The sequence below is a fragment of the Falco cherrug genome, chromosome Z (genome assembly GCF_023634085.1).
Source record: "Falco cherrug isolate bFalChe1 chromosome Z, bFalChe1.pri, whole genome shotgun sequence".
Lineage (NCBI taxonomy): Eukaryota > Metazoa > Chordata > Aves > Falconiformes > Falconidae > Falco > Falco cherrug.
Window position 1 is genome coordinate 67,825,674 of NC_073720.1, and position 256,050 is coordinate 68,081,723.

A 256,050-nucleotide genomic window follows, 5' to 3' on the forward strand; every position below is an offset into this window, starting at 1 on the left:
TCTACCCCTTTGTTTTACAAAACAGACTATTTGCCAAATGCTGTTCTGTTTAGCAGGCTTAATTTTTGTCTCGTCATATTATTTTATTTTGGCTGTTAAGCTTAGTCCAAATAAACCTCAGGTAACCCAGATTTTTAAAAAATTAAAATTATCAATATTTGAATTGTAGAAATTCATTCTTTGCTCTTCTGCAGCTTGATACATGCTTCAGGGCTTGTGTGCGTGATTTATGTGCATGTAAACACACTCCCAGCACTGACTCGAGTGGTTCCGCACCTTTGCAACTTGAGCTGCTGCATTCATGTCACCTGCTAAGCTGTTAAAAGACCAGAGCAAAGAATCCAGAGGGAGTAATGCTATTCTGGGGACCACTCCCAACAATGAGACTACACCCTGGGGAAAGGAGACTCAGCAGGAGGAGGTTTTCTGCTCTAAATCCATCTCTTGTCCAAGGAATCTCTTTTATATCCTGTTCTGTTCTGAAATCTCTTAAGCTGCTTCTTGTCCTATGCAACCCCAGGATGTATGGCCTTGTGGGATGACTGCTTGCAGCCTGGCTGCAGCCCAGATCACCAGGTGCTTTTGATCCTCTGTAGCCTAAAGAAGAAATTCTAGTAACTGGTAAAATCCTTCTGGAGCACAAGTTCCTTTATGAAGATTTAAGAATACATTTACATGCCCCATTGACTCCCCATCTCGTTTCAAATCTCATCTGAAAACATAGAATTTCTCCTTTACCTGTACCTCTTAATTTCTCACTCACTCAGGTATTATTTATTGCTCTGCTTTACAATTGCATTATTTAACTGTACAGAAATCTGTAATTGTAGTTTGCACAGAAGATTATACATAAAATAATCCAGTATTATATATGTTACCCTAGGGAACTATATTAAAGATGAGCACATAAAATACAGCTCCAAATGTACTACACAGCCAAGTCACTTGTGGTGTTCTTAGTCCTTGTGGGCTCCTAGAGTATACACAGGTTTAGCAAGCAGCTCAGGGGGGTGCAAAAAGCTTGACGGGTAAATCCAGCTATGGCCTTTCTGCAAGTAAAAGGACCACCTTCTGGTTTTCCACCAGAAAGACACCTTTGGGACTAAATTCCTCGTCCTTCCTTACACTGAACCAATTCCAGCTAAGCATGAATAGCATGCTATACAGTTGAAGAGCAGCTGAACTTGGTCTTCAGCAAACACAAGAGAAAAAATATTAATGGGAAAAAGGGTTATTTTTAATTAAAGGATAAGGTGGAGTGGCTAACTATCCAGACACTTTTCTGTCCTTAGGGTATATATACTTAATGAATATTTGGCTCCCATAGTACTTTGGGACCTATGTGTATGAAACTTCCATAAACATTAATTATATACCAGGAGCCATATCCTTACACTTCAGGCTACAGAAGTTACAACTAATCCTCTGATACCCAGCAACAACTTCCAGTAGATTCATATCAGATAATTAAATGGTTTCTTTCCTCATGATACCCAATCACTTCATGATACTTTTAATGGACTGACTGACCCTTAACAACAGCTTTTGAGACAGGAAAATGCTACCCCATTACATGGCCAGGTGAGCAAGCCACGGAGAAAGCGAAAGGAAGGGCAGTGCTGGACACAGAGCTGGAGGCAGGACACAGCCCTAACCTGCCACTGACTTTTCCTACTACTGACAAAACCTGCTGAGCTTGCAGAGGTGTGGGGGATGTGGCAGAATCTGACCCATGTGTGCATTAGCTAATTCAGCCAGCATAACTTGGCACACCTCTGCTGGCTTCAGTGGCGCTCTGTCAGCCTACACCCACCAAGGCTCTTGGACCTATGTCTAAATAGTATATATTTCATCTACCTTTGATAGTTCTTGTAACAAAATACTGTAAAGTGCATTGCTGGAACCAAATCTGCCCCAGCAGGACACAGGAGTGGAAAACGTAAGATTTCTTTCTGCCTCTCTGATAATTACTTTCACTCACAAATGTGGTAATGTATACCAGCAAATGCTTTTTGCGTACCTATGCATTTCTCTGAAGGACAGAAATATTTTGCAATTAATGTCTATTGCTATATTCATTATGCTATTCAATTACATTAAGTGCCCTAATTACTTATTTACAAAGGGTTAGTAACTCTGTACTTTGTACCCAACATAGGTACTAAGCCAGGAGGTAACAAACACTTTCAAGCGCTCCCCTCTTGCTAGTAGCTGTTTTCAACAGCCCTTTTTTTCCCACAAGGCATCAGGTCTACAAAATCTTAGAGGGAAGGCATGACTTTCTTTTGGCTGATGGTAAGCCCAGACCTGGGCAAGCCTAGGAGGTCTAGTGCTTTCCTGCCCTAGTCTCGCTGTGGTCCGTGTCCATATGTTTCTGCTGGTGAAGGCAGGGACACCTGGACTGTGTTTCCAGCGATGGCATGTATAGACTGGGGGATGTGACCTCCTCAAGATGCCCACAGAGGATGATAGGCTGAGAGGGATATTGTGCACTGGGGCCCCTGCTGGGAGATGGCCATCTGGTGGCATCAGCCTTGAGGCTCTGAAGATCCCACCAGCTCTGTGGGCTGGTAGCCTGCCCCACAGCCTCACCTGTCCTCCTGGTTTTGTCCCCTTTAAGTTTTAGCCTTATGGCAATCAAGTTCTTCCTGCCTAAGAACATTAAGTTCAAACAGTCCCTTCACCACAACTAGTTTTGGGTTCAAGGCTATCCTATCTCCATTTGGGCTTTGCTTCTCTGGATAAAGCAGCACAGTTCCTCCAATTGTTTTCATGTTTTCTAGTCTACTGTACTAGTACCACTGCCCTCTTGGGTCTAATCAAGTAAGGTACCCTAGTTTTGAGGGTCCAAAACTGGACACAGAGGTTCAAAGAACTATTTTCTGTGTAAAGCAGAAGCTATGTACATGTACCTTGCCTTTCTTTCTTGCAAAAAAGTTCTGTTTGTTTACTGTAGGCAGGTGTGTTGTCAACACTGTGTCTGCATACTGCTGTCTATTTCAGTTGAAAGCCATATTTTCCCCTACTGTTGTTTGTGCAGCTGGTTTATTCCTTATGTGTTATACCTTAGATTCATGCCTGTTGAGTTATATTCCATTTTTTTGGGTCCATATCTCTAATTGCTCAACATTATGTGGAATGCTAATCCAGACTTTCAACCTCCTTGCAGCAGCACTGATAAGCATGATCACTACTCTAATATTCAAGTCATCCGTGAATTACTGAATAGGCCCAGTGTTCAGAGCTGCTGAACAAGTAGCTCGATAGATGTGAGGCTGCTGCTGCTCTGTGTCCCCAGACCCACCCAGCAGCAAGGCTGAGCATGTATTCCCAATAAGCACAAAACACTCATCCAAATGGGAAGTGTGCAGATGGCCTGATTGTAGTCCTTGTCTCCTTCCAGTAAGTGGCCTCGGACACACAGTCTGTAGTAGCTGGTCCTGGATGTCCAGCTTCCCTGGCTGGGAATTTTGCAAGCCACAACCCCACTCCAGCTCCGGGTATTCAGAGCCCCAGATGCTTTTCTGACTATCTTTTCATCTGTTCCAGAACAGACCACGATTTTAGCTTGCCAATGACAACTACCAGGTGACATAGCAAATACCATACATGCTGAGACACGCTTGTGAAAGGAAAATGAGCCAGACACATACCTCTGATCAGACTATGAACCCTGCTCTGCAGAAGCCAATGCATTTTTTGCCTTTACCCCATGATATACAAAATCTTCTTCTCAGCTTCCCGCATGGCAACTGGAGCCTCACATGGGACCATGCACATCCTCAGGGATAGCCAAATAAAAGGGTAGACATTCCCACAGCCAGAGCATCCTGTATGTTTCTGGCAGTCAGTGTGAGACATAGTCATGGCACGTAGCCACAAGCTGAGATTTCTGCTATGCTTGGCTGCTCTGGGGCTGCCAGACTAGGAAACTCACCGTTTCTGTCTTGGGGAGAGCCCTCACAACCAAGTGATGCTGTGGCAGGGACATGGGTGGACACACGTACACAGGGAGCCAGAGGCATGCCACAAAGCTTTCCTGGGTATCATGCTCGAGGAGGGACTTTCTTCTCCCCTGAGCCCTGCTAACACGAAGGGTACCAAGTGAAAGTCATGCAGAGGAGAGGTGGACACTTGTTACTGTGTCCCAGTGTGGATCTGGCAGCCCTTTGGTGGAAGACAGCTTGTTGTCCAGCTACTCTCAAATCCCTCTTAAACCAAGCCGTGTTAATACAGAAACATTTGATCACAACCTTCAAAACAGATGGGACAGCTTATTTTTTTGAAGACATAGGCAAAGAAAGGAAGGGAAAATGTGCTTAACATACATACAGCTAGTAAAGTGTGAAAGATCTGTCTGTTTCTTCCTCTTTTCTGGCCTCTATCCAGAGCTGGCTGGAGAGCACCCAGCCTTGGTAAAGCATGGGAGCTCCTACAGTTAATCTTGTCCAAGGGGGTCAAGCCTTCTCTTTGATACATCTGTGCCTTTTTTCTCCTCGTGCTGATGTGTTCCTGAGATAGTCCTGCCACTCTCTAAGCAAAACAATATTGTTCAGCTCCTTAGAGATGCAAACCCAGTTTTGCAATGCTAAGTATCATCTCCTGAACTTGGCCAGTTCATCAGCTACTCCTGTAGGTAAAAAAGGGATCACCACTGGCCCCCAGAACATTCACCTTTCAGCTTGAGGCATCTTTCCCCGCTTGTGGCTTAGATTTGAAACTAGTCCATATGTCCACAAATGCACTCAGACATCAATATTCATATGGGATAGACCTGTACAGCACAATGCTGGCTTGCAGCTGGCCACAGCTGTAATCAGCCACTCAGCAGTGTGAGCTTAGCCTCCCACAGCAGCTTTTTTTGGGCCAAGTCAAGGCAGCAGTATGAATGAACATTTGTGCCTTTGCAGCATAAACATGCACAAGGCTCAAGGAGCTGGAAAGCTCCCTTCTTGTTGGAGCACTGGATAAAACTTGAAGCACAGAGCAGAAAGTGCTGCAGGGAAGTTAGAAGCAGCAGAAAGCCTATCCTCATGCAGGTAGTGATAGCACTGTCTGCAGTTTTCGCATCTCTGCAAATACTGCACTAAACAGAAAGTCCATGTATTTCCACAAGCATAGGTTGTTTTGATGTTATTACCCATCATGTGGTATGTGAACCAAGAGTGCACATCCACTTGTGACACATCTGTAAAGTCCCCTAAAACAATAACACATGTTATTGGGAGGGTGGAAGTGAGAATATGGAAAATAAAGGCACGAAGTGTGACACTTAAGCACCGCAGAAATATTAAGGCATTCTAGAAATGCTAATGCAAATTTTAACATAAATTTACTGAAACTGCCTTTATTTCATTATGTGGTTTGGTGTTGTGAAGAGGATTTAATTGGTGAAAGAATTACTTTGAGATGTATTTAAACACTATATACAGAGTGAGGAAAATTAAGACCTATCCAAAGGGTAATGCATTTAAATGAAAAGACCTTCCCCACTATGCATCCATGCATACCAAAGTGAACATCACCAGCTACCCAAACCCTTTAAACTGCATAAATTTTACTTGAGGAAAATAAATTCACGCAAATGGACACAATGGCATACACCTAAATGTAATGTACAAAAATAAGTATCAATGGAATTCTAATTTGTATAAGATGCTACAGAAAATGCTAACTTGAGAGATGTCTGATACCAGATTACAACATACTTAAAAGGCCTTTGCTGCAACATGCACTGGAGAGGTGTGGAAAATTCAGAGCAAACTGACAACATGTTTGATTTATTTTTCAGAAATCTCTGGAGCTCTGTCAACTTATCACAATTAATTCCAAATGCAAAAGGAGCTTAATATGGTGTGAAAGGAAAGAATTGGATGCTGTCTCTGACTACCTTCTGACGGGGGGTGGGGGTGTGGGGTGGGGTGGGGCGTGGGGGGCGTGGGGAGAGAAAATCTATTTCATAAAACCATTTGAGGTATTCCATTTTCATCCCTCTGTTGTGACAGAGCACAGAAAAAGAGGAGCACAGAAAAAGCATCTTGGGATGGTGGGTTGACTTGTTTTATACTACCAGCAAAGTGAAAAAATAAATCAGAATTATTTTTGCCTTCTCATCATCAACTGTGGCAGCTTAAAGAAAATGGGAGCAACTCCTCCAAAAGCTCTGTGCACCGTTACTCCATCATGCTGGCAGGCTCATACACGTACAGATTCAGAGCTCACTCATGCTGCACGCAACACTCCTGAATTCTTGAATAATTTAGACAAAATACGTAGACATGCTTGGCTTTTCACTGTAATTATTCAATGCTGATGTTATCCCTTCCAGAAATCTCAGAAATGTTGGCGATGTGTACTGGATGTTCAGGTGAGGCAGAAATATCTAAATAAAGAAATTGGCCCAAAGAAGTTGCTCATACTTGCATTATACAAATTGCCTGCATCCTTTGTGGGCAGAGGACATCCTGGATGTGTACAATAAAGCAGTCAATAGATGTAGCTGGCTGGACTGGCACTCTGATAGCAAATCACTGCAGACCTTGAGAGTATAACAGAGGTCATTAAGAAACAGAAGAAACAGAAAGCTCTTTTCCAGCATGCTCACCATAAGCACACACTTTCCTCACAGCAGGTGGGTAGGTCAGGCTCTTCTGCTCTGATTTTGTATCAAGGGAAACACACGGCAAGTGCAGCAGTAAGAGCTTCTGGGTTGCTGGTGCGCTGGGATTTGTTTTAGGACAAGCAGGGCAGCAAGGAAGTTCAGGGCATTGGTCTTGCCTCTCTTGAGCCTCTGGTACCCTAATGTTACAGGCTGTGCTTCTTGTACAGTGCTGCTGACGTGGGAAGGATTGCTATTGATCATCTCCATCCTGACATGCAAAAATCCATATTATTATTTTGTTGGGTGTCTCTAGGGAGGAAAGTGGCACCAGGAGCAGATGGTAAGGGGGTAGCAGTTTTCTGAAAATCAAAGGTGGCAGTTTTGCATACCTAAAATGCTTTGAGAGATTTCTAGCCTGTACCTCTCCCACAAATGCAAATTATTCCCATTGCTGGGCTGGTGTCTCTGTGGGTAAAGTGAATCCAGAGCGCTGGGGATGACAGCACCCAGCCCCTGCACATATGGGGGCAAATAAAGCAAGCCTGTGACCTTAGCCAGCTCTCTGGACTGAAAGAATATGAGAGAAGTCCTCCCCTTGGAGCAACTGAGCACAATCAGCTCAAATCTGTTGGATTTCCTCTTGTGGAGGAGAGTACCTGCCCCAGCACTCAGCAGTGCTGGGCAGTGCAGGCAGAGGGACTCCTGAAAAGGGTGCATCCACAGGGGTCTCCCCATATGTAATCATCCCCCCGATTCCGGCTCCTGCATGCATCTTGCTAAGAACTGTGCATGTTTGGGATCAGCTCTACTGCAGATAAAGCAGTTAAAGGGCTTGAAATGTTTCCTTTCCATTGAAAGGCACTAACAAAATCAGCCAGTTGGTCAGCAGCTGCATCTGGAGAAGCCACTCAATGCTGAGCACCTCAGTAAGGATGCTCCAAAACTCCTCTAGACACCCTCCTCCCTGCACTGCCTCTGCGATCCTCTGCTCCCCCAGCCAAACTCCATCCAGCTTGGCTGTGCTGTGGGACAGTTCCTGCCCCCATGCGGGCATCACCACCTCCCATCAGCTCAGAGGGTGGAGTGTCCTCAGCACCTTCCTCCATCTCACCATCTCTGTTCCTGTTCCTGCCCTGGGCATTGAATCACCTGCAAAACCACCCTCTGCCCCTTCAGCTGGGAAGCACTGGACCCGTCATTCCTCCCACCCTGTCCCCAGCGCTGTCCCCAGTCATTATGCTCACAGATAGCTAACGCCCATATGTTTACTTCCAAAAACTGACTTTGGAAACACAGTCCTGACAACACATCCCCCAGCAGCAGCAATGTGCCTGCCTTCCCTTCGCTGCCTGCCTGTTTCTGTACCCTCCGTCTTCACAAAATATAGAACTGTGGCTGCGCCACCAATGTCTGTCAGGATTACGCGATTACACTAACCACCTTAATATGTATTTCTTTACATAACAGCTAAGCAGACACTTCACACCCCAGCAAGCATTCAGCAGAGAAGAGGATCTTAACATCAATGTAGATTAAACCCACAGCACCACAGAAAAACATCTCGTAATTGGTGCAACTCAACCAGTTTCAACAGAAATTATCTCTGGCCCATAAGATACTGAGAAGCTGTGAAGTGGATTAGATGAGACAAGGGAGGAGAGGCACAAAGAGAGGAACAAGCACCAAGCAGACTGAACTAGGCAGGAGAGCTGAGACAGAGTACAGATGTGTTTTCAAGGGCTCTGAGCACACTCCAGCAGTAGTCGTTGCCTTTTCCCACAAGGAGCTGTTATCTGCAGTGAAAAAAATCACAACAAAGCTGGCATAAATATGCAGCTCCTATTCCATGCCAAGCCAAAGCTGGTTATCAGCAAGGAGGCCCCATGTCCCACGGAGTACTTGTAAATTTACTGTCAGCTTTACCTGATGTGCAGATAGATTCATTGTGCGGTTATCTCGGTAAAGACTGCCAGTGGTTTGGGGGCTTTACAGTATTGACTAAGGTTATGAAAATAAAATAAAGGGCCTGGGACTGAAAATATTAACCCTTTATGAGCCAGAGGGACCACTATGTATTTCTGTGCAGGTTCCAGTGCAAAAGAAAAATGGCATGATCCATGAACACAAATTAATTTACATAACAGAGCTAAAGGCCTGAGCCTGGGACATGGCGGGCAGTGCGATGTATCAATGCATGCCGTTGGCGGAGGTTGTACAGCAAGCGGGATCAGTGCCATGAACACCCAGAGCCTGCTGCAGAGACGGCTTCCCCACCATCTGGGCATGGCAGTTCCCACAGCTGAAAGAGCCAGAGGTATCAAATAAGAGACAGAGGTATTAAATGCCACAATAAACACTGGAAAGACCCAGGGCTTGAGAAGAGACCCATCACCTTCTCTGCTCCTTCCCTCACTCAGGAGCCCAGAGGCAGCCAGCAGCGGGGTGAAGCCCCAGACCCCCCCATCCCGAGGCTGGGCAGTCCCTGTGCTCCTGAGCCAGCCTCCCTCCTCCAGGGCTGCCCAGCCCCAGGGTGGGTTGGCTGCTCCTGCTACCTCCACCTTGCAGCATGGGGGAGAAGCTCAAACATCAGCAGGGGTGAATTCATGGAAGGGATGGCATGCAGAGAGAGAGACTCCACACTATCTTCAAAATGAAAAATGGAGTTTACTTAGCTTCAGAAGAGCATTTGCATACAATATAGCAACAGGTAGGAGAAAACACTGAAAACCATTCTTCCAAAAAGCAAACCCCAGGTTACTGACAGCTTCTGGAAAATCAAGACATCCACAGAGGTTTTACCCTCAGAGAGTATTAATCTGAATTAAATAAATAAAACTAATCTTAAAAATAAATAAATAAATATGTATTAAAATACAATGCAGAACATCACACAGTGTGGACATCTGCAAATGGTGTGACCTCACCAACTTTCCCAGGAAGGTATGAACCAAAGCCAAGGGAAGGTTGTAAAAACAGGCTCTTTGTAGAAACATTCCTTTATCTCCATATTCTTTCCTAGGAAAAGAAGTACAATTTAAAAAAGGAAAGCTTGTAGAAGTCTACCATCAGTCACTAAGGAAGCTGTCTTTAATGTCTAGATTTGCATTTCATTTCAGTATTCTCACCGTACTACCTGCAGAACTACTTTAATAATACAAGTTTGGTTAGAGGAATGACAGCTTTCTGAAAATGTTTCCCTGAGAAGAATCTACACACCAGAAAATAAAGGCATAACAAAAAGGGAGGAGAAAAAGTAATTTTCCTATTGGTCTGAGATTACTGATCTGCCACAAGAGGCTACAACTTTGAAGATGACTAAAGACATGTATGGTATGTGACATGGCAGCTCTACCTTTGCAAGGGCCTGGATACTTTATCAGTAAGGAAAATGCTAACCACCAGCCACAGGAGATGATGGTAAAACTTCTATAGAGTGCTCCATGCTATATTACATGTCTAGTAACTAAACAAAATAAAAATGCCTAGTGGAAGAAACTGGAAAAGTCAGTGAAGTGGAAGAACAACATCTGCAGAACTTCAGAGCAATGTACAGGGAAGGTGGGGTGAGAGACGTGCTTTAGCTTACTGCTTAATGAAGCTTGTGGGAGAAGGACTGTTTGGGCAACAGGGCAGCGGCATCCACAGCTCAGTAACAGGCTTCATGGGGGACCGGCAGCAACTCTGACCTGTGCCGAGCCCTCCAGTCATCAGACAGGGAATAAACGCTTCCAGCTCTCACCAGGAAAATGTGGTGCAGTGGTCTTTTCGGTGACTGACCCCATGAAAGCGAAAAACTGTCAGTCCTGTGGTCCAGTGATAGGTTTACAACTCGTTTACAAACCTATTCTGCTCTGAGGAAGGAAAACACTGTTCACAAAGCTGACTTGCTAAAACAATCACTGTCAGTGATGCAGCCTGAGATAAATGCAAGCAAGTGGATTTTAAACACCCCTCGCTTGGGCAAGCAAGCCATTTTCCTTTTTTTTTGCTTCAATTTTCCCAAGGAGGGACATTTACCAGCAGGCCCCAGCTCCCTGTGAGGCAGCCTGCGGGGAAGGGGAGCAGCTGCGGCTGCCCAGCAGTGCCAGAGTCAGTGCAGATCCCCTGGGATTGCTTGCCAGCCTGTTAGCGGTTTGATCCCACTTAGCGCAAGCAAATATCAAAATATTTTGTTTCTAAACAGAAGACTGAAGACTGTTATGCAAATCATTCTTATCCTAATGCACAGGCAAATGATTGAATTAGAGCAATAGGATTAGATGCTAATTTGTCAATATGATAGTTCAATTTAGAATATATTAAAAAAAGAAAAAAGCTGACAGTGGAGTTTCTGGTCTACCAGTCAAACATTTCAAGGGATGACGTCTTCTTTTTCTGGAGAAAATATCCCTAGAGGAGAGTAATGGACTAATTAAGGCAATTAAAGGTGAAGGCATCAGGGGCTTCCCTCCAAATCACAGCGAGAAAGCTGCTAAGGCACTGAGTTCTTTGCTTCCCCGAGTCCACATTGCCTGCAGCATGAGGAGGGGCCATGCTCAGGACTCCTCTCCTTGCTGGGACCTGCTTTCCCCAGGAAAGCTGGGCAGAGTTGTAGTCCCCCTCACGCCCACCCATCTTGCAAGGAGATCCCAAGCCCCAGGCGCTGCACTCTGCCAGAGGACAGCCAGCACTGGGCTCACCCCCACCGCTACGCAGAGAGCATCTACCATGGTTACAGCACAAGGCCACAGTTTGTTTCTGGTGAGCAGCCCCTTGCCACTCATGCAGCCCTACAGAGGAAACAGCAACATCTTCCCGTGGTGTTACAATCCCAGCACCATAAAACCCGTGCTTCTCCCCCCGCCCCGCCCCCGCCCTTGCTATGCAGTCTTTTCCTTTTGTATTGTCTCTGACTGCACAGCAAGCCCAGGCTGCTGCTTCACCTTCAGCAAAGAAAGATCAGTGGAAGTGCCTGATTGCTTACAGTACAAGTAGCACTAGGCTCTGATATAGCAATTCCTGTCTGAGACAATTTAGCTTTTGATCTCTGGATGCACTTAATTGCTAGCTATGCAGACGTCTGTGGAGAAGAAAACAATCACAAGCCATTTCAGAAGTGAGATGCTTGATGCTTAATCTTACACCTGTCCTAAGAACTGCAATGGTCTTTTCTTAGTCTGGATCACGCTGCACAGAGCTGCAGATCAACCACAGGCAAAACATTTCAAATGTCAAATAGATGCTAATCCAGCGCTCTCTTTCATGATAAAGAGAAAATCACCAGGATAAAAACAATAAGCTGTTGCAACCAATACAGTCTCATTTACAGCATTCTTCATGTCATGAAAATAAGGAAATAAATCATATACAGAATAATTGGAAAAAGCAGCTACGTTCATTGTTCATTTTGGTCTTTCTTTTCTTCATGTGGGTAATACAAGGACAGCAGAGAACGAAGTCTCACTTCTATTTTCAGATGGGAAAGGGAGGGAGATAACATGGGACACCCTGGAGTGCACCTAATCCAGGTTCAAGTCCCAGCCTGTGAAACAAGTGCCAGCAAAAAACCCCTCTCTGTCTCGGAGGTGGTTAGGTGTGTCTCATGCTTACGCAACTGCAGCCACAGCTATAGGTGTAAGCTCTGATAGACACCCCACTACCCACCACCAATTTGTTTCTATTCTCCTGGGTGTAATAACAACGCCTCTCGTACCCTTGAAAGCATGGTAATTTGGGATTGCCTTAAGAAATGTCATGCCAAAGCCCTGGTTAGCCCACAAACCACAGCCAGCCAAGGCTGGCAATGAGGGCTTTGAAGAGGTATATGAAACGGCAAGCGCCTCTCCCTTGCTCCTGTGCTGCCCCCAGTTTAGGACCTGGCTGTGCTGGAGGAGTTAGCCACGCTGCCTGGTTTGACTTGCCCCCTGCACTCATCCTCCTTCAGTTCGCTTACCACTCCTTGCACCCATTGGTACTCTGGCATCCCCAATACACAGGAACAACAGTGCAATTCTGCACCACATGAAAAAATACTTCCCTGTCTGCTTCAGATCTGATAACCAGCTTGCCCACTGAGCAATGCTTGGATGCTTTTAGCAAACTCTCCACAATGACTCAAGCTGTCTTTCATTTTTTCAAAGGCAAAGAGATCATAATTTTGTATATGTAGTCACTTTTCCCCTGATAGCCCCAACACAGAATTTCACTTTAGTGCAATGAGCTATTTCAGCATCTTTTCAGAGTCAGCACTAGCTTTGGTTATCCCAAATAACATTTCACGGGTTGTAAATGTTGTCACTATTTGCTTGTACCACCTTCTCTAGGCCACTTATGATGATGTTGAACATCACGATCAGGACTGGTGTCTGCAAAGTTCCTCCTGATGTACGAGGTGATCATTTCTTCTAGCCCTCTCTTTTCTGGGGTTTAGCGCACAGGTAACCTTTCCTGGATTAGCCCAGAGGGTAACCTCTCCTGTTCCATAATAAATGTCACTGGTTAGGAGCCTTCCTTGCTCCCCTAAGGCTGTGTTGCAAGCTACATAGCCCACACAAGCACGATCTATATGCTCATGAAATCCTTCCAAGAGTTCTTGTGGCTGTCAGGCTGATCTTCCTCTCAAGACCTGTGTTTCTTCTCAAACCTCCAGCCAAATCTATGGCCGCTACAAATGAAAGCCTTGACTGACCGCTAGCTCCCAGTAACACTCCTGCAGCCATGTTCAAAGCCTGGCATTGCATTCCCACTTCTGTCCCCCTACACCCAGAGCTGATTGTAGTGCCAGATTACACACAGCTAGTAATTCAAAAATTTCTTATTTACGGTGTATGTTTTTTCTGGACTCCTGGATAAACACCATCTGGTGCTGAGAATTTTTTAATGTTTAGTTTATCAATTTGTTCTAACATGTCTTTTCCCAACACCTCCATTTCAGGTGGTTCCTCAGACTCCCTCCCCATTCACAGCATCTCTATCATAGTGAATGCCAATGCAAAGAATGTGCTCAGCTTTTCTGCAATGCCCTCGCTGTCTGCCAGCAGAAGTTTTCACATGGGGGTCATTTTTTGACCCCACCAACTCCTGATCATCTCTGCAGACTGTAGTCTGGTGTTGCACAGCCAAACTGGTCCCATTAATATTTCTATATCAAGATTGATTTTAAACGCATTTATACTTCAAATACATGCTGTTAAGTTTACTATGAAAATTTCAGATGGAAAACACCAAATGTGATCTTGGTACACATCCAAACACAAATGTGAATTCTTTTGAGTATTTCCCAAACAGGAGCAATTTTTATCTTAGGGATCTACCAAAACTAACTGAAAACCAGCCCACAAGCACATTGTGTAGCCTCCAGTCACGTCAAACCTTTGCTATTGATGGAGATGAATGGAGCTTGGAACAGCACCTTTCTTTGTGTTAAATGTTCCATTCAATCCCTGAAAGTACTCCACAGGAGATAGAGAAACCAAATATAAGATGACCCTTGCCTAGCCAGGCATAGTGCTTTTGAAGCCCTTGTTTATGTGAAGAGTTGTTAAGAAGATTTATGTGACGTTGCTCATGAAAATTCATAACGACTGTTTCAGTAGTGGAATTTAAAAGATTTATTAAAAGCAAGTGGATTGAAGAGCAAAGCTCATCCCTGTGATCAGTTTGTCATACGTAAAATAGGCAATGAAGGTGACTGCCTAACATTTACCTACAATCCCGACTTAAGCCCTCAGAAAAAGAGAACCTGGAGATAAGGGGCAGCAGGTTCTACAGCAATGAAAGAGAAGAGAGCAGCTTCAGTGCAGATGAGAGGGAGATGAGGAGTGTGATTTATAAGTGCAGTGATTAATCTTTCACTTTATGTGGGAACAGATTTGGGCATTTGATTAAATATCCAAGGTAGGAGAACAACACCTAATAATGTAAAATCTTGTTTTGCAACTGCTTCCAAGTTCTCATTCTTTCTTACATGAAAGTGATTTGAATTTCAGATTAGTGACGTCTTGATTTGGGGTTTTTTTTCCTACAATAAAGCTGATGTCTTCAGAGTAAAGTTTAAGCACAGAGGTGTGGAAAGGACAGTAAAAGTTTTATTTGCTAACTAGCATAGTTTCTTTGTCTTCTCCTCCTCTTCTCCTGGTCTGGGAGGTAAGGAAAGCAATCATAATGATGAGGAACATGCTGTTGGTCCCGGGGCAAAAGCAGGCAATCTAATTGGGATGCTGTTTAGAGCTGAAATATTATCACCGTGTATTCATCAGCACTGGGTATGACGACACATAAGGAACATTACTCACATAGACGTGGTTAGGATAATAAACCAGCAGCTATGTCTGGGAACATAAAGCAACTCTTGCAAGTTGATCTGTCAGACTTCTCTGGTACTCGATGTGAGGGGATGGGGGGGGGGAAGAAACCCAGGAGAACCTGAAATAGCATAGATTCATGTGGGAAGATAATACTGTCACACAATTCTGAGCAGTGGAGACAGATATTTAAAATTCTTTTTCATTAAAGAACATTTTTAGATGCTCTAGCTATTGCCTTTCTCCTCTCTGTTTTCTGGGTATCATTTTAATGAATAAGTATATTCCTGAATATTTTATTTATATATGTTCTCTCCTTCATCATAATTCTACCTTGTTACTAAGTGACGAGGCTGTGCTGTTGCTATGTTTTCTTCCGCAATAATCCTGCTCATTTGGTGCTGCCATTCTTCTCGCTATACAAACAGGCCTCAGCCAACAAGCAGGAGAAACAGCTGGCTTTGTTTCAAGGTCCCAGATTTCGCTTGTGGGGGTAATTGCATGAGCTGTGTGGAGTTCACGGACGTGTGGCCCTCTGAGACTTGCTTACCACTGCTACACCACAGGCTGCAGCCTGCTGGACCTCCACCCTGCCAAAGGCAACTGAACCAAACCAAGGAACGGAGTGATCTGCCAGCTTTGGCGGGACAATTCACTCAAGCAGGAGACTTCACTCACAAGTACATCCATCTGCAGGCACACAGCTGTATCATGAGACCATGTTTGAATGCCGGCATCCCATTAGAGCCCACCTGATGTCTCACACAGACAAACACTTTAGACAAGCAAAGAGATTACTCGTTCAAAAATAACCCAACTACAGACATCTGTTGTGCTGGAAAAACAGGTTAGTGCATATTCATAGGGGTGCTTGCCCTAGGTGCAGTTGCAGCACCTGTAGGGCTGGCCGGGCGGGCGGCACTCACAGCCGCTCCCACCTCACCGCCCAGCATATGCCCAGCCAAAGATACCGTTACCGATCTGGACTACCTGAGGGGCATGTCCAGCCCGCTGGTGCTTCAGGGACATCAGGCTTATGGAGCGCACTTAAGGCAAAGGTGGAGGATACCAGTTCAGCTGCCACCCCAGACCTGGGCAGTGCTGTGCCCAAGTGTGAGCTGGCTTCATCAGGCTCACCATCCCCTCTGCCCCACGTTCCTTGCTGACAGGGTGCTGACAGGGCAAGGGAAGCCCCTGGCCCTGGGTGTTGGTCAGGGCTGGGTCTGCAGCCTCCTGATGCATCTGCTGCTGTGGAGCAGCCATCGTGGCAGGGGGAGGAGAGAGGAGCTGCTCTGCTTGACACAGCCTTGCCCGAGACACAGCCTGTCCCCTAGGGCTGCAGGGCTGTCTGCAAAGGAAGGGAAACTGCAGAGAAATATGCATTTTAAGGCCAGAGAGACCATCCATATCATCTGCTGTGATCTTCCAAATACCCTGGGAATAGCACTTCGCCCAGTAATTCCTGCTCCAGATTTGGATGTTTTCAAATGGTGTTGACTTTGACTCTACACTGCAGTCTGCATACGACAAGCAAAATTTACAAAAGCTTACCCTGTAGCATCAATCAATTTATTTTTCACTAGTACATTCACACTTTGCTTCTTTCTCACATACCTCAAATTCTACTTAATAACAACCAATGACTTATTTCAAATATAAGAAATATTCTGTGTTATGCGACTGGGGGTGGGGGGGGAAGTCCCAGAAAGCAGGCCTGTTTGTTTACTCTCCTGCTACAATTCGAAAAGCAGATGATCTGGTTTTTTACAATTGCTTTAAGAGCATAGCTTTGTCAGCCAGACTCCTGATCCTTACCAATTTTTCCAACTGATTTGCAGACCCCTTAAAATGGGTGTTCCTAATCCTGCTGTAAACATGGATGTGACAGATAGCATCCTGGTGGATACCTCTCCAGCAACAACATCCACTGCAGCTGCAAGAGGCGTGCTGGGGCAAGGCTCATCTCCCTCATCCCACAACATAATACCAGGTTTTCACACACAGTAAACTGTTTCGTATCCTCAACCACTATTCAGTCCACTAAAACACCAGACCTCATTTTCCTAAGCTCTCTTGTGTTCCTCTTTCCATCTCTGATAAAACCTGGTTCACTGCTAGTTACCCTTCTCTCTGCCCTGTCCCACTCCTGGTTCCCTCACCAAGAACCACAGCGTGGGAGCTTTCAGGCCGTAATTGCTCTAGTTTAGCAGGGATAGCAATTAATTTTAGTAGGAAAATCAGTGAGCCAGAATTCACTGATGCAGACACAGAGTTTTCCAGTGTGGAAACAATGAACTTGCCTTGTTCCCTTTGAAGCCTGATTCCTGGCATGTTTAATTTAGAACAAATATATCTCCTGCTGAGTGGATAGTTGGCTTGAAATTCGGACTGAAGTGGTGTCAAGCTGCTCGTTGGTAATAATGGCACATTTGCCTCAGCTTCCTTTCAAAAGGTACTTATTTTTGGTCTGAGAACTCTGAAGTTAATTTGGCTGCCAGTCCAACGAGATCTCACTCACGTAAAGGTTTTCTTGCTTGAAAAACATGTAGGATATAGATATTTATGAATGAAGCAGCAATGAAGCATAGTCTGCATAGTACTTTAAATTGCACAGCCTTTCACTCTCCTTTCAAGCTGAAGAATGCTTCAGGTTTTGTTAGTTCTCCTCTCAAACACTCCCTGTACTTTATTTCTTAACTAAGACATAACACGTTGAGTTCAGCTGGCATTGTTTTTGAGAAGACTACCAATTACTGTCCAGGGTAAAGTAACAATTTTACAGCATTTTTTAGCAAAGAAGAAAAAGCCTAATAAGCTATTTCTCAGCTTCAATCTTGACAAAATACATATGACCTGTTTATCACATATTTGCCAGGATTTCCCACCAGACTTATTATTGAGCTATAACAGCACCTATCAAGAATAATAACAGCAAATATAAGGAGTGGTCAATTCAGATATAATATTCAGCCCCATAGAAATGCCTCAAATAAAATGCCAGGAAAATTATGACTAAGTTTTGACAGCAGCATTTGCATGTACTAGTTAATAAAAAAAATCACTTACTAAACCTTAATATCTTTAACAATGACAAAAGGACAGTTAACATTGACCTAATGGTAGGAATAATTAATTTGGCTTAATAAAATGTACAGTCAAGAACAACACCAATATATAATTCCAGGGACTAGCTCATTTTTTGTGTGCTTTAAAACCATTTTGCTTGGTCACCAGGGAAAAAAAAAACCCAAAAAACGGAAAAAGTGTTTTACAATTTATTGCTGAAAAGAAGCTGGAGCTGGATGCCTCTTTTCAGGAAAGCCACACTGCCAGATTAGTACACAAAACATGTTTATGAGGATCTTTAATATTTTTTTTTCCTGAGGAATAGTAAAATCACCTGGATAAATATAATTACTTTCCAAGAGGCAACACTTGGAGCTACACATACAGCAAAGGAAAATGCCTGTTTTCCCAGTTGTCATTACCAGCAACCCTGCTTGATATTGCTTTGCAGCCTAACTTGAAGTTTTTCACAGAGCACCAGCCTGTGATTTCTTTTTTCCAGGAACATCTCATGGCACTACAGAAATAATACTATGCCTGTGCCGGCCCCCACAGCTGATGCCAGCTGCTGCAGGATGGATGTTAGCAGGGGAAACAAGAACTCAGTTGTGAGAGAGAGGAGGGAGCCCACACTGCCATGGCCCGGGCTGGGGTCTGGTCCCTGAGGACTGAGCAAGGTGCCCCTGGTCAATGCCGGCAGGTCAGAGGACAGCCAGAGCTAACCCAGCACTGGCATCTCCACCTCTGCCTGAAGGTCATGAGGACTTCAGAGGCACTGCTCACCCATCTCTTGTGACCTTTTCTGAGACATATTCATATGTGGTCACCTGGCAGCAGGAGCTGCCTAACCCCAATCCAACTCTGCCCAAATCACACTGAGGTTTCTTCAAATTGGGCTGATGCAAAAGTTCATAAAAAAAAAAAAAAAAAAAAAAAGATGTGCATGCTCCTGCAGCACAGTGGGCAAGTGTGTACTTCCAGGCTTCAGAGGCTGAGCAGCCTCATAGGACCCTCACCAGCAGCAAGGCACAGGGTAGGTGCAAGCAGCCTGTGCTGGCTAGTTTTTACCTGACAGGCCTAATGACTTTCTTGCCTCCCATAACTTCTGTCTTGAGCAGTTTGATTCATCATGGGCGCTGCCCAAGGGAGAGAAACAGCTGAAAGAAGCTGAAGCATTATTGGAGCAGAGCAAGTGCTGTCAGCATGTGAAGAGATGGCAGCAACTGGTGAGAAGAGCTGATTGCCTTAACACAGGGGTCCTCAAACTACGGCCCGCGGGCTGGATACGGCCCCCCAGGGTCCTCAATCCGGCCCCCGGTATTTACAGAACATACACACACACCCTCTCGGGGGTTGGGGGGGGAAACCAAGCAGCCGCAGATGACTGCCTGCCACTGCATCCGCGCCGGCCCCCTGGTTAAACAGTTTGAGGACCGCTGACTTAACAGAACACACAGTGCAAAAGATAGCAATAGAACATCCATCCAGTGCATCACAAAAGTTTCTGCAATACTGTTCATAGCAACCTGTGCTCTTCAGTGGGTGCACTGTCCAAGTGGGACTTGTCAGCTTGGCCATACTATTTAGACCAAGGGAACGAGTCCAGCTTTGTTTCAGTTTGTGATTCAGGCTGATCACAGCTGCTTTTCCACAAGAAGACCCCTTCCACTCTTTTGGGCTGCCCCAAATTCATAAGGACAGTCCTGGACTTTCCCTGTTTGATCAACTGAGAAGATCAGCCATGCAAGCAAATTCATATTTGGGACAGTGTATGCAAGGAAGATGCAGGGTCTTCTTCCTGATCAGGGACATGCAGGGATGAGTCATGATGGGGAAGACATGTGCAGTGTTCTGGTACCTCTGACTTACAGCCTTCAGGGAATGCTTGTACCAGAGACAATGCCTGCCCAGCACAGACCGTCCAGCCATGCCTGGGGATTGAGTTCCAGTTTGGGGAAGGTTAGCAACCAGCAAATGGTCCTTACCTAAAGACCACCAGAGATGATCAGTCAGATCCTTGGCAGTTATCTCCCTGTGTCTGGACAGCTGTTTTTCCTGGGAAAGAAAATGCACGCCTTTCCTCCAAACAGTCATGTGTTCCTGGAAGTGAGAAATTATGGTGAAGTTCTGCAGTGAATATGGACTGCAGACACAGCACCTTCTCACACAGCCATCCTGTGAATTGTCACATCTGCTGACTTCAGGTGACTGAAATAGATTCTTACTACCTTCTGCCTGTTAGTTGCATAAAACCAACACCACTAAGAGAGAGACAGAGAGAGAAAGGCGGACTATTTTCCCTACTCCCTTGGGTTGCACAGCATTTTCTTTAGCAGGGACAGTGCAGGACAATGAGAAGCAACAGCTTCACATACAGATCCCAGGCAATTATGAAACACAACAAATACACACTTGTACAATACAATATTTACACCATTATTTTTCAGATCACAGCCATATTCTAAGGTTCTATATAATTACTTCCCAAAGACTGCATTTTTGCAGCAGCACAGCTATTTTTAGCTATTAAATCAGACTCTGGAACCACCAGCCTAAAAAAAAAATGCCACAAGGTACACAGATATCAGCTCACCTGATACCCCAAACCTTGATTCTGCAGGTATGCTACCAAGGAGTCTTAATTTGTCTGCTCTGTCAGGCAATGTCCCAAGTCAAGAACTTCACCATTCAGAAGTCTTGCATCAGAGGTAACATAGAAGGGAAGAGAGCTATCTATTGAATAACAGACACCACAGAAGCCACATTTTACTTAGGGGATTTCACACAAAAGAAGAAATGAAGTCCTGGGGAAGAGAGGACCGATGACATCTTTGTCATCACATAGCCATGTCAAGTCACCAACTTGGTCCATGCAGATGCACGGGCTCTGTGTATGTGCCCTGGCTGCAAAAATGGTACCACTTTTCTGCTTTTCAGTGCAGGGTATTTGTAGGGTATAGACAGTTCGTCGGGCGTAACAAGGGAAAGAGCAAGCAGATGACAGATGATAATTTTGTGCTGTGCAAAGAAACATTGTGAACAAAGCCCAGTGAGCATATAAATCCCCGCCTGGTCAATTATGAAGTTACATCTTTATCTACCATTGTTACCCAGAGGAGGGAAACATCCAGATCTCTGGCAGTTTTGCTCCAGCACCAGCTGCAAGACATGCCGATAGCTCTAATTGCTAAAAATCTTGTGGTGTTGATGAAATCCCCACTTTCTCTTCAGCCTCAGGGAACAGGCAGGGATACTGATTTGAAGCCAGAGTCCTTTTTTTCTCATGGAAACATATGCCACTGCAGTAAACCAACTTGCTTAATCAGCCTTCTGATTTGCGGGGTCTTAGATCAGGTCCTCTCCAACTCTTCACCCAACTGACACTCAAATGATGCCTATTATTTAAAGGCCTAAAAACTATCACACACAACTTTACAGCTTTTTTTGCTGGACTCCCACTTGTGAGAAATTATTTCCCAATCCCCAAACTGGGGACAGTCTCTAATTTCCCTAATCCCCAAACCAGCATGGCGGCTGCTGGCACCACTGCTGAGCAGGTACAGCAGGACAAGCCAAACGGGCCCCTGCCCCCACCCATGTCACCCACCACAGCAGCTGTGCCTGAAGGGGCAGAAGGCAGCCCACCACCGGCCACCCTCCCCCGGCACACCAGGAAAGAAGGGAAAGGACAAAGAGCAAGAAACTTTCCCCTCTCACTTCGCTTTGTCCTGTCCTTGTGATGGGGTGAGCCCCGCGCCAGGCACCCCAAAGAGCTGCTCTCCCACAGCCCCTGTGCAGTGCTCCTGTCCAGGGGCTTTAGGGAGGGCTTCAAGAGCTTCACAGAGAAGGAGGGGGATCTTTCTGCCCATTTTTGGCTGGGAAGCAATCAACAGTTTCCAAAGTTGACAGTTTTTTGCTCTGGTGTTAGGTGGAACAAATCACATTTCCACAGCACAGCCTGGCTTTGCCACCAAGGGGGCAAGGCATCCTCCTGCCCGCATCCAGGCCAAAGTGACCAAAAAGTGATACATTACCTCCCAAGGGCACTTCCCAGACATGACCAGTGACCAGCTGAGCTCCTGCAGAGCAAACCCTGGTTTGGATATTGTAGGATGAACTGCAAAGCCACAAACACTCATGTCAACACCTAGTTTTCAGGATCTGGAAAGAAACTTTCCCATATTGTTTCTTGTGCTCAACACTTTGTGGTGTACTCAAGGGCATTTACAATAAAAGCAGACAGAATTTTCACTGAGAAGATTGACTCTTTTCCAAAAGTCAAATACTCTGTGATGTTATGAATTAATGTTTTTGTTTGTTTTGTCCTGTTTTAGGATAATGAAGGTCATATCCCCAGGAAAATGCTTATTCTGCTCTCCTTTTCTCTGCATGCAGAGACGGGAGGGAGAGGTAAGGTGCAGAGCTGAAGGAAAAGTGTGAAAGCTAGTGCCAAAGCAGAAATAACATGTGGTGAATGGCGTGAGGGGCTAGTTTGTCAATTTGTGCAAGTCAGCATCAGTGCAACAAACTGAGCTGTATCCACTGGGGTGCTGACCCCTTCACTGCAGAAATTTCCTGATTCTTGGCGACCAAAAGGTTGCCTGAAACAGCAGGCTGGTTACATACCCTTCTGTGTGACTGTTTCCAAATATTTCCAAACAATTTTTATGTTCCTTTCTTGCTTGTCAGGGTTAAATATCCTTGGATAGGATTTCTGTAACAGGTTTCTAACATCCTTTCACATATCTTTAAAATGGCCTGTAATGTTAGGGAAAGCTCTAGTTTTGCATAGTTGAAACCAGTCATAACTACAGAGCTGTTATATCCTGTGCATCTTGCCTCAAGGCAGAACGTAAATGAAAGTGGAGCTAAGAATAGGGCCTCGTGTCTCAGCTGAGGGGAGAAGCATGTGCCTGCCTACATAAAGAGAAGTAGGTTACGTTTGGAATAGCAAGAGACTTTTTTCTTCCCTTTTTTTTTTTTTTCCCCCTCAAGAAGAAAAAAATTAAGTGTCAAAAGTATCAACTAAGCAGAGCTGATCTATTTTCCTTGCCTCACTCCTAAGCAGGTAAACTATATATACAAGAAAAACAGACAGACAGAAAATTCCCAAAAGAGAATCTTGTCTTGCTTAAGACATAATGAATTCAGTCTTCAGAGACCATGAAGTCTGAGTGTTTTTAAGCTCTGTAATGTCAGTCGAATAATTATCTCACAAAATGTGTTTGTGTAGGTGAGGTCCCTCTGGTTTGGTTGCTTTCCTGCTATGAAATAGAAAGCTGCTAACCCCTTGAAAAAAAAAATACAGGGAAATCAGAGAACATCGAGCTTGTATAAACACTGCTTTCCATTTGTATTCTTTATTTAAGTCTTGGTGATAAAACACCTTACAAATAATGCCTCTGTGTGACACAGACTTCTCTCCCAGTTGTACGTGCAGACAACCAGAGTGAAACGTTAAAATAAAGACCAAACCCATTGCCAAACAGCTGAGTGTTAGACATGTCATTAACTGAAAATCATGCTGAAGCAAAATACAGAAATTTCAGAGAAACACCCTAATCAAACACATTTACTTTATTTTTGTTAAGTTAATTAAAAATAGAGTATTAATTCAGCTGCCAAGTGACTATGTCATTAACTTGATTAGATACTTTTGGATGTAGAATATTTCACATTTAGGAGATAAAATCTGGCAGTGTGCCCCAGTGGACATGGAACTGGATTAAGAATTAATCCATTAATTGGCTGGGCAATTGGGCAAAGCACATAATCCCTCTGCAATGCCTCGTATTTCTTCATCTTTAATACAGAGTTTTTATGCTCTCCAACTTTCACAAAGTGCTTTGATATACACAGATAAAAGGCTTATATTAATTATTATAGATGAATACTGAAATGCCATGAAAGAATTGCTTAATGAAATATTGATTTAAAAAATATCAAGTGGGACTAACGCCATGCCTCAGATATTGAGGAAACGCCTGTGAACTAGGGGTCTTAGATCAGTCTCCAAAGAGATGATTTGCCACTCTGAATGGAGGAACAGACAGAAATCAGAGGTATTGTGTTGTTCAGTGGAAAAGCCAAGCCCTGGGTCTCCTAAATGATGAGCCAGGAGTGCCAGTAACGGCCCAACCACATGCACCTAAGACACCACCACCACTCACAGGAAGACCCCTGGTGACTTCAGTGTCTTTGGGTTGCATTTGTTTAAGTGGAATTGAAACCTAGGGGAGTTGAACATACAATTTCATTGCTGGCAAAAAGCTTCCAGCTTCATGCTCTGCCTCTTTCAGTGGAAAGTGGTCTGGACCAAGGCAGGGTGGCAGCATTTAAAGGTTAGTAGCTAATTAGGCTGCACAGAATCAGAGAGACCAAGGACAGGAGGACAAGGCAGAGGTTTCTGCTAACTAAATTAGGGAATCAACAGAAAGCTGTTCAAGCTTACATTTGCAGAGACATTTAGAAGATCTCACAAACACCTACAGTTTAATACTGTGGGTATTTTAGGTGGCAGTGGTACGCTGAAGCATTTTGATAACAGCATAAGAAAGTTTCTTAACTGTAAGGGCAATCTGACAACAGCCTTGTAATTGATGCTTTATCATTAGAAGTGTTTGAAAATAGGTTGGAAAGCTATCTGGAGCATCTGGGAGGTGGAAAATCATGTGAGTAGGATGCAACAGATTAAAATAAATAATGTCATCTTTCTACCCTCACAGTTATGAAACGTGAAACCTTTCTTCATATGTTCATATTAATGTCCTTCTCTGAATACTGCCCTTTTTTAACGTTAGTACAACTTTATCCTAACATTCCACAATTTTTCCAAACATATTTTTTCCCCCTCTTTCTTTATGCCATTTTGTGAAGCAGATGGCACTGAGATAAACTGACCACAACAGTGTTTCCTGGAGCTACATGAACATTGCTGAAAAGTTTACCAATCTAACTTGGCTTTGCTTCCCTGCCAGAAAATCACTGGGAAGAGTGGCAGGGGACAAACAGAGCTGACTCAGATCTCAAGCCTGCGTCTGCCAGCGCAGCACAGGTCACTGAGCCAGTGAGCCTGGCAGTGCTGCTCATCCACCAGAAGCAGAGTCATGCAAAGCCATGCTCTCACCTCTCTTTGTTTCCCAACCTAAATTTGCAGTTTCTGAAAGGAAATCTGGCTGCTGGAAAGGCTGGTGGCACAGCACAGCCGTTAGCATTTGCACTGCACTTGGGCTGCAGATAAGCCCCTGGAAACCGAGGAGGGTTTTGGGCCGCATAAAGCCAGGTGAAGCTCTGACAATCCACTGACTAGACTCCAGTGCAGCCAGGTATTTTATCACAGGTGTAATTTTAAGTGCATCCATAATCCCACTGAAATCTGAGGGCTATTCACATCTCTCTGTTTAGGCATTTTTCTGTAAGTACTTTGCTGAATCTGTCCCTGGGAGCTTATTGATATTTTTTTTAACCATGTTTAGACTGCTTACCCCACACAACAGTTTGCCAAAGTCTAATTAACAACCACACTACCACTTACGTGACCCAGAAGCATAGTTTAATGCACAGATGGAAGTGAAGAAAGATCAAGCAAAGAAAAATAAAAGCTCCCATAGGATGGAATTCAGATAACCTTATATCAAATGCCTATGCCATGAGCAGCCCGGCTGGCTTCCACGAGACCCTTGCAGGGGTAAGGTGATATTCAGTGGGAATTGGGGCATTGGAGTTTGGCACTTAAAGAGAGCACAGTGAGATGTGAAAACACAACACAAAGAAAACAGCAAGGAAGCAGTAAATGTCTGGCAGAGCCCAGCCTGCAGAGCTCACCTGTGATACCTCTGAAGGGAGCCTGCAGAAAAAGAGGATGACTGAGCTTGTAACCTCCTGCACTGTGGGACATGTGCCCTGTGCTCAGGCTTCTGCAGCCTCTGTGCATGGACCACTAAAAGGAACAATTCAATCCAGCAGAAATAATAGAAGCCAACAAAAAGCCCCACAACATTTACTGTTTTATGGCATGGGGGCTGAGGAAATCTTTCATCCACCTAATCTGCAGCAATGCATTTCTGTTTTTTTGCAGGTGTCAGCGAGAAAACTGCGGGCACAGAGGCTCAAGGCACACTGATTCATGCCCCTCTATCCTTTTGGGACACCGCACCGACCATGAGCACCACTGTTAAAAAGAAATCAAGCCCAGCAGAGAGGAGCTTAGGGTTCAGTTCTGCCTTTTCTCCTGGGAGCAGTACAGTACTGTGTTTCCGTGACTGCCCTGTGCCAGTCATTTTCTTGGGTTAGCCTGGACTGTGATCCTGCAACAGCAGACAATACAGCAGAATAAATCAAAAATATCCCCACAGAAATAATTTAAAGGGATGACCTAGAAATAGACTGAGATCTCACCCAAGGCTTCAGTTTTGCCAGTGATGGTGGCTTTGATGTGCCTTCTTCAGACTCCACGCTAAATGCATACATCCATCTCATTTTAAAGAGTAGAAAATTAATCCTTATTTTAGCTCTGTCACTTCAGAGAAAGTACACCAAGAAGGAATCAGCCCATTAAAATAGATTTGAACTCAAGTCAGGGAGGTGAAAGTCTAATGCTTTATGAGTATCCATTAAGTATCTAGTAAAAGTGCAGAATATTCCAGATTTTATCCATCTGATTTTAGTTATCCAAATAATGGAGACAAATCTGAAAGCTGGATCTATTAAACTCTTCGCATAAAAACAAAAGCTGGGAATCAGCAAAAAACTGGAAAGTGTGAAAAGTTTCACTTCAGTTCCCTTTTTTTTCCCTACTGTAACTTCTCTCCCACTATCACTTCAGTGATTCAAATTCTACTCCACCATCTGGTCTGAAAAGAAACAAATGGAGTGCGTCTAATTTCTGGAAATTCTGAAATAACCTGGGTAATCTGATTCCAACAAAGAATCTGAGTAAGTCAGCTTTCTGATCTTTATATTATACAAGAAAATGCAGCTGAGACTGGGTCAAAAGGATGCTTACAGAACAGAATGCAACCATCACAGCAAAGTAAATGTGGATCCAAAAATATATTTACTCCCTCACTGCATTGCTCTGCCTAATGTGCCCATTGCCTCAAATGACAGGGCAGTGTCTCACTTATGCTACCAGTCTGCGTAACAAATCCAAAGGACGTTCAGAGCAAAGTTTCTTAAGTAAGTTCCCCAAAGCTCCAGATTAAAAGCGACTATCAAATCTGTAATTTAGCTTGGTAGATTTGAAACCAGGTTTTTAACCTTGTCAGCTGCCCGTGAGTTACCCAGCATGAAAAGCATCCCTTCCCCTTGATGGCCAAGGCAACTGTATATCATCTTTTCACTGCGATGTGTGAGGGAGATGACAGATGAGCCTCCTCCATGTTCCTGTTCAATGCTGAGAGATGCAATATTAATGACAACGCAAATCAGCCCCTCTCCAGCAAAAAAAGTTTTCAAAAAAATAGACTGGGGGAGGGAGGGGAAACACCTTTTAGAACTCCTGCCCTTTTTCATCTGCATTCCTAACTTAGGTTCTTTCCACGTAATCGCCTGTAGGTTTACACACAGCTACAGTCAGATAAGAGTGAGAAGAAATAGAGCTGTTATTTCTCCCATTACAGATAAGCTTAAGTAGTTACGTGAGCACCCTATAAAGATTGCTGGTTAAATGTATAGTGACTAACTAGACATCACAGCGTGGAGTCTTCGCTTCCAAAACACTACATCTGCTGAACTTCACAGACTTACCTTACAATGGTTTATAAAACAGTCAGGCTATTAAAACAGGTAACTAACTGCCTTTCAGATTCCCTCTGTAGAAGAGCTTGTTCTGTCAGCTCAGGAGGCTGGAAATGAACTTCTGATGTGGGTTTTGATCAATTCTGCTGGAGATTTCTCTTTGGTCTTATAGGCTTCAGATAGGCAGTTTTTACATTACTATCTACTGTGGGCAATATCTAGCATGCAGATATGCAGAGTCAGTGGAAGTCTGAAATATCTGAAGACTGAAAGCTTGCTTCTTTTAGTACATCTGCAGAGGTACTTAAAAGTCTTGTGATGGCCAACACACACCTTAGTTTTCCTTTGCTATGTGTGTAGGATCCAGACAGAAATGATGACAGTGCTAGTTCTGGAGATTAACGGGTACAGGACTCACCTTAAGAGTGAGCTCTGTGGCAGTTCTTAGCACATTATCCTGATGAATGGCACCCAGATGAAGTTTAGCAGTCAGAGCCCTTGCCTCTGCCACTTTCCTCTGGGAAGCCTGACAAATAAGTAAGCAATCTCAGTGCAAAACAGAATTATTTCAGCATTGTTCACAAGATAGTGGCACCCACAGGCCCCTTTCAGAATCAGGACTGCCTTGCTCTGTCATTGTACAAGCAATACCATCCCAAAAGTTAGAAAAAGCAAGTCCCATAAAAAGACTACAAGTCAGATAAAATCAAGTGCAAATAAAAACTGCTTCACGCAGCAACCTGAATCCTGTATGAGTGACAAGCTTTATAAGAAAAGAAAATGGAAATTGTTTTTACATTATTTTAAAAGTACCAGAGGGGGCTTATATATACCCCTTAGAAGATGAAGCCAGCAGTGGGAGGGAGAACAATATAAATAATTTTTGCAAAGTTCTTAATGATGAACCATTTGTCATCACTGGTAACCAAAAATCAGCAATCTTAAACCATTCATTTAGATAAAACAATGTGCTTGTTTCAACAACAAGATCTTCCAGTCTGCCAAGACTGAATGAACTCTACATCATCACAGCACAGGAAACAATCACAGAAGGGTTTTATTAAGTTGCAATTAATGGACCACACCTTCATGGCCCACTGCAGGACTATGCAGAGCTACCTTCACCTGCCTCTGTAGTGTCTGCATGCTGCTCGGTCTGTCTAATTAATTCTGTTTGAGAAGCAAAATATATTAGCCTTGGTAGTGGGCTGCCCTTCTGTGGCTACTTCAGCACCTCAACTAGCCCAGGTATCTCTACATACCACTGCTTGGACCTGCCTGCATTCCCATTTTTCACTTTCATTTGCTGTGGAACACACATCGAGTATCCTCACCTCAAGAAATCCTATGTGGCAGCACCCGAGGTTCGCTAATTAGGATAAGACTGGATGCAAATGACATAACACTAGAAAAATAGATCCTTCTCCATTAATGAGCTCTACATAACAGATCTGGACTCCACCGAGTTTAAGTGCCATGGTCTTAGGATTCATATTGTAGCAATGTAAATTCTTAGTTTTATTTATTTATTTTTAATTACCATTAGCTATATTTACAGCATTCAAGGAGAGGCATGGCTTTAAAACATAAGTCTTGGGAAGTCACAGCTATTCCTTTCAGACATCAAGTCCACCCTCCAGAAGCTGGCCTGCTTGGTCAGTTTCCCTTGAAAAGACCATCTGCATTAAAAAATATACCAAAGCAAACAAACACTTTGCTTCCCTCTCAATTTAGGCTCCATTTTATCTAGTGAGGCAGACCACTGAAGCTGTACTTTGTATATCTGGCTTTTATGGACCAAAGAATAAATAATGCCTTGCACGTGGATTTTATTACTGTCACGGAATTGCTCCTCTTGTTCTTTTCTGCTTATATTACTAGACATCGCTGTCACATACTGACTTTTAAGGTTTTTACAATGTGTTAGGACAGGTCCACAGATGAAGCTTGATGGAATTCAAAGTAGGAAGTAATTTTTCGTTTCCTTCCTTCCTCTGCTGACCATTTTACTTTCTTGATACAACAGGGGATGGGAGTATTACCTCTATTTAAGCTGATGTAATGCCTTTAGAAAGGATCTTAACAGAGGCAGTAGACAAGATCCTGTAATAGTTTAGTTCTCTGTCTAATTTATTAGCTTTCTGTCACATCTTAGAGATTGCCAGACTCCTGTGACACTACAGTGCTTTTTTCTGCACTACATATACATGATACTTGATAAATAATTTGATAGAACCTTATGGTGCACTCCCCACAAATAAAAATTCTCTACCATCCCACCCCTGACCCCACCCCCAACTCCAAATCAGCAACAGACCCTAAGGACTAAGGTTATGAGAACATATTAATTTGAAAAAAAAATAAAATAAAAGAACAATTAAAGTGAGCACAACAAGAAAGTATTTGCCCTGGCACAACAGACAGAAACTTAGATCTGTTCCAAAGCAATTTCAAACATTCTTTATGCATAGAAGTTATTCCTCTTGGACATCCCACCAGGTGGATGCTTCTTGTATATCTTCAAACTTCATCAACAAGGGCATTTTCTATAGACCTGTCTTCAAGCTGTAAGTAACTATGTGACTATAAATGCAAGATTCAGCTTCATCCTTTGATTTTGTTTCAGGTTTTTGCAAGGACCGGCAAAAATCTTTGGGACTGAAATTTGATGTGGCTTAGCTTTAGTTCAAGAAGCCTTTGGCCTCTCTTTTACGAGAAACTCCCTATCACTTTATATCCTTGTAAAAGTTTCACAGCCTGAAGATGTCTCTCAGGGAGAAGGTGAATTAAGAGATACCTTCACCTTTAGTAGGCTGTGCATTTAAAGCAATCCTTCTTTTATGGACCTCCAGTATAACAGAGAGGTACTAGAGGAATAACTACAGTCTAACATCTGATACTTGAGATCCTGCAAAAACAGAACACACTTCATAGCAATCAGATTAAAAGTTAAGAATAAAGTTTATAAATACTAACACTGAAAGCTGTTAAAAAACCCAACCAACCAAAAGCAAATAAACGAACAAACCACAACAAACGGAAGTAAAGGTAGGAAAAAACTCCAGTTATGCTACTTGGATGCTAAAAACAACAGATATGAGAAACAGCTGGATGAATAAAGGAGGACATGCTGCTTCCTTCCTCCCACTCACCTCTCTCAGCAGGGCAAGAAATCCTTGCCCAAGAGCTGAAATTAACATGGACCTCAGAAAAACCGCAATTAGCATATTGGTGCTTATTCACAACACAGAACTAGATAACCAGGAAATTTTGGAGGACTATCTGAAATTTTTATCCCCAGAAATCTATCATGCTGTGCTTTCCTGAAAAATAAAAAAAGCCAAGTCCCTGACTTGGAAAAGCCAAAAGACTGGGAAAAGCCAAGTCCCTTGCCTGCTTGCTCAGTTTCCTCTTTTCCAGGGCAGCCAAACCCCAAATCCAGCTCCTAAAGCACCAGCAACAGCTCATCTGTCACACAGAACGGGGCAGCATCAACCCCTTGAAGCCCAAGTAACCCTTCCTTGGTAACAGGTACCCATACAGTGGATATGGAAACAGGTAGCTATGGGTGAAATCTGGAAAAAAAAGATGGAAGGGAAGACGAACTGTGAAAAGTGAAGTGGGCAAAGATGGAAAGAATGATAAAAGTCAGAGCTGACCAGGTGGGGAACAAGCTCCTAAAGTACTCTTAAAAATTTGTCATTAAATGAGTCATCCATTTCCAAAAGCCAAAATGACTGTCCAAAAAGCAGTTCATTAAGTGTCAGGTAAACACTGAGGTCAATGAGCTTTTCTAATATTCCCCTAGGAATAAAGTGACCGTAAATGTGCTAAATTCTTCTGTCAGTGGTTAATCCAATACCAATGGACCTCATTGGACAAGGACAAAGCACCAGGATGCATCTGTGTGTGGATATCTGTATTCACCTGCATTTGATACTGCTGAAATGGAGGGAGATAAAGAATGAACAGACTCTACCTGGGTGACATTCAGTATCCCAAGGAAAACTCCCACTTCAGGCCTTGAGTAGTAGAATAGTAAAACATCACCTGATTTTGTGACTTCACAGGAATATAACTGTGCTCAATACATCAAAAAAGAGTTTCATATGAGCAATCCCCTGCCTTCCAGAGCAAGGAAATGCAACGTGAGTAAGCTGAGACTTGACGTCCTGATGACAGGTAGAAGAAGACAAGGTTTGAGGTAGCTCCTGCAAAACACTTCACTATACCCACAAAACAAGGCTCAGTAACACTGGGAGGAACCTCTGGGCCCAGCTGCCACCCCAGCAAGAGGCTGCTCCAACCAATGAGTTGCTGAAGATGAGGAAGGCAATAAAGAGCTGGGCTAACCCAGCACACACAGAACTGGAATCAAAGGTCTGAATGGAGGAGTTTTAGGACTAAAGTGCTGGGAATGATGGCAAAACATCCCTTTGTGGAAGTTAGGACATGTTTCCCATTAGAAACTGGAGATGAACTGCCTGAAATACAGTCCTGAGCTCTTGGATTAGCACCTTTTAAGATACATGCATCATGGGAAACTAGTGAGGGGCTAACTGTAACTTTGTCCCCTCCACAGTCACACCAGTAGATAGGTAATTAATACGTGGAGCCAGACCAGGGTTCGATATTGCTTGTCAGCGTGGTGATATAAAGTGGCAATCTAGGTGCACAGGTCTGGACTTTGCACAGTTACATTTGGCAGCTTTTCAGAGAACCTCTGTATTTTTGAACCTGTCTTTGTTGCAGCCTGTGTTACTGAGAATGTCTTGATCCTGAAAAGGAACAGTGTGAAGCCCTCTGCCTCTCGAGTGCTATGTACTACTCCCTGCACAACAAGGTACAGAGCACTTTACATCAATACTTGAAGAAACACTCGTACCACAAGCGGTATGACGGACCTTTCAGCCACACACAGCAACTTTGGAGACACAGTATGTTAGGAGAGAACCTGAGATCCACCCATCTGTGCATATAAAAGGGTGCTCATCTGGAGATGCTTTCAGCAAATTCTTCAGCAGGGCATGCGTCTGCATTGCCTCCTGAGCCAAACAAACATGGTACAGCATGGAAACTCCCAAATTAAAAGGTTATCTTATTCTGTAAACCGGTTATCTTATTTTGTAAAAAGGCCCCAGTGTAGGCAATACAGAGTCAAAAGGAGCATCCCAGCACACTGTCCAGCTGAGGTAACTGGCTGTGATACCTGAAGCACTAAAATTTGCTGGTTTCTCGGTGTTCAGATGCCCTGTATCCTGGCAGTTACTAGGTTATTTTGCATTCAGTAAAAAGCATCCAAACAATGGCAAGGTGTTCTTAGAGACTAAGACTTAAAATACTACCTACATGAAAACGGAGTACATGTGCATCTGAACTCGCTTCATACTGCATGATACTAGACATCAAAGGACTCAAAGCCCAGCCATCACACAGTGTATCACAAATTCACTCTAGAGAATTAAGCCATTCAAACTTCTGATTGCCATTCTTTGTTTAATATAAAGCAGCAAATATTTTTAGTTTTTAAATTGGGAGTACACACAGACGCTCTGGAATATGCACAGAGGCTACTTAATAGTTCGCTGTGCTGCTATCAGATTTTTTGCAGCATATTCCATGAGAATATTTCAATTAAGTTCTGCATGTTTTTGGTAATATAGAATTATTTGTATCATAAAATTGAAGATGTTCTATGTTCTTATCATTTGCTGATAAGAAAAGCATCAGTCTTGCAAGCTCAGCATCTAGTATTTATATGTATATCTCTGTTTTGATCATGAACCATATCTTTTAGCAGGAAATTAAAATCTCTTGTGGAATAGTATCAAATCCATGCTTACAAAATGCATGAGTGAAAAGTGTTGCTGATGTCTCTTCAGAGGATTTAACCTGACCATGTCACATTAATCACCTCTGAAATAAAGGAATGACTCATAATTGTTTTCCATTACCTTGTGTTTGCTTTTTCAGCATTGCAAAAATGCCTGGGCCAGGACCATGGATCATAAATCTCATCAGACTTGCAGACAAGTCTTTTGAGTGTTTTTTGCTGTGCTAAGTTACATGTTAGCCTTTTCCTTCTGATTCTAAAAATCTGTTTCAAATATAAGTACTTCTGAAGCATCATGTTTTCAACCTTCTGTTTCTTTGAACACAATGCTCCTGTCAGACCTTGTGGATGGTAAAATTAATCTACAGAGCTGTTCCATATCCTCTAGGATAAGCTCAGACCTATTTGCTTTTCAATGAAGTGTCTGAAAACCATTGTGCACTAATATCCAAATGAACAGACTGTATTTACAGCTAAAAGAAAGATCCTTTTGCTAATGCAGCAAAACCTCTTTAAAGAAAAAGTTTATGTGATCAGTTAAGGAAGCAATGAAAACATTTGTTTCTTAGCAGGACAGATCTAAAAAATGTGGACTAGAAATGTGTCTAGAGGTTTTTCTCTTTTTTCTTTTTTTCTCCCAACAGTTTTTTCTGTGTCTTACAGTTTCCTCTGTTGTTTGGTTGGTTTATTTAGTCATTTCCCCATACCAGCAGTACTGACCTTGGGTGTCATCGTGATGAACAGTGCAATTTTACACAGTATAATCCATTTGAGAATGGTGTTTTATACTGGCTTTAAGATCCATACTGAGTCCTTCAAAAGTGCACACCAACAGAGGACTGCTGACAGAAAAATGCCATCTCCCAGTCCTTCTTTTGAAAAGTGGCCAAGGTGTATATATACTACAAATAGGGAAAGAATACAGCAAAATGTTAACTACAACTTAAGAGGCTGGGGCAAATTGTGGCTAAAACAACTAGCTCAAGATTCACCATGAACCAGAGTAAAAACAGTAAAAAATAGAATCTGTCAGCAAAGAGGTCAAAGAAGAAACTAGTAAGTCTGGAGGAAGGTTTCCGTGAAATTCTAGGGAGCACCAGAACTCCAGTTCATGGTTTAGCAGGATGCATCATTCTTACTGGATCTTTAAAACTGTCCTCACAGATTATGTTCATAAAATCAGATGGCTTAAGGAGTAGAGACTAGGGAAAGATATTTGTGCTTTTCAGGCTATGTGCTGTTAGTAAGGTCCACAACAGCAGGATTTCAGCCAACTTGCACCCAGGGAGAGGCATGGACAACCGTTCCATTTCAAATCAGTTAATCTAAACCTTTGGAAATCAATTTCTAATTGTTTTTTTCTCCAAGCAGGTGCTTCCTTGAATACAAAATGTTATTAGACATTGTCACAGGTTGGCACAGGTGCATTTTCCTGTTCTTCAGCATGCTCGTGCCCACTGAATGTTTACCAGTGGATTATCACAGCACCATGATCCCAGATGGTGAAAAGGATTAGCTTTCAAATATGGGAGAAATTTAAGGAGAAAAGGGAGAAGTAAGGAAAAAAAGATTATGCAAAGAAATCTGTAGCATCTTTGCCTGGTCACCACATCATTGGAAAGATTCTGTCAAACAAAGGAAATCATCAAATGCTTTTAACCAAAGGCCAATATAAAGTATTCATTGAATGTATGTATTGACTGTTGAGAAGTAGAGCAGATCTTCATACAAATGATAGGAAGATCTCTTGGATCTCTTCATACAAGAGACATAGCTACTTTATCTAGAGGGTTACAGAGCTCTCCAGGCTGGATTTTCATGGGAACTATTACTTTTGATGCAGAAAAGGGCTAACACAGCAGCTGAAGGCACAATCTGATTTGAAACCACTGAAATCACTTGACTGAAGATAGCTATGATGGAGAAGCCACTCTGGCAAATAAAAAGTACAGTCATGTCTGCAGCCTTGGTCTGATTTAGGCAGAGCTATGAAATGCAGAATGAGGTTTCAAGTTCATGCTTTGCGACCTTGCATGCTGGAATACGGTTGATTAATAGGAAATTTCCTTTCTTCCAACATGCTGAAATCATTATACCACAGGGATATGACCTTTTGCTCAGATACTCTTACACATTCATATCCAGGCCTGCCTGGAAGGAACTCCAGGGTAGATTTTATTAATTTACCATAGTAGTTAAGCCATGAACTTTGCTCCAGGCACCAGAGTAAGCTCCACCTTTGGCTTCTCTTTTATATTGACCATTTCAACCAAATATTCATTGAAAACCTCTCTGTTCCCAGAAAGAAGGCTGATCTCAAAACTTGGATGATAAAAGAAGAGACATTCACCAATCCAAAACTGGGTCTGTCAACCGTAACAAACATAGCCTGTTCAGCCAGAAAGACATTAAAATTACTTGAGGTGCTCTGCCTTCCCAGTCGGGCACTGTTTGCAGAGGTAGGCAAGAGCAGCGCTGCTCAGCTCTTCATGGGGTCATTCGGGGGCTTGCATCCCCTGTCCTGACATACGGAAGGGCTCCAGGGAGCTCCTTCTACTGACTACAGGCATAAAGGAATCAATCGGTAGGCCACCTAACAGACTTTCAATAGCCAGATGCAGGGGTGACATCTGACAGGGTATGTGAAGCCGCAATTCAGTTGTGGAAAGACATTAAAAGGACTCCAAGTACAACTGGGTGTTGCAATGGGGAATGCACAGTCTGTTGCCCAGCAGGAACTGAGAAAACTCCACTTCACTGCAAGTGCCTCTGGTGCTTTTTTGCTTAAAGAAGACTCTACTCTGCTTATTTTTTCCTTTTTGACACTTTACAATTTTTATTTTTTTTAAATCATTTTTTTGTTTTTTCTAAGATTCTCTAAGAAACTAGGACCACTCCTACTTATCCTGGGAGAGATACGAGAGCAAGCACAGCTCTGAAGGGATCAGATCATGTTTATGGGCTTATTTTTTTCCACATTTATCTCATGTACTTCACTTCTGTTGCCCCAGATCAGGTTCTGAGGATGATTTTGATTGCTGCAATCCATAAGGATGATGTGGGGAAACAGGGATGATTTTACTCCCGTAGGGAGTTCGGCTGCAAGGCAGAAACTGGATTACTCACAGGTTGGACTAAGAGTTTGCTCCAGAAATGGCCACATAGTTAATAATTCCCCTGTCCTGAAAGGCTGGTTCTGTTTTACCTCCCTTCTCATATAGATCTTTTCCTGCCCTCTCTCAAAGTGAGTTTCATACTTGGGATGCTAGGACAACCTCCGTAACCTTTACCTGAAGCTGTGCTGAATACTGGCCTGACATAGAGAAGGGGTCTCCTTGGAAGCAGAGATGAAGCAGGGGATGAGAAAGGTCCTTTTTTGTTCTTGAGGTCTGTGGTGCCTGTCTCCAGGTGGTATATGAGCTGGAAGTGGCAGGCATGTGTTAGGAATTAGAAGATAGCAGAGACCCATCCCATCACAAGGCATAGCTCCTGACTGAGACATCAGAGATTCATCTGGGATGCAAAGTGCAGCTCCTCTGAACTTGTTTATCACATGGAGGAGATCTGGGAAAGTGTTGCTTGTCATGAAGAAAATATTCTTACTTCTTCCAGAGTGAAGACCTAAGCTATGAACATTCAGTCCAAGCTACATTTGCCCAGTGCAGTTAGTCTCGAATCTTTTCCTGACTTACTGTTGTCCAGAAAAGAGGCAGAGCTCACCTAATTGGCAGTCTGAGGTACAAAGCAAGGCTTACAGCCTAAGATGCACCCCAATGCTCAACAGGGAGCAGTGGGTGGAACAGGACACATGATCCTTTCCTCACCCCCCTGGGCTTTGCTCAGATTCATTCTCTGCTGCCTACAGGGGTATTTGCTATGGCAAACTCTTCAAAAGTAGACACAAATCCAAGAAAGCAAACATTCTTCAAAATGCTTACTGTGTATGTTAATTACATTATTTCTTAAATCAAACCACTTTTTTTTGCCTTATTTTTTTAAAAACAAAGCTGCATTTCTTAATACTCTAAAGGCAGAAAACCAAACAAGTGGGTGATAGGAAAAAGCACAGCATTCTCATGCTACCCATGAAATGCAATTTACCTAAGTTGCCCTAATATTGAACCTGTGGATTGGAATGAGAAGAAACAAACTCTGCTCACCTGCATGCAGAGCTCTTCACATTAACCCTCATGGGATGAACCTTCCAACACAGTACAGATGCGAAGAGTCTTGTTAGCACTGAGCAGGGAGTGCTGCTTCTCCTCCCTTCGCTTGTCCTGAATGACCAGAGGGTGAATTCCAAAAAAGACGATCTGGTGCTCCAGCATGTCGAGTCCCGTAACTAGCACTCTACAGAAGAGGTCAGCTGCCTGTGCATGTGAACCTACACAGCCATCTCAGAGACAGATAACCACATTCATTCAGATTTCCTTGAGTGTATGCTGTATATTACCATAATGGCACAGTTAACAGTGATGACAAGAAGTTAAAGGTGTCCCACTGGAAGAGGAATTTGCTCTAATAAGGTGAGCATCTCATTTGAACAGTCAGGCAAGCCAGTTACACTTCCAACATGTGTACAGCTCCACACTGCCTTCCTGTGTTTTCAGTAGATAGATAAAACCTTACAAAACCATGACAGATATTTTGGCCCCAGCAGAGAAGGAACTAACCTTGTCAGTGAGAGGGACAAGTGCTTCCTGGATACATAGCTCAACACAGCTGGAGAGCATCTCATTTGTAACAGACCAATATTTTCTGCTAATCTCTTCAGAAACAAAACAATGAAGGAATGAAGGGATCATCTAAACACTTTATATCAGTTAAAATTCAGCATATAATTTTGTCTGATCAACCAATTAAAAAGGCCAGGGGAAAACCCAATAAAACTGATTCATTACTATGGAAATTAGAAATTACTTTATGCAAGAGTTGTGGATAAAAGCATCTTATTAGTTTATCTTTATGAGACACCATCAACAGCATATCAGATAGCAGCACCGTAGTTCATCCATGTAGACGAAATTACTGTTATTCAGAAAGCCAGTGTGGCTGATGAAAACGTTGTCCATATTCATTAGTCAAGCTATACAAGGGTCACAAAATGATGTGATACTTACTCACTGGGCAATAGACATTATTAAGCTCTGTCATTTCTTTACTGTAATGTGAGTGAATTCATAAGCTTTGAAGATATTATGTGCCAATGTGGCCAAAAAATGAAATGTTTTTGATGCTATTTGAAATCAGAATATATGAAGTGGAACAAGTGTGAAGGGAAACTTACACCATTTTATACAATAAACACTTTCCTTCCTTTGACCAACGTAAGACTCAGCATTTCAGTAAATTCTTTATGCTTTGAAAGAACAAGACTTTGGAGTCTTTAAAAATAGACTGCAGGAAATGAACCTACAAGTCATAACTCAAAATGGATGTGTCAATAAACCCAGGAATTTACAGGGGAATTTGAAAGCCTCCTCTGAAGAGCCAAGCCAAAGCAGGTTTAGCAATTAGTCAAAATCTGAAATAGTAAAGTTATATTTGTCTATCCACCTACACATTTTATTTCAACAAAAACTGAGTGCAGAAACTTACAGACGTTCCATATTTTTCTGAGAAACAAGAACTATATGACTAAGGCTGAACTGGGCAAAGATAATCTAACTCATTTGTACTCAACAAGCATTAATGCACTGTTGGTGTCGGCTTTGCTAAGTGATGTACAAATGGTTTCTCTTCAGCAATAAGTTGGTATTTTCGAGGTAGTTCTCACAGCAAAGATGAATCAAATGTTTTTAAAATGCACCGAAAGATCTGAAAGTAAATTTAATAATTCTTACTCATTCAAATTTCCAGTTTTAGAGCTCAATAAATCTCTGCAAATATCTTCCTTCAACAGAATCAGAAACCTTTGTAATTTCAGTTCTGGATCATGCCCAAGAGACATTACAGACCAATGCTTTGCTAGGACTCTGAACTGAAGAGAGCTTGGGATGTAACCCTTTCCCTTCCTGCACTAAAATAATCCAAAACACGCACAAGACTCACTCTTCAAAACTGTGTTTTACCAGAATACAAAACTAAGGTTTGATGACCTTCAGCATGCACACCCCTGCCTGTGCTCCCACACTGACCTGGCCTATTCAGTTCTGCATAGGCTACAGGCCTTCTTCCTCAAATTGTTTTTCTTTCCACTGCCTCTGAGGTATGGCGTTGGCTCTAGTCCCTGCTACAGGCAGATCTGCCATCCTTCCCAGTCATCCCCCGGTCTGTGCTGGTGCTTGTTTTTCTCTCGTTCCCTGACACTGTTGGCACATCAGGACTTTATCCAAGCTAAGCAGGGACAGCTGCTCTCGGGGGAAGGCTAATCTTCCCCTCTCCAGGTCCACTCAGGCACAGACAGCAGCAACCAGAATAAAAGCCTTCTTTTCTGCAGGACCTAACAAAATACCCCTAAACAGTTCTGCTCTTTCAGTCAATTTTCTCTCTTATTCAGAGGCACTTAAATAAGTGACAACGCTCTTCTCTAAGATGGTACTGGTTATGCCATAGCTACCTAATAATGTACAACCCCAAAGCTTCTCATTACATACAAGGTCTTTCTAAAGTCTTTCTAAATTACTTATTTCTGAGTGCTCCTTGAAAAAAGATCTGTACTTCTTACTATGAGGTATACTATGCCTTTTATTATGGCTTCTGAAAATAAGACATTTGGTACATTTAGTAAAAACAAAAGGCAACCACTGCTCTTCATCAATCTGCAAACAAGGATAAACACTAAATAAGTTTTACACCATACTTGCAATCCTAGGCTTTGTTTTTCGTGTTTTTCCTTTTAACATTATTTCACCACTTGTAAAATATTTCCTATTAAAGCTAGATTTAAAATGCTGGGGTTTGGTGGGGTTTTTTTGTTATCCCCATACTTTTCTTTGATTTTGGCCAAATCTGCACAAAGGCTGACACTTCAGACACTTTAGTTCAAAATACTACATACAGTTAGTTACACAACTGGCCACAGTTTTCACAGTTGACTCTGGTCTACTTTGTTTCCCCAATTTTCTTCCCATTCCCCTACTACATAAGATTTTATTCCCTCTTTGCCTAATATTTTCTTTGTATACTTTTGCCATCTTTTCCAGTGTTCCTCCTCTCTTCCTTATAGTTTTCCAACACCCAAATTCCCACCTTGGGAATATTCATTACTCAACCCTCTCCTTCCTTTTTCCTATAACCAGTTTCTTCCTACTTGTCTTTGACTTCTTTTTTTTTTTTTTTTTCAGATGTGCCTGCTAATTTGTCCAATGTTTCTCGCACTCCAAACTGGTCCTGCTTTCATCCCCTCCTCCATGATTCATCAATCACTGCCCATATTCACAAAGATAACTTAACCCCTCTCTCACACTCAGATATTCACCTCGCTTCAGACACAATTTCCTAATCTTAAGCTCTGGAAACTCAGAAGAAATGCTCAAAAGCAGCGTCCTAGCACACAACATACTGTCCTGCAGGACCAGTAGAGAATCCAGGACATAAGGGTCAAGAAGAAGGGGATTTTCCCAGCTGAGCTAACTACAGATCACTGCGAATGCTGGCAGGCTGAAGGAACGGTGGGGATGTGCTCACCTGCAGACACACGTCAACCTATGCAGCCTGAGATGAGCAAGCTGGCAAGCTGCTGCTGAATAGCCAGACTGAGGACGTGATGTCTGTGGGTGGGACTGTTATACCTCCAGAAGATACGGCATGTTTGCCAGTGGCTTGAGGCAAGACTTGATTTTGGCAGCCAGCCTCACAAGGTGTAGAAGGTAAGATCATGCTGTGCAACGATGACTCATTTCTTCTTTCCAACAGGGTTGTTACCTTACCAGAGTGGTACAGTATCGTCTGGCATTTCAGTTAAGAACTATGTATGATACATGTGTTTTTTCTCTTCAGTGCACTTTTTTCACACGTAGCCTGTTAATGACTTTATCTTGCAAAACTATTATCTCATGGCTCAAGACAACTGGTACAAACCCCTTCAGTATTCTAGAGGTGACAGCACAACCCCTATTAAAACAACAAAAACAATCCTCCAAAAACAGCAGAGCAATCTGGCACAAGAGGACCTAAACACCAGCTATTTAAGACATACCTTTTGGCTATATTTATATCTGCTGTCACAAGCAAGCAAACCTCAAAAAAACCTTGGATGGTTGGCTATTAACCATCCCTGGTTTGGGCATCTAGAAGAAAAAAAGCCCTGTTCAGGGAATCCCTTAAGGAATAAGAAAGACAAGTTAATGCCAAAGATTTTTATTTCCTCTCACCTTCTGTTAGCCTAGAGTAGAGAGTTGTATATTGTGCCCATTATCAAAGCACAGCAAGGAAGTTGCCTGTCAATGAATGGCAACAAACAAGAACTAAGATGACTTTTACCTTCTCGTACTGTTCATGAACCTCCATTCATCTGGAACTAATGTGTGAAAATATGACTACTCTGGCCTTTAAGTCACTGTACTTTATTTCTGCCTGTTTGATGTAAAAACAGTGGTGGACAACATTAGGAAAGATCAACAAATAGCCTTCAGAAATCTGACTGTCAGACTGTTTCAGTGTTCTTTGTTACACATGCTGAGATTTCTCCCCCCCCCCCCCAGTTATACTTAAATTCATTGGTATGCACACTGCGCTACGAAGCCGTGTTTATTCTCAGTGTCAAAAGTAAACATTGAGATCAGTGACACTGCTGATTATTTAGAAGGAAATAAACGACCTAACTAAAAAAGAACAAAGATAATGAAATGAAGTTAAACTAGCCCAAACTAAACCTATGTGCTTTTAAATTCTGAATTTACTTCAACAATTTTGCAATAAGCATTATCAATCATGTGACTAAAAATTCAAAAGGATAGAGATTTTTTTAGCTGTATATTTACCTAGTACTTTTATGTCGAAAAAATAGATTTTATTCCCGGTCCCTCACTAGTATGTAAATTTCTACCAGAATTAAGTATAACACATAACAGGCTAAAATAAAAATAAAACATTGTAAAGCTGTGTAGCATTTATTTTTATTTTTTTTTCCTGTAAGCAAACCCACTCTTCACAATTGCTCAGAAAACAAGTGAAAGTCCATTAGAATCTTCAGATTCTTAACAATGACTCTTGGCTAATGTTACTGGTCTAAAAAGGAGATAAGACATATAATTTTACAGGAAGCAACCCACTGAATCCTTCAGCAAACACAGCTTGGCAATCTATCTTTAATTCAAAATAACAAGGTGGCAGGAGTGTGATGGAGAAGTAAGTCTTCAAAAATATCATGTAAGGGAATCCAGCTGTGCTTGTATAGTTTCCAGCTATTTAAAGGAACAAAAAAGAGAGAAAAAATACCACTCATATAAAATGTTGTATAGAAACATGCAAACAGAAGAAAACCTACATTCCAGTATCTTCAACTACGCATACTAAATCTATTCGTATAGCAATAAAAAAATCCTGTACTCATGAATATTTGTTTTTACATGAAGCTATTAGAATTCATTGCTGCAGTTTATATATTCAAATTTTAAAGAAACAGTTGCCTAAATACTGCCTTTTTTACATGCACAGATGTTTTGCTGCGCATTTCCAATGCATAATAACAAGGGAAAAAAATAATAGAGTTCACTTTGACTGGATTATGAGCCTGGCATTTCGACTGAAGACATAACACAAAGATGCTGATTTCAGAGAGCTCATCATTGTTAATCATCAGCTACTCCTCTCAATCTAAGCGCCAGGTATGCTTACAATGACCCAAGCCCTGCCTATTCCAAATCTGAATGCAGACTCTTCTTGAAAATTCTTTATGAGATCAAACAAACCTAACAGCCTTAATTAAAGTTGGATCCATTTTCATTCCAGTGTCATTAGATTTAATTCATATAGGCAGCACTTCCTGCTGAGCAGCACAAGGTGTTTACAAAGAAACTATAGTATTGTAAAATCTACAGACCTTGTTATAGAACTCAAACAGCTCCTGATGATTAAATTCTACAAATACTTTCTTCAGGTTCTGTGAAGAAAAAAGAAAAAAAAAGGAAGGAATAAGCATATTTTTAATTCTCTTTTTGGTATTAATACCAGTAATTCAAAGTATCAGACTAAGCTACAGGAAATACAATAGTTGCAACAGTTGGTTGTCCTCCCATTCACTACAATCATAGAATGGTTTGGGTTTGGAAGGGTTCTTAAAGATCATCTAGTTCCACATGCCCTGCCATGGGCAGGGACACCTTCCACAATGTCCCTCACATATACATATTCCATTTGAGTGAAAAATTCACGCCTAAAGCTACATGCATTCTCCTGCTGTGAAGAAGAATAATAAAAAATTCTATGAAAATTATTTTGTTACCTTATTTTTAAGTCAGATAAAAATGAGAGATTACATTCATCTTTCTCAGCAGTCCATCTAAGATCTGATAAATACCATTACACAATGACAAAATCGGTTGCGTATTTGATTGAACTTGCACAGCTATTAATGTACTATAGCAGCACAGAGCTAATACTTCCATTCATTAATCTAACAGTTATGATTTTAGCATGCTGACACTGCTATAGGCATCTATCCACAGATTCAGCCTAAGTTAACAATTAACACAACAGCTTCAAAGCATTGCTTAAACACTAAAAAAGCAAAATAACACAACTGATGGAAACTACTGCGGATAAAACAGATGGTGGTAATAATCTTCTGCATGCATGTGCTGATGTCTGTAGAGATGGGGGTTAAATTAAAATTTCTGTCCTGCTTAACTCACTTGCAAGAAACAGGTAGTTTAATGCCTGCTACTTTCAATTACAGTGCAGATCTATCCAGACTGTTTCCAGCCTTGTTCCTTCTACTTCGCTTTGTCATTTTTTAAAAATAAGTTACTAATTATTACTGCACATTCTCTGTATTATTGCTAGACTTTCCAAGGCTTGAAGTAATTCCTGAGGACAACAGCTGCATTTCCATGAAAAGTAACAAGGCCCTATGCAAAGTAAAATCTGTGGACACCTCTACTCACAAAATATTATCAGCTGAAATAATGCACACATGCTAATTTTGTTTAACTGGTACCAACTTCATGTACCACTTAGTCAGTAGAAAAATGCTTATTTATCAACTCAGCTTAAACGAGCAAGGGTACTTCTGCATTCACACAAGGCTGCGGGCCAGATTATGTGTATTCTCATACCAATGCAAGTCTCGATTTAAGTCAAATAATGCTGCTGAATTTGGCGCACCAAATGCACAAGAGCAGCAGAAGCCCTGGGAACTCAGGATAGGTACTGCCTGGTGCCTGCTCCTCAAAAGAAGCTGTAAGACACAGGAAAGGGATAAAATGACCGGGGCCAGCCTGTCTGGTGCAATTTCTCCTCCCCACTCTGTAGAAAGAAGGATCCTTTCCAACAATTTCAGGAAGGCTACAAAAGCCTAGAAAAGGACCAGTGATTTGCATGAGAGACCAATCTTCCCCCTCTGGGAAGGAACAATGCAATTCTGGGAATCATACAGTGAATACAAAATAAAACTACCAGGACAGCAGTTCTCTTTGCCATGACTCCAGCTGATCCTCCCTCCAAAGAGCATAATGCTCTGACAGGGAAGTAAAAGCATTTTTAAAGGCTTTCTAACAGCTAAGAAACAAAGAGAAAGCAAACAAGTCGTTTCTTCAGAAAATAAAGGGGGTAGAGGCAAGAAGAAAGATACACTAATAGCAAATGGATCTACTCTTTCAGTCTGGCTGTTTGTTTGGCATTCACTGTTCCACAAGGATTTTGGTGTTTGAATGGAAGGAAGCGAAACTGAAAAGGCAAGGTTCAGAACAAAAGCAAGAGATCATATACCTTAAAGTTTATCAGTCACAATGAATAGTCAGGGTCATCTCTTGCACGGTTACTGGCCGAAGAGTCTGCTGGATTTTGGTACGACAGTTTTTCAATGCCTCTGGAGAGGGGCAGAGTGTGTGTGACACCTCCAACCACCAGATCTCATTTCTCCAAGCTCCAAGTCTCACTCAAGATGGGCATCTTCTGGTACTACTTCAGATCAGCAAGGAAAATCAGTTTCTCACACATACAAAAAAGAAGACACTGAAAAGCTTGTCTTTCATATTTTCCTCTGACTCCATTAATTACTGTCAGTTGTAAGGTAGGGTGCGCAAATGAAAAAAAGTGTGGTCCTTTTAATTCAGGTCCTTTTTATACCAAAAAAAAAGGTCACTGTGCTTTATGAACAGGCTGAGATGTCTCCACATTATTATTTCATAATCACAGTCTGATAACTAAGACAAAATTTATGTTGCACATGGCAGCTAAATGCCTGTGGAAATCTAAAAGAAAGCATGCCATGCCAGGCTACATCTCTGATCTGGGAGTGAGGGTAGAAGTGTCAGTGGGAGAAAAGAGATAAAAATCTTTTATTAAATATGTACTTTATCTGCAGTTATTCCATTGCTAAAACAGAATTCTTTCTGTGTATAAAACCTGGTATGTCTACTACATCACTTCAGCAGAGAGCAGAGTCACAAAAAAAGGAGCAGAAGTGTGGCACCAGTTAAGAATGTTATTTACACAATATTAAATTTCTCACTAGGGTGAGTCCCTTGAGGAAGGTGCCAAACGATCATCACTATGTGATCAGGAGTTCTTATATAGACCCCAAAACCATCATATCATAAATAGGTCCCTACAAGAAAAAGCTACATCTGAGCAGGCTCATGGTCTCCCATTTTTAACCAAGATATTCCTTACTCACTTACTTGCTTTCTTCGGTGTGAACACAAACAACTGTAATTAAGCAATGTCACAGGACTAGGTTACCATCCAGTTCTTTAATTACTCAGTAAAATAGTACTTCAAAATGACAGTATAGATAAAATATTGCTAAGGCCCCCAGTGTAGGCAAATTCCTAATCTACTTCATGGAGTTTTGCTCAGATAACGGTACAAAGTTATAAACTGCGATAATTTTTTAACCATAACTAAAATGTGGGATAAAAAAATCACTTTCAACTTACTGACTTAATTAAATGTCACTGTGTGCAGTCTCAGCCTATTTATGAAAAGTGCAGCTAAAATGCCTTCTTTTATCTGCACATACAAGTTTTCAGATGTTATCTCTGACCAAGTATGAGTTTCCCTGAACATAAATAAGCAAACAGTAATTTGCTAGATGTCTATCATCTTTCTTCCTTCAATCAAGTGTATCATTCTCTCTTCCTCTCTTCTGATAAATTTCCTTCCATTCTCACCTTCACTCTATTCTTTCCCTCACTTCTGGCACCTCATTTTCTCTTTGTTGTTACCATCTTCAGGTAAAAGAAAACTAAACAGAGTAACCAGAAAACTAAACTGAATTTATTCCTATTGCCAACACTCAGTCACTCTTAATACTTTTTCTAATTATATCGCAAATTTGTCACTGTGGCAATAAAAGTCCTAGCTCCTCCTTTTAAGAGTTTTAGCTTTAAGGTGACTTCATAGCATCACAGAAACATAGCTGAAGATGGCATTCTTAGGAAGGCAAAGAAACCTCTAAAATACCAGTCACTCTTTGGGCAGCTTTGAAAACATGGAGACAGGCTTTTTGTCTGATTCAATACCTGTGAAGAGTGGCAGGGACAACACTGGAGTGATAAATGCTCATTGAGCATAGCTTGAAGAGGTGATCTGCAGCATCTTCAGCTAAATGAAGTTGCTGTTAAGGTCAATGTGCTGATCTGCTGTTAAACATGACAAAGCATTGTATTTACTACTGGAAAAGTCCATGTGACTTGCAGGTGTCACTGAAGACAAATCTTTACATCTCTCTGAATCCATTGCAAGGAATATGGTAGTAAGTTCTCTGAAATACATGGTTTAACATATTTGACCACATATCACTACTAAATGTATTTTTAAGTGTTAAAATCAAATTTTAGTGTCATTTTGCATTTACAGACCTAGATGGAATCTGATTTCATTCTACCTCTTCTCTCACCCCAGGTTTACATCAATTTACCATTTACACCCTCCTGAGAACTGTGAAATTCGCATAAGTTTAACTGATTAGGGTTGTCTTCTCCCCTTACCTATCTTCTCATTTATTGTCTATCAATTTCAGAAGCGCAACATCTTCACCAGTCTCTAAAACAGCTTTCCAAAAACAAATGTCCTTTGGAAGGGAAAGGAAAATGAAGTCATCACTAACACTTTTAAACTCAGTCAACACTAACATGCTATCCCATCCAAAACAGCCATTCTGAATTTATGGCTAATTCTACAAAATAGCCACAATCATGTAATATACACTTAGCTTACAACCACCAGCAAACAATTAGGCAAGTGTTTAACCCAACATGATCACCAGCATAACTTGATGAAGATTCAGCTACGCAGGACATAAAAGAGTCTCCATTGCCTCAGCTAACAATTTATTTTAAACATTAAGACCTTCTTTCTGCAACGTGTTTCTGTGGAAACTATGCAAAAAATATCTCCTTAAAATACCTCAGAAAGCAGAGGCAAATTCCTGGTTATAATCAGAGGATTTGGTTTTCATTTTATTTTTGTTTTTAATCCAGTGCTTTAGATACTTCTATTTTAATGTACTACTGCAAAAAGCTTTATTACTAACGAAAGAGTATTGCCTAGCTGTATTTCATATATTTAACTCCCCCACCCCATGCATAAGCATAGAGCAAGGCACTAGGAGTTATAAATAAAAGGCAAAACTTCTGGTTTTAAAGCTAACTTGAACATGAAAAATTGATACTGCTCTAACAGTTCTCAACTGCAAAGCTGTAACTACTTTTACAACATTGCAAAATAAATGCCAAGTATTCTGAAGCAAACAGATGAAGGGACAGGCTGGTTTGTGTATCTAAATGTCTACTGATAATGATAACGTTCTCTGACTGAGCACATGTAAAAAATTACGGTATATTCAGTGAAGGTTGTTAATAGTAACTAGCTGAAGCAACACATATCCCCATCTCCATATTCTAATATATCCTTTAATACTATCTTGAGCCACAACTCAATTAGGTTTAAGAGAAGAATATTTTCACATTTGCTTTCCATTCTCCAATTTATTCTGATTAGATATCCTTAAAATCTCAGATATGATGGAAGGATATGGATAATTAAAGTAATCAGTTTATGGCCAAATTGAGATGCATGGCTAATCAGACCCCAGTTGATTCTTAAAATTTCCCTCTGGGCCTATCAGTTTCTGTGCTACATCAGTTCAGACTTCCTTTCAATTTTGTTGGACTGTGGAGAACTATGCATTTGTTTAGGCACTTATAGATAGGAAGAAGGTCATAGCTGTATCTCACAGAACCTATCAGGAGGTTTAAGTTGTTTGGTCAGAAAGATTAATTGTAGCACAGTAAGAAAAGGAGATGCGTTAAAACAGACCAGCATCACTTAAAAGCACACCTGTTCCTTAAGTCTCTGCACATATGAGACAGCAATTAAGACTTCTTTGCATTCCTGCAGCAGTAGGTGGATATAATTCAACGCAGGGATTCACCAGAACACAGGGAGTTAAATACCAACATACAGTCCTAATTACACTTCTTTCACATCATCAGAAAATATGACCTTCGAACTTCATTCTTCTTCCAAGCTTATTTCCATTTGCAATACCAAATAATTACTTTTGTAGAGGAAAAAAACCACAATCATGCCTTATGACTGAATTACATGCCTTTTCAGGTCTCAGTGTGCAACTGTTATAAAACTGAACTTCTTTCATATTAACCCCCTCTCTTCCTAATCGCTATGTTAACCATTTGCTTGTACATATACTGCCTTCCACCCTTCAAATTTGCATTTCTTTTTCATGTAAGCTTAAAAATTTCAAATTCCCTGGATTATTTAGGGAGATCAGCATCAGCCACATACTAAGGACGTCCTTCCCTCCCTTTACAATATATTCATAAGCTCCCTACCCAAAGCTCTATGTTGATTCCTGAGATCTAATCAACGTGTTACTGGAATTTGATGGTTTGGAACACATATAGATAATCTTACTCCAGCAGATACAGGATCATCTTAGCATGTTTTCATGGTTAAGTGCCTAGAATAAATCCATTGCCCAGTCCAGCAGTGACCCAACAGACTCTGCAGGCATGTGGAGACCTGCAGAGAATGTGGTATACTTCCAAACAGCAACAAGAACTGTCAGTCATTTCAATTTTCACACCTCCTGCTCCCTTCCACCCTCATGGAAATATCCATTACTGGCTGGATGAACTGGTGCAAAACTACAGACAAGAAATGGGACACAGCTACTAAAAAGACCACATAGGGTAGGAAGATCACAGAGCATTAGAGGCAGGCAAGCTCCTTTCTTCACAGTAGGGGAGAAAAATGCTTTTAAAACTAAGACAATTATCTGGAAATAAAGAACTACAGTTTCACCTCAATATACCTAGTAAGACATACTATATTGCTAAAGAAAGGGGAGAGAGGAAAACATTTTTTTTCCAACAGCTGCATCCAGGCAGAGGATTATTTTGCCTTGAATGTATTAGGAATTTAAATTCCTATAGGTTGGTTGGAATTTTAATGATACTTTTGCATGGAAAACCTCTCAATAACAGAAACCTGGAGTTGTAGGGTTGTTACTTCCTATACAAAGATTATGTTAAATACACTTTTACAGAACTGTCACAGTGAACAAACATGTTTTTTGTAGAAATGTGGTAGTAAGGTGGTAAATGTGTATCAGTGTGTGCCTATCACAAGAAATACTTAAAAGCAGGTCTTTTGTACTGATGCCTCCCTGCGTGTTCTATGTACAGAAAATAGCTCACAGAAGATCTATTGAACTTTCTTCCATGCCTGTTCTGTATTTTGTATACACCTTCACATGCCCTTCCCTCCTTTGTAGACAGCTATACATAGTACAACTTCATTATTGATTCCTCACTAGTCTCCACATGGGATCAGTCACTGGCAGCATAAAGCATCCATCCACACAAATGTGTCATTGTAATTTCAGGATTCAGCAGGAAAATATGTAGGTATAATTCCCAAATATAGTATCCAGGAAAAGATGTGTTTGAAAACTGTTTGTTTCATTCACTAATAGGCTGGATATAATTACTAAGAATAGCACTGATTAATCTAAGGGACACAGGTCCTAATAATGACAAATTTCCTATTTAATCTCACCTAATCTTGCAAATTATGCTGTACTCCTAATATGTAGAAAGCTCTCTGAAGAAGTAACCTCACTAGAAGTTTAAAACAAATATACCCTTTGTTGCTATTACATTTCATTGTATCTAGTGTGGAAAAAAGAATCTCTGGGAACACATACACCCTAGTTGTTGCTTATTGCTTATACAGTGTACAGTCTGTAACGATCAGAATGCAACTTTCTTCTTTAGTCAGAACTCTACTTTGACAGCTAAATAATTTTATTCCTGAGAAGAAATTAAATTCTTTGATCTTTCATATTTTGGTACAGCTTATTTGGCACAGAAATTACGATCTAAAGAAAAATTAAGTCATGAACACTGCAAGGAAAAATAGTAAGTTACAACGCTGTGCTTCATTTATTTCCACCAGGACTATCATGTAAGTCTTCAAACACCATGAAGACCAGTGAGTTCACACTGCTATTCTAAAGATATCTCACATGAGGACGGATACAACAGTCTTACATTCACCTTGAATGATAAAAATTTGATTTTTCTTCTTATGCTTGTACTCATAGAGAACTGCTGCTGAAGAAACAGAGAGCCCAGCAGTAAGCATGCTGGCTCCAGAAATGCTTTCAAGTGTCCCTGACCTCACGTGTTCACCGAATTTGATCACAGACAAATTATTTTTTTATAAACGATGTCATGTAGGCATGGGTATGAAATATTTGCATTATTATACTCAGAAAATAAACCAGTTCTAGGAAGCTAACAGAACCCAGTGTGAATATTAAGTGCAACATTAGCCTAGCACTGGCATCTGAAAACTTCAGATTATGGACTCAAATGACAAGCATTGCAACTTGCATAAGTATCTTGAAACAGTGAAGCTTAGCTCTACAGCATCGAAGGCAGACTGCGATGGATTTGTATGTAGATATACAATGGTTAAAGTCTCCTAGAGCAAGGAGAGCAACTCAACAACATGCACGGAGTGTTTCAGAGAGCTTCTCACACAGCTTGCCTGTAGCTGACATGATTAACGTGGAGTTGCAAATCCTTTATGTTCAAATCAGACTCACATTTAGTGTTGGCTCTGAAGAAAGCTGGACTTAGACAAAGCTCAAGTTGTGATTCAAACTGCTCAGGACCATCCCTTTGGTCTCAAATAAAAGCCAGACAACACCTACCATGCCCAGGGGAAGAAACTTGGGTTATTGTCATCTGCATCCATATCTAGAGCAACTGCTCCCGCAGGATATTATACAGTGTAGTCATGCAGATGAGTAACACTTTAAAAAGGCTTTAGATGAATGGAGAAAGCTGGCATCTTTTTGCAGGGTTAGCTTCTGAGCCTACCTGCTTCCATACGATACCGCAACACTGCATGATTTTACCGTGAATGGCCTTCCTTCACCACCAGAAAACCTGAAAAAGTCTATTGTTTCTACTGAGGTGCAAGAAAAGAGTCTGGATAAAAGATGCCAGCAGTGAGAGGAAAGATTTAAAGAAGCTCAGATCCACGTGAAATCAATGTAACCGACGTGAAAATATCCTTTCAAAAAAATCTGTTTAAATATTTACAAAATGTCAAGATTAGGCAATTTGTAAATTAATTCTTTTGTTTGGGATAGGTCAGTCAGAGTACCACCAGTTTTGACTTTGTTAGGCAGACAAGCAAAGATAAAATGTTTGGGTGTTTTTCCATGCTAAAATGGTGTTAGTGGCTGTCAGCCAGCATATCTCTGATCTGCAATGGGCAAGCCGTTCCAGCAGCTAGCAACTGGGTGCTGGCACACAAGTCTCAGCTGCTGAAAGAGACTAGAAAGCCATGCGGGAGTGAGGGCTCTTAAGTAGCAGTCCAGTCCCCAGCAGGATCAAAGACAGAGCTCTTAGAGAATAAGATTGTTTGTAAAGGAATGTGTATTTCCTTTGTTGTTGTTGTTTTAAATTAGGAAGTCACCTACTATTTCTACTGTACCCTAAGAAATCGAACAGATCTACAGCTTTTGCCACAATATTCACAATCTACAAATAAATGCCAGACTCCTAGTCAGTGTCTCTTTGCCATAAGCATGCCAGCAAAGCCTTGAACCCAGGCTACCCATCTGGATCAAGGACATACCAATGTCACAGTGTGATGAAAAAGGCATTGTCACCCTGACACAAGTAAACACTAACAATTCTCAGGCAACATGGCACAGTGCAAAACTAGAAGAGGTCTTTAAAAGCAGTTTCTCAAATTAGACAAAAAAGCTTTTCCTTTTTACAAATATTGGGGAAAAAAACAACTGGGTGGTCTTTTTTGATTATGACTCTTCAAAATTAAGAGGAATATGAAAACAAACACTTATTATAAAGCAATACAACAGCAACTTTTCTTTCTCTGTTTGTTACTGAAGGTTACACATGTTCTAATGATGCAAAACCCAGATATTTTGAATTCGAGACAATGTAATTTCAGTGATCTCCTTGCTTTGTTTGTTACTTTTGCTAAAAAATTATTTAAAGTTTGATACAGTGGTGTGGTGTGAATTCTCACTGCTTACAAAGAAAACTGGACAGAGTGCTAAGGACAGGAAGTACTACAAGTGCTGTGTGTTTTCCCATACAGTGGACCTCAAACCATTCACCCACAGTTTCCTTCAAAGTCAGAATATGAATATAAGTGTATAGGCAATACCCTCTCAGGGAAGAAAAGAAACAAATTTTGGCAAACATAAGCAACTTGAAAGAGGGTATCAAATCCCTTTTTATTTTCTTCAAGTCTATGTGCTACTGAATTACAGTTCATACAGCTTGTTTTAAAAGAGAGTGAGCAATGTGAAGGAAGACGGTACCAGATCTGGATTATTCTGCAGATGGATGGAATACAATGCAGTACACAGGCTGGCTGCAATGGTTTCAGTGAGTATCAAAACCAAGACACTTTTTACGTTTTTCTGTCAAAATGAACCTGTTTATCTCCAAATTAATTACATTTTTCCTCTTTCAAGCCAGCACTGCCTGACGCAAATCTGAAGTGGTAAAGCAAGCAACAAAAAGTGATACTCTATGGTGTAAGCTTCCCATAAAGACAGGACATGAAATTAATATTTAAGTTATGCTTAATGTCTTTCAGATGTTTACCTTTTTAACATATGTGTTCTTCAACGGGAAAAATAGAAAAATAAAGTGTTACAGGTCAGTTTCAAATGCTATTTTGTCTGTATGAATGATTTTACAAACCAATGTTTAAACCTATGTTTAAGATACTAAGTAATTTCTTACAAAAAATACTGAAACCTTATGATTTGTTTAATGTCTCGTTTACATTGACTGTAACACAAGTTAGAAGTGTAATATATGGGTTAGCCATTGATATTTAGCTATGCCATCTAAGAAGTTATGAAACTGAAAATAACCTGTTTCCAGGTTTTTCTTACATCTCTCATATATGGAGAGAATGCTGTGAATATAGTTGCTGACTACCAAAGCAGTTTCTTTTAATTTAAAAGAAAAATAAATAAAGGAAATGTTTTAAAATATTTTCTCTCGAAATAGTATTTATACGCTACTACGGAAAGTAATTTTTCTCCTCTTCATCATAAGAAGGTTTTCAACATGCATACTGTTCCCCACAACATTCTTACATCGAAACTGGAGAGAGATGGATTTGATGGATGGACTGCTAGACAGGTAAGGAATTGGCTGGATGGCAGCATCCACAGAATTACGATCAATGACTCAATGTCCAAGTGGAAACCAGTAACGAGTGGTGTCCCTCAGACTGCACTAGGACCCGTACTACTTAACATCTTCATTTTTGCTTTTATAAATGACACAAATAGTGGGATTGAGTGCGCCCTCAGCAAGCTTGTGGATGACACGAAGCTGAGTGGTGCAGCTGGTAAGCTAGAGGGAAGGGATGCCACCCAGAGGGACCTTGACAGGCTTGAGGAGTGGGCCCACACAGACCTTACAAAGTTCAACAAGGCCACGTGCAGGGTCCTGCTCCTGGGTTGGGGCAGTCCCCAGTATCAATACAGACTGGGGGTGTGAATGGAGTGAGAGCAGCCCAGCCAAGGAGGACTTGGGGATACTGGTGGGTGAAAATTGGATGTGAGACGGCAATGTGCGCTTGCAGCCCGGAAAGCCAGTCGCATCCTGGGCTGTGAGCAGCAGGTCGGGGGAGGTGGTTCTGCCCCTCTGCTCTGCCCTGAGGTGGGTGAGACCCCACCTGGGGTACGGCATCGAGCTCTGGGGCCCCCAGTACAAGAAAGACATGGACCTGGACAAGCAAGTCCAGAGGAGGGCCATGAAAGTGATGTCAGGGCTGGGATACCTCTGCCATGAAGAAGGGCTGAGAGAGTCGGGGTAGTTCAGCCCGGAGAAAAGGCGGCTCCAGGGAGACGTTACTGCAGCTGGTCAGCACTTACAGGAGGTTCATAAGAAAGCTGGAGCCTCTTTGCCAGGGCCTGTAGTTGCAGGACAAGGAACAATGGTTTTAAATTGAAAGAGGGTAGATTTAGATGGGGTATAAGGAAGACTTTTTTTTGTGATGAGGGTGGTGAGGCACTGGAATAGGTTGCCCAGCGAAGCTGTGGATGCCCTGTCATTGGAAGTGTTCAAGGCCAGGCTGGATGGGGCTCTGAGCAATGCAATCTAGTGACAGATGTCCCTGCAGGGCAGGGGCAGGGTGGACTACCTGACATTCAAATGTTCCTTCCCATCCAAATCTTTTCATGATTCAAAGATACATGTCTTCTTAACATGGGACATTATTTTACAAAAGTACATTTTAATACTTGTACTACAATATTCAGACAAATTAGAATGATGTCAGTTAATAATGAGATAGCTTGGGTTTAATACTGACTTTCAACGTATTGAAATCCAAAACAGCTAGATTTTGTCTTCTTAAGACATAAATAATGAAATGATGGTAAAGGGAACAACAAAGAAGAATGGCATGCAGGTATGGTAGGTTAAAAAGTTTGATTTCTAGCCTGACATAATGACATACACAACATTACACATTTAAACGCAGTTTTTATATACACTAGGGAGTTTAGCTTGAACAGTGAAAGAATATGATGGTGAAGGGTACTGCCAGGGAACTGTTAATAGCTGCTTCCCCAGTTGCTAAATGGGGACTGTTAAGTCTCACTTTCCTTTATACAACGGAAATATTGTCCCACAATCTCAGGGCAACCTTACCCATCTTGAACTCACGTTCTCCCATATTCTGGGTTGTTACGTCTGTAGGGTATGACTATCCATGTACAGTAAATCGCTTTGTCTTTAATCTTTGTGATTCACATATTCTTCTATCTAAAGCAAGCTTCTGTGGTTTTTGCATTTTTTTCCAAAGAAAAATGAGGAAGTAAGGGGGACTGAACTATCTCATGTTCAAATTAAGCATGCAACAGAGACTTTAGACTTACTGCTTCCTCCTATTTCCTACCAAGGCAGTGCTGTAGTTGTACTCAATGTGTAAAACTGTCCACTGACCAGCAGAAAAATTAACTGGGAAAAAAAATGGTTGACAGATGAACTGATGAACCAGAAAGATATCCTGATTAACATGGTCAGGTATTCACCTGAGGCCTCAGGGTGACAGCAGTTATATGAAAAAGCTTATTAAAAGTATCTGCGCTATCTTACTAGTGACAGAATTAGCAGTTGAACACACACTAAAGGGAGATGCCATTGGATTCCAGACATGAGAAAAGTTTTGTGATTACTGAAAAGAGAGTAATTCCACAGCCCTATGCAGAGAACTGAAGTACCAAACCTGCAAACTAGTTGCTTTAATGGGAACAAATAGTCCAGTATGCTTGGGACCATTATTTTAAAAGAATGAAAGCACTACTGTTGTGTAGGATAATCAGTTCTATTTGGATTATTTTGTTTATCTTGGAGATAAACAGATTAATTTGTCTGCAACTGTAAACTAGCCGAAACTCCAACAGTCAGGTGAAGTCAGCATGGAATCAGAGGGTGTCTAAGGAACCTGCAGATCCAAAGGTTAATTTGACAGTTGGCAATCCAGCTCTCAAACTGATAAATGCAGTACTTGGTTTTTTGTGGCATTGGTTTTGCTAAAGCTGAAGCCTACAGAGATACTAAAATCTGAAATGTTAGAACACAGCCCAAGATTGCAAGAGGAAGGACCAACTGAATAAACTGCACCTCCACATCAGCAGGAACTTTGGTAAATACAGAGTGAGGTTTTGCATTTGAACTAAATGTTTCTCCAGGAATTCTTCATGTTTTCTGTGTTGAAAGCATTAAAATGTGAAAGCAAACACATGGGAGGGCCAAAAGCTGCAAGCAATTCAACAATAACTATGCTTGGTACAGCAATGAATGAAAGCTTTAGAATGCTGAAGATCCAGAAAGACTTTCCATACCTTTTTATCTTGAGAAATAAAACTTTTCCTTCTGAACTTCTGAAATACATCCTTCTATAGCTCTACATGTGAGACAAGAAACTTCCTGTTTTAAAACATATCCCACTGTATGAGGAAAAGGAGAGAGCCTTTACCTTCGTTAGCAGGAACACAGCCATCAGGCAGAGTGAAGTCATTCTCCTCTGCTCATGAGGAGGCACTCATGAGGCTTCACCCGAGACACTGCATCCAGCCCTGCACACCCGCAGTACAAGACACATGTTAAGAAACTGGGGTGAGTTTAGCATCATCTGGATGATTATCATGTGGATGCACCACATGTGACATTGGTTTGGCATACTAGGTTTGCTTAGTTTGGAACAGGGTTAAGAACAAGGAATCTAATTGCTGATCTATATGTAACAGTTTCAGCATTTAAATTGTACTTTTGTGGCAGGTGATTTTCTTTTATGTTGTTAAAGATTACAGATCTTATATGTTTAGAGAGCTCAGCTCATAAAAAAGAATGATATTTGGTAATAAATAATAACCATCCCTTAGCTGAAGTGTTGATAAGGAATAGAATTTCAATTCATTCATGAGGATTCAATTTTTCTGAGTACTTTTCACTGGGAGTCAACCCAAATGAAAACTCTTGTAAATTGGCAATCACGCCTTTTAGATGGCCACTGCTCTTCACTCTTAGAAGATGTGGAACTGGATGCACAAGTAATTTCCATAGATACTGCCTGATCAGCAGTGAAAGTAGCCAGAAAGATGATCTATATAAGTTGGTAGCAGGCCAGTGAAACTCACAAGCAACAAGGCTGTTAAATGTCAACATTGGGATCCAAAGATGTTGCTGACCTCCTGCTTGTCTATCGCGAGCAGTTTAAAAGGGCGGCAACTGGAGTCTGATTTTTGATTTTTAAACAATGCAAAAGTATTCCAGCACAATGTCCAATAACTCCGAAACTTCAAAAATAGTATAAAACATCCATACAGGGCAAGACAGGACTGAATACCCAAAGAACCGGGAGCTCCTGAATAAAAAACTGCTGCTATTGATCAGTTACACCCCTAGACACTACCATTCAGAGCATCGCCTAGCCATAGGGCTCTTGGAACAGAATCAGAATGCTATGATCAGATAATACAAAGTGTTACGATTAACTTCAACTGTTAAAACGTGCATAGCCCACTCTATCAGAATAAAGACAGCACATAAACACAAGGCTGGCACAAACTGTACCAGTTGCATATATTCTAGATAATGTGACAGAATGGCAATCATGTACTTAAAACTACAATTCTTCTGTGAGTAATCCGGTAGGGCAGACATACAGTATTAATGATTATGAAATCATGCCTTGGCTACATGGGGTAAGCTTAATTGTGAAACCATGGCATTAGACTTAATTTCTTCTCCAGGTACTGACTGGCTGTGAATTGAACTGAAAACACTATTTACAGACCAGTATGTGGCAATATTTCCAAGCAAACAAGAGACTGAAGAGGTGAAGATAAATATCAAAATGGGGCTGTAAATTACTTTGCTGAAAGCTTTTACCCAAAAGCTCCCTAGAATATTTCACTACTGTGAAGCCATACCACAAGGAATCTCATAGGGCATTATTCAGATGATAATAATAATGGTTACTAGAAAATGCTTCATTTTCTGCACTTCTGTTTAATGCAGCATGGCATCATCTCCTTAAGTAGTTCCCTTTTCCTGTATAATGCATTTTGCTTAGACTGTGTTTACAGAAACCAAGACACATTAAACACTGACAGAAATCCACAGTCAAAACCCATGCAAATTAATGAAACTGTAAGACAATTAACCTTGGTTAATTCATAAAATTCCAGCATTCCACTGCTTCTAGCTGCTGACTGAAAAAAGCTCCTAAATTCTCCCTAGTGAATGACCACCGTTGAAAGTACAAAATAATGCAAGAATTTTAAACCAAACTATAGTTTTGTCACAAATCCTGTTTTCCACCCTGATCACAGTGGTTTAAATATGTAATGGTTTCATAGCCTAGAAAATGTGTGAGATCAACTGTGACTGAGGATTACAAAGGAAGTAAGTGGTTCACACAGATCAATCCAGAAATCAATGTAGACCTTGGAAAAGACCAGCCTCAGGATCAAGAGCCTGCAACAGCAGCTGCTGTCCAGCCCCGCCACCACTCTGTTGCTCTAGGACCCAGGAGGAAAAAGATAGTTCGCTCACCATCCCCGTAATCCCCAATTAGGTGATACCTGGGCTTCCATAAGAGTCTCTCCCTGTATTTCCAAACTATTTCCAAACTGTTATGTTGGCAGCTGTGTGAAACGAGGTATGAGGTCTCAGCCCAGCAAAAAAGCAACTGAAGTTCACATTTTATCGGTCTGCACACTTAACCAGTGAGAAATAAACTACTCATTCATTATAAGAGCTAGCCAAGTCAGAGACTTAGTACAGGAAACAAACACTCTTCTTCCATATGCATGTTTGAAGAGCAGGGCATGAAGAAAAGGGTAGTCTTGTTGTGTATTACGAACAACAGAACTGCAAAATGACAATGTATAATACAGGAAAGGCAGAGCAGAGACATTTCTTATACCCAGAAAAGCTTACTGCTTTCCTTATTGCAAGGGACTGACAATGGCAGATAACTCCAGCAGATCTTTTCTACTGCTAAAAAGGAATTTTGATGGACTATGGTGACAGGCTAACATAAAAAAACAGACTAACATTGAAAAAAATATACTTACCATTCACCTAATGAATAAAGATTTCACCAAAGTAGCTTACTAGTGTCTTAATTTTTAAAAAATTATATTTTCAAAGTTGAATACAGACATTATGTTTTGCAGTGATAAAAACTTTCTGCTCTATCAGTGCAATAAATTTATTGAATGCCTTCAACTAAGTAAACACATACTACGAAACTATAGCTCTCTCATTCATTTGAAGTTACAGTCTCAAAGTATGCCAAATATTTTTGCTAGTATAACCACTTTTCAGTGAACTGTAGTGACAGCTTTATTATTTGGGCTTTTTGTAGCTGCTTTTCAGTGAATTGCAGTGAGTCTATTATTATTTGGGCTTATTAATTTCTTTCTTTTTTGGTCCCCTATCAGGGAGTCTATTCATGCTAATCAGAACTAGTTCCTTCCACACTACCATAATGTAGAAAATCTAGTATCAAAGGAAAAAACTCGTCCTAAAACCTGTGGGTAAATATTAGGTGCATATAAGCAGTATCGATCATTTTAAATCTTGTGTTCTGTCATTTTAATAAGTTTTTTTCAATTCAAGCTCTTTTGAATAACAGGGCAGAAAAAGGCACTTGAAGTAAGTAAACTGATTTTAGAGATTTTTCTTTTTAACAAAAATGAAATGTGCTCACGGGCATACAAACCTTACGTAAATGTTTAGCACAAAATAATTTTATTATGGTTAAAGATACATTTCAGTGGACAAAAGGGAGGAATGTAACAGGGGAAAAGTAGGAGCTTTTACTGTACACATTGCATTAATCCTCCATCAGTGTAGATTAAAAGAGCTACAGTGGTAAACAAAAATCTATAAAAACATATATATTTAAGATTTCCAGCATCTCTGAGAATTTACCAAATACACACTACTTTTGTTTGCAGGTTTGTGCATCATCTACAGCACAGCATGAGAGTAAATCAGCTGTACAGTCTAACGCTTTCTTGATACATTTACCTAGCCAAAGCTCAGATGTTCAGTTCTCCCTTTCACTGAAAGATGAAATGGCTTGCAAATGCTTCTGCTGACTTCATTTTCCTTTTGATCCTCAGCACTGAAAGCTGTTATTTTAAAAGTGGCACTTCTGAAAAAGCTTAGGAGACTGTAAGAGTGGTAACTTGCCTCATACATAATTTTGTAGTGGCAATTTATATTTTTTTATTAGGAGTAAAGTGCAGATTTGTTTAAATAAGTGGTAAATTCAGTTCCCTCATGTTGCAGTGAAGAGCAGTAACAGCTTGACTCTTGAGATATTTTTATTATTTTGAATCCAAGCTTAGACATGTTTTGCATGAGAGATGATCTGAATTTCTACACTACCTAGGTTGTACTTTCATGCTCTAATAGAAAATGTATAAATCACACAAAGTAATTTTTTCTTGTGGACCTCTATATAAACTTCTAAAAAAAAAAACACCCCACCAAAGAAAGACATGCCTACAATATAAAAATGTTTCTATCAAAGAATAAAAAGTTTGAAATCTCATTTGAAAATTACTCATTTTTAAAAAACTCTAATTAACAGGCAGGTTTTAGGCAAATCCATCCATCCATTCCAAAAGACAATTAGTATCTTTGCCCAGAATATTAAATCTTACATAGCCACAGAAGTACTGACACTTAATGCAATACCATACCATCTTGCTAGAGGGAAAATGTAGAGTAGCGCTTTTGTAAACCCTATTGAAAATGTATGAGATATGTTTTATTTTGGAAAAATTAATTTTTTAATCCAATACCCTTAAATGTCACACACATTAAAAACCAACATGCATTCTAAACAAAGCAGGTTAGAACCAGACAGCATATATTAATAACCATGGGGCTATTAGCATGGAATCAGAATGACAATCTTAACATGAGCAAGTCACGTGACTGTATAGCAAGCTGGCTGACAACATGAATTTTCTCAATATGGAAACCTTTTGTCCCAAACTACTTTTGTGACGATTGTGATGCACATATTTTATGCAGCCATGAGGAAACAAGCAATTGGCATTATTTTTAAAACCACACCTGTATTTGCTTCTGCCCAAGAACTGGCAGAGGAAAGAAAAACAAATTAAATGGGGGAAAAACTATGATTAAAGAAACCTAAGACAAAATGCAATTTTTTCCTGTGTTAAAAATGACTTCACCAGAGACTTTAAAGAATATAAACTCTCTTCAGACTTTCTCTTCTCCCTTCATCTGTTTTCAGGGACGTATTACAAACACCTTGGGATTGTTGTCAAAGGTCCCTGAAACTGCTCCTTGAAACAGGGTGCCTGGCCTTTAGAAGTCATAGAATCATAGAATGGTGTGGGTTGGAAGGGACCTACGCTCAAGATCACCTAGCTCCAGCCCCCCTGCCATGGGCAGTGACACCTTGCACTAGACCAGGTTGCTCAAAGGCCCATCCAGCCTGGCCTTGAGCACTGCCAGGGAGGGGGCAGTTACAACTCCTCTGGGCAACCTGTGCCAGTGCCTCACCACCCTCAGAGTGAAGAAAGTCATTAACTATTTATTTTTAACAAATCTAACTACAGTATGGAAAGAACCCTTGCACACAGGTCTGTTTAGCTGCCAAAATAAACTTAGAAACACAGTTTTTGTCACTGCTATTTTTGTTTAGTGTTAAAAGTAACAGACCCAACTGGCCCTTCAGTTGAATTCCAACACAAAACACAAAACCTGACAAATTCTCAAGCAAGGCACCCAATGGTTCAAACACTAGTAATTATGGACCAAAGACGTGGAATGAGAAAGTGAGCAGAAATTAGTAGGTAAAGCTTCCCTTAAAAAATAATTAGCGTTCCAGCTAAAAAAAACCCAAACACCTATTTTTCCTGTTCCACTGCAAATACTTTGAAACTGATGACTTTAGAGGTAGCAGTGTATGTGCACCTCCATCAGACACCCTCCCAGACTCCGACCAGATTTCTTGAGCCTCATTTGAGTTTATCTGCCTAATAACCCTCAACAGACCCCTGTTCACAAGTTTGTTCCATCTTCCCCACGTAAAATGCCTGCACCCACATTTTTGGGCAGGGCTTTCCAAAAAACTATTACTTCTTAAGTGAATGTATCAACAGTTCAGCTTCAATTAAAAAAGCACATCCTGACATATCAGCTCCCTTTAAAAAGTTAGTATGAGTCAATGACAGTTGTATTGCTAATCTCAGTAAAAGCCTTCCCTCCACTGTTAATTGTCATGCTATTGTCAAATTGAGGGAAATATATTAACATGCTACTCAAAGTTACACTACATGTTATCCACCCAGCTTTAGAAAGATGTATTTTATAATGCAGTAATAAGGGATGTGCTTATCTGTTAGTTCAGCTTTTCTCCACCTTTAGTTCAGCTTCTCTTTACTGAAAACTCCAGTTTTCTCTCCACATGTACCACTCATGATGTGGGACCCTTTTACTTCCTTTCAGAAAACTGAAGATGCTTAACGCTAGGACTAGGGAAAATACGACTTTAGAATGAAAATGAACTTTAGAAAAGGGTGATTTCCTGCCTTTTAGCTGTAATGAATATACAGTTATTAAAAGTAAGAATCACATGCTGATTCTCAAAAAGAGTATTCTTTTTAGATTATTATTATGAAATTACACTGGTAATGAAACAGAGTTACTGCTCACCATCAACTATCTTGCAAGCATCCATTCTTTTCTCAATTAGATTTTCAACACCTGGGTAATTCCTTCAATTTTGCATTCAGATTCCTAAAGCTGAAACCTCCTTTCTTTGCAAAAAAGGTTGTTGTCCCTTATAGTTAGGAATTTAAGAACATTACATGATTATTAATTAAACACAATTACAAAGAACAATAACTGGCTCAATTATAATTTCTTCAAAGTAGTACATATTATTTCTTTCACACTTACACTTTGCAAATGTAAGGACCCAGTAATTCCTTTTTCTATCAAATAATGGATAATAATCTGTTAACTATTAATAAACATTATTACTATTATATTTATAGTAAAAGTAATAAATGTAATTAGTAGCAGGAATAACTACTAAAAATAAAAGCCAGGCTGCAAACAGGATGTACTATTTTTTTTGCCATCCAAGAACCTACTCCATCTCTAACTAGTAAAATAATCTTCTTCGCTTGTGCAAAACCCCTATGCAAGTTTACCACTTCAATACATCTGCTTAGTCTCTTATTTCATAAAAATGTAGCCTGTTGCTCTCCTGTAGAAAACTCCCAGCAACATGCTACAAAAAAATATAGACTCTGCCTGAAAATGTCTAAATATGTGCATGTGTCTTTAGGTGACAGCATTAAATTAATGTAAAAAGGATTTCCATCTAGCCTAATCTGGTAGTGACTTGCCACAGTTGCCAACTGTTTATCAGTTGATGTTAACTGATTTCTATGTACATACAACTGGTTGGAGCCGCACAATTCAAAACAGTTCAACTGACATTTTTATCCATAAGAAGTAAACTGGGTAATGGAAGTAAAATTCTCAAATCCATGAAGAATGCAGACTTCTTGGTAGAATGCAGATGTTACATTCTCATGATAGCTTAGTCTCGTTTATTCATTACAAAGTTGATACACTACCATATGGTAGGATGTACTGTCACCTAGCCACCCCAAAACTAAACTTACTGCAGATTGTTGGTCTTTTTCTCTACCAAAACTTCAGAGATAAATTTTTCAATAATAAAGCAACAACTCCTCAAAATTTAGTAATTAAATTAACATTTATTGAAAGCAAAATAAAAGTGTTAAATAAAAAATATTGTTTATAGCACACAGAGCATTAGTACCCATTAAACTGCCTTATTTTTTTTAAAGCAATCAAGGACATTTTCTTACTGCTTTGAGGTTTTTTTGTTGGTTTTTTTTGTTAGTTTGTTTTAGGTGAGCACCCAAAAATTTATCTAAAGGACAAATAAGTCAAATGCTTAAATTCCCCAGTCTTACTTGGGTTTTATAGTAGGCTAAACAAGAATAACATTTAATCATTCATGTATGTCAACTTTTAAATCCAGATTTATTTACTTTTTGAGTCTGTACCTTTTCCCCCATCACAAGCAATGTGATGTGTATCACTAAGCCTATGTAAAAACTCTAATTAAGAACAAGGAAATATTTTCATTGCTTTTAACAGGATTCTGATTTTAATCCACAGTTTTAACAGTATTAACTGTATCTGCAGTATTAACATCACTCCAACACTAAACTGTTTTCAGAAAAGCATATACTTGACTTGGGTCCACTCCTTTTTTTATAGAAATAAACAACAATAAAAAAAATACTCCTAATATCAAAAAAACAAAGACAAGAACACTATGATTTTGCTCGAATGACCTGACGAATCTTGAGCCATAAAACACCCAATGTTCAAGTTTGATGTCCTGCAGGAAAACATACTGTGTGTGGCAGCAGAGAAAAGACAAAAAAAGAGGAAAAAAAGTCTACAAGATACATATTTCACATTTAGGGAAATATTTAAAGATGCTGAAAGGGATCCTCTCCCCTTGACTATCTGTCACAGCATTTTCAGAAACAGTATCTATACTTAGGCAATTGTTAATGTTAGCGTAACGGTACTCTAAATTTATTCTGGCTCATGCTTGTTACGCTTATAAAATTCAACACAACAGCAGCACAGTTCTAGTTGAAGATCGTGCTGTGTCTCCTCAGCTGCCTAAGCAACAATCTCAAACACAGGCTGCAGAGACAATCTTTGCTCTTCATTCAGCAAACTCTTCTTCGTTGACAGCTTTGTTTTTTTTCTTTTAGTCTTTGCTGTAATGAAGGAAACAAAGAACTTCCTGAATGCACATATTGCCTGAGTCCTTGTGTACAGAAGTAGTTTAGTATTTGGTAACTCTGCAAATTTACTGGCATTTGTGTAATACAAAACAGCTCAACATTTGAACGACTTATGGTTTCATAGTGCATCTGCAGAGTTCATGCATAATACATATTTTTTCTGAGATTCATCCAAGTAAAAGGAACTGAACAAACAGTAATCTGTGATGATGACATGGACGTCATCTTAGCCGGAAAATTTAGTGCTCCCTCAGAAATAAAGTAAGTAATTTTAACACTGCATTGAATATCACTTCAGAATTATATTGCAAAATAGCTAGTTTGAATATTTAGGAAGTCCAACTTTCATGGATGGTCTTTGCAAACCTAGTGCCCATATATGCAGAGGAATACTGTATTTAGTCTTCTATATTGTCAAGCATGAAGCTGTGCAGGGCATCTAGAAAGATAAAGGGAATACAGACCATAAGGAGTACTGAACAGTTTGTATTTAACACTACACTACTGGTATAATTCAAATGAAGGCTCCCAAACACTGTGACAGGGAGCCTAGAAGAGTCTTCCCATCAAAGTAATGGGGTCAAAAATTTGAACTACTTTTGTAATGAGGATCATAGAATGAGCTATATGACATAGCAATCTAATGAAAGCAAGGAAATAGTAGCACAGGGTATCAGTATTGTCAAAGCACGCTAAATATTAACCCACCTGAAAAATAAGCCAAAAATCCATTGTACACTGACAGCTAAGGTCAACTAGTGCCACAAAAAACTCCCTGGAATCTTAAAACTCATGAAGCTCAAGACCTAACAAGCAAGCAGCCTCCCACATACCACATACCTTGCTCTCTGCCCGTTGTTTGCAGTGTTGTTGATTGTGTGCCCCAAATGCCATAAAGCTTTCAGTTCTACATCCACCACATCACAAATAGCAATATGTACCTTAGCTTTATCAAACCTAAAAAATACCAGAAGCAACACTGTACTATTGTGAAGCAACAGAATAGTGTATCAGATTGTCACACAGTCCATTTGTTTATTTTGCTTTAGTATCTGTGACAGCTGGTGAGATAAAAATCCACTCTGCCCAGACACTCAGTTTAAGTGTAGCATCCCCGAGATTACTGGGAACAGCATCTCTTTTACACCTAATTTTCCATCAAACATCCCAAAACCATGTTAGACTCAGTGATGTCAGAAATAGCTTCAGGGAATATTGTATATTGTCACTGTGAAACAGGCACAGCAGGTTACTTCAGAGAATAATCTCTTTCATTTTTAAGAAGTGAAATATCATTAGATGATTCATTCCCTGCAATATGTATTGTTTCGTAAAATAACTGAAAAAAAGAGTTCATTGATCCATGTTTTACTTTTTTTCCTTTAATTCTCTTGGGTGCAGAGTAAAGAAAAAATCTTCAAAACACAATTAGTTTTATTCCTGCATTTGAGCCAAGTCCCAGTAGGGCCAATCTGTAGCTAAATGAACACAGGCAGAATATTTAATTTTGCTACCATCATAGGACTGATTTCCACACAACAGAAAGAAAACATTCTCAGGCAGCTCTTGTCCAAATTGAAAAAGTCCAATCTTTGTATATGTTTCCATAACATTTCTTCTCTTACAGCCTACTGCTTCTCTACCAAAACCCCCTGAAGCTTTCTTTATTCAAATTTTTCTTTAAATGCAGTCTTCTGATGCTCATTTCAGATACACACAACAGAAACCAATTTTAATTTTCTTCTTAGGCCTTCATTCTGCTAACGGATATATAAAAAACATTTAAACTGTATTGCTGAATTTAGAAGATTTTGTAGAAGAAGGATCCTTTCACACTTCAGTAGTAATATGTACCTAAACAATCTGTACTTGACTGAAAACAAGTTTCATTGTTTTTAATGAGTTTCCTCAAATAGTAAGAAAAGTTTCCCATTCCTCAAAAACCACTTTGCAACCTGAGGACCTGACTAAGGCACATTCTGATTTCTAAAAAGCAAACTGTTAAAAAACTGACATGTGGTAGTATCTTTGGCATCTTTAGTTTTTTGCTTTAGAAGAAAGGAGCTATAAACCACACAGTGACAAAGCTTGCTGCAAATTTCTTGTCAGGTGCATGTTTGCATGAAAAAACATGGAGGAAGTAGCAAATTCACATATCAGGGGGATGAGTGCTAAGAAAATTAAATAAAAGGCACTATGCAAATTCACGCTAGAGCTTTTTATGGAAGCCATAGCTTAGGATCAAGCCTGAATAACCTACTTTAAAGGACGAAAAGAAAAAAAGTTATGTTGTGATTTTGAAAATATTTGGGAAGGAGCAGTGTTTCTCAGCACAGGGCAAGAGCTAACATTATATGGAACTTATTTTTTATGCCTAGCTTTACACGCTACTTACAAGGAGCTCTCTATCAAGAATAAGAAATGTATAAGAAGCAGCATATGTAAAATATACATTATAGATTTGATAACAAGAAAGGAACACTACCAGCATTTGAGAACAATTCAGAGTTTCAAAAATCTGAACACATCTTGAAATGGTCAGGATGTTTAATTCTGTATTGTATACCATTTGCAGTTGGTGGTGAAAGATTTGCAAGGTTTTTTTAAATTGTTATTTTTACTTCTACATAGTTGACATTTCAATATTTTCCGTCATTCTAAATAAAAATTTACTGTACTCTTAACCCCTAGATGTGGAGTTTACATAATCACTTCAGCTCACAGGATGATGAATTATGTAGTATTAGACTCCAACATGTTCTTAATTTTTAAAAGTTACTGCATTTGCACAGAGACACACAAAAAGGATGAAGAAGAATAGGAAAGGGGGCCTCTGCTCTCTGGCCACCCTGCTCTTCCTCCTTCTCCTCAGCTATCTTTCCTTCTTTGAACAATAAATCTGATTTACTGTATTACAGCATTCACTTTTCAAAACATCCAATTCGGAATCTAGCATTTCCAAATAGAAGTATCAATTCGAGGAAGACAGCAGAGGAGAAAGGAAGTGCGATAATCTTACGAGAGTAGCAATCCACTTGGGTTTTTACTGGTTTTTTTCTGTGGATGTGCTTTGGGATATATCATCTAATTAATATTACACAAACATAACAGTTGTGTTCAAGGTAATCCTTGTAAAAATTCAGCAGGAACATGAGCAGTGATCATGCTTCAACTGCAAGTAGGTCTCATCAAGCTTTACAACATATACAGAAAACGTACAAACTATTCTCCCCTTCTCTGGTAAGCTAGTAAATAAAATGTAAATAATTAATTGAGAACAAGTTTTTATTATTAAGCTCTGTAATTTTTTAAAAACTTTAAACCAGGAGCTTAGAAGTTGAACAAATATTTAGGAACAAAACTGTAAGCATGAAAAAATGTTTCAGATTTAACTACTGGTTATCAGCAAAACATCTTGGGTGGCACACCACCTTGCAAACCACTACTGTGATCTGCCATAGGGTAAATCAGGGCTAAAATGTGAAGAGGCTAAGAATTACGCACAACCTCATACCCTTCTTCTACCTCAAATTTTCAAAAAATTCCCAAATAAACTTCAAAATCTTTCCTACTGTTTCAAGCTCTTTCGTGGGAACCAAATGCCCAAACCCTTAATTTCCTCTGGATTTTCTGGTTGTTTCAGTTTTCTGACCAGTTCTAGACTTCAGCAGAGGAGTATCGTAACCACACAGCTGCAAGGGGGTATCATCAAATTCCAATCTCCTCAATGGTTTTCCTTCTTCAGGCTGAAATAATTTAAATTTTTAACGACTGGTTAAGATTGCTCCAGTATAATAACTTTCTGCTAGAAAATGCTGAATTTGACACGCTCCTGCAAAAAAAAATCTAAGAAATGCTCAGCTAAAAACCTGTCTCCTTTTCTGGCAGCTCCTCTCTCTGCCTCCCTGGACCTCACATTTGTCACCAATCTGTCCAGAGGGCTGCTGCAGAGCAGAAGTTCCAGGACACCAACAGTTTGGGGTTTCCAAACCAGTGACATCCCTGGCTGTTCAATGATGAAGATATTGGGGTTTCTGAGCTCCAGACATAAAAGCAGCACCATCAGGGTCTGCTGGAAGCTTTGGTTTCCAAGATCTTGCCAACAGTCTGTCTGGTGGACAGCCAGGCCCTCAGGACCACCAGTGCTTCTAGGTGGCAGCTGGCCAAACATCTGCTACCGTGTCATACAGGGTAGGGTACAAAGTCATCCGGGTTATCTTGGAGTTTGATACATTCCTTGGCAAGAAACCAAGATCCGTATCTGCATGTGATTTTCCCACACCTACCTTTAGATGTGAACAAGGCTTTCAGCCTGCTTGATAGAAGACAACAGTCTTTTGTTGCAAAAGGCAAAGCATGGTATCTGTTTTTCATTTGTGTTGCTGGTGCATTTTGTAAGCATATAAAAATAACATAAAAGAGGATGTAATAAAGTAATCTTTTATCTCCCCCCACCCCGCTTCTCACCCCATTAGGACTTAATTTCCTGCTTGAAGTGCTGCCGATTGAACCACAACTGTGGCATCACCCAAGGGACCCAGTCTGTCACTTAAAATTTGGTTTTGGACACAAAATCCAGGCTGTTTTTACTTACACTGCAGTTAGAACATCTAAGCAGCAAAAGGCGTTATATATACTATGATGTTGTATCCAGAAATCCTGAGGTATTCTGTATGAAATATCCAGCAACAAAATCTGAAGGGAAAAATCTAAGAATCGATGAATAAACAACTATTCACTAAGTAACAGATTACTTTAGGCATTATGATATAAAATGGAATGTATAAGCAGGAAAAAAGCATTACAGTCAAGCATTGTATCTGTTGCAATGTGAGCAACATATAAATGGGTTTAAAACAGAGTAGTAAAATCATCATTTTCTGAGCACAGCCAGTAAACCAGGCAAAACAAAGTGATTTCTTAAGTGAAAAACACTTTGAAATGAAGTAGAAGTACACTGTGCTGAAATGGATGAGAAGCTGGTGAGGTGTCCAGTAATGATGCATTTAAATAAGTAATTTGGCTAGAATTTGCAGTCATCTGTGAATAATTTATCAAGTTGAGTAAAGCAGCTCAAAAGAGCATGCTAGCTAAAAACTGCTGAATATTTTTGCTATGTTAAAATTCGAAGTCTCCCTCAGTTTCAGATCCTAGTCTTCTAAATCCATAAAATGGAAGAGAACGTTCCTGTATGCTGCCTAGGTGACAGTTGATCAGAGAGTACATTTTTCCTAAAAATATTGCTGAATAAAGACTTTAAAAATGGGCAAATGCTTTCTTCTTTCTCTGAAGAAAAAAAAAAAAAACAAAAGAAAAATACCACTACTAAGGTATTGTGCACGTACCCATTGACACAGCATGCTCTCCACCAGTAGACTTCTATACACTCAAAAGTACAATCAGTGCCCAAGACTCAGGTACACTTGCTTATTCCAGAAGCCATACAGCCTCCCACTCTCAGCCTATGCACAGCCTGTATCACAACACAGTCTTCATATGCTAACCACCCATAATGAAAAAAACCCCAACCAACAGCCGCAGTGGTCCTTCAACTGCTTGTCCCACCCTCTACTCTTCAGACACTGAAAAGAAATATTCAGACTCCTTTTGGAAGAAATCTAGATACTGGATTCAGACTGATTTCCTTTGGGGTTCAACATTTGAGTGTTTTCAATTCTATCCTCACTGGAGAGAAGAAATGCTGTAGAAGAACAATAAATGGCAGCTAGCTATAAAAGAACACACTTCTGTTAAGACAGCTGTAAAAAACTTTTGCACCATATCACTGTTGTATTGCCCTGGTTTTGGCGGGGACAGAGATAATGCTCTTCTTGGTGGTTAGTGCAGTGCTGTGTTTTGGATTTGGTGTAGGAACAGTGCAGTCGGGGGTTCTTTGGTTTCTCAGGCCTTGCTGGTGGGAGAGCTGGAGGGGCACAGGAACTGGGATGGGGCACAGACAGCACAGTTGACCTGAACTAGGCAAAGAGATATTCCATACCATGGGACATCATGTTCGGCCTATGAACTGGAGGGGTGGGGGGCTGGTCGGGGCTGCCGATCGCTGCTGGGGGACTGGCTGGGCATTGGCCAGTGGGTGGTAAGCAGCTGTGTTGTGCATCGCTAGTTTTCCCTTCTCCCTTCCCTTCAGATTTCATTCCTCTCCCCTTCTCCCTCCTTTCCATTATAACTGCTCTCATTGTTATTATTATTGCTCTTTTGGTTTTATTCTAATTTCAATTATTAAATTGTTCTTGTCTCAAGTATCAAGTTTTACATTCCTTTCTAATTCTTCTCCCCATCTGCCAGGTGAGGGGGAATGAGCGAGTGGCTGCGTGGCACTTCATCACTGGCAGGGGTTAAACCACAACACCTACAATCAAGAACACCGTATTTATTACTATGAACTGTAGAGTCCAAGGCCACCACAAATAACCCTATGCCTCTCTGATTACAACACACTTTGATTTATACCATAAGGATTCTCCTCCTTAGCAAGAATACTTACTTCAAACACAGTGATAAAGAGCAACCAACTTAACTTAAACATTTCAGTATTGTGTCCCTTCTTTTCTATCATAGTTTAGCCTTCATGGACATGTTTTTGCCCATATAAAAAAACCCTCCACTTTCTGGAACCCTGCCTCTAATATGGTGTAACTTTTTGCTGTTCCTCAGGAATGCTGCTCACCAAAAAAAATCTTATTCCCCAAGTTCCTAAAAACATTTGGCTCCAACTTGTAAAGCTCCCATCTAACCCCTATGTTTCTCACATGTAGCTTCCAGAAAAGGAATCCTTTCATTCCTTAACTGTTTAGCCATCTCTTGTAATAGTTCATTTAAATTTTTTTTTCAATCCTTAAAAGTTCAAGCATTCCACTTTCTTGAACTAAAATCTTGATGCCCTACCCAACACGAAAAATTCCTGAAAAAAATGTCTCTGCTTTGTGAAGCTCACGGCTGCCTTAGTTGCCATGCCTTTCCTCAAAATGCTGAAAGTCAATGAGACTGAAAAGCATACTGACATGTTTGAAGCATTTAGCTTGACAAAGCCAAATGACTTCAACTAACAAATTTATAGAATATTTCATTTATCAGCAGAACAAAATGGCATTACACAGTATCTCACAGGAGAAATGTGTTGTAAGATTAAGAAAAAATTAATTTTCCTAATTAAAAAAATGCCAGCAAAACCCTTCCACTCTATAACTTTGAAGACAGAATACTGAAAAGGTCATAAAGCCTATTAATTAAAATGCTTTGGTTCATTTTGTTGAAGAAAGCATTCAGATTAGTGAATCCATGTAGAACTGATCATTATAATAATATTGAAGTTAGTGAGACAGATCTCACTTTTGCACTAGTAAAAACAGTGTCCCCTATGTATTTTGGGTGGGTTTTTTTATGACAGAAAAAATCTGTCTGCTCAAGAAGAAAATACAGCATGTATTTCTTCACTGATTCAAGAACAAGCTTGAAAAAACTTCTGCTGACCTGACAGTATAGATTACTGCAATGATTTAAAAGAATGTATAAATATTGTATGTTCTGAAATACATATATGGTACTAAAAATAATATATTCAGACATTATTTCAAATAAAGTAAGTTCTACTAATGCAATCTATACTGCAGCTTTCAGGGGATAACAGAACAGGAGCATGATGTAGCACCCCTCAACAGCTGCTCTTAAAATGTTGTATTAGAAATGCAGCAAATGGAATAAAGAAGTGGAAATTAATACAATCTTAACTCATGGGTACATAGATCATGAGTTAATTCTATTAAAATGCGAATAGAAGCGTGTCAGAATGAAGTATAATTCTGAACAAACTTCCTTCGTCATTCTGGTTAAGTGAATTTTCTTGATATATTCTCACTTGAGGCTCAAGAATCCATTACAACTGTCTAAACCAAGTCTGGATAACATATGTCTTGTGGCTTTTTCATATTATCATTTTAATTTTCAAAATATCTCAAGAGGTGAAAAAGCACTAAAGATGAAAATACTTCTATCAGTAGAAAAAAAGAAAGAAACCCCCACACAATTTAATTAGCTGAGAAACCAGAGCTTTGTTAAAAGTTGTAAATATAATAAAGAAGATTATCACTCAGCCACAGAAGAAAATCTCCCACCATGCCTCTGAAGGAGGATATTTAAATCCACCAGAAGATCAATTACTGTTTGTAAGGATAACTATGAAACTTAATAGAGAGTGTTGGCAAGTGGTGTTCTCATAATAAGCCAGCAAAGCACCATGGATAAAATAATACAAAATGCTAAAGCTTTAGAGACTATGGCTCTCCCAAAACACAGCTCAATCACATACAGAAAGGCATATTACAGACTCTGGAAAAACACAGTCCAGAAGTTAATATTCAAACCCTTGCTATGTTTTGGCATTACTGAGTACTCAACACTCAAGTTCAACAAAGGTATTCTTCCTCAGTTGGCTGCTCTTAAGATTTCCTCTTAAACCACCTCATGAGCTAACTCCTTCTTCCTAGGTGCTTCTCCATCTGCATTACAGACTGTAATGACTTGCTGAGCCAGGTACACAGAAATGAAGCAAGAGAACTTCAGCAATTTTATACCTGGACATAAAGGCCTTATTCAAAGAAATTCAGTGCCCCCTTCAAGGTTTTCCTATGAAAACTGCAGATGGCAAAAAATATGGAAAAAACCCACTCCTTAACCCTGTATGTTCTGAACATTCCAAAGCTTAGTTAGCACAGTTAAGTGTGCCAGTGGTGTCTTAGATGCTTTTAGAGTGTGCCTTAGGAAATGAAAAATAATCTACTTGCCACCCCTGCAACATGACCTCAGTCATGAAGTCAGGGAACTGCCAACAGTCCCTGGAACAGTTCAGTGACAAAGGTTCACAGATAGGAAAACCTCTGCAATTAGTAGAGGTTGTCCATCTTTTGATTTCTTTGGAGCTCGAAGACGAACTCCTGAAGAAAGCTACTGTCTGAGAAACTGATACAGGAAGGATAGCCAAGAGGCTGGACTAGATGATGGTTCTCAGGGGCCTGAAAATTGCTACAAGATACATGAATAGATATGTGAATGAACTAGAACAATGTGTTATTGTTTATGCTGTATTCACACATTTACATTCCGGCACATATTTGCAAACACTCCAGCTGCATTCACGATGTTAATGCTCAGTGTGGCAACCAGTGGAGTTGTTAGTGAGAGCAGCCTGGAAGAGCTGCATCTTGTGATTTGAAAAGAGTATATATTTATCCCAAGGAATCAAGAATGCCTCCTTTCAGAGCTGAACTGAATTGATTGTGTGGGAATGATTCAGCTACAAAGGTTCCCTAGAGATGAACAAAAATGCCTTCGTGTCATGGAATTACTAATAGCCTACTGGCATATATGACAATGAATCCTGAAAGTACAGCGAGGGGTAAAGTGAAAGGAGCATCTCAGAATGAAACCCCAGGCAAGTCTGGTGTAATTTGTGAAGAGTAAGCTCAGTGCTGGGAAAAGCCCCTATTTGCCATACCTATTTAAAAATACGAATTTTGCCAGGGGAAGAAGGAAGTATTAGGGCTTTGCTCTACTGACCCTAGGTGTTCTGTCCCCAGAGCTGTCAGGGCACCTGTAGAGGCTGTGCACAAGCATGTGAAGATACAGCAGGGCATCATTCCACAAGAGCAGAATCAAAGTCCCGCAGCCGAAACTGAACACTTTAAACCATGCACTTTCTGGTTTCTAGAGGCTCTGTACTAGCTATTCTCTACATCCTCAAAAACTAGAGAGCACCAGTGAATAAACTTAACCCCATGTTAGTGAAGCTTTTATTCTTTTATTTCCTTGATCTTCAAAGCAACAAATCTCCTGGCAGGCCCTCAATTCAGAGGCCTAATCCTTCTAGCCATTTATGTGGATTCCTTAAGCAGATACTTCTGAATATCGAATTGCTCCAATTACTCCTCTCAGTGCCCTTACATCATCCTTCCATTTCTCTGTTCAGAATGGCCTGGTTCACACTCCTAATGTATCTTCCCAGAAAGGCAGACCTTGGTAAAGGTATGGGGAACTGAAGAGCTGAAGGTGCAAGAACAGCAAAGGACAAGTCTGGAACAAAGTTGTATTTAAAAGGTTAAGAAAGAGCAGGAACCAGCAGTATGAGAGGAAGATGGATAGAGGCAGGACTTAATGCCTTGGGAAATTCACACTTCATTCTGCTGTAAGAAGTTTATTACACAGTTTGGCGCGAACTGCTTAACACTTACCCATGCCTGAAGTTATACTGAGATTTACCTGTAAAGTTACCATTAAAAATTCACAAGGAACTACAGAAGTAACCCAGTCACCTTATCAATGCTTGGACAAGGTCCAAACCATCCTGTATCATGTAGATTAATAAAGCTGTTATAATGACAAAAATAACCTTCTCACTGGTATCTTCCTTCTTTAAAGCAAAAAAAAATTTTTTTTTTAGTCTGTGGCACCTAAACTGCAAGCAGCCAGTGCCTTCAGGTGCTCATCTTCACATCTAAAAGGCCTGTCTAACCACATGTGACTCAGTGTACAAACTGTACGTGAAAAACCAGAGGCTGAGTGCACATTTGTAAAATGCTGTTATCCAAATACTGAGCACCGTGTGTGAGCTTAGCTCTCCCTCCCAGTGTGGGGACTGTGCAACCAGAAGGCAGGCTTTCTGCGCTAACAGGAGGCATGTGCATATTGACAGTACTGGCTTCAGTCTCTGACATTTGTCCCTGTCCTTCAGAGAAAGGCACAGGCATGTACGAGGGGAAGAAATTAATAAAGTCTCCTAAGAGCACAAAAATAAATCCTACTGGACGACTTCCACCAGACTAGTTAATGTCTGTGCAGGAAATCTGGCAGACTGTTGATCACTCTTAGGAAGTGACCATCAGGAGGTCTCAGAACTTGAAACCTCCAGAGGGGAACCAAACAGGTACTCCAGGGTCTTTTGCTGGAGTGTACATATTCTAATATATACAGTGGTAGCTGTATATATTAGAAGCAGAAAATACTGCTGCCACTTTTCTCAACTTACTTTAAGAGTAAAAATATTGCAGGCATCCTCACTCTAAAAAAAACACGAACGTGAACTGCCAGCAGTATTTCACAACTACAAGTCTATCCAAGTTTCATATTTTAGAACATTCAGAGTAACTGAAACGAAAAGTAGCTTAATCATAGCAAGTTGTTGTTCCAGAATATTAATTATTGTAATGAAGTAACAGATAAACAGATCAATGATAACACAGGCACAAGGAAAATTATTATTTCTTCAACAATTTGTTATTGTTAGACCTCATCTCTTCTGGCCTGCCCGAATTATATGTTCCTGCCTTTTGAGAGGACATTAAAAGAAAGTTTCTCCCTTACTCTTCTTCCACAGCGGATGAAGCTTACACTTGAACAATAACAAGAAACAATTAGAATCAGTTCAAGTAGTAGCTTGGGTTGCAAACAGAGAAAATCCTGCTTCTTATTACATTGAGCTATTCCTGTTCCAATTTTAATAATATTTAATTAGGGGGAAAAAACCAACATCTCAGCTGCTGTATAAGGCTATTACGCCCTTCCTGTTTTGTACAGTTTTATAGTATTTGGCAATCAATATGACTCAAGTAGCACACAAAGTACTGAAAATAGAAACACCCAATGGCTCAGCAGGATGCAGCATCCTTGAACTTTCAAATGAGATTTAGAAGAAAGAATAATTCCTGTAATATATGGCACTTTCATCCAAACTATAACTTCGGTAAAATTTCCAGAAAACTTTTATAATTACCATTATAAAATGCCATCAGGGAAAGCAATATGCCAATTGGTCAGCACCAGGGGCACAATTCTAGAAAAAAAATTACACGTGGTGGTGTCTACTGAACCTCATCTATCATGAAGATTACTGTTCTTTTGTAAGTCACGCAATCCACACTGACAAAAATGCAAAATTTCTCACCAATATTGAATTCATTAAAGAAATGCTGATTATTTTTATCACTCTCTTCTTCTTTCATCCAATTTGGGGAAATGTTTCTGCTCCCAGAGTACTTCTCTTTTACTTGCCTGATACCATCTTCTCAACATCTAAGTGAACTTGTCTATTTATGGACATCTCTACTATCGTGTCTAAATTTCTGTATTGCTCAACCTCCTGTGATTCTCAGGAGATTTGGTCATTCCATTCCTGCATGATAGTCAGTCTAAAATTCACCTTCATTAAAAAGCTTCCATGCAAAAGAATTTGATTCATCATTTATTACTCCATTATAGCAATGCACAGCACCATGTGGTTCAGAGAAAGGTGAAAATCCGAGTGCATGAACAGAGGCTTGGGAGTTGCTGAATGGAAAAGAAAGAGTAAGAAATTGTACAGAAGGGGACATTCAGGCTTGCTGAGGTGGAAATAACATTGTATTTATGAAATACTGCCCCTCCTGTTCCATCCCGTGAACTCAAGACACTTTCCTAGGCAGCAGGATTGCAGACAAAGGCTGCTGTCACCAGCCACGCACCTCTCCAGCTGCTCAGGAGAACCACAAAGGGGATTTCAGAGGAATTCAGGCTGAACAGAAACAAGTATTTCCACACTTGCGCAGAGGAGAATTTGAGTAGGAGTTCTTGAGTCTCCTCCATTTTCAGTTTGTCTATCACAGCACTTACAGCCCTTCTCATAGAGCATCCTTATAAAGGCAGTCAGTGTCCAGGGAAAAGTTAAATGGTAACAAACACCAATCATTCACACCATTCATTCCACACAGGTGAACTTCTTTGGATTTGCAACCCATTGTATCTTTCTCTTCAGAACCAAAGAGTTATCTTTTTCAGGAACAAGCAGCAGTAGTATTTCATCTACTCAGTCTGCTTCAGCTGCTTACAACACTACACAATAAAGTCAAATTACAGTTTTGCCTTCTAGCCTCAGTTCAGATTTAAATAAAACAAAGTATCTCATGAAAATCATGGTATGTATAACATGCTGAAGAGCAGAATGAAAGTAAATTTAAGTGTTAGAAATTAGGAAAAAAGGTATCTTGATTGGTATGGATACAAAAGAAGGGCTTTATTTCAGAATATGATATTGTATTGTCAAGACTCCAGCTTTTAATATCTTTAATATAATTTAAACCTACAAAATGCTAAGAACAAAGAATACAAATGAACGCTAAGAATAAAAAATAAAACCATTTGGAGGACATTGTATACATTTTTAAATCTAACCTAATTCAGAAACTGGGATACAGTTGCAGTCCACATTCCCCTCAGTAAGATGGTAAGGCACAGATCTTGTGGTACTATTATCACCTTGGCAAATCTAGAACACTGATTTTACATTTATGCTTAAACATTCCCTAAGTATTATGATATCCACAAAAGACATACGTGCTAACGTGTCTTAATGCTTATCTTGTAAGAACAATTCTTGTAATACTGTTCACAAACTTCACTTCTGTAGAACTACCAGCCTCATGCTCTGCTTGTTTCCCTAAGACCAAAAATAACTTCTTTTGTCTATTCTTCAAGGAAGCAGCTTCAATCACATTTCTGTAAATAGGCTGACTTCTTTAATTAGACTGCTTTTCCAATATATTTCAAGTGGACTTGACATACTGATCTGTTTATTAGAGTAAAAGATTGGGGGGGGGGGGGGGGGGGGTGAACAACAAAAAAGTCACCTGTATTCATTCATTCTGAAATTTCAAGGGGGGAAAATGGAGTCTCTGTAGGGCTGGTGAGTCAATGGAGTCTCACACGCAACTGGGAATTTGTCAAGAGAGATGTAACTCAAAAACAACTTTCCTGGAAATACAGCAAATGCTTAGTGTACTTTCAGATCACCTTGAAAAGTGCCAGAATGTGCAAGGACACAACAGACGCAGTTTCTGTTGCAGCACTACTACTGTATATTAACCACAGGTTTTAACACTCCATCACCTCTAACAGAACAGCTAGTAAACTACTTTTATCAAAGTATGTATCTGTTTAATACTGTCATTTGTTAGACTACCAATGCTGCTGACCCTAAACTGCTTTGAAGTGTATGCATTTATCATCCAAGTCTCTCTTCCTTGCAGATATAGAAGTAATATTACCATCCTAAGTACCAACAAGAGTACCAAAACCAACCAACCAACCAAAAAAAAATAAAATCCAAACCCCCCCCAAACCTACACATACCACACCCAAACCCCCAGAAATTACACATCATTATTCTCATTACTCCACTGAGGTGATCAATGGATTAATTTCTGTCCATTTAAGAAAATGTAAAATGTGAACATAAATCCCCATGCATTTTTGAGGCAGACACAATACTTCTTTTATCTTCTGATCCTGGTTGCTCTAATCCAACAGATTCAATCACTTTGAAATACCTGAGTAGTCCCATGGAAGACAAAACAAGTATTCCAGATACAGAGTTAAGCACATGTAAAAATGGTCTATTGCACTAGAGCTCCCACACAGTAACATGTAAGAAAAACACGATGAAATTTTACTGAAGAGTTCTGGACTTGAATGGCAAGACCTTAACATTTCTTTAAGACAGATCAGGAAAACCAAAATATTTGAGAACTTGTATGGCAATCAAAGGAACAGACTTTTCATGCTGTTGAGTGAATATGTAATCTTCTTGAAGAAGAAAAGAAACTGAAACTTGAAAAAATAATTAACTGATAATAATTAAGCATGGTTCTCAATGGATTGTGCACCTGTGTGCACACACTTGTGTGGCCGAGGTAAGACTGAGGCATTTATGATTTCTCTTTCTTATCTTTCTGTCAGATACTACGTGAGCTCATTCTGTAGCTTTCCATTTAGTCAAGGATTTACAGGGAGCAGTATGTCCTGCACTTGAAATAAGCAGGAAAGAAATCATCTTTGATACCTCTGCTCTTTTTTCCAAACTTAAAAGAAAACAAATAACAGGTACAAATTACTAGGGGATGAGAAGACAAATACCAGCTATACAGATGATGCATGTTTTACTGCTTCAGAGAAAATGACTCACCAGGACCCAGCAGTAACCCAGCTATTAAATTGCTGGAACACTTTGCAAGTCACAGCACTGCATACCGGTAAGACCTCATCAGAACCGCCACATGCAAATCTGGTGATCCATTTGCAAGAAATATGATTCAAGTTGGCAAAAGAACCGGAAAAGGATGCTAGGAATTTCAGGGAATGGAAAGCTTATTTATTTTAGCAACAAAACCAGCTTGGCTTATATAAGAATTGCAATACAATTACAATTAGGGAATAGGATTGCTCTTTAAATGTCAGAGGAAGCGTCATTAAAAACTTAGGATGAAAGATAACTCACACACACACACACGCGTGCACAGAAAAAGGTAGACTTTGAATAGAGACCAAATACTAAAAGGTTCATTGTCCTCAAAGTATAGACTCTGGTCAAACATGTAGGAGCAACAGCAAGGGCAAACCCCCTAACTGGAGCGAAGATGCATATAAATGTCTTCCCGTTTCATTCTACACCTAGTTGTTTTTCCCTTAGGTGAAACTTTGTTTTTAATATGTCAAAGTGTGTCATATAATTAGCATAAAAATTCAAGTATGTAGCCATAAAAGTTGCAGCAGTAAATACACTGAAGTACCATGGCCTTAATTTCTACAGTTTATTATTCTGCTATGAAAACAATTAAATGCTATGCTACTAGCCCCCAAGATGAAAAGTATTTATTTCAATGTATCATTTAGCAACTCCTAAATCTGATTACTAAACCAGAATAACAGTAACAAAAATGATTGGTATTGAATAACCTGGGGCGGGGGGAGAAATCTGACTTTGGTTATGAATTTTTAGAAGTATGAGACTTGTTTTTTAAATATAGAAAACTGGAAAAGGTTAGAGGACTCTACTAAGCAATCCTCGAAATATACATCAAAGTTTCCGGATTATTCCCTTTCAGATTCAGTTCCAGAATATACAGCTATTAGCAATGAGAAGTGTTACTCCAACATCTGAACTATTTTGGATCTAATGAATCAGCAGGAGTTAATACATATGTTGTTGATATATCAGGCAGCTCTTCTCCTCTGGTCATGGCCCAGTTCATACAAAAAAGCTGAACAACTCCTTAAATATCCACTGTTGAGTCAAACCTTGAGAACTAAAAGATAAGGTATTGTTCAAAATGGCAAGGCACCACAAAACGAAACCACAAAGTGTAGCAGCTGTCGTAACAGAAACCCATATAAAGTTTCTTCGCTGTCAAGTTTCTGTGAAGAAACACAAACTTTCAAGGCCAAGATTTGGATTGTGGACCCTCTGAGACACTCCCATCTCCCCAATTCCTGTGTATATCTCCCTCCTCTGTAACAAAGGTATTACTCCTTTTCTCACACTTATCCACACAGTAGCTGGCAATGCAAATTGCAAAAAAAAAATGCAAATGCAAAAAAACCAAAATAATTTCCATAAACCAGGAGTTCTAGTTGCCACCTGAATAATTTTAAAGGAGATTAAAAATCTTTGCAACACAATTACTAACAAAACTGAAATTCAGGCAGCTCTCTTGCTTTGTGTGCTTTTATTGCTGGCATTTAACCAACACGCTGCCACTGGAAGCAATGCAAGGAACTGTGGCAGCAACCACTGTAGACAAGAGCAAATATTCCCACTTGCCAGGAGAAGCCAACTCACTGGGCAGCGGCAGCAACCAGCAGGCTGGCCTTGGCAAGGTATGCAGCAAGGTCATGGTAACGACTATCCCAGGCAGCAGCACCAGGTGAGACAGCCTCTTCTGAAGCATGAGGCTGTGCAGTACCAATTCAGTCCAAGAACACTGTGTTTTCAGAAATAGGAATAGAAGCTCTTTTGACAGTGGAATAGTAGGTTAAGATCTGACAATGGACTCGAGTTGAAAGAGAGGAATTAAGGACAAGGCTGTTCTTCAGACAAATGGTTCTGATGACAAAGAGGAGAATGCTGAGAATAGAAAAAAGCATTGCTTTCCCCAAAAGTGAAAATTCCAGTCTGCTTCAGAATTAGCCTACCCTGCTGAACAAGACGGATCCATAAATACTTTCCAATAAATATACTTAACTAAAGGAAGACAGTATTTCTCTCCCTCTTTGTAGGGAAAGCATTTACCTCCATCCTGATGGGCTGTTCAACAGCAATGCGTCACAAAAGACAGCAAAAGACTAAAAGGTAAGTATCAGATTTTTAAAATACATACTGCTTTCGGAGAGATGAACTAGTGAGAAATTTTGAAAATCAAAAATTTACAACAGCAGCATGAGGAAGTTTGTTCACCATTGTTTTCAATATGTTCCATTTGGTCTTTCAGGCTGGAGTGTTTTCACAGCTTTTAATGAAAGAGCGTGAAGACTGAAAAGATAAAACACCTCTTATTAACCTTCGAAAAAACTGAAATGCACCTTTCACAGCACATGAAAATTCAGATCCTAGCAGCTGTTACTCATGAAGAGCCGAGAACCCTGCCAGGAGCCAGCAGCTCTCATGAGCCAGGCTGACGTGGTCTGGACGCTGCCAGGAGTAACCATGGGAGATTTAAACAGCCCTGGGGAGTGCTGTGACCAGGGTGCGTTGCAGCAGTTGGCACAGCAGTTCACGCAGGAAGGGCTCTGCACCCTGCTTGCAGGTCCATGACCCAGGGGAGTGCTCTAGGTCTCTGCCAGGATGGTGGGCACTTGCCTCAGCATAAAAGCCAGCGTTACTAGAGAGGAAGCTCCAGTGATGTCTGATGCATCCATACAGAGGGAACTGGTTAGGAATGAGGCATCAGTACAGGCAGTAGGTTGCTGTGAGTGCCCTGACCCTTCTCCTGGAGAAAAGGTAAGTACCTGCCTCAGGTGTGCACGGGCTGAAGATCTGATATGACAGGTGGCTGAGTTGCAGGTAGCAGTTAAAAGATTGCATAGTATTAGAGGGTCCAAGGTGGTGATAGCTGGTTTCAGGACCATATGCCTGGACAACACAAAGAACGAAGCACCTTGGACCGTAGTGTCCCACAAAAGTAGGACTTTGCTTCAGTCTCCACCCTCCTGCATTACAACCAGACAGATATGAAGCTTTAGCAGCTGTAGACACCCACGAGCAAGGTCTGCATGGAGATACTGTCCCAGCAGCACCTTGGTTACCACAAAAAGAAACGCTGGGTGTTTGTAGCGTGTGAATCTCTGTTAAGGGGCACTAAAGTGCCCATCTGTCAGCCTGGGAGGCTCAGGGAGGCGTAAGAGGCACACTGCCTTCCGGGAGCTAACGTCTGCGATACTGCTGAGCGAGTACCAGTACCTCTCAGGAGCACAGACTACTATCCTCTGGTACTCTTTCACGTGGACACAAACTACACTGCAAGCCAGAACCTGGGCAGAATCAAGGAAGACTACAAAGCTCTGGGGGTGCAGGTGAACAATTTTGGTGTCTAAGTCATTTTTTCTTCCATTTTACCAGTAAAGAGGAAGGGGCACAGCCAGAAATAAGCGTATAATGTACATCAACTTCTGGCTTTGTGGCTGGTGCTGTCGTGACAGGTTTGGCTTCTCTGACAACAGGACATTCTTTGACTGTAGCCTGTTAGGGATGGAAAGGATCCACCTGTCTAGAAGAGACAGGGGAATCTTCAGTAGCGGGCTAGCCAGCTTGGGGGAGTGGCTGTAAACTGAAGGACTCAGGGGGAGGGGCACCATGTGGCAGTGCTTGTGCCATCGCATCCAACTGGGGAATAAGCCAGGCTAACCAGAGCAGTGATGTAATGTTCCTTAGCTGATCCCAAGATGAGAACCAGAAAGCCAGCCACCTCGAGGATGTGTGTCACTATGGTGGAACCTCTCCCACCCCTCCTGGGAAATCTGTGTGCTCCATTAGCTCTCTGACATGCCTGTACACCAAGGCAGGCAGCATGAGGAATAAACAGGAAGAATTAGAGATCTGTGTGCTGTTGCAATGCCACAGTCTCAGTGCAGTTACAGAGACATGGTGGGATAGCTCACATGACTGGAATGCTGGCATGGATGGCTGTGTACTTTCCAGGAAAGACAGGCCAGCAAAGCGAGTTGGTGGAGTTGCTCTGTATGTGAGGGAGCAGCTGGAATGTGTCAAGCTTTGCCTAGAGGTGGATGAAGAATGAGTCAAGAGCTTATGGGTAAGGATTCAGAGGCAGGCCAACATGGGTGACACTGTTGGGGGTCCTCACTACAGGCCACCTGATCAGGAAGAGGGGGTCGATAAGGCCTCTTACAGACAGCTCGAGGTACCCTCACCATCACAGGCCCTGGTTCTCATGGAGGAGTTCAGCCACCCTGATACAACAGATGGAATGACAGCAAAGCCAGGCACACATGTTACAGGAGGTTCCTGCAGAACATTAATGACAACTTTTTGATGCAGGAGGTGCAAGAGCCAACGAGGCGAGGTGCACTGCTGGACCTTGTACTCACAAACAAAGAAGGGTTGGCTCAAGATGTGAAGACTGGGGCCAGCCTTGGCTGCACTGACCATGAGGTGGTGGAGTTCAGGATCTTGTATGGCAGAAGCAGGCCAGTAAGTAGTATTGCAATTCTGGACTTCAGGAGAGCTAACTTTGGCCTCTTCAAGGACCTGCTTTGAGGAATCCCATGGGTTGGGGCCCTACAAAGTAGGGGAGTCCAAGAGAGCTGGCTAATATTCAAGCATCAGTTCCTCCAAGTTCGAGATCAGTGCATCCCTATGATCAAGAAATCAAGCAAAGGGGGCAGGAGACCTGCATGGACGAGCAAGGAGCTTCTGACAAAGCTCAGACAAGAAGGAAGTTTATGGGATGTGGAAAAAGGGACAGGCCACCTGAGAGGAATACAGGGATGTTGTCAGAACATGCAGGAAAGCAATGAGGAAAGCTAAGGTCCATTTGGAATTAAATCTGACAAGGAGGTCAAGAACAACAAGAAGGGCTTCTTCAAGTACATCACCAGGAAAAGGATGACTAGGGAAAATGTGGGCCCACTGCTGAATGAGGTGGGTGCCCTGGTGACAAAGAAGACAGAGAAGGCAGAGTTACTGAATGCCTTCCTTGCTTCAGTCTTCATTGCCAATGCCAGCCCTCAGGAATCCCAGACCCTGGAGGCAAGACTGGAAGTCTGGAGAAAGGAAGACACTCCCTTGGTTGAGGAGGATCAGGTTAAAGATCACTTGAGCAAACCTGACACCCACAGATCCATGGGCTCTTATGGGATGCACACCCAAGTGCTGAGGGAGCTGGCAGGTGTTATTACCAAGCCACTCTCCATCATCTTGGAAAGGTCATAGAGGACAGGAGAGATGCTTGAGGACTGGACGAAAATCAATGTCACTCCAGCCTTCAAAAAGTGCAGGAGGGAGAAACCAGGAACCAACAGGCTAGTCAGCCTCACCTCCACCCTTGGAAAGGTGATAGAACAGCTCATCCTGGAGGTCACCTCCAAGCATGTGAGGGAAATGAAGGTTATCGGGAACAGTCAACATGAATTCACCCAGGGGAAATCATGCCTGACCAACCTGACAGCCTTCTGTGATGGAATGACTGGCTGGGTAAGCAAGGGGAGAGCCATGGATGTTGTCTACCTTGACCTCAGCAAGGCTTCTGACGCTGTCTCTGTAACATCCTCATAGGTGAGCTCAGGCAGTGTGGGTTACATGAGCGGACAGGGAAGTGGATTGAGAACTGGCTGAAGGGCAGAGCTCGGACGGCAGCGTCTAGCTCAGGGGTCCTCAAACTACGGCCCCCCAGGGTCCTCAGTCCGGCCCCCGGTATTTACAGAACCCCCCGTCCCCCGTCCCCGGGGGTTGGGGGGGGGGAAACCAAGCAGCCGCAGATGACTGCCTGCCACTGCATCCGCGCCGGCCCCCTGGTTAAACAGTTTGAGGACCCCTGGTCTAGCTGGAGGCCCGTAACAAGTGGTGTTCCCCAGGGGTCAGTACTGAGTGTACAAGACCGTACCAGTCTTGTTCAACTTATTCGCCAATGACCTGGATGAAGGGACAGAGCACACCCTCAGCAAGTCTGCGGACAATACAAGACTGGGAGGAGTGGCTGATACACCAGAAGGCTGCACTGCCATCCAGTGAGACCTGGACAGGCTGGAGAGTTGGGTGGAGACGAACCTCATGACGTTCAACAACGACAAGTGTAGGTTCCTGCACCTGGGGAGGAACAACCCCATGAACCAGTACAGGCTGACAGCTGACCTGCTGGAAGGCAGCTCTGCAGACAAGGACCTGGGAGTCCTGGTGGACAGCAATTTGCCCGTGGGCCAGCAGTGTGCCCTGGTGGCCAAGAAGGCCAGTGGGATCCCGGGGGCCATTAGGAGGACCACGGCCAAAAGGCCAGGCGAGGTTCTCCTCCCCTTCTGCCCTGCTCTGGTGAGGCCCCATCTGGAGTGCTGTGTCCAGTGCTGGGCTCCCCAGTTCGAGAGAGACACAGGGAACTACTGGAGTGGGTCCAGCAGAGGGCTACAAAGATGATGAGGGGACTGGAGCATCATTCTTATGAGGAAAGGATGAGACAGCTGGGCCTGTTACGCCTGGAGAAGAGAAGGCTGAGAGGGGATCTTATCAATGTCTACAAATATCTTAAGGGTGAATGTCAAGAGGATGGGGCCAGGCTCTTTTCAGTGGTGCCCAGTGACACGACAAGGGGCAATGGGCACAAACCAAAACAGGTAAGTTCCTTCTGAATATGAGAAAGAACTTCTTTACCTTGAGGGTGACAGAGCACTGGAAGTCTGCCCAGAGAAGTTGTGGAGTCTCCTCCTCTGGAGACGTTCAAAACCCACCTGGACAGGATTCTGTGCAACCTGCTTTAGAAGAGCCTGATTTAGCAGGGGTTGGACTAGATCTCCAGAGGTCCCTTCCCATTCTGTGACTCTGTGATGATAAATTACAAGTTATAAACCAGCGAAGTTACAGACTTATTGGAAAGAAGCTGCATTCAATCTGAAATTTCAGAACTCATCTGTAACGAAAAGTGTGCCAGAAGCATATGTCAGTTTGTTTGTTTGCTTTATAATTTAATTAATTAATTTACTTATTTAAAATCTGTTTTGCATGTGAGCAAAAGCTTGCAGGGGGTGGGGGGGCACAGGGCAGGGGAGGCAGGATTTCCTGCAACCACGTCGTTTATTTTTGCAATAAATACCATGTTGATTTTTAACACAATTTTACTCTCATAACAATGCCATTGTTTCCTTATCCTCCCTTGAACAGTAGTCTCTGAAGTGATTATAGCTAGATAACACCCTTTAAAGGATAAGAAATTCAAAGAGCTTCTAAGAGGGAAACAAAAATAAGGCTACTTGGCTGTTCAGTAAAAGGTCTATACTAAAAGAACTTTTACTCTTAAAAAAATGGGTATTTTACACCCTCACAGAATCCTACGCTCGTGGCCACAGAGAAGGCAACAAGCTAAATATTAGAAGGTGTACCATCTTATTGTGAGTTTAATGAAAACTCCAAACATAGTTACATTTCATTTTTATCAAGATGAAGTCAACCACAACTTAGTGTTGTGCCTTATTCATCCAGACTGGGTTCTAAAGTCATCTTTTTCATCAGAAGCTTCTGAGGAGGACCCAGGCAGAACAGTACATACACTGACATGCCTCAGCCACTTGGTTGGTACAAATGTGAGTGGCTAAAAATGACATGTGCCTTACAGCCACTGTTTCATGAATACCAGTCCGCCATGGAAAAGCATCTTAGAAAGTTAATATAATGATGCACACAAGTAAAATCAATTGCATATGGCTTTTACTGGGCTAACAAATCTGTATCACTGCTTTTACTTTAGAGTTATATTACATTCAAAGTGCAATCCAGAGAAGATATTTACACTGGTAATTTCCACCCTCCCAGCTTTTTCCCTCTCTCATGCAGTATCCATATAACACAAATATTTTATCACGTTTATTTTTCCAAGGTTCCTGCCACAGAGGATCATTTACTCACAGCAGGCAAAATCTGCACAAGATGCAGAAAACACTAGATGCTCTAGAAACTGTTGAATTTGCTCTGCTTATTATTTTTAATGACAGTTTCTTATAAGCATGGTAGATTTATATGTAGATTTATTAATTCCTTTTCATATGTTTGTTTAAGAAGTATGACCTGAAAAGAATCCCAGGAATAGATGCAAATGCTCCTCCCGGGGAGGGGGGATAAAAACAAAAAAACCCTCTGTATTGTCTTCCATAAGCTCTGACCCCAAGACTAAAGAGCTATCCTTGCTCCCATAAAATGAATGTAGAATTCTCTGATCTTCCTAAGCCAGGTTTTGTTCTTTTCAGAGATTTTTCAATAGAAGGATTTGCATTATGGCACTCTTTCCTGAAACTCTTTCTTATTTTCTCCTTGGAAAAAAAACCACCAAGTCTTCGAACTTTTTTCTCTATGGAAGAGTGACCTCTGCAGTCAGTCTCTGCAGAGCTCTTTATGCTGTTCTTTAATCTCCTTTTTCAGTGTCACAGATTTGGGGAAGTGGGGACAAAGGGGGAATGGAGACAAGAGGAAACAGAAGAAAACCAAAGAAAATCATCAACCTCTCAGACTCTGATATTGACTATTTAACATGTAGATTCCCTCTCCTTTCGTTCACTACAGGATGAAGAAAGTTTCCAGATTTTGAGGAAACAAAACCCAAAACCATCACCAACAAAGGAACCATGCGACCATGCCTTCTTCTGCAGTACTGAAAGAAACTGAATTCTGAAATGTTCCCTCGACAGATGACCCCGTTGAATCTGTAGAAAAGGATTCTGAATCTACTGCAGACCACAAGCTGAATCAACAGTAGGATGCTACTGCCCTCTCTAGTGCATTACCAGGAGTGTTATATAGAAAGACATGGCTTTTCATTTTGGGGTTTTTTTTTTGGTAGAAGTGAGGCATCAGCTATGTCCTGTTTGAGCTACTTTACTTCAAATGCAGACAATGTGAAAAGAGGTCAGGCAAAAGCAGCAGCATGAAATGAGAGAACATGATTTAAAAAAAAAATTTAAAAATAATTTGTTTAGAATAGAAGAGATGATCAAGGGCATGTACTTCACATTTTGATATATTCAGAAGACTGTTATAAAGGAGATCTGTACTCTATGGCCACTTCACATGTTAAAAGCTAGTAAACAGACCAATTTGCAGTAAGAGATTTAGTGTCAATATTTATATAGCTGGAAAGATTTCCCTTCCAGCTATACGGATAATTCAGCCCAGCAGAAAAAATATAAGAAACTTAAATAATCTCTACAACTGGGAATTTGTAAAGAATAGTTAAGAAGTATCTCCTGGGGAAGACTTAAGCAAAATGAATCTTTGCATCAAAAATGATTTTGCTCTCCAGCCTGTCACTTAACACTGTAAGTTCGAAAGGACAAACACAGGTGTTGAGACCAGAGACTCCTTCCTACTTGCCACCTTCTCCATATGCACTGAGAGCAGAATGATGGATACCAGAGCCAGCTTCCCGCACAAGCTGGGACAATTAGCATAGATTATTTTTACATCCAGCCCAAAGTCTTTACCTTGCTGTCTGTAGTCTTTGCAGAACTTTGGGCCAGCCCACTACACATTGCATCCAAAATGCCTACAGCCACCTACACCTGTATCTAAAGAAACAATCATACGAAAACTTTCTGCAGTAATGCAGAATGAACACAAATCCAGCAATACGCTGTTTTGCACCCTTATGCTTTTTCATCTAAGCAGGCAATACAACAGTCCTCCACACAGTCACAGAGTGGGTGAAGACAGAAGGGGCCTCTAGAAATCATACAGTACAACTTCCCTGCTCAAAGCTTCTCCCTTCCACCCGTTGAAAATGTGTTGATCTGAGTGTTCAGCAACTTTGGACACCCCCAGACTGTTTCAAATGAAGGTCTGGATCCACCATCAAGGAGCAGAAAACAAGAGTTTGCTGAATAAAGGAAGAATTTGGTTCAGAAATTAGAAATTATTTATTAACATGCCCTAGAAAGAATTAAGAGTCATTATGAGAAATTTCTTCCTTGTCCCCAAATTAACAGAATTTTCATATGTACCATAATTTCAGGCGACATTTAATTAAACGAATGACTAGTAGCTAAAAGAAAAAAATAAACATACTGTCACGACTACATAGTAAAAGAAAAAACCTAAACAATCCGTTCCTTTTATATTCCAACAAAATGCTGTAAAAAACATCACTATAAACAGTCCTCTTCACATCTCTTTTTCAACATTAAAATAAATCCAAAACAATAATAGCCAGCTGAGTTTATGCAGTCCATCTTGCAAATACAAAAAGATGCTATGCATGAGTTGATCGTAAAATAAGTTTTAACTATGCGTTTGTTCAAGATCATGTTTACCATACATGGTACAAAAGCCTTTCTACTTGTAACTGAGTTAAAGCATAAATGCTGCCTTGCACTTTCAAAATTTCTGGTCCAGAAAGTGTTGTATTTTTCTGATACACTTCTGTCTAGTATACAACATCAGCCAGCAGTGTGCCCAGGTGGCCAAGAAGGCCAACAGCATCCTGGCTTGTATCTGAAACAGTGTGTCCAGAAGGACTATGGAATTAATTGTCCCCCTGTACTGGGCACTAGAGAGGTTACACCTTAAATACTGTGTTCAGTTTTGGGCCCCTCACTACAAGAAAGACATTGTGGTGCTGGAGCATGTCCAAAGAATCGCAATGAAGCTGGTGAAGGGTCTGGAACACAAGTCTTATAAGGAGTGGATGAGGGAACTGGGGTTGTTTAGCCTGGAAAAGAGATGACTCAGGGGGACCCTACTGCTCTCTACAGCTACCTGCAAGGAGGTTGTAGGCACATGGGGGTTGGTCTCCCAGTTAACAAGTGACAGGACAAGAGGAAACAGCCTCAAGTTGCACCAGGGGAGGTTTAGATTGGACACTACGAAAAATTTCTTCACTGAAAGGGGTGGTCAAGTGTTGGAACAGGCTGCCCAGGGAGGTGGTGGAATCATTGCTCCTGGAGGTGTTTAAAACTGGTGTAGATGCAGTGCTTAGGGACATCGTTTGGTGATGGACTTGGCAGTGCTGGGTTAATGGCTGGACTTGATCTTAGAGGTCTTTTCCAACCTAAATGATACTATGATCTTGTACTAACCAAAGTACTCTCTGCTCCTGGAGAGAAAAAAAACCCTTGTTTTTGAAAGAACAACGGAACAATTAATATAAATTCTAAACTTGACGTTTTGTAAATCTACATGGTACAAGGATATTGCAAGTACAATGGAATGCATGAATTAGAACGCAAGAGACCAAAAACAGAGCTTGGGGTTCAATAAAAACACTGTACAAACTGTACTGTGGCCAAACTGCCTCATCACCTATTCAGCTTTTATTTTTCACTCTCCTGTAATACTCTGCTATCTATGGATGTCCCCTTATATTTTTCTCTTCCTGCTATAATGGATGTATCCTTCTATGTACCATGATCTAGCTGTTGGATGAGATTTTTAGCCTAAATTACCATCCAATTTACCCATTCTTTTGTAAGCAATTTAAATACCCAAACAGAGCCTCTAGACATGTAAGAGCTGTATGGTCACACCAATAAGATCACTGCAGTCAGGCATCACTGCAAGTTTCATTAGCTGTATAAGTAAGCCTATTTTTTGTTTGATATAAAATTTGGTTAGCCAACCTATATTCTGGGCATATATAGGTGTGTATATATATATAGGCATATAGTACAATATAATTGCAAAATTTTGCTAAGTAATATCATACAATTTAAGTCTAAGCACTGATCTCAAAATCCAGAATAAAAAAGGTGGGGCAGCTGGAAATGCCAATTTACAGATTATAAAGATATCACTAATTTTGTTCTGTTCAATATATTACCTGTAATTTATTTTCGTTTTGAATTCCATAGTGAAAGAATTTCACTATTTTTTGAATTTAATCTTTTCCTAAAACAATGAAACTAATGGTGGAGACAAAACCAGTACCACAGAAAAGGAGAGTGAAGAGGACATGAGCAAAGATTAAATTATCTCAAAATGTGCAGAGAGATAGTTTTAGAGGAAGATTTCACTTCAGTGATAAACTTATGTTATTTATTGTTCCATAAAAGTCATAAAAATGAATGATGCAATATTTATGAAATAAACAAATTAAAGCCAACTATATTTATAGGTGTGGATCTATTAAGAAGTGTTTTAATAATCAAGCAATATTTTACCACTATCAACTTCAAATCTATTCTAGACTTGTATTTAAAATGCATACCCTACAATTGACACATGAAAATTCCACATCTCACAAATCACAGTGAAACTAAAGCCTCTATCTACCAGGTCAATTTGTAAAACCTGAAACTCTATTTAGTGCTTAAAGATGTCACAATTAGTTTGGGGTTTGTTTTTTTTCTTTTTTTTTAAATCCTGGCATTCTAAAAATAAAATAAAACATGATTATAACTTAAAACTAGGAGCCTTTTGCTTGAAGTGGTAAAAAGAGGATCTAAGTATTTATGAATTTTTTTATGAAGCTGTTTAGAAGTGCTATAAATTTAGTCAGTAGCTACAAAGGACTACATCTCAGAAGAACATGATGCATTGTTCCGAACAAGTAACAGCTTCTTTTCTCTCCAAACTGCATATTTGGCCAAATTACAGTAAACCTTAGAGAAGGATCCAACAAGATCTTACAGAAAGCTTTTTTCCTTGTGATGTATACAAGGTTCAAATGAGCAACAGCTAAGGGCCGGGATGCTTGCTGGGGTTTGCACCGAGAATGGAGAATGCTGATGTAATTTTTCATATTTCCCTACCTTTCACCTCAGGTTTGGTGTTTCTAGAAATGTATTTATTGTGTAGAAAGCTGTTCACTGTTAACTTGCAGATTTTATTTTATGGGTGAATTCTGAGAAAGGTGTAAACACAAAAAAAAGTATTAAAAAGGATAGTTTCCAAAAAGACAGAGGTGTACTTAAAATTCTGAATTTATATTTTTAGAGAGAAGGAGAGAAGGTTGTTTGATTTTCAAGAGTTCTAAGTAACCAACTAATGCCATCTATAAAAAAAAAAATCTTACTGTAGATGTATTCAGACATTAACTAACACAAAAATGATCAGAGTGGCATATACTCAAGAGAAATGCACCAGTGTGTAACACAGTCTCTAAGATTTAACGTCTTACATATAACTTAAAATAAACTTTCAAGGTATTAGTAATTTATTCAAAATGGCTTTAGACCCACTGACCTTTGAAATAAATAAATCAACTTCCTGTAAGACTATCTACAACACATTCAAGCTACCTATACCTCATGTCTCTAGATAATCTGCATCACTTCATCCAATCCCAGTTTTCACAAGTATATGCATATAAATTTTTTAAATGTGTATTTTTTAAGGAGAGTTTTCACAGCAATGCCAAAAAGAACAACAATACTTGGGTTAAAATTTTCTATGGAGGTGTCTGCCTCAGACTTTGCTTTTAAATTTACTTAATTTTTGGTAAAAATTATTTAGGTTTTTCCAAGAATTCTCAAGGACCACCCCGATGTCTTTGCCATAAGACTGTTACTTCTCTTCCTGCTGCCTTCAGCCTCACTTACTATACAGCTTCTACAACAAAATGCTATGAAAAAACAATGCATTGCCCTGTAGTCAAAGAATACAGGATGATAACTGTTGTAAGCTGACACATCCTCTAACTTCCATGCTTGGAGCTGTAGCCTTAAGCTCAACAATGCCATACAAGTAATTAATTCAGGATCATTTCTTTAACATGCATTGATTCTACAGACTGCTCCCCCATCAATCTACGATTAGGTATTCATTGAAATGACAGCTGAATCTTCCTTCTTACAACAGCAGCACTTCAAATGAGTGCACTGACTCTCAAGGTTGTGCATCTATGGCAAAAAAACTGCAGTCATGGTTACCTATAGCAGTTTCTCATATATAAGTGAATCTTGCATGTGGCATTTTACCTTTTCTCCTTTGTCTTGCTGACATTTATAAAAGAGCAAATTAGCATGGTGAAAAAGTACCTTGAATTTCGTAAGTGATTTTGGCCCAGCATAATGTCTGGTTCCCACAGGTTTGCAAATAACGATGAAACTGCATTATAAAGACTAAGCTTTACTACTTCTGTATTTTTGCTGGGAGTGAGAGAAAGCTAGTAAAGAAATCTGATACCAGAAAAACAAGTATCTGTTTCTGAACCAAAAAGCAGGCAAGCCTACACATCACCAATCAGGTTATTGAAAGATTTGCTAACATAACAAATATAACAGGCTGTAATAAATACACATAATGCTGTAACAAGTGTCATAGATGAGCCCACAAAATACAGCACATATATATTTGCATTCATTCATTCATCTAAAATAACAAGTCTCTTTCACCTTCAGGCCAGTCTTCTGTAGACTGGTTATCTTCTGTAGATAACCAGTCTACTATCCTTGCTCTGTTTTGTCTGCAAAGCTACATATCCAGAGGTGCAATTAAGAACAAAAAGCTGCTGTTGCTCTCCAAAAGATAGTTTATCAGCATTTTTATACTCAGAAGTAAAAAAAATGAATAAAAATTTAAAAAATTCTCTTCTTCCAACGTCACATACAGGCAATGCATAAAAGTATTTGCCTTATTCATGAATAACACAGAGACAACTTTGAAAATTTGGAAGTAGTTTATTAAACCTTGAAGGTTTAAAGCAAAACTTTCAGGTAGGTAGTTTTTTTTAAAGGAATACTTCAATAAAAGCCAATAGCAAGGAAGCAGTAAGACTTCTGCAAATCATGGTAAGATAACATGAGCTTCTAATTGCTGCATGAGAAAACACATCAGTGTAATCTGACTCAGGATAATTCAGTCCTCAAGTAACTAAAACACTAGCTTTCAGATTCATGGATTAGAATACCTTAAAAATTAGGCACTTCCCTGCAATCAAACTAGAAGCTCTTTTCAGCTATACCATGTAATGAATTCAATTAAAATAAGTAGTTGCATCCAATTCCATGACAGAAAGACGAAATTACATCACTGCTAGCAACAGCAACTGAATGGTATAACAGTAATCATGACACGAACTTTACAGTACATTGCAGGATCAGCAAGTAACACCTAACTAGATTAATTTGAATAATTTAGTGAGCAACTTAGAAGCTAGTCTTTTTTTTCCATCTACATTTACAAGAAGGATGTTCATATAGGAATGTTTAACGCGTCTACAAGTACCAAGTGTTTAAATATCTAAAGTACTAATGAATACTTGAGCCATATGGTCAGCCCAGAATGTATACACAAACTATACCTATAACACTTATCTAAAAATTAACATATTGCTGTTAAAATGATTCTTATTAACTCTTTTGTATAAGTGCAGACTTCTTATCTGCATTTTAGATTTACAGTAAATTAAACTCAGATAAATCCAGAAAGATTCAAACAAGCAATTGTAACCTATTTGTAAGATTCCTAAGTTTAAATGCTCTGTTTCAGCAATTTCAGTAAAATATATTTCTCTTTACCAAATACTTATGTAAAGACTATACTGAATATCAACTACAAGGATGACTGGAAAATAAAACCAAGGACAATACTGATCCTGAAACCTGCCACGTGAGGAATGAAAATGTAAGTATATGCTGTACTGCTTTTTTTTGGTGGATTTAATGAATATAGTTATGATGGTCAATATTTTAAATGCTATGCTCTGCAATGTGTCTATGATTAGACAGAAACATAATTCCATCTCCCCTGGCTACATGAACACTGATAGCGCTTAAGTTTTCTAACAAATCCTTCATCTCACAGCAAAACACAACTGGCCTCCCCTTCTGAGTTACAACATATAAACTTCTCACAACAGCAGATGTAGGAAGCTAGATGTGTTTTGTAATCGCAAGCTTTCAGGGGAATTAAAATATCTCTCACATTTCTCAGATGCCCAAACTAGCCCCCTGAATTTTGAAAGCTACTCAATGAGTTAGATCCTTCCAAAGCATACAGAGTTTGTGTAGAAGTAAATCTTGCAGTTCTGCGACACTCATTTCTCCTACTCGTGAGATTGCCTTATCCTTTATGCACCCACTTCTTTTACGGCTGAGCTCTCTAATTTAATTTCCTTTCTTTTCATTAGCCATGATTCTCCAAAGTTTCATTTTATAATCTAGGTGTAACTTACCAGGATTCAAGATGCACTGTTTTGAAAAGGGATACACAGTCACTTCTATGATACTATGATTCCATGACTCTGTTTTTCACTGCAAACGGTGGTAACTACCAAAATGGGATTAAGTAACCTCTTGTTGGTCAAGCACATCTGAATAATAAAAAATAATCACCTTCAAGCATATTACAAAAAAAAAAAAAAAAAGGAAAAAAAAAAAGAAATGTCTTAAAAATAATCTTTTGGCCTTTTCAGGTGGAAAAAAAAATATGAAGAGAGACAGACATCAAGTTTCACATCTTAAAAAAAAATCCCAAACCCCCAAAATGAACAAAAACAACCAAAAAAGCCCCACACCAAAAAAGAACCCCAGTTTACATCTTTGTGCACCATGTTCTCATGCTTCTGAAATACTAAAATAGAAGTCTCTCTATGCCTATAAAAGACAGACACAACTTGCTGACAAGATGGCTTCAAGAAATTCTTTTTGTTTTCGACAACATGGGGGCTCTTCTGTAGGGCAGGACCATCCTATTAAACGCCTACGACAGTCTGAAACCTAGATATGCAAGGCTTAGATACACCACTTCAAGAGAGTTCTTAAACTGCAACATCTGCAAAAGTTTATCAAAATAAACATTTTCATCCTAAGTCATATTTAGTTCTACATTTTTTCTATTAAACGAAATTTCAGGTTGAGTAGATTTCCAAATTAATCTATTAACATTCAATTCTAGTAGCTAAAACAAACTTGCCTGAAGACACGGTTGGCCAGGTTCACTCCCAGCTACACTTGGGAGTATTTTCACAAAAGCAGGGTTACTACTGGAGATTAAACTGAGCTTCAGTGCCCCAGAACTTTGTTTGGCATCATTATAATGCCTTCCCCATTGTGCTCTAGGTCCTATCTCCCATGAGAAAATGTACAAGTTCACTTCTTTTATCTTCTCCCTCTTTAGACTGCATTTCATAATTGCTAACACAGCACTGAAGCATTATAACCTGCCCCGACGGAGTAGAACTCTCAATACCAGGGGTGCAGGGATACACAGCTATCTAAAGACTCTCTGATGGCACAAGAAAACAGTGTATTTGCTTGAGGGAGGGAAGGAACATACAAAGATCATATTTATATACATAGCTCAGAGTAATACATATGGGTTTTTTTACTGTTTCTTTCTCAGAACTGTCTGTTCTTTTAAACACTGCCCTCCATGCCCACCAAACTCCACAAAGACCTTAGGCTCACCATATTGTATTTGCTTCCTTCTGATGATATCAAGGTGAAAATATATATTTTTAAACAGCTTTAGCTTGTAAAAAACCCAAACAATATCCTGCATTATTTTTTTTGCCAATACAGAGAATTCAAAATATTAATGAAGTTTATGTGTAAGTTTATCAGCAGTTTATCTGATAGATTCTTCTCTTTGATCATAAGCTGCTGCTAGTATTATCATGTTAATTCACAGCACTCTTTCCCCACAAAAGAAATATGGACTCATAAAAACATTATTACATCAACTGAAAAAATTACAATAAAGTTGACCAGAGTCAGACAGAGAGTAATTAGAAATGTTATTTACAGTGTCAAAAAATTAAGAATGAGGAATCATGAGAAAAGGCAAAGCACGCACTTTACTTTCCTTGGATAGGATCAATACAGTATATGGACAGAAGAGGTATTTTCATGCCCCTAAGAAGTCTTATTCTTTTTCCCCTTAAATAATATTAAGTTCTAGCAAAATCTGAATCTTCTTACTTAGCACAACTACCCCACGAATTTCTGTTGAATAATCACTGAAATGGCTGCTTCATAGATCTATCTACATTCTCCAAAGCAAAGAAAGTGTTCTTCACTGCTTCTTAGTGTCACACGTTGTTGACACTGTCAGTACACTAAACACTAAAACAGAAACAGAAGAAAATCACTCACAACCACCTATACTCGGCAACTTTTGACTCCACCCTTAACTGTGGCAGAGTAAAACCATACTGTGTCACATACGCCTGACCTCCACTTTGAATTATTTAAACCATTGTGGTGAAAACCAAATGTGAGCACATTAACAAAAATCTAGTTCGCATATAATTGAGCTTAGAAAGCCTAAATGACAGGAAGGTTACAATCCATTGCTGTGGTGTAGGTTTTGCTGTGTTCCTGAGCACAACCCGAAGCATCTCCCAGTACCAGCTGCTATAAGGGTCTTTCCCCCCTCCTGCTGCTCACTGCTCTGTCACCACAAGAACTATGCTCCTTTTCACCAGCAAAACTTACAAACAACACAAAGCACTGAAACAAAGACTTTCACGTGACTTCAACAAAAGATGGCAGGGACTGCTCCTGGAAGCAGAACAATGGATCTTAACCCCATTCAGAATGGGAGCCTCAACCCTTCAATTTAGCTTTCCCTCAAGTGTCTCACACTTTCAGCTATGAACTAATCAAGCTAAAAAAGGCAGAGGGAGAGAGACTGTCATTTCTATTTTTAAATACAAAGGAGACAGTCAGGTACTATCAAGATGAAGGCTAGCAAGGCTGACACAGGAAGGATTCATGCCTAACAATCATGTTGGTTAAGGAAAACACACACCACTAAAGACCTTTTCCAGCAGATTTGCAGAGTATGGTTCTGTGCAAGAAAAACAGGCTTGAATGCTTTATTTCATTAAGATGTTCTGTAATCCCATGGCTGGCCTGTTAAGAGAAGTATTACTGGAATTTTTTGCAACATCTTTGAAATTCTTTTTCATCAAAAAGAGGAAAACTTAGTATCTCACAAAACTTTCATAAAATCCTCTGCCTCTTTCTCACAGCATGTAGCAAGCATTAAGCAGAACTCAGTGTAGTTCCGGGTCTATACATTAATTTTTAGAACCCAAAGATGAAGTATCACCATGGTTCCCAACTACTTGCCTAATGCATTTTTGGAAAGTAAGACTAGACAGTCTTACAAATAAAGACATTACAAAAAGGCCTAGATAAGCAAATTTTGCATTCAGAAAAGTTCATAAGAAATTCAGAGAGACTGCTAAGAGTCATTAATGGTTCTCTTGACACTTGAAGAACCTAATTTTCTTCATTTGGCATTTTCATCAAGTCATGTTGGGTTTAATAGACAGATACTCATGAAGCAAAAAAGGCTGGATTTAGATATGGTTACATTAAGAAGCAGATAGTCCAGGCTAACCTCCTATATTATGGAGGAAGTAAAAGTTTAGATCACAGAAATTAATGTCTTAAACATAGGTACTTCAGTAAATCATACAACACCAAACTGTATGGACAGGAGTACATAAGATAGAAAAAGACAAACTGAATGCAAAACAGCAAGGGCTTTACTAAGAAAAAGTGAGGCTACAATGTGGAAGGGAACTACTGGACTAGAATGAGATTAAGAGTGGGGTTCCTTACAAACCATTCTGAGAACTGACCTTATAGCAAAAATGGAACTAGAAGATTGGATCACAATAATGACACTTGATGAGGGTTACTAAAAAGAAATAATAATTTTGGAACTACTTTCAATACAGAGGAAGATCATAACATCACATTGCAAGAACTGAACAGCCTTCAAGGACCAAAGTGATAGTAATAACAAAATGCAATAGCACAGTCAAGGTCAAGCACTCGGGGAACAGGAAGAATTTCTACTGTAAGCTAGAGGATCATCAGCTGGAAATAACAGAGGAGGAGAATGACTTGGATGTATTAATCAATCAGGATGAATACAAGCTGTCAGAAAGATACAGTTGTGAAAAAGGCAACTGCAATCTGGCTGTATCAAGGGAGGAAATTTCTGCAGAGACAGGTTTGTATTAAAGCCATTTTAGAAGAAACTCGCAAGATCTCAACTGGAACTCTGTGAACATTTTCGGTCACCTGACTTAAAAAAAAACATGATTTAAGCTCAAGCACGTGCAGAGAAAAGCTATGAGAATTAACCAGAGAAGCAAGGAGAGGATAGTACAAAGAGCATACTAACAGAGCCTGGTTTAATTAGCCTAGTAAAAGGAAGGCTGAGAGGCAATAAGCATGCCTCTCAGTCATAAACAAATCAGGGACATAAGGGAAGGAGAAAAACTCTAAAGCTGTAGACAACACTGGCACACAAGAAGCGGATATTAAAAAGCAGAGCTGTGAACTGGAAGCCCTTGTCATCAGGTGAACAATATTCTGAACAGTTTTTAACCACCAATAATAGGGGCAAGAAACACCACAAGAGCAAGAGACATCTTTATTTGGTTATAAACAATACTACTGTTGTTGAAGGCCAGAATTCAGCTGTCCTCTTTTCTGGTGGCCTGTGTGTTACCCATATTCCAAGCTCAGACACCACTTTTTTGACTGTCATTCCTTTCACATTTTCTCTTTTCCTATGTACAGTGCAGAAGCACAAGACTATTTGCATTAAATTCCCTATAAAACCTTCTCACTCTGAGGCACTCCTCAGCTCAGGGACTCTAGCCCAAAGGCTAAAATGCCATTTTCTGACATAAGCACATGTACCTAAAGGTGTTTTTGCAGTTTTCCAAGCTCTTCCTTCAAAAAAACCTGCAGAGTATTTTTAACATCTGCAATACATCCCAATACAGCAGCACCAGACACCAACTTCATAGATCATGCTGTTCTGCATAATTAACCAGTCTGCCAATTCTAGCTTTTTCTCCCCAACCTTTATATCATAATCCCACAGAAAGCTGGTAATAAACTAACATCTGTTCCATGCTGCATTGTAACAAACTAAATCAACTAGTCAACTACTCTAACCACACTATTTATGTCAGCAAGCTCCAAGCATCCTGGGCAACTTACTCAGTTTTTAAAGAAACACATAATTTTCCCACGTAACATGTATTTAAATACAAACACAAACCCCCCGTATCATACCAATAATACATTTTAGTATTTAAAGGCTAAAAAGCTAACCCATTTTAAAAATAAGGTTCCAATTTGAAGATATGTAAATAAGGGTGTTCAAAGTAACAACACCTGAAACGAGTGAGTTCTCTCCAATTTGCTCAGTAACCTTTCACGATCAATTAGAACCAGCTAAGATCATGCACCTGAGTCATTACACAGACCAGACAATAGGTTGATACATGCTGTTGCAATCCATCTCATACCTAAATCTTTCCAATCTAGTCTGTATACTACACCTGTAATACTTAAATAAACCTACAGTTCGCAGCCTAGCAGGGCAGCTATTATTTTCCAACGTTGGGGCAGTGGACTGTCAAAACACTGCTTGTCCTACCCAGAAGTCACGTATTATCCTAAAGAAGAACATTACACTATGAAAAGCCGTATGTTAAGATAAGATCCACAGCCAAAACTCAAAAGCAGATTAGCAATGGCCTGTCTCAGCAATGACCCAGAGTATCTGGCATACTAGTTACTCACGTTAATCTGGCTAGATTAGGCACATCGCAAATCCCTTTTCTCCACACCCTCCACGATTCTTACCTAGCTAGCAGTAGGAACACACACATATATTCTTAAACTGTGGAGACACCAGTGGAAGACTACACTATTTAAACCTGGCTGCAGATTTAGAGGTCAAGCTAGCATGTATTTTTGTACTTTAGAAACAGGTGGTAATAGAACTTGGACGTATCTAAACACAGGAATTGCACGCTTAGTTACCAATGTGAACTATACAGACCACTGACACAACCACAAGCCTCTTCTTTAGGTACTGTCCATGGCAGGCAGGAAAGGTAATGCTCTTTGGATATGGAGAGGTATTTTCATTCACTATGAAAACAGAACAGGTATATTTTAATATCTAATCCAGTATTCATCCTAAACTTCACTGAAATTGGGAATTTTTTTTCCCCCAATTTCAACAACTGTTGCACTGATCATATGAACAACTAGGAAGTACTTTTCCTTCCAGTTTGCAAGAGCTTGCACTTGCAGATACTGTGCTAACACAATGATCCTAATTACTGCTGTTATTGAAAACTCAGAGCCAGTTTTTGTAGGCACTTGAAGCCAAATCTGGCTTGGCCAATTATGGCTTCTGTATGTTATTCCCTTGCTAGCAAGGTTTACTCCTCTTCAGCTAAATTCAGCCTGCATCATTTTCTAACGAACAGATCCTAAGCGATGCATATGTCATTCATTTTGTAAAAAACGTAACTGTCTCCATCTAGTATGTGGCCCAGCCTCATGCATGCATACAGTGAAAAGAAAAACGTATTAAGGAGGGTAGCATGATGACCATGGAGAGAAAATCAAGTGTAAATACTGATTTGGTATGAGAGAATATGTAACTGGGAAGAGATGGTGTACCTTGCTGCTTTGAGAGCTACATTCCTGGAGAGAAATATCAAGCTGCTGCTCTTTCAGAATCAGGTATACTTAGAAGTCTCTCTGCATGGACAATATTGATTTGGAGGCATTCCTTATGTAATGACCATCTGTAACGTTATAATTAGCCTGAGTAGCATACGTGCTGGATTCCTTTCCAATTCTGCAGACATGCAGCCCTCCACCTATAACGGGCATATGAGGTGTCTTTGGCAATGACCTTTCATTGTGTGATTTGTCCTTACAGGCTAAATATACAGGCTATATACATTCTCTGCTTAAATGTATTTAGTCTTCTTTGGAAGTATACAATAATCTCAGCTGGCACCAATATTTTCACTGGTTCTCTAAAAATCACTCATTTATCATGAATTATATGATTACTGAATTTACTTGACTCACTAATTAACATTATGAAAGATTCCATGACAAAAAATGAAGAAGATATAATGATAATCTAAGTGTTGAGGAATTTGTTTTTTCTTAAATAGCCACTTTAAAATTACCTTTATAAAACAGTAACAACACTGATTTTCTGTTTCTAACAACAATACTGACCTGGGGAAGACCTTGTTGATATAAGAGCTACAAAAAGACGGCATGTTTTTTTCCTAATGTAGGATTTGCTCGTTAGCATTGAAACAGATCAAGAGAAGTTTCTATTTTAATGGCAGTCTTTGAAAAAAGAAGATTGAGGAAAATAGCTAAAATAATACACTAAACTTCTAAATCAAATGTGACATTGAAAATCTAGTAATTCTTTTTGTGGCTTTTTCCTTAAACTCCAAAAGAATATCACGCATTTGTGGATAGAAAACATGAAGTTAATAATACAAGAGAATATATATTTTTAAATTAGTATTTACACAACAAGAAGAACCACAAGTTTAAAATCACAAGCTATAAAGGTGCTCTCCCCTTTGGAAATCCAACCAGGCATTTACAATGACATAAAGCACAGTATGGATCTTCAGAGTATCAGGAGTGAGCTCTACAAAAACATGATGGTTTTGTCCATGTGCCTCAATTTCTCAGTACGTGAGAACTGTGCAACACAACCACACAACAGCTTTATCTGATTGCAATAATTGTTAACAATGCCCAGTTTGTTAATACTCACCAACTACTGGTGACTATGTGAAGCACAATCTCAGACAAGTTCCCTAAAAATATGTATCTGCATCCCAAGGCGACAGCCTTCCAACGGATTGCCTTTTTTGTTCTCTTTTCTAGATGTGACTTGTTCTGTCCAAAACCCAGATTTGAAGCACACCAGCAAGAAGTTGTGAGAAACTGTCTACAGCATACATCTCCACCACAATTTTCAAGTTTCGGTGCCTTCTTCTAGGTCCCTCATCATGTAACACCTTACGTACATGACTTCAATACTCAGTTTAAGTAAAATACATGACTTTCAGATGAAGCTATGGCACAGGTAAAATGACAGTTTGTTAAAAGCAGTAGAAATGCACAGCAAAGTGCCATGCTCTCTTGCTATTCTACCCAAAAGAATTTTTCAATAATCTCAGCACACCATATGACCAGAAAAAAATTCATAATGTTCTTTTTCTGCAAGATGAACATGACTACCTGTGGTAAAACTTAAGTCTCAATTATTATGAAGATCATGGCTCACTATTTAGCCTGAAGTAAAACATACATTAATGCTGTTCTTCCTTTGTAACACTCCCTCTTCTCAAGATGGAACATAAAAGAAAGAAACCCCAGCCCAGAAGCAGGAAAGCTGCTGCAGACAGCATTGGCTCAAAGCACAGAAAACAGCTAGCCAGAGAAAGCCTGCAGGGCACCACCAGAGCCAGCTAGCCAGAGGAAGCACCAGTAAAGAAACCTCACTGGGATGAGGCAGTTGACTTGACAACACAATGCATCCTATAATGTCTGACTAGGACTTTCCCTCTGATGTAAAGACTTGGGGGACACTTCTGAGACAGCAGCGAGTGGAGACCAACAGTGTGTTGCAAACAGCATCCAGACCAGTAATCCTAAACCATAACCCTTGATAGAGGTGAAAGCTGTTTGATAACAAATACCTCAGCACAAAGGTGTATTGCACAGTACAAACAATACAAACCAAATACATTCAAAGCCCCCTGCTTTCTGGACACTACTAAGCATGGCTTCCCTCCTAGGATTCTTCCTTTTGAAAACATAACCACTTTCATGATCCCTGCACTTAATATGAAACTTCACTTGGAGGCCAATACATTTGACTAGGATCACCCAGCTGTTCCTTAGATGATTAAAAAAAACCTACAAAGAAACAAACAAAACAAAACAAAAAACCCCAACACCCTAAAACCAAAAGTATGTTCAAGCTGCTGATGTATTTCCTACAAAAAAAATGGTATGGAATTAAATTCCAACTAATACAACATTAATAGAAAGCTGAGCTGGAATAAGATGCACAATAAGAACAGTATAAAACTAAAATTCAAATCAGTGTTTTATTGAACAATGCATGTTCATGCTGTATTTCAGAAAAAAAAATTATTATTCAATGTAAATAAGAGTATCATGGAAGTTAAAGGTATATTCCTAAAAAGTACACATAAAAATGAAACAACCAGCAAAACCACCCTTTCTCCTGTCATTATTGAGCTTATAAAATATTTGTAATATTTTTGTTGCAAAACTTCATGAAGCACTTCCTTTCCCACTCTTCAGATACTGTGAAAACTTCAAAGCAATGTGGAAGCTTCAATGGATATGAAGTAACAGCTGTGTTCTTTTAAACAGAGTTCTGAAATTAATTAAGCTGAAATACTGCAGAAGATGCTACAATAGGAAAAAGCTGATGAACTTATAACTGCATTTCAACTGGGAACACTGTGGGAGAGTTGTGGGGGTTTTTTTCATACAGCAGCCAATGCTTATGGGCATTTAGAAGACTGTTAAAAGTAATTGGAAGAAGTAAGCAGGCCACAACTGTACACATCTGTGAAAGGTGAACACTGAGATAAGCAGCTTAGGTGTGTTGATAAACCTGCTCGAAAGTGGGTTTGCTTCACATATAGCTTTTTTTCTGAGTCGGTTTTATTTTCTGTGTGCTGAAGCCTTACACTCTGATTAGAAACCAACTTCTAATTGTGCTGAACATACTTTGAACAGGAGCATTTAATATGCACCATTCTCCCCTTACTATATTTAGCAGCTCTAGATGATAAAGTTCATTTTCTACCACTTTACCACCTGTAGGGTAGTGACAGTAATGGCGCAAACAAGGAGAACAAATGCCTGGCTGAAACAGGTATTAATGAAACAGCAGACAGTTCTCTGCTGCAGAAAGGTGCAAGTGTGAACACCAGCTCTCCAGACTAAAAACTGCCCCCTGTATCTGCAAATGATTAGCTGCACTGAAGTGAATAGGATATACATGCAGTTTTCTTTATGTGTGGTTCAGTATTTCCCACATGCAGTTCAAACTTACTGTACCTAAGAAGTCCCTTAGACCTAAACCACAGTTTCACACTTTACCAGATTAAATTTAATTAAACACAAAACACAAGTAGAAGAAACCAGAACATAGATGCTTGTTGTATTATGAAGGCTACATGCAGCATGTATGCTCACTTTGATGAGAAAATTTGCATTTTTCAAGCTTTTGTTTTCATTTTTTAAAAATCTTGAGTGATTTATTACTTATTTTTCAGTGAAGGGGGTTGGGGGCTATATTTCCAATACTTGTCTTGACAGATTAAAATAAATGTGTTTCTTTTAGAAAGATTACACTATCCCAGTGGTACAGATTTTCATGTGTCGATTATCTGCACTGTAAAATACAATCACTTCAAATTGTAAATGAAAATAAAATAGACAGTTATATCAACCTGTGCCAGACCTGCACATGAGAACATCTGTATAACTGTCCAGCTATGTTTCAGTGAGTACTTTATCCAACTTCCAGACATCACAATGCTCAAAGCATCATTTATTAACATACTATATAAACATTCTAATAACCTTTTTCCTTCTTGAAGCAAATCAGGTAACACGAGAACAGAATCTCTGATCTGAAAGCTTCAATTTTTTAAAAGCTGGAATTAATCCTGACCTGAATGTTAACATTTTTGTCCACCATCCTCTTCATACAAGAAAAGATTCACTGTTTTCCTACAAAGAATCACTCTTTATGAGTAATCCAGTAACAGCAACATGGATGTTGGTGTTCAAAAGAAACATTCCAAACAGGTACGCAAGTTCTCGTATTTCTGTCTGGTAACTACGGTGAACGCTGTCCTTTCAGACAACAAGGAGAAAAGAGCTCGCTCCCCTTTAGAAGACACAAAGCCTAAGATTCTCACACAAAACCTGGGAGAAAAAGACAAACTGAAAAATTAATGTTAAAAATACAAAGCCTGCAGCACTATGAGCACTTAATGCAAGTGTTGCATTGGTCTGCAAAAGTATGTCCACTCACATGGCGTTGCACATTGCAAGCATGGCAAGGTAAACTTGCTCCATACACAAATCTCAAATCATGGCAAAGTGTTGCAGATTCTCTGATATAACAATGTTTTTTGGAAGGCCGCAGATGCAAATGTTACCTTAGTCCTCAATGTTTGACTATTCCTTAGGGGTTTGTTGTTTTTTTTAAAAAAAAAGTACTTCCATGCTCTAATATTCCAGAAAATCATAAAAGAAAACTTACTTATAACTTGTAAAAACATGAAGTACTTTAAGCACAGCATAACAAATTCATAAGAAAGACCACATCAGTCATAGCTGAACGTGAAAATAAACTTTTTGTCTTCGTTTTTAAGGTTTGCTTCATTATTCTGTGAGTTGATAACAAAAGTAAGCTTTAGTATACTGAGTAAAATTTGGCAACGGTGAGGAACCACTTGTGTACTTGTTCCTCTTACCTTACAATTCTTTCCTCCTACAGGCTGAGTTAATTAAAGCCAAAACATTTCTAAAACATGCACAATGGATACATTTTAAGTTTATGATGAAGGAAACTGGTAGAGTGTTTATAATGTGTGATGACCTAAAAAGCTGCTGTTCAATAATGAATGAGGCTCTGTAACTTGGCCTTGGTGCTACCAGATCTGCAGACTACCACTGCAATGTTAATAAGGTATCAGCTTATACTTTTTTTTTAAACCCCTAGTGGTAATTAAAACAACCTCTGATTTAGAGTTTAATTAAGAAACAACATAATGGGATAATAAAAATACTATATGAAAAGCTTAACATTTTCAGTCTGAATATCTCAAGTCAACTAGCAGACTGTACTGCATGTCTTTTAAAGGAGCACTGCCACCCCTTATTACTGGCTTCCCACATATTTTTTTAGAAAAATCCCTTTCCTGGATGCAGAAGGGGGGAGTAACTGATTTTTTTAAAAACCTCTTGAAGCAAGGAAATGAAAATAATCCAAAAGTTTGATGGTGGGTTTGGTTCCAGTTTGTTGTTTTAAATTTTCTTAACAAATGTGACTGAATATCTGGCAGGTCTAAAAAACTAAGTTGTTGGACTAAGTCACATGGTATGTAAATGTCATCCAGTATTTTAACATGAAAACCCTCACGGGTCATCTTCTGTACAAAAATCTTGCTCCCTTTTGCTCTGCAGTGTCATTGCCCACTTCCACTGTATACACTGCAGCACTGTGGTGCTGCATGAGTACTCCAAATTATTGCTGGGTCAATCAGCACAAATATATATCTGTATGTTTTATGGAATTTGCCCCAAACAAGGAATCAACATAGTAACGTCTTTATCACAGTAACAGTAATGACATTTTTTTGCACCTACTCAACATTTTCTTCGAAATCACAACAAATAATTTCCTGGTTTTTCTTGTCACAGCAGCAGAATACAATCAGCCTCTGTGGTTTCATTAGTGCTAATGCAGAACTTGAATGTATGTCTACTTTACTAATTACATTAACCAATTGCTCACTGAAGTGATCTCTGTGGGTCCTGATACAAAATCATGCAGGGAGAATCCCAAAATAAAGCAGAGGGGAATTCCCAGTAGCTTCCTCTTAGACTAATTCAATGCAGAACTGGGGAAATTGATTACTTATTGAATCATGGCTCAGCTTGCTACACAAAGCCGAATTTCAGCATTTTCAATTCATATATTTCAGTATTTTCAACAGTTCACATCTGTGTTGGACAAGTAAGTTGAAATGGCCAGAGATTCAGGGCAAGATATATCAAGCTAGAACAAGGGAGGCAATCTCACACAAGAAAATGTCATCTTTTCAAAGTTAACGTTATTTTATAAGAAGGCCACAACCGAACCTGACAACTGAGACACCACTTAGGAAATCGTCACCTAAATTTAAACTGATAAGTAGGTTAAAAAGCAAAAACACAAATAAAGGAATACTGAAAATTCAGGACAATAATTTACAATTACTTTCTGTGAAACTCCTATCTCCAATGTTGTCTTCGTCCCGCTTTGCCTGAAGGACAGAAGTAATGAGAAGTACAGAGCTCTAATTTTCAAGTGCAAGAGTATTTCAGTGTGTTCTACCCCAAAGCAGTGCATTCCGGAGTATTTTCAGGCAATATTGTAGAAGTAATCTGTATGCTCTCCATTCCACCCTGAAAACAGCTGGCTGGAGGTCCATCAGCATATAAATTAAGAAGTAACACAGGTCTTCTTTCATTTGCAATGAGTGAAGGACCAACAAAAAAGTATAAGCACAAAGCTCCAGAACTTAATCATCTTACAGGACAAGAGAAAAAACAAGTAATTACATATTTATCCCCTGCTTTTCCAAGCTATCTGTCCTCAATGCAATGTAAAAACTGTACAAACAATGGCAAGTTATCTTTTTTTCCCCCACTAAGTGCTGCCCAGTTTGTGAGGTCACACTGTATGCCTACTGTAGTGGTAATTTTTTTCTGCAAACACATCATCACAAGAACTCACTAATTTCCAGTGAAATCTGAACTCACAAGCAAAATATTAAGTTCTCATTGAGACACAAGCTCAGCTAACACCACCAACACCACAGTCTTTAGTCATAAACTGTGGTCCCACCCACAACAGAAAAACCACACTTTTCAAACCCATATATGTAAATAAAAATTCACAGCCACTGTGGATATCAGGTTTTATTCTCACTGACGTGTAGGCTTCTTCCAAGGCCACAGAAGCATCCTCCATGGATACAATGGTTTGCACAGAGAGCACATGGTCTCTTTCCCTATCCACCTTTTACCTCCTTTTCTTTCTCTTTTTGTCTGACCTGAAGCTAGTGTAATACAAACATTGAGTCTATTTGCCTTTTAACTAATAAGATACCATGTGCCAAACCACTATTATAGGTAAATTGTTGGGGGTTTTCACTTTTTTTTGTTGTTGGACAGAAGGCAGGAAGAGAGAAGGAAATGTGCTTGGTTTTTTGTATTTACAACTGTTGAAAACCAGAAAACACAGGAGAAATCACAAACTCCATAACCACAAGAAAACAATCTATATTGCAAGTAATTTTGAAATGTGAGAAGGAGTATCAGCCTACTGCTTCCTTACCTTTAAAACATCAAAGATGCAGCCGGTCAGCCAGTTATTAAAAGACTTTTGAGACAGTAATGTTCTCTGCAAAATAGCACACAGATTATTTTAAGTGTCACTACAGTTTAACTGTTGCCACTAGGGAAAGCAGAAACATTTTGTTCCAGTTTGTTCCTCTAGTGTGGTTTTGCTGAAAAAAACATCTGTATTTTATTTCTAGTATAACCTACTACAGAAAACATAGCTTAACCTTTTCTCCCCCATCTCCCACTCATGCTTCACTTATTTAAAAAAGCTCAATTTTCTTGACTTGGGTCTTGCTGCACTTTTCCCCTCTCCTTAGACCCATCTGGAGCTGTGAAGATGTCCCTTCTTCCATTAAAGCCTTTTATTTTATAGTACTTATCTATTTTTAAGACTTAGATGTTTCAGTCAATATGAGGCATTACAGTAGAAAATAATTGTAGTGATCTGTTCTTCTGTGTTGCTTAATGAAGTAAAAAGGAAAGTTGCATGGCAGTTTGGCAGTCTTACTGGCTGTGAAGTGTCATTAAGTAAGAGATGGCAAGTTTTATCACGCACCTCTGACTACTAAATTCACAAAACAAACAGAAGGTTTACCATGGGAGGCAGAGAGAGATCAGGCAATATCCTCAAGTCACTCTTCCAGTAAAACAGCGTGTGGTTACTAAAATTGCTATGGGAACATGGGAGTTCATCAGAAACATACAGTTCTAGGTGAAAATGTTCCTTAACCTTTTACATTGCCACTACTACAAAATAAAACAAGGTGCAGAAAATCTGGTGCTTGTATACTAGGAAAAAACTAAAACACTACATTAAAAACAGTGTCATGCTAAAATGTTTTATGCAGTCTTTGCTGTTAAGCTGTAGTATTTGATTACAAAAAGAAGTCTCCACATGCATCCTCCAGTAGTGCACTTCACTTGATTTTAACACATGCTTTAATTGCAGCTGAAGAGGCCACAGTGAAGGGGTAAATAAGAGACAACTGTTTTATTTGGAGCCAGTGCTGCATGCAATTATTTTGCTCAATGGACTACTCATAGGATTTTGGAGGTAAGTTGTATTTGGGTATCTCCACTGGGCACAAAATTTCTGCTCTGAGTTCCCTCGATGTTTTATGGTCCCTCCATAATCAAAGTGTATTAAAAAAAAAAAAAAAAACAAAAAACAACAACAAAAAAAAGTCCTTCAGCCAAAAAAACCTGCTAAATTCACCAGAACTGCCACGTTATTCATAGTTTCTCTAAATCACATATCCTGTTCCCAAATATTCGCAGTTTGTGAAACAAGGGCTTACTCCCTCTAAACACCAATTAATAAGTATCTTTCAGGACACAGTGAAACAGTATTCCTCCAACACTGCTACTACAGCACCTTCACAAATACATTTGGATTTTATATTGTTGCACTAAGGAAGCTCTTCAGTGCTTTCTGCAAAAGGGCCAAAATGTGGTCTGGAAATGAATATAAATGCCAATTATTAAAAACAATATTCCAAACAAAGAATTCAGGTTACCCAGGTTATCTGAATTATCAAACCTGGCTTCTCAAAATACAAATGAAGCCTTCTAAACTAAATGTAACACCAGAAAGGAAAACAAACAAACAAACAAACAAACAAAAAACCCCAAGACTTTTAATTATCCATGTAGCATATTTCTTTCTGGTTCCTCTCATTTACCCCATTAGGACAACAGTCATTTAAAGTGACAGCAGACAGCATTTGAAATTTTTATGACTTTTCCAATGTCATGGGTATCATGGACATGATTTAATAAACCAGCCCAGTTGGGCTGATGAAGCACAAGGAATGAATTAGTCTCTTGCTCCTTAAAAAAAAAATAAATAAATTCATCAAGAAAAAATAAATAACTTGCACAAGCTTTTTGCTTACAACATGCAAGCTATCTATTGGATTATTTTCTTTTAAAAATTACTAGCAGAAATACAGAGAACTGATTACACTGGTGACTGAATGTATCTGGAATATGGTAAGTATGAAATTTGGCCACAGAGCCTTGGCAAACATGAAAATAACCAAACCAAGAATATAAGGCTAATAATAATGCAGAAAGATTCCCATTACATAGGGAATCTTTCTTCATAAGAAATATTTTCTATAACCTTGATATCCTGATGACAGTGTATATAATAAATTATTCAAACAATAATGAGTATGTTTGGCATCCAAAGACTTGAAAGACAGGATTATGTATTTGGTTAAAACTACTCTAAAAATTATGCCTTGTTGTCAGAAAGCACCAGAACTCCTACGCCACAAGTAGCTCTAAAACATCTCCTGCCTGTATGCCACACTGATGTAGGCACAAATGGCTTCTGTGAAAGCAGCTCTTGGAGAAAGCAAGGCAACACACCCCAGAAATTCTAGGACTAGTTCAGCTCCATCCTCTATCCACCTCTTCCACCTCCAGATTCTCTGCTTCTATAAAACCTTATTTTACAAAATATAGCCATACTGAGATGTATATCTTAAATTTCACTTACACTGTTTTTAATTATGCCATAAACATCGTAATTGTCAAAACCCACTCATCCACTCACCCACCAGTCTGATGTGTGTGTCATATTTGTATTGCCAAAAGTAAGACATCAAGAAGTAAGCTGCAATAATACAGTCCAGACCTGCACAATGGCTACAGAACAAAACTAAAAGACAATAAAAGAATGTGTGGATTTCTCACTTTGAAGTATTGGCTGTGTCTCAGACACACTTATTTATTATTTCAAAGTATATGACAGTGTAAGAACAGTTCAGATTGCATCAACTGTTCCAACACACACTCCAAACACCCTTGTCCCCCTCTATTCACAAGAACTAGAATTAAGAAGTCATCCTGCTTCCCAGCAGAAAGTACTTAGGTTATATGCCTGAACTTACGGTCAATGCGTGGCAAGACCTTTTGCTAATATTCTACCTCTGTGTGCATTAGTCTGTCTCAGATTAAAGAATTGAGATTTTTTTTTTTCTTGTAAAGCTTTTAACAATCTACACATAGAAATCATACTGGAAACAGTATGTCAGAATTCCAACAGACTTTATTCACAAACGCATTCTTCTCAAAATGTAATTCCTCTCCTAATCCACAACTGCCTGCTACTGTTTAAGTTGTACACCTAAAAGGTCAATTTTGTCTTTGAGAGCACAGACAGAGAGGAAAAGAAAAAAATACCCAGATCCCTACTCCACTGCAAAGACTGTTTAATTATGATAAAGAAAGGGTTAATTATGCATTCCTAATTTTTTTCAGGAGTTTAATTTAATTATTGAATTGATAAAATTGACAAGACCTGAAGGGGAGGGGGGCACATATTAGAAGCAAGAGGTAGAACATTTCTGTGCTTGGTACTTTTTCCTTTAAACAAAACATAATTTTTAGATTACATAAGTGAGAAAGGCAAAAGTGTTATTATTCCTGCTATGCTCTGTAATGAGCACAACATCACCTGCAGGTTAGGATGCAGTTTCATGTGAAATTTTAGTAGTACCTTCCACTGGCAGAATACCACTGTTAAAAGAAGATAAAAGTGTCCCAGAAAAACCCTGCCTTTGGGCTTAGCCTGACAGTAATTAATACGTTACATTTTATCTATAAACTTTTTCAATTTATTAAATATAGCGATATCACATTTTAAAACCATATTTCTGTTCCTTACACTTCATGAAACTAAATGTGAATTCAGTCTAATAACTGGCTTGTACATTTTGGTTTTACAGACCATCTTCTAATCGGTTTAAAAAACCACGCTACGTACACAAGACAGCCTCAGAAATGCAGCCATCCGCCACTCCACTTTCCCTAGCAAGCTGTCTGGCTTCTCCATCTTCATTCACCATTCTCACATTAGTGTTTGCAGTGGACTGAAAGAAGGTAAGTGCTTTGACTATACCTTGAAGGGAAAGCACATCACCACAACCCCTTACATCTGACTTGCTTGGGGAGGCACTGCAAACATACAGGCGCAGTCCCTGGTGCCACAGGACGGAGCATGTTGAAGTACTGGGGACTGTGCATCCAAACGACGGCTTAGCACACCAACCTGCTGCCTGTACATCTGTTTACAAAGCAGCACTGAGCCAGCAATGGCCCACAGGTTTATGGTCATTCCTGTGTCACACTGCAACTTGGGTGTAGGTGTAACTAGGTACACAGCCTGACCCACTGAAGGTAAGACAACACGCAGTTTTAGCAGTGTATTAAAACAAAGAATATTGCTGTTTGTTACTTCTGAACAGGAGGGGCAAAGCTACACAGAAGTCAGATCTTCCACAGCTTTTTCTACAGAGCATTAGCACTGTATTAAAATCAGCACCTAAGGAAAGAACTGCAGAATTACAAGGCATATCAGTTACCACATTAAAATACTGGTATGAGAAAATATGAAAGGGCTAGACTAAAATCAAGAACTGCATTTAGCAATAGTCTGAAGGAACATTTTCAAATTGTGGCAAAAACCTGCTATTTTGACGTACAACAAAGATGGATCCTGGTCAAAAGGAATTGATAAATGTGTAACTTATTTAGACACAAAGCAACAACACAAAAAAAACGCACTACTGATTTCAGACCTTAGGGAAATTACTCATAAAAGTTGCCTATCACAATAGTGTACTTTCCCAATGCAGAATACTGCAGATTTTAGAGACAAATCTGCAGCAAATTGAGGTTAGCATTTAAAATACTGAAGTTTTTCAGAAATGCACTATTACTTTTAACATATAATCTTCATGTCCCACTCACCGAATGTGAAATCAGATTACAGGTTCATAGAAGTAAAAGAAAACAAAGTTTCCTTGAAACGCTACTCTGCTTATTGGTCCTAAACAAACTTAAATCACCACTATAAATCTTAAAATAAACTAAGTCAATAATCACAGAGTGACAAGAGGTCAGAATCCAGGTCCCAAACTGTTTGTTTCCTGCACTACAAATTTTTCCTAAAGTAACTGCAACCACAAATATATGCCCAAATGCTATTTTTGTAGAATATTAAATGTGGAATACTACAAAACTTGCACTCCAGGCACAAAGCTACTATTGCCTCTGGTCCTTTATCCAGTATATTGGTTTCATCTCATTTCAGTGCTCCTCATTGTGCATGTTTTACCTAATTAATATAATGCCCAGGTTATGCTAATTATAGTAATACTGGTTAACACTTGACATTGATCCCAAGTCTTCCAGGTTCTGAGCAACTCATTGTTTTCCGTTATCTAGTAGAGACTGGGTGATTTTAATGAGAATCAATTTCAGTGAAGAACTCATCTGCAATGCTATAGCGCTTTCCTACATCTCTCATTAAGTAGCATTTCTAATGAAAATTCACTTGGGCATCTTAACATGATACCCAGAATGGAAAATGTGACAAACTGACTAGAATCGTATGGTTTTTAGAAAGGGCCAAAACAAATTAGGAATCTTTCACAAAAGCTAAGTGCAACTCTTACCTAGGGAAGAGACACTTTGATTTGTGGATTTAATATTTCTGTTGCTTTCCTCCTCTAAAAGGGTGGTCCCACCTTTGACCCTCTCTGGAACCTTGGTGTTCTTGCCTACTTTTCTTGTTTAAACAAAACAGAGCAGATTAAATACAAAATTAGTCATGCCTCTATTCAGCTTTTTTCAGGACTCTGCAGAAGAGTCTAGTTACATCTTTATAGCTGAAATCTCTCCGTAACTGGAGAGAGATCATCTGGCCCAGCCATCACCACTCTCCCTGTAGCTCTGAAAGGCCAAGTATTTTGCTTCACAGAGCATTTTCAACATATAGCTTCCCTAGAAATGTCCACCTCTAACATCTTACTGAAGGACAGCACTTTCACGATGTGAAAATTTAAATCTCTTTTAAACCTTCCTGCTACAGAACCACATAAACTGTTCCTTCCAAATTTAATTTAGCCATTTTCAGTGATGTTCTCAACTTTTTCCCCTCCAATACGAAAATCTTATTTAAAATACTAATTGAAAACACTGAAATCCTTTTGATAATAATCACTATCAGCTTAGACAAGAATCTGAGTTTCAGTAGTAGTTGCCTTAATCACTTTATTCCTTTTTATCTTTTCCTCATAACTTCATCATCTTTTACTTTCTGTATTACTGCACACGTTACAACATCCTGTATTTCTGTGATTTCCTTACATCAATTTCCTACAAATCAATTACTAGTTGAGAAAACAAAGTGGTAGGCTAATTCCTGCAGTTCAAAGAAGGTTTTGCTCCTCCGCCATTCACTTCCTGCCTTGGTCAATTTCATACATTCCATGTCACTCTTGATCCTTTACCCAAAACTATCTTGGCAATTGTCTCTTAGCTGTTACTAATGTGCATAATATCTACTCTAAATGTGTTCCATATTGACATTTCCGTAATTTCCATTCCTCTCCCCCTCCTATTTTCTCTTTCATAATACATGTGAATTACTATCAGGTAACTTTCTTATAATTGCTATTTAATACCTGTATCTTTTAGTTGTCTATATTTTACTTACAAATCATATTCTTCTTTTTGTATTCTTTGGCTTATGTATGGACACAAGAGAAAATTATTTTAAAACAGATACAGTAGCATGAGATAAGCTCACCATCTGTAAAACTCTGTGTGCAAACTTTATGCGTAAAGCTCTTTGCAACTTGGATCGCTTGGAGTAAAAATAATATTATTTTAAGGTTGAGCATATGAATGACACTACTAGTAACAGAAAAAAAATCTAATCAAATAGCACTTCAGACAAACATGTTCAAACACAATTACAAAAAAGAACCACTAAAACCAAAATGCTTAGTAATTTCCTGCTTTTAAAATTTGTAGGTATTCTTGAAATATTTGTCTCTCCATCTCTTGATTTCATTAACAAGAAATGCAAATGCATCAACCTTCATAAATTCCATGCAAGTCCATTTCTGCCTCTGAAAACAGTTAAGTTTTATGAGCTTACCAAAAGTCTTCCTGACCTTTGTATTGGTAGCAATAATGAAGGCACAAACATACACATGCAAGACTCTCACTTTTATCCACACCTAATAAATGGATAACATTTGTCCACAAGTAAAATGTTAGTCTGAAGACTGTCTACTAATATCTGGGAAACTACTGCTATTTTGGTAAGTATAAGTCCAACAACCTTGAAAAAGAAGTGTAATGGTTAAAAACAGGGCACAGTTTCCAATTTAATTTTCTTTGCTAAGTCACACCCCTCCTCATGCTGACAACTCATAACCACCTGCAAACCACTGCCTCTTTCCTTCTGTCAGTGCAATTTTTTTGTAGGGCCCACTGGAAACTTAAGCTCTCATGATTTCTAGAAACCTCTAGGCCATCGGTTTTGTTTCATTTTCTAATTAGTTTCAGGGATCCATTTTGCAGTGTAGCTTTACAAACATATTGGCACAACTAAGACGGCAGTGAACTGCATTTGCCAGCCTTTCTTCCACCTACTAAAGAAGAAAACACACACTTGGGGTTTCGATGGCTTTAGAGGGAGAATCAATATACTTCTCAACAGCCAGCAGGAGGAGAGCATTTTGTTTTGCTTTTATTTCCAAGGTTCATCTCTGCAATCACAGTTTGTTCCACTGCTTTTATGCTTGCCTTGAAGTACACTTGACAACTGTTGACACAGGCATCTAACCACATGCAAAACCACTTTGGTTAAGCAACTTTCAGGTTTAGAGTCTGCATCAGTAATTTCAGAATGAAAACATCTCCTACACTCTAACAAGAGCAACCAAGGAAACTCAGTCCCATACTGTGCTATTCCCTGTGATGCCTGTTTCAAAGGTAACATTTTCCTTCTTAGTCAAGGATTTTCTGCCCCTTTGCAGACTGGTTTCCAGGAGCTATGCAGCCAACAGACAAAAGTCACGGAATTTAAGCAAACAGATTTCATTGTCACTCGCACATCTGCAGACCCTCACTATATACATATATAAATATAAACTTTTATTTATTTATTTACAAGTTTGAATAGGGATTTTAATTACAATCCAAAAATCATTGGAAAAATCCTTTTTGGTCACCTCACCCATCCTTCTGCTAGTACAGGAGCATGCTTTATCTTCTACTCTCTGGAAATTTTTTTCCTGTTTTATATGAAGCATTCATCTGCCTAGGGGCAGATTATTAACCTTCAGAAAGTGGAGAGTACACAGCTGATTCCCTGTACTAGATTCAAGACTAGAAGAAAGCCCAGCCAAGCACTCTCTCCCAAGTGCATTATTTCAGCATCTGGACTGCTTGCTCTCCGCAGTGCCCAAGAGTATTATCTGCTTGGCATTTAATGACCTGACCTTAAATCTGAATGCTTATAATCGATTAGTGTTTGGGAAAAAAATCCAGGACTTCTATGAGAAACAATCAGCAAAAATGAAATGGTAACTTTTACACAGTTTAAGTCAATTAAACTTGTCAATTAAACTTGAAAAGGATTTTGTGGGACAAATTTAAAAAGACACTTTTCTAGCCCAAAGGGTTTCTTCTCAACATATTCCAAACATTTTTACACTCAGTAAAGAGTATTCTTTAACCAAATAAAAACCCCATACACACACCCCAAAAAAACGCCACTGGAAAGAGTATTTTAATGGACATGTACGAATTAGGTGCAAATGATAAGGAAACGGTGACACTATGTAACTTGATCATTACTTTTTTAAAATATTATAAATTTATTTCCACAAAGTGAAAGAATAATTTTCTTTTCGGAAGCTGTGAGGTAATAATGAAGATATTAACATATTTTGTACATGTACAATGGCAGATTAATTTTGCACCTGCTGGTAAAGCATCACATTACTGGATATTGTTTCCAGTGGCAATAATAACCTACAGTTTTCCTAAAATTCACACTCTCCCTACCCTGTAACTTCTGTGAAAGAATTAAACAGATGCCAATTCCACATAACTCTGAAAATGGGAAATGCTTATTTTTATATAAAGACACATACTAAAGTAATAGGACTTTGATTTCGAGCTGCAAAGCTCTTTTTACAGTTTTATAGGCTGACTCATGTTTGGTCCACAATTCTTATTTCTTTCTTTAGTTTAAAAAAAAAAAAAAAGCTAACGCTGAAAGCACATTACTGAAGTGCTTCAGAAAACACTGGGAAAAACAGAATGCTGATTTTTCTCCATTGTCTGAAGCCACATCATTATAAAAAGCCAGAAGTCTGTCAAATTTTCAAGTTTTGAGCATCTTTATAAATACTCACATTAACAAAAATATTCAAGTTACTTCAACAAATTCAAAGCTGGGTTATGTTGGATTTGAATGTTTTGAAAACAAACTATTTTATTGCAAAGAAGGGAAGAAAGGGTTTAGAACAATGCTTCTGTCTATCCATAAAGAACAGATATACTAGACGCCTTTTTTGAGGGTTTTGTTGTTGTTGTTATATCCTTCCTCTGTCTTACTATTTCCACACATCTTTGAAAGATCTGCTCTTGGTCTGTGGTTTACCCCTTGATCGCAGTCAAGGTCTTCCCCTCAAAAAGCAGTAAACACAAGTGTACTCTGTCCTAGGCAGGCATCGCAGGCCTCAGTCTTAGAAGTCAAAGGTGGCTCCAAGCTCTTTGTGACTCCCTCAAGGCCACAGAAGCATACAATTGCTATTTGAAATGGTAATGTGGATTTTAAAGCACCACTAAAAAATTAAATTCAAATTATGCTACACTTGAATTTTCAAGAGCTTTTCAGAATGACTTTTCAGATACCAGGTTGAGAACAAAGCACTGCATCATGTGGCATAATGCTTCTCACAGTGCATTTCTTCCATGCATGTTAAACATCCTCATCCTTACCCCAAAAAATCTCTGTAGGTTCACGTCAGCTTCAGTTAACTCTCAATGACCAACACTTCCTTGCTGCTCTATTGCTGTTAATTGCCTTTACTGCCTCCATTGGACTCTATGATCTTTAGGGGTTTTTTCCAACCTGAATGATTCTATGATTCTATGCACTTCTGCTCTTTGTTATACTGTTCTCAGACCACACTGTGCCAGCTTACCTGAGTCTGCCTGGCTACAGTACCCTTGGCAAAACAATTCACTCCAAAAGAGAAGCTCCTCGCTGCTGCAACAAGCAGTTCTCCTGAAAAGGTTTAGAATTAAACATTTCCTCCTGTATGTGTCTCAATATATCTGCATTTGGAAAGAAATCAAATAATTCCAATTTCAGTACTAAAAAAAGGCTATTCTTTATCTCATCTGTATTATCTACAAACCATTTTGTTCCTCATTAGAAAGACTTTAATTTTCACTCAACACTATACACATTTAGAAAGAGGAAACTAAAATGCTCACTCAAGAACTTGTTAAATGTTAGCCACAACAGACAGAATACACTGCCATCCAGGAACTCTAAAACTGTCTGAACACTACCTAAACATCTTTCTTGCATTTATATCATTCCATGCTGTCCCTTTAGGAGCAGACAATACCCTACAGCACAGCACACAAAGGGCTTTAAGGCCTGAATAAAACAGGAAACCAACCTAATACAGAATTATAATGAGGTATTATTCAATCAACTTGTTGTTCAAAAAGAAAAGCAACAGAAGCAACAATGAAGAAAACAAGATACCAATATGGTGGCAGCACTTGAAAGCGTGTATTAGAACTCCTTAGACACAGCATCAACACCAGGAATTCCATCTCACTTCGATGGCAACAATGCTGTTTGAGGAATTTCAAAGGTATTTTGGAATCTGTTGCATTTCTTTGATAGGAGTATAATGTACTTGTTCCTATGAAGATGGGATGATGGCAAGGAAGAAGGAACGGGAATATGAAAAGGCAAAGCGATCTAGAAATGACAACAAGAAAAAACAGCTCAGGAATTCTGCTTCTCTGCTGTCTCAAGGACTGTCCTGGATCTACAGACACCTTTCTTCCTACCTCTAAATTGCATCTTCAAATGAACATTCTCTTCCCGAGTACTCTCAAGACCTTCTAATAAAACACACTTCCTTTCCACTAATGACTTCAGGTACTCGCAGTCAGTATTTGTAATGTTTATGCACTTGTTCTTGAGCAAAGATATGTATTTGTTTTCAAGTGTGTATAGTTAGACTTTGAAATTCATTTACTTAGGATTCAAATGAGGAGAAGAGGAAAGACAACATGAATCTGAACTCTTCTGTGCAGTTAATCAGCCCTATACTCAGTTCTAGACTGCAAAACCCTCCAGGACCACTAAGTATGATGGCACTTCTAAGCAACCAGTGTGCAGCCCCCTAAGGTCCACTGCCAGTGCTTCTCCAGAGAGCCTAGGCCAGTAACTCTCCTATGCTGACACAGCGGGTAACAAATTTCTCCATCTCATAAAGAAGCCAAGTGCACCCTTCAGTGCTGAAGTACTTAAAGAAACGTACACTGAGCAGAGCTGCCTACAGATCTGGCCCTTGCCAATTCGTTTTGCTGTCAAACTCCCAATCTTGTACCATGACATTCCCAAGTATAAGCTCCTTGTTTCTGTTGATGCTGGAAAACGGGACAGAGAAGTGACCTAGCATTTTTAGCCCTCCGTAAAACTCTGCTGCATGCTTCTATGCACCAGAAGTAATCCAAAAAGCCTCAAATCAGGCATGACTGAAAAACTCAGTGCCTAATCCTGATGCTGTTGACCACGGAAGCATTTACAAACACCACTTACAAAGCAATTCTTGTAATATTTTGATTACATGCACAGCAGAAATTGTCATCCCCTTACACTGCAACAGCTATAAACTCACCAAGAAAGCACCACAGTGCAATTTTCACTTCCATTTGACCCACTGGTTTGGTTCCATCTCATGGGCTGCCTGGACCACTTAGTTACTCTGACTATCTAAATGAGAGTACATAAATGTTGCTCAAGGGGTCAGAAAAAGCAGCAGCTTCTCCTTATATAAATTTCAAGCCAGACAAGCATTTTCATTAGCTTTGGCTCTATTTTTGGTTTTGTATTGCCCTTTCATTACTACAAGGCTTCAAAATGTATCCTCAGTAACAGGATCTGTCTTGACATGGAAAAAAAATAATATTTTCCTTTCCCCCTTGAAATCTTTTCCTATTACTGCCTTGCCAGTGAGTATGCATTCCTAGAAACACGTATTTGTAATTTCATTAGTAGTGATTTTATACAATCATACCAAACAAGATTTGTTCAAGGGCTGTAGGCCACACTGTGGGTTGTGGATTTCCTGTGAAAGAGGTTGCATTTCATGTATTTTAACCAGTGGAAATGGTCACTTGTCATAGAGCTTTTAAAGTTGCTAAATATTCATACAAAGCCAAGTGCCATGAGTTTAGATGCCACACAGTTCCAGATACCAGACTCCTGTAATTTGTAAACAACAGGAAACAAGATGAGTGAAAATTGCCGCCCTTGCATATAATTGAGGTGATGACCTACCCTCTTCTACCTGAAGCAGTACTGGAAAGGGAAAGCATTGTTACAGACAGCTGTTCAATGTCAAATGCACAGCGTTGATACTGTTTGATAGCATGTACTGTGTATTTATTGCCTCAAGCAGGACAGATGTTAACAACACAGGAGACACTCACTTTGTACTCTTTCAAGAATATACATACCTTCTCCAGGAAGCCAGATCTGGCAATTTCATTAGTTTGTACATTGACAAAAAAATTAGCAAAAGTAACAGGAAAGTAAGCTTAGTGATTCTGTGAAGCGGACAGAAAATACAGAACAATCCAATTGCTTTTAAATTCAAAAACATTCTATTAACCTACAAAGCAGCTTGGTTGGAAACTCATATAATCACCAAGAGGATTACTTTTCCTTGACAGTACCATTTTGTACCAAAACTCATGAAACAATGCATTAAAGAACTGACAAAGGAAAAGCAGAGCACGGGGGAGAATCACAATAATGATGATCACAAATGTAAACTGAATGCAAATGAAGCAGCGTGGGCTCCTTCTGTACTACTCTGAGCAGACCTGGTGAGATGCTTGTCACATAAAATACCTAATTAGTTTGTAATAGTCTACTACAGAGCCGCTGGCAAGGCAGGAACCAACAGGGTAACTGGATATGGTTCTCCTCACCACAGTGTTTTCTGAAGGTACATAAGACAAAAGCACAAGCAATGTGAATGGGTCTGGCAGCTGCTTCTTGCCACCCTTTCACCCCCAAACAGCCTCTTCTGATGTGTTGACGTGGTTAGGCAGAAAAGGTATGCATGTGTGTCAGTTCAATGAGATACATGACAGGTTGTGTATAAAGACAATGAAGAGGGAGGACTGGGTGCAGGATGCACAGCCCCAAAGTGGTCATGTGGGACTTGACCCTGGCAAGATGCAAATGCTCTGACACAGATCGGCTTCTCTCCTTTGGGCTGCACGGTAAAAACAGTGTAATAGAATTTGTAATTTCCTAAGCCAAATTAAACAGTTTCACACATGATGTCCTCACTTTTTAGTATTATAAAAGAGACACTGTTCAAATGCTTCAAACAGTTCATTTTTGGTTTCTGTGGCTAGCCCTGCTCTTCAAAGGATTACAGAGAAAGTCTGAAAGGACAATACTGCCAAGTGCTCGTATTTTGAAGCAGAATCTCACAACTGTTCAACTTAATGCTGACAAGTATTCGTGGCACCGTATAGTTAAAGCCCCTGTAAATTTATCAAAACCATCCCTCTGCCCTCAGACTCTCAGCGCTGCTTCTTCTGGAAGAAAGGAAACTGCCTTATTGCATAAACGTAAGGGATATGACCAAGTCTCCCAAGTCCTGTGCAGATACTTCGACTAGAATCCTCTACCCTCACTCAACCAGTAACTACCCCTTCCATTGCAGAAGATGGGAGTTATGACTGCTGCAGTCAAGATGCTAAAGGCAAAGCAGGCAGCTGTTCCCAGACAGCTTCCTGTCTCGTTCCCTCCCAGGACCGGGACCTCGCTGTTAACCTCTCTAACAGGTCAGTGTATGTTTCAGCAGCAGGAGATGGCTCACATGGAGATCCTCACTCCAGCAGCAGGCTGCTGACCCTCAAGCTGATGTGGATGTTCCTCCATGCAAACATACTCGCTACTCAAATGCAGCTTTTGTGTGACTGTTCCAGAGTACATCCTCTGGTAAAGGAGTTGGAAAGGACAAAACAAGTTGGAAATTATTTTTTTTTAAGAACTGGATGGAGATTTGGCATGTGAGATAGTTAAGGAACAATGAAAGTTAATTTGCTAAATATTCTCTAAAATTTTAGAAGTTACTTAAATATTGTAAATTATCTGTCAGATTTTTAAGCCATTTTGTCCAACTTCCTTTTTGCATTTCAGAAACTTAAAAGGGCAAAAAGCATACTTGTTAAATTTAAGTTATCCTTAGCTCTTCTATTAAGACAGACACCTTCCAGCATCTATGGGCAGTCAAACAGATTTTAAAAGCCTGTAATTATACTCAGACTTGCAATGATATGCTTACAAATATGCAATGGAGTTCTATAATTTTAAATATCAATTCCAGCCTGTACAGACCAGACAGTATACATAATTTTATTGTCAGGCGCTGCCTTAGATATGTCCATGCCTTTACTGGATTTGATGTTGAAGCTGGCCTTATGTATGTCACAAAACATAACTACATTTTCAAGAAAAAACAATTAATATTCAGCATAAATAAGCAAAAGAAAAAACCTTACCAACATAAGAAGTGGAATAACTAGGTCAACTGCAACTGAAGATCAGGCAAGTGATTTGATACTGTAGGGATTTTAAAAAAAACCTAGAGACTGATTTAAATGACCTATTTCATACACATTAAGATATTAACACAGCAAAAGTTATTCAGACAACGTGACACTCAGCAAGAAAAAAAACACCCCAAATATTACGGTACTTCTAAAAATGTTCATTTAGATAACGCTCTTATCAAATTTGCCTACAAAAAAACTGCCCTACAGCAATAATTAAGCAAAATGGATTGAAAATACTATATTTTACGAATCGGAAATTAGCTACAGTGGACTTCTAGTCGACAAGACTTCTTATGAAGATAACAAAGACATATCACAGGAGAAGAGCAAGATCTGAGTGACTCGAGTTAAAATATGTCAGCCTGCAGCTCATCTTTTCAGAAGCTGCAGAGAGAACCAAAATAAATAAGACACTGGCTGACTGACTACTCCATGTCCATTATACATTCCTACTCATCTCCCTTCTTCTTAGAATATTTTTCATATAATTTAAACAGCAACATAATCTAATCAAACCTAACTTTCAAAGGTGAAAAATACACAACTGGGGAAAAATACACAAAATAATCAAGTACATCTTAAAAAAGAAGTTAAAGAAGTTTGTGCAGGTATGCTTTTTTATGCACTAATAAAAGAAAAGGCAGATGAAATATTGAGGAAAACGAGATAAAAACTCCTTCCAGTGTTTCTCAGCAGCTCAACAGTTAGTATCATTATTTACTCTATGAAGAAAATGGAATTAAAAGTTATAGAAATCACTAAATAACTGCTTAGGGTAGACACTAAGAACCCATTTTATTGGCATTTGTATTGCATTGTTTTTCCTGTTCCTTCACAGAATTTTGTTTCTTCTGCTTACAACACAAGAGTTTCTATCCATGCCCATCACAGAGCTTGCTAAGCAGTATTGCAGTAAACAGCACTGTTTAACACAGGAGTAGAAAGCAGAAAGTTTCCTCGATTTTCTGCCCACCTTGCCACAGCTGCAGAAGTAAAATGCAGTGCTGAGAAAAGAAAGTTTAACCAACTACCAGTAAGCCTGAAAAAAAAAAACAGGAAATCATGTAGAGAAAAGGTGGAGTGCTGCAGTCAGTCTAGGCAGCTGTGGACATCATTCTCTCTTCTACAAGTCTGCTATTTAATCATCTTTTTTGGTCTACTTATTTTTTTTACAAATAAGCTGTGTAACACTTAAAGCTTTCTTTGAACACTCCACACTGTTCTTTCTGGATACCCCAAGCAAAGTCACTGACCTACCCCTTTCTGGAGTCTCTCCAAAAAATGCATTTCTATAGTGCAGCTCTAAAGGTTAGCAGCATTTATAGGCAAGTTCACAACTTCCATTAAAACATTCTGTATGTATTTAGATCTTGCTTTTAACTTGCTCTTTTTTATATTATGCTTCTGACTAAACAAATCCTCATTTTCAGAGTGCTTCCAACACAGCATGCACTACCAGAAGACAATGCATTAAGACAGGTGTACGTCTTCTATTCCAACCCAAAAAGTGAACAGCAAAGCGCAGACTGCTCCCAAGCTACCACCACAGTAACAAGGAGCAAGGCAACGGCTTCTGTAAGTGTCAGTATAAATTAAAAACAGGCAGTAATCATGACTGTCGAAGACAATCCTATCTCTTCCAACAAGTTCTGAAGGTAGCCCTTACACAGGAACCTGCTACAGTAAAATAAAACACTGTTGGCTCAAAGATGTTAAGTATTTTGAAGCATAAGGCTACTGAAAAAAACCACATGGAAATTCCTTTTTTTAAACTCCACATCTCTCATAACTTTTCTTGTTTAGAACCCCTGAAAGGAAAAATAAGGGATTATTAGGTAACAAAACTTCCCACACACAAGTCTCTCCAAGCTGCAACTGCTGAGCAGTAACAAGTTCACCATTCTACAGATGGAAGAACTGAGAATCTGAAGATGGAAACCTGAGAAGCACTTCCAGTGGTTCTCAGAAAATGTACAGACACATATTTCTAGGTAGCTCTGCACAACTTCCCCAAAAACAAGGCCTTCATATATAAAAAGGTACCTTCTATTTCTATAAAGAACATATTCCACCTCTTCTCTGCTTGTACTAATTGTACAATGGTGCAAAAGACAACCACTTCTTCCTGATTTAAATGCCCTAAAATGCTACTCACTTGCTATACTTACCTCTAAAGAACTTATGATGCTCTGAATGATACCTTCTAACATTCAAGAGAAATATTAATTTTAATGCATCTATACATAGATTAATTACCTGGTTTTAAACATCCATGTTCAAAAGCTGCTGACTTGGAGATCACTGAATCACATACATTGGAGAAGACCTTCAAGATCATCAGGTCCAACTGTTGACCCAGCACTGCCAAGTCCATCACTAAACCATTTCCCTAAGCACTGCATCTACACCATTTTTAAACACCCCCAGGGATGGTGATTCCACCACCTCCCTGGGCAGCCTGTTCCAATGCTTCACCACACTTTCAGTGAAGAAAGTCTTCCTAATATCCAGTCTAAATCTGCCCTGGTGCAACTTGAGGCCATTTAATCTTGTCCTGTCGCTTGTTACTTGGGAGAAGAGACCAACCCCCACCTGCCTACACCTCCTGTCAGGCAGCTGTAGAAAGCGGTAAGGTCGCCCCCTCAGTCTCCTCCTCTCTAAACTAAACAGCCCCAGTTCGCTCAGCCGCTTCTCATCAGACTTGTGTTTCAGACCCTCCACCAGCTTTGTTGTCCTTCTTTCTGTTACACATTGTCTTCCTCCGTCCTTGCCTCCAATTCTCAAAGGCAGCAGTCAACTTTGTTGTAACAGATGTCACATGCAAAAGAGCTATGTTAGCAAGACAGCCTTGCTGTTAGAGAAAATTCAACTATGTTCACCTCTCCCTAATGTCACCCTTTTCTTACACTACCTTATCTCTCTATCTCAGAACCAGGAAAAAAAAGACATGGGAGAGACGCCAATTTTTAATACATTTGTGAAGGGTCCACAGAACTCACTGCCTAAGTAAAAGCAAAGGGATCAGTATAGCCAGGAAGTACTGCAAAAGGTACTGAAAAAACACCATTATTTTCCATTGCTACACACAAATGAAGACAACAGTTCATTTGCTAAAACACTGTACAGTTTCCGAGAATAGCAGGCAAGGAAGTATAAAGATGCCTGAGAATTTGCAATGAACCCCATGTATACTTTTTCCTTGTCTGAAAAGGCTAAAGGACCAAGCCTACAAAACCAGTTTGAGGCAAACAGGAAACAAATTTTGTAAGAAAAAGATGGCATGCACAACTGCACTGAACGAGAAAAACCTCACGAGATCTTTGTGTTTTTCAAATACCCTCAAGTTAAACTCAAGTTTAAATCTGTCTGGTAATGAAATGGCTCACCAAGTTTAAACTTCAAAGTTAAGTATTTCAGCTACTTTTCTGCTGCTTATTTGGTTTGACAATGGTGAAGTTACACATGGTGGACAATTCAGTTTACTCTTATATAAAACAAGAGTTTCAGTACTAACTGTAGCCAGAGGTTGTCCAAGGCTGTACACACTCAACTGGGACTGTTTTCTTCTTTAACTCCATGACACAAAGACACATGAACAAAGTCCTAAGACTCTTTTAGTGGGAACAAAGCATGTGCAGAGGCTGTAGCCAGTTACAGGTTTTGTAAGTTCATGCACTATAGACTGTACTCATAAATTGTGTGTACAGCCAGGTGAAACATAAGACTACTGCTGTAAAGAGATTCTTACTGTAAGCTGGGTAATCAAATCATGTAAGATCACAAATGAAGCCAAATAATTAACCACACTCTGCAGTACAATTGCCAGAGGTAAGTGCATACTCCTGGAGTCACACCGTCCAGTAAATGGTTTCTAAGTAAAATATCAAACTACTCACAACTCACAGATCATGGGTTACTGTGCCATCCATTTCTACTACATTTCTACTGGTAAGAAAACAAAAGCCCACTCAGCACCTTGAAAATTCTGGACTACAGCTTTACTTTTTCCTCTAATTAAATGGATTTAATCAGAGATAATGGGTATGAAAGATCAAAAAATAGTCTAATGCAAGAATTGCTCTGTATTGCAAGTCTGGAATTTCTGGCTCTCACGTTGAGCAGTGGAATTTCTGACAGCTTTCTGTAGCAATGTGACAGCCTGGAAGCAAATTGTAAATTTCAGGCTCATTTTTCTGAGCTGTTCCACACACTCAAGATTATACTGTCGTTCTTACTACATCTCCTACAAATGTGAGGACTTTTCTCAATATTCTGAAACCTCCTCTTAGGGAAGTTTCTGCTTTCTTATCATCAGCTATTTACTAGATTTTAGTTTTTCAAACAAAATCAGTTTCATGATGTACTTTGCCAAAACCAGCTACCTTGCTTGTATACAGAAGTTCAGAAAGACCCTGAACCAGGACTGTGCTATCTGAGGCTATCCAGGCATCCCATTACCTCCTCTAAATAGGAATGAAAAAAACTTCTGTCTCGATCTCATCCTTAAAACATTTTTGCATTCATCTAAGGCCTGTCCTACTTACTTCTAGCAATTGCTAGAGACTTACAAATCTGCTTGATGAGAAGACCAAAATCAGTTTAAGGGTGTGCACGCAAGTTTGTGTTCTGAGAAGCAAAAGTGATACCCCCATCAGAACAGAAAGTGGTTGAGTAGCCTATGAATGCGAGAAGTAATTTACAATTGCTTAGTCTTTGCACCTCATCACAGTCCTTCCAGTGTCATGTCTTTTAATTGTCGTCTTTTTTTGAGGCCCCACAGATACAAATTACTCCTCTATTTTGAACCAAAAAAGGCACCTATAAATGCATCACCCCCAAAGCTAAGGACTGAGAAGGCAAATAAAGAGGGCACATCATGGCATGGATGCTCAGCTCTGCCCCCTCCTACCTCTCTGGAGTGGGAACATATCACTAGCATCCACCAGCTCTCACTGTTACACCACTCCACAAACACAACTTGTTTTCAGAGGGAAACAAAGGGCTAAAATGAGGGTGAAGGGGAAGCACCACTCTGTTTCCTTAAATATCCATGCAAGTGTGGGTCCTGCCTACATGCCATACAGGCTGTACAGAATCTACAGTGTGAATTGAGTGATTGATCTAGCTTCACTAGAAGAAAAGCTCTGTTTCTCATCTACTGTGCTTTGCTGTTAAAAAAGGGGAAAGTATTCACAGTGGCAAACTTAGAAAGCAGAATGGCATACACCAAAGTAAACAGAGCAAAATGTCTAAGGTATAGATTTGTTCACAGTTCAGAAATTAATAAAAAGCCTGTAAAAACTGGAAGGGGAAAAAAAAGAAGACCATGCTGTGTTATTTCATTTAAGATTTCCAGACTTTTATTGGCTCTGTAGAATGATGAATATGTATTATGATCTCAGTTTAAAATGCAGTCAGACCCTATTTTGACTTTGAACAAGTGGTTACAGGGGAAAAAAAAAAAAGAAAAAAAAAAGAGTATAAAATATTTCCAGTGTTATACGCCCCTTTTAAAACATCTAGAAGCTAGGGGAAATGAATTAAAAGGAAATTAAACTACATTAGTATAGTAACATTTTAATATTAACTGTCTTTTGTCAAAAGTATTACATTAGCAGGTTTAACAAACCAGCACATTTATTAGTTACTTGTCTTGCATTGGCAGACAAAATCCTGTAATAAATTTTTTCAAGTATATGTATAAAGAAGGAACAAAATAAATGAAGTACTGAATTCTCACAAGGAATCTACACACAGCATTCACACTGAAAAACACCACTCCCCCAGGAAGTCCTTAATGGTTGAGAATAAAATCATAGATGAAATAAAGAGAAGGAAAACCATGAAAAGAGCAAAACCTTCCAAGAAAAGAGCAAAGCCTTCCACAGGACAACCTGTAATTAGATAACTGAATCTAATGAAATCTGTGGAATGGATTTACAGAAATAAAATGGATAACTGTCAAGAGACAACAGTGGGTATGAATGGTTTATTTACCCCAATGATTTTCAAGCATAAATGTTAACTACAGATCATGTGCAAAAATACATAATAATAAATATAAATATATATAGTAAAGTGCCTTACTGGATCTTCCTACTGAAAAGGCATAGCAGAAACTAGTTAAGAACACACTCCTACTTCTCACATTCCTCTGCAGAGATACTTGGCACCAATGAAGTGACATTTCTGAAGCCCTCAGACCTTTTCTACAATCTTTACTACTTTTTTTTTTTTTGTATGGCTGGTATGGTTAGACTAGATGGCCTAAGGATTTACTGCTATTAACAGTGGGAAAGAATGTGCAACTGTGCCTGTGTGGATAATTGTTAAATAAATTACTGACAGAAACACATATTAAATAAACACAGCACTTCTTCGGATCAGTCTTTGTTTGCAAATCAAAATCATAATTAGCAGCACTGATTATCAGGATTGTTAATTTGTGCTCCCTCTACTGGTTCTTTCACCTTAAAGCCATAAAAATAAGTCTAAAAAATTCTCAGATTGTTGCATTGCAACTCAACAGCCCACAAAATCTGAAACCAAATTATATTACTAAAGAAAACCCTTATACCCAGCTGATATCTTAAAATCAGTACTAAATGTCACCTTAGCTCATTAAAATGTCAGAATGGAAGCAAAAGAATCTTGCAGCTCAAAAAGATGTTTCCTATTATACCAGCTTTTGTGTGCCTATTTCATAGAAATTCCACTTCCCTCAGATTTAGAAATGCAATTAAACATTTCAAATTATGAATCATTGTAAGAAACCACTGTTAATTGGATTTTTAATTGAAAGTTCCTTTTTTCTTCTCCTTATACAAAACAGCATCAGTAACCGAGCCGCAATGCAGCCTAGATGACAGGACAACTTGGGCTGGAAGACAGGGTTTGGCAGCCCACCTGATCCACCCACCCTGCTCACAGCAGGGCTAACTCCATGCTTCAGTCAGGATGCTCAGAGACTTAGCCTGTTGACTCCTGATTATCTCCAAGGCTGGCAACTCTGCAACCTCTCCAGGTAACTCATTTCTGTACTTAATCACACCCACGGTGAAAAACTTTTCATGTCATGTGCAAAATATTTGTTAGATCCAAACCAAGTGTACCTCTGGGACTCTGCATTTCATCTGAAGCTGACAAAATATACTCTATAGACATTTATACAGCATATAGCAGATGCTCTGACTCTTTATTTCACAAAGCACAAATAATACCCTCTCCTGGAGAGATAATTTAAATACTAATTTTAAATGGCAGCTTCTGACAAAGAACTGTTTAAATGATCTCTAAGCAGAGTGAGTTGTAGTAAATATTAATGCATTGGTACAATTACTTTTAGTTAGCAGAAGTGGAAATAATGGCCAATTTCATTTACCTTGCTCAGTATGTTGGGGGTTTTTTATTAATAGGCTTTAGTTTTGTAGATGAGCAAGACAAACTTCTATTGTTATATGCAGCTTGGAAATGTAAACACTTAACACTTCCCACAACGACCAACTTCAGAATTGATTCAGATCATCATCGCAAAAAAGCATTCAAAAAGCCAGTCAAAGAGCACTACTGCCCCCTAACGAGCCCACAAAAAGGCCTATGTAACTGTTTTCTGAAAAAAATCAAGTTATTATATCCATGAATTACTACCAAAAAAAAAGGAAAAAAAAAGAAGAAGAAATAAAGCTTCATGAGAAATGAACACAATTCATTACGAATATATGCATTAAATTCACGCCAAATGTCTGCACCAAAAGGGACATACATAAGTTTGGAAGAAAAAACCCCAAGTATATAGCATCTAGGATTTTCAGATAACTTAATACTTTGTGCACAAAGAGATTATGAAGATGCAAACTACAGCACAAAAATTATGTTCCAACACTTCTGTCGCTACATAAACAAATATTACCCAATCTCAAACCTATTCTGTACTAGTATGTAATCATTCAGAAAAAAAATATGGAATTAACTTCACACCAACCCAGATTTTAAAATTTTAGTGTCTGTAATTTAAGAGCATCAGTAGGTTTTTCTTGTTGCATTGTTTTATCTAAATGCCAGTTACAAGTCTATTCCAGGCTTCTAATTGTAAAATAATTCCGATCTTGGTAAATAATCATACCCACAAAAAGAAATAGAGGGGAAACAAAAAACAATCCACTTGTTGAGTTCTGTTTGTAAAGAAAGTAGACAAACTTGCCAGAGAATTGAATCTGTATGCAGTGCTACCCAATGCAGCTTGGACATAAAATATTGTCCGGTTCCTGTATTTACATTTCAAAAATACAGATTACAATGAACTGCTGAAAAAAATAGAACTGTTGCAAGTCTTGGTGAGAAGCACAAACATAACCTGTGTATTCTCTTTTATTCTACCATAAATTAGAAATTCCACTCACACCGGTAAAATTACTGTGATTTAAATGCAATGCTAAAGCAGAACCACATTTCTGATTTTTCCCCTCAAAACTTCTACACAGACATTTTCACAGCTAAACATTCTGACAGTACAGAAGACTCCAGTTCCCATTAGCAAGATACAGTTAAAAGCAATTCATGTCTTTAAAGTGTGCTAGTTAACAAAAGATACAGATTTTGTGCATAAAATATTATGTTCATTGTTAGGTTTTTGCACTGAAACACCACAAACCACTTGGCCTTAACACTTTAGCTTAAACCTCCAAATATTGGCTTTCTGTGGCCTTGCATATAGTGTCTCACCATTCATGTAAATACATCATTAGCACAGAGAGGTTGCAAGTAACAAGTAGTATCTCATACAACTACACACATGGTAGAACGCTGGAAGCTATTAGGCATTAAAAGTATAAGAAGTACCAATCACATACTATGTGATGAAAATAAATGATCTACAAAGAGACCTAACATAACCATATTCCGTTATACTTCTCTATTAGCTGCAGCCCAAATTGCTGGTAACACAGCTTTCAGTCTACCCAGTATGTTTGCTGTTACACCAGTACTTCACGATTCCAAGTGCCTACAATAATTTTATGAAATATAAAAATGAAAACACTGGTAAGACTAACAACAATCAAGAGTTCCAATGGATGCCTCAGAACTTTGAACGTAAGGCCATCACCACATCTCATTCCAACTCTGCCAGGCATGTATTTCTTACCTTTCCATCTTCACTGCTCACTCCCAGCTCTAGCACAGCTCGAGGAGACTTCAGCTTCGCTTGCGTGGACTCTGCCATTTGAAGGTTAAGCTGCCATCCAATTGTTTCAAGCTATAAAACACAAATTTAGATTACAATCAGATGGTACAGAAGCATTCAAGTCAACTTTCTATATTGTGAATGGTCTGTGTCAGTTTGGCTCTACAAATGTTAAACATTTTTATACAACACGCATTCTGCAAATTTGTTTCCGCAGGTTTGTTTCTCTCTGTCAAATTTATCATTCAAACTGCCTGTGACCACCCAAAATAAAGTGACTTCATTTGCCTCAGATCTGCTGGAACTAATCCACAAAACACAACTAAGGATCCAAAATAAGGTAGTTTCCCCTTCCTTGTGGAAGTTTATCAGCAAAGTTGCAGATTCAATCTTATTTCATATTTATTTTTCTTTTAGGAAAAAGAAAAAATTACCAATAAATAGTAAATCACCTAAAAATGGTAATTTCTTAATCAACAGATCTATTCATGTGTTCTATCATATACAGACATTAATGACAAAAATAATTCTGTGTTGCTTTTTAAATTGTTACTATTGAAAAGCCAAAACACAGTTAAGCATGTGAGCAACAGAATTTTTCATATAAAGCTACACAAAAATGCATTTCAAATTGCTTTTTAATCATTAATTTTAAATTATAGTCAAACATCACCAAGCTACACTTCAGACATAAATGAAGTACACAAGAACAGAACTACAAGTCTTTCACAAAACTATCGACCTGGCCCTCTTGAATAAAGGCAGTATATATATAAATTTTTACCATCTAGCAAGTTAATTTTCACACAAGTTCTTTTTAACCTACTGTTTCCCTCCTGCTAGTAAATATTGTGGGTGACTTGGTAAAAGCGAGCCACAGGTCAGTTAATCTCTTACCAGTCCAGCAATTCAGCAAAAATCAACAGCATAAAGCCATCCCAGAGGCACTGTACTGTGAACAGCAGAGAAGTCAACACATGCCCTGCCTCCTACAGTGACAGTAACCTCTAGATGAAAGATGAGCGAGCAAGCCAGTGGCAGAAACATCATCCATGGACACAGTTCAAAGACAGAACTTCCAAAATTTATTGCAGTATAATTAAATCATACCATTTACATTTACACTTCACATTTACACATTAATGTATGTTATATTGCATTTCTTTGTATAGTGCATCGATATTATATCACTTCTGTAACAAACACTGAAACCCATATGATTAAGCATACCAAAAGGAAAATTGCGTTTCATGACCTATTAAGCACCACTACCAGTCCAAGATGGTTATGGAGTTTAGCCAAGGCCAAACAAAGTTAACAGAAAGACATAGTCTCAAACTGACTTTGCATACAGCTACAGGAATAAGCCAGCAGAAGGAACTTGAGCAGGCCAGCCTAGAGTCTGCCAGCTGCTCTGCATTCAGCGCCTCTGTTCAGGCTTCATTCTGTGGTAAAAATAAGGAAGTTTACATATTAATCAAATCATTGAAAGTATGCGTACATCACAAAAGGACACAACCAAAATGCTGTAAATCTGGTCCAGCTCATTTTGTGGTAGGTAGGCATAGCTTTAGTAACAGGATGCCTACAGCCTATGAACTAAAGATACCTTAAAACTCAAGTTTTATAAATTCTAAACGCAGAGTAATTTTTAATCATAATTCTCTGTTCTGATATCCTCTAACCTAGTTACATTTTGGCTGATGGAAATAATAGGGCATTGTGCATTCCACCCAAAAGTACAGCACAATCCAAAGTGGATTCTGTGGATGTGCACAAATCAATCAAACTAATGGACAACTCTGCTAAGCCCTGTGCTGGCCAGTACCTGGAACCTTCCAGCAAATTATATCAGAATGACACGGCTGGAAAACATTTTTCTCTCCACAAACTTCAATAAAATTAAGTAAAGAAATTACCTCTGGTTCTCTAAAGAGCATATAGATCTTAACATCTCACCTTACTCTGGATTTTTGATCAAGCAAGCAGTTGTAGAACCTTATCAAAACTGATAATAGTTAACAGAGAAGGACCCAAATACTGACTTACGGGCTAGCGGTGCAAGCAGTGCCAAGCAGGCAACAGGAAACAGTATCACTTACTTTGATAAAACACCTAACCACTAAGAACAAATATAGAGACAGTGAGCAAGGTCTGGAATGCTATGGCTTTTCATACTGCAGTCACTGAGGTTAAAGTCCCATGCTCCTCAATTTCGAAAGCACTTCTATCAGTTACTTAAACAGTTACTTACAGTAGTGTGGAAACCAAGACTTAGGCTAGCAGCTTATCCAAGATTATAAACCAGTGCCACTAGAGACAAGAAAAGCCTGACTTTTAAGACTTTTCTAAAGCTGTTAAACAGTGTACTCTGTGTGTAGCATGAAAAACAAACCATCAAAAGTAAAGAAATCCAGATTATGTCTTCTATTTCAATTTTAATACACATCTATACAGGAATATTGTAGAGGGCTCAGAACAAATACAATACAATGTGGCAGCACAGTGGCCTGAGTTCACAGCTGAACAGCAGCCATGACTATTTTTATATTGTTTTACCTTAAAATTACTTTGTTTTCCTGTACAATTCCTGTGTCTTTTCTGGTTTAGAGTTGTAAGAGAACAAGTTTTTATTAACAAACAGCATGCTACTCACAGCTTTGAAATGGTCTGACTATTTTCGTGCCAGAAAAATGTCACATGTATTTGACTATGGTCAGGTTTACTTTGAAGACATTCAACATCCTGAAATATCAATTAACCTTTTGAGAGTGGTGACATGTTTCTACATGGTATTTGTGTCAAGGCACAGTATTTGGTAGCCATGAAGTGATACATATTTTAAGGCCAAAATTTTTAAAAAATGAAAGGACTGCAAAATTATTTCCCCTTCTGATACAAAACTTGTTATAGAAGACAAAACATTGGGAGGGACTATATGGTGCTAGAATCTGCAATATATTACCTAAAAAGCATTTATTTGGGAGGGAAGGAAGCCGTAACTAGCATGAAAATAAACCCATGTTTTTAGTTACTGTAGACCTTCAGCTTCTTTTTACATTTCTTAGCAGTTCAGAAATGTGCAAGCTACCTTGTCACTGCAACAATAAACATTGCTGAAAATGTACTATTTAGTGCTGTAAGTTCTCACTGGTATCTCTGGGCACTTACTGAACCTCAGGTTTATGTTTAGAAAACAAAAAAAAAAGCTGCAAGCTGGAAAACAAGGGTAAGGAAAAAGCATAGATACTAAATAAAAACAATAGTAAGCATGTATGAAAGTGCTTCAGATCTCCTCCATGAACCCTACAGCAAATGATTCAGGGCAACATAGGTACGAAGAAGCTTTCGAGACTCCTGTAATCCTCAGTTCCCGTGTCCATTTTCTTCCATTCAGGCTTCTTAAGAGGATACCATGACAGTCAGGACTAAAAGGCATGGAAGAACCTATGCATTTCTCCCTTCCAGCACTCACTCAGGACTAGTTGTAGAGAAGGTAAGGTGTTACACCTGCTAAACCAGCTCTGTACCCCCTACAAATGCGGTGCTTCTCGGTGGCCAACCACCCTCCCAGGGGTACATCCACACTGTGATGATGAGAGCTACCATTTCCCCCAGTATGAGAGGATCTGACCCCTCATCTGTAGACCTGTCTATGATGAAGCCTATGATATCCACAGTCATTTTCTTCCAGTGTAAAACATGGGAGTTTCCAACTCGTGTCCACTGTCCTGTCCACCAGACTACTTTCCATAGTAAATAGTAAAGCACAGTATTTTAAATGTTAGGACAAGATCATCAGCAATCCAACATAACTACAGCAAAACATTTGGGTGAAAGTCATCCTCTGCAAAAAGCCCATGAACCCTAAGTATCAAGTCAGCTTTCACATCTTCTCTGATAAGTTCATACTTGACAGTTTATACTTTAAGCACAATCTCCAACCAAATAAAGGATTTCACATCGTCAAAATTAACACCCACAGAATCTACCATTTCCCTTGTCACTTACAGTCCATTAAGTTTTTACATACCATTGTCTCTTTGTCTCGTATTTTCACCACAGTTCCTTACTTTCACCTTTGGCTGCCCACAAACATTAATACAAATCAAATCAAAACTGAGAAGAAATTCAAGAAATCAGAAAAACATAGCAAGTTTCTATATTATTTGTCAAAATATCAAAATACTTCTCCTTTCTCAACTACGTAAATATATTTATCTTACACTCTAACATGAAATCAAATAAAACTTTTGGCAAATTTTGGCAAATTCAGGCTAAAAACATCAAGGAAAAAATAATAAACTTGGCTATACAAGAATCAGTCTATAAGGCTCAAAAACAAAAGTCTACAACTTGAGAGTGAAGGCAGACTGGATGTCCAGAACACACACGTTGCAGGGATCCAACCTGAAAGACCAAAACCAGTCAAAGTGACTGAGCAAGACACACTGAAAAATGCAAGGACCTTAATTTGAGAAAAGAAGTGGGAATATTGTGAAAAAAGGGAAAAATAAGAGTGGAAACAGAATTTCACATAAGCACCTAACATGTCTTCCCTAATACTTCCACCTTCTGGAACAGGGTCCAGTATTTTTAAGGGAAGAGAGTGAAAAAGGGGTTTAAATACTTAGTCAGCACCAGAGCAGGGAAAGGGTTTGGGTTTTTTTTTTTGGACTTCAGTGATTATACAGAGATCACATCCTGTCTGTCTCTTCACCCATGAAGTCACCCATGAAGGCTGGAAACTTTTTTAATGGAATTTTTTTGTATTTTCGTATAAATTACCCGCTTCTAGAAGGTGAAGCTTTCAGAAGGTCATCTACTATAATAACGAATCATTACAGAAACTACAGAAAATCAGTATTACTGTCCTTGGAACTCACTGATGTGCCAGAAACAGCTTACTTCTCTACCACAACGCAAGGTGGATGCCATAACACCATGCAAACCACTATTTCTCCTCCATGGGTAATCCATGATTTGACATCTGTTTTGTCCCTTAGAAACTGCTAGGCATTGACCTCAGAGAAAGTAGAGTTACAGTGAGTAAACAAAGCACTGAACCTGCAAGAATTACAGTATGGAAATACTGCTTGGACACAAAATCAACATGACTGAATTTTTTGTAACTGCCAGGCATTTAGACAGTTATGAAATAGCCTATCACTTTACAGGTCATATAATACATCTTATAATTTCATATTATGAAGATCTAATTATTTCATTCAGATTCTTGCATTCCATTCTCTTGGCAAGATTTGCTGCTTTCAGAACACCTAGCTTTCTCTAAATAGAGTATTATGTACTTCACTTCTGTGTAATACTAAAACTTAAAGTAAGTCTTCAGTTAATGACAGAATAATTACATTATATTCAGAACACATATATGACTGAGAATATGTAGGAAAATGCAATTAATCAGCATTATAGGTTAAATATGATTTAACAAGCTCCTGTAGATAAACTGGCTGCAGAAAAGATCATGAAGATCCTGGCATATCCATTATTAGCCTTTCAGACAATCAAAGGACTGTATGCATTTCTACAGGAAGACAGCGCAATGCTGATTAGCATTTCGCAAAAAGCAAGAAAAAGAATTCTTAAAATTAGAGTTTCATCTTCAAGTCAAAAAAGTGAGAAACACAGATTTGTGGGCTGAATTTATTAACAAGTCTGATGGGCAGAGAATGCAGAAACAATTGTAAATTAGTAGCAGTGTCTGTCCTTTTATGTTTATGGGGGTAAAGCTTATGAAAGCCCTAGATGGGAAAGGAACACATAGCATAAGCAAACTACCACATGCAATTTGTGAAGTCCACTACTACTATTGCAACAACTGTTCTCAGTACTGCCAACAGGTAATTGGTAAAAAGAAGTGGTAATGTTACCACTACATTTGGTAATCTCTGAAAATCAACTATATAATAATACAAGTTTTCAGTAGTATTATTTCAATTGGGTATTTCTCTCATTGTCAGTGGGTTATGGGTTAGTTTGTCTGTTTGGACTTTTTTTAAAATGCAACAAAGGACCCCAACAACATGTGCCTTTTTAGAGAGAAAACAGTTTTCATTACCCTGAAGTTGCTAAGGGGCTGTTGAACCTTTCCAGCACGAGTGATGAGAATTTTAAAGCAAACTGAGCTTGTGGCCCACCGTCAGAATTAAAAGCCAGTAAGAGTAACCTTTAGAATAACTAGGTCACATGCTGCGAACATTAGAAGAACATGTACTAAGGAAATTATGGTATGATAATAAATCTTATTCATGTAGTTCATAATGCATGCATGCATCAGCTCAGTCAAATCAGCTTCTAGTGACATTACTAACCTGAGGGGGGCTGAAAATAAATATTAATATCCCTTCTGAAAATTCAAATCCTGGCACAAATCTGAGTGCTTGTAATAGTACTACTTTATGTGGTATTGGTAGTGCTGAAGGACTTAATATGGACATTCCTGTTGTTGGTTGCCAAAGGCTTCCTATGGTACAGAACGCTGGTTTAGACTTGCATAGCTTACAACCAACATTCAAGTTTCCTGACTTTGAGTCAGTACTCAAAGATCTACTTCAGTGTAGTTTAAGTACATCTATAGTTACTTTCCTTCACAGGCAGTCCGATTCATTTGAGGACAGGCTGAAGCAGTGTAATTTGACTTTACATCTATGAGGTTTTTAAAAACTGCGTAATACAAACAGAATGCCAAAAGGAACTTCTGACTCATTCTTTACAGGTACCACAGAAAATAATCTTCTGTTAGGCAGAAGGCGAACCAACTTTCAGATAAAGTGGAATATCTACAGTAATACAAAAATAAGTTTCATGCTCTACTGGTACACAGGCCCATCTATTTGTTTTCCAAATACTTTAACCCTTATTTTGAGAGGCCATTCAGTTCAAAATGATCTGGTAATTGTCATAACTTAAATGTTACCACTCGTGAGATTACACCTTTCATATCCTGAGAAAAAAATCTACATGCTTGTTTTCATAAAGCTTTTTCTACAAAAAAACCAAAATAATATGCAAGTGTAATGGCACTATTTTCAGACACACTATCCTCATCTATTTCTACCAAATGCGGTATATCTGTAAGAGCATTGTATCAGTCTACACACAGCAACTACTCTTGGAAGTAAGTTCAGCTTCACAACAATGCTGGAGTGCTCACTTTTTAAAAGGGTAATTTAATTCACAGTCTAAAGTAAATATTGGTAACTTAAGAATCCAAAATCTAAACTTCTACTGTTGTAGTGTTAAGCATAACTAACACCATAGCAGAGTGCATAATAGCGGGATGAAAACCCATCCTTCAGTCCATTCTTAATGAAGCAGATTTCTGAAGCTGGAAAAATAAGGTTCAAGAACTACTCTCAAATAGCACCAGTGTCAGAAAAACCTATTAGATACTTTAGATATTATATATTAGACAGAGACTGACAAATTCAGAAGGTGCACTATATGATGTGGCTGCTTGCAGTAATGAGGAAAATGAACAACTCTATGTCTCTGCCCACATGTACCTTAGAAAGGAACCTATCCTGCCCCCAGAGGCAACAATTACAGAAGGAGAAAAATTAAATACTGTTTTAACAAATGAAATCAGAATTCTGCCTTTTTAACTCAGATACTAACTCATTTCATCTATTTTTCCCTCTAATTTGAGAGGAACAGTCCGGTTTTAAAGATGAAAGCATTTCCGGGAACAATCTGGAAGAGCTATTCATGTATTTTAAGACATCCATAGAATTACTCTCATTGAAGCTGTTACAAACAGTGAAGCAAGAGAGAATTTGATGTGAAAGGTATCTTCAGCAAATCTTTTTCTCATACTATTACAAGAGTATCTACTACACTGACACAAAACATTTAAGAATGTTTTTGAACTAACAAAATATTTTGAGGAAATAAATAAGCTGTAAGTAAGAATTTTTCTGGTGCAGATCTTTCACTTACAATACACTTATTTCAGATATTCTAAACAAATAACCTAGAGGAAAATAAGCATCGCTATCCTGTCATTCAGTTTAATTCTTGAAAGAATAACTCCCGTAGCTCCTCCACTGAAGACCAAGTACCCTTCATTTCATTGTAGAAAGAGAAATGCAGAATACCCACATTTTAAAGTTTGGGGTTCCCCTCCTCTCATCATTCAACAATCAAATCGGACAAAAAGTACTAAGTCACATAGTTAAGAATACCTTTAATTTAAAGAAATCACTGCAACATGTACACACGGTTTTAATAAAGGTGTTAAGAAAAACACCGGCCTACACACTAACTTCAGATCTGCGTAATAGAACTATAGCAAAATACTGTCTGCTCTCTAAAATTTACATCGTAAGATGCCAATTCCACACCTCATCAGCACACTCAACACTGCAGAATCAAAATTCCAAATTAGATATGAAAATGTCAATTTTGCCTGCTGTGATGATGAAAATACTTTAGGTAAGAGGCCAAGATAAAGATGACAAAACATGTTGGATTTCAAACGCCTTCAAAAACTCCCCCTGTCTGCTTAAGGAAGTTAGTGCAGAGGAGACACCAGCAGGATGAAGTCAAAAGAGCACTCAATATAGTAAATAAATATCAAAACAGAAAAAAAGGTGCACATTTTTTATAGGAAGGCAATAAGCAGCAGCTACAATTTGCAAATCATCACAGATAGGTTGGAAGACACCTTAAAGATCACCTAGTTCCAGCACCCTTGCCATAGGCTGGGACACCTTCCACTAGACCAGGTTGCTCAAAGCCCCATCCAGCCTGACGTAGAACACTTCCAGGGATGGGACATCTACAGCTTCTCTGAGCAACCTCATGGTGAAAAATTTCTTCCTGATGTCCAACCTAAACCCACCCTCCTTCAGGTTAAAATTTGCCCCTTCTCCTGCCCCTACAGGCCCTGCTAAAAAGCCTTATAAGTCCCCATTAAGTATCGAATGGCTACCGTAAGGTGCCACTGGAGCCTTCTTTCCTGGAGGCTGAACAACCCCAACTATCACAGCCTGTCCTCAAAGCAGAGGTGTCCCAGCCCTTGCATCATTTTCATGGCCTTCCTCTGGACCCATTCCAACATATGTGTCTTGTCCTGGGAGCCCCAGAGCTGGATGCCATACCACAAGTGGGGACTCACCAAAGTGGAGCAGAGGGGCAGAATCACCTCCCTCAACCTGCTGGCCACGCTTCTTTTGATGCTGCCCAGGGTACGGTTCGTTCTCTGGGCTGCAAGCGCACATTGTCAGGCCATGTCAAGCCTCTCATGCACCAGCACCCCTAAGTCCTTCTCCTCAAGGCTGCTCTCAATCCATGCTCCGCCCAGCCTGTATCTGTGCTTGGAATTGCCCTGACCCATGTGCAGGACCCTGCACTTGGCCTTCATGAGGTTCTCTTGGGCCCACTTCCCAGGCCTGTCAAGGTCCCTCTGGATGGCATCCCTTCCCTCCAGCGTGTCAACTGCACCACACAGCCTGCTGTCACCTGCAAACATGCTGAGGGTGCACTCAACCAGGAAGACAGCGTTTCCTTTAAGACAAGCCCCAGATCAAACACCAGTTTCCTACAGATGGGAAACTCCAGCACTGAGGGCAGGGGAGATGACTGCATAAACACACTGATTTCTATCTTCTATTGTTGCTACCAACTTCAGTTGTATTAAGGTGGCATCAATGTCTTTGAAGGAAGTTCTGGATGTTGCAGCTTCTTTTCAGCAGGCCTTACTGTAACAACCGCTCGACAGGTGAGGAAGTCTGCAGTGAAACAGCCAGACTTCCACACTGGTTGCATAACGTTTCTGACTATGGTTCCCTACTTCATTTTGAACAGCAATGGAAAAACCTGACGGTATACAGTACCTCAAAAACTGTCACCCTACTGTAAAGAAATATTCAATACAATACACTGTCCCCGTTTTATAAATGGATTACTGAGGCATTCTGTGGTTTCAGTGAATACTCTTCAATGGCAGATTAAAAATCTGCAAGACATCTTTTTTACTAAGGTATGAGTCACAATTGAATGAACAGCACCTTCAGCTGACAGTTCCAGGCAAATCTTCAAATTAAACCCAACACTCAGAGCAAGCACCACAAAAATGGCACGTAACTATGAATAAAACCTTACAAACACCCACCCACCTGTAAAACAAAGTCAGGATAATAGGATTTTTAAAAAAATAAAGCATTAAAGTCTGTAATTAAAGACAGTTGTAACACATATGCACAGCCAAGTTAAACAGAGGTTGCACAGTCAACTACAGTGCCTCTTACTAAATTTTAAGACCAGACTTTGCAATCTTAGTGACAGTTTTGCAATGTATCTTAGTCATGTAGCCATAAGAAAGTAATAATCACTGGATGAATCTTAACCTACCTAGTCACAATACTAGAACACAATCACCCGATTCTGCATTAATCTTGCAGATACTGCAAGATCATCAGCAAACAAACAAACCAAAACAAAACAGAAAGCAGCAACTATGCTTTTCACCGGTAGACAAGAATAATCTTCTAAACTCTGAAGTAGTACCACATGCTATGATTGTCTCTAACTAGAAATAGTGGTAGTTGTAACATATGGGCAAGGAAGGGGTTGGATTGCATCAAGCAGACGGGCAGTGAATTTACAGAATCCTGTAGAAAGACTAACCAAATAGAAAACAATTCCCAAAGGAAAAGATCTGAAAGTTTAAAACACAAAGAGAAACTGTAGGTATCTTTGTATCTTAGACTCCAAAGAAGGCACAGTAGAGACCAATGGGTTGAAGACAGGTTGCACCAAAGACCCAGCTGAGTGGTTAAACCAAGTGGGTAGGTTAGAGAGGCACTGAGAAGAGCCACAGGTCATGCACTATGTTTGCTGTGCGATACTCAATTAACTCACCAAAACTTTCCCCAACGATATCAGTAACTTTAGGAGGCAGAAAAAAGAATAAAATGAGAGGAAACAAGTTTTAACTTTGTAAACTGGGAATCTTAGCTTGTAATTAAGACCAGAAAAAGCAAAGTGAAGCAAAAAGCCAGTACCTCAGTTACCTCTCAGACAGGATCTGAATATGAAGAACATAATTAAACATAAGGTCCTGCACCCAGGGAGGAACAACCCCATGCACCAGTACAGGCTGACAGCTGACCTGCTGGAAGGCAGCTCTGCGGAGGACCTGAGAGTCTGGGGGACAGCAATTTGCCCATGGGCCAGCAGTGTGCCCTGGTGGGCAAGGTGGCCAGTGGGATCCTGGGGGGCATTAGGAGGACCACGGCCAAAAGGCCAGGCGAGGTTCTCCTCCCCTTCTGCCCTGCTCTGGTGAGGCCCCATCTGGAGTGCTGTGTCCAGTGCTGGGCTCCCCAGTTCGAGAGAGACAGGGAACTACTGGAGAGGGTCCAGCAGAGGGCTACAAAGATGATGAGGGGACTGGAGCATCATCCTTATGAGAAAAGGATGAGACAGCTGGGCCTGTTTCTCCTGGAGAGGAGAAGACTGAGAGGGGATCTTATCAATGCATACAAATACCTTCAGGGGAGTGTCAAGAGGATGGGGCCAGGCTCTTTTCAGTGGTGCCCAGCAACAGGACAAGGGGCAACAGGCACAAACTGCAGCACAGGGAGTTCCATCCGAATATAAGGAAGAACTTTACCTTGAGGGTGACAGAGCACTGGGAGAGTCTGCCCAGAGAAGTTATGGAGTCTCCTTCTCCACAGACATTCAAAAGCCACCTGGACACAACTCTGTGCAACCTGCTCCAGGTGAACTAAAGGGAACTGCACTGGATGATCTCAGAGGTCCCTTCCAACCCTTACCACTCTGTGATTAAAAACAGAAAAAGAGACTGATATTCAATTCTAAAAGGAAAATCTCCACAAATTACGTACCTAAAGCCATCTTATTTGGTGAAAAATTAGGATGAACTAGATTCTTCATCCAAGATTGGCTTTCTTCTGAGGATTAATTTCCCCTGACTTCCCATTTTTGTCTGCAAGGATAAAGTCCTAGTTCTCTTCCACAAACCTTATTTAGCACATATGCCAGGAAAAGTGATATTCTCAGAATTCTTCATTCAATATTCAAACTAAAATTTCCCACATCTTTGATCTCTGAATTTAAAAAAGGAAAAGCCACATACCAAAAAGTAGCAGTGTACTTCAAAAGGGAGGAAACAAAAGAAATAATATGACATGAAATTGGTAAAGCAACACATGTGCTAAGAAGCAACAACTTCAAAAGACTTTTCTTTAATTGAAGTTACCACAGGTTTTCATCTTTACATGTATATTAACTGATGAACAGCTACCTTGAAAGCTAACAGAAAGGGATTGTATGACAAATATTAGAAACAGCATTCACGTTTCTAAAAACCTGGTATTTAGGGGTTCACTTTGTGCAAATTGTAAAAGTGTTGTGCTCTGTCTCTCTCTGGGACATTTGTGGGCCCAGAGTAGCAGTAAAAATATGCACCAGTCTACAAGCACTTACAGGGAAAAGTCATAGCTGACTGGCTCTTTTTATCTAGCAGAAGAATACATGGCAAGATCCAAGAGAGGGAAGATTAATTTAGACAGTTTTTAATTAGAGATAAGGGACACATTTTCATTAACCATAAAATATACCCCAGAAATCACCTGTAATTTCAAGCCTTGAAATCACCACCATAGCCCTGTTTCAAAAGCTCTTTTACATATTGAAGAAAAGTTACGGTTCGTATTACACAAGATAAGCATGATACTCTTTTATAACCTTAAAAAACACTATTTCAGGTGTAGGAATCGAATGAATGTTTCACATGTTTTTTAAACATTCTCAAAACGTACCTTCTTCCAACCTTTATCATTTACACTATTGGTAGAAGACAGAAGAGAGTAAGAAGGATACAAAGAAAGTAATTTAAAAAATCCTCAAGAAGTAGTACATGAAAACTGTAAACAAAATACCTAACTAAGAAAGCTGGGTGAGTGGAAGATAAACAGATTGAGTTGTGCTGTAGCTGGCTACTAAAACAAATCTCACTTGGTATAAAACTGTGTCTTGACTACATCTTTCACTATTTACATTCTCTTTGCCAATGTTTGTGATGCCACTGTATAATGCAAGTTGGTTCACAATTCATTGTGACAACGCCCGTCTTTGTGACCTCTGTTTGTCACTGTAAGAACAACTAGTGGATCAGACACTAGACACTAACGAGAAACTGAAAGATTCATTCTGTTTGAGCTGTAGTCCTCCTTGGTTTGCATTTCTTCTCATACCAGAAAAATTTCCCCCACGACACATACACACAGAGCCCACCAATTCTCTTCTTTTTTGTCATTACCACCATAGGATACATGTGTTTCAGAGTATTTCCATAGATTTGACAGCATTTAGCAGAGGGAATTTAGCATATGCACATTACGTACACACCACTTAGCAAGAAGGCCAGTTTCTGAGAAAACGACTTTCAGAGTTTTTCCCATATGGCTTCAAACAGCCAGTCAAGATACAGAACTGACAGCTCTGTCAAGAATTTTAGGTATGTGATTTCACTACAGTTGCATTCCCACACATCATTATATTAAGTAATGCTGTCTGAAGACTATAAAAAACTGCTGCTGCTTGGCAACACAGGACTCATTATCTTCTTTTATTATATATATTTTAAAGATACCTTGAATAGTTTTCCAAAACAAGAAAGCTATAAGGCATTTCACTTGACCTGCTTTTAAAAGAGATAGATTTACACCAAGTACCAAAAAACATACAGGGAACATAATATAGGGGGAAGGGCAGAAAAGTTATTAAAATAATGAAAAATTGCCATGATAATTCAGAGTGAAGCCTACTATAAATCTAGCTCTTCTTCACAAAGTGGAAAAAATACATTTTAAGCTGATCAATAGGTGCCCTAATTTCTAAACTGATACATTACCAATCAAAGACTTCAAACCTGGATCAGACTGACAGCAGACTGCTATCACTGACCTATCATTCTAGAGGCCACATTAAGAATACATTCAAAGAAAAAACTGATACAAATACCACCATTCCAATTGATTAGGATTGTATTATATAGCAGGAATAATATAAAGAGACTGCCATACAAATAAAGATTCAAAAAACCAATTAATGTAACAGGAAAATATACATAATTAATAACCCTGTGCAGCTGAAGACTGCCTATAGTTCCTATAGTTCAGTGAAAAAAAATGAAGTGAGAACAGAAATACTATTAAATAGCACAGCTTTAGTTTAACTCTACAGTTTTTATTCATTTCTCAAGATAGTAACATCCTATCAACAAAGCAGTCTGCACCAAAAAAATGTCAAAGACCTATGTTCAAAAAAAGAACATCTTTTCCTAAAAAATTGGAAGTAGTGTTCAGTATGCCACAGAAAACTTCACTTAATCAGTATTCTGGGAAATACTTGTTCTGTTGCTCTAACAGACTCCAGGCTTGTCATCCTAATGAAGCTATCAGCCAGCACATCACCTCTTACATCTGCTGCATAGAACTGTGAGACCCAGAACACCAGTTTTTACCAACTTGTAGTTTGCAGGCAAGAACAGAATCTGGTTTAAGAGAAATAACGTCAATAAAAGCGAAGTATCTGTAAGAAATTAACTTCTCATACTAACCAGTGGTCTGGAGTCTAAATCTGAGCACTGCTGCAAGCCAAAAGATGCACTGGCCTACTCCCTCAAAACCAGTGATAAGCCAAATTAATTAGTAATATTATGAAATAATAATCCTGGACTGTCAGATATCCACTAGTTTTGACCATACACTATCAATCCTCCGTTCTTCCTTCAATATGCTCAAAGGTTCCAATGTTTGCTTGATGTGTAAACCTTCTCTAAAAAAAAAAAAAAAACAAAAAAAACCCGTCTACCGTTTTTTGCTGTTTTAAAACAGAAATAAAACGTTACTGCCTGGTCCTTCCTGTGTACACTATGGAAAACAGACTTGGTGGCAGCTTTTCAGTACTTCCAAAATAGAAAGTCTCTAAGTGCTAGGTGCCAGGAGAGACTCAGAATTATTTTGCCAGTTGGATTTTAGTAAACACTTTAAAACAAAGGTAAAATTCCAATTAGATCTTTCTTAGCTACATTGTAAGCTCTGCCTGGTACAGCTTCCCTGAACACCCTCTCATGCTGAAAAGAATAACCAGTACCTCTGTAAGACTAATCATGACCCTGATTCTGCACTCAGATCCAGACGAGCAATCCCATGCATGCACCCACTAAAATAGTTCTAAAGAAAATTCAGAGTTGATTAGTGTACAGGAAAACACATGGCAAGTGAAAGCACGAAATATTCACACATACTCTTTGAGTTCTAAATTAGTATGCAGTCCTGCACACTACCTGACCATGTCAGTAAAAGTCCCTACCTGACAGGCACACAACCAAAAACCCTGTACGTATTTTTAAAAAAGTATGAAAGAAATAAATCTGTATTCATAGAATCATAGAATCGTGTGGGGTGAAAGAGACCTTAGAGATCACCTAGTTCCAGCACTCCTGCCATGGGCATAGATAGACACCTTCCACTAGACCAGGTTGCTCAAAGCCCCATCCAGCCTGGCCTTGAACACTTCCAATGACAGGGCATCCACAGCTTCGCTGGGCAACCTATTCCAGTGCCTCACCACCCTCATCACAAAAAAAAGTCTTCCTTATACCCCATCTAAATCTACCCTCTTTCAATTTAAAACCATTGTTCCTTGTCCTGCAACTACAGGCCCTGGCAAAGAGGCTCCAGCTTTCTTATGAACCTCCTGTAAGTGCTGACCAGCTGCAGTAACGTCTCCCTGGAGCCGCCTTTTCTCCGGGCTGAACTACCCCGACTCTCTCAGCCCTTCTTCATGGCAGAGGTATCCCAGCCCTGACATCACTTTCATGGCCCTCCTCTGGACTTGCTTGTCCAGGTCCATGTCTTTCTTGTACTGGGGGCCCCAGAGCTCGATGCCGTACCCCAGGTGGGGACTCACCCACCTCAGGGCAGAGCAGAGGGGCAGAACCACCTCCCCCGACCTGATGCTCACAGCCCAGGATGCGACTGGCTTTCCGGGCTGCAAGCGCACATTGCCGTCTCACATCCAATTTTCACCCACCAGTATCCCCAAGTCCTCCTTGGCTGGGCTGCTCTCACTCCATTCACACCCCCAGTCTGTATTGATACTGGGGACTGCCCCAACCCAGGAGCAGGACCCTGCACGTGGCCTTGTTGAACTTTGTAAGGTCTGTGTGGGCCCACTCCTCAAGCCTGTCAAGGTCCCTCTGGGTGGCATCCCTTCCCTCTAGCTTACCAGCTGCACCACTCAGCTTCGTGTCATCCACAAGCTTGCTGAGGGCGCACTCAATCCTGCTATGCCATCAATTAAGACATTTAGTAGTGTTGGTCCCAGTCCAGACCTCTAAGGGAGATCTTTGTTATAAAGCCACACCACAAAGTATCCAGGCAAGCCTATATCATACTCTATTCACATCAGTTTCTTCCAAAATATAGCAGAAATGTGTCAAAGACAGGGAAAAAGAAGTATGACAAGCAGCAAACTTCCATGGAATAAGAGTGAGAAATCACAGACTGCATTGCTTAATATAAAAACAAGGAAGATCACACTCTTCTTTAGTATTTCTCATAATGAAAAGGGGGATATACATTAAAAATCAAAAGATAATGGATATACTGTTTTTAAAAAACATCAACACATACTACTTTTCCCTTAAGTGGTAGAAAATCAGAGATCAGGCCAGTACACAGACTGAAACCTCCAGATTCATTAAGTAGGATATTTCATAAATAATCATTTTCTTATATATATCTGACGATATAAGACAGCTTTGAAGTCATGAGGTGAGGCATCAGTTTCCATCAAACCGCTTAACTAGATAATTCCACCCCTATGCTTCCAAGCAAGGTGCCAGAGATAGGATACACAATGAACAGATTTTCTGATCCAGTGTAGTAGCTTCTGTATTCCTGGAATCCAAATCACTAACAAAACTACAAGGCACACCTGACCATAAAAGCATCATTATGAATCCAACTTCAACCACACACAGAGCATGAATAAATCAGAGTCTTAAAAAAAACCAAAACACACAACCAACCAACCAGAGAAAAAAAACCAAACCCCCCTCAAAATACCAATCCTCAAGATTCCTAAGGAAAGCAAATGTTCCTCCTAGGAGTGAGAGAAGGACAAGAAAGATGACCCAGGGAACTAAAGGCCAGTCATCCTCCCCTCAGCCCCTGGGAAGATGTTGGAACAACTGAACCTGGAAACCATTTCCAGGTGCGTGAAGAACAAGGTGACTTGCCATAGTCAGCATGGATAAGTCAGTCATGCTTGACCAAATTCTACAATGAAATGACTGGCTTGGTAGACAACATGAGAGCAGTGGGCAGGGTCTGCCTTCAGGGAGATTTCAGGGAGACCTCTGACACTGTGTCCCCTAAGATCCTCCTAGACAAGCTGTTGATGTATGCCAATGACGCAGAGAGGTACACTGAAAAATGGCTGAATGGCCAGGCCCAGAGGGCGATCACTGGCACAAAGCCTAGTTGGAGGTAAGTGACTAGCAGTGTATCCCGGGGGCACATACTGGCTCCAGTCCTGTCCAACATCTTCATTATGATCTGGACAATGGGGCAGAGCGTACCCAAAGCAGGTTTGCAGATGACACAAAGCTGGAAGCAGTGGCTGATACACCAAAGAGTTGTGCTGCCATCTCATGGGACCCAGAGAGGCTGGAGAAATGGGTTGATGGAAACCTCCTGAAGTTCAGCACAGGGGAGTGCAAAGTCCTGCAGCTGGGAAGGAGCAACCTCAGGCACCAGTACATGCTGGTGACCACCCAGCTGGAAAGCAGCTTTGCAAAAAAGGACCTAGTGGTCCTGGTGCATACCAACTTGAACATGAGCCATCAACGTGCTCCTGCAGCCAAGTCGGCTCATGGTATCTAGGGCTGCAGTAGGAGTAGGATTGCCAGCAGGCTGAGGGAGGTGATGATGGCCACACCTGGATTACTATAACCAGTGCTGGGCTCTCTAGTTCAAGACAGACATACTGGACATGTTCAAGTGGACATACTGGAGAGAGTCCAGCAAAGGCCACAAAGATGATGAAGGGACTGCAGCATCTCTCCTGTGAGGAAAGGCTGAGAAAGATGGAATTTTTCAGCCTGGAGAAGAAAAGGCTCACAAGGATCTCATCAATGTATATAAATACCTTGAAGGGAGGGTGCAAGATGGATGGAGCCAGGCTTTTTCTGGTAGCACCCAGTGACAGGTCCAGAAGCAATGGGCACAAACTGAAACACATGAGGCTCTGCCTGAATACAGGAAAACACTTTTTCATTCTGAGGGTGACCAAACACTGGTACAAGTTGCCCAGGGATGTGGTGGAGTCTTCATCCTCAGAGATGTTCAAACGCTGTCCGGACGTTGTCCTGAGCAACTGGCTCTACATGGCCCTCCTTGAGCTTGGGGTTGGACCAGATGACCTCCAGAGGTTCCTTCCAACCTCAACCATCTGTGATCCTGTGATTATGTTGCCAGCAATTACAACAGAAATGTCATGTTCTTTTTCTGTACCTAATATTGCTTCTGTGAGAGAAGTGAACAATGCAAACCAGGAACTTGTACACAGTCATGTAAACAAGTACCTATACAGAGGGCATATTTACAGGATCAATTGTTTTCCACGTTATACCCACATATACATGTTGCAGAATGTAGCAATAATTCAATACACACCTTTTTCCAAACAAGAAAGTTAATATAATCTCTAAATCCATCTAAATACCTAAACTGTAAATCTAATCTAAAAAGCTACCACTCTTGTGTAAGCATTTTTCATAATTCTAACTTTTTTTAATTTTAATTCAAGATATGTTGATGAATGTTTAAGCAAAGATAGCTACTACAGCAATGTGCCACAAGTATGAGAGGAATTTGTCTACTATTTCTCAAGCTACAGAAAGACAATACAGCAAGTATGTGCTCATATGCAATTACTTCTAGAATTTAAAAGGCAAAAATGAAATGATCATGCAGTCATCTACTGGACTCATAAGACATTACAAGGAGATTCATGAGATAAGAAGAAGATGGCAAGTTCTTCTTCCATTATCCTATGCAATTTTAAAAGTACCTTATCTCTGTGTGTCTTGTTAGCAGAATAAATATACTATTTAGCAATCAGTTTTGTGAACTTATCTTTGGGTTAAGGAAAAGTTCTTGTGAATGAGTTTTTCACTCAACTAAAGTCTACATGATTAAGACACTAGAGGTTTTCAAAACAAACTATGAAAGTAAATTCAAGTTCAAACTCAAATTACAGCTTAAGATCTACACTCACACTCAAGCTGATACTCAAAATTGTCATCTAGGCTTGGAAAAGAAGAAAAAGAGAGGGGCCAAAAATGATTTAAGCATATGTAGAGGCACACACCTGTATTTAAACCTGCTTTCATGCTAAAAAACAAGTAAATTGCACTTTGATATTTTTGCAGTTGCTTTCTGCAAGCCTAACGACAAGTAACAGTTTAAAACTGCTTTATGTGGGATTTAATACAGCAGCAAAATGCAGTACCATTCTACAAGGTGGTACTGAAATCACAAAGAAACTCCAGAACTATAACATACACCAGGAGCACTGTATTTTGCAGGGCTCACAAAACTGCAGACAAGAAACAGAGCAATGTCATCCCCATACCAGGTCACAGAAGGACATACCACGGGTATGTACAGTACAAGCTCCAAATGAAAGTGGATCAAAGGTGGTTTTATTAGTTTCTCATACGCCTAAGACCCAGCAGCAAAATACATAATACTGCATAGTCTGTCTAAAGAAAATTCTCAGACAGCTGCTTTGTAGGGTATCTTTAGAACTGCCTTCCATTCTGCACTTACATGCTGTATTTTGAAAGTTAGCCTCACAACTTTCCATGATTTCCCTTCATTTTCAAGTTCAAGGGACAGTTACACTTGCCTATATATTTTCTGTATCACTGACCATTTAAACTTTGGGACTTGTATGCTTGGCATTGGTAAATATTATCTCAAAAGACAGAAGCCCTAATATGTTGTTCAACTCAAATATTTTTGTCATGCTTACATTATCAGTCATTTATTTGGTTAGGTCTGTGAGTTACTATAATTCTGCACATAAAAATTCAACAAGTTTTGTGTCTAAAATTACCTGGGTTTACATAGGATAAATTTTAAAACTTTAGAGAAATCAACTGTGATGCAATTCTGAGTACCCTTAGTCTGTTCCACAAATATATTTCATCTTATCAAAATGTGCATTTTAAACCTAAGTAAAATCTAGGTTTATTTAGGTATAAACCTGCTGGTGTAAACTACGTTGTTCCATTTCTGTCAGTGCATCACATGTACCTTATACGTAAAATTTATTTTCTATGTATATTTTACTGACCACATCATAAAGCCATAAACTGCACCTTATCCCAACAAGACACATAGCAATGATTAAAAAGAAGTGAGAACAACTGAGTCAGTGTTCCACAATTCTTTTGAACCATTTGATCCTGGCTGACACTGTTGCGTTCTGTACACATCTCCTTACGCAGTTAAAGGCTTACTATGAATCAATAGAATGTTATTATACATTCTCATAGATGTAGACACTTATGTCTAGATACAATGAGACTTCCACAGCATGTACCAAAATTTTAACTGGTAACAGGCATATATGAAAGAAGATTATTATGCCATCATGAAAAAGATCTCAAAATTGTAGTAAGTATCTCACAAAACACACCATCTAACCAGCTTACAAAATTAAAGATGGCTGGAACTTGGATGTGCTTCAAGTACAGAGAATAAACAGGCTGATGAGCTTACTCTCATGAGCTAAACCGCTACAAGTACTCATGAGTACATTTTACTCTTGCCCAATAGTAAAGCATGTTCACAAATATCTCAAAATGGTATGTAGGTTGCATTACTTTACATTGCTAATAATGCACATATAGTCAGGTTCCAACAGTTACAGTAGCTAAGCTAACATGTAACATCACTTTTAGACAACAGACCTCCATTGCTCTGATCACATTTACCTACTACCTAATAAGTACCCTTTTTGTTCTCCATTATCTTGGCTTGTCAAAAACTTTGTATCTTAGTTTAACCATAGAACCATAGAATCGCATAGGTTGGAAAACACCTTTGAGATCATCAAGTCCAACCGTTAACCCAGGACTGCCAAGTCCATCACCAAACCACGTCCCTAAGCACCACATCTACACATTTTGTAAATACCCCCAGGGATGGCGATTCCACCACCTCCCTGGGCAGCCTGTTCCAATGCTTCACCACACTTTCAGTGAAGAAAGTTTTCCTAATCTCCAATCTAAACCTCCCCTGGTGCAACTTGCAGCCGTTTCCTCTTGTCCTATCGCTTCTTACTTGGGAGAAGAGACCAACCCCCACCTGCCCACAGCCTCCTGTCAGGCAGCTGTAGAGAGCAGCAAGGTCCCCCCTGAGCCTCCAGACTGAACACCCCCAGCCCCCTCAGCGGCTCCCCACAAGACCTGTGCCCCAGCCCCTTCCCCAGCCCCGCTGCCCGTCTCTGGACACGCTGCAGCCCCTCTACGTCCCTCTTGCAGAGAGGGGCCCAGACCTGAACACAGGGTTCGAGGGGCGGCCTCAGCAGTGCCCAGGGCAGGGGGACGGTCACTGCCCTGGTCCTGCTGGCCACACTGCTGGGGACACCAGCCAGGGTGCTGCTGGCCGCCTGGGCCCCCTGGGCACACTGCTGGCTCCTGCCCAGCCGGCCGTCACCCAGCACCCCCAGGCCCTTTCCCACCAGGCCCTTTCCAGCCGCTCTGCCCCAGCCTGTAGCGCTGCGTGGGGCTGGTGTGACCCAAGGGCAGGACCCGGCACTGAGCCCTGCTGAACCTCACACAACTGGCCTGGGCCCATCGCTCCAGCCTGCCCAGGTCCCTCTGCAAAGCCTCCTGCCCTCAGGCAGGTCAAGACTCCTGCCCAGCTTGGTGTCCTCTGCAAACTTGCTAGGGGTGCACTCAATCCCCTTTAAACTCCTTGCTTTAAAAAAATCTACACAGCTTTATTCTGTCTTAGCAAAAACCCTTACCTTCCGAGGGGTCAAAACCCTCTGCCTGAACTTTTCAATCGTATCTTGACCTGCAGCTGCCCATGCACTGGCAAATGCTTCAGCTTTGTCTTGATCCAGGTGAATGCTTTGCAGCTGCTGTTGCAATGAAGCAGGCTTCAGATTATGGTAGACAGCCTGTTAAAAGGAAAAATAGTTGCTCTTGTTGAGTACTGTTCTACAAGTTGTGCCAGATACGTTCTACCACATATGGCCACCATGTTCACACAAGATTTCAACTAGCAAACTCTACTGTGAGACTGCAGGCATCCTGTTCATCTTAACCCACTGACAAGACAGAAAAATGTAACTCTCTCAATTGTATCTCAAAATGCAGTATTACAAATGACTCTTCTCATGATAGACAAACTATTAAAAAACACATACACAAGCTAGATCTGAGTATATGTATATGTTTCCACTGTACACAATGCCAAAGCAGCTATTACTTAAAAAAACCTGTGCTTTGAGGTCACTTGTGCCTATGAAGAACGGACAATTTTTCCAAATTTACACTGTTCAAGCAAGCCTGAACAACAAGGTAGCATTCTGAAAAGACAGGAACAGTTTGCCAAAAAGGTGAGTTAGATATTACCTCGCTACTAGTGTCAATTTTTGTGGTAAACTCTATATAGTATGCTGGTCTCCACCTTCAAAACAGGACTCTGTCAGCACCAGGTCGAGGAAAAAAGAAAAAAGAAAACGTGGCAAAGACCATGCAGCAGTATTATCACCTATAATGTGTCCATAGACCAAAGGGCTGTCAAAAAAGTTATGCTCTGACAGAACAAACAGCTACTCCAAGAAGCGTAGCTATCAGCAGGAACACAAAGAGTCCTCATATAACAAATACTCCATTTGGGACTCTTTATTGGGCAACTACTAATATCCAGCCCTTGGGTTTTTTTTTTAAAATGTGAAACAATTAAGTCCTAGAGGAGACTGAACTTTTTCTGTTCACATGTTTTCACTAATTTTTCACTTCAATATTTATCATATAAATGAAGTCATCTGATGAAATTAGGACCAGGTAATAAAACAGGTAAGTTCACGGTTTGGCTGAGGTGAAAATTCAAAATTCCAATCTGTATGTGACCTCAGGATTCATTTTGATTTTTGGTGGATAAGAGCCATGGGGAGGAATGGGGTTTTTTTGTTTTTAACGCTGGGAATGTGTTAACTACGGGAACCAATCATGAATTGACGCGTGTAAGAAAGTACAGGATTCAAATCTCACAAAACACAATCAGCATGCTTGCCCTCTGCACAGACTACACTTACTACGCTTGCATGAAATGGATGGACAATCACACAGCTGTGGCAATTTATAAGTTACCATATTTACCAGGAATACATTGGCTTCCCAACCCATACTGGTAGAGTACAGGTAGATGGTAGAACCAGAAAACCTCTGTTTACAAGACATTTAGCGCTACACCATGCAGTCACCTACTCACTCAAATACTAGAGCTACATCAGATGCACCTGTTCAGTTAAGTACAAACTGCTTCTGTGCACAAAAATTTTCTATAACTGACACGTCATGTAACTTAAGTAGTGCTCAATAACGCCATCTAATATTTTCCTCACAGGAATTAAAAAGACGGATGGATGGATGGCTTACAATGAGCAAGAGGAAAGACTGTCTATCATAATTGTCAACATTTCTCTCAGTCACACAGAGCAACTTGCTTCCACCACCTCTGTTTACACTAGCTGGAAACCCACTCCACAAATGCAATCAGTCCAATCCAAATCAGAAAGGCACGCAAACAAAAGCAGTAAAATCATGCCCCCAAAACATATATAATATTCTATAGACACGTGTTTTCACCAATTCCTTTTTATCTTGACTTTTATATTTTTTAAATCTACAATTGCATTAAAAAATATATACTTAGCGATTCATAATGATAAAAACAAGGTACCTGTTCCCAAATGAATGATATAGTTTCAAGAACTAGATGAAGATCCTGCTTCTCCAACGAAAAAGCTATTTGAAGTTTTTCTTCTTCCTCTTCACTGAAGGTACTTTCAGCCTGAAGCACAAAAATTGTTAGTCCTGACATTCTATTTAGCACTCGAGAACATACTTGTCAAAACAAAAACTTCCTTTCCATTTTTACAAATGTAGTGGCTGTCCAGTTGTTTCTAAATAGAAATAACAAAGTAAAGCTCTTTTCCAACAGAAAAATACAATGCAATGCCTCTCACTGAAAATCAAAGACAACAGTATCACATGAGAAGTTATCAGGATTGCTTGAAATACATCACAAGAAAATGCTTTCTCAGCACCTAAGAGACACTAAAGAAAGATGTTTCTTTCAACTATCAGATCATCTCCAACAACTTCTTATAAATAAAAATAAGAGAAGTATTAAGTGTGCTACTTGAGTCAGGCCCTGAAGAAAACAGAATGCAAAACTGTAGCGAAGTTAGTTATGTGTGCTTCTTCCACTGTGTACACTCTTCTGAAAACCACTCATGCTGTTACAAGGGAAATAAAGGCCTAATGTATGCTTATTGTGAAAGTCAGACTTGCATCTATAGCCTACTGTATTTCTGAAGATTGCTGAAAATGCATTCTACATTCAAAATACAGCTGCTATATTTATTACACTACAACAAATTAAGCAGTAATTTAAATGCAGATATTGCCATCTTTTAAAGTGCAATTACTAACAAATCTACGCTACAGACATCAAAGCACCACATTTAGACCACTTACTAATCCAAAACTGCAAAGCTACACAAAAAAAGCAATTCAACTGTCAGAACAAACAAAATGAAGCAATTACACAAAAATGTCAATGTAAGACTATCAAAATGGAAACATCACTTGAATCATTAGCTGTTAGAAGGAAATGCAGAGCTATGAGTATCTGCTTTGTTAAGGCAAGTCAAGTTATTTAAAGTTTCTGGCAATTTAACATGTCCTAGAGTCAGATACATTGGAAAGGCCAATTGAAGGATTCATGAGATTGAATAGACTAAATTACAAAGATCACTACAGCTCATGTAAATGCTGATTAAAGATGTGAAGAGATACCAAACTGATCTTGAGTAGTAAAAAAATCCCAAACAAAGAAAAAAACCAACAAAGACCCACAAACAAATAAATAAAAAAAAGGTTGGTGACACTTCTCAGTTACCAATGAGTGAAAAATCCATGCAAAACAACTGAGAAAACCCTGTGCAGTAACTGCAACATCCAAGCTAGTAACTTTGGTAGGAAAAATATCAGCAATTGAATCAAATAATCAAAACAATCACTACAGCCTCAGAATTACAACTGTTAATACATTTGTATTTTCTATCCGTGCTGCTCCTAACCCAGGGGTCCTCAAACTATGGCCCGCGGGCTGGATACGGCCCCCCAGGGTCCTCAATCCCGCCCCCAGTATTTACAGAACCCCCCGCCCCCCCCCGCCGGGGGTTGGGGGGGGAAACCAAGCAGCCGCAGATGGCTGCCTGCCGCTGCATCCGCGCCGGCCCCCTGGTTAAACAGTTTGAGGACCCCTGTCCTAACCTGTAGTATTTTAGTATTTAGTTTGTGTATATATATGTGTATTGAAAAGAAATTCTCTCCTTTTGTTTTTTCTGAACAGCAAATCAGGGAATCAACAAAGTCTGACACTGAAAGATACAGACACTCAACAAAATAATTTCTGCTTTAGCATTTATCTTAGTTTCCCCTGCAATATTTAGTACCAAGGTTGGATTTGGTCTCCATTTGACTTTTCAGTACTGTGCAGTGAAATTGACTACTGATTTTATTTCCTGGTTCTTTTATTTGTTTTGCAATTAAAAAACAAATTGACAAAAATATTCACTAGAAGTTATGGGCTTTATTTTTAACCCAAATTCCACGCGTGGCTTTGGCTGATGGACATACAGAAATGCAAAACAAAACAAACAAAAAAAACCAAAACAAAAAAAAAAGAAAAGGCATTTGGTCTTTCTCTTGCAAGGGCAAGAGCAGAGTCTGCACAAACAGCCAAGGAACGGGAGTCTCCTCGGAGAGCGTTCTCAGAGAAACCAGCGCTTGGAGGTGACAGGAGCACACTGTAACAAGCACGGCTGGTTCTCACACCGCTCACCTTCCGCATTCATTAGCGGCTCTCACTTCATTCACCTGAAATACTTCTGGGCAATTAGCGATGAGTGAAACACTTGGCGGGGGGGAAAAAAACAGGAAGTAATTGTCCCTTAGCAGAACTGAGTGCCTCATCTGTCCCAGAGGGACGACTTCGAAGCACCTGGGCAGAGAAGGGCCGCGGTTCCGCCGGGCTCGGCCCTGCCCACTCCCCCCCCCCCCGCCCCAGCAGACGCGGCGGAGCAAGGGGCGGCACTCGGCCGGGTACGCGGGTACCGCCGGTACCGCCTGCCGCTGCCCCGCGTCCGCGGCCCCGCCGGCAGCTGCGCGGCCGAAGCGCTAGCGGGGCCCGGGGGTCCCGCACCGGCCCGCGCCCGCCCGGCGCCCCTCCCGCGCCCGCGAGGCCCCCGCTCCCGCCGCGCCGCCCGCCCCGCCAACCTTCAGGTGCAGCTTCTGGAGAAGGCGGGAGAGGAGCCGCGGGAACCGGCCCGGATCCACAGCGTTGAGCAGCGACACGGCCCTGCGGATGCTGCGCGGAAGGACAGGAGGCGGTCAGAGGGACGCGGGACCCGCCGCGCCCCGGCACCGCGACGAGGCCCTGCCCCCGCACCCGGCCCGGCCCCACCCGACCCGCCGCGACCGGGACGCGGGCGAGGGCGCGATCAGCGCTGCTCCTGAAGCAACCGGTACCTGTCACTCTCCGGGACGACTGACGCCGCCATGGCTGCCGCTGCGGCCCCGCCCCGCGACGGCAGCCCGGCGGGGCCAAGCGCCGCCGCTGCGCCCTGCCCCGCCGGCCCCCTGGCACAGCCCCGCGCCAAGGCAGGGCGGCCCCGCGGTGGCAGGCGAACTGCCGGCGTCCCCCCCGCGGGGCTGCGGCACCCTGCAGCCGCTGGGGGGGCTGGAGTTGAAATCCTCCGATGTAAAGTGTTCAAGACGTACTGGTGCCTGGCAGGAGCCCGCCGTGCCGGGTGTGGGCAGCGCTCCTACCGTCAGGCACGCCGCTGCGGCGGGGTTCTGCGGGGCTGCCCGGCCCCTCGGGGCCCCGTGAGCCGTCTCGTTCCCGCAGGGCAGCGCACAGCCCGCTCCGAGCCAGGGGTCGGCGACCTTGTGCGCCGGGCCACGAACCCGTAACGAAGTTGCCACACCTGCAGAGCTACGGCGAGTTGTTCAGGGGCCGTGGCTGGCTGCGTGCCCGCCTTCCCCACACGGCCTGGCCCGGTAACCGCCCCCAGCGCAGCCCCCTCCGGCGCTGTTTGGTTCCCCGGCACAGGGCACCGAGCACCGAGCACGCCGTGCCGTGTTCCGGGCCGCGTGCGTGCTGGGTGACAAGCCACGTGAACAGAAGCGCTAAGGTTTGGAGCCCACGGGGCAGCAGCACTGGGGTGGGTATTTCTACTCCGTGGGTATTGCCTTGAATGGGTGAAATCTCTGTGAGACCTCTAGTTTCCATTAGGTTTGGTTAAAACTGAAAAATGAGCTAAAACACAATGGGACAAGCGAACAGAGGAACAGGCGCTATGGCTGTGTAACCTTGTTTTCCTAGGAAGCCAAATAAAAATACTAAAAAATCTGTGAAAGACTTTCTGCTGTGAAGGTTTATAGGATGTGGCCTGAACAGTTACAAGTATGGTAATAAACTACGGTAGGCTCCAGGGGCAGGTGGGAAAAGGCTGGAAACTGTTGAGGTACTGTAAAGAAATGTTTTATAAGCATACATGTTGAAATCTTGCCTCAGTTGAAGTGAAAGGAATTTAGTCATTAACTTCCGCAGAGCAAGGATTTCAGCCAGGACATTTGAAAATATAACATTTGTTTAAATAAACTTGGCCTTAAGAACCAATTTAAGGAAAAAAAAAGAGTGACACGCCTAGCCATACTCCAACAGGAATTTTAAAGCAGAGAATTCCTGGCTGAGACTTTTGTACTATACCTCTTACCAGAAGTTGGACCCACAGTTGCTGTTATGAAAGGCAGCTGCCTTTCAAGGGTGAAATATAATTGCGTTGAACTATTTAATCTGCTTTTCTGTAATGTTATGAAACATGAAAAAACAATATTCTTGCAGGAAATCTTTTTGGCTGGAAGAGAAAAATGAGTGTTCCACTCCATGCCAAAATAATGTAACTTCTTGTAGGAAATCTCCCCTGTGAGCAGAATTCTATAGACTTTGTTCAGTCAAAATGAGCAAGGGCAACTGGAAGTGTACACAATAGCCTGCTTACTTTAAAAAGTTCCTGCTGGTACAGGTGTTGGATTTGCCACTCAGGTTCGCTGCCAATTCTCTGGTTTTATAATCATGTGGACCTATTTGAAAGTGTTTTCTCTCATGCTTTGCTGTATCAAATGAATATTCAAAATGAATAGTCAAAGCAATGAATATTAAAACATCAACTGGAGAGGATCGAGCAGCCTGCTCCAGCTGGGCCTGCTTCATGCAGGAAGTTTGACTTGAGGCCTCTGAAGGCCAATTCTGTGTTCAAAGCCTCACTGAAGAATGACAGGAAAGAGAGCATATGGCTGGAAATAATAAATAATGAAGCTAACCTGACAAAGTGCTGTCTAGTGCACAATTAATTTTTTTTCCCCCTTAATAACTTTTCTGTTCCTAAAATAGAATTGTGAAAAGTTGTGACTTCTCATACATCCATTCATTTACTATTGTCTTGTACTTGCATCCATGGTCCATTTTCCAATGTGTATAATAGCTTTTTTCACAGAGCTAATGGTATTACACAATTTAATTTATCAGTTGTCCTAACTATCGATCTAGCTAAGACATATTTTGAATACAATTGTTACCCATATTTTGACTCAAAATACTCCACCTAGACATGCAAATGGATGTTGTTTGGGCCTTTGAATTAACCTGCTCACATACTATGACAAAACCTTAGGCATCAGTGACTGAGACTTTAGAGCATTTAGCTGCTAATGAAAGTTAGGACTCACTGCATTACAACAGTCTGAAAAGCTCAGTCTCCCCTGCTTTGCATTTCCAGAAATTGAACTATGTATTCTGCTCTTTCACCAAGATCAAACAAGCCCCCATGTTTCTTGATTATCGTTTGTTTTACAGACTTTTCTCATCACTCAGCCCTTCAGTCAGAATTCAATTAGGCTCTACTTTTTAAAATACTTTTATGGTTATCAGGTGAAAGGGATCATATAAAGCATGAAAAGTGTGTAAAGTTAGGAATTGCAGAGGACTTTCTACACAAGGTTGATAAAGCACTCTAAATGGCATGAGAATGTTGAAGAACCTCTTGCCATTAGACATTTTAAAGCACAAATATCTGTTAGGAAAAATGGGTAGTAAATTTGTAGAAAGTGAGTAAAGCTGATCCAGCATTGAGGACTACCTCAAGATCCTACAAAGACCTGCTTGCTTTGAGTGTATTATTTTGTCTCTTTTTCTTGGCTCTTTTTGATCCACTTTTTATTCCAAACCTCTTACTTGCAATGCCATTCTGTCTACACTCAAGCCTTTCCTTTTTCTGTCATCTTCATCTCTGTTATTTTTCCTGACTTCTGTAGGTACTCACAGAAGAACTTCTTGAACTCCTCCAAGATCTGATTTGTACATTATCCCTGACACTATTTATTGACTAAACAATTTTCCTACAACTCAATGAAAATAAACCAATAATGTTTCACATAGATTTTCATTTGCAACTTGCAATTGGCTTAAGCAACTGAAGTTAGCAGACTATGAATCTGTGGGGTAGGGATTTAATTGTGCCTTTTAGCTAGTATTAAATAGCTCAACTTTTGAAATCTTGTTGAAAAAATAATGATTTTTTGTAAACTACATTCTGTTTCATTTAAATGATGTCTACCAGAAATAAATACTCTTCTGTTGCTGTCTGTGACTGTTATCATTATGAAACAATCTGACATTTTTTCTGTGTCATTATTTGCATTCCACTGAATGAGCAGTCTCATTAAAATCACCAGGACTACTTGGAATCTGCTTAGAAGGAGTAAGGGTAGGGGACTATAAATAAGGTAAGGGTACTTTTAGTATGCTGGTTTACTATTTGCTATTTTCGTACTTATATATGAACATTCACTATTACGTCTGATCCTGTGAGGGAAGTGAGATTATTTGGGTGACACAGTGCTTCACAATGGGAATCAGGGCTGCAGCGCCTACTTCTTTAATCAAAGGCATCAGTGAGTGTACAAAAGGCTTTAATTTATTCCATTCTAACACAAACAGATATGATCATGTAAAGGACCAGCATTCATACATTTGCACCTGAGTGGAGGTGGAAGCAGGTGAGTGCTTTGTAGGGCCAGGCCAATGGAGAAAAGACACATTGGCCTCTGCCAATGATAGAAAACTTCCTATGCCAAAATTCCAAATCGGGGTTAATGAAATGCAAGCATCATCTTCATGAACACTTTAACTAATGTTCAAAGTTGCAGTTAGCTCAGACTTGATATATGTGTTTTCCAGATAGAATGGGATCAAACAAAACAGTCCATTGAAACATGCATAAATTGTTTTAAAATGTTTTAAGATTATGAACTGGAGAAGCAAAGGAGAAGCTCAAATCAATATTGCTATCACTAGCTAAAAAACTCAATAGAGCTGCAGCACCTGTAATGCTTGTTGTGCAAATATTTATCTAAGACACATTTAAATATTTATCGAGAGAGTATCAGTTGATATTTCTTCAGTCAAGCTCCTTTTGTTTTCCCACTGAAGTGAATCAAATCTGTACTCTTTTCTGGTGTGGATGGATACAGAGAGAGTGCAGTTGTGATCTTATAGGAAGTATTAAAAACATCATGAAAATTGCATGGGAAAGAGTTCAATGTATAATATTTTTCTTTTTTTTTTAAATGCCTTTCTGTTTGTATGAATCACAGAAGCTGGCAAATAATAACTGTAGAGTTCTTAACAAATTCTAGCACATACCAGTGTAAGTTCAGTAACAGTATGGACTTCTTTTTCTCTAAATAATGTGGTGGGATTGAATGACACCTTGCCACATGCAGAAGTTCATTTTAAGCCAGGGGGAACACTTTAGTGGTCTCAAGTTGTGACAGAAATATCTAGGTTTTCTTGAACCACAGACCTGACTCCTCCCAAGGCTGACTGTCCATAATTTTTAAAGCACTGTAGGTAAACTGTATATTAGGCAGTATACTGCAGTTACCTTATGTTATCTTCATGTGGACAGGAGTCCCATAACACTTTCCACACAAAATTTGGGAGCTTGCTTTGGGAAAAAAATATCTCCATTTTCATCCTGTTATTTTATAGTGCTGTAATCCATTGTCTTCCTAGCCTGTGTTTCAGAGATGCTGTGTTCTATATATAACTGTAGATCAGTAACCATGGAGCCTTTCCATAAAAGGATTTATATAATTCTACATCTTCCTTGTGGAACTTTGCATGAAGGATTTGCAAACACTGAGCAAGAGAAAAGTCAGCATCATTGTGCCTGTTTATTAGCATGGAAACAGAGGCAGACACGGGAGCAGTGCCTTCCTGCAGCTAGTCAGCCTCATGCCCCAATATAGCTTTGGTCTGCTTTCTTACTCAAAACTCCCATGTCTTAACTCATCTGATAAAGCTTTGGGCGTTCTTTGTCTTCAGCACACCTTTGCATCTTAAAAGTCATATTTAATGGCCTTCGCTTTCATTGTGGCCTCTTCCCAGCCACAAGACATTAATTTTATTAATACTTCCTTTAAATTGTCCATTGTTTCAGGAGCAGCTGTAAGTATCCAATGCAATACGCAAGGACATCTGTTGTGGTTCTTTCCTCAGAGCTGACACAACTTCTGATACTGACAAGTACAGACAAACTGTTAAATAACCAGTGTCTTCAGTGGATAACTTTCTAGCTTAAAGTCTAGCAGAATGAAGGAAATGAAGGAAAACAACAGGATGATGTGCGTAGCTCTTATTTTGTTCTCTGAATTTTCAAGTTTCTAAGTGGCAGGAGATGCACAGTGGAGTCTTTGGAATTGAGGGGATGCCAGTAAGACAATGCCCAAGCACGGGAGGTTAGTAGAGAAAGAGCTGTCTTTACCTACACAGAAGTCATGTGGGAGCACGTTATTCATTTCCATGAGACTGACTGCTTTGTAGGAACAATATCTAAGAAAGCAGAGGTTGCATATCTCCTTCCAGATAAGTATGGATTGTAAACAAGGGAAATACAGTGGAAGGCACAAGGAATTAACATTTTTTTTTAAATGGATCAATTTTAGGCAAGAGACTGACAGATGGTACCTCAGCTAAGGTAGCATGTACCTGTACTTTCATCCTTCCTTAAGCCACAGTGGGATCACTGGTAGCCATAAGCAAAGAAGCCACATGACAAAGGGAAAGACAGGCAAAGTAAATTCATAGTGTCACATACTGTTTTAACGTGCATAATCCTGGGCAGGGATGCAGAGAGGGGAGAGAGAGAAGAAGGACTGATAGGCCTTAAGGAACAATTCATTGATCTCTTTTCCCTATTTTAAAAGTTAGCTTTCTAAAGCAAACTTATTCCATAGGGAGAAACTTTCTGTGTGTTGACAAACATCCTACAAAGTAAAAAGATGATCTAGTGTCATCTGTAGAGTGGCTAATTTCATGAGACTAAGAAATGTTCTTTGCCTTTTCTGGTAAGGGATTTTATTTAAAACCACAATGTCAAGCAGTGTGGCATTGTGTAATTGCCCAACAAAAACTACCAGATATAGGCACTCTATATTTACCACTAGGCTTCAGAATCAGTACAATACAATGTATGACACTGGTCTTTTTAATTTTTTTTAATTTTTGTCCCACATGTAAAACTGCCCTAATAGGGATTATACTTGTGCACTGTCAGCTGCTTATTTGGAACTGGGGGTAGAGTTATCAGGATCATTGCAACGCTAAAGTCATTCTCAAACCACAGCAGAACAGCCTCTACAACATCCTCTTACTTCATTATCCTTCTCTTGGCTTTCACTTCTGTTGTTTCAGGTTTTGTGCTGTATTTTCAAGGTTGTGCTAAGTGTGTTTGTGATGGGAGTTCTCTTACACTTTGCATGTAGCTATGATTGTGACAGAGTCCATGTCAAAAACCACAAAGTAACATCAATGAATTCAATAATGGGATTCTAAAGATTTACACCAGTATGGGTTTAATCACATTACTCAAAAAATCTAGCATGTAGCCTTGCCACAGGCATCCACTTGAGAAACTATTTGGGTTTTTGCCTTTAAGTGGAAAGAAAGTTAAGCTAATTCAAACCTGTCCATTTCAGATCTTGAGGTTATTTCAAAGGAAGGCCACCATCTTCCTGTCCATGTTAATCAACTTTATCTCCTTGAACAGTTGTTTATTCAGTCAAGTCTAGAATGAGTATGTGGCACACCTGGAACAAGAAACCAAGCCCTGACGCCATTGGTGGGATTTCTACCTACATTAAGAAATATAGCTCAGAGATGATATGGGCTACTGGGACTCCCAGTACAAGTCAAAGGACACTTTGGGACCAGTGAGGTATATGAGAGAACAGCACCAGATCTAACTGCCAAACAGAGAGTGGTTTAACCGCCACAGCAAATATTCCTAGGAAGATTTTTGATACTGGGTGTTTTTATGCTACAAGCTTACATACAGAGGTGTCATTAGTTGAAAGGAGAAACAAATCTTTCTGAGGTACAAAGTCAGAAGGAGCTTGTGGTGTTAAGGCATTTTTGAGATCTTCCAGGATGTTTCTTCTGCTAGGAGTTATCTCTGTCTTGGAGCAGGAGGCCTTTGTCCACAAAGGATGGCCTCTTGTAGGGGAGAAAAGTGTTGCCACTTTCAAAGTTGGGAGAGTGTCCTCAAAAACAACAGGCACAGGGCCCGGCGAGTGATTCCCCCACTAGCAGCATGCTCCCAGAGCTTGCCTGCTGCAGTCTGCAGCCTCCTCCCCTTCGAGAGCCAGGGTGACCCTCACTTCTCAAAAAGGGTGTGAGTGCCCATCACGAGTGAGAACACCCACCTCATAAGGAGACTGGCTGTAAGTTACGGTGTTTGAAATCTGTCATGTCTCACATGAAGAAGAAACTCCTAGAACTGAAGAGATTTTTCTGTCCAGAGCCAAAAATATCCAAACCATTTACCTCTAGCTATATAATTAATAACAGATCAAGGCTGAATGCACCCTATGTTGTTAAAACAAATATAAAATCTGCTGACCAAACATGTTGGTTTCAGTCTTGTAGCCTGGGCAGCAACAAAGAATTGCAGGGTCATTTCCTCTCTCCTCTCCAGTAAGTGAACAAGCAGAGAAATGGGCAAGAGAAAAACTCATTACAAGCAATGTGGTTCAGCTTTACAGGGTAGGAAAATTATCTTCCACAGTAGTTCAGACACCTTCAGTTTTAGAAAGTCAAGATTTAAAGAGGACTGACTAGATGCCTCTGTAAAGCTCTCAAGGATGAGGAAGAATGAAATACATACTCTTACCTAAATGGGGAAGGTTCAAGTGTACTAGGTAGGCAGCAATAAAGAAGCACAAGCACCACCGCCAGGCACTTCACTAGAGACAATTCATAAAGCCAAGATTTATTTTAATAAAATCTGGAGAAGGAAGAACTTTCCTCAGGCACAAAAACTACCAGAACAAAAATCAGTCAGGGACAGAAAATGGCAACACACTGATAACATTCCCCACTTCATTCTCAATTGTATCATAAACCCATTTCCTATTGCAGCGACATTCTGGCCCACATTTGTTTGAATTACATTTGGGGCAAGGATAGAAGCAACCCAGGCAGTTCTTTTCCAGGCAATCACACAAATCCATGTTATTACAAAGCAGCCTGCCACGTTTGTCATACTTCTTTGTAACTCTGCAGAAAAGAAGAAAAAATTATTCTCAGTGAATGCTTCAACACGTTCAAAGACTCAACCAAAAAAATGTGGCAAACATCTGTCCAGGAACAAATACTTCCTCTTTAACAACTTCACAGCATGACGAAATACCAGCATTATCCTAATTGTAACAACCACTGTTATTAAAAGTGAAAGTGTACCAAAGAAGTAAATCATAATTCACGTAAGTCACACAGAAAAAGACCGTTTCCCCAGCACAGCTTTCATATGTAATAAGAAATCTCTCTGCAAAATATTGATGCTTTTATTCATTTCACTTATATTCAGTAAACAGCATACCAGCCAGTTTTAAAGTAAAACACATAATAAATTAGCACATCTTACTTGGGCTTATTTAAAAAACCTTGTTTCATCTGTGACAAGCACGCTTTCTTTTTCTGCTCTCTAGTTTCAGGATTGAAGTCAGCTACCTGAGGTCCTGGATTCTGAAAGGCTAAGGATTTTAATTGTTTCTCAACTTGTTGCTATAAATAAACAACAGAAAGTTTATAATTAGTACAATTGGAACAAATATTTATTAACTGCCAAATGTCCTCACTGGCTGTCAAATTGCATTCAAATTAATATTCTTTAAAACTTAAAACAACACAGTCGGGAAAATGAAGCAAAACTCGACCTAAATTAAGATTACATTGTTTAAAATGTTTTCCTGTCTAACTGTTAATTCAGTATTTCTTTGACTGACTGTGCATCCTGACAGGAGAGGGAATAACCATCACTCTAAATATGTTACCCTGGTACAGTGGCATGGAGTTTGAAAGTTGTCTGCTGGAAGGCAGGTTCATGTATGTTTTTGTCTTCAATTTTATCCATAAGGTAAAAATAAGTGCTATGATTATAAGCATCTCAACTGGATTCACCCTTACCTTCACTGCTCCCTCAGATGCCTAGAAACCATCTTTGTCTAAACAATCTGGGGGCAAGAGAAACGTCTGGAGATGCAACTAGTATGAGAAGAAAGCATTTGCACAAGTGAGGAGTATGAAAAAAGTGCAGACGAAATTAAAGAAGTTAAACTGAGCACAGTTTTTGAGAAATAGGAGGAAGCCTTTTCTTGCCTATTTTATGGGATTCATGTTTGCAATTAACTAGAACTGCTGAATGTTTTGGAGGTTAAAACATCAGCTCTTGTGATTTGCCATTCCACATAGCCTGTGCATGTCTGCAGTCATGTCTAAAGTCAACGCAAACAAACATGGGTGTTGTGTCAAACAATTTCTCTTTGGACGATCACTATGGACATTGAACGTACATTTGTCACGCATTATGCAAAGGCAAAAACATACATACAGATTTATCTTTTCTCCTCTTAGATAAATGGAGGTGACTTGCCACCCGTCAGCTTCCCCGGAGGGTGTCATTCCTTTCAGAGTCCACAGTAATTTTTCACAAACAAGTGAGTGCTTTCTTTGCTTCTCATAGGGCAAGCAGTGGCAGTTCAGCCCAACCTGCTGATACAGTGATTTAGAAATACCTGTGCACCTGAGTGCACTTGTTTACAAGGTGGTTGATGCTATGCATCTTCAATTGCATCCTCCTGAAAACTTCCAGGGCAATCTCATGCACCTACATGAGGAGCATATTCAGGTATTTCTGCTTTTGAGTCTGGGCTAGGTTTTCAGTGCAGAAAATATGCTTCAGCATCATCATTGTTCATTATCATAAATTACACAATTTCAAGTTGGAAACAAATAATAATCTATGAAAACAGTCCTCCCTGTAAGAGTACTGCCCTATTTCCCTACTTACTATTTCATTTGAGCTCAGAACTACTCTTAGCCCCTTAAATGACTGCACTGCAAACTGGACTCATTTCACTGTTGTTATTACTGATATTACCCTATTGACTCCAGCTTTTTACTTTGTAACTATGGAAGAAATCGAAGGCAATAGTAAATATCTTGATAATAACATAGTACCAGAGTAGTCATACCAGTTGTCTCTGTGTTATCAAACTCTCCTTATCAAGAGAGACATTTTCTTCTGCAGATTTTTCCTGGGCAGAATTGCCTTTCTTGCAGTTTTCTTCCATGATGTCATTCATTTGACCACCCTTCTGAAATACATACATACATACATGTGTGTTAGACACGTGCAGAAGTGTGACATCCACAGACTTCTAAGTGAAGGTTTTAAGGTCAGCAGGTGATATCCATACTAGGCTTTTATATATTCTTAACCAACAGCAAATGCAGAACAAAATGTGGCTCAGTATCAGCCTCGATTTTAAAACTGTATTAAAGTAATATAACATCAACCAAAGGCTGTATCATCAAAGCCATTCTACAATTCGTTAGGCAAACTTCGGAAAACCTCTAGCGTTTAAATATCACAGAAATGGAAAGAAATGCTGTGAACTCTGAACCCGTTCCTGACACCACGGCAATGCCACCTTTGAGGCAAAGGTGAGAAGCGGTGCTCTCACGGAACACGCAGCAGCAGCCGGCGACGCGCACGGGAATGAAGGGAGCAGCACGCAGGAGCAGTGATTCCGCTTACCAGCGGGGGGCACTGTTGTCCCAGCTGCTGTTCTTTTCGCGAGGCTCCAAAAAAGAGCAGCCGGGGTGGGGTGGGCGTGGAGCAGGAGGGGTCTCGGCGTGTTCCGTGCCTGTATTCACAGACCCTCCAAGCGTGTGTCAGAGCTGTGGCCACGGTAACTAGCCCGTTCCCTGCGGATTCACAGTTTTCTTCCCGAAAACTTCAACCAATGGACTAAAAGTAAACTGCTTAGCATTTAAATCTCAGTCCTTAGCTTTGCAAGAGGTTTTGTGTATAAATAGAATGTTTAACTTTTAGATTTAACAGCTAAAAAGTGCATTTCTGTCTCTGCTAACAATGCACCCACCGAGGACTGTGGGATCTGTGAGTCTGTCCCACAAATCCCACCCATCACCTCTGCCCCATCACACAGAAATGGTGGTGGCAACTGTTCAGGATGGATATTAGCTACCTCTTCTCACCCACCTTGTGAAGCTATTTAATTAAAAATTTTTATGCAATATATGCAGTTCCAGTGCCTCAGTGTGGTGGTTTTACCCTGGCTCAATCCCAGGTGCCCACAAAAGCCGCTCTATCGCTCCACTCCTCAACCAGACAAGAGAGAGAAAATATAATGTAATGAAAGGCTCATGGGTTGAGATGAGGACAGGGAGATCCTCCTTCCTCACCAACCTTGGTGTCTGCAGAGCCATTGCTCTTACACAGTCTCTCTCCTCTCTTCCGCTGGTGCAGTTTCACTTTTTTCCCGCGTCTTAATATGTTACCCCAGAGGCACCACCACCGTCACTGATGGACTCAGCCTTGGCCAGCAGTGGGTCTGTCTTGGAGCCAGCTGGCATTGGCTCCATTGGACATGGGGGAAGCTTCTGGCATCTTCTCACAGAAGCCACCCCTATAGACCCCCTGCCCCCCTGCACCCCCCAGAAAAAAAAAAAAAATCTTCCCATACAAACCCACTACCTCAGGCCTTAACCCCAAACACCACCGGAAATATTTAAGCTTTTCCAGAGTTTCTCCAGCCCTTCCCCAGGTGCTGCCCAGTCTCTCCCATTGCCTCTGAAAGGTAGTGTAGTGGTCTCTGCCAGGTTGCCCTGTACTTTAGGGCTGTTGCCCACACCCTGTCCCAGAGAGGATGTTCATTTCACCACCGCCAAAGGGCCAGCACCTCCCTGAGAGAAGCAGAAAAGCAGTCCAGGCCTTCAGCCTCCTCTGTTGCAGCTCTTCCCTGCAGAGCAACAGTCAGTGGGAACAGCAATGAGAAGGAGGAGACCTTGTAGTAAGTAACAGGAGAGGACACTTTTTTTGAGAGGTGAAAAGAACAGCTTTCAGCCAGTTTTGGAGAGGGTTTCCCTTTCCCCTCTTCAGTCACCTGAAGAATGACTGAGATTGTGACACTGTTCACAATGGGATGCCTTACAACAACAGTTTGTCATGGTTTAACCCCAGCCAGAAACCAAGTACCACACAGCCCACTTGGTCACACACACACATCGGAATGTAAAACACAAGGGTTGAGATAATTACAATTTAGTAATTAAAATAAAATTGGAGGAAAAAAACAAAACAAACCCAGCAACAACAACAATAATAATAACAAAAACAATAATTATAATGCAAAGGAGGGAGGAGAGGAATAAAATCCAAAAGGAAAAGGAGGAAAAAACAAGTGATGCACAAGCCAACTGCTCACCACCTGCTGACCAATGCCCAGCCAGACCCCAAGCAGCGATCAACAGAGCCTGGCCACTCCCACCCCTCCAGTTTATATACCAAGCACGATGTCCTACAGTATGGAATATCCCTTTGACTAGTTTGGGTCAGCTGTCCTGGCTGTGTCTCCTCCCAGTTTTTTGTGCCCCTCTAGCCCTCTCACTGGCAGGGCCTGCAAAACTGAAAAGTCCTTGATTTAGTATAAATATTACCTAACAACAACTAAAACCACCAGTGTGTATCAACATTATTCTCACACCAAATACACAGCAGTGCACCAGCTACTAAAGAAGAAAAAAACCCTCTATTCCAGCAGAAATGAGGACACAGTTTTAGTCCTGGGGCTTGAGCATCTTTTTAGGGTTAGAAAAGGAAAGCTATTACCAGGCAATTAATATTTGCTGTATGGGGGATCCTGCTAGGTGCCTACAAATAAAATAAGAATGAAGGCCACTGCTCCAAAGAAAGTGAGTATTGCTCTTCATTTGCACTCAGGTTGGAGTCCTGATGAGGATTTGCTTAATACACCTTCTCTCCTGCCCAATCATGCGTCCAGCATTGTTAAAGCACTTTAAGAGTATGCATGACCATCATCCGTGTGTGTTTTATTACAGTGTGCAGGGTTCAGAAGCAGAACAGCTATCAGCAGCTACTGCTGTAAGCATGCAGAATTCCTGCATGTGCTCTGGTCATGTAAATACTTGATTCCTTTGGAAACTAGGTCCTAGCAGTTATCTGGAGCCAAATACCCAAAATCAGAAGCCACTTTTTAAATACTGGCAGAAAAGGACCAAGCATCTTGTTCCAAACACGTGTTTCAAATGCCCTTCCACCTCAGTGAAAAATATCCTGTGTAGAAAATGTAGCACATTTCTGTCTCAATATATATTGTAAAGATAAAGTGTTAAATTTTAATCTCCAGGAAAGATGCTCAAAAATGAGGCAGAATGTGACAAGGAAACTGCAAGATTCGGACATCGGTGAGACTCACAGGACTGATTATCCTCCATAGCATGTTCTGAAGGAGGATAGGAGAATGAGGGAGAGTGTGAGACTCAGACATCTACTGCAAGTCTGCAGAACCTAATTATCCAGAGGAAAGCATTCTTGATCCTGAAGCAGAGTTTTTTTCATCTACTGTTTTTGGTCTGTAGTTATAATCCAGGGGCAATATATTGAACACTAGTCTCTTCCATAAAAATTTCAACTCTGCAAGCAACCATCAATTGCACTCTTCCTCCACCAAAACTTGTATTCTCCCACACCTTTTGAATACATTAAGTACTTCCTGAAGGAGATCATCCACATCTCAACATCCCACTGTGGCTGTAGCTGGTGTGAAATGTGGTGACTGGCATTCCAGATACTTCAGGCTGCTTGATCTCAGCAGCCTAAAGCCAGCATCTCTGCAGGGCTTGCCAGAGTGAATCCATGTTGTTTTCAAGTTGTATTTGTTCATACCATTGGACACTTTCTGGCAGAGACCAGTAAGCATGTTCATCACCTCCACTAGGGCAAGACAAGATGCTGTCCCTATGGCTTTAATCCCCCAATGTCCACATGGATTAGGCTATTCCATTGCAATAGTACCATCTTCCTCAGCCTAGTTTGGCAGAGATGTCTGTGAGCTCAGAAACCAGCAGTCAGGTTTGTGGCACATTCAGGTATGCATCTTGAAATCTCTGTAGGACATCAGGTTGCCAGCCAAACTGAGAATGAAAAATTAATCTTCCCCAGGATCAGCTACGGACTGAGCTGTAAAAATGTGGAAAGGCCACTTACCAACTGGTCCATGCTTTCTCTCATAGCCCCAAATGTGCATATGCATTCAGAAGATGGCCTTGAAGCCAGCCAGGAAACACAGACCAGACAAAGAAGCAGGTCTTGTATCTTGTAACTCAGCTGGTTTCCCAGAAAACTGATAAACATGATGACAGAGCAATGGCCCATTCTGTGACGGGAGTCTGGAGCAGTAAATCTTGCCCTCTCGCAGTAAAACAAACCCTCATGAGTTTTCCCTCCCAAACCCAGAGCCTTTCTGCCATATCTGGAAGCGAGTGATCCTTTAGCTGAAATCGAAGATATAATTATAAAACCATGAGCATCTTCTGGTTGCTATGCAATTGGCGGAAGAGATCTGACAGACTTACCTTTTGAAAACCTGGAGCTCTGAAGCGCGTATGTTCAGTTCAGGGCAGGCAGCAGGAGAAAAAGCAGGTTCTCCAGAATTTTAAATTGTTCTTACCCCAGGAAGGGGCTGGCACAGCATAGGTTTACTGCTGCACAATTCCTCTGATAGTGGAAGTATGACGTCAGCCTCAGTGTGACTGAAACAGAAGACAAATAACCAAAATAGCACTCCCCAGAGAAGCAGGCTGAAGACAGTGCCAGGTAACTGTCTTAAAGGACCTCACACTTTCTGCCTCATTAATTATGGCTTTTTAAATAGTACTTAGTACAATGAGTAGAAATAGAGAAATTATATAAACTGGGATCAAAGTCCTCATTTATTACTTGCATCTGTGGTATGTTCACAGAGCAAATGTATTTCTTAGAGCTTTTTTTCTTAAAAGGTAAGTAAACAAAAAAGTGTAATAACTACTGCATTTTACAAGAACGGATGTTATTATTTTAGGGTATGGATGTAGTAAAGGAATATTTTACTGCTTTAGACAGAACATTCTGGATTCTGTTCACCATCTCCAACAGTCAAAAGTAATCCAATAAATAGCTAAGTAATCCCCAACAGCTAAAGTGGCAATGCAACCTCATGGTTCAGCTTGCTTCCTTTCAAGATTGTTTGTTGCACTACTGGAGACAACTCAGACTCCTCCCGATACCTCCAGATGCCAGTTTCCAGCATGCTGCAATCACTTAAGGCTCTTATTACTGTTCCCTAAAACACAGCTAAATCCTAATAAACATCCAGAACTGTCAAGTCTTACAAATTCTCCTGTCATGCTTAGACTAACAGTCCAATGTGTCTTATCTTCACCAGCTGTATCCACCCATTCTCTGAGGTATTTCACAACACTGAGGGCAAGTAAATTTAGTGTTTACCATACTATTTTCTTCCCCTCCAAACAATTTTAAAATCAAAAACTGATGTAGCATTCTAGCAACGGAGCTTAGCTAGGTGATTTAGATGCTGCTACACATTCCTTCATTTTTTCAAAGACTGTTTTTCCTGTCATGAAAAATAAAACAGAAATCCCTCGAGGGGAACAATATTAATCACAGTCTCCAAGGTACTCATACAACAGCAAGCCACAAACAAAAACCTACAACTGGTTTTATTCTCCTATATTTTTCCCAGTGTTCTTCTCATTTCTCCATATTTTACATAATGGAGAAACCAAGAATTATTAACTCTATAAATACACCTTATGCTTGGTATCTCCTTCTGTTCCATTTTTGCTAATACTTATACATGTGTATCTGTACTTCTAAATTGTTTGTGCATGAGTTGTGATATTTGTTTATCATAGCATACATGATGATGTACAGCCTGCAATCTACTCAGAATTGTTTTTACTGAGTGAGTGTTAGGCTATGAGTAGGTGAGGATGTACATGTAGATTAAAATCTTAGGTGGCATTTAGAGAGATTGATTCTGGTGGTGAAACTCCTAATGGTCTCTACAGGGACAAGTTTCCCCACCATGAGCCAGTGACTGCAAATACACCTCGGGAGATACAATACTATGGAACTAATGCCCCTACCGGGGCTGAGGGGTGGGGGTGGGGAGAAAAGCAGACAACAGATCCATTGAACGTCTTTTAAGCTTCCTGGCCCTTATCCAACGCCAAGCAGATTGTTCCTTGTGCACCCTCAGTGTGCTCAAGCAGCATCCCGCAGCCAGCACAAACGGGGCAGCTCGAGAGGAAAAAAATGCACTTTTTCTGTGTTAAACATTAACCTGTAATGTTCTTATCCTATTAGGAAACAGTTTCTTGCGGCTCTATGATTCCACTGTTCAAACGTTGAGAGGGAGGTCTTGCTGGTGTTCCTCTCATTTTATCTTTAATGTCCCCCACCCCTACCCCCACCCCCATTTATTTCTAAACTGCCGGGTTTACCAGGTGTTTCTGCCTCTTGTTTTCTCCTTTCTGGATGTTCAGTCGGCAGCAGTTGGGGGGTGTGGGGGGTGGGAATGACAGGGAGAAAGCACATGAAGGGCAGGGAACCCGTTTCGGTGGCCGAGACGCCAGGCAGGGGCTGTGACAGGCGCGTGTGAGGCCGCACAGCCGCCCCGCCGCGCTGCCCCGGAGCACCCCCGCCGGTGCCGATCGCCGCGCCCCGCACACAGGCAGGGCAGAGGCGGCAGCCGCCGCGTCCTCCAGCCCAGCGCTTCGTTACCTGAGCCCGAGGCCGCAGACGTGCCGTTACCGGTTCCCTGAGCCCACCTCCCCCTCGCGGCAGGACCGTGCCCCCCGCCAGCGCGGCCTCCCGCCCCGTGCCGGCCGGGCGCGGGGCGCGGCGGGCGGCGCGGGGCCTGGCGGGCGGCGCGGGGCCCGGCGGGCGGCGCGGGGCCCGGCGGCAGCCCTGTGCGGGCCAGCGGCCTCCGCCGGCTGCGGCGTCGTGCCCCCGCCCGTCGGCCGAGCTGGCGGCGCCTCCGGGAGAGCCGCCTCGGGAAGGGCAGACGTGCCAGGCGAGCAGCGCGGGGAGAGGAGGGGGGGAAGCACCGAGTGGAACGGCAGTGCGAGCGGCAGGGCCAGCGAGGCGGTGCGGGACGCGGGACGGGGGAGCCAGAGCAGAGATTCCTCTGCAGCTTCTGGAGGGGAACGCGGTGCAGCAGGTGGATGTCCCCGAAGGAGCTGTGGCCTGTGGGAGGGGGCCCGCGCTGGGCAGGGAAACAGCGTGAGGAGAGAGGAGCGGCAGAGAGGAGCGGTTAGGGACTGACCTCAGCCGCCATCCCTCCTTCTGCTGGGCTGCTCAAGGGAAGGAGGTGGAAGAGTTGGGAGTGAGGACAAGCCTGGGAAAGAGCTGGGGGGGGGGGGGTGGGGAGAGGTAGGTAGGTGGTGGTTTAATGGTTGGGTTTGTTTCTCGCTATCCAACTACTTTAATTGGCAATAAATCAAATTAATGTCCCCAAGCCAAGTCCATTTTGCCCATGATGGTAACTGGTAAGCAATCTCACTGTCTTCATCTCAACACACCAGCTTTTTCACCTCATTTTCCCACCACGTCCTGTTGAGGAATGGCAAAGCATCAGGATGGGCGTCCCGCAGCCAGCCAAAGTCAGCCCACCATCCCTGCTTGCCTCAGAGAGCATCCCATCACAGAGGATGACAGACAACTGCCCCCAAGACCAAAGCCCATTGTCCCCTTGCCACGGGGAAGATTTTGACCACTGAAAGAACCACCAACAAAGGTAGCAGCAACAGTGGTTTTATTGAAGTAAAATACTGTAAAAGTGAAACTTAACAGATAGTGAGTGAGTGAGTACACACACAGAGGATACAGTAATGATTCAAAATTACCCATACAAAATCTTACTGCACTGTAATACAAGGTTATGTGTAATGTTGGTCTGCAGTTGTTAAGGGGTCTCTCAGCCTCAAGGAGTAACCCTGAGAAGTGTCCCATCTCAAGGGGAGATCACCACCATGCAGCCAACTGCTTAGCAGGTGGCTCACTTAGGCTGTCATGTTTATGGTACAAAGTAGTTGGCTCAGAGTCAAACTCCATGTTACAGAAAAGGGCATAAGACTCCTTTGTACTCACAACTTCCTTTGTTCCTTGACAAATGAGTCTTGGAAGAACCACCTGCTATTCTTGTGTTAATCACATGGTCAGTGTTCCAGTTTCCAAGTTCATACGCATCAGTGCTCACCATGTCACCCCGTCCTTGCATGGGCTTTCAGAGAACAGACTGGAACTAGAGAAGTTTTTGGCCCAGTTACAGCCTAGGCCTTTATTGCCTTTGGAGTCTGAACCAAAGGTCAAGGAGTCGGGTCCATCCATCACACCTGGCTCCAGTGGAGCCCCTGCACCTCTGGGCCAGGGGATGCAGAGATGACAGCTCTTTTTTCCTCTGTGAGTCATTGCACAACAGGAATGTAGCAAGGCCACATGTCTGTTCATTTAAGGTACTTTAGCCCCAGTGCCTTTTCCCCTACCACATGCTCACCCTTCTGGGACTTAAAACAATGCTGAAAGAAGCAGGCTGCTCCACCCGCTTCATCTGTGTGTGCCATCAGTGCACTGAGGTGGCATGGCACTCACACCTTGACCACCCAGGCCTCATAGCCAGCTGCTTTCTCCTCACCTGCCTGGAAGGCTCCTTGGGGTGCCAGGGAGGAAAAGGGGGCATGGGTGGGGTGGGGCAGCTGTGCCAGGAGGTGCAGAGGAGCAGCTGGCTAGTGCTCTGGGACCTTGCCTTGAACAGCTCTGAATTCTCTCTTTCTCATGAGAACAACATGGCTCACAGTGATGGAGAAACTGCAGGGAGAGTGCATGGCAGTGGGGGGACAAGCAGTGACACAGGATTTCTTGGTCCAGCCCTGACATTTGGAGTAAAGCTGGAAGCTGTGTGCTGTGGGGCAGCTGGTGATGGTGGCTGTAGAAGTGGGACTGTATTGATCAGCACTGGGCTTAGGCAGCAGGGGCTGCTGGTGGGCCAGGAGCTGCTCCATGCACTAACAGCGATGTCCAGCCAGCTCAGAAAGGGACAAAACCAGCCCATCACACACCAAAATTGCAGCAAGTCAAGGTAACACATGGCACCGCTGCTCAGACGTATTTAAGAAAGAGCAGTAGGTGGGCAGGAAAAAAGTAAGGGAAACAAACTGCAGGAGACACGTGGAAGAAGGGACAGCTGGAGATACATACTTGGGAGAAGGTGCTTGATGACAGAGGAAGGATGCCTCCAAGGTGACTGTGGCCTGTGGGCAACTCATGCCAGGGCAGGGGCACTGATGAGGAGCTGCGGGTGACCAGCACGAGGACAGGGACACACCTGAGAGGCTACTGGCCCTGTTCTAGATGAACAACAGGGGATCCAAAAGAATACAATATAATCCTTCAAAATACCTCAGGTTGAGTTTCTCTGAGGAAATGTTCCTCTTTGGACCCCTGGCCCTCTCATGGCTTTTCATCATCCTTTAATAACTATACTGGACTAAACTTCCTGTAACATTTTACCCCTTCCAACCTTGGGTAAGCCCTCCACCTCTTCCTGAGGTCCTAATTCTCCCTCACTCCTTCCACTGCCCAATCTCTTCCCCATCCTTGCCAGCTCCCTGAGTCTCCTGGCCTGTCACACATGCATGCTGTAAAGGCAGAACAAGTGTGACTTTTTGACTTCCTCACTCTCAAGGCAGAGAGCTGGACTTGAGGCAAAAAAACTGGTCTTTTCCCATGATACCTCCCTTTTCTCCCTTTAGGGCCTACTAAATGCATCCTGTCTATCAATGACACATCTCGTCTCGCTGGAAATTGCCCCATACACACACATCTTCACAACGACACGTCCCATAACACCTACACAGTCTGTGTAAGTACTGTCAAAGCTCATTTCCTGAGGTCCTCATACTCATTTTCAATGAACTTCCTTTCACCCTGTTGTGGTTTAACCCTGGCTGGTAATTAAGTACCACGCAGCCGCTTGTTCACTCCCCCCTCACCCTGAGGGATGGGGAGGAGAGTTGGAAAGGAATGTAAAACTCGAGGGTTGAGATAAGAACAATTTAATAATTGAAATAGAATAAAAATGAAAGAATAGTAGCAATGATGACAATAACAGTTATAATGAAAAGGGAGAGGGAAAGAATAAAATCCAGAGGGAAAGGAAGAAAGACACATGTGGTGCACAATGCAACTGCTCACCAGCTGCCAACCGATGCCCAGCCAGTCCCTGAGCAATGATCCGCCCACCCTGGCCAACCCCCCAGGTATATATACCAGGCATGCCGTCCCATGGTATGGAATAGTGCTTTGGCTAGTTCGGGTTGGCTGACCTGGTAGTGTCCTCTCCCAGTTCCTTGTGCCCCTCCAGCCTTTTCACTAACAAAGCCTGAGGAACTGAAAAGTCTCAGATCAAAGCCGAAACACAGCACCACGTTAGCTGCTAAAAAGATAATTAACTCCATGCCAGCTGAAACCAGGACATACCCCAACTCCCTTTGCAATACAGCAGCTTTCCTAGCTCGCCCTGAATTCCTCCTGTGCACCTCTTCTTCCCTTGCTGCATCTCCCAGTTGCCACTCTTCAAATATCTGTGGTCAACAGCAGCAAGAACTGCCATTGTACAGCTGTCACATGTTAGGTGCCACCAGGTGCAAATGTGTGGACACTGTAAGCAACAGCAGCTCAGATCTGCTCCTGCTCAGTCAGCTTGCTTAGCAATCCCCTTCACCATGTGCCTCTGCCATGAAAACCGTGCTGCTATTCTGCAATACAGAACGTCAGCCAAAAGGCACACATTAGTCAGGAGCCGTTATTTGAAACTAACTTCTTCTTTAAAATTGTTTTATTAATTGTTTACATATTGGCATTTCAAACTGTGTTGTTCAGTAGAAAGTAGAAAAAGACAACAAAAGAATAATAAGGAAGAGGGGTTAGAAAGGAAGAGTGGTTACTCATGGTTGGAAGGAAATGGTTTGGACATACTGGACTTTGGGGTAAAATGCTGTTGTGGGAAGTTTAGTCCATAAATCCTGCAAAAATTACTTTCTTGAGCTTTGCTTAGCCCATCTGGTGAGTCACACAGAGCCAGTGACTAACTAGTGGGACTCACAGAAAATGCTGAAGCAAAACCTCTCTTAACTCATCACAGCCTTGATGACCTCCTCTGCTTTCTGAATCAACTTGATGAAGACTGCCCACAATTTTCTTTGGCACTACCTTTAAATTAATCAAATGCTGAAGAGGTCAAATGATTCCAGCACAAACCTACTGCACCAGTTGGTAATTCCCATACAATGAAGGCATCCTTAGGTAGTCTCAAAATAGTTACAATTTTTCTTTGTAGCTGCGGGGAGCAGAGAAGATTCATTGCCGCCAACACAACAATTTTGTTTAGAGCGTGCCAGTGAAAAATTATTTGTATTAAGAAGTCTGGGGTTTATTCCTTGTCTTTTCATAGTTCAGTACTTTAACTTCTTGGGTTTCCTGCATTCCCACATAACGTTGTTTTCTGTGTTAATCTGAGCACCAGTACAGTAATTTTGCCATAATACTGTTAACCCACAAATAAGTAAATTGCATGGACTGAGGATCCCATACATTTTCAACCACAAGACAGTACAGTTTGCTAATACTAATGGACTGAGTTCTGTCTGTCTGTCAACGCCAAAATGCTGCATAAGCATGATTAACCCTAGGTCTACATTAGCAAGCAGCTCAGTGCAGTAAGAATGGAAGTGCTTGGTGATATTCCAGAGGGGTTAGTTTAGTTGTATTCTAGGGCTACGGCAAAATGACTGTCAGATGGCAGTGTCTATCAGCTGCACACCACGAGCTCATCATCTCAGATAAATTTCATCCAAAAAGAATCCAGTTCACACACTCCAAGACCGTCCTTGGGGGCTGAAACATGCTAAACAGAGACAACTGGGATGGTATCTTCAAAAGCACATTCCTAATCAAACACAAATGTGAATGTAGGCATACTAAGTACAGATCTGCTAAAGAAAAATAAAATTTGAATGACAAGACATTGATTTATTGCAATTAAAATCTAAGGTTTCTTTGGTCCTTTCCTCCCTACAGCTCTGAAGCCATTCTCAAGTTTATGTTTCATGGCGCTGTTCTAAAATATTGTCCTCTTTGCGATTTACAAGCATAGAAGTGGAGAGAGACAGATTAAATGGCTTGCCCAAGATCACAGTACAAATCATAAGCAAAACAGAATATAAAACATTTCCAGCTTTCTGATGTGTTTTTGCCGCAAACTTGTACCATACCTTTCATTCAGATATTCAAAAAACCCCAAAGGATTTAGGACTGTATCTATATGTTAGATTATTATTAGCAATGCATCGATCCCTGCTAACAACTCATTCAGTAGGAAATTAATTTAGATACAATATGAAAATATATCTCTCATTTCCTTTGCTGAACCTTTTCTTTGTGAATTATTTTAGTCAAACTTTCCTGTCGGGAAGACAACCACAGGACTCATAAAAATGTGCTTTACCTTTAATTACACCTTAAAATGAATACCAAAATGCTAATAAACATACTCTGGTCAATCATCTACATTTTTCTGTAACCAGCTGGCAACTTTGATTAGCAGTTCTCTCCTTTCCAAATTTTCAGATTTTGTAAACTCCAGTAGTAGAGTAGTAGCCACTCTCTCATCCTCTTCCAGTGTAGCATTATAAAAAACCTGCAACTGAAGAAATAAACACATGAGCCTAGTTCACATAATTTCACTTGCAGCAAGCAACTGTGTGCCTGACACGTGCTTCAGACAGAAGTGCACATGAGAAGGGGGAGACAGCAGAGACTAAAGAGGGAATGGGGAAAGCTTACTGATTTACACTAAGGTGGGAAAGCTCCTTGCACATCAGGAATGCGCCCTTTTGCCATCCCTCTAAAAATCCTTTCAAATGCAGCCAACTTCACTAGTACGGGTGGTACCACACAGTGTCTAGGACTAACTGGGTAGCAGAGTCCTCCTCTTGTGCTGCCTTTTCTACAATCACAGAAAAAGAAATTTTTCCTATCAGTCTAATGAGCAGAAGAGAAGAGAGGACTGAGGAATAGCAAAGAAATATAAGGGGGGAGTAGAAAACTAACAATAAAAGAAATGAGACAGATGTCAGCATGACAACCAGCAATGTAACATGCCAGCAACCCAACTTTTGATGCGTATTCTGTAGACATCACAGGGGATCTCTACAGATTTTAAGGAGGAAAATGAGACAACTTTGACAATATTTATTGGGACTGAGTTCCAAACCTGAAGGTTAGTTTAAAGGCCGGCACTGCACTATTGCTTTTGCCATCCCAGGGAGTTAACTTGTTCCTAAAGAACAAAAGTTGAAAAACCTTCCATGAATGAAGGTTTTCATGAATGTTGAAAAGAGATTTTTTTGATTTTAGGAGATAACTCTCTGAATTGCTCTCCTCATTAAGCATCCCTACTCAGTTACTTGCTGTGTGCATGCATCAACCAACAGCAAAAAGAAGAAGCAAAATTTTTCTTGTAATAACAGATACCAGCAGTTTTGGGGCTGGCATAGAAATGTGGATCACATGCAGACAGCGCAAAAGCTGAGCTGTTGAGAAAGGAAAATAATATTTTGGGAAAGAATCTGGGAAGCCTTGGACTAGGAGCAAAAGACCAAGAAAAGAGTATGAAATGAAAAGTGATAGTTAATGATTTGTCACAGGCACTAATGTGGATTAATGTGGGGAATAAAATAAGACAGCCTACAGCCACCTCCCACAGTTTTCCACCTTTCAGCAGGTTTCCCAAAATCCATCCCTTTTTTCCAGATGTACAGCAGCCCAATTAGAAAGTATTGTTCATGGGCTCATCTGGGCTGCCCTGCAGTCAAAAGGAAAGAATTGTGTCACACGTGCAGGCAACCTCTTACACTGCAACCACACAGAGCAGAATGACGTCCGTACCTGCACAAAAGCACACTTTAATGCCATGCTTAACAACCAACTGCACACACAGACTGCAGGGCTGTGGGTGAATGGTCATATGAGGAAGTCTCATTTTTCTGAATGTCTCAACATAGCAACATTATACAATACATTCTATGGTTTCTTTAAAAAACAGTATTTACAAACAGGCAATAAAGTTAAAACTAACTGCCTCTCTGATTTACCTCTTGGATCTGTACATCTGTATTGACAAATCTGCCCATGACTTTTAATACATCATGTAATAATTCCTTCCCGTACCTGTAAAATTGAGATAAAGGTCCTTCAAACAGCATGTTAGCAAATATACTAGATTTCATCACATTTGAAAATACTCCCACTGTTTAGTTGTTTACCATGCTGAAAATACCAACTAAACTGAAGTTTGCAATTGTGCAATCTTTTTCCCCTTTTAATGAAATGTTATTAACATTCAATTTAGGCATTTGAGCAAGACGAAGCACACTCATTACCCTTTATTTTCACTTCCCAGTAAGAACTGGCATTTCTACTTTGGCAACATGAATTCTTTGCTTAAAATGGATAATCTCTGTGATCCCATACCAAACTGGGCTAGAAAGGCTAACTAATAACAATTCTAACAACTGGTGGTTTCTGTTGATATCTTGAGGGTGGCGTATAAGTTAATGTCCACACTATTCTTTTAGTTTGAAAATAATCACTTTCCCAGCAAGCTTCTCACCAGTATGGAACACAGAAAAGCTCTGTAAGGGAACAAGGTGGTTTGACACGAATCTGCTACAACTTGCCTTTTCTAGTGTTAGAATCAAGATACACATTTGAATGCTCCCAGATGGCTGGTCTTGGGTGTGCTGCCACTAATGGCTCCCAATGGACTCCTTTGCCACCTGCCACACAGCAGGAGTGTACTGTCACAGCCCTGCTGCTTTTCACCATTGCCAAGAAGAGACGGAGTCTCTGAACAGGCATCAACATTCTTTCTTTGCTTGAGACAGGTAACCCAAGCTCATCTGCAGTTTACCTGCATCAGTGCAGGAGAGGTTTAGGACTTAAGTCAGGAAATAATACTGTGGTGGTATTACAGCATCTGTAAACCTGTTTGTTCCAATCCCCCACCTTTCCATACTCCCCTTGGAAAAGAAGTTACAAACTTACTCTGGCATTTTACAGCCATGCTTGTGAAATGCTAGTGGATAAGCCCATTTCTAGAGTCATATTTTCCAGGAAATTTAACACTTAAAAGCAATTAAACAGTCATGAACAGACTAATTTTTAAAGCATTGTGTGTCTGACATGAGCTTTTCTTTGACATTAAGCCCTGATCATAGTTGAATCCTCTGAAAACTCTGCTCTGCATACTTAAGGAACTGCATCAATCATTACAAAAAAGCCATCTCTGGAAGGAAAACCTGCACCTGCACTTTACAGCTCAAACATGAAGAAGCCAAAGAGCCACAGAAATAAAGGGAAGCCAAAGCTGGTTGCTTACCATACCTTTCACTTAAAAGTGGCCAATTTTCCGTAACAAATTCCCAGGCTATATGGTACCCAATATCCTTAGTCACCACATATAAGATGACAATTGAAGTACAATTGGAAGAAAATAATGTACCACTGAGTCCATACTGCAAGTATCTGTGAGAAAAGAAGGTAATAATTGAACCTATCACTTGCTGTTTCAGTGATGATCTGGAAATATCACGCAGTTCGGGAAAATTCCTGTTTCAACAAATACCAGAACGTGGAACGTTATACCAAAGTTGGTGTCACTCTGTGCTGTGTATTAAGCTCGGGTTTTGTCCTTACATTGGTGAAATCCCCTGTTCTTGCACACTAACTCTCCACTTCTCAGTAAAACGAGGGTGTAGCACACCAGGTGGCTATATGTGCTTTTCTTATCTGTGTTACAGAAAGACAACCACTCCTACCAGACAATGCAGTGGAATGGAAAACTGCTCCTCAGTTTCTGGAGACTCACTTTGTTGTGACACAAATGGAGCCTAGAGAGCAAGCCAGCAGTAAGATACTCTGTTATGCAAAGTGGACCTGTTTGTAGGGTCCCCTATAGCAAGACCCAATAACAAGGGGCCTTGGATGCTTTCATGAGGGCTAAGGCAGGATTTCAGAAGTATGTTAGGAACTACCAGCCAATGATGTCAGCGGCAGTGAGTGTCTGAATGTCTTGAAAAAGTAACTATTCTCTTTGTTGCCTCAATGTATCACCTCGCATGCTCCTACTTCCAAGGAGCACTGTTGAAGAGTTACCTTCTTATAGGGTGTTGCAGGAAGCTGGTTTATGGGTAGAGTAGATGAGTTTGGTTTCTCCCATTTGCAAGCCATGCTTAACAGAATGATCAAATATACTCAGGGTCAGGAAAAGCCCAGCTCAACGGTCCTTACCCCAAAGGACTTTCAGGGTGGCATTTAGAAAAATAGATTGGCTCATCAACTAACTACTAAGGCTTGTCAGGGACCAGTGCTACCCTGTGCTGATGACAAAGTCAGTAAAGAACCATAAGTTAAGTGGAAAATCAGCATAGCTGATTGGACACCCCTTCACAACCCATCTTGCCTTCTTCTCAGGCATATCTGTTCTGTCTTCTCAAATGACTGCCATCACATGAGCAGGTGGCTGGCAGGAGAAAACTCTCTGCTACTTTCAGAACTTTAGACCAAATTCAGAGTTTATGCCAAATCTTGGAAGATCATTCTTTAGGCCATCACTGACAAATTTCTGTCCCTTGATAAATCCTTTAAGTAATGTGGGCATGACAGATTAGAGAAATCAACGAGCAACATAATTTTCCTGATGAAGTGAAAAGATTTTATACAGATGCCAGTGAAAGGTAATAAATACAGTATACCAAACTCTGTTCAGGAAGTGTTTGGACAACACTCTTAGATATATGGCTTAACTTTTAGGTTGTCCCACACTGAGTCAGGAGTTAGACTTGATGATCTTCATGGATCCCTTCCAACTCAGGATATTCTAATGATTCTATGATTTTATGAAGCTGGAAATTTTTTTAAAAATATTTCAGTGTGAGCCTGCACTTCAAGTGCTGATCAGCTTGCTAGTAAGTCTATTTTTATTTTTGCCCTTAGCCTGGGTGATTTGGCTTCCACACAAAGCCTAAAAAGACTATGACACTTTAGTTTGGAAACACAATAAGCAGGGGAGAAGGAGTATGGAGAAATTATATAAAGTAATAAATAGTAAGGATAAATGTCAAAGCAAATATGATAATTACTGTTTCTGAGAGTGCAGAAGGTAAGGGCAGCCAACGGGTTCCAATTTAAAAAAAAAAAAACATCACAAAACAGGTTTAAAAAAAACAAAAGGAAGAATTTTTACATACAATAATGTTATGGGATATGTTGCCATAGTCTGCTATAAAGCCTGAAGTATTTTGGTTCAAAAATGTCACTAGATACATCGACAGAAGACAGGCCCAGTGTTATACATGACACACTAGTTACTAGCTCAGGAAATCCCTTTCTCAGTGATCACCAGCATCTGGAATGTTGTACCTGCAGAAGGATCATTTGTGTTTGCCCTATTTATCATACTTTCTCTGTAAGAAAACTCTTAAGATTCTTCCAGTGGTACATAAGACACATGCTTCTGAGGTAGGTAAACCTTCAACAGGTTTACACAGTACAGTATTTATGTTCTTATGATTTACTTCTATATACACAAAGATATTCTTTATCAAGGTCACCTGTAAAGTAACCATGACTCTTTGGCACAGCTCATGGCAGACAGCAGGATGTCTTTATCTTCCTTTGTGGAGTTCGTATGGTTATACATTTCCCATGCAAAATTCCATTCTTTGTCACTTCCCACTGCAACACCATAGCAGCAGACTGTTCTTCTAATTAGAAAGGGAATTCTGCAAAGCAAAATATGATTAAAAGGTACTGTATTGTTGTAAAGTCAAAACAGGCAGTTAACGCATAACTGAAAACAAATGTTTCTTTACAGTTAAAAGTTGCACAAGAAAAAATATAATAGCAATCTAAATAACACTAGGAAATCTAATTTCTTTATTCTTGATTAAAAAATTTAAAAAGCATGCAGCTTAAAGGTAAACCGAAAATGTTTTTCAGAACAGTTGGACCAAGCTATTTTGTGTACATACAGTGTCAATGCCACCCCTTCACTTCACAGCCTAGGACGTGGATCTCACCATTTAAAAGTCTATAGCTGCATATAAGCATCATCCCAGAAAGGATTTTTCAAAGTTTCTTCGGTGAAGGCATCCAGTAGGAAGAGCCATGTGCAGTACAAATGGAAACAGAAGGGACATTTATCCACGCAACAGGCAGCCTCCTACTACTTGCAACCCAGGGGAGAGCCGTCAACATGGCAATGAATTGCATAACAGACACTAAATGCAAACATTACCAGTGCAATACTGCATGTGTAAAGGCTAAACAGAAAATTTCTTCTGTGGTAATGATGTGTCCCTGACATTAAGACGTTGTCAGTGCTTTCCAGTGATAGCAATGTATTCTACTATGCAGGCTATCTGAGAACAGTTTAAATTGATGGAATTTTGGACTAATTCTTTGTAGAAGAATGGGTCCCATTCATAGAAATTAAATGTTCAATTTCTCAATGTTAATCTGTTAATCTTATTAGTATTACATAAAACCAAGACTGTAAGTAAAGGTGTAAAAATTATCTTCCATTACATCAGGAGATAGACTTGGAAAAGCAGACAAGTTTCTGATCACAAAAGCCATTCTTCAGGCCCAAAACCAGAAACAGCAAATTCAAATTTAGATATAACTTGAGAAAAATTCCTCTGAGCTTCAGTAGACCATCCCAGAGAAAACTGGGATTGATACCAGCAGAAAGAGAGACATTATTAGTCAGAAAAAAAGGCTATGTGACAGCAATCTTCAAAGCAAAATGTAGAGGCAAATTATAAACTCTGGAAATTAAGAAGGACTAGTGGGAATGAGGGAGAGGGTTGGGTGTTTTGCATGACAGACATCACTCATTGAGAAGTGAAAATGTAAGATGCAGGCAGGGATTTTGATAGTCCAGATGTGGGTGGGGGATTTCACTGGCATAATAACAGGAAGTGTGGGCATGTATTATATTTAGTGCAAAAAATAGTTTGGCTTCATTTACCTGGATAAGTGCTGCAGTATGAGGGATCTGCCGCTAAGAATGATGCTTACTGGGACTGAGTGGTTATATCAAGGCAAAGAAAAGTCCTGCAAGGAATACTTTTATGACAGATCATCTTTGAGTTACAGGGTCTAGTAATTTGTTTAATAATCATAACATTGCAGAAAGAGGCCATGGTAGGGTAGTAACAGGGTAGAGCAGCTTTGGCTAAAATATAGCTATTATCTTGCTACTGCAGCTGTTCCAATTGTTTCAAGAAAATGTTGGTTACTGAGTCTAAAGTTGTTGTGGATGAAGAAGAGCAAATAGACAAGCTCTGTGTATCATTTGGCTGAAGCTCTAATTTTCAGCATTCGAGGCAGGCTGTACGGGCAGCCTACTATGGGACAATAGTCTACTGCCTGGTGACATCTATGGTGGTCCTGAAGTCATCTATGTTGTATAGTTCATAGAGAAAGTCCACTGTGCTCCATAGGGACTTTGGAACTTGAGGTTATATTAGGTGAGGGGTGGGGCTTATTACTTTCGGTATTTTTTTGTGGGAGTGGTTGTGTGCTTTGATATTACTGGCCTGCCAGGATTCTCTCATTTCTGGACCTTGGGGAAAATGCACAAAGCTACTGGGAAGAAGGGTGGATAATTTTACATCATTTTCATGGAGCCAATGCAGAAGTGACATAATGATTTCTTAACTTTTGAGAGCAACAGCAGTATATGGTTACTTTTAGTGAAAACTAAAATGTACAGCAACATTGTCCCTCCCCCTAAACTAATTTCCTTCATTCGAAAGAAGACAAGCCAGTAGCTTGTGTACATACAGTGTCAATGCCACCCCTTCACTTCACAGCCTAGGACGTGGATCTCACCATTTAAAAGTCTATAGCTGCATATAAGCATCATCCCAGAAAGGATTTTTCAAAGACAAACAGCACCACAGAGAATACATTAATTTAGCTAGCTCCACTTCACTCCTATAAGCAAAAAAGAGTAAAACTGAGTGAGACTCTGGCTGGGAATCACTGCTCTTTGCTTGTTACATCCATGGACCACATACAAATGCATTGTATCAAGTCCTGTTAAGATCTACCAGGAACTGTTTGGAAATGTTCAGCTGAAAGTCAGTCACCTTATCTGAAAGGGAAAAGCATTACTTCCTTCTACGGATGTGAGAACCCTACTGAGTTCCTCCTGTGGCAGAACAGCTGTAGTGTGCTGTTACGAATTTTGCTCTCAGAGTGGAGAACTGAAGAGCATCTAAAGGGATCTGTCTGTGAAATATGAGTCAAAAGTTTATTATGCCCTTTTCCTTTTCTATCTAGCATATGAAAAGTCCCCTCTTTAATTGAACAGGAATGATGATCCGTCATTTGAAACTTAAGAAGTGTCCTATCCCCTATGGTTTTTTTTTCCTTAAAACATGATCATTTTTTTCACTTAATAAAATTCATAATTGCATTTTTCCCACACTTATAGCCATGTGAAGTGTGAGGCTGTAAAGTCCCTTTGAACTTCTCTTCATGCCAGGAAGGACAGTGAAACTAACCACCTCCATCTAATTGAAAACCAGATCAGCCAATATATTTCACAGATTTTTCAGCTCTTCAACTCAGCTAAGGTATGTAGTATTCTAATAGGAAAAAAAATATTTCAAATATTATTAATAGGGGAAGATAGATGACTATTTTGAAAAGAGCTTGAGAATTCAGTATAGCATTGTTGCTTCTCATGTGGGATAGTGAGAGTATTCTCTCTGAAACATAACAGAATGTACTTAGGCTATTTAAACTTTTCAGTTTAACTGCAAAGCACCATTTGGTTTTTATGAGGATGATCACTACAAAGCTATTTGAAAAAAACCAGAAACATAAAAGTACAAGTTCAGTTTACTTAGCCAGCTACATATATCAACAGAGATATAGAGATATAAGTAACAACAAAATATTTATAACAACTACAACAACAAAAACTTCAAATATTCACTCACCGGTCCCAGTACTATTTGACTATTGCACAGAAAAACATCAAAAGAAAGAGGGAAGAAAAGAGAATAAGAATTTCAATACATCGTAAATTTTCTTTAACAATGCAATACTCCAATACAGAAAGTCTGATCCCGGTAGAGCCCTGACTCCATCTTCACAGATCAGAAACCTGACCAGGAGGCTCCACTATCAACATAAGACTGACAGCTGTTCCCAGCACCTCTTTATGTGAATACAGAACATGCAAAGCAATTTGATGGGCTTACCACGGGCAGATGCCTGTATCATACAAACATTGTTTCAGTATTGCAAAGGGAAGCTTATAGACTGAGTTGGTACACATGATAATCCTAAAGCTGTACTCCAGCAAAAGGACTGGATAATATGGGACATTAGCCCTAATCTGAGGTTTGTCTGCTATGTGGCTAAGCATGTTGGTCTTCATGCCAAAAATCTGCATCCTTCAGCCTGTATGGTCTATGTAGAAAGTAAGAATTATGAAATCATCATCAAGCTGGGATTTGGGGAAGGGGGGGGGGGGGGCGGGGCTGGGGAGGGCAAAGTTGTGCTTCAGTTCTGTCATTCTGCTAAGGAAAAGAGCACTGTACAGGAGCCTTTTTCATTCTGCCTCCCCCATGTAAGAGCTCTTTAATTTTCCACCTCACTTACACATGCACACCTCTAAGAGCACATTATCATTCTTACTTGTACTCAGGGTTGTCCATCCACTTAGCATACAGTTCAGATGACAGATTCAAACAGTCCTGGAGGCCCAGCCAGCATGCTGTTGCAAAAAGTTTTTCCAAATACACTCTTAAAGGGAAGCCAAAATAGCAAAAATAAAAGATATGTATTCCACATTTGGAGTACTTCAACTGTGCCTGACTGGCACAGTTTCAGCACATGATGCTGTTAACTCATGAGAACCTCTACTAGAAACAGTTGAGGTTTAATTAAAAAACGTATAAAATTAAACTATCAATAATGGGTTCCTGACATCAATATTCATGGACATTAGTAAGGCTACCAATGTACTATAATTTCTCTTAGTTTTTTGTGTGGTTTATATCCCTCTTGGTAGTTTTAAGAGACTAGTTGCATCTAGTCCAAATCACTCCAGCATTCAAGACTGTGGCCACAGTGGTCTTGCAAGATTAAGTATTTTAAAGATCTAGCGACTGATCCATAAATTTCATCTGCAGTTCATTGCTGTCAGTTTTACTCCAACCAGCAGTAGCCTGTTGAGTCTGTTCTCCAATTAAAAAAAGCTACCACTCGGATCTATCTATTATCTTTTATGCTCACTAGATAGACTGAAAATATCCCAGATTATCCTGATGCTGCAGCTTCATTGGAGGTATCATCATAAATAACACACTTATAGGAGAGTCAAAGTAACAATTCATTACATCCAAATGAATGAGACCATTTTTCCTGTATCTCCTATTTAAATATACAGTGTATCAATCACATCAGAACAAACTTTAGAGAAAAGACAAATACTTACTGAGCAAAATAGTCATCTTCCAAAGCATCGATATTTTGACGAATAAAACCTGCATAATAATGGTATATTGGCAACATTCTCTTTAAGAGGTATTTCTTTTAAAAGAAGGGAAAGAAAAAAATACTTTAATTTAGATGCGAGTTTTTATTTTACTGTGGTTTTCTTTACTTACTCAGATTTATCCTAAATACTTATCACTATTAATTTCTTGACAACTCAGCACATTAAAATAAAGCATATAAATTTGCTCTAAAATTTAATACACCTGTACATCTGTTCAAACTGGGAAGTTAACATTTCACATCACTAGGACCTTTGAACTCATTATGAAAGAAAAATGCTCACTCAGAGAAAATGAAACAAAACTTCTCAATAAAAAATACTTTGTTCTTCTCATATATTTTAAATATGCCTTTACTTTTAGAATTTAAGAGAACTACTATTGTTGGATTGTACTTTAAACAAAAGTGAAATCTTTTTCAAATAGAAGTCAGGGAAATAAATAAGACAGTGTCACCTCAGGTAGCTCAAATATGAAAGATAATAATCTAATTTAGCATCCAAACCCAATTCTTTCTTTCTCTCCATGAAGATGAACTGGAAGATAGTACAAACCATTGAGCACATACATACTATATGCCCTTTATACATAGCAGTGTTACTCCCATTACTTACTACTGATTATTTACTACTGACTGATAGCTGTATTGTCCAGATCCTCAGTTTTACAAAAACCTAGGATCAAGCTTAATATAAGGAATGTGAATGTATTTCTGCTTTACAATAAGAAGTGTTCAAGATTCAATGACGTTTCTCAGTGACTAATATATACAAATAAGTACCTCCTATTTAAAAAAAAAGTTGACAAAATCATGCAAAGGGAATGACAAGAACAATGACCCATCATAGTCATCAGAATTTAAGCAGCATTCATTTTACTCTGATTTATTTAAATGGTCTATTATCTTTGCTAACTAAAAAAAAGGTGATACCTTTAAAAGTGGATATACTTCATAGTTTTTCAGAGTACTTTCCAAATTCTCGGGTACTAGGTTTAACAATACCACATTCCATATGAAAAGTTCATCTTCCCTAGCAAGGTACTTTGTTAGTTCAAGCGCTGTTTCAATCTGAACATATCCAAACCTATTTGAAAATTAAAAAAAAACCCTCATACTTGAGCATATCTATTCCCATTAGTTACCTACCACGAATACCTGTTTATTTGTGAAACTGACAATAAAACATTAAGATACTACATGGAGAGTGACCTAGAAAACATAATGAAAACAATAAAATAAATATAAAACAATGGTTCTTTTAAGACCTGAACTCTCAAAACATTTATTACAGAGCACAGCACCACTATGAAAGTAATAGGACAATCATGGCAGTAAGCAGGGCAGTATGCAGACCATATTCTTCTTGTGTCTGCAGGATACATTACAGGCATATTTACAGCATGCATCAGTCTTGCTAGGACAAAATGAAGAAAAAGTGCACTGTTTTAAGTTATAATACATTTGCATTTTTATTGCTAAACAGCACATTTTTATTACAGTTTCTTTTGTGGAATATACATTATTGTAAAAATCAAACAATTTAATTCACATGCACACTACTAGTGGAATTAACTTTGGCATGGTATTTCTGTGCTTCAGTGTGGAAATAGCATGGAATTAATTTTTCCCAGTTAAATTCCAATTCAAGCCCCTCCCCTCCTAGACAAAAACATTTCTAGTGTACTTACACAGGAGCACAGTTCTACACTTCACAATTACATTCCTTATTAAACACTAGTTTCAAGCTCCCTTATGAGAAAAGACATTTATGTGAAAGGAGGAATGGGAATTTTTACTTCCTCCTTTCAGAGTGACCTCCACAAGATCTGAGTCGGGGTAGTATGCTTTGGCCACTCCTCCCTGAGCTCCCACATCATAGGTGTCTGATGCTTTTGGGATCCCTGGTATGTTTGAGGCACAGATGTATTTATTGCTTCTTCAGCTCCCTACAGTACTACTGAACTCCCTAGTACCACAGGCATGAACAACTGAGTCGTCCATCAGCAAGGGAAATGAAAGAGGTATTAAGAGTGATGCATGACAGCATAGCGGAGAGAGCCCAGAACAGATTAAATTCAGAAAGTTCATTCAGAATCTTTTTTCTATTACAACAAAGTAAGTTAGTGCCTAAAAAAATCATGACAGTGCCATTATTTAAAATATTTCCTAAGAGCTGGAACAAAAGTTAAAAGAAATTTTGAAAGAAATCACTCAGCACTGACAGGAAAATGGATGAAACAACTTCCCTACCATTTTGTCAGAACATGTTGTTCTTATGAGGCACATATGGGTAGGAATAAACTAAGCAGAAGTAGCAGTGTTGAATGTAATCATGTACTTTAATAATTTTCTACGACGTATTCAGAACATACTTACTGTGTCAATGCAAAAACATCATCTATCAGCTGGAACCTGCTGACAGCGGGAATAACCTGCAGAGAACATTCACGTAGCATTAATAGATCTAAACATGTCATTAAGAGTTTAAAAAATCTTTACTGTGTTTCAGAAGGATAAGACTAGCCCCAACCACTTTTTCTAAGCCAAAATCTTCCAGAAAACATCATAAAATGGATCCTGCATTTTAAGCTTAAATTATGTATGTGCTTTTAGGGATGCTTATATATATATAAATACAGAAATACACAGCTACGTAATATATTTATATATATAAATATAAAAATATACAGCTACAGTACATCAAGCATGGAACTTGAGACCCCTCTTAGTTGCAAGCTTTAACAAAAATTAAAATACAGAAATGCCACATTTCCTAAAAATATCCTAGTTATATCATTTTGGTATATTTTTCCCTTTGAGGCTTCAGTTCGGAATGCATACTCAGAGTAGTCTAGAGCAGCGTGTCTGCCATTATCATGAATTAAATGACTGAGGCATGGAATCCTCATGAACCGCTACCTACAGACTGTGCTCTCACGAGGACTGCTGCTCCCTCCTCACCTCCTCCCTGCTTCCATGCCCCTTTGGCTTGACCACTGCTTGAGCAAACCTTCCCACTGACTGACACCAACAAACGGCCCCAAGTCACACCTAATTTTCTGCTGGCTTAGATTTGCTGTGAAGGGAAAAAGCCATCAAGAAAGGAAGCCAGTGGGCCATAAAAAGGTTTAACCACACTGCATGCTCTGATCTGCCTCACGTCCAGACCTTGCAGAGAAGTCATCTGACTACACTGGTTACTATTATGCTGAAAACAAACCCCACTGTTGCTGCCAAAACCAATGAGCTGACATTACTACTCAAGCCCCTGGCACACTCCAGGGTTCAGCAACGTTCAATGCAATCCCATAAACAGCCACAGGTACAGGCTGTTCTGTACTGCTTTTGCCTTCAGCCCAAGCTACAGCAAGTCAGAGATGGGATGAAATCTACTCTGAGTTACAGTGTCTTGTAACTTTTAAGAAAAATCTCCACCAAAAAAACCCCAAACCAACCAAAAAAAACAAGTCCGATAATTTTTATTTTTTTTTAAAGTTCACTGACAGAAATATTGTGGTTGGAGGAAATATGGAAACAAAAAGCCTTCTCCCAGCTTTCCTTTTCCATGGTTAGCTAACAGCAGATAAAGCTGTAACACAACCATACTGATAACTGAGCCAAATCTAAGAGACTGGAAGAACCACAAGCTGTTTAGACAACTTTGAAGACAGAATGCCATCTCATGTGAAGTTATTTTTGATGCTTATGTGAAACTATTTGGGCCTGTTCCTCTTCCACTATGGAAAGCTGTCAGTGACTTTAGTGGTGATCGTGGATCATTTCTTCTTACATGGTACGTGAGTTTCTCATTATTTCAGGTTTTCATCAGTGTGATTACTGGTAAGAACTGCAAGAAGCAATACACAGAAAGAGGCTGTTTATAAGCTTCAGAAAACAAGCATGATCTTACCTTTGGATCATTTTCAAGCAAACGTGCTAATCTTTTTAAGTTTAATTGATCATAGTTCACTCTGTAGTATCCACTCAAATTTACATTTAGCAGGATCCAGTCGTATTCTGACTCCAATACTTGCATTTCAGGAAACACTTCTGTAAAGTGATATTAAAATATAGCATTTTATTTTCTGTGCACTGCTAAATTCTCTTGCATTGATGAACACTGGACTCAGTGCTCCTCTGAGATCTGAGACACAAGTTTGAGATTGGACTCAAATCCCCCAAAAGCCTGGTGCATTTCTGATCTCTGTTCTGCACAGTGTAACTTCAACAAGCAACCGGACCCCTCAGGTACTGAGCACCTCGAGATGGCAAAGTGGAGCCTGAAGACCCACTTTGCTCATACCCTTTAGCTCAAAGGCAGCTGGGAGAGTTCAGAAAGGTTACCCAAGAATAAGCAGTCTAGATGAGGAGCAATAGCTTCACATGCCTGCTGCAGGGCATGCACCCCTAGCATGCCTGATGCTCCCAGTGCTGTTCTAAAACACAATGCTCAGTACCTTACAGAAGAACTGATCACCTACCAGTATTCATATAAATGGAGATTAAGGAAAGCAAAACAGCTAAATTTATGCAAGAGACAAATAATCAAAAGATCTTATTTTAAATAAAATAGTACTGTAGTCCTTTCGAGTTACATCATTCACTGAAGGCCTCCTTCTTCAGTCCCATTTCATCTGACTAATACTTACTTTGTGTGTGCTTCTGATTACTTGCTCGTGATAGCCTGGAGTACATCTGAAGGAGCCAGTACAGCCCTGTGCGCTCTAAGCTGCCTCATCAGAAGAGGATTCAAATGGTGATTTTAATGGCTACAATCACCCTGATTTAAGAAGGCAAATTCTCTTTAGACTGTAAATCAAGATTGGTGAGTAGTCTAGATTGCAGCACTGCTTTACCCGAACAGCAGTCTGAGACATCAATGTGTTTTGACACAGCAAGTACTACAGAAGTCATCCTCAGTCACCTTCACAAGTTAAATGAGATGGGAAAGTGGCATGTAACAGATCATTTAAATCTTAAAGCTTAATGCTTAATCATTTAAAAACAGTGTGGGTATCTAGAACACAGCACTAGCAGCACTTCCCCTGTAATGGCATTATTGGTTCAGTGCTCTGCTGATCAACAAGAGCACTTTTAGATCCAACTAAAACAGCAACACTATGCTCCTCCACTCCCCAAGCTGAATGAAACATGTTCTACCGTAACAGCACCATCCTCCTAATGTCCTTTTGGTGTGCAGGTATCTCACCAAGGGTCACCAACACAATTATATGGACAGAAGCTAAGTATGTAGACATTGCCTGAGGAGCCCTAAACCAACAGGACAGGCTTTTAACGCCGTACAGTGCAGTGCTGAAAGAGCATGCATGGCTGCTGGTAGCAGCTCAGCTTGAAGCTTGGAGTTCAACTTAACCTGTTCAGAAGTAAGATAAATTAGCTCCTGCAGAGCTCTTTGCAGCAAAGATACACGTACACAAATCACTTTTGAGATGTTTCTTCTTTATGTATTGTTATGCCACTGCAGCAACTATTCCAAAATTCAAGTTAAAACTGTACTTTGTACCAAATCCCTCATTTTCATTTACCAAAACCATTCTGATTAATACCTCTGAATGACAACATAACAGTCATCCACCAGAAGCCATTTCAATCTCACAGGAACAAAATGGTAACTGACTTTAAAATTACCCTTAATATTTCTACCTTTTCAAGAAACTATTTGGTTTATTTATGCACCACAAAGTCGAAAAGAAAATTATTTTTTTAATCTTAAAGTGTGAATGCAAGTTCCTTGGCTGAATAGTATCTGGTACATTTGATATATAGCTTTCAAATACAAGTGCAATGTATTCTAAAGACTGAATTTCTGCTTTACAGAAGTCCCTTCAGACAGACGCAACATGATGGGTTTTTTTCATAACTTTGTAGCTCTTAAGTCACATGATGGGTGAGGAAACTGAATTGGTATCACTTCAATAACACAAGCTTAGCATGCAACACTAGTCCTTCCAAGCACATGCCGCCTAACAATTCTTTTCTGCAAATTTTCTCATTTTTCACCTCAGCAACCACTGGTTTATTTAACCTTAAAAAATCCAGAGGAATAAACATCCACTGTTCACTTATTTACTTGCCCACATACTGTGAAATAATTACTCAAGCTATCTTACTGCCTGAAAAAGAGAGAAAGTAGCTTTTAACCTCTGCAAACAGAGAGTGAAGAGCTGCAATATTCATATAGCATATTGTAGTTTTGCTTTTAAGCATTCCACAAACACTTCAGTCTCTGCACCTTCTTGTAACTGATTCAAAACCTGATGGAGTTCAGGGCTGACTTGCCAAAGAAAAATGAATACCCCATTCTAATGGTTACATTTCTTCTTTCTCAAAAAAATACAGCTGTTTTATCGGAAACCATTGAGATGAGAAACAACTGAACTTTTTATCTGATTGGAGATGTCCATAAACTCAATTTGCTATTATAATTTTTACAAATCCTACTCTTTTGATAGGAGTATTTATGCAGTTAATTTGCATAAACAAATTAAACTGTTGAAAATGCTTATTTTCTGGTTTTACTGATATCCACGTGTGAAGATGTCGGGTCACTTCACACAGCTGGCTTTAATTTTTTCAGTCCTGTATCTACTACTTGATCTGATCATTTTCTAATGTGTTACAGCTGAGATCCTACCTATATTCAAAAGCTTTTGTTAACATCAATGGGATCTGCTGATGTAAGAATAATACAGAAATGTGAGGAGCTAAGTTTGGATTTGTGTACAAAATGAAAAATCAAAATTATTGTGGAAATCTTTACTCATAGTATGCATTCTACCATATTATTAAAAACATATGCTGAAGTTTGATGCAACATAGAAAAACCCAATATATTAACCTATTTGAAAATCTATTGCTATTCTAACACAAAACTAGCACAACGCATAGACATTTCTGTAATAAAGCTTTATCTCCCTATTCAATTCAAATACATTTTGTTTATAGAAGACTTAGGTGTATTTTTATCAGCTTGGTTTTAGCCTGTGTGAGCAAATGCATTACTTACTGCTGCTTTTATCTAGCCACATTAAGGGTTGTGATGATCCATTTCTCATCCAAGAAATAGGAATAATCCATGTGTTACTTCACAAAAACAAGAAAAAAAGAAGAGATAACGTAATTAAACCTTATGCTTAAGAACACCCCCCTCAGGTGATGCTAAACTAGACCACCGATGAGTTTCTTATTACAAGAATCTCCATCTGCCTTCTCTCCTGATGCACAAAACCTCATCAGATGATGGTTCTTATACTGTATCAGCACTCACGTTCATCAAAGGTAAGGGACTTCTATCTCAGTTTTAAATAGGTGCTCATATCTAGACTATTGTTTGATGTCAAGTATTTGAATACCACTTTATCTCTGCTCTGGCTTTCCTTCTTCAGGCAACAATTTCATTCTCCTCACTTACTACACATTACTTCTGAAGAATGTAAAGCTCCTTTTCAGAAGAGTATCTACTAAAAAACAGCCCTAGGCAAGCAATATGACTAATTCTGACAACTGTAATTTTGTTTCTGAGGGAATGTAAAAGTGCTGACAAAAAGAAATAAAAACTCCAAAATTCTGAAAAATTCTGTAATACATGTCCTGGATTTTTTTACATTCACATGGTCTTGCCTCTTGCTAACTACAAGTAAAGGATTTGATATTTGTACCTTGGAACTCTTTATCTGAGCTAACCAAAAATGCTGGATGCACTAATGCTCTGCAGTTCCTGGAACCCAGGAGCAAAGGAAACTCTGTGATTCTTATGAAAATTTCTTTGGGCTGTTTGTATGACCAGCAATGGCAGCCAGGAAAAAACTTCTCTGGATTTTGCTCTCCTTTATACTTTTTCCCCACGTGAGAACTCGCCTTGTGGGCTCTGTCTATGCATCCCAATGCTTATGAGAATCGCTGAATCTCATGAGAGTTCAAACTCTACCCACGAGTTTCCAAAGTAGGTGACTAAAGGCAGCTCCTTCTATCACTGTTCGTAGTCATCTGAAGAAGCAGCACAACTTTCAAAAGGACCAGGCACTCAGCAACGCCCACTGACAGGAACTTTAGAGCTGCACTGTCAGGTACTCAGCACTTTCTGAGAAAGGAGTCATTTATATAAGTACTTAAATGCAACCCTTTTATCCTTGCCAAGCAGAAGAAACTGGGAATATGCACACTGGAAAGAAGCTACAGCATGGTTCATCCAGGTCCCATCTGTACAACTAAGAGATGGGGAAAGAAGAAAATGCCAGGCAAAACTCCTGCTCTGCAACCTATTCATGACCTGTGTCTGTCCTTACAAAGTTATTATGTGGCTGGAAAAGTCACTACTCCAAAGGAAAGCAACCTTTTGGCAAAACAAGCTGCTTGCAGAACTATTGCAAACCCCAGTCTCCAACAGATTTCACTTGATAGCTGGGTGACGAGAAAAAAGATAAAGTTAAAAAATCAGATGGTCAAAACAATGTTCTAAAGGAAGAGTTTCCTGCAAAACATAGGTTATAAACATATAACAAAACCACAAGCTAAACATACTTGTAAGAATCAGTACTGTTTTCATTCTTTTTATTAAGAAAGCGCTCCTGACTGATTGTGCCAGTGGTTAGATTTAATGTTAAAACTGGAAACCCGTTTTGGCATGTCCAGGAATCCATTATATGTTTTACAGATGCTGGCAACTGAACTTCATCCTGTGCATCTATGACCTGCAAGACAAACAGGAATTATAAATCTTTATAATAAACAGGTATTTACTGATACTGCTTCAGCAACACTCCAGGTGTTGTTCTAACATATTAGAGAAAATGTAACTGCTTAGTAGTTTGATGGTCTTTGATTCATGCAAAAAAAATTAATGTAACAAAGTCCTAAGGACATTACTGACATTGTAATATATACAGCATAAGCATTTTTAGGAATTATGAAATACTGAGGTGGCATTTCTCTTCTTTTAGTGTTCATATACTTAGGCCCTTGTATGGCTATGACAGACTTGATATTTTAACTTCATTCAAATAAAGCTGCTGAAACACATCGATTTTTAAGTGACTACCTAATGAACAAACTGAATGGTAAAGACAAGCTGAAAAAGATACTAAGCTAAAGTCCCAACTAGTGTGAATTGGTACAGTCTCTTTTTGCTTAAAAGATGTGATACCTTTGCATATCTGAAATTGTGGCACTCTCATTCTTAATCTGAGTGTGCAATACAATGGAAGGCTTCTTTAGAGGAACAGGAAAGTGGAATTTTAAAAAATAAACCTATTGTTAGCACCTGTTTTCTTATTCAGGTTCTGCCAAAACCAGCTGAGCTACTGCACTGCGTATAGACTTTGCTGGATCTGTGACATACCAGCATCTTCAATCATCAAGTCCAGAGCATCACACACTCTGATCTGGCAAAACCCAAGTTCCAGAAGAATAGGCTATGCAATTTCGTGCAGGCTTAGGTAATCTCCATGAAACCCAAAACTCCACCTGGCCCAGATTTCCCATCTCATCTCTCTACTCCTTGTACTTAGCTGCACTGATCTCAAGCGCAGTGAAGCAGCCAAATAAACACTTGTGAAGACATTAGCCAAAAGAGCCAGCAAAGCAAGTTTTATTGCAGAGAAAGACCGCCCCAGCAGTAGCCAAATTCCAGTGCAGTCCTCTACAGACAGTATATGGCCTAAACTTGGACTGTGCCAAACACCAAAGCAAGGATACTAGCGATAAAATGAATACCTTCTGTATGTGGGTCCAGAGGTCATCTTGGTTAGCATTTGAGAAGGAAAATTCTTTCAGGTACGACTGTACAGAAACAAACAGACTTCATGAGGGTTCAACGAAAAACATCAGCAGGGCAAAAAGCAATATGTTCAAATGTGACTTTCAAGCTTATAAATCAAGATGAAGGTGTTAGTTTTTCAAACTTACAGTAAGTGCTCTGATAAACAACTTCTCAGTCAGGAAACCAGACAGCATCCAGGTAATAGAAGCCCCCTGAAGTACAAAAAAAAGCTATGAGAAAACATGAATTATTATTGCAGTATTTTTTCTATATTCCAGAAAAGTTAGTCAGGCTACTCGTTTGCTTTGTATTTCACCAAGGTTAAAAATGTTTTCACTATTTCTTTCATAACCAAATAGATTTGCAACATCCAATAAATTTGTGTGTGCAGCAGAAACAAATTTTGAATGACAAAACAACCTACAACAAGCATTGTAATTCAGCAGTTCCTCTCAAACCTACACTTTGTACCATTAGTTTAGAATATGCAAGAAACAGGAAGAATTTTATATTTTTTAACCTTGTTGTACGTGATGCTGTCAAAAAGAGACATTAACGAAAATGATTCTTTGAACTTGTCTTCACTCTCTGACAGTGATCGAACTCCTATTTCATTGTCTTCCCTTAAGACAGGTTGTACAACATGATCATAAAATATTTTATCCTGCAAGAAAAAGATAAATGTAAGTGAGCTGTAACAGGAAATACTTATTCTCAGAAGAGAATGTAGATTATGGGTTTAGCACTAAGGAATGATCCTTTCCCCCCCTACCTAACTTTCCCATGAAGTAAAAGGGATTGTATACCCGATCCTAACGTTTCCACACACAACATTAGTAATCAGTGACAAGTTTACACCTGAGAAGACTATGGGCTTGGACCTGACAAAGACAATTACAGTGTAATCCTCAGGGAAAAATAAGTATATTAAAGAGCAAATGAACAAATACTGAAAATTAAAAAGCTGTAACTTATTTACATCTATAGGTCATTAATATGGCAGCATTTTCCTCCTAAATTTTCTGTTTCTCCTGCTGCAACCCTGAGCAATAACCTAAAAACTAAGCTACTGAGGGTAGCAAAGCTTAACTATGCAGCATTTCTGCTGTCACCCAGTGAGAAATATGAAGGGAAAATGGCTCCTGTGGTGTAAATCAATGAAGTTCTGTTTGTCAAATGATGATTCAGTTTCCCCCATCTTAGGACAGATCCTCATTATATTGGAATATATATTCCAATATTTTTTTTCCCAATTGGAAAACCAATATAATTATAAAGGTAAAGAAAAAAATCCTAAGTCTTTAAAACACTGCAGGCTACTTTGAGCACTTCTACTTTTCAAGAAGAACACAGACTTCCAGGTTAATGGGGCCATATTTGTTGACACATTTTTTTCTACTTGTAAACAGCCAGTAAATTTAATTCTGAGGGTTCAATTTGTAACTGGGTGGCGATCACTGGCACAAAGCCTAGTTGGAGGTAAGTGACTAGCAGTGTATCCCGGGGGCACATACTGGCTCCAGTCCTGTCCAACATCTTCATTATGATCTGGACAATGGGGCAGAGCGTACCCAAAGCAGGTTTGCAGATGACACAAAGCTGGAAGCAGTGGCTGATACACCAAAGAGTTGTGCTGCCATCTCATGGGACCCAGAGAGGCTGGAGAAATGGGTTGATGGAAACCTCCTGAAGTTCAGCACAGGGGAGTGCAAAGTCCTGCAGCTGGGAAGGGGCAACCTCAGGCACCAGTACATGCTGGTGACCACCCAGCTGGAAAGCAGCTTTGCAAAAAAGGACCTAGTGGTCCTGGTGCATACCAACTTGAACATGAGCCATCAACGTGCTCCTGCAGCCAAGTCGGCTCATGGTATCTAGGGCTGCAGTAGGAGTAGGATTGCCAGCAGGCTGAGGGAGGTGATGATGGCCACACCTGGATTACTATAACCAGTGCTGGGCTCTCTAGTTCAAGACAGACATACTGGACATGTTCAAGTGGACATACTGGAGAGAGTCCAGCAAAGACCACAAAGATGATGAAGGGACTGCAGCATCTCTCCTGTGAGGAAACGCTGAGAAAGATGGAATTTTTCAGCCTGGAGAAGAAAAGGCTCACAAGGATCTCATCAATGTATATAAATACCTTGAAGGGAGGGTGCAAGGAGGACAGAGCCAGGCTTTTTCTGGTAGCACCCAGTGACAGGACCAGAGGCAATGGGCACAAACTGAAACACAAGAGGTTCCCTCTGAACATCAGGAAATGCTTTTCTCCTGTGAGGGTGACCCAGCACTGGCACAGGTTGCCCAGAGACGTGGTGGGGTCTCCATCCTTGGAGATATTCAAAAGCTGTCCGGACACAGTCCTGGACAACTAGCTCTAGGTGGCCCTGCTTGAGCTAGGGGTTGCACCAGATGAACTCCAGATGTCCCTTCTAACCTCAGCCATTCTGTGATTCTTTGAATGTGTATGGCCCTCAAAATTTGCACAAGAAAGCCCTCTACTCTCACACTTGTGTAATTTACTCTGGATTTCCAAGACACATCACATAACTGTAATTTATCAAATGGAATTACCGCCTAGTATCAAAATTTACTTTATGGACATAAATAAAATAGCAATTGTTGATTTTTAGAAAGGCAAGCTTCTAAATTAAAAGATTAAAATTAAAAAGGAGACAGATTTATTTGCAATTTAAGATTTGGCAGCCTTTACACTTCTCAGTGATATCAAAATCATTCATTACAGAGAATAAAGTGAGCTGTTGTTAAGTTCAAAGCAGAAGGTTAGCGCATCCTATGACCTAAAAATCCTTCTGACAGAATTTGTTTGACAGGCCTGTATTAGTTTCCAATTAAACATGTAATTAAGTACTTTGGTGAATTAGAAAATGAAAATGACAAATGATATTTCACTTGAGCTAAATAAAAAGCAGACTGGATTGCCTGCAGCCTTGGGCTTGCCCATACTAAAAGATTCTCCTTTCTTCAGAAGCTGAGGGCACTGTGCACAGTCATTTATGACTGCACATCATCTCATGACTACAATTAACAGCACTTATCCTCCTATCTCAGAGTTTAATGATGGATGGAGTTTTCTAATAAATTATGGAACTTATTCCCATTTGAGTGGCACAGGAGGAAGTCTTACCCTGGTGTTGGATTAACTATGTGCATTATATTTGCCACATCTACAATCAGACACCCACAGACCCAGTAGGGTAAGGAAACACAAAATGGCCCAACTTACTCACTGCCTGGTAAAGATACCTGAGGTATGGGACACATGGAAAAGAGTTTGGACAGGCAGGGAGGCAAACCATCAGCCACAGGACTCAAGAGAGAAAGCTGGGTTTGCTACATGACAGATCTAGGGCAAAACACCAACTCCTTGTCACTGCAGAATGACAGCTGTCCTCTGTGCCAGCTGTAGGAAAGCTGGGTATGATCATAGCCCGCAGCAGGTGGAGACCCTCCAGGGAAGAATCAAGACCTGCTGGTCTTTCCCAGGGCAGCTGAGTTACTAATACCACAGCTAAATGAAATCCCTTCTCCTGCACCTTCCTTTTCTTCTTACATACTGAACCTTCCTACTTTAGCTTACTTCACTAAGGGTTAGTACTTACCAGTGGAAGCTTGGGTTCAACAAAGGTAGCTCCCAGGTATTCAAAGTAAGATGCCAGTCCCTCATTAAGCCATAGATCATTCCACCAGTTCATTGTAACGAGATTTCCAAACCACTTAAATAGAAATAAGCAAATCTCAGTATCTCTTTGGACTGCTGTTTTCATTTTTTTCAGGTTAAACACGCATACCTATGCTGAAGTAACTTTATTTAAATATGTACACATCAATTGAATAAAATGCTGGATATTTCTTCAGATAATGAAAATTCAGTAGAAAAAGATGCACCTTGGAAAAAGTTAGAGGTTCAGGGCAGTCATGTTTTAATTGCTTTGTCTACAATTTCATACCATGAGTATGGATGTCAGTGCTTTAGGTCATTCTTTTACTCTATCTAATATTAAACACTTCCCAATAAAACATAGATACCTAAAAAAATCATATCAGGTTATGATTAAAAGTAGGGCATTTATCAAGCAATTTATCACACAAAAAAACATTTTTCCATGTTCTTAATGAAAGGATATTTTCAAGAGAATGATAAACAGAACTGGGGACATAACCATTTCCAAAATCTGCAAATCTCTATGCTGGCAAGCAATAAATTCCCACAACAGCTGCTACATACTTATATCTGGCAGTTCACATTTAACAGAAAACTGATCACTTGCAGATTGGTGTTTTCTTAATTCTTAAAAACTTGAATTACAGCTTTGTTAATTAAGTATTGACATTTGTTTTATTGGACTGCAATAAGAACACTCTGCTCATCTGAAGGTCTGAAAAGTTACAGACGTTGTCAGAAGGGCACACAAGTGCACTAACCAATTAAAATCTTTCACTAACTTTATTGACTAAGTGCAAACAGTTGCTGCTCTGGCAAACACCAGTAAATTAAGTAGTTAATAAAAAAAGTGAACCTGTATTATTGTTCCAAACCTAGTAAGAAAGTTTTCGAAAATCTCTGTGAAAACTGGACAAAGGTCCAGCTACAGTATAAAATGTGTTCATATTAATTTTGTTCTATCATACCATAGGCTTTTTCCTACAAAAAAACAAATAGCTTTTGCAATATGTACATGCACTGCCACTACAAAAGAATACTTATAAAATCCATTAACTCTCCACCAAAGTACTAATTATATTGTACAGAGAGAGAACTGTGTCATCCCTACATTATTTTCTAGTACAGCATTCAGGTACTGTAAGAAAAAAAATAAATAGCACATCAACAGTTTTGTATCAATGAGTCCTGTGCATACCACAGACCCACCTTCTAACACTGATTTATCAGCGGAACACGTGATCGAATAGTCTTTCAGTACTGTAGTGCTCACACCCTCTACTGTCAAGCCACTATTTTTCCTCTCCTCATCAGTGACTGCATCATCAGAAACTGTAAAGAAACAACCTCATAGGCAAACGAATGTACAGAACTTTTTACCACATGCCTGGTGTCCTATCTCATGTGACACAATTATGGCAATCATTGCTTTTCTGCTTGTGAATTTATCACTTGGGAGGTACATCATTGATGATTCTTGGAAAGTCATGAGCCCCCAGTTTTCCATAGCACCTGCTCCAAATTCAGGCAGCGCAACCAGATCTGAGTTGATTCAAACAGAAAAACAAAGGTATCTTTAAAATTTTCAGAAGTAAAATGCTGACATGATTTTTATGCTCACAGTGGTTCAGTGTGCAATCAAAGGACATTACATTTTAGTGGTTCTCTGTGGTATCATGGCAACATTCTTGCAAATGGTCTTTGAAATTTCTTCTTGTCATGCTTTTCATCTCTGATTGCCACTCTTTCATGAAGCCCCAGATCTCTACTGTATCTCATACATAAAAATGTCTTGAACAAAAATGAAGGCTGTATTCTACCAATGCTAGGAGAGAATATGTTCCCTTCTGTCCATCAGAAATATTTCTCTGTATAAGTTTCTCCTGTGTTTGGGAAAGATCATACTTAACCCTTTCTTCAGCCTAGCGACTAGTAAAAAAATCTTGCGCTTTCAGCCACTCTTATCTGAAAGGTGCCTTAGAAACATCATCCCTCTGTTCCCACAGTATCACTGTTACCTTTGTGACACCCTTCTGCCCTATTATCCACAGGGAGCAGCTGTCCAGTTCAAACGTAAAAGTTGGATGAAACATCAAGGATCTCAAAGAAAGATATACTGTTTAAACTCAGCAGCAAAGAGCAAAATTTGGAAAAAGTATAGAGAGCATTTTGGAAGCAGACACAAGCTTGTACTCCAAACCAGCTGACCATGAGGCAGTGGCAGTCCAAAAGCTAGGCTGTTTAATGGAAGCATGGAGCTGAATCCAAGCAAAGCTAGACTGCATCTCAGCAAGGGCTTATTGTCTCAAGCTTACAACAAAGGTATTTCACTTTCGGTGAGGCAGCCCTCATCTGCTCAGCTTGGGGCAAGGAAGCTCACTTACAAGTGCATTAAAATCAGGTAAATACAAACCCTTAAACATCCCTGATTTAAATGTGTTTATTCTTAGTTTCACATTTTGATTTTCCAATAGAACTCTTTAGTATCTACAAGAATCTGTTCTTGGTTCATCTAATCCTCTTGATTTTTAAACAAAACTTCAAAGAAAGTCAGCGGGAAATGCAGTTGGTATGGCCTGACATTACAGTGGGGGCTGTAATGGTACTACAGCATTCTGTGAAACCGAAAACTTACCTAACAGAAAGCCTGCAATACTGTTATTCTAACTAATTTTTGTAATATTTTTATACCAATGAATTAATGTATTGACGTTGCTGCTAAACAGAATAATACAAATGTGAAACAGAATTGTCTACAGCTCTTGAGTAGTTTGTGTGATTACTACTAAGACAAGAAAATAGTGAAGGCTGCATATATTACGTTTTCCATAAGAAGTGTAGTGAGCAATTCTGCAAGTTATTCTAAATACACTGGGAGATAACACATTTACACAGATTAAAATTTATTTCTTTGAAGTGCCAAAATACAGTTTTGTCAAAACAACAAATTATCTAGTCAAGCAAGGAGGGAAACTCTTCTCCCACAGCCCTGCACTCTGCTAAGATCATGAGCAGGTCCAAAATTAATTTCAAATAACAATTGCCTTCTGTGCTCTCCATATTCTACCAATTTGTATAAAAGAGCACGTTTCCCCACAATATTCCTGCTGAAGCCCTTGGGAATCCAAGAACAAGTAGCAGACAAACTGTACAGTAGAACTATATGATGGCACCCATTTTCTTGACTGAAGCTTGACTTAACTGACTTACCTGATGGCCATTTTAAGTAGAAAACAAACATGTTTTCCTGCAGAAGTCACTTTTCTGGGGAGGAATGTGCAGGAACATAGAGCCAACTCACAGATAAGACAGGGACATACTGAAGAAAGCAAGGAATGCTTTGGGGAGGCATGGGTTATAGCAAGCATGGATTTACTAGGAGGACATAGGGACTACAACATCCTTGCCTGGTATGGTCTGCGCATCCCAGAAACAGCCATGTGACTGGACAACTTCTTTCTATCCACTTTGTGGTCCCTTTATTAGGAAATGATGCTTTAAAAGAATGAGTGGGATGTGAAGGTAAGAGTGCCGAGTTATGGGTTAATAAGAGCCATGAAGCATAAAGGAGAATTCAGTGAGTTAAAGCTTAGGAGTTTTATTCCATGAATGTGGTAAGCTGTAGAAAGAGAATAAATGAACCCATTGCTTCTGTGAATATTACACCATGAGCAGCCATTTCTTGTCCATTTAAGAAAATAAGTAATCTCACCTGTCTTTGGCAGAGGGTAGCTGACATTAAGTAAGTCTTCCAGAAATGAAAATATTGGGCCTGTGATATTTAAAGCATAGTCAACATACCCATTTTTAACTGCCTCTTTCCGAGCCCAAATACGTATCTGCAAAAGAACAAGGAAGTGTTATTTTAGACAACCCTTGTCTTTTCATTTTCTCTACTTCTCTTCCATGAATCACTGTTTGAAAATACTGTCTGTCCATACCAGACCATACAATGAAGCTTTTAATGAGAAAAATCCCAACTCAGGTTTTGCTGGACCTGACAAAACGTGGTGCAGAGCCTAATCCTGCTAAAACCTAGACGAGTTCCAGTACTCCAAACGGGCCAAGATTTGCATCCAACTATACACTGCTGGAACAAATGGACTCCTGTTTTTTCTTTCGTTAAATGGGAAATGCTGTAAAACTATTTAGAATCACACATCCTAAGCCAATGTACTCCAACCAGTGAGTCTGGGTGACAAACCTTCCTTCAGCCCACCACTCCTTCCCTGAAGAGAGAAAGGGATGTTCAGAGAGCATTTGCTGTCCAAACATACAAGTCTCCTCTTGCACTTTCTCACAGCGTGAAACAGACCACTGGCCTCCCATTGCTGCTGGAGAGAGCAGATGAATTCTCAGCAGACAACTTCTGAGCAGACAACTGAGTAATAAAGACAGAGGCAGCAAGCAAAGCTTTTCCCTCCCATGCCCATTTGCTTTGTCATGGTACTGAAAAGAGCAGCTGTTTGCCCAAGGTGATGGAGTAGACTGAGAAAAAGTTTACATCTCCATCATGCATCTCTGGAAGCAAGACACTCCAGGCACCTAGCAGCCCCAAAGCCCCACATTTCTTGCATCTAAATGCAATATACGGTCTCACAAAGAGCTGCACAGCCAAACCCTAAAAGCACAGCTGGGAAGCATCAGAATGTAATTTACAAAGGGAAAAAATAAGGCATATTCAGTCAATACAGTATCCTCAGCCTCTGAGCTCCTCTTTTCAGCCAAGGTTTCAGAGGAGATTCAAAGACCAGATCGCTTCATTTTGCAAAACCTAAACACAATGGGCAGACTTAAGATCCTAATCCTACTATGAGCTTTAATACCACTGTTTCAGGTTGTAAATTACCTACCAGAAATGACAAACAGACACAACGAACATGCTCACACAAGTACTGTGGAGGCATCTATTGAACATGTCAGTCTGAAACCAAGGGGCAAAATACTCTCTCCCCTCTACCTCACAGAACACAAGTGGTGCCTCTTCCCTCTGAAAAAGGCTCGTTTGAATGTTTTGCTTTGCCAACTCTTGTCAGTACAGCCCAAGAAAAAGGCACCACGGTGAGAGCTGTAATCATCCAACACGTTCTATACAGGTGACAGTAGGTATGACATGCCAAGTCCAATCTTCACTCAAAAAAGGAGCTAATACAGTGCTTTCTAGGTCACTCTGCACTGTTCTCTTACCTTGTCCTGCCTTTCTCCAGTTGGATGACAGTGAACTAACCACACAGCCAATACTGTGCTCTCATTTCCTAAGGACAGCAAATATATGCTCCCCTTAATAACTTTATGATTGAGTTTACTATTTATTTTGGAACAATGTCCCAGCTGACTTTCAGTCAGGACAGTGAAACAAATGGTGCCAATGGAGTATGTTTTTCTACAATTTCCCTCAAGAAGCTTTGGACACTGTCGTATAAGAGCCAAACGGAACACTCACTGATGAAGAAGCTTCAAACACAAAACACTCACTTTTGGAGGCTAAAAAATGCACCCACTGCAGAATAAAAGGTTACAATACTAGTATACAAAATGCATAGAGCACAGTATTGCTCCTACTGATGTCATGATGCCAGCTGGTCCTCAAAGGGCCTTGAAGAACAAGGCACTGAACTTCAGTGGTTTGTCACAGCTGTAGAAATGGCTGTTTTTTCCAACTAAGACAGCTAAGCAAATAAGAAATCCCTAAATTATGACCAGTACTTTCTACAAAGCAGCTGCTCCTGAAGTTTTAATATACAGAGGCCATACCTAATTGTGGAATTGTATGAAATGAACAGGACAGGACAATAAACTGGTTGTCCTAAAAGAAAGCTTTCTACAGAAGTATCTGCAGGAATAGATGTTAGCAGATTTGCCACATAAGCAAATAGGTTTGGAATGGAAAGCATAGTTAATGTCTGTGATATCTTCTAAAGCACATGATGCACCATAGACCCAACTTCTGTCATAAACTGCAATAATGTGTTATGCAGCCTCATACTTACCTTGTTTCCCCGCTCAGTTCTGGTGACATAATCAAAATCACAAATCACAAAAGCAGTCAAGTAAGTTGACATTTTCAGTGAAGTGTTAAATGTGGTAACAGTCCACAGGCTTCCATTTTCATCCTTCATTTCAGATACATCTAGAAGAAATAGCAAAGCAATATTCAAACCACTGCTCTTCCATAAGAAACAAGGAGTTTTGTGTTTTCTGCGTGGTTTTTTACACCTCTCTTCAATATGCTGTATTTCTGCACTAACTTCGTTTGTTTCTGGTAGAAGGCAAGCAACCAGACTCATTGCTACTGTCATGTATCAGAGTCATGACCTTCCACGCAAACACCGAAAATCCACTTCTGAGTTTCGTAACTGAAGTCCTGGAAGGGTATCAAACTGCATCAGTTTTAGGATGTGGGTGAACTATGGATGACTTATCCCATGCGGCATACCTCTAAAATGTCTGATCTATTATGATTCAAATGTAGATCATGTGTGCCCAATTATGAGATACTTAATCACATACCTTCCTTCTAAACAAGGGGGACATGGACAAGATTCTCAGGGGAAGAAAATGCTTCAAGCAACTCTCACAGAGATCCCATTTATTACAATTCCTAAGTTACTTAGCTTCCATACAGATCTCATAAAACTTCCTTTTTATGGCTGAAAATTATTTAAGTGAAAAATGAAGATTCATGGCACTGAACTGCAGTAAAAAGCCATTAAGAAGAAAGCAAGAGATACAACACATTTCTGTACTAATACTAATTCACAGAATTTCTTTGGAATCTTATACCCCCATGAGATCCAAGCAAGGGACAAGAGCTGCATCTCCAGAGCCTTACAATCCTCTTGTTCTTATTCTACACATACACAGGAGGCTAAAATGTCTCTGCCCAGAAAAACAACTTTTGTATATTGTAAATGTGTCTTAAAATCTACTTAGAATGAAAGGAATCCCTTATTACCACAATTACAGGCTTTGCATAGTGGGGCTGCCATTTTGTTTTAAGCAGATGTTACACAGTGAATTAGATACACTTGACAAAGCATTTTCAAGGCATTAGCCCATGGACAACAGAACACCGCCGTATCAGATGATACACTCTGTTCAGATAAATTACACCCTTTAAGAAGTAATTTAGGAGGAAAAAAACCCGTAAGTCTGCTTGCTGTTTACCTACCAATAGCAGGCATATTGGAAAGAGCCACATAGCTTGGATCATGGACAATTCTGATATTAAATGTGGCCTTCATGGCAGGTTCATCAAAACATGGGTAAACTGTCCTGGCATACGTTGGTTCCATTTGGGAAGCAATCAGCATACTGTGTTAAAAACACAAGTAAGATTAATCCAGCATGCTACAGCTGCTCAAAATCAATACATAGTGCACAAAAACACCAACTCAGAAAAAGCAAGAAGTGACTCACACAGATAGGCAGACTTGGAAAAGGTCTGGTGATTATGTAAAGCCATGATTAAGTCCCTGCATCTAACAGACAATTCAGTTTGAATGGTTCTAGAGAAAAGCAGTCATTTTTAATTAGGTCTTTTTTATTTTTCTTTTTTTCCCCCCCTCTCACTGGCCTTTTCCAGACATCATATTTTAAATATTTGAGCTTTTCTAGCCAGTTTACTAAGACAGAGTTGATTAAAGTTTTGCACACAGCAGACCAGTGCTCAAAAGTGATACAATGCCTAATGTTAAATTCATAATTAGCATGCCTCATTACAACTGCTCCTCTCTCTAATGCATGTACTCTTATTTAAATGGTAAATTTTAATTAAAAAAATGTAATAACTGTTAGGTAACTGCATGTACATGCATTTGCACACTTCTGTCAAATCACATAGAGAAGAACCCCAGCGAAAGCAGCACCAGCGCTGTCCCAGTGCATTGGCAAGCCCAGGAAAATATTCAAGAGGATCCTTTTCTACCTTATGCCGTGGAGCCTTGCCTCACTTGGGGCAGATTTCTGTGGAACACTGTGACAGATGCACTCCTCCTGTCTGAACTAACTGAACTTTGGTCCTGGTAGATGCTCAGCATGCAGGCCAAACTGAAACTACAAGCACAGCATGACTTCGCCTGATCATGATCTGTAGCGCTGAACCATGTCCAAAACCTAAGGCTGCATGTTTTAAGACTCTCTTTTCTTGGTACCCAAAATGAATGGGTTAGCCTTCCATTGATATTTACATCCCTTCACAGAACACATACTGCATTATGTGCAATTTGCCCAAAGGAACACAGTCATCAGCTTCCTGCTTCCACTGACAAAAGTCAGGAATGCTTTCCACCAAGTTCTGAAGGCCAGCCCTCCAGCAGCCCTCTTCTTTTGAAAGATGTTTGCTTGTTGCCATTTTAATAGCTGTGCTATCTAACCCTGCTCAAAGCTGATCTAACCAACCCAGTGTTGAAATCATCAGCAGTTCATCTACACTATGCCATCCTCATTGCTGATGCTTGGGGAACTGAGTTAGTATCGACAGGACAACCATGTAAAAGCACTGTATTCACAAAACATGGTACATTTTGCATTTAACAGACATGTCTGATGCTGTACCATAACACAACATGACATTTAAAAGAGCGCATGTTGAACATGTGTTGATGCATGGCGACTACTGCAACCACAACGTCTATTTTGCAATGAGGAATGGCTTGACAGCAAGCAGCATTGTGTATTTGACTTCTTGCCTGGCAGGTCAGGAAGATTTTCTTCATGCACCAGATTCCCTGCAGAGTCAAGCTGTGCAAGCCACCAGCTGCCTTGCCGAATGCAGCTGAAGCTCCATCTGAGACAGAGGTATTGCCTCCTCTCCTCCTTCATCCTGTCCAATGACAGGAAGCAACTCAAACTTTGTCCAGGGTTGTAGAGCACCATCAAAGTTGACAAGCCACTTCATCGAGGGAATCAATCACTGAAAATACCCTATCTCCTTCTACCCATTCAGCAAAGTACACTTTTGCACATTCATTTTATGCAATCAGTCACAGCTTGGTTCTAGGAAACTCTGAGCAACCCCACAACTGCAAATTCCCCTGTACCAGCACAATTTACTGCCTCAGAAGGCTCCATACCAGCTGAAACTGATGCAGACACTTAGCTAATTTGCCCACAAGAAATTATTGTTCAAGAATACAAACCAGCATATATTGGGCAAAAGCATCATGATAGAAAAGAAATATGAGGACAGATTAAATGTCACTTTTCAGCAGGACTCCAAATAAAAAATAGGAATGTTTCACGCAAGTTACCCAAATAACTGGTGTTTCAAATACACATTACCTCATATCATTTGTCAGAATGAGTCATTGTTGGGGCTTTTTCCTTTGTTGCTTTTTGGGGTTTTTAAGGTGAAGGTATTAGCATGTACTGAATTACTAGCAAACATTTTTTCCACACTGCAATATTATCACAAAACAAATGACCCAAAAGGAAATTGATTTTTTAAAAAAGCCTAACATTGCCTAAGCAAATAAATTCCTCTCTTAAGACTACAGTTTTGTGCATAGATTTAATTTTATTTTTTGTAAGTATCATATAATGTCTCCTTCCTCTAGTAAAACATAATCAAAGCCACAATATTTTTAAAAAATGAAAAACATACAGATAATAGGAGCCCTTAGCTTAAATCTTTGACAATTTATACTACACATGGGTTTTGGTTTTTTTTTCTTTTTTGTCAGTTAGTGTTTAAAAACTAGAAAAGGAAAATGAGGAATGCATCCTGTACAGTACATGAACACCTACTGGATGCTGTTTCACCTAATTAGAAACCAGCATAACTGTAAAAGAATTTTTTTAAGTTGACACAAAAAAGGTTATTCTTCTAAAAATGCCTTCTCATAGAAATTTTATTTGTAATACTGATAGCATAAGGGGGCTTTGCGTTAGCATCTTTCGTATCTGATTTCTTCCACTTTAAAAATATATCAGAATTAAACACGTAAAACAAGTGAAGCGGCTCAAAGTAAGGGAGCTTTACAGTGAGCAGAATCCTGTTCTGTGCAGCAGCTGTCCCCAACACCCTTTCCCTTTTTCAGGTGAATGGCGCTCACTAGTAACATGCAGCCTGAGAAAACACCAAACCTGTTATTTGCTCTGATTTCTGTCCCATACCTTTGATGGTCTTACCCACAGATTCATATATAACAGACCTAAGAACTTCAGATCCCCTGCTCTGAGGCACAATTAACCATACCAATGCTGTTCTAATCCCCTTTGCCCTCATTATAGTAATTGGTGCAGAAGCAATTGATAAAGATCAGCACAAATACTGTGTTTGATTACATTCTGGGATGCCTGTTAATACTAGCCCTATCCAGTCAAGTACTTTATAGCAGTTGCATAGGACACATGTGCAGTGGCTAACAAGCAAAATTCCCAAAGGATGATGAACACTGATGAACACTGACATAGAGCCTGTGCTTCACAGTATACTCCACAGGGATCCTCTAACCCCGGAGTAGTATACGTGAGCTCATTCACAGCAGTGCCAGATCTATACACAGACTGATGTTACAACAAACCTCCTGCATTGTGTATGTTTGAGCCAGCACTCCTAGAGAAGAAGGGCAAAAGCAGTTTCTGTATCTTTCTGCCTGCCCAGATGCCGGCATGGACTTCCCCAGCTATATGCAGAATGCAGATTCCTTTTTTCAACAGGAAAGCCTTCAAATACTTGGTGCTGGTGAAGTGGGATCATCCTGCTTTTTCACTTCCTTTGCTCCTGCAAGCACTGCAGACATGGGCTGTGTACTATCCACAGAGAGCGCTCCCATTTTTAAGTTTTCTTTTGTGTGTTAAGACCTGATCAGATGCGTAGTACAAATTCGGATACAGCAGTAAAAACACACGCAGTCATCAATGATCAAACTGGTAACACACAATTTCTGTGTTGGAAATTAGTTTGGCTTTTGTTTATTGTTTTCCACAGACATGAGGCTAGCACTTCTGAAAACAGCTGTCTGTGAACCGCTTTCCCACACCACCATGCCAGCCTGCTCCAGCTCTGACTTGGAGAGAGGACAGGGAACAGTACTTCGTGTCAACTAGCTAACTCTGCTAACCTGCCAAGAGCAGTGGGGATATCTGACCAAGAAAAAATCTGGTGCCGAAGCCCACACAGAACAAACATTCTGGGGGGTTTTGCTTCTCTTCAGGATCTATCTGCCTACTGAAAGCTTGCCCTTCTCTAATTATACTCTCCTGAAATGACAGGTCTGTACCAGTTCCACAAGCACAAATTACAAAAACCAGTACAACTCCTAGCGCACAGGAGTCTGCGTGACTGTAGATAAACGGCATATTGTCTGTTGCTGCTGGTGGTTTAAGTCAGGTGCTGGAGTCTGAAGCCTTTGCAGGAATCAGACCCCAAAGGTCTGCCGGAGCCAGGTACAAGTCACTTTAGAAGAGGTACAGGACAGTCTGCTGGAGATCGTGGTTTCCTCACAGAACAGTAACAGGCTTTGTACTGACAGCTGAAAGGCACTGAATGTTTTTAAATCGCTCCTGATCTATATAATCCATTAGAATCCAAATTCTTTCGCGATTAACAGCTTGCTAGACCTTACAGACTATATCCCTCAAAACACACCTCCTTTAAAAAAAAAAAAAAAAAGGAAGGTAAACCCCCTCCAGTGTAACTGGACCCCACCAGATTAGAAAATGTCTGGTAAAGTGATGACTCAATTCTTAGTGAAGGAAAAAATAACAAGATACTGTTGCATACTCTTGATTCAGAGAAGGCCTTTTTAAAGCAGAAAAGATATGCAAAATCCATGCAAAAGTATCAGGAATGTTGGCAGGAACAAGTAACCAAAACATTATATCTGCAATCAGTAGATTTCCTTTGACTTATTTCTGTGACTGAACACCCCTGGCATCTCTTTAACCAGACTGCAGTCTCACATTTCATTAGTGCTTCGTGGTAAGCCAAGAATGAAATGGAACAATTGTCATAAATCCACTAAACAATTGGAAATTGGATATACACATTATTTTAATGACTTAAAAATATTTTTTTCTTATTTTCTAATGTGGCAGCACAGCTGACAATAGCTTTTTTCTTTGGATGTTCTGAGTTTCACACAGTTTGAATCAAAAAATTTCATAGTCTAATTCAGTGTTTCTTAGATAGAATTTGGCTGGATTAACACAGCACCAGAAAGCACACTAAAACAGTATTAAATGCTTGTTCCTTTCTTACCTATTTGGCTATTTTTTAAATTCATGTAAATCAAGCAAAGTGTTCTAGATTTTCCTTAACTCAAAAATAGTACGAATAATCCTGTGACTGACAATCAATGAATGAAGAAATAACAACCAAAGACAAACAGAATATATTTCCAAAATATACTTATTACTATACCACATTTTTCTCTAAGGCTAATCAACTTATCTCCTTTTTCTTAAAAAAAAAAAGTCTACTTAAATTAATTTCCAGATGTGGCAGAGAATGGTATCAACAACGATTTACACAAAAGCTGGCTGCTGTAAAGCCAACTCGTTGCAGAAAACCCACCTCCATTTCAATAAAAACTATTAACTTTATTTTGTGGTTTCAAATTATTACTACTCATACAGGGATTTGCATGTATGGATCTTGCGGCTAACTGAGTATTACCTGCTTGAACAAGAAGTCTACAAGCTGATGAAATACAGTTTATTTTAGTGGACTCATCGATAGGCTGGGAGCCAAGAACACTTGAACTTTAACTCTAGTTTTCCTTTTGACTCACTGCTGATCCTCAGCAATTCACGACATCTTTGATTACTAAAATTGAAATAACTTTAAAATAAGCAATTTATCTGCCTCTTCTTTAAACACCTGTTTTGAGAAACTCATGTTCCACTGGAACTATTTAAATCGTAATCTCAAGTTTCACTTGTATCTAATGCAATTCACCTTGAGAAGATTCCCAGTAGAAAAATAAATAAGCAAGCACTATTTTGAGGGTGAAAATATCTTCTAGGTGACCGACTGCTTAATAAGCTCACACTGCCCCAGCACTGATTCTGCAGTTCAAAAGAAAAGGAAAACATCCTGACAGCACTCACTGAGGAAGTCACTGGCGTGATGACAGCCGAACAGCTTCAGGTATGACAGCACCTACGAAGTCCAGCTGTCTACAGCGGCCACTCACCCAGCTCCCACCACACCTCTGAAACTGCATGTGGTCATAGTCTCTAAACTCATGCCCAAATCAAACAGACATCTGAAGTACCGGGTTCTAGATAAAGACATGCTCCCCACAGACACCGGTCAGGAGGTGAGGAGCTGCCAGTGCCACAGCGACCTGTGTGCGGCCAGGATGAAGACTGAGCTGGGCCACGGCTTGCAGACACTGGGTGTAGGTACTGCCTGACACCTTGCTGCCAGAGGCACAGAAAGAGAGAAACAGTCCAGAAAACGCTGCTGGGCCAGTTGAGATAGACCCTTTCCTCTGCCAAAGGCAGATCTCTGTCTGACAGGCCCCCAGCGAGCCCTCCCAGACCACCCCCGGCGCAGCAGCTCCACATTAGCCTCCGCAAACGAGGGCTCTGCAACCCACCGCAGCGTGGTCTCGCCGAGCCACCGCCGGCCGGTGTGGCGGATCTGCCAGCCGCTGAAGGAAAGCAAGCCCGGGCACCCGAGCTGGCGCACTCCGGCGAGAAGCGCATCGCCACCGCGCACGGCCCGCAGCTTCTGACAGGCGGCCCCTGCGGCCCGCCGTGCGCACCCGCGCAGCGGCTGCGGAACGCTGCGGCAGCGCCTCCGTGCCCTGCAGCCACCGCTCCCGCCGCCCGCTGCGCCCGCAGGTGCCGCCCGGCCCCGGCACGGCCTGGCACCCTGTCCGCGGAGCCGCGGCAGCCCCCGGCGCTGCCTCCGACGCCCCCACGCCACGGGCGACCCCGCCGCGGGGCCGGGGGTCCTCGGGTGCCGTCGGGGCGTGGGGTCCCTGGGGCGGCGGCCGCCGCCTACCTGCTCCGTCCCTGGTCGGTGTAGCGGGTGAGGAAGAGCCCGTCGAGGTCCTCCTCCAGCCGGCCCTGGAAGCCCAGCTGCAGCACGTAGCGGCGCCCGGCCCGCAGCCGGCCGCGCAGCTCCAGCACCGCCACCTCGCCCGCCGCCTCCTGCCGCAGCGCCGCCACCTCCACCGCGGCGCCGGGCTCGGGCAAGGGACCGCGCACGGCGGCGGCCCCGCGGCTCCGCAGCCCGGAGCTGTGCAGCACCGCCGCGTCCGTGTCCTGCCGGCAGCGCACCGTGATGTTCACCTGCCCGCTGAAGGTGAAGGGCCCCTCCTGGCCCGGCCGCACCCGCGGCCACAGCTCCAGGTCGTAGTGGAGCGGCAGGAGGTGGCGGGGCAGGCGGCGGCCGGAGCCCGCGGCGGCAGCGGGCGCCGTTGGGGCGGCGGGCGAGGGGGCGGCGGGCGAGGGGGCGGCGGGCCAGGCGGGCGGCGGCGGCGCCTCCTGCCGGCAGCGCCCGTAGAGGGCGGCGAGCGCCAGCAGCGCGGCCAGCAGCGCCAGCAGCAGCGCGGCCAGCAGGGCGGCGGCCCTCCGCCCCACGTACAGCCCGCGGCCGCCGCGGGGACCCATCCCCGCCGCTCTGCCCGGCCCGGCCGCCCGCGCCGTCCGGTACATACGGGGCGGCGGCGCGGGGGAGTGAGCGCCTCTGAGGGCGGGACGCGCCGGGCCGGGCCGAGACAGGGGCCCCGGGTCCCACCCCCGCGCTCCGGGAGGGCTGCTCCGGCGGGGTGGCAGCGCGGGGACTCCCGGCCCCTTCGCCGGGAGCGGGGCGCGGCGGGCAGTGGCAGCGCGGCGGCGAGGGAGCAGCCGGCGGGCGGGGACGCGACGGCAGGCCGCGGCGCAGTTCCCCTGAAGCCCCAGGGGCGCTGCCGGCGGCCGGACGGGGGCCGTGCCCGAGGACCCCCGAGGATGAGTGCTCGCGGCACGGCCAGACAGAAGGCGGTGCACGGACGGGACGGGACGGGACGGGACGGGACGCGACGGGACGGGACGCGACGGGACGGGACGGCGCGGGGCGCCCCCCGCACGCCCGGGCCGGGGCTGGGCGCAGGGCGGCAGCTCGGGGCTTCTGGAAGCCTCGGTACCGGGGGGCGGCCGTCGGGCTGGAGCTGGGGGCTCCCCGCGCCCCGACGGGAGCAGCGGAAAAAGGAAAACAAAACCCCGGCCCACAAATATTCGTCCTTTTCCACCACCGTAAGGAATCGCAACAGAATGGATGAGAAAATTGTGGGGGACAGCTTGAGGTGTGCAGAGGTTTGCGGTTAGAGTGGATCAGCTTTAGAGGGAAATCTACATACATGTTAAAAGATTTCAGAGAAGGGCATCAGGCCTGAAAAATCTTTGCTAAATGAAAAAAGCACGACCAAAGTGTGTTTCTGGCAAATCGTCCTCCTTCAGAGCCTCACTTCCCTGCATAGTTCAGTTGAGGCTGTAAACACAGTGCTGTACACACATAGCTAACCCTGTTAGAATCAATAGGATTAATCCCACGTTCCCAGTTAGACACATACTTAAAGGGTTTGACGAGTTGAGGCCGGATTGCCAGCGAGATTGCACAATTAAACCTTTGCCACCTTGTAAAACTTGCCTGTTTGTTTTGCTCAGTTACAGCTACCTCTTAAATCACGATGAGCCACACATGACAAGGAGCAGTAGCCAGGAGCAGTGGCCCTTGCATGCCATTGCCTTCGATGCTTTTTAATCTGGGTTACAACATGTTTCCCCCCTCCTTTTGTTTTTTTAATTTGCACACACCACACCCCCACACCCCCCATTGTTTTGAAGCCAAGTCAATTCCTTTGGGTTTGTGGTTCGCACCATAACAGCCACCCTCAGCCCCAAACAGCTCTGTTGACAAAATCAAGGCATTGGATTAGGTATTGCAGTCTGTTTTGTTGCCAGAGTTAAAGCTAAACTGCCTAAAGTAAATTCACCTCAATGACCTAACACTAAAGGTTATCCCTTCTGCTAATTTATATATTTGTTAATTGAGAGAGATACCTTTCCTATGGTCCTGTAGAAAAACAGCTACTGCTTCCCTCATTCAGGGCTCAGCAGGGCTGGCTGCTATAGGTCTAAGGAATAGCTCTGAGCCACTGAACAAAGAAAGTCTGGGCTTCCAACAGAAGACCACCATCTGTTGTTTTCTTGTCACTTGAGGAATGGAGGTGATCCCCTCTAGCAGGCTGTTGCACTGGTTGTGGGTTCTCCCACTCTTCTCGCCCCGTTTGCTGCCTGCACCAATGCCTTTGCTGCTGTTACCCATTAGCTTCCAACAGACTGTCTTCTGGCACTGGCCCATCTTCTGCTGTTCTCTTTCATACAGTTCAACTTCCATGTTTCTGTTTCTGTGCTTGATTTCCCATTTTGTTCTCATCTACCCCAGTCTTCCCCCCACACCCTGGGACCTGTCTCTGTTTCTCTGGTTCAGGCCTCCGTACTCTTTCACTCAACCCACCATCCTGTCCCCCTTCTGTCCTTGTACATGCCTCACACACCTTTACTCTTCATCTTGCACATCAGCAGCTTCTTCCTTTTCTCCTAGCATGTTTTGCAACACCCGCTATATTGCTTTAAGACTGCAACAATCTCCAACAAACTTCTTGGCGGTCGCTGGACCTGCAGCCACACAACAGCCCTGAACAAACTGCCCTCAAACAAGTATGATCTGCTGGATGTCACTTAAAAGATTTCACAGAAAATGTTTTCAAGTATTTAGGAAACTATCTTTTCCCTCATAATGTCAATGTAAATCTGGGAAGCAGTGTGTTGTGCCAGTCCAGAGTTGCTCCATCCCATGGAAATGCTGATGCACTATGGAGACCAGGTAAGATGAATGATCAAGAGGTCCCACAAAGATCAGGAAAGAAAAGACAGTGTTATAAAGAAGGAAGTGATGAGAAGAAGAAATCACATAAGTGTACCAGTGTTTCTAAAGCAAGAGAGCAGACACTGCAGAAAATTATGCAGTATTTCCATGCCCTGCTTTCCAAATGTCTTTTTATACACACTCAACATTGTTCAGTAAAACCATGCTCATCCACTTACCCCTTCAAAACAAAGCAGAGGCAAAATCAAAACTGTGAGGCATTTCATTTCACATCTATGAAAATCAGCACAACTGCTCAGTAGTAAACCTGTAAGTAGTGCAGACCCCACAGGAAGGTTGCCCTTCATGATGCAGGTTGTGTTTGAAAGTTTACAGTTCATATCCATAAAACGTCCTTTATTTTCTCTTTTTTGTAGTGGGGAATTAAAACCTGGTCCTTAATTAACACATAATACAAACACAATGGTTACAGTAAACATTTTAAGAAGTGTTGTTTAACTACCTTTTCCTCCCAAGTAATTTGCTACCTTATAAAGCGAGTGATGGATGAAGGCTTTTGCTAGCCCATGACTGCTGCCCACACACACACACACGTTTGAAATGGGAAAATGCTTTGCATGCAGTACAAAATGTGTGAGTAGCAAGTATTACTGTTCACCATCCTCCTGAACTTATTTGTGCAGTTAAGATGTCTGAATGACATGTTTCTGAAATCAAAGTTGCAGGAGGTTCTGGGCCAGGACAGACACTCTGGCCACAGCCTGTCAAACACAGTCTTTTGTTCAGGCCATAGCTCAGCCCAAATGCTGACCTTGGATGAAAACGGGAGGCTTGTATTTAACTCAGCAGAAGCCTCCGGTACACATCTGAAGGTAGAAACAAATCACCTGTTATAAAAGAAGTCAGACAGCTCTGAAGGACACCAAAGCATCTGACAAACTTTACTGTCTTGTTTTTATCTTTACTGTCATGAAGGGGTCTGTGCCATTCTCACTAGCTGTTCAAAGTCCCATTGCTGTCCACTGAATTTTAAACAACAGAAAAAGGTTACATATGACAGCATGGGACCTACTATCTGTTAAGGTGCAGTAAGGTAAACAAAACTTCATGTGGCAGGTGGCCAGGAAATTTGACATGAAATTTCATTAGCAAAATATTACAATGACCCATCCTTAAAGTTCATCATGATTTTCAGGTTGATAGTATTGTTACTTTGATATCATCATAAATCTTACATATACCGAATGCAACATGTTTAAGCAATGTGAAATAATGGTTAGGCTGAAAAATTATTCCCTAAATCACATTGCTAGTGATCTGTTCAACCTAATTTGAGAAGTTCTGAGTGATGGCACGTGTGGCAGTTCCAACAGTGGCAGTCAGGGGTGATCAGCACTCCTGAAACTGTGTTTCTAACAGAACAGTAGATCTTGTTTCCTCTTCAGGTTTTGGGCAGGTGCCTGATTTTTTCTGTTTACAAAGCCAGACCAACACTCCTAGTCATAAGGGATCCATGTGCACCACCTAAGTCCATGAAATCCCAATTACTATTTTTTTGCCTTGGTCTGCTCTTTTATGCACTGTAATTTGCTGTGCACCATTTATTCTCCTTCTTTAACAGAGCCAAAAATATATCAGAGCTGAAAATGTTGTAATGCCTGGAAGTATCTGTGGCAGAGCTATTTCATAGGAGATGCTGAAGTAGCAGACCTTTACTATTGCTCTGAAGGTCCGATTTAGTGGGTATTTCAGGTTTCCCAGCCATCTGAAGTAAGAAGCGTGAGCTATAGCTGGACATACATAGCTAGTGAGGACCATAACTTCTTACTGGACATGTCAAAGAAGTCTGCAGCTTTCCTGCAGGCTCAGGATGAGTACTTGGCATTGTCCTTCATGGAGTATGTATCTTCAATATCAAAGACAACACAGGTGATACTAGTTACCAAGTAATTGAAATTAGACTTGAAAGAATGAGGTCTCCTTTCCCTAATAATAAAGAAACACACAAGCAAACAAACCACCAAAACCTCTGCTTCAATGTTTCTGTCCTAAACAGATTTTCTACACTCCCTGTATAGATCTGCCAGTAGATACAACGTTTACAAGCTGGCACAGTAACTACTGACCATGGATCTGTGTATGAGTTGACAAGATTGCTTAACTGGCCAGTACAGGCCAGTACAGAAAGGTAACGTGGAGAAGACTACCAATTTTAAAAGGGTCAAATCTGAACAAGCATTGGAGTATCGTCAAAAAACATGAAATTGAAAACTCAGATTAACTGTTTGGAGTGAGGTGTCTTTCATTGCATGGTGGTCATGATGTGATCAAGGAAAAATACTTGCACCACAGACAGCCATGCATCTAATTAAAAAATTGCATGTAGGGAAGCATGCTTGAAATGATGCCATTATTGGTAATGATGTCTAATACTGTAATTGAAGTAAGTTTTCACTCATGCTTTGATTAAAAGACACTCCTCAGTGTTTCAGACCAACAGGCCACTGATAATCCTCTGTCTCACAGAGTAACAAAACCATACAAAAATTCGGTTGTAAATTCTATTCTTGTTTGACGAACGAGCTGTGAAGTTTTTACCAGGGCTTCACTGACTGCCTCTGTGGAGATACGTGCCAATGTGATGATTTGGATCTACACAGCAGATGGTGGGTAGCAGCAACAATTCTCACCAGGGAAGAAAAGACAGCAACTGAGGCAAAACCATTCTTTGGATACTTCTGCTTGTGGAAAACAACAGAGTAATCCCTAAATGGTATAGGTAAAATGAGGTAATGATGAACCACAAAACAGAGTGTTAACAAAATAGTCAATCTGTCCAGTGAGCTGAGTTGCACCCAGAGCTGGAGAAGACTCCCTCCAAACAGCTCAGAGTGCTCAAAGGGGCAAGAGAGGCCTGCAGCCCTGTTTGAAGGTGTGGTATCTGGGAAAGCCCCCTCCTCAGAGGGGAATGGCAGGAAAGCCTTTCCAGGGAACAGGCAGAGACCCACAGAACAGTATGGGAAGTAACCAAGAAGTAACCACAGGAGACATGAAAAACACTATCCAGAATATGAGCAGGAGATGAAAATTACACCATAGCTGGAATTAAGGACACTGCAGTTTTATCAGTAGGTTTTTTGTATAGTTGGTAACTCTGTCAGTTGGCTTCTGAGCTGTGGCAGGCAATCAATAGGACTGATAAACCAAGTCTTGCAACTGAGGATGTGTGGGAAAGAAGTGTATCACACTTTCACCAGTTTGCTTAGCAAGAAAAAAAAAAAAAAGTAACAATACACTTCCAATTAGAAAGAAGTTTTGAAAAAAAATTTAAGGATTTAATAAGAAAATGACGAGTGAATGCATGACTCATTTTCAACATGTGAAACTTTGTTCCAGATGGCATTTAACTTTTCCTTTTGTGAAATTTAATGTTTTCTGATTGTTACCACAATTAAAAACAGTTTGAATACATATCAGCTTTTCTCCAAATATGCCAGCATTTTCAGGCTTGTGCCTGGTGAGACTGTATGAAAGTGAGCAAACATTTCACCAGAAATAACTTGCAAGTGTTTGGGTTTTTTTTAAATGGCATTAAATGTCAGTAGATCGTTATTGCTTATATATGATGAATGGTGGCATTTTCAAAGTTGTTGGCCCTTTTTATTAATTGTTTTACAGTCCTTCAGATGCCTGGTATTTTTCTGCTTCACTGAAATGAACCAGGAATGCAGCATTTGCCCCCTGAGTGCTAGTCATTCTATCAGCTCCATGGGAGGAACAGAAAGCTACAGTTTGGGGAAGTGACATATTGAGATAGTGTAAACTATTTCTCACCTATGGAGTTGGACCAACGAAGCTGGACCAGGGACAGGCGTCTCTTCTCCCTTCATCTGCTTTTGTTGTGAGTAGGGCTTTTGGATGGTATGCAAGTCTGAGAATGCAACAGGCAAGTACAGGAAATGCTTCACGTAGCTCACTTCAGCCCTAGAGCTGCACAGCGAGCTGAAAGAAATAAGCAGAACCTCTGAGTGTCCAGCTTGCTCTCCTGTCACTACAAGGAATATAGCAGAAGAGAGAGCAATGGCTGTTGGTGCTGGAACTAATCCCTTCATCTGCACTAGACAGGTGCCACCTAGTCTGCCTGTCCAGAGCTGTGGGCAATGATCGGTCTTTGTCAGGACTTTTGAAAATGGTCTCCTGGTGCACCTCATGCACTCCAACCACCAACAGACATTCAGTCCTGGACACCAGAAGAGAGAGATCCAGGACACCACAGCTGATCTGAAGTTAACCCCCTGGAAATGCATACATTTTGAGGACTGGGTCCTCTGTATCAACTGTTTTGCTCTATAGATCCACTCCATCAGGGCCACCCTATCTGCATACATCAACTTAAAATTTCTTGCCCCACTGCCCTAGGAAACTGCCTGCTTTTTCTGTGCTGAGAGTTAGTTCTGCAACACAGCATTTTTTTGTATCTAAAGTGAGCACCACTGGTTCATCACCATCTTTAAAATAATAATAATAATAATAATAATAATAATAATAATAATATAATTAATAATAATAATATATACACACTTCAGATAATGAAAGATTGTTTTGAAATCTCTCCTCTTAGTTTGCAAACCAAGATATTTTCTACAGTTTGTGATGTGCCTAATTTTCTAAAATTACTGAGAAATGAGGACAATTGCTTCCTCACAGGTTTCTTTTCCTATTAAAATCTTCATTAAACCAGTTAGACTAGAGAACACCAGAAAATTACTGATGTGAATTCACATGCTGGCAGAGAACTAAATACCCAAGACTTCAGCAGCTTTAAAGCTTACAGATAGCCATCATGTCCAGAATATGGGTATTATATTTTGCAAGATACACTTCTTGAAGTGTATCTTGAAGTTCACAAAACACTCCCCAAATCTTTTATCAGTCCAACAAACCTGTGCTTCACTGCAGAATGTGGCTACATGTCAACTTGTGATGAAATTGGCCAGAGCTCTGCGTATCCCTACAGACTGTAGGAAGCCTCTATTCCAGGGCCTCTTTCTGGCAGATCTTTGGTGGAAACATACTAAGGCTTGAGCCTGATTTATAAATTAAATAAAACATGTCTCCACTTTAACTCTTTGTTGTTCTTGCATCTCAGAGCACTCTGCCTATTTACGATTCTTGCCTTCGCGCAGCCTGCAATCCCATTGCAGTTCTCTATTCCTACTTGCCAGGTCTGCTCTCGCAACCCCTAAACCTGATCTCATCTGATCCCTAATTCTCTGATCCATTCAGACAAAAAAGAGGAAGATGTTTGCTGAAGCCTGTATGATTGGCTGGCAAATAGTTTCAGTATTATTGGCAAATCTCTGTACTTTGTGGCATGCAACATAGCACAAGAAAACCTGTATGTGACAGCAGTCATGGAAGTGTTTTAAAATGCATGCATTACAAAATACAGTTCATAAATCTTACATGTAGATAGACTTGGGGAGGGGATGTACCCTGTGCTGTTACACAAATCTGTTTCCTACGAAAATGTGACATAGAATATGGTACAGAAATGGGACATCCCCACTCACAGTAGGATAGGAATAAAGTGTGTACCTAAAATTGTGTGTAAAAAAATACTACTGCTGTTTACTATCCCCTGTCTTAGGTGCAGAAAAGATCACAACAGAATAAGGAATGTGAGTCAGCCTCTGAATGGCTCCTTCCATTAATAAAATACCACTTTTGTGCATTTGTCTGTGTTTTTAAAACTATAATTGCAAGAACAAGAGCTTCTTATAGACTGCCTCTGAGGATAGTTCAGTGACAGTAATAGAGCTGGAGAAATATTTCTAATCTTTCTTTTTTGCATACCTGGGAGTGCAGGCTGATCCATGCATGCAACTCCCAAGCGTGCTGTGGTGGTTTCTGAGATGATAAGGGAAAGGCATTACGAAAACACAGGCAGGATGCACTTCTAAGGAAGATGGAGATAGTGATATGAAGATCAGTGAGAAGAAAACTCAGCTGATGGCAAGGTGACAAGAAATGATAGGAAGCCACAGGGCTTAGAAGGTAGCAGGCTGGATCACCAGTTTATTCAGGGGATAGTTTCTGGTTGATTAGAGTCTAGCTGCGGGAATGCTACAGTTTTACTAGAAGGTCAAGATGGGGAACTTCTGCCATTTATAATCAATCTAAAGCATCAAATTAACAATTCTCTATGAAGGACAGACCGGCATGTCACGAAAAGGAGGATCCCAAATCCTTCATGTCTGTACAGTGGTGACAGAAGCAGTCCCCCCACCAAAAAAAAAAAACAAACAACCAAACAACCAACCAAACAAACAAAAAATAACTGGCCAAAGACTAAGCCAAGTTCAACCTGAGAAAGTTCAGATGCATGTAACATGTCATTAGTTTGCTCTACAAACAGAAAGAATTATGTCAGTAAAGTACAGAAACAGGCTGCTAGCCACAATCTTCACTCTGAAAGCATCTATCTGCAAAGGAAGAAAAAAGCCAAGCCTAGCAGGCAGACAAACCAAAGTAAACACCAATGAGAAAACAAGTACATTCTGGGAAAGCATTCAGACCTTCAGGCTATGAGTAGCTTGATGCTGACATTGGGGAAGAACACTGTTTTTTAGTGCCAGTCCCTCTGAAAAAGGGTGGCACACCCATCCCACTGCCCGGCAAGGCTTTGGGACATCTGCTGAGGTGACTGGACCTCACACAGTGAGCCAGTCAGACAGGTTTTAGAAAACTGCATTCTTGGACTCCTCACTGAGAAAGGGAAGCTGATAATGGACAAACTGAATAAGCCACCTGCCTCTCTTTTTATTGCTTGTCTACAATACATACCTGTATTACTTCGTAAATTGTCAGCTAGTGACTGATATATTGTATAATTCAATCAGTTACTTGGAAAGAAAGATGTTTGGTGTATTTTTTATGAACTTTAGTTCTTAAGGCACTTCTCCCACAGCTGTCCCAAGTCACTATCATTCGTATCTTTGAAGGCTTGTCTGGTTCACCACACTTCCTTTACTGCTCTGGTATCATACTGCCGCAGTGTCATTTCCATCTTTAGATGCCAGCATGCCTCTAGGTCTCCCTTTTTTTCAAGGATTTATTTCTAGCATCAGACACCACTCTTGGCCTTTACATCAGTCACTCCTGGTTCTGGAGGGACCACTGCACAGCTCATGTATTTATTTCCTTATAGTCTGCGGAAAGGAGGAGATCACATCCTGTCTCAACAGCACCACTGTAATGCCCAGACCGAGACCTACACGGCAAAATGAAGAAAATGGATGGAGGCCTTTCCAGGGGATACTCCAGTGCTGTGACAAAAGAAAGAGCTCTTGCATAAGAACAATAATGGACAACAACTGGACCTATGCACACATTTTCAGTTCCAGCCCCTAACATCATGAATGGGTCTTATTTTCTTCCCTGGGGTGACTCCTGATGGAAATTAAGCAACCCTACAATTGCAACTTCAATTTTAACCAGAACTTAAAACCTGAGTCCCACAAGATCCATGTCCTACTCCCTGAAGCTGACCCTGAAGAAGAGATACATCTGAAAGCCCTAGCAGATGTCCAATATAACTGTATCAGCATTATCATGGGCACGCTTATAAAAGGAATTTTAAAATAACTTTTGTTCTGGGGATCTCATGGGAGCTATTGGAAGCTTTTCAAGCAAGCTCAGTTTTTATTACTAACCCCACACCCATTTTATGGAGGTTCCAAAAGATGTCCAGGATGAACAGTCTATGCTTTGTAGTGTTTCCGTTTCTAAAGTATGAAGCCCTCCTGGTTTTGATTACCCCTTTCAAGCACACCCTCAGTCCATCCACTCATTTAATATTCCCTCCAGTCCCTCATTGCATGACTTCTTCCCTCAACATGTGCTCAAAATAGTGGCTATGCCAATAAAATGTGAACTCCAAAGTGTTTATTTCTGTAATATAATGAAGTGTTCTCTTTCCCTTTCAGATGGCTACTGTTCCATACTCCACTTCAGCTGACAGCATCTCAGAGGTTATAAACAGACACTTCACAGAAAAGGCTTTTTTCCCACTGTGGTTGATGTACAAAGATGTATTTCAGCATAGAGAGTACATGGCTTCACATCCCAACAACTTAAGTTTACAGTTACTTTGAGCCTCAATAGGGTATTTTTCCATAAATCAAAACATTTAAAAATGGAGAGGAATGACTAACAAGGAAAGTGGAAGTATAAAAACACAAAATTATTTTGACATGAATCATGGAAGGCAAGGAAGTCATTCCAGGGCTGGCCAAAAGTGACACCAGCACGGACACTCTACTGCAGCAAATTTTTGGTGACCACTGTGTAGAGTAACATCACTGATATTTTGCTAATTCTTCTATTGCTTTTTCTGCTGATCAAACTGGAGATAACGTATTTCAATGTAAAGATAACCCATAACATGTAGTTGAGACGCTCCTATTTTGCTTGGATTACATAAAAGCATATTCAGCAAACATTTCTCCCAAACATTGCACAGGCAAAGGCTGAGATGTCTTACCTACATTGAAAAAGAGTATTACCTTTCTTGTCTTATATTTATTTAGACATGTATCTCATTGACTCCATCAGATTAATTTCTGCTCTATACCGATATGCAAGAACAGTATGGATTCTGTGAAGGATGAAAAATACTGTCAAAAATAATCGCTTTGTGTTTTATTCATCCCTTTTGTCCACCATGTTTCTCTCTGCTCACTCTAGCATGTTGCTAACCCAGGGGTTAGACCTTGAGAACTTGTTTAGGCAGGCAGCTCATTATGAACTCTTCAAAGGCACCATTTGCTCCATGTTTGTGTGAGGAGGTCTTTCAGATTCACAGAAGTCATAGATGGAGCTGAAGAATCATGATAACATAATCCATGAGCCGTGATCCAAAAAAACTCCGGTTTCTTTTTTCTGGATTTGTTTACTGGCATCATACAATGTGGACTAGCCATTCCAGATGTTTCTTCAACTCCCATTAATAAAACCAAATGCAACCTTTGACCCTTCTGCCAAATCTGGCTCTATTGTCCTTCATCCTTATTCCCCCTTTCATATTTTTGTTGTTATGGCAGTATTTTCTTAAAGTTGGATAAAAACTAGAGTACATTAGAACCCAACCCTTTATAATCATCTTTCCAATCTTATTTTGAAAGGCACGGAAATCTCAAATGTTGAACCCTAACATCTTGTCTCCATTTGGGTTTGGGAAGCACAAAGGGTAAAATGCGGACCTCACATCAATTGAGTTCTTTCTGCAGGTGTCTGGATCATAATGCCTAGCCAACGCTGCCATAAGATACAGAGTATGTGCAGATACTCAGGAAACAAATGTAGACAGAAGTGCAATTAATATAGCATTATATGAAGGTACAGTATTTAACCACTGCTTCTCTGGGCCAGAAAGGTGTTGTGAAATGGAAAAAGCAACCATAGAGCACAGTAGACAATACACTTTCCAAGAAAGGTATGTCCTCATCTTACCCCCTCCATTGTCCCTTCAGGAGCTATCTCTCGTGACCCATCACTTCCTTCCCCCTTGGTAATGAAGTTCCCTTTAAATACCCTTAAAATCCCCTGTTTGAACGGTAACACACACCAAGTTACAGTGTTTTACTCTTCTCAGTTTCTTTACTTCTCTCTGTTCACATTCTGTACATTACGGGATCAATCCTATTGCTAGTGAATCTTCTCAGACAATGAGTAATTTTTCAAAAGAATGTTAGGGGAAATATCCCAAACAAACTTGTTGGACCAAATGCAGCTATACAGGACTCTGTCTCTGAATAGAACAACCACATATATTCACTTTGATGTTTTGGGTTTTTTTTCCCAAACTGGGAATATTTTCAAAATTTAGTTATCACAATTGTATTTTAAAAAAAACAAGTGACCCAAATCCCTGGCAGTATGCCACTTTTGTTATACTACTTGATCACACTTTCCCTTGACTCACATAATAGATACTTCAGTTGCATGAGCATATTTTATTGTATCATAAAGTCACAGTCTGGGATTACTTCAAATATCTTAACTGTTCCTTGTTGTGGGTAGTATGTAGCATAAATAATGAAGCTTGGAGTGCATCCCAATAATTACCTCAGTACTTTAAATATGAACATACACAGCTGGTTACAAGATTTGAAGATTCTCTTATTCTGTATTGTAAATACTGTCACCAAAGCACTTTTGTTTGCAATTGCAAAAGAAAGAGGCAGACAAACAGCAAGACAACATTTCTGGAATTTTATATGTTAAAACCAAAAATTCCAGGAACAGTCTAAATAATCAGAGAAATGGAACAGTAAATTTCCAGCAGGAGAGGTTAAAAAAAAAAAAAAAGAAAGAGGAAATTCTGAACATCTGCTCACTTATTTACATTACACATTTTAATATGTGTAAAAAGATTGTTGCCTCAAAACCAAATGAGAAATTCGTAAAGGCTGAATGTTACATCTTTTATGTTAAAAATTCATACAAACACATTCCTTTCTATTTAAGCTAGAAAGTCTTTATGGTTGCTTCCAAAAGTATCTGACCTTTTCTCTTTTGTAAAATTGATTACCACAACAAAATGACTACAGTATCAGAAAATTCACATACAGAGCTCACTAAGCACCCTATCACACAGAAAGGACCACCCCCTCCAACAGCCTCAGAAATCAGATCTTGCCCATGCAATCCATGGGGACAGTCTGGTGAAATGAAGAAAAGCTGTGCAAGTGGAGAGGTTGCTAGGTTCCGGAAAGATAAGTAAGAACAAAATAGCTCAGTGATACAGACTGTAAGTAGCAAAATAATACCAGGGCCTTGCATCTAGTATGCTGGTATTGCAGCTTTTTCTTCTTCTTTTTTTTTTTTAATTTATTTTTATTCTGTTTTCTTTGCTTAGTCTTCAAGAGCCTCTCAAAACTCAGATAGCATGCTCAAGGCTGAATCCTTAGCTTTACTCTTGCCAGCTGTAGACAGACATTCATAGTGCAGCTGTTAGCACACCTACCGAGGCAAATCCTGCTACACAGCAATGGTAGAATATGTGTGTATCTTTAGCAGCAAACAGAAAACATTGATTTTGGTGAAAAATATAAAAATGACACTTTGACTCAATAAGAAGTAAAACATTTCAAAAGTATTGTGATACAAGAATTATTTACTTTAAAAAAGAAGAGAGGGGGAAAAAAAGTAAGTATCTATAGTGAAAAACAAGAAAGAATTTGAAAAACAGAGGCTGTTAGTTAAATCCTTACAAACAGTTACTGAAACATGGCCTTAGAAGGAGCAGACACCATGAACAATTCAAGCTAGGGCACAAGAATATAAGCTCAAGAGAACCAAATGGTTAATGGGACCAAACAGAAAATCATGTGAACTATGTATGAACTATCCTAATTAGTTCTAAGAGATAACTAAGGATACTAAGAGATTCACCCTGGAGCAAAGGAAACCTCCTACTAACAGAGCCCCCTCCCCACAGAACAGGTGGGGTGAAAAAAAAAGAACACTGTACCTTTAAATGGAGGCGGTGTAAGAACGAAAGAGAATTAAGTGTGACTAAAGTAATTGTAAACAATTGTTCAAAGTGCATTAAATGTTTTACTATATGTTAAGAGGTATGTTGGCTTTGTGGAATTACCAGCCAGCACCCATCTCTACACAGACATGCAGCAAACAAGTATCTCGACTCTGTGTGCAGATCAGCAACTAGCACTCCACGTGAAGAACCCAGATTTAGGGTAACAGTTGGACCGTATAATTTCAAAATTATTTTCATTTTGAAGTGTGTTTTAAATTATTCACATTTTAATCTTACACAGTCATTTTCTGTGTATTATCTTTTTTAATATCAGTTATGAAACAGTGAACAATGAAGTACTGGATATAATGTCCTAATCTCTGTAATTAATTTCCTGAGTAAAATTTAATACACTTATTTTCAAAATACCTGCAGTAATTCTAATAAAAAAGTAATTATGAACAGATATATAATAAAATAACTTAAAATAAATATACTATAAAAATAAAAAATAAAAATACATCTACCAAGCTCTAAATTTGAAGTGAAACATTGAAAGTTCAGCAAAAACACTTCAACTAAAGTGAAACTAAGAATATGTAGAAACGCTGGAAGTTTTTACCAGTTGGATTTATTGCTGCAGCCAGCTCTGTGCATTCTGGGGATGTAATATATACAGGCAAGAATGTTACTGGGTGACTTTTGGTATGTTAGCAAATACTCAGCTCTGTGGTATCAAGGAGGGTGCAATTTCATCTTACATGTCTCTAGCGGCAACAATGGTTTTAAAGCTTCCTGTCTTCCTTCAGTCTTGACTATTTATTCCTGTCCCCATGCAGCTGTTCACCCCCTCCCGTTCTGAGCCAATGTTATGGTCTGTGAAAGCAATGGGAAAGCACACGAACACCCCTGCCCCCAGCCCTTTAAGAAGCAAGAATGAAAGCAATGATGAAGCATTGATTGTGCCGTTTTCACTCATATTTATTGAATTATTTGCTTCTCTAAAGTCCACATAAATATTGTTAATCCCTGTACAGTATCACGAACTGAGTGACCATATGGCATGGTACTCTTCTCACTTAAAATCAAGACATCTGAAGGCTGACAAGCCAGAACGAACCCCACATCACTATAACAAAACTGGATTCTTATCAAGAATGTTAGGATAAAGCCAAATGAATGCAAGCGATGTGACTCTGCCTCCTAACCTTTGTGTTTAGACCCTGTTGCATTAACCAATGAATGACTGCGTGGTGGTTACACTCCACTTCTTCTAGACAGCATTGGCTGAAGAAGACACTTGTCAGTTATCATAACATTAACACAAAGAAAGTGTTCTCAGAGGAGCAGGTGGGAAAGGAACCAAATCACCTTTATCTCAGCCACAGCAATATTGCTATGCCTCCTGATCCCAGCAAAGTCAGGAAAAAAGTAGTATCCTTCATCTTTGAGGGCTTTGGCTGGAAAGCTGTAGGAATTCCACATGAATTATCATTGATTCTTAAATTATTTTCTGCTGTTACAGAGCCTACAATAGATACTTCATGTCAAAGAGTTTTATATGCTCCTAAGATTTCTAAGGCAAAGGTGATAAGCTTGAAGACTATTTTGCAGAATCTTTCTCAACTGAAGAAATACAGTGAAATGAATGTGTGTTTATTTTTCAGTTGAAGTCACTGTAAGCTAAAAGACTTTATCCCAGTGCAGATACAACAGAGAATGGAAAATGTAAACCATCTGCCTGTGAAAAAATGTAAAGGATTTATGGAATGGTTGGGAGGACTTTTGCACAATGTATATGCTATAGAAAGCTTTTGCTTTTGATCAAGAGACAGCATATGCTGAAGCAGCCACAGACTCTTTGCCAGCGCGTGGTAAGAAAAACACAGCAGCTGGCAGAGACAAAATTCTGACTTTACCATGTGTTTGGAGACACTTGATCCTCACTTTAGCATTTATCATCTTAGGCTGTTTAACAGAGAGCTTTACCCTAGTCTTAGATATATTTAAATAAGCCAGCTGCACACCCAAACTTCTCAGAAAGATTATACAGCATACACTGGCATAGCAGCATCAGAAGTCCCACCATTTGGGTCCCTCCATATTAGCCTGGTGTTTTTTAAAACAAACATCACAGGACAGATGTGAAGATTCAGAAAAACACCTAAAAACTGCTGCAGTAAAATGGCTGATGTAATCATCAGATTCATTCAGTTGTAATACTGGGAAAGACAAGGGGTCCCTTTGGGCTCAGTGATCCTACACTTAATTTGTCTGGGTTTGACAGGTAAGACCGTGGTCATAAGCAGCAGGAGATTTTGCAGACAGGAAACGATGGGAGTAGACAGCCTTCGGGAGAAAGCTCAGTCTAAGATTTATGTTCTGTTATTGTTACTCAGTAACCAATACAGCCAACCCCCTCAAGACAGCTAAGCTCTACAGTTACAGGGCATGCTGTATTTCATAGGCCAGCAACCCTCTTCTGTGCTCGGGGGACATGGAAAAGCAAAGATACTCTTTGAGGGTGTATCAGTGTGCTCCAGGTCCTGTAAGAAAACCTAAGGAGCAGCACAAGGTTGCCTTGAATTACCCTTTCACACTTCCTGTACTGCACCTGTCTCTGCATCTCCTCTTACAAGCCCCATTTCATTTCCACTTTTTCTTGTGGCTTATCTGTGTTACCCTTGCACTTTTTAACGGATTGCTAAAGCTGAATCCTCCCAAGACTGGAGAAGAAAGGCAGGACACACACTGGTACAAACAGCCAACGCAGATCCTCAGACTTCAGAACAGTCTGGCAATCTGTCATGCACAAATGACAAAACTTAGGAGACCTTATAAAGAAATAATAACATGTGTTATGGTAAAATCTATCCAGTTCTGAAGAGCCTTTTACATTGCAGACAAAGCAAGCAGCTGCTTCTCTCCAGGCAGGTAAGTCAAGGTAATAATTAGTAGAGACAACAACTACTAAAAGATACTAAAATAGCGCAATGGACATGGATGGTTCATCCATTTGCAAAACAGAAAATATTTGGTACAGAAGGAAAGAGAAGGGCTGGAAATAGGGGGTTTGAAAAAGTAATCATGTTTTTTCACCTACATGCAGTAGCAGATTTTGCTGTAGTCTCATTCAGAGAATGAACTGAGTATCTTAGTTGAAATAGATACACAATTCTTTTCACAATAAATAGCTAGCTAGATAGAAGACAGGCAGATAGATAGATGATAGGCAGATAGATATAGATATATAATTTAATTCTCTGTAATTCTAAGCTCATTTGATAGCAAAGGACTGCCTATTAAGTAACTTTGTCATAAACAAGTGACTGAATCAGAAATACATTTTATTTATAACTGCTGTAACAGCAATTACTGGAAGTTATTTTGTAAGCTGTAAGAAACACGTATATAATTTTGAAATTTTCCAGTTAGTTATTTTTATATTTCTGTTACATATATTTCAGTTATTTTCATATATTCTGCACTGAATAGCTTATACTTTTGGACCAGTTAAAATAGCCACTTTTTAAAGCATGCTGTCTTGATTCTTGAGGTATGAATGTAATTGCCTTAGCCACATAAAGAAAGCTCTCCCAATGTGATCAACATGAGAAGACCTCTTGAGAGTAATCAAGACACATCCCTTATAGTGATGTGGACCATACAATACATAGGAGTTAAATTTTAAATCCTAGCAAGCAGTAATAGAAAGGACTTCAAATAAAATATTTTCTTATATTAAGATCTATAGTGGCAACAATAATTAGAGAGAATGGGAGGCAATAGATTCCTACAAAAAGAATCAAGATTAGTATTCACGTGAGGGTTAAAGCACTCTTCCCTGTATAGATGAAGTTCTCATGATAATACCATATGCAATGTGGTTATGACATCACAACTCCCATAAATACAATCTATTAGATTATTTTTTTTTAATGACTGTATATACATGTTTGTTTCTTAGGATACAGTTGGCATGGCTGGGTGATGGAAAACCAAACTTTCCAAACCCTACATACATTTGTCCAATCATAAATAATAACTCATCTGGGAAGTCTGAGAAGGTTTTGGTTTCTCTCTTAAATAAGAGGGCAAAAACTTCAAAAAAAGGATCGCTAGAGCTTGCATTTTGTTTTTTGTAATCATGTAATTAAAACTAAGGAGCTAAGAGCAGATACTGAGTTAATTTGCTAATGTAACAAATGAACCCTCCAGCTCAAAGGCACAAGAGGGCAGCCTGTTGGCTTGTATGCTAAACTTCACACCCATTGAATTTACCTAACTTTAGCAGATTACTCTTTTTTTAAAATTTGTCTGGGTTTCTATATGCTGCAATGCTACAATCATTACATGCTATCCGAATGCCTCAAATAGCTTATGCTATGCCTATCAATGCTAAATGGCAGATATTCTTACTAGTGTTATCAACATACCTGTTCAAGGAAGAAAGCTTTTTCAGTCTCTCCTTCTCCTGTTGATCCATTTCAGCCCGTGTGGCAAAACTGGATGTCTCAAAGCTATTTAATTACCCAGATGTTACAGATCTACAGAGAGAGAAAATAAAATCTGGTATTCTCACCTAGAGCAAAGCTGGGGGAACAGCTATCCCCCATTCCCTTTGGCGTGAGGTGGTGGACCATTCATCCCGCGTTCATTGGGTGACCCCTCGGCACATGGCACTGCCTAGCTCATTAGCTCATTCCTAACTCTAGCTTGTGTTTCTCCCCTCACCTCAGAAACACTGGGTGGGGAAGCCTGGGGAGCAGAGAAGACAAGAATTGCAGAGGCAAGTGCTGAACTGGAAACACTGCCAGCACAGGAAGATCTCAAGTTACTGAGATGCAGATCTTGTGGAATACTGGAAGCGAAACTGGCTTATTGCAGGGAGAGGTGTTGGGTGACAGAGTGTATGGATTTGGAGGAAATCAGGCTCCATTAGTCCTGCTGCTTGTGGAATAACTTGTCTTCCCTTCTAGTTTACTTCCTGTGTTTCAGCAAGCATATGGAATGTCACTATTCTAGTATCATCTTCTGAACTGGGCAAATATTTAGGAATTACATTCTAATATAGGTTCTCTTTTTCTAGTTGTCATGCACCAGATGAAGGTGCCATGGGATACTGCTGCTCAAAAGTAATGCTGGGCTAAAACTTTCTGGATAAGGATGGGTGATCATTTAAATTCCAAGAGGCAACACACATGTCCAGCTGTGTGGAAAGGAGGAGACAAACACAAAGTCCAAGTAAGGAAGGCTTAAACTGGAAAAACGTCCCTGCTGCAACATATAACTGCCTCCACACCCTTAAAACCCCCCAGACGGATAATGTCTCCCTTTTGCAGTCAGTCATTTACTGCTATTTAACAGGAAATCTGACAATATCATGCAGCTGTCTACATTGCCCTTGCAGCTAGAATAAATTGTTGCAGATTTATTCACATTATTTTAGGACTAGAAATATTAGTACCCTTTTCAAAATCCGATGTTCTCATTTGACACTCCAACTAACATATGTTTTGTTTGCCTTCACAACTGCCAGTCAGCTTGGCAATCTGCCAAGTTAGGATGTTCTGGTGCTTGGTGAACCCTAAAAAGCACCAAGTCAGTGGCAGGTCAGTATATGCAGCAACTTCCAGTGCTGCTTTGGTGTCAAGGATGTTGGCATCTTGTCATTGCATCATTAACAAGGGTGTACTTGACCACGTGACATGCTCAGGAAGACACATCCACCCAGACATCAGCTGTTGGACCTTGTTTAACACTTAACCCTTGTTTCTTTCTTCAGCACATCTAGTGATTATCTTCCCATGCATTACCCTGCTTTGGTGGATAGATTCACGGAAGCCCAGCTCTCCAAATCCACCAGAGAAGAAGCTAGGCAGCAGGCAGCAGGAAGATCCAGGCAACAGAAAGGCACTCCAATCCTTTTTTCTTATCTTAAATCTTGTTCAACATTTTGTTTTTCTGAACTCTGGAAACCGATTCACATAGTAGACGGAGACCTGCAATTCCTTACATTAACGCTGAGCTTCTTGTTAGTATGTTCATCTACAGCTGGGCAGATTACAGGCAGGGATTTTTTTCTGTGTGAAGAGAATAATTTAGACTGCTTCTCTGAGGACTTTACTATTTGGAAACAGAAACTGCTACCTAGAAAAAAAGAACACCAGAAGCAGAGGCTCAAAGCTACCTTATGAACCTGGGCTTGTGGTTAAGTGTAGTTAAGGGTTAAAAAAAGTGCCTTTTAAACATGGCCTTAAGGGCTGCCTTCTCTCCGCACACACAGCCATACTTTGAACCACTTAGGAATGTCGTGATTTGTGGTTTGATATGACCTGTGGTTTCAAACTGATGCTGAGCTTGTCATTGAGGTTACCCAGGAGATGCAGACAGATTTGTTTAGATAATTCTTTGCCAGTCTTTGCTAAACTTTGCACTCTTTAGAGGAGTTTGTGCAAACTGTAATATCTAAGAGGCTTCCAGAATTACAAAGGTCCCAAAAGAATTTGGAAGAGTACAAAAATTCATGGACCAACACTGGGAAATTTGATCATGGGGTTCAGCCCCCCTTCCTACTTTCAAGACCACTTATGCAACTTGCATAACCCCTTAGTCCAGTTAAATAAATATTCAGCTAAATAAAGCTACTCTAGCTTCACAGCAAGATCTAGCCTTCAGTTTCCATTGTTCCTGTCACAGTCCTATGCAGTGAGGTGCAAGCATTTCAAGAAAGCTGGTTTGATCAGTACTGCTCAGCCTCAGAAATGTAATTTGCAGGTTTATTGGTTTCCTTCTCAATGTGCAGTTACACAAACTGATGGCTCTCACCTACTCTGTGTGGAGTCCCAAATGGTTGGCACTGCTGAAAAGTTCAACCCTGTATTTTGTTAAAACTAGCGTGATTTTTTTTAAACCCACGTTCTCTATGATCAGTGGTCTGGGTTTCCTGGTACCAAAGATTAAGGAAGAAAAATCTGCAGAAGGTATAAACTGGCAAAATCAGTAAAGAGCCTGGCTTGTAACCTCTCCCTACAATCTTCATAACATAAATCAAGTTGGAGGGATATGAAGAATGATATAATGTTTTATATAAACAAATAATTGTAACCATAAACACAGGAAATTTCTCCCATATAACAGTAACTGCATCTGAAGTTCAGAATCTTCTCTTTTGAAAATAGTAATCTTTTGCTATTGCATTATACAGAAAATAAAAATGCTCCACTCGTATTAGTTTGAGATGTTACATACTGAAGCAATAATCTTTTATAAGGGTTTTAATACAACATAGATGAATGTATTGGATGTTTTATGTTTTCAAAGGGAGAAAAAGCACGGAAATTAAGGTCAAATTTCTTATGGTTGAACCCATGAGGAAAATACAGAACACATTTTGTTTGTTTGGATCTTGGGGGAACAAACCGTTTTTATGGTGGAGTAGTTATATGACACTAAAGCAATCAATGTAATGTATTGCATTTCACAATCACATATTCATAAAATAGGGAATGTACTGACATCCAACATAATCAGTGTCAATCACAAAATTTGGAAAGAATTCTGAAAAATAAAAATTTGAAAAAATGCACCTCTATTTTCTAAATTATAGCATACAAAGGAGGAAAAAAGCCACCACCAAATGTTGATGTAAATCTTCATATCACTGGGATATAATAGTGAAAACCTGTTTATCATACCTGTCTTTCTTACATGAGTCTAATTCAGACTGGTCATTCAAAATGGCTACTTTTGAGATATCCTGTCTTCCTAAACACCACTAACCTCCTCATGATCCAGGTCTTCATGATGCAGTATTTTACCTTTATTCCCATGCTTGTGTTTCACTAGGAAAATGTATGGCAAACATAAACATTGTACATTGTTTTTATTGAGTATGACTTGGCAGGTACTTTGCAAGTTTTACTAGTAAAATTAAAAAAGGTGGTATCTTAAGACAGTTACAGTTCAGAAGTGGTTAGGGGGAGTGTCTGAAAACTTTCCAAACTTTGAAAGTTGTTCCTGTTCAATTCAGGGAGAAAGCCAAGATCCTTCAAGATTTCCTGCAAAGAGACAGAAAATGAAGAGCTCAGAGCAGGGGATAACATTTTGTTACTGGAACTACTATTCAACTGCAGGGCATCAGCAGTCCATGCACGGGTGCTGCTTTGGGAACTCCTTTGGATTTCAGCAAAAATTACATGCAGTGAACACCCTAAGCAAAACTTCCTGTCAACTCTGATTCACTCATTAACAGCTGTAGTCACAACTAATCACCATTTAAAATTCTTAACCTGCTGAACTGATGCCTCTCTCCCAAGGTAAACAAGCTGCTCCATATTGATTCATAATTATTTGCATCTGGGAATTACTGTGTGGTAAGGAATTATGACATTTCCAAATAAACAGTCATGTTGAACGTGAGCCTCTGTTTGTGCTTCACTGAAACACAAGATGGATCTCAATATTCCTTAAGGAGGAGTATGTTAAGCTCATTAGTTTTAGGGATACAAATAAAGCAGTATGTTTCTAATTACACCAGTGAGTCACAGTAGAGCGCAAATTAATAGGATACTTTTGTGTGCCTGAAGTCTGCCAGCATCTCCAAAAAAGTGTGTTGTCCCTCTTCCTTTCCCCAGACACAACCAATCACTAAGCAGCATTAGTCCATCATCACAGCTGGGACAGTTTAGGTCAACTTCCTTAAACTCCTCTATATGGGGACATTTATACAGTAACTACATAAGCACTACATAAGGAAGTCACACAGCCTCTTTGCTGGTTGTGCCATCCCATCTGCAAGAAGGGCAGGAAGGAGGATCTGGGGAACCACAGCCCTGCCAGCCTGGCCTTGGTGCTGGGGAAAGGTTATGGAGCAGATCGTCCTCTGAGCTATCACACAGCATATGCAGAACAGCCCGGGGATCAGGCCCAGCCAGCATGGGGTTATGAAAGGCAGGTCCTGCTTGGTGAACCTGATCTCCTTCTATGATGTGATAACGTGCCTAATGGATGAGGGAAAGGCTGTGGATGTTGTCTACCTGGACCTTAGTAAAGCCTTTGTCACTCTCTCCCACAGCATTCTCCCGGAGAAGCTGGCTGCTCAGGGCTTGGGCAGGTGTGCTCTGTGCTGGGTAAAAAGCTGGATGGGCAGCCAAGCTCAAAGATTGGTAGTAAATGGAGTTACATCCAGCTGGCATCAGGTCACTAGTGGTGTTCCCTGGGGCTCTGTACTGGAGCCAGTTCTGTTTAATGTCTTTATTGATGATTTGGATGAGGGGATCGAGTGCACCCTCAGCCAGTTTGCAGATGACACCAAGCTGGGGGGAGTGTTGACCCGCCTGAGGGCAGGAGGCTCTGCAGAGGGACCTGGGCAGGCTGGAGCGATGGGCCCAGGCCAGTTGTGTGAGGTTCAGCAGGGCTCAGTGCCGGGTCCTGCCCTTGGGTCACACCAGCCCCACGCAGCGCTACAGGCTGGGGCAGAGCGGCTGGAAAGGGCCTGGTGGGAAAGGGCCTGGGGGTGCTGGGTGACGGCCGGCTGGGCAGGAGCCAGCAGTGTGCCCAGGGGGCCCAGGCGGCCAGCAGCACCCTGGCTGGTGTCCCCAGCAGTGTGGCCAGCAGGACCAGGGCAGTGACCGTCCCCCTGCACTGGGCACTGCTGAGGCCGCCCCTCGAACCCTGTGTTCAGGTCTGGGCCCCTCTCTGCAAGAGGGACGTAGAGGGGCTGCAGCGTGTCCAGAGACGGGCAGCGGGGCTGGGAAGGGGCTGGGGCACAGGTCTTGTGGGGAGCCGCTGAGGGGGCTGGGGGTGTTTAGTCTGGAGGCTCAGGGGGGACCTTGCTGCTCTCTACAGCTGCCTGACAGGAGGCTGTGGGCGGGTGGGGGTTGGTCTCTTCTCCCAGATAACAAGCAACAGGAGAAGAGCAAACAGCTTTCAAGTTGCGCCAGGGGAGGTTTCAATTGGATATAATGAAAAATTTGTTCATTTTTTTGTCATGAAAGGGTGGTTTAGCATTGGAACAGGCTGCCCGGGGAGGTAGTGGAATCACAATCCCTGGAGGTGTTTAAAAAATGTGTAGACTTGGTGCTTAGGGACATGGTTTAGTGATGGACTTGCCAGTCCTGGGTTAACAGTTGAACATGATCTCAAAGGTGTTTTCCAACCTAAATAGTTCTATGGTTCTATGCTTCTAAGTGTGTGGTGGGCCTTAAGAAGTGTACTACTACATAAGTAAATCTGAAAACATGCCAGTCACACCTACTCAAGACCACCTCAAACTGAAAAATATTTTAAAATCTACTTTTCAAGGCTATTCTCATAATAAAAGGGACAAGAAAGATGAACATATTTAAAGAAAACCCAAAATTCAAAACAGGGTTTCAGATACGATGGCCTTCACAGCCTCTTACAGATCAAATTTTGCAGGCTATTACCTCTTCAATAGGGGCATATGATTTTTCAGGTTAGAAAATAGTGGAGCTACTACTCTGATTTCCTGATTCCTTAAATTTTGTAAGATTCTGTTCATTATAAAAACAGGGAAAGAAAATAGTGGTTTCCAAGATTGGAAATTTTGTGTGGATATCTGTTTTGGGGTGGGGTTGTTGTTTTACACTGCAGAGACAAGATGAAAAATAAGGTTTAATTATGACAGTTGTGATTACTCCTCAATTGCCATGTAACAGTAGACCATGTGTATGCTGCACAGTCATCTTGGCAAAACTGCCGTGTAAGCAAGGCTATATTTATTCAGCTTGCACAAAATACCTTTTCAAGGTTAGAAAAAGAGTTAAGAGAAGTAGCAGGAAAAAATTGTTGTACTTTTATCTGTCTGTCTATCTCCCTCCTGAGCCCACTCCTGCACACTAGCTTAGAAATTTCACATTAATGAATTTCCAATAGATCTCTGATCCCATTTTCTTCCATAAGCATCAGCAATGACCCCTAGATCCCTTTCTTGATTCACGTTCCTGTCTCTGCTAGTCCCTTTACCCAAACAATTCCATAACCAGAAAGGCACATGCAATACCATTTAACTGTAAGTTTATACTAAAACAATGCACTAATAAAAACAACACAACTTTCATGTGTTCAGTCTAAGATGAAGAAATTTTATAACTCTCATTTGGACCTGTATACTTTGGCAAATACACTAGCATAACTCATGCGAATTATCTAGCATGAATAAAATTTATTTTATTCTGGAGCAATTACTGTGTTCACAAAACAGAACAAATGTAGGTTTGGTAATAAGATTTCATTTATGGTGGAAAAGTCTGTCCACCTGGTGAAGAGATTTCAGAGCAGTCTGAAGAGAAAATTTCCCCCACAGTCCTCCCCAGTGACTTTATAGGATCCATATTGTTTACTTAGTCCAACAGCTCTGCAGCAAAGTCACAGCCCTACCTGATTTTCTCATCTGGCAGTCCTCCAATAAATTTCACCCTGTGCAGCAGGCTCCCAGCAGCATCTTGATTCTTACTCTCCTATCTTAGAGTCATGAGTTGTTGGAAGAAGGGTTCGCCAGAGTCAAGAAGACGCTCAATATGAGTTATGCATTTTGCTCTACTTTATTAGTTGCTAACACTACTTACATAGAACTGATACACATGCATATTCGTAAAGCAGAAATATAATTGGTTAGTAGTCTCTAAACGCGTGCCGTTCTCACACCCCTAATTATCATGACTAAAATAAGCATTCTATCCATGTAGCTAATCGTGTTGCTGTGCTTCAGCCTTGCAGTTTGTTACTCCCTATTTTCCAATACCGGTCCCTACCTTTCTTGGCCCTGCACCTGCTTTGCCAGCAGCTGTAGCATGTTACAGCCATGGCCTGTTGGCACAACATAATTTCTTGGTCTCAGGATTCAAGAATAGCTCAAGGCTACCTTTCTTGTTACCTTCAGCACAGCAACTTCAGTACAATTCTGATTACAGGCCTATTCTAATACCAGGCCTGGATTGTGCAGATCTTCGGAGATTCTAAGGCCATGCTTCTGCAGCCATTCTTCTGCAATTCCCCCTTTTTTCTTTTGCACAAGCCAGGCCTGATTGGTTATGTTAAAAACTACTCTCTTTAAACAAGAAAAAACAAGAAAAAACTAAAAGCATTACAATAATGATTATAACAAAGCGTATTCCTTCCATCAATAACGTCTTTAACCAACCTGTTATGCCCAATCCTCTCAACCATTCATCAAAGGGATTATCATCAACAAGAATATGTTTCATGTTTCCCTGCAGTTGTGACAACTTCTTGTGGATAGATATGGAATGATCGGAAAGGTTCATACAACACATCCCTTCAAAATCCTCACAACCGTGTCCATGTGCTAATAACAAAAAATCTACTGCAGCTCTATTTTGTAATGTAGCATGCCTAACACTATCTACGTCAAGCGATAACGAACTTAAAATCTGCGATGTAAGATTAAATTGCTTCTCTCCCCAACACCCTAACCTTCGTATATTCTTAGCGTTTAATGCAGTCATTGCTCCTGGCATAAATATGGAGGCTAAGACATTTGTTGTTACAGACTGCAGATCGACTCGGTCATTACATGTCTCATCAAAGGTGCGCAGTGCCCTCCGTGATCTATGAAATTGTGGAGTCATTTTCAATAAGCCTTTCATACGTGGAGCAAACAGAGTTAAATGCCCTAAATAACATGGTCCACCGACAGGATTCAAAGGAATCCCTGGCCATGCTCTATCTCCACCTATCAAAAAGACTCCGGGTGGCAACTGATAGCCCCCTGATACATTTACATGTAAGCCTCCAGCTTTCAGTCCACCCCAATTAGGTGAACCAGTTAAATTTTGAAACTTTGTATCAAACTCCCATTCACCTTGTCCTGCTAGCCACAATCGCCACGGTTCACCAAACCAAATTACTCCAGTGCCATTTACTGGTTGAAGTGGTGGTACCGTGTCCTTGCATTCTGGCATTCCCGTTGCAGTCACGTTAGCGTACTTAATGGGCGTAATGCTACCTAATAGGTCTAACTCCTGCAATGGCAAATGATACGGTTGATTCAAATATTCAATAACCATTTTCTGCCACGCTGCATTACGCATAGAAGGCCAAACAAATTGCCCATTCAGACTCAGGCATGTTCCCTTTTCATCGGATGTCAGATTCACTGTATTGACATTCCAAAAACCATCAAAGTCCGCTTCATTCTCCTGCAGGGGAATACCAATTAAGCAAGTTCTAAAGGGGTTGTCTGCTTGCTGCAAACCTAAACAAAGTTTGTTACCCCCGTGATATTTGCCCATGTCACCCATATGTTTGTTCTAGGCAAGATGTCAAAAATACTTTGGTCAATGGGTAACATATTCATCAAGACCATAAACCAAATACACCATTTGAGCATGCTTAATCCTACAGAAACGTTACTTTCTGTGAGCTCTCCTTGCCCACTCATTCTGAGCCTTCCCCCACCTTTTGGCAGGGGCAGCATACTGTCGGGGTATAAAAATACCTTTACCACACTCCCTACTTACAATTATAGTCTAACGTAGCAGCCCGAGGCTGTCCAACTATCTGCAAACCTGCCGCTCCACTGTGCTCAATTCGCGCTTTCAGTAGCTTCAAACAGGGCAAACAGATCTTGAGCAAACCGGTGGTCTCCTCTAATGCCTTTTTGCAATTCCCAAAAAGGATTCCTCTCTCTAATTTTCCATTTACACTGTAAACACCCTAAATCCATTCGCAAGATATATACAGAGACCCACCATACAGGTTTACAGAAGCCACAAAGTAATAGAACCCAGCCACATTCCCTTTGTCCACAGTCACAGGCATGTAAGGAATAGTACAGAGTTCTGTTCTCTAGTTCTGCCTGTAGCTGGTCACATGCATTCCTTGGGGAGGCCTAGATTGTCTTCTTCTGTAACAGCAGTGATGCCTCCAACACCAGAGGCTGTGTGGCTAGATGCCACCGATGTAGCTCCCGCTGGCAAGCTTCCGGTACCAGTTTTATGATTACTGGTATCAGCACGTGTCCATTTACTGGGTACCCATACTGGACCTGTAGGGGTGGAAACACACATATAACCTCGACCATTAAACAAAACAGGGGCAGGACCTTCCCATTCCCCTGACCGCGGATTTCTATGATAAACAGATAATTCAGTTCTTGGGGCTGCAGTATTTACACAAGTAGCATGAATAATAGCTGGGGGTTCTGAATCATCCCCAAACACACACAAGTGATTGAGAACAAACAAGGTTCTGTGTAGATGCTCCTTTGGATCTGTAACGTCCGCAAATTTCTGCAGATAGTCCTTCAATGTCCTGTTTGTTCTCTCGACGATGGCTTGTCCCGTGGGAGAATGAGATATTCCAGTTTTATGCTGTACTGCCCATGTAATAAGAAATTTCCGCAGAACTTGACTGACATAGGCAGGAGCATTGTCCATCTTAATCTGTTCTGGAACTCCCATGACGGCAAAACAGGCTGTTAGATGTTTACACACATGCAAGGCTCTTTCCCCAGGTTGCACAGTTTTTTCAAATTTATTTGAATTTATTTCAAATTTATTTGAATATTGAAAAATTTATTTGAATAGGTGTCTACCGTGACGTGTACATATTTCAATCTGCCAAATTCAGTAACATAAGTGACATCCATCTGCCAGACCTCTAATGCCCTCAGGCCTCCAGGATTGACCCCCATCCCTAGGCCAGGGCCATGGTGGCTGCACTGCGGGCAACTCCTAACAATACCCTGTGCCTCAGCATATGTCAGCCGAAATTGTCTTTTTAATCCCTTAGCATTTTGATGGAACTGAGTGTGGGAGACCCGTGCGGCTTCAAATTGATTGACGGGTGCAGTTCGTGTCAGGCTAACCAATTGATCTGCTCTGTGATTACCTTCTCCTAAGCCTTCCTGCCATTTGTGGCTTCTGATATGAATGATACAGTATGGCGCAGATCTCTGCTTTGAAGCTCGTTGAAGTTGCTGGAATAATTCATTTAGTCGTGGGTTGGTTACTTCTCTCAAAAGTGAATCCTCTAACCTTTGAGCTACTCCTGCCACATATAGTGAATCGGTGACAATGTTCAACGCCACCGTGCGCCAGTTTGCCATAGCCCAACAAACTGCAAGCAGCTCCAATGTCTGTAAATTATCTGCAGGGTGGGCAACAATAATGTGTTGCTGCCAGAGTTCCTTTTCTTTCCAGACCACAGCAGCCCGTCGAGTAGCCTTGCCTGCATCAGTGAACGGTGTAAGACCATCCTGAAGCGGAACAGATGAATGCTTAGGTATTTCCATCCATGAATACGTTCTCAAAAAGTGGATATCTTTCCCCTTTAGCTGTTCTCGTGATATCTGTCCAGAATGTCCTAAGAGTGCCAATTGTAAAGCAACAGAGTTTCGCAAGGCCCATTCTAGGTCTGCTCCCTTCATTGGCAGGTGAATACTAAATGGTTCTTCCCCTGAAATAGTTATCATCCTATCACGACCTTTGCGAATGACTTCGGCTATTGCTTCCATGCGAGTTTGAACCGTTTTCTTAGGTTGAAGGGATAAGAATATCCATTCCAAGACATAGAAGAGGTCATCTCCCCCTTTTTTCTTTTGCCACTGCATGATAACTGCAAAAACAGAGACAGGGTGAGAAACCACCAGTAGTTGAAGGGGGAGGGTAGCGTCTCGTCGAGCTGCCCATCGCGCTGATACTAGGTGCCCAAGATGCTGTATACATTTCTGTTGGTCATTAGTGAGGCGAATGGACTTAGCTGCATCTGTGCCTTGTAAAAGAGGCCGTAGGGGAGCTAGATCTTCATTAGTAATGCCCAGAAGGGGACGTACCCATTGTAAATCCCCCATCAGCGTCCGCACATCAGTAAGGGTTTTAATCTCAGTGGCAATGGTGGTTTTCTGTGGTGTTATCATGCTGTCATTAATCTTCCATCCCAGGTATCGGAACGGAGATTGCTTTTGAATCTTTTCTGGTGCCACTTGTAATCCCACCCATCCAAGCGTTTGCATAAGGTGTTGTAGGTTTTGTTCTATAAAGGGCTGCGGTTGAGCTACTAAAATATCGTCCATATAATGATAAATGAGAGCATGCGGCCACTGTTGATGTAAGGGCTGTAATGCTGCAGCGACGAAAAGTTGACACATGGTAGGACTGCTGCGCATTCCCTGTGGAAGGACCACCCATTCATAACGGTGAGCTGGCTGATCCTTGTTAATCGCTGGCAAGGTGAAGGCGAAGCGCGGTGTACCTGAGGGATGTAGAAGTATGTAAAGAAACAGTCCTTTAGGTCTACAATTAATAAGGCCCAGTCTTTAGGTATCATAGTAGGAGTTGGTAATCTGGGCTGGAGCGCTCCCATGGCTCGCATTTGTTCATTCACCTTGTGTAAGTCATGAAGTAAGCAAAACTTTCCAGACTTATTCGGTATAACAAAGATGGGGGTATTCCAAGGGCTAGTGGATGGCTTAATATGGTGAGCATTCAGTTGTTCTTGTACTAGCTGATGCGCTGTCTGCAGCTTCTCTTGTTGCAGCAGCCACTGCTCCACCCAGACAGGCTCATCTGTAAGCCAGGTGAGTTTTAGAATGGGAGGCTGCCCTGCAGGGGACACTGCCAGAAAACCGGACCAGGGGTAGTTAACACAACTCCCAGCTGAGTCATTACTTCGCGGCCGATGAGGGCAGAGATGCCATCTGGTAAAGGCAAAATCAGTACATATGCTGATGCTATTTTGTCTTCCACTTGAATAATGATTGGCTCCGTGCTAGAATGTGGGAGAGAGATGCCTCCGATGCCGCTGACTCTTTCTGCAGCCAGTCTAGTAGGCCAATGTCTAGGCCATACATGGTGGGTGATGATAGTAACATCAGCTCCTGTGTCAAAAAGTGCAATAAAAGTACAAGCTTCGTTTCCCCTCCGTAACGTGACTCTGGCTTCTGGGCGGCTGTTCATCGGCATAGTGAAGCGTACAAGTCCGTTTGGAGAGCCAAAGTAGTTATTGCCACGATTCGCTAAAGAGTCACAAGGTGGCGCACATACGCTATCAGTGAAACCTCTCATGGGAACTAATTGAGCAATTTTACTGCCGCGCGGTATGTGGAGAGGCGGATACAATGTGTAAGCCACAATAATAATCTGTCTCGTATAATCAGCATCAATAAACCCCGGAATTACAAAGATACCCTTTAGTCCAGCCGAAGATCGGCCTAAGAGGAGAGCTCCAAATCGGTGACACGAGGAGTGTACGGGGCCAAAAGTCGTGGCCGGAATCTTTTGCGGCGTTGTGTCAAACAGAGTGACATCTACTGCTGTTGCCAAATCGAGTGCCAAGCTTCCCCGGGTTGCTGGGAGACCGGGGTCTGCGGTGGCAGGGTCTGCGGTGGCGGAACCACTTTTGTCTGCGCGCGGCCGCCGTTCGCGCTGCGCTTGTAGTTTCCCGGACGCCAGCAGAATTTAGTAGCATGAGAAGCAGTTCGGCAACGTTCACACCATACAGACGCCGAGCAGTTGCGGCGCTGATGACCTCTCCCCCCACAGCGAAAACAAGGTCCCATATAAAACTTTTGCTGAGTTCGCGGTCGCAGAGTAGGTTTAAGTACAGCAGCCAGCGCCTGGGTATGGTTTTGCGTGTCTGTGGATACAGCAGAACTTACAGCGTTAGAGGCGAAGGCAGCTTGCTGGGCAGATGTGCTGTGTACCATCTGCTCCAGCATGTCCTCCACCGTGGCCGTTCGGGGAAGGGAGGACAAAATCGTTTTGGCCCGTGGATTAGCATTTTCAAAAGCTAGCTTCCGGAGCATTTCTGCCTTAAGGTCCTCTGTCATATTGTAGGTTTGGTCTAAGGCTTGCACTAGCCGGTTTACAAAACTATCAAAGGGCTCCGTCACTCCCTGTTTCACCGCCGTAAAGGAAGGGGTCTTACTGTCCGAGGGAACAAGCATCAGGGCATGCCGTGCAGCCAGGGCAGAGGCACTATGCATGTCCATAGAAAACATTAATTGTACCTTAGGTTTGGCATAAATGTCCCGACCTAGCAGCATGTTCTCCTTAACATCGCACAGGGGATGCCCCTGAGCCCTGGGCTGCAGCAAAGTCTTACGCACTTGTTGTTCCCATTCCTTTTCAAAAAGTAAATACTGCTCCGGAGTAAGAAGCAACCTAGCCAGCAAAGCACAGTCACCAGGTGTCATCATTTCCGAGTCAAACAAATGATTCAACAAGTGTTTGACCGGTTCAGATTGCAATCCATATTGTGTAACAGCTTGTCTCAGCTCCTGCATAAATTTCCAATCAAAAGGTTTCCACACAGCGGCCGCTGAACCAGCAGGTAAAGCAGTAGTTCGCACCGGACAAGCAACAGCAGAAGCAGCTTCCCACTCTCCCTCCAATATAGCGTCCCTTACAACCCCAGACCAACGACTGTTGAGAGCGGCAGGGTGGAGGATAACACCTTCCTGGGTCAGGATCTGAGCATCACGACCAGCAGTAGGCAGATGCCATTCAGTCAATTGCTGCTGCAAGCGGTTTAGGCTCTGGTCGGAGGGTTTAGTTTGGGGACGGGGGATCAGGGCAGGGGCAGGTGGGATGGGTTCAGTGTCTTCAGCAGACTCCGCGTTCTCATTCAGAGGCGCACTCAGACCCACCGTAGTACCCTCGTCCTCATCTAACAGGGGGGGCGGCTCTCGGTAGCTGTCAGGGCGGCGCGGAGCACCCGATGCCGCGGCACCCTCCGGAGATGGTGTCGGGTTTAACAGCTCGGTCACAGATTTTTTAATGGGCACAATTGTGCCTTTTGCAGATGGAGCGCCAAGACTAAACAACCAGGAAGACTGCGACTCGGCTTCCTGACCGAGGAGGTCTGAGGCAGCCATAGCCATTTTTTTTTCCGCAACCAGGGATCGTAAATGGTTTATGACCTCCCGGCAGGCAATCCCCAAGTCCTTGGCCGATTTACTGCCGCTAAGGATCGCATCACAAAGGGAATCCCCGACCTCTCGCCACTCAGTCACACTAAACAGCAATTGCGGGTCTTTAAAGTGTCCGTTTTCAGCCGCCCACCTACAGAGCTCATGGAGCTTCTTAGTGCTCACGCTAGCCTCTCGTTTAGCAAGAATATCAGTTAATAGCGTGAGTGCTGCTTCTCTTTCCATCATCGAGATAAAAACGGTCTTACCGGTGCCAGTCTGCGCACGACGTCAATGCTGGATTCAGACGCCTTTACTCATTACGGACATCTTCCTGCTCGAACTCCTCACAGCGACTCCCAACTTTGCAAAGCCCACCTTCGCGATGCAAAGGCAAAGTTTTTCCAGCAATTACCAGCTTTCCCGTCGTTAGGGCGCCAATTGTTGGAAGAAGGGTTCGCCAGAGTCAAGAAGACGCTCAATAAGAGTTATGCATCTTGCTCTACTTTATTAGTTGCTAACACTACTTACGTAGAACTGATACACATGCATATTCGTAAAGCAGAAATATAATTGGTTAGTAGTCTCTAAACGTGTGCCATTCTCACACCCCTAATTATCATGACTAAAATAAGCATTCTATCCATGTAGCTAATCGTGTTGCTGCGCTTCGGCCTTGTAGTTTGTTACTCCCTATTTTCCAATACCGGTCCCTATCTTTCTTGGCCCTGCACCTGCTTTCCCAGCAGCTGCAGCTTGTTGCAGCCACGGCCTGTTGGCACAACATAATTTCTTGGTCTCAGGATTCAAGAATAGCTCAAGGCTACCTTTCTTGTTACCTTCAGCACAGCAACTTCAGTACAATTCTGATTACAGGCCTATTCTAATACCAGGCCTGGATTGTGCAGATCTTCGGAGATTCTAAGGCCATGCTTCTGCAGCCATTCTTCTGCAATAAGTCATCTTTGTTTTTTCTTCAGAACTTTCTTCATATGCCCTCTGTGTGCCTGTTCTGCCTCCCATGTTTTTCTCCACCACCTCTTTTTCAAAATTTTTCTCCCAAAATGTCCTCAACTTCTGCTCTCTCCTTGCCAAGAAACTCCCTTTTTCAGTTTGTACTCCCATCCCAAAGTTTTCTATCTTTTCTTTGAACCCATTACATTAATAGATTTTGTCAAAAACAAGGTTCTTGCCTGATTCCAAGGAAAGAAGCTAAGTGGCCCCTCATGCTGAAAAACTGTAACAATTGCCTCTCCAGCTAAACATGCTGTCTGAAGCAACT

General features: G+C 40.7%; 3 protein-coding genes across 6 annotated transcripts; all 3 read right to left on the reverse strand.

Annotated features, from left to right (window-relative positions):
• Positions 1 to 42,563: 42,563 nt before the first annotated feature.
• On the reverse strand, positions 42,564 to 161,480 carry COMMD10 (COMM domain containing 10). 3 transcript variants are annotated; one of them, XR_008730322.1, is made up of 8 exons: positions 161,357 to 161,478; positions 161,105 to 161,195; positions 158,499 to 158,609; positions 156,553 to 156,708; positions 134,413 to 134,523; positions 125,217 to 125,277; positions 43,506 to 43,565; positions 42,564 to 42,867 (listed from the first exon to the last, which is right to left on the reverse strand). XR_008730322.1 is itself a non-coding variant. In XM_055699515.1 (8 exons), exons 1-8 carry the CDS (start codon positions 161,386 to 161,388, stop codon positions 42,829 to 42,831), a joined length of 666 nt encoding a protein of 221 aa, XP_055555490.1. In that variant the 5' UTR covers positions 161,389 to 161,480; the 3' UTR covers positions 42,564 to 42,828. The 3 variants fall into 3 exon arrangements, 2 of the variants coding, with proteins under 2 accessions (XP_055555490.1, XP_055555489.1); XM_055699515.1 differs by lacking the exon at positions 125,217 to 125,277 and adding an exon at positions 110,551 to 110,616 and having other exon boundaries at positions 161,357 to 161,480; XM_055699514.1 differs by lacking the exon at positions 125,217 to 125,277 and having other exon boundaries at positions 161,357 to 161,476.
• A 7,778-nt stretch (positions 161,481 to 169,258) lies between these two features.
• On the reverse strand, positions 169,259 to 178,212 carry ARL14EPL (ADP ribosylation factor like GTPase 14 effector protein like). The gene is made up of 5 exons (XM_055699786.1): positions 178,120 to 178,212; positions 175,911 to 176,087; positions 171,485 to 171,607; positions 169,876 to 170,015; positions 169,259 to 169,508 (listed from the first exon to the last, which is right to left on the reverse strand). Exons 3-5 carry the CDS (start codon positions 171,593 to 171,595, stop codon positions 169,286 to 169,288), a joined length of 474 nt encoding a protein of 157 aa, XP_055555761.1. The 5' UTR covers positions 171,596 to 171,607; positions 175,911 to 176,087; positions 178,120 to 178,212; the 3' UTR covers positions 169,259 to 169,285.
• A 5,740-nt stretch (positions 178,213 to 183,952) lies between these two features.
• Positions 183,953 to 222,328, reverse strand: LVRN (laeverin). Of its 2 annotated transcripts, none has more exons than XM_055699860.1 (20): positions 221,461 to 222,327; positions 214,672 to 214,814; positions 213,491 to 213,630; positions 211,213 to 211,339; positions 208,888 to 209,042; positions 207,439 to 207,552; positions 204,339 to 204,482; positions 203,965 to 204,030; positions 203,773 to 203,838; positions 202,582 to 202,751; positions 201,068 to 201,144; positions 197,951 to 198,090; positions 196,417 to 196,472; positions 194,971 to 195,124; positions 193,979 to 194,073; positions 193,177 to 193,284; positions 189,069 to 189,239; positions 186,841 to 186,981; positions 185,550 to 185,625; positions 183,953 to 184,099 (listed from the first exon to the last, which is right to left on the reverse strand). In XM_055699860.1, exons 1-20 carry the CDS (start codon positions 222,114 to 222,116, stop codon positions 183,953 to 183,955), a joined length of 2,946 nt encoding a protein of 981 aa, XP_055555835.1. In that variant the 5' UTR covers positions 222,117 to 222,327. The 2 variants fall into 2 exon arrangements, with proteins under 2 accessions (XP_055555835.1, XP_055555836.1); XM_055699861.1 differs by lacking the exon at positions 183,953 to 184,099 and adding an exon at positions 184,134 to 184,402 and having other exon boundaries at positions 221,461 to 222,328.
• Positions 222,329 to 256,050: the final 33,722 nt, after the last annotated feature.

Excerpts from the sequence above, each read along its gene's own strand:
- COMMD10 (XM_055699515.1), bottom strand. The coding sequence starts at position 161,388 with ATGGCGGCGTCAGTCGTCCCGGAGAGTGACAG. Across the intron at positions 161,196-161,356 it reads GTCGTCCCGGAGAGTGACAG|CATCCGCAGGGCCGTGTCGC; the intron begins GTACCGGTTGCT and ends CCTTCCGCGCAG. Across the intron at positions 158,610-161,104 it reads TCCAGAAGCTGCACCTGAAG|GCTGAAAGTACCTTCAGTGA; the intron begins GTTGGCGGGGCG and ends TTTGTGCTTCAG.
- ARL14EPL (XM_055699786.1), bottom strand. The coding sequence starts at position 171,595 with ATGAATGACATCATGGAAGAAAACTGCAAGAAAGGCAATTCTGCCCAG. Across the intron at positions 170,016-171,484 it reads TGATAACACAGAGACAACTG|CAACAAGTTGAGAAACAATT; the intron begins GTATGACTACTC and ends GTTTATTTATAG. Across the intron at positions 169,509-169,875 it reads GGTTTTTTAAATAAGCCCAA|AGTTACAAAGAAGTATGACA; the intron begins GTAAGATGTGCT and ends TCTTTTCTGCAG.
- LVRN (XM_055699860.1), bottom strand. The coding sequence starts at position 222,116 with ATGTACCGGACGGCGCGGGCGGCCGGGCCGGGCAGAGCGGCGGGGATG. Across the intron at positions 204,483-207,438 it reads TTGAACCCAAGCTTCCACTG|GATAAAATATTTTATGATCA; the intron begins GTAAGTACTAAC and ends TTTTTCTTGCAG. Across the intron at positions 195,125-196,416 it reads GATGTTTTTGCATTGACACA|GTTTGGATATGTTCAGATTG; the intron begins GTAAGTATGTTC and ends ATTTTCAAATAG.